Raw genomic sequence first — 288,358 nt, 5'->3', positions numbered from 1 at the left:
CACACAGAAATTTTTTGAGTTGAGGGAACATGGTTACAATAGTGTTAAACTTTATAGCTTTTGGTTTACAAAGTTACTGCACCTTCACCACCACCAAAATGCCAAAGAATTTCTACCACTAAGCATTTAATTCTGTGTGTTACTTCTTGTTCGCCTATTCTTTCCCTACCTTTCCCCCACAACTTAATAATCTCAATTCTGTGGTCAATATCCAATAATATTAGATGCTTTCTATTTCCTTGCTTTGCTTTTGTATACAACATATGTGAGTGAGATCATCCTGCATTTGTTCTCTCTCTCTGACTTATTTCTCTTAACATGTCTTCTCTAGCTCCATTCAAGTTGTTGCAAAACTCAGAACTTATGGGGCTGGAGCGATAGCACAGCGGGTAGGGCGTTTGCCTTGCACGCGGCCGACCTGGGTTCAAATCCCAGCATCCCATATGGTCCCCTGAGCACCGCCAGGAGTAATTTCTGAGTGCAGAGCCAGGAGTAACCCCTGTGCATCGCCAGGTGTGACCCAAAAAGGAAAAAGAAAAAAGAAAAAAAAACTCAGGACTTAATCTTTTCTTAGAACTGAATATCATTCCATATGTACATATTCTACAACCTCTATTCACTTTCTGTTCCTGGATCTTTGGATTTCCATATCTTGACTCTGATAAGTATGAATGTAAGTGACCATATATCTTTTTGGGTTAATGTTTTGTGTTTTGGGTATACTTTTCAAGAAATGGAATCACTGGGTCATATGGAAGTTTTCTTTTTCTTTTTTCTGAAAGCTCTCCATAATAATATATTAGAATATTTGTTAAAATATTTTTCTCATCTTCCCTTTTGCCAATTTTCCCTTTTCCTACTCATATTTTTTTGTTACTAGTAATTATGTTGTTGTTGTTGTTGTTGTTGTGAGGACCACTGTGACACAGTTATGATACTCATCACACACTAGTTACAGTAATTGCCAGGGATTTCCCATTTAACCATGGAGATCACACATACTTAGCTGGTTTTCCATCAGAAATCAGACACTTGAAGTCAGCATGTGGGGCAGTTCTGGGGAATGAGCTCGTGGCTTTATGCCTAAGAGACAGGTGCTGTGCTTCAGAGTGAACTCTGAATGACAATATTGTTTTTATTATTAAAGAAAAATTAGGAGGAAACTAAGACCAGAGAAATAGTACAGTAGTGTAGGGTGCTTATTTTCCATGCAACCAACCTGGGTTCAATCCCTGAACCTCATATAGTATCTTGAGCACCACCAGGAGTGACTCCTGAGCACAGAGCCAAGAGTAAGTCTTGAACGTTTTGTGGCTCAAAACCAACAATAATTACAAATCAGGGGGAAACATGCAGCATTTTTTCAATCTAAAAATGTCTAATTACCCTATTTGTTCAAGGAATTATTTTATAGGAACATTATATAAAAAAATTTATAAGTGTGTGCATTTATAAACCAAAAATTTATTATTGGGACTCACATTAAAAGCTCTTTGCATTTTCCTTTCCTTTTTATTTTGTAACCCTGTAACAAAAGTTATACCTCTTAATTATTGTAATATTGAATATGAATATGTCAGTGTTGCTTTAAAAAAAGTCAATTACAGCGAGAGTAAAATAAGACATATTTCTTATATCTTTCCATTTAATGAAATGTCTGAGTTGTATATTTCTAGAGTGACACATAATGATAACTATGTTTACCCCCTCCAAGTTCTTCGCTAATGTTATTGTTAGAATGAGCAGGGGTCACACATTTGATCGCTGGGGATCACACTCACTTTGTTATATACTTATGAAGATTCTCATTCTAGTGCAATTCACAAACTTGTTCACCAGGCTTTCACCATTACAGAACTTGCATTTATTTTTAGTTGGAGTGTCCTTGGGGTCTGCACCCTAAAATATAGATAAATATAGCAATGTTGCTTTGCTTATATACACCTGACTACTGTGTGGCAGATAACATTTGTGGTGCCAGGGATCACAGACAGTAGAGATACCAGCATCATGTTCATTACATGTCACTTATCAGGATTTTGAAATCACGGCCTCATGTTTGCAATGCATGCACTTTAGCCTCTGAACCTAGACCCCCAATGATAACTTTTTTAATTAATTGATATCTAAACCTTCTGAAGGTATAGGGGTTAATAAAGAGAGAAATCCAACTACAAATAGAGATGAAGTTTTATTTGTAAATTGAAAGAAAGAGTCTGAAGGATATTATATAAAAAAAAAACCTTTCACTTCAGTAATCTTAGTGTTCCACATACAATTATAGACATTATGGGGAACTTTAGTTGCAAGTGTAGTGCCTGGATCTACTGAAAAGATTTGTTTTTGTCCTTTTATCATTAAAGACAAGTCTTTGTGCTGGTTTAGATGGTTCACTGGAAATTTGAAGTTGAGGTCACAGATGCAGACTCTTCATTGTCCCACAGAAACTTCTAGGTTTTTTTTTCTCTTTTGATGTAGTTTGGAGATCTGCATTAAAGGTGCCCATGAGAAGTCCAGACATTTTAATGAATGGGAACAGAGAGATAATGCAGCAGGTAGGTCTCTTGTGTTGTGTGCAGCCAACCCAGATTCAATCCCCAGTACAGCGTGTCCCCCATTGCAGAGTTAGGAGTAAGCCCTGAACACTGCTGGGTGTGGCCGAAAAATCACTGTATCACTGTATCACTGACATCCTATTGTTCATCATTTTGCTCGATCAGGCACCAGTAACATCTCCATTCATCCCTGTTACGTGCTAGTGTAGCCTGATGGCATACTGGGGGCTCTTTCAGGGTCAGGGGAATGAAGATCATCATTGTTACTGTTTTTGGCATATCGAGTATGCCACAGGTAGCTTGCCAGGCTCTGCCCAAAAATAAAACAATAAAAACTCTAATGAACTTTTCCTTTTAAATTCTAGTTACTGAAATATTTTAGGAAATCAATTTAAAAAATTTAAATAACATTTTGAAGTTTCCCTATGTCAATGAAATAATAAAGAACAATAGTAAGAATTTCTTTGCTTTCCTTTTCATGGCAAAGATTTTCAAAAATAGCCAATGTAATTTCACATTGTACTTGCTTATATGCAAATTTGAAAAGTGAACATGATTTAAAATATAATTTTAAAGGTATTAAGAAATACAAAGTGATAGAATACTATGTGATACGTGATACTTATGCATGATGTGCAAACACAAACACATCTAATTCAGATTATTAGACCAGAGAGACTGTAGGCTTTAAGATGTTTTTCTCATATACAGAAGACAAGTCTTTCACCACTGAGGCACATCCCTGGACCTGTAGACATAGATTTAGAGAACCAACCTCATGTTTACTGCAAAACTCATTAAGAATGATGTTTCTACAACCTCAGATTTCTGGAATATGAATGAAGATCAGTCATCACTACAACGAAACTGACAAACCCGCAGTTCTGAGCAGATAAGACAAAATAAAATAGTTCTCCAGGGCACAAACATTATATTGAAGAAAGCTTAACAATGTTTTGAAGGATTACTTAAGGCTGAGACCAATAATCTGATGAGAGCTTCTAAACTCAGATTTTGGAATCATCTCAAATACAAATTCATTGAGTCTCACTCTGTGATGAATGCTGGGTTTCTTTGACTGATCCAGTTCAAATAAATCAAAGACATTTCATACTAGATAGCTAGAAAAGATCCATTCAGGAAAAAGAGAGATCAGAGATCAGATTTCTGCTCAGGCATATTTATGTTGGAGATGTGCCACATGGGTTTATACTCTAAATGTCTAACCTTGCAATGTGATTACAGAAGAGAAATTTCTTTGGGCAAGGAGTGAGTTTTTTCCATAAATTGTGATAAAAATCAGAACCTCCAAGGTTTTTATTTATAGGTTACCTGAATAGCAGTTAACTATTTGACTAAGAGGGATTCAAAAATTAAAGTGAACCTCATATCTTGAGAAGACCTGTGGAGTAACTAGTTTTGAAATCTGAGGAAGGGCTTTTGAAATTGCTCCTTGAAGGGCTGTTTTCACACTCTTCTGATTTACTTGGATTCTGAGCCATTTGACCTTGCCTTTGTCTTACATGCCAGACACCACTAGTTTTCAAGGTAAAAAACATGAAAAAAATGGGGCCAGGGAGAGAGCTCAAAGGAATGGAGCACATGTTGTGCATGTGGGAACCCTAGAACCAATCCCTAGCACCACATCGCCCTCAGAGCACCATCAGATAAACACCCTCACCCCCCCCAAAAAAAAGGGAAAAATAGTGACTATTTTGAAACCCCCACCAGATGCCTCTTAATCTCCCAGTTCCTAAACTAGATAGACTCTTTATTTGACTTCTTAGGCCATTTATTTGGGGGGTGGGGGAAGAGAGAGAGAGAGAGTCTTTTCAAATAAGGAAACAGGCTAAATTGAATAGAAGAAAATATTATATCTTCACTGAAGCTGTTATGGGGAGAGATGAAGAGACAGAGATGTCAAAACCTAAAGAGCATGTCTTGCTCTGAAGCCAGTTTCATCTAATCTACTGAAGATTAGCCTAGTCCTCTCCTCTGTGCCATGAAGGAAGGAGCAGAATCTTATCACAAACAATGAGTGATGGGTCCTGAAGTAAAGAAGCTTGAACTTGGAGCCATCTCCACCTTTTCTAATTGTAAATTGAGGTTTTTATCTTAAGGCATTAAATACCTCTTCTGTAAATAGTGATGAAATACATAGGTTTGGGCTGGAGGGAGCAATAGCACAGCGGGTAGGGCGTTTGCCTTGCATGTGGCCGACCCGGGTTCTAATCCCAGCTTCCCATATGGTCCCCTGAGCACCGCCAGGGGTAATTCCTGAGTGAAGAGCCAGAAGTAACCCCTGTGCATTGCCGGGTGTGACCCAAAAACCAAAAAAAAAAAAGAAATACATAGGTTTATTCTAAGAAAATAATTAAAGCCATCCATGTTTTTATTCTTTCCATACGGAAAATGTTTATAAAATCTTTGCTGTTGTTATTTACAAAGCTCAGGATTCACCAAGGTCATTCTCACTTTTCAAACTGTGAGTTAAAGCACCCCTAGGTCTATCCTTGGGTTCAAAAACTCATTTGCATACTCAGAGAACTCAAAAAAGGTGTTACACTCAGTGCCAGTACAGATTAAAATCAGCAAAGGAAGTGGCACTTGTCTATAAGAATACCTGGTACAAGAGTTCCATTGTCCTTTCAGAGGAACCATGTACCTGTGCCCATTTGTTTCAGTAACTGTGTATGGTAACACACACAGAGTGCTGCCAACTATGGAAATTGGCATAGGGTTTGGTGCCCAGAGATTGTATTGTGATTCAGTCATGTAGATATGATTTACCAGCTACAAAACAGACCTTAACTTATAGCCTCTGCAGAGATCAAGCTGATATTAGCGGTTAAAGGCCTTATCCATAAGTTATATAATTAGTATACACTTAGATCTAGCATGGTCCAAGGTCCCAAGTAAGCAAAAATACTTATCAGACAAGATAACCCAAGGGCTGAAGATGTTGCCTTTTAAGACCTTTGAACAAAGTTTATTCTTCACTGTGTACTATTGACAATCAGACCTTTTCTGTGTATTCTATCCAAAAACCACTAAAATGAGACACACTATAAATTAATAATTGCTCTCTAAAATTGTTTTGAATGCTTATTATGATCCATATATTCTGACTAGCAATGGTGATAAAAAGCTCAATTAGTTGCGCCTTCTTTAATAGACTTGTAGGAGAGGCAGATGTTCAGACAAATAATTCTAGTCCTAACCACTAAAGTACTTTGGGAGCTCAAAGAAAAGAACTTAATTTACTTGGAATTGAAGCTGAAACTAAATTATTTTTATTTGGATAAGTTTATTTTAAAGTTATCTTTAAAATTATATTTTTATCTAGAAAAAATGACTTAACTCTGGATAACACCCCTTAACTCTCATAAATGAGGAAGGATAATGCATCAGTGACTAGGAAGGTAGTTTCACCTTTTTAAGTCTTCTTATTTTATTGTTTCACCCATTAAAATTCTTTTAAATAATTAATCCCTATGCCTCACTTTATTTTAATTATTTTTTAAAATATGTGATAGATTCCTTTGCTTTAGCTCTGGGGACATAACAGAGGGATAAATCAGGAGAGTAATATATTGCTATATGGTTAAGAGACTGATCCTCATGTAATTAAAAAAAATTTAATATATTGCTTATCTGACTCAAGAATCAGAGAACCCTAGAAAAGACCAAATAGCTAATATTTTATACTTGAATGTCAGATAGCCTATGTTACAACTATTCAACACTTGTAGTAGAAAAGCCGCCATCTGCAATACATAAAAAGCAATGAGCATAGCTATGTTCTAAGAAAACTTTATTTACAAAAACACAGATGGCTAACTTTGACTGTGGGTTCTAATTTATAGGCCTCTAATCTAGATCCTTCTCTAATCATGGATCACATGATTATTGTGGATTTACCTGATGCAGAAACATTGAGGGCTTTCTAATTCAGTGCAGAAACATAAATAGGGTCATAAATTAGAAGTGTGTGGTCATTAGCTTTCAATTCATTATGCCAAAATGAGATGGGAGTTATATGAGTGAAGGGAATAACTGAGACAAATGTGCCAAAGCCTTTTGTACCACCCCAGCTGTGTTGTGCCCCTACTATAGATTCATTCCATGGCAAACACATGAGAAATATCTGAGACTCTGGGTAGACCTGCACAAAAGAAAGGAAAGTTTGATGGGCAAAGTTCTGGTCATTAACAGTTAAAGAGAATTTTACTGTTCTCTTTAGTTCCCTTTAGCAGAGCATCTAGACGCACTGTTTTCTTTGTTAAAATGGGAAAACTCAGCTGCTACACACATTGGTCCTATAGCTCTACTTTCAACCAATCACACAGATGCAATTGCAATACCTAGAGATGGAGTACCATCTTGTAACCATGAAAATCAAACACTATGGAAGATGTAGCAAAAAAATAGAAGAAACTTCAATCTTTTATGATGTTTCATTGCTCATTATGCTTCATTCTGGACATATAACTTATTTGAGCAATGAAACTTGATTGCTTACATCACTTAACGGGCATCTGTTAAATTTAGTCAAATATAACCCTAATTGCTTCAAAATTTTTTTAATTAATAAAAAATTAGTCCATTTTCAGCATTTAAATTCAGTTAAGAACAAAATACGAAATCCTGAAATTTCTTTGTGTAGTGTGAACAGTAGAGTTAAAAGCAAGACAGTGAAGAATTGATCAGTACTGTGACACAGGTCTCATTATTCTTCATCATCTCATTATTTGTAGTTTTGAAATTCCTAGCAGTTACTGAGAAAGGCATTTATGATGGTGGAATATGAACCCATTTAATAGTCTGGTTAGATGAACATAACCCAGTCCCTCATGTTTAATATAACTGCTTCATAAAACTTGGCAAAAACATAGAAAATCTCAGAGCTGGTAAATTAGAACATATTCCCTAAGTGCCCCCTACATACACACCTCTTACTATTATCTATGAAGTTTTCCAAGTTAACCATCTTGTATAAACTGAAAAAAAAAAGTTTTAATTATCCATTCCTGGTTCTCTATCCAGCTTTATAAATAAATTTTATTGAAAGCATATTTCTGATGAGTAACTCTTTAAAAATTTTCCCTTAAAAAGCATATTGCCATTAATATTTCAGTTAATTAAAGATGCATTATGCCTTAATCCTTTGTTAAATGCACAACAGAATAAAGCAGCGTATAATATTGAAATTGGAAGTTTCTTTGGAATTGAATAGTTGGGCTTACAATTGATGGTTTATTAATGTAAACCTAGTAGGGGGTAAACCAAAGAACATTTTATGTTTTTATGTTTGCAAAAGAGATCAAATTTACAAGGGCATTATTTTTTTCCTACTGAATTCCTAAACGTTACTATTAAAAGACATAGAATATGTGTAATACAAACATGTGTATCCCTGGGGACAGTTCAAAAAGATTGCTAAACATGGAAAGTTTATGGAGGAATCCAAAGTCAAATTAATATCCCAGAGCTTGGATACTAAGTTGGATTTTGGAAATGTTTTCTCAGATTAAAAAGGAGTTTTGGTGTGGGGCCCCATATGGAAAACATGCATAATTTATTTAAAAGACCAAAGAAAAAGTAAATTCACAGTTTAAAATTTGGATAATTATGCTATAATTAAAGGACTAGTTTGCTTTTGTTTTAAAATTATTGTCTTTTAGAGTTTCCACCAACCCCCCAGTGCTATTCAGAGATTCAAAAGTTTGGATGTATTTTTTCATAGTACTAAAAATTCTTTTAATTTCTTTTTATATGCAACACAATTCAATGAAATATTTCATTCCACTTTTTTTCATGACAATACATCACATGGAGCCTTTCTATTCCTACTCTGTTGTGATTTCACAGTTTAAAGATTGTGTCTAGGTAAGACCACATAATGAAGAAAATTGACCTTTGTAAGCTCGTATGGTTGGCTATTTATGTAAATGAACCCATTCTACAAATATTATGTAGGCTCATTCATACAGCCCACTCAGGTTCAATCACTGGCATCGCATATCCCTTGAGCATCATCAGGAGTGATTCCAAAGTGCAGAGCCAGAAGTAACCCCTGAGCATTGCCAGATGTGCCCCACCATTACCACCAAAAATTAAAAAAATTCTGCACCAAGTTAATTATATTGAACCAAGACAGTAGCAATATTTCTCTCTCTCTTTCTCTTTCTCTATCTCTCTCTCTTTCTCTCTCTCTCTCTATCTCTTTCCGTGCCTGTGTATCTCTTCTATCTCTCTAATAAGCAGAGAGATGCTTAAAGTGCTGAACCATTATCTGGTATGACCTAGAATCTCACATTTCGTTCATAGTGGGCACTTGCTAATCATCTTCTAAAAATTTAAATGAGCACAGCATGACTTCTTTCTACAGAGAAGAACACTTTGGACAACAAGTCTTGAGTTTCAGACAGGACTCCAAAAACATGAAGGAAGTGGAAAAATGAACCGTCATTCCTTAGCTATAAGTAAAAGGCCTGAGTGCTAAGATTCCATCTTTCTTCACCATATCCTCAGATGTCTTCATTCTTAGTCACAATATCCATGTGGAGATTGAAAACCGACAAACTAAAAAGCTTGACAAATTGCTTCACTCCAGTTTCAGAATGCCCTTTCTTTAAGGGAACAAACCATCACCTTCAAATCCTACGCTGGGAAATGGCTTGGTGAGCAGTGGGACAAAGGAATCCAAGAGAGTTGACTAGGATTATGTTGGTGCTGCTTTAGAGATCAAGATAAGGGTGCTGTCCGCCACAACACAAGCGAACAGTAAGTCAGGAGTAAGGCAGGGAAAGGGCATAAAGTGAAGAGGAAAACAACAGTGAGAGGAAATCTTAAGAAAGTCAGGAGAGAAGCTGAGAAAGCATAAAAAAATATAAAGAGAAGGAAAACAAGGGGTGAAAGTATGACTGTGAAATAGACATTGAGACAAAGGAGGGGAAATTAAAAAAATTAAGAGAAAAGTAGGAGATAGTGAAATTGGCCAATTACAGATCATGAGCAGCAGAGATGTCCCCAAAGGGAGTCTGCACTGGGTGTAACAGCTTGGATGAAGTTAGTATTGCAGTTAACTTGATCCCTTTTATATAACTACTATAAGCTCCCATTATATGACTTTAATAATGTAAACGTAGTCAAAACTTAAATCACTTTTTTTTTTTTTAAAGAAATATTTTATTGAACCACCGTGAAAACAAAAAAAAAATACAAAGCTTTCAGGTTTAAGTCACAGTCAAATACTGATTAAACCACCATCCCTTCACCAGTGCACCCGTTCCACCACCAAAAACCCCAATACACCCCCCTCCCACCCCACCCCCCATCTAAGTAGCTGATGATATTCCCATTATTCTCTCTATATATTGAGTACATTTCATATTTCCATACAGAACTCACTATTGTTGATTGGAAATTTTCCCCAACAATCAGGCCTGCTGAATAAGCATCATCTAATAATTTCTCTTCCTTGGTAAAGGTGAAGATTTTGAGTCCGTGCGGCCGCGATAGCGGCCGCGCGGTTTTGGGTTTCTAATATTTTAGCTCAGTTCTCAGTCAAAATGCATGGCTCCAAGAATCTGCTCTGGTGCCAAAATGGGTTAGGAGACCTCAGGATCACGGTCAGTAGGCAGGAGGCTCTGCTTCTCGTGCCGCGGCTCTTGGTTCATCTCTGGGCGGAAGGCGCGCCGGGAACACCTCCCCTCCCAGGATCACCTACAGGCTACGTCACTAAAGAAAGTCCTACCTCCTGGTGTAGGGGTCTTAGAGGGTGGCTCTCACCGCGTGGTTGCTGCCGCTGCCGCCATTTTCGCTCAGAAAAATGGGGTGGAGAGGGAAAAAAATCCCTCCCCGGGCTGCACGAGGTTGTAGTTCAGTTCGCAGTCAAAATGCATGGCTCCAAGAATCTGCTCTGGTGCCAAAATGGGTTAGGAGACCTCAGGATCACGGTCAGTAGGCGGGCTAAATCACTTTTAAAGTGGAATTTTTAATTTCTTAAACTGTTTTCTGACTGGTGTTTCTTTTCCATCACTTGCAGATTGGATTTTAATAGCTCTGTAAACTAGCCAAAATTAGGTCCTGCCAAAGTTAAAAAATAATAATAAACTAAGCTGAAAAACCCAACCCAAATATTTCACACTTTCTGCTGGTAGATCTAATTACATTTCTAGGCTCAAAAATAAAAATGTGGGGCCTGAGTGATAGTACAGTGGGTAGGGTGCTTGCCTTGCACACAGTTGAGCTCGGCTGGATATCCAGCACCACATATGGACCCCCAGATCCTTCCAGGAGTGGGTGCAGAGCCAGAAGAATGACCTGTTCACTGATCACTGCCAGGTATGACCCAAAAAAAAAAACAAGAAGGAAGGAAGGAAGGAAGGAAGGAAGGAAGGAAGGAAGGAAGGAAGGAAGGAAGGAAGGAAGGAAGGAAGGAAGGAAGGAAGGAAGGAAGGAAGGAAGGAAGGAGGGAAAGAAGGAGGGAGGGAGAGAGGGAGGGAGGGAGGGAGGGAGGGAGGGAAGGAAGGAAGGAAGGAAGGAAGGAAGGAAGGAAGGAAGGAAGGAAGGAAGGAAGGAAGGAAGGAAGGAAGGAAGGAAGGAAGGAAGGAAGGAAGGAGGGAAAGAAGTTTAAAAAGCATGTGTTGATAGCATCCGCAAAGTACACAAAATTAAAATTCATAAAACTTTAGATTAAAGAAGTATCAAATTATAAAATATGAAATGAGTCATTGAAAGCACAATTCAAAAATAAATCAGTATGTGAGTGAAGGAGAGCATTCAAAGTACATTCAAAAGGCCAGAAGTGGGGACCGGCCAGAGAACAGTGGGTAGGGCATTTGCTTTGCACATGGCCGACCTGGGTTCAAACTTCGGCATCCCACATGGTCCCCCGAGCACCACCAGGAGTAATTCTTGAGTGCAGAGCCAGGAGTAACCCTGAGCATCGCCAGGTGTAACCCAAAAAGAAAAAAAAGAAAGGCCAGAGGTATGGCTCAGTGGTAGAGTGCTTACTTCTAAGGCTTGAGGCCTTAGGCATGAGGCTCCAATCCTGAAAAAAAAAAGCAAACAAAAACACACTCAAAGTGATCCCCAATGTATGATGAAAACCAATAAAGCTTAAATAAAAATTCATTATATTTCATTTGCAAAAGAATAAGTTAGTAAGACATAGCAAAAAAGGAACTCAGGATCTGGAGAGATAGTTCAGCAGACTGTGTTTTCATCGCATGTAGCCAACCTGGATTTGGTCACCAGCATCCTTTATTGTCCCCCAAGGTACCTCCAGGAGTGATTCCTGAGTGCAGAACCAGGGGTAACCTCTGAGCACAGCCATGTGTGACCCCCAAACAAAACAAAACAAAGCAAAAAAGGGAACTCAGTTTGAATTTAATAATGCATTGAACCCTGAAAATCTTTATGTCAAATAACATGCCTGCAAAGCCTTCCCAGAACATTCCTCTCAGTTACCTCAGATAGTATAAAAAATACGTTCATAAATATCCTTGCTGTTTGGAATTTTTAAAGGCACAAGCTAGAAATTAGGATCTAGGTTCCAGGCATGTGTCCAAAGATGGATCTTCTGTTAATTCTGGGCATTTTACTACCTTTTAAAATGCAGGTGTTTAGTTAAAATTACAATGACACCTTGTAGAGGTATCGACTCTCCTTTCCTTGTCTGGACTTGTGGAACTGAATCCCTTTTTCACTCACAACTTTTCTTTAATAGTTTATGAACATACTTATTCATTAAGAAAGAAGACTAGGTGAGTGCCAAAGAGTAATTTGTCTTCTCTACTTTATTTAATATCCTTAATAAACCAGTGATATTGCTTCATAGAAAGAGGTCTTTATGCAAATATTTAACTATATTATTTCATCCCAATATTTCATATTCTTCAATTTTTCTAGTACTAATTAATTTTTCTTCTTGAAATCACTGTATCACTGTCGTCCTGTTGCTCATCAATTTACTTGAGTGGACACCAGTAATGTCTCATTTGACCCTGTCGCCTTCAGGGTCAGGGGAATGAGGCCCATTATTATTACTGTTTGTGACATATCGAATACGCCACAGGTAGCTAGCCAAGCTCTGCCATGCGAGATTCTGCATAGCTCTCTTCTGGGAGCTTTGTTTTATAGTCTCTGGATCTTGGCTGTTGATGAGATTGCCTGACGCCGGAGGCGGTTTGTGGGTGTGGCTGCCAAGCTATTGGAAAATGGGGGACCTAGGTGGAAGAGGCTCAGTCCCAATCCGAGCAGGCTTGGAGATCTCAGCCACAGGTCCTGCATACTTGGGTTCTTCTGTCGGTTCCTTCATGAGTGAGGCTCTTCCAAGCATGTGGAGAGTGGCCTTGAGCATGGTTGTGGTTGGGTTCTGGAGGTTTTCAGCTGCCAGGGCTCTGCTTGGGGCGGGGAGTGAAACTCAACCTGACCCTCTCTGAGGGGCCCCAGTGAAGAGGGCCTGGCGTGGGAGCAGGAGGTACTTCTTGAAATAGAACCCCAAAAGATAGGAACTACATATAGTACTTTACAGAAATGGAAAGATCTATAGGAGAGCTAATTTGCTTTCAGAGTTCTAGCTGTAACTCATTAGTCGATTATAAAACCATTTTTGGGGTATAGCTTATATTTCATTTAAACTGTGAACATAAACAAATGAAAAATACCAGTGTGTATCACTGTATAAGGATTAACTCATGTTGAAAATTATTTTTGTTTCATTAGATGTGGTGAGCAGTGAAGAATGCTATAATATAATGTTCATTAATTTTTAATCCTAAAAAATTTGAGAAACAATGGGTTTATTTGTCATGCTTGTTGGAAGAAACAGCTTAGAAAGAGCCAAAGATGAGATCTGAAATGAATTTTGCTATAGCCTGAAAACAATGGCTGACATTAAGCAATCATGAATCACGAAATCTCGTTGGTCATCGATTTCTCAAGCGGGCTCAGTAATGTCTCCATTTGTCCTATCCCTGAGATTTTAGAAGCCTCTCTCCACTCGGCCTTTCCAACGATGCCGCATTGGAGGCTCTTTCAGGGTCAGGGGAAAGAAATCCAGCTTGTTACTGGCTTTAGCATATGAATACAACATGGGAAGCTTGCAAGGTTGTCCCATGTGGGCAGGAAACTCTCAGTAGCTTGCTAGTTTCTCCCAAAGGGAGAAGTAGGTTGTAAGACATCGCTTCTGGGAGCTTGCTTTTAAGTCTCTGGCCATTGATGGGATTACACACACCTGGTTTCCTCAGCCGGTACCTTCACGCATGAGGCTTGTCTGAACATGTGGAGAGGGGCCTTGAGCATGGCTGTGGCTAGGTTCTGGTGGTCTTCGGCCACCAGGAGCTCTGCTCGGGGTGGGGAGGGAAGCAGGAGCCCATCCCCTCCGAGAGGCCCTGGGGAAGACAGCCAGGCGTGCGGGCAAGAGAACATTAAGGAATATTCAGGCAATAATGTGATCTGTTTTGTGTCTTGAAACACTCTTTCTAGAGAAAAGATTAAAGAATATCCAGGAGAGTGATTAGGTTTTTGCAATAATATATGAAACCAGGACATCTTGGAAACATAGAAAGATCACTTAAAGTTGGCCTCATCATATAAAGGTACCAATCTGTACTGTTGCACAATACTCTCTAGCAGTAAATAGCAGGTGAAGAAAGAGTGAAGGAAGCATGATTGGTATATACTTGAGACTTTGACCAATAAGTACCAATAAGATTTCACTAGAGCTTGGGACTAAGAAGTGTTTTGTTTTGTTTTGTTTTGTTTTATAAATTAAGCCATTTATTATAGGCTAGCAATGCTTCTGATGGCAGCTCTACTGGTCTTTCAATTCCTTCAGTCTTCTGATGGCAGATTTGACTGTGACAGCAGAAGTGGTATTGTAGGTCCAGGCGCCCCCGGCGACGGTTTTCATGCAGGAACCACAGTGCCAAATGTCCACGACCTCTCTTCATCTTGGTCTTGCCGCAGAAGGAGCACGTGTACTTGGCGTGCTGGCTGATCTCTATCTTCTTCACCATCTTCCGGAAGGAGGCGCCGTATAGCGTCCCATACTTACCCACGATCCCCACCTTCTTGGTGCGTTTGGCCATCGCGCCGCCACCCAGCCCAGGACGCAGAGAGTTTGGGACTAAGAGGTTGATGAAAGCATTCCAGATGCTCTCAACCATATTTGACCTTGTATTGCTTTTCAGAAATCACTTAGCATCCCACCTGAAAATCTATCATTTTTGTTTGTTTCTGGGTCATCCCCAGCTGTGCTCAGGGCTTACATCTGAGCTCAGGGATCACTCCTGGCAGCAGAGCTTAGGGGACCAACCATATGTGATGCTACAGAGTGAACCCAGGCAGCCACATGCAATACAAGTACCTTACTCACTGAACTATCACACTGGCCCCAAGAAATCTCCCTTTTCTAAACCAACAAACATAAAAGTGCCCCTATTATACCAGAGGCAACTACCACCTATTCCCAGGATGTTTCTAGGACCCCTCAGGGGACAATAGCACCCACTTTAGGAAGCACTGTTATCTGGATTAGAAAAGACATTAAATTCAGAAATTGATTTTTTTAATCATTGAGAACAAGACAATGGCAAAAATTAAAGGACTGAAGCTTTTCAGTGTTGTTAGGATGGAAAACACCTACAAGTTTACTAATCCTGATGGTGGGAGTAAATATTGGTATAATCATCAATTGGAAATTTGGTTTGTATTATAAACTAAATTTAATTATATTCAGATATAAAAACCGAACTATTCCACTTCTAGGTACTCCTCTTCTCCAAAGAGAAAAATACATGTTTTGCAAAAAAATTACTAATAAGAATATTCATTGCATCCTTGTCCATAATAGCCAAAACCTGAGAACAATATAAAGTTCATCAATTGTAGAAAGAATTAGTTTTCATATGTATATATACTTAAAGATAATACTATCTCTTGCAAAAATATGGGTTAATCTCACAAACATCAAAGAAAAATGAAAGAAGTTGATATTAAAACAATACTCACAGCATGATTCTGTCTATAAGAAAATCTAAAATGGATAAAGCTAATATATGATTTGGGAAGTAAGAACAGTAGTTGCATTTGATAAACTCCAGTGATGCCATGAATGAGACTCGAGGACTTCCAGGAGCTAAAACATTATATTTTTTCCTTTCTTTTAATCTTTGAAGTGATAATATGAATGTGTTCAGTGTGTAAAAATATTAACAGGCTTTTTTGTTGCTGTTGTAATTTTTGATTGTTAAATAGGTTATTCTTCAGGGTTTCTTTTAAAGTAATAGTGTAAATGGAATTTCTTTAATTATTGTCTCTATTGGAAGAGCCTGGCAAGCTCCCCGTGATGTATTCGATATGCCAAATGCAGTAACAATAATAGTAACTCATTCCCCTGACCCTGAAAAGAGCCTCCAATCGTTGGGAAAAACAAATAAAGAGAGGCTACTAAAATCTCAGGGCTGGGACAATGGAGACGTTACTGACACCCGCTCGAGTAAATCGATGAATGGGATGACAGTGATACAGTGACTGTCTTAAAATATACTCAATACAACTGCTTTTCCAGGCAGGCAACTTAGCTGCTCAGAGTGCCTTTGTCATATATTTCAGCTTTGTAGTCCAGGAAAGCCCTTTCATATTTCATTTCATGTTATTTTTATTTTCTTCATTTTTTATCTCCTTACTCTCATTACCCTTTCTAATTTGATATCTTTTATCCTCTAAAGTAATTCTATATTCTTCAATGTAAATTATAAATAGCCTTTTAAAGTTCACGGGGATGTTGTGTATACATGCTTTAACTATATTTAACAGCAATGCTGAAAACCTCATTTTTCTTGCATATTAGACTTAATCACTGTGATTTTGAGGTATAGTATTATTACATGAGAATACAGTTTATTCATCACTTTTGCATGGTATTCCAGTATGCATGCAGTTACCTGTCATCTTAATAGTACATAGGTTATACTCCTTGCCTTCCTACCACAAACTGCACAGATCTGTAGTAGAGTACTTAGAAGACTTAAAACTTACTTTATAGGATTTTGTCTTCTTTTTAATCTTTCCCAAGAAGATTCAGGTTTATTTAATTATTTTTTATTCTTTCCCAACCTAATAGTAAACAACAGCAACAACAAACACTTTAGTAGAGGTTTTTCCCATGTACTTTTGTTTTAATTTCTTAGTTAATTGCTTACTCATGCCATAATTTTATTTTTCATATTTTTCCTTGATTTTTCTTGATTTTTTTCATTGATCCTTTGGAGAGATATTAACAAGTTGACCTGTGATCATATAGTATGGGGCAGGGGCGACATGAGGGATTGAACTTGGGTTAGCCACATGCAAGGCAAATGCCGTATTCAGTACTGTCACTCTGGCCCAAATCATTCAAGTTTTGTAGGTAATGCTCAGGAAGACCAAAAATAATCTTCCCATCTTAATTATATGCTAAGGAAAGTGTGGGGGAGAGAGAATGAGTTCAAGAGCATAGTTAATCTCATCAAAGCCTACCAGAGAAGAAAGTGACCAACCAAACCAAAAGGAATAGTATTTGCAAAACAAAGGTTTGGTTTATTTAATTTGAGTATTTCCAAGTTATACTTTCAGTAAGAAAATAAGATGTCACACCCTCCCACCCCATACTTCCAGAAGCCCTGACAGCCACACCCACATCTCACGGCTGCTACTATGTAAACTCATCCCTTAGGCCAGTTTTATAGATTCACAACTTACTCTTGGAAGAGCTATAAGTCAAGCAGGTAAATCTCATGGGTACACCAGTCTTCTGACTGAAAAATGCTGGGGCACCCTCAGAATGGCTGCAGGCTGCACAGTCTCCCCCCTCCGGTTTGTAGAGTCCTTACTCTGCCAAAGCCTCAGCAGCCACTCACACCCCACAACTGCCCCATGCCTATGACCCAACTCCACTGCTTCACTACTAATCTCTGCAGAGATGCCAAACTTATGAAAATTCCAGGTATACCAGTTTTCTCTAGGGAAACCTCTGAGGTCTCTGGGGTCTTCTTCAAGTGAGGGCAGGCAGCATACTACTGGAAGCCCTGGAAGTCAACCCCACTGCCCACAGCCACCACCATTTCCCACAGCCACCACCATGTAAACTCATCCATGGGCCCAGTTCTACAGACCCTCTGAATTCCACACTACTGACAACCCCACTAGGAGCACACCAAATTAGATGGGAAAGTAATATAGAAACCAACTAAGCTCAGTAATTAAAAACAATTACATGGACAGCTCAGCTAATAACAAACATGATTCCATGGTAAGATACAACAGTTTTCACAGAAGTATTTTTGGATAATTCCACTAGCCATTTGGTTGTAACGAGCAATATCAAATAAATTCTTTTGTGCCTACAAAGGGGTTAGTCTTGGGGATGGTTAGGAAAATGGGGATAATGGTGGAGAGAAGGTTAGACTGGTGGTGGGATTAGTATTTGAACACTGAATGCTATAATAGCTGTATTATAAAGAACTTTGTAAACCACCATGTTTAAAGTAAAATATAAATTAAAATAAAATAAGAAGATGATGACAGTCAGAGCAGTAACTCAAAGGGCAAGAACACTTTACAAGAGCTTGGATTTGATCCCTCTCAGCACTGTCATCTATGATTCCAGTTAACTCCCAACATTATTGGTCCTGAGGAGCACTGTATCCCCCAAGTCAGAATATTGAGTGAGCCATCAGATTCAAACTACCAGGCTGAATATATCATTCTTTGCAGATTATATGATTCTATACCTGAAAATCCAACCTATCTACTAAAACTCTTAGAACATGAATCCAGGGCTATGCAGTGCATGATTTTCATGCATAAAACCCTGAGTTTGGTAGCCAGCAACAAAACAGAACATATATATAAAAACCTACCAGAAAATACAGTACCTTTAATCAACTTAATTTTTTATAAAATTTAAATCTTGATTATATTAAATTTAAAACTTTATTATGAACCAGCAATGTCAATTTAAAATATTTATTTACATACAAAATATGTAAAGGACTGGGATGGATTTGGCACCTGAAATTTTTCACTTAAAAAATGGTAAAATCTGACCGCTGAGATGTGATCCTGGGGGCCGCACGCGTGTGCGGCCTCTCCGCAGTTGCACAAGCGTGAATCCAGACCCAGCAAAACCTCTTTCGGCATGGGCAACTCCTCGCAGAATGTCTCCAGCCTGAGAACTAAGCCTCGGCCCCGTGCCCGCCCAGGAGGGGAAAGGAACCGGAGCCACGGCACGAGAAGCAGACCCTCCGCACCTATAGACTGTGATCCTGAGGTCTCCTAACCCATTTTGGCACCAGAGCAGATTCTTGCAGCCATGCATTTTGACTGTGAACTGAGCTACAACCTACTGCAGCCCGGGGAGGGATTTTTTTTCCCTCTCCACCACACCATTTTTCTGAGCGAAAATGGCGGCAGCGGTAGCAGCCACATGGTAAGAGCCACCCTCTAAGACCCCTCAACCAGGAGGTAGGACTTTCTTTAGTGACGTAGCCTGTAGGTGGCTCTGGGAGGGGGCGCGTTCCCGGCACGCCTTCCGCCCAGAGATGAACCGGAGCCGCGCCACAAGAAGCAGACCCTCTGCGCCTATAGACTGTGATCCTGAGGTCTCCTAACCCATTTTGGCACCAGAGCGGATTCTTGCAGCCATCCATTTTGACTGTGAACTGAGCTACAATATTAGAAACCCAAAACTCAAAACTCAAAGTCTTCACTCTTAGCAATGAAGAGAAATTATTAGATGATGCCTATTCAGCAGGCCTGATTGTTGGGAAAAATTTCCAATCAATAATAGTGAGTTTTGTATGGAAATATGGAATGTACTCAATATATATAGAGAATAATGGGAATATCATTAGCTACTTAGATGGGGGGTGGGACGGGAGGGGGGTGTATTGGGGTTCTTGGTGGTGGAACGGGTGCACTGGTGAAGGGATGGTGGTTTTATCAGTATTTGACTGTGACTTAAACCTGAAAGCTTTGTATTATTTTTTTCACGGTGGTTCAATAAAATATTTCTTAAAAAAAAATGGTAAAATCTAGTCAAGTGAATCCATAGGTCATACTGATTTTTCAAGCCCACTAAAGGAGTTTTGTTAAGGATTCTTTTTTCAAAATAGCCCTAAATGCTTCTAGTTTTAATTCACATACTGCAATATTCTGCATATGTACTTATGGTGACACTACTTCTAACCACAGAATTACATTTTCTCCATGAGGTTTATATTACTTGTATCACTTGTCATTCCGTTGCTCATCGATTCGCTCAAGCGGGTGCCAGTAACATCTCCATTCATCCCTGTCAAGTGTTAGTGTAGCCCAATGGCATCTGCTCACTCCAGGAATGCAAAGAGCCTTGAACTATTCATTCAGGGTCTTGACGAAGAAGTCTGACTATCTCGTAGGTGGGCGGCCAGACGTTCTTTTGACGTCCTGTGGAATCCAGTCAGTAACGGCTCTAGTCCAGTGGTCGTCTCCAAATCGCATTACGTGTCCAGCCCATCTGATTTTTGACGCCTTGGCAAGTGAGACAGCAGCCCTGATTCTCGACCCTAGATGGAGGTCGGAACTCCGGATTCCTTCTCTCACTTGAGTGAAATGTGATACTCCAAACATAGCTCTTTCGATTCCTCTTTGGGATACCCGAATAGCGTTCTTATCCTGTTTTCATATGACCCAGGTCTCTGATGCATATGTTAGTGCAGGAAGAATGGTGGAGTCGAAAAAATATGCCCAGAGCCAGAGGTTCTTCATTCTCTTAACAACATCTTCAATGCTCTTGAAGGTGTTCCATGCCGCTCTCTTCCTCCTGCACAGCTCAGGTGCCAGGTTGTTCGTCATATTGAGCTCTCAACCTAAGTACACATAATTGCTGCATTCAGAGATGTTTGTTTTGTTGAGATGTTCCAAATAGCACATCAGGAACTTGTCCATTTCTCATGAACATTATCTTGGTGAGATTCAGCTGCAGTCCGATCTTTCCACACACACGATCGAAGTCGGCCAGCCGCTTGGCTAATGTTTGGTGTTATTAGAACAATGTCAAACAGAAGCAGAGTTGGTGTAGTAGTGGACCATCTATCTTCTCTCCCATTCTTTCCCATTCCAGTCATCAAATGATGTTCTCGAGGGTGGCACTGAAGAGTTTAGGTGAAATGGTGTTGCCCTGCCAAACTCCTCTCTTTACTTCGATGATCACTTTTTTGTAGAATGGTGAGATCCTGGTGGTGAATCTGTAATATAGCTCACAGAAGATCCTGATGTACTGAGTTTGAGCGCCCTGTTTGGCTAAGGCTTCGATGACCGCTTCAATTTCAACAGAATCAAAGGCCTTCTTTAAATCAATGAATATTAGACAGAGCGGCATCTTGAACTCTCACGAAACCTCAATGACCTTGGTCACCATGTGAATATGATCGATTGTGCTAAATCCTTTTCAGAACCCAGCTTGCTCGCATGGTTGTCCTTCATCTAGTGTTCTGACAATCCTATTCAGGATGACTCAAGTGAATAACTTGTAGACGGCAGACAACAGGCAGATCAGGCAACAGTTGCCAATGTTGCGGACGTCTATATAGGTTTATATAGTTTGTGGAAATTAATGGTATCTATATAGTCACCATTTGACATTTTTCTTGTCAATTCAAAGACAAAATTTCATCTCCTTATACCTAGAATGTCACTTTGTGTTCAGGCACACAGAGTAGGGTAAGAGCATGAACAACAGAATCAGGTATAGCTAGGTTCATATTTCAGATTCACTGATCTCCTAAATGATAATGGGAAATTCCTTAACCCTTATTTATCAGACATTCTTTCAACTTTAATAAAAATAGAGTTATCATCATAGTCAAACCTAAATAATAATAGCAACATTAGTCCTAATAAAAGAAATCATATGGGTTGTATAATGGGAATTCACTCATTCCTTGTACTGACTCCTGAGAAAAATTCACCATTCAAAAACCATAATAAGCAGAATACTGAGTAGCTCATGAGACTCTTAATAACTTATTAGCAGTGAATATAAGGCCTGAAGAGGCAGTTGAAGGGAATACTGATATCTTCATACCTAATGACTCTGTTAAAAAAAGAAAGAAAAGGATTGCAGTTCTCTTCCTTTTCTTGATTATCAAATTCCCTAAGATAGGGGAAGAACAGATGTATGAATGTCAACAACATGTGATTCCAGAATTCATGAGACAAGAACCAGAGCTATGGCTCAAGAGTAGAGCATATGCCTTATATGTGGAAGACTGGGTTTCATTCTGGCACCATAAAAATAAATAAATAAATAAATAAATAAATAAATAAATAAAATGCAATTACTCAGACTGTAAAATTTGGTGGGTGAATGGACTGGAATAGAGCTTAAATGACCTGAGTGCATAGTTTGCATTTGGGAGCTCTGGATTTGAGTCTTAGTACCACATCATACCCCCCAAGCAGAATTGATTGTGTATTCCCCCAAATATATAAAATAATAAGGGCTGGAAAACCAGCTCACTAGACCCCATGAGTTTGCTTCCCAATTCTCCATGGCTCTGAGATATAATTCTGGTGGCCCCTAAGCATCACTGGATGTGACCCTTGTGAACAAGTATACCCCATGCCTAAAAAAAGACATCCAGGGGCTGGAGGATAGCACAACGGGCAGGGTGTTTGCCTTGCACGCGGCCGACCTGGGTTCGAGCCCCAGCATCCCATATGGTCCCCTGAGCACCTCCAGGAGTAATTCCTGAGTGAAGAGCCAGGAGTAACCCCTGTGCATTGCCAGGTGTGACCCAAAAAGCAAAAAAAAAAAAAGACATCCAAATTAGCACAAGAACTGACACTGCCTCACATATGTGAAATGGAAGGTTCACTCCCTAGCACCTCCTTACATATATGTTTCCAGTAACACTACCTTTTGGGATCCCCAAACTCCACAACAAAATATATGATTAGCAGCACTCCAAACCCAAGGGTGTGAGCACTGAGGCCAAATTATCACAACAATTCTGACAGAAAGAAAAGGAAGGGAAAAATAAATAATATTTAAAATATTTTAAAACCCTTGAGGTGATTTATGGTTGCTGTGAGTTTTGGTAGTCAGAGGTTATCCAAGCAGAGAGACTTTAGATAAGCCTTTCATAGCAAAAAAGGACTTTCACGATGAGTCTATAATTCCTTGCTGGCTCTCTATCCCTATCCATTGAAAAGTATCCTTGGAGGAACTCAGCAGAGTACCTAAGGAGTATTTTATTAAGAATAATCAGACCTCCAGTTTGATTTGCTACCCACATGATTACTCTCTTCTAGTAGATAGGTCTGTGAGTGTGTAAGGGTCTGTGTGTGGACACAAGTGCCAAAGCAGCACAATGAGGACAATAAGAAATGGAAAAAACAAGAACAAGAGGGAGGAGGCAAAACCCACTACAATGGTCTCTTACTTGTACCTTGACTTGACATTCTTGTAAGTGCAGAAAAGAAACAAATGCACACCCTGTGGAACACAGCCTGAGCAGACTGTCCTGTGTTTGAAATTCATTTTGGAAGGAGAACAGAGGTGTGTTTTTCATTATGCCACATTGGCTTTTCGCATTGGAGAGTATAATTACAAAACCCAGCCCTCAAACCACTGCAAAAACATCACATGCTTCTTACACACAGTTTTTCCCTTCAAACTAGCACTCAAGTGCCCACCAAGGGCCCTGCCCACAGTAGGGTTAGTTTAAAATTCTTTTCAAATACAGTTCTAGCGTGGCTCTCATCTACAAAATAAGTATTATCAGCAGTTAAATCATAGGATTATTGTTCGGTGATGGATCAGTAGGTACATGAATGGATTGTTTTTATGGTATGAAGAGCCTGGGCTCAGTGGAGTCTGAAATAGCTCTCCTGGTGCAACTCAAAGCAACATGCCAGTATCTCTTTCAGGCCTATGATGGATCCCTTCAAGAAATGTCAACTTTAGAGGATCAGTTCCATTTGAAGTTGGGCTTTTATAGAATTTAAGGTTTAGAAGAGTGCAAAGAAGAAACAGAAAGGAATGGGATAGACATTTTATGTTTCTTCTCTGCCAACTGGGAGTGAATGCGAAATTCTGAGCTCACGACTCACTTTCCTGCTTCTTATCTGCACAAATTAGCTCTTCATTCTCAGTTCTGTACACTGCAGGGTGGCAGTTACTGAGCCTTCCAGGGAAGGAGGTGTTTCTTGTGATATTATATTCTTGTCACTTAAAAGTTTTAAGATTTGGGGGGTAAGGGGAGTGGAGAGATGGTACAATAAATAAGGCACTTGCCTTGCATGCATTATCCTGAGTTAGATCCCTTGTACTCCATGCAATCCCCAAACCCACCATATAAATGCGAATCATACAATATGTAGTTTCTTCCATAATTCCAAAGTTACCCAATGATGCCTTATTTGTGACTTAATAACATTCCACTTTTGATTATACTATCTATTACTATATATTGTTTACTCATTGATCAATTGGGGTTGTTTATATTATAAAATAAAATTCCTAAGGATATTAATGTAAAGATTTTGTACAAACATATTTTTTCAATTTGAGTGTATAAACCCAACAGTAAGTTGCTAGATCATAAGACAACATTTGTATACCTTTTTAAAGGAATTATCATAGAGTTTTCTAAATTCTGCTATAAACTTAAATGTAGAATTGCTAGGTATGGCAACATTTGCATACCTTTTTAAGGAACTATCATAAAATTTTAAAGTGACTGACCCATTTAAATTTCTACAATCAGTGTATTGGGCTCCTATATCCCTGCATTCCCTTCCTCATGGTTGGCATTATCTGTCTTTTGACTATATTCATTTTAGTGATTAAGTCACAATGAGATCACTACACACTTATCAGATTGATAAAAGTTAAATAACATCAAGTAAAGATGCAAGGAAACTGAATCTTTCACACACTGCTGATGGGAAAATGTAAAATGGCAGAACCACTCTGCAAAAGAGATCACATTTTCTTAGTCTTTATCACACAAGCTAGAAATTGAACCATTAGTCATTAATTCCAGGTAAAGAAACTTCATCATCATCATCCTAGCCCTGAGATTTTAGAAGCCTCTCTTTACTTGTCCCAACGATGCTGCATTAGATTGGAAGCTCTTTCAGGGTTAGGGGAATGAGACCCATCATTGTTACTGATTTTGGCATATGAATATGCCACGGGGAGCTTGCCAGGCTCTCCCATGCAGGCAGGAAACTCTCGGTAGCTTGCCAGGTTCTCTGAGAGGGAGAAGTAAGCTATAAGATGTTACTTGTAGGAACTTGGTTTTATCGTCTCTGGATGTTGGCTGTTGATGGGATTACACAGGAGGGGGGCAGGTAGTTTCTGGATGTGACTGCCTAACTACTGGAAAAGGGGGAATCTGGGCAGAAGAGGCCCAGTCCCAATCCGGACAGGCTTGGAGGTTTCAGCCCCAGGTCCCACACACCTGGGTTCCTCTGCCAGTTCCTTCATGCATGAGGCTCATCCAAATGTGTGGAGAAGGGCCTTGAGCATGACTGTGGTTGGGTTCCAGAAGTCTTCAGCTGCCAGGGCTCTGCTCGGGGCAGAGAGGGAAACTCAACCCACCCCCTCAGAGGGGCCCCGGTGAAGACAGCCAGGGTTTTATAGCCTCTGGATGTTGGCCATTGATGGGATTACATGGTGGGGGACGGGGAGCAGTTTCTGGGTGTGACCGCCTAGCTACTGGAGAATCGGGCATCTGGGCTTAAGAGGTCCAGTCCCCATCCGAGCAGGCTTGGAGATCTCAGCCCCGGGTCCTGCACATTTATATACAATGAAATGTTATTTAGACACCAACAAATGAGGGGCAGGGGTGGGAAACAAATTCCACCATTTTCTGAATATCTGCATGAATCATAAAGGTATCACATTAAGTGACATAATCAAAGACAAGTATCTTATTATCTCATTTATATATGGAATTAAAAAACAAAACAAGAAATAAAACCAAACTCAGAGATAGAGCTCAGACTGATAGTTTCCATAAGGAAGAAGTGAGGAGTAAGTGAAATGTGTGAAGGGAGTAAGGGGTAAAAATTTCCAGTTACAAGATTACTAACTCCTAGGAATATAATGTACAGCATGTATCTTATACTGTAATGTACAGAGTCAGTAATAGTGTATTTTACATTTGGAAGTTTCTATAAGTGAAGATCTCAAAAGCTTTTATCACAAGAAAAAGTTTCTATCTGTGAGCAGTGATGGATGTTAAGAGATTCACTGTGGTGATCATTTCACAATATATACAGGTACTGTATATACATGAATCACTCTGCTGGATTCGAGTAAGCTAATAACAATTTATGCCAATATTTCTCAATTAAAAAGTATTTTATATGAGGGAAAAAGTAGTTGCACAACAAGTAGATAACAATAAATATCTTTTCATAGTAAATAATGTTTTCATTTTAACTAAGATAGTTGATAACAAAAGAGATGACAGAAAATTACTACTATTCTTACCTGTAATCTAAATCTAATCTCATTCCTCTGAAGTAAATAGTTCCTCATCTTCAACTTGTTAGAAACTTAAGTTCACATAAACATTCTCCCACAAACACACTCTATTTGGACTCACCTGCTTCCCATCTCAGAGGTGTGTAATTTCTCTTAATTTACTTATTGAAAAATAAACTAAAACAAACCACTTGACTCTGACAACATAGCAGAAGTTGCCAAATAGGAAGAGTGGCAAGGGGATAAGGTTGGGAGAACAACATAATGCTACTGTTAAAAAAATAGATTTTATTGTGGGGATTGTGGGGGTTCACAACTAGTAGTGCTCAGACCTTACATCTGGATTTGTGATCAGTGATCACAAGGTTCTCAGGGGACCATATGAGGTTCTGGGGATTGAGCCTAAGGGGTTCCCATGCAAGACAAGTGTCTTACCCACTATACTATTGCTCTGGCCCCAAAATAGATATTTTTAAAGTACCAGTCTAGGAGCTTTAATACCTGTCAAACAGAAATTTCACAAACGAGAACAGAAAATACATTGGGGAGGACATTTTTAAGAAATGATTAATGAATTTCTAGAATGGAAAGATGCATAAAAATTGAAAGACCTATGTAGGGTTAAGAAAAATAAAAACAACATGTATATCTATGCATAACAATATAAACTTTTAGAACACTAGGCACAAAGGGAAAATTATAAAAGCCCTCTTACCCAAAGTTACATACAATGAAGAGAACTAAGAATGTTAACAGATGTGTTTAATTCTTTTCATTTAGATATCATTAACTTTACTTATTTTGTATATAAGTTCAATGAGTATTAATAACCATTAATAACCACAGTCACGTTGGAGCTGGCTCCATAGTAGAGCAGTTAGGGTGTTTGCCTTGCATTCAGCCAACCAAGTTTTAATCCCCAGAATCCCAAATTGTTCCCTGAGCCCCGACAGGAGTCATCCCTGAGCAGGGAGCTGGAAGCAAGTCCTTGAACACTGCTGGGATTTGAGTACCATGGGATGTGCCCTCCTCAAAAAAAAAAAAAAGAAAGAAAGAAAAAGAAATACAATCACACAAACAAGATACAGATTAATTTTACCACCTCAAAAATGTTCTCTTCTAGCAATATCCTTCAATAATCACAGACCTATTCTCCATAATTATAAAATGATTTCTTTTCTAGTCTGGAATGGAGTCATTCATTTCTTTCACTAAGTCATGTACTAAATAGCCTTTTGGGTTTCTGCCATGCTGAGGCTCATATCAATAGTCTATTCCTTTTCTGGCTGGCTGATATTCCTTTCTTGGAAAAGCTACATTTTGCTTATCTGTTCTCTGATTGAATGGCTCTTGGATTTTTACAGGTGACTCATTAGGAATAAAACTGATAGGAACATTAATGTGTAGGTTTTTATGAAAATATGTTTTCATTATTCTTGACTAAATACCTATGACTGAGGTTACTGGGTCCTGTGGTACTGTGATTTCTTAGAAGAGGTTGAGAAACTATTTTTTATAGTGGTAGCATGTGGTATTTCTACCAGCAGTGTAAGAGAATTCTATCTGTTTAATATCCTATCCATAACTCTCTGTTCTTTGTTGTCTTGTGAATTAGTCTAGATGTACTGGTTTCTCAGTGTGACTAAATTTGCATTTCCCTAATGACTAATGACAATGACCTACTCTTTCGTTAGTGATTATTTTATTGTTGTTGTTTTTTGCTTGGGAGCTATACTTGGTGATGCTCAGTGATTACTTCTGGCTCTGGTTCAGGCAGAGGTACTCTGTAGCACCTTTTGACCCCTGTGATTAACTTTTTTTTCATATGATTATTTGCCATTTTTATGGTTAAAAAGATAAAATGTCTTTTTAAATTTGTCCATTTCTTTAGCTGAGTCATTTGATTTTTTTAATTATGCTTGAGTGTCGTAAGTTCTTTATATATGCTGAGCCCAAATTTTCTGCCACATTATTTACACATATTTTATTTGAGTACAGTTGCTGCTTTTTTATTCTCTTGTGTATAGTATAAAGTTAAGATCAATTCTCTTTTTTTGTTTGTTTGTTTTTGGGCTACACCCAGCATTGCTCAGGGTTTACTACTGGTAGAGAGATATTGTCCCTTTGGTGGTAGGTGCAGTATAGTAATAAAGCCTAAAACACTCAAATCAGTGCTATTGCAAATTACAATATTTCAGTTAAAAAAGTAAAAATAGTTTTAAAATTAAAAGTTTAAATTCCATATTTACAACAATAGTTTTATTGGTAATTGAGCATATCATTTCAATTTTGTTGTTGCATTCTTTTTTTTTGGAGGGGGATCACACTCAATAGTGCTCAGGAATTACTCCTGGCTCTGTTCACATAGATCACTGCTGGCAGGACTCCAGGGACTTTACACAGTGCTGGGGATCAAACCCGTGTCAGTTAAGTACAAGACAAGTGCCTTGACCACTGTATTATCTCTCTGGCAATTATATTCATTTTCAGTTGTAATTATCATTTTATATTTAGGGAATGCTGTAATAATCAAGTTCCATAAACTTTGAAGATCTTGTGTAAATGATATTTTTTCCATAAACTTTGTTGTTTAGGTATAAGTTTTCATATAACTCATTGGTTTCAGGAATACATATATCAGTGTACTGTTGTATAATCCTAATATTTATATCAGAATACTATTGAAGCAGAAATACCTGTAAATTTATGAGTGAATATTCCTGAGTCTTCCTTGGAAATTTTGGGATTTTGCTAAGATCCAACATTTCTTAAAAAATCCTATCTCTTATTTCAGACTCTTTCCAGTATAGAAATCTCTACAATACTCACTTGTAAAGCAGTAGTTGCCCACAAAGAATCAATAATAATCTAATCTTCTGTGATGAACATGAAGTCTGACTTCAAAGTGAAATGTGGAAAGTGATGTTTCATATTATTCCTGTTTGCTTAATTTATCACATTATTACATATGTGGCATAGCAAAATCACATGTAAGGTTAGCTAAAGACATGTATGACATTTCAGTTGGCATAATGCCCAGAAGAATGTGTGTATGTGTGTGTGTGAGAGAGAGAGAGGGAGGGGGGGAAGAGAGAAAGATTGAACTGTCATTCAGAGACTGTGTTCAATCCTTTCTACGCCTACATGCAACCTCATATCACCCCTCAGTTAAATACTTTTCAAAACAAAACAAAAAAAAAACTATCATGAAATCAAACAATATTTGCCATTGAAGCTAAGACCTAAGATACTGGCTATTTCTTCCGAGCACATTCTCTGTGAAAATAAAAGCATTCATAAGTGCATGTGCAAATGTACACATACACACACAACATACACACACACAGAGCTAAGCACTCAGACCCACCACTGAAATATGGATAATAACACCAGATTTCTAACTTAAAATTTATTTCATATCCAGATAAGAGACTTTATAAAAATACTATACAAGACTGATGAAATTAGTCACACTATTAGGACATGACATCTTATAGTCACAGACTAAATTTCAACCAAAAATGTTCACAATTTGCTGTGTATAGAACACTGTCTAAAGATGTATGAAAATAAATAAAAGAATGAATTTCTTGTCACTAAATTTCTTGGGTCTCAAACCTAACCTCCTCTGGGCTTCGTCTTTTCCAAGTCCCCAGTAAAAGGCTATAAGTGCTATCATTTCAAGCATGTCTGATTCAGATGTGCATCACATCTGGTTCAAGTTTTAGGCTGAAGCCTCACTCATCTCTTTCATGAACCTTCCCTACAGCAGGTCTCCTGATTATTCTCCCTTCTATCTCAGCCTGCCCCCAGACTGACTCTCCTCTGTGTAGAAGTCGGGGTAACCTCTTACAAATTAAATCAGCTTTCTTCACACTCCTTACCATGGCCTTCAGAATCTCTGTTTTCTCTCTTCTTCCTCTTAGTTTATACTCTTCTTCTTCACTCCAGCCAATCCAACATGCTCACTGTACTCTGAACAAATCCAATTCATGTTCAGCTCTGATTCTTTGCACTTGCTCTTTTTTCTATTTGGCATCCTCCTACAATCTTGCTCCTGCCCCCGTGAGTCGCTGACTTAAATCTCTGTTCAAATGTCAGTAATAACAAAGACTCTGAAACTTTCACTCAATTTCCTTGACCCACTTTTTCTCTTCATGGTCCTTCTCAATATCCAACATTATGTTGAATTTATTTGACCTTTTCTCTTTCCCACTAAAACTTAATTCCTAGAGTTTCATCCTCTTGTTTACAGTTATAATCACAGTGCCTAGAAAAGTGCCTGTTACACAGTAAATAATAAAAATGTGTTGAAAGACCCTATCCTGGGGGTGCAAATTTGGAAAAAGTTCTCACCATATGATGAAGGACAGGATTTGGTAGAAGTGGAATAGACCACTTGGAGCCAGAAATGACTTTCCAAAAGTCCTGGAAGGGCCATTCAATTTGAAAGAGGTAAAATAAGAAAACTTCAATGCCTCAGAAAGAGTTTACTGGTCACTCTCTGATACTCAAAGCAGGAAGGCTCTGCTCTTCTCCAGGAGGAAGGAAGTCAGTTCAAGGGGAATGAAGAGCTGGTGGTTAGTGAAAGGCCATTCTGAGAGAAAGCTGAGACCTTGATGACCCAGGGGTGTGTGTGTGTGTGTGTGTGTGTGTGTGTGTGTGTGTGTGTGTGTGTAACAGGCCTGCAGTCTCACAGAGTTAGGTGAGCTACTAAGATAAGGAAGACTTAAGGACACCTCAGCCAGGAACTGAGATTGACTTCCTCATCACTGTCCTTCCTTTTCTTGTTTCTCAGTAGTCAATTCCTACTTGCCAGTTAGTGGGGATCCACCTGCCCCTATTCTCAGCAATTTACACTAGCCTGGGCTCCCTCTCCGCACTAGGCCTGGCCATTAGAGCCACATATATGTTTCTCTCCCAGGGGACAAGATGCTGGCAGTTCTCCCCATCAGACACATTCAGGCAGACCAAGACACAAAAGGAAACTGACTCAATATCAAGCTTTGTCCCACCCCAACTGTATGTATGATACTTTTAAGTTTTTTATATTCTTAGTTTTAAACTATATATCTAAAACATAGATACTTTCCCATTATTTTTAGAAATGCAAACAGAAGTACTTAATCACTTGAAATACTTCAGGTCCCCTTCTTGAAAAATAAAAAGAAAGTCCACTTCCCCTCCAAAGAGTAAAATGTAGCACTCTCCAAGAATACATTTATATTCTCCACAGATATATGTGTACATCTAGGAATAATTTATGGTTTTGACTATCATTTGGTGGATCATATTATTTGGATACCTTTTATTGACTTAAAAATCTCTCTCCATGAAGCTAGAACATAGACTGAATTTATGTTTTGTATATGGGAGTCATAAATTTGACCCCAATGTATATATACTACATATTACACTATATATTGTATACATATATATGTGTGTACATATATATGAAAACATTTCTCTATGATGGATCCCTAGAAATAGAATTGGAGGGGAGTCCTAAAAATATATTTATTTTTGCCAGAAGATCCAATTTTTGTTTATTTGTTTCTTTGTTTGGGGGCCAACAGGGCTTACTCCTGGATCTGCATTCAGGGATCACTCCTGGTGTGTGATGGGACCATAATCCGGGTTCAAATCAGATTAGCTGCAGGCAAGTTAATCTCCCTGTCTGCTGTACTGTATCTCTTCAGCCCCCTAGAAGATGTTTTTAAATTCTATCTTATCAAGTTGCTTCCAGCTATTGGTACTGAAATAAAAATCTTTTCTGAAATTATACCTTGGGAGGATCCATACTCCAGATAATATCAAGTCAGAGACAAGATCAGTGGTCACTGTGATCATTGTGTTTTGTCCCAGATGGTTGGGAACACTTGACCACATGCCACAATTTTTTGTACTTTTGTATCTTTTCTGGGATCTGAGAAAAGATTTGCAATTTGGAAAAAAATATATTTTGGTTAAGTTTATGCAAATAAACTAGAATATGGAAGGTAATACTAATTTTCTAAATAATTCTAACACATAGCAACTATAAACTTCATTCAGAAGACGTTTTGTGTTCACAAATGTTTCAAGACTGAACTACTCAGCATTTGCCTTCATTCTTTCTTTGACCTGTTCATCTCCCTCAGTTGAGATACCAGCACCCAAACTCTTGGTTTCCCCTCCATACATCAAGAAAAGAGATTCTCCTAGAAAATGGTTGAAGGAGTTCCTTCTTCCTTTCACTGTTCAGGAGCTTTTTAAAAGGAATGTCATTCTGCAGACCTCCTGGAAGGAGCTTTTCAGCCAGGACAGCAATTATGGGGTTGGGGGGGTGGAGCAGGGGGAGCTCCACTGTCCAGGTGGGGACAGTATTGAGGAAGAAACTTCATTTGTTAGGTGACAAATAGGCAAAAGTCTGCCTTTGGCTATCTAGGGGAGTGGAAAGCATTTTCAAACCCTCAGGAGCTGCATTGCCCGGGCCTATGGTTCACAGAATTTTAAGGAAGAGGTAGGTAGTAGGCAGTAGATAGGATTCCCTCTCTGACCTCAGTTTTTGTATGGAATACAAAGCTTTTTTTTCCAATGTATTTATTTTCCAATGGTGTTTAATCCCGAGTAGAGAACTGGCATAGCACTCAAATCTTCTTCTTTGTAAGAAACTCCTATTTTAACAGCAATTAGGGCTAAAAAGCCCTTCGAGAATTGTCTGGAAGCCTAATAAACATCAGTGTTTCTGTGGGGGGAAAATGCAATTTGGGGTTCCTTGAAGATCATTGAAGTGATCTTCAATGAAGTATTGAGCACAGTCCAGTCCTGGTGGAGCACTGTTCACACAGAACACAGATGAGATTTGCAGGCATCTTCTATTTCCCAGTTTCTGATAATCTGGGAAGTGCTCCAGGTTAGGGAGCTTTTGGGTTCCAAGTTTCTCTGCAATGAGCTATAGAGTATGATGTGGGATGCTTTATGGATTGGCCTGACTAAATTCTGTTGTTTTTTAGGCTGGTGATTTTCCAGTTTACAGAGTAGTCCATGGGTTTGGCAGCTTGCAAGGATTGAAGCCTTGAAACACATTTCTAAGAGTACAAACATCCCCCCGGCCACTTGAGCTCTAAGACCCCACAAGATCCCTTGCCTGGGTATTGTTGGTGGTCTTCATTTTCTCCTTTCTTTTATTCCCTCTTCCTTACAGATCAACCTGGATCTCTGCGAGAAATCTTTACAGATGAAATACAAGGCTCTGTTAAAAGTCAAGCAATTGCCCGACTCCTCCTCACCCTCTCTCCCATAAAAATTATCTGATTACAAAAAGTTCTTTGCAGTCATGTCCAAAAGCTTATAACTTTAGTTCCCTCCTCTGTCAGATAAAGGAAACTGAATTGAAGTTTTCTCCCCCATACACACAGAAGAGATCTATATGAATATGGTAGGCCACCATCTACCACTTTCTCAAAAGTTACTCACTTTTGAGAAACTCAAATGTTAACTTATCTGAAATAGAGATGCACAGGGAAATGAAAATAGAAAATGCCTTTTGCTTTTGGCAAAAATATTTGAGGCTCGCCAGTTGAGATGTTGGCCATACAGACATGAAGAAGAAGTGGTATTATTTTCAGAGTTTTCACTTTCTAGTAGGATACTTGGTAGACACTCAATACAAGCTTGTTGAATTAAATTGAGTCAAGAAATTAAGATAGGGGATGATTCTGACAACACCAGTGTCCACTTGAAAACCTACAGTAATAGAACAGGGCTCTTTGAATCATGCAAATGATTCTGTGTGATGGTAAATAGACATTTAAATGTTCTGAGTCAGTCTTGCATTCTTTACAGAACAGACAAAAATAGTTGCTTAATCCTTTAGCAAAAGCATTTAAAAAATTTTGTTCCTGTGGATTTTTTTAAAGGGTTATTTCTAATTGATGAATATTCAGTAGTATTTGGCATTTAAATACAAAATGTATATTTTGTACACATTTTGCATATGTACAAAATGAATTTTTATCTATTTATTTTCTGAGTTATCCTCTGGTCTCTTTCTGTTTGTACAGTGTAAAATAAATTTTAAGCATTAAAAAGATGACTCTTGAGGCTGCAGAGATAGTACAGCATAAGGCACTTGCCTTGCATGTGACCACCTCCTGAGCACAGGGCCAGGAGTAGCCCCTGAGCACCACTGACTGTGGTCTAAATCCCTCTCTTCCAAACAGTGACTCTGAGGCCAGGGATTTTTGCTCAGCAGTGGAGTACTTGTCTTGCATAAGCAATATCTGGATTCTCTTACAGCATCCCACAAACAAGCACATGAAAACACAGGCATAAAATTATAACTCTTGGTGGCAGGGGAGGGGTCAGGGTTCACAGAGACCTCTGTCTTTAAATTACTAGAACCTTCAATTACTATCTGTTGTCTTGGACATTGCTTTAAGTGGGTCTGTGCCTTCTCAATCAGAGGTAAGTAACCACCTGTACCTCTGTTCTGAGGAGCTACAGATGTGTTTCACTTATGTTAGTGCATCTACAATAACATCCCACAATTTCACCTGAGAGTCTCACTTAATAACACATTCTGGGGTTAAACCACTGCCCCTACTCAAATACCTAAATTACTAGTAGGAGAGGCAGGAACCTGCAGAGTTCAATGTGTGGGTGTGTGGTATATAGTGGCTAAGGGAAAAGGAAGTGTAGTGAGTCTGGACACCTCTTATTCCCTCTTATTATCATTGGCCACAAACCAGTTTCTATCAGGTGTCTGTCTCATTGCACTTTGGAAGACTTAGTGCCTTGACTTTGAGACTACAGGAAATGAAATGGTATTGGTGACTTCCCTGTCCAATCTGGTACCCGGAAGCCACAGGAAGATCTTGAGCCCTAGAATTTGACTCTTCTGAATTATGACATGCCATAAATACAAAATAACCACAGTGAGTTCCAGAGAAAGTACAGGGATCAAGTTGCTTGCCTTGCCCCTGGCCGACCTTGGTGACATATGGCTCACCACTAGGGGTCACTCCTGAGCATAGAGTCAGAGCCCCTGAGCAACAGAGTCAGATATAGCCAGAGATAGCCCCTTTTCTTCACTAAAGAAAAGGATTGATCACAGGTTGAAATGAAAATTTGGGAACGTACTATAAAAAGCTCTATTGAGGGGCTGGAGCGATAGCACAGCGGGTAGGGCGTTTGCCTTGCATGCGGCCGACCCGGGTTCTAATCCCAGCATCCCATATGGTTCCCTTAGCACCGCCAGGGGTAATTCCTGAGTGAAGAGCCAGGAGTAACCTCTGTGCATCGCCGGGTGTGACCCAAAAACCAAAAAAAAAAAAAAAAATCTCTATTGAAATCAGCCCTGTTCTTTTTAATTTATAAGATGCGGCTACTAAAAAAAAACTTGAAATGACACTGAAGGCTTTGTATTGCTATTGAGCAACACTACTTTACTGACTAGGAGGTTAAATCCCATCCAAGAGAGCACTGATGCCCAGTTCATGGGCAGAGGTAACAGAAAGAATGAAATGGCAAAGGCAGACATGCCACTGGGAAAAAAATGGAGGTTCAGTATAGGGCAAGTAGGGTGCTGCACTGGCTAACAGTCTGAACACACATGGACCCCCACTCTCTCTGGCCATCCCGGGAATTTTTAATCTCTTTATTCATGTCCCTGCTTTCAATTCCAGTGGCAAAAAAATGAATAGCTGTTGATCCCTATGGTTCCAGCTAGATTTGGCTGGAGATTAGCTTCTAATGAGGTCCTACCACTTCCTGATCCCGAGTTCTATATACACAACCCGCTTTATAGATACTGAGATGCCTGAAACCACCTCAATATTCCAGCTGGGCTTGGGAAAACTACCAATTACTTTAATTTGGTTGATTTAACATTTTCAGAGAATGCTTTTTATTTGCAATAACTTTTTTTGTTTTCCTCAATAGACTTTGCAGATCTGTGCATAGATACTCATATCAAAGCATCAATAGCTGGATTTTGCATAGTAGTTTACAGTTTTCAATGTCCTTTTCAGCAAATTATCACTTTTTATTGTCACAACATCTTGTGAGGCAGGCAAGGCATGTATAGATTTTTATCCATATGTTATAGCTAAGAAATGGAAAGGGAAAAAAAAAAGGTTGCCTTGACCAGCATTTGAAAGCTGTTAAGTGACAGAATTAGAGATGAATCATGGATGATCTAACAGGAAACCATGGCATGAAATCTTTTGGTGACTTTATATGGGAGTCTGAGGGCACCAAAATGGGGCAGGGGACGAATGGGTCCACAGCTTTCTGAATTTTCAAGCAAACCCCTTAAAGATTCGGAAAGAAATTTAGGGGGTCTGGATGTCAAGATTTGCAAATCTGCCTGTGGAGGATCTAGGTCTGGTGCATAAACCAAGCGTTGCCAAGAATGCCTTTGAAGCCAACCCACCACTTCTTTCCCTCAGGCCACCTTCCTGCTGAAAGGCCCAGCCATCTCGAGACTCTGCAGAGATGTTCTGAGCTGCAGGCAGAGCCCAGCAGAGGGTGCCAATAATCTACTAATTCAGGGTGGGACAAGGGTGAGAACTGTCCATATTCTAGAGATGGACCACTGAAAGAGGAGAAAACCTCAAGAAACAATGGATATGAGTTTTACTATCAGTAGAGTGAGGATGATAATGATGATGAGGAAGAGGGGGAGGAGGAGGAAAAGGAAGAGAAGGAAAAGGAAAAGAAAGAGTAGGAGGACAAGGATGTAAGTAGGGACCAGGATTCCTCTAGTGGTATGGTAAGATGAAAACAAGTAATTAGGCTCTGCTCTGCTTTTGGGCTAAAGCAATTAGCTCCTAGATGGCAGCCCACAACAATGTGAGGCATTAGAAGGCTAGGGAAATGGCAGCGATGCTGTCTGAGTCAATGCCAGAGAATATTTTACTAGTCTTGACCACACTTTGTAACATATTTAAAGATCAGCATGATTGCTCATATTGGAAAAATGTATTTAATCATTAATGCAGATCCCAGAAATTCATTTTGCAGTCAGATTTAGAATGATAGTCACTTAACAAAGTGGTGGATTTAAATACCAGTAAATAAAGCAATGATCCTAGTCAATGCCTTCATTTTAAAAAAAATGAAAAATGAGATTCAAAAATGGAAATTTCTTGCCAAGGTCTCAAGGTAGTTGTTACCTCTGCTAAAATCTAGAAACAGTAAAGTATTGAAATAATGTTCAGAAATAGATGCTACAGAATCAGATCTGACTTTAAACCTGGATTCTCACAACTTTGTTATGTGACCTTGGACTTTTCTGATAGTGAATTTTTTTTAATCTATTCAATAAGGATAAAAATCATCTACCTCAGTAGTAGCTGATAATGTAATAAGTGTGAAGCATTTGCATGGTATTTGCTCATATAAAGCATTTCATAAATAGTGTCTATTAATGTTATTAGAATACAGCTATTTTTGCTTCCTGGTCAGAATTCATTATTTACTCTTAGTAGCCTCCCCCAATTTTCCTCATGTGTTTTGCTTGCCAGTGAAATTTCTATTTATTAGTTTTTCTGTGAAGTTATAAAAATAATACAAATATTATATGAATGATAATATTAAGGAAATTCTTTGACCCCATAAGTTTCTTATGTCTTATATCAGATCAAAGTATTTTACCAGTAAATATAGCAAAAGACTCCTGATAGCAGTCAGGAGTTATTGTCAGTTACTTGTCAAAATTACACAAGGCTTATTTTTGCCTTGTGTAACAATCCAGAGATAGGCCTTCCAGGATTGGTAGAACAGTTTCTCATGCTCAACATTTGATCCTCATCTTGGGTTCAAAGTGGTATTTCTACTTCTTATATTCTCTCAAGCAGATAAGTGGATAAATGGGACCAGAAGGTGCATGCAAGATCACCCCCTTTTTATTTTTTTTTAATTTATTTATTTTTAATTAGAGAATCACTGTGAGGGTACAGTTACAGATTTATACACTTTTGTGTTTATACTTCCCTTATACAAAGTTCGGGAACCCATCCCTTCACCAGTGCCCATTCTCCACCACCAGTAAACCCAGCATCCCTCCCACCCTCCCCAATCCCATCTCCCCCCCACCCCACCCTGCCACTGTGGCAGGGCATTCCCTTCTGTTCTCTCTCTCTATTTAGCTTCTACGGCCCCGCAATAAGGGTGTTGAGTGGCCACTGTGCTCAGTCTCTAGCCCTCATTCAGCCCGCAACTCCCTTCCCCCGCATGGCCTTCGACTACATTATAGTTGGTGATCGCTTCTCTGAGTTGCCCTTTCCCCAGAATGTGAGGCCAGCCTCCAAGCCATGGAGTCAACCTCCTGGTACTTATTTCTACAGTTCTTGGGTGTTAGTCTCCCACTCTGTTATTCTATATACCATAGATGAGTGCAATCTTTCTATGTCTGTCTCTCTCTTTCTGACTCATTTCACTCAGCATGAAACTTTTCATGCCCATCCACTTAAATAAAAAATTCATGACCTCCTTTTTTCTAACAGCTGCATAGTATTCCATTGTATAGATGTACCAAAGTTTCCTCAACCAGTCATCCGTTCTGGGGCTTTCGGGTTTTTTCCAGATTCTGGCTATTGTAAACAGTGCTGCGATGAACATACATGTGCAGATGTCATTTTGATTATACTTTTTTGCCTCTCTGGGATATATTCCCAGCAGTGGTATTGCTGGGTCAAATGGGAGTTCAATATCTAATTTTTTGAGAATCGTCCATATTGTTTTCCAGAAGGGCTGAACCAGTCGGCATTCCCACCAGCAGTGTAGAAGGGTCCCTTTCTCCCCACATCCTCTCCAACAGCAGTTGCTTTTGTTCTTTTGGATGTGTGCTAGTCTCTGTGGTGTGAGGTGGTATCTCGTGGTTGTTTTATTCTGCATCTCTCTGATGATTAGTGATGTAGAGCACTTTTTCATGTGCCTTTTGGCCATTCATATTTCTTCCTTGGTAAAGTTTCTGTTCATTTCTTCGCCCCATTTTTTGATGGGGTTGGATGTTTTCTTCTTGTAGAGTTCAACCAGTGCTTTATATACCATTGATATCAACCCCTTATCTGATGGGTATTGGTAAATATCCTTTCCCATTCTGTGGATAGCCTTTGTATTCTGGTCACTGTATCTTTTGCGATCACCCCCTTTTTAAAAAAGACCAGGAATAATGCCTTGAATATGTGAGGTCCTAAATTTCATGAAAAAAAAAGGAAAAAAAGAGAGAAGGAATAGAAAAAAAGGAAGGAAGGAAGGAAGGAAGGAAGGAAGGAAGGAAGGAAGGAAGGAAGGAAGGAAGGAAGGAAGGAAGGAAGGAAGAGAGAGAGAAAGAAAGAAAGAAAGAAAGAAAGAAAGAAAGAAAGAAAGAAAGAAAGAAAGAAAGAAAGAAAGAAAGAAAGAAAGAAAGAAAGAAAGAAAGAAAGAAAGAAAGAAACCAAGAATAACATCCATCAATTTTTTTCACTTCATTGGTCAAAAATTAGCCACATGGTCACTCTAGCTGCAAGGGTTGCAGGGGAGTGTAGGCTTCAGAGGGGCTGTTGTGTGACCAGAAAAAGAACAAGATCAGATGAAACCTGACGTTTGTCACAAGCTCATTACTATTATAGCCATGACAGTTGCTGCTAATAACAGTGCTGATATTTCTGATGATGTATCTAACCCACTGTTCACAGAAAAGAAAAATATATATAATTTCTGAGAATAGTATCTTCTCTCAATGCAATATGGTTCTTGGCTTGTGATTCAAAAGTAATTTAGAGGCAAGGAGGTTGCTGGTGGTTACAGAGAGTGTGATAAGGGATTACTAATATAAAACAGATGGGGAAATGAGTGGGAGAACCACAAAGTAACTGAAAGAAGGGTTTGCGAAAGGAAAAGGAGAGAACAAACAAGGAGCATGGCGCTGCTTGAGGAAAGGCAGAGACGCAAAGACCATTTGGGGTGACACTCCCTTCACAATGGACATGCCTGTCCAGCGCATGGCTGAGCTGAAAGCTCTTTACACCTGTTCCTGCTGGAGAAGGCTTTAGGAAGTGAGTTCCAGGGGTCCATGAAAGACGTTTGGGAAACAGTTCCATTGTCAAGCGAACTGTAATTTCTAGAATGTTCACACCCTCTTAGCCTATTTTGTGCCCCTCTTGCTGAGATCAGAATAGTTTTGATCAGATGAGAACAATGGCCTGTGACAGTCTAAGCCAAGAGGCCAGTGGCTCTGCTGTGTGGTCTGGTCACCAGCAAGTCTAGGAACTCTCTGTGCTGTTCAGTTACCAGACACTAGCTGATGGTCATGTTTCCTAGGGACTCTCTCAGATTCATCCTTTCCTATGGCCACTGCTCGATCTTGGCCTTTAGCATTCTGTGATAAGCATTTCAGCTTGTGAGCCATGCCTAACTTGTCTTGGTGACATTTGCCTTTGCTCCTTAATATGTAGGACTACATATTGTTGCCATAAGAATTCTCTCATTGTGATCCATGTTTTCCTCATAAATTACCAGGAGGAGTGATAGAGTATTTTTTAAAAATATTTATTTCTTTTCCTTTCTACTGCCACTGGAATTTGTCTTTTAAATATTTTTGAAAAACCTCTATAATAAATATGATTTTTATAGAAAAGGTGATGTCAATTAATGCAATTGTTTCAAGTGTTTAATGTTCCAACACCAATCCCACCACCAATGTGGCCTTCTCTCCACCAAAGTCCCCAGTTCCCCGCCCCCTCTCCCTTAGCAGGTAAAAACTAAATTTCATATTGCTTGTTGAAACAAAATGGCAAATGGAATTATCAGAAAATGAATCAAGAAAAGTTAATTTGTGATCATTGTTATATCTCATAACTGTGTTGCTAAAATCATTGTCTGTGGTTTTACTGACCTGGTTGGTGCTGGTTGTGCCTTCTGTGTGTTATTGTTTTTGCTCATTAGTCTTTTGGCTTATTTGATCATTAAAAAATTCTGGAACTAAAAAAAAAAGGTGATGTCAATTTTAAACATCTCAAAACTTGGGGGGAGCACTTGGGAGCTACTGTGCTATAATTTTTTTCTATCCCAACTTTTATATCTTTTGGGAGCAGTATTTGTGGTTTTCATAAATTATTCAATTATCGGTAACAAGCATACCCTCTATCATTTATTCAGATTGCTCTGGCTTTCTCATTGCATCCAAACTTCTGTTCATGTCATACTTTGTTCTCTCAATAGACTTATGTCTTAACCATCTTTCTAAGTTAAGTTTTTAAAAATCAGGGGCCAGAAGAATAGTACAGTAGGTAAGGTGCTTGTCTTGTACACAGCCAACCAGGGTTCCATCCTGGGTATCACATATGGTTCCCTGAGCCCCACCAGGCGTCACTCTTGAGCCACAGAACCAGGAAATTTGGGGAAGGGTGGCACACACCTGTTTGGGTACCCTTTCCTAAATTCACCTTCTTGGGAACCTGGAAGATGACTGAAAGAGCTGGAACACATGCTTTGCATGTGTGAGCCCAGGTTTGATCCCTGGCACCAAATGGTCACCTGACCATCACCAGCTGTGGCCTTAAAACAAATTATCTTCCTCAGTGAAATTATTTTGGGGGAGAGGATGGTGGATGGGTCATACTAGCTGTGCACAGAGTTTACTCCTGACTTTGTACTCAGGAACTACTGTTGGCAGTACTTGGCCTAAGATGTGAAGTGCTGGGAATTAAACTAGGATGCATCATTTGCAAGTGCCTAGTCACAAGTGCCTAATCTCTATACTGTGTCCCTGAACCCTAATTTAATTCATAAATTTACCCTCTTGCTTCCTTGAACTTTTACTTATGTCTATATAACACATCTTGAAAAATTATTGATGCCTTTTTCATTATTAAAAATCACTCTTTTCCTTGAGTTGTTCTTACCCCTTCAATAAATTCCAGCTTCTTTGAGGAAAAGAGTGACATAAATCTTTTCCTGTTCTCACATTCTCTGACATAGTTCTAAGCCTATAATAGGCAGTCCATTGACAACTCTATCCTGAGAATTTTAGCCAAATCTTAACTTAATGATTTAACACGTGTCAGATCACTGTGTCACCCTTCCTAAAAAATATTTGAGGGAGGATTTCAAAGGGATAGTGGCTGTGAATACACTGTCAGTAAAAGACTGACAGGGGGGATTTGATATATCACTAACGAGCTAATTATATGGCCTTGGAAAATATCACCTTTGCCCTTGCTTGCCAGCAAACCACTCCCTATGTGATTCTGGTTGGCTCTTTTGATCCCTGCCCTGGTGAGATCAATGTCCTAACAGCCAGTGAACTCAACTGCATCAGATCACCGGTCCCCCTTGGCCCATTGTAGATAGCTTTGTTAACTTGTCTCATTTCCATCTGCAACAGATGGACCGCTTTCTCTGAGAAACAAGTTCTAAAAGGCATCTGTGAGAGAAGACCAAGCCTTCTCCAAGACCTGGATGTTGAAGCAGACAACACCTCTGTGACTGTCACTCCAAAACATGAATCACCATATATGGGGCTATAAAAATCTGTTTGCTTACTCATGTATGTTGTCCCTCATCTGTATGGTTAAGTAGGATGTGGTCCTATTATAAGTTCTTAATGGTGCACATGATACTGTTATTAAGGTTTCTGGATAATTCCTGGTCCCAAGCCCACTTCCAATTGTTTTCTAAGTGGTGCATTTAAACAGGGTCATGTGCTTGAAAACACATCTCAGACATCTCACTGTCAGGCTGAGGACAGAAGCAGAGAGAATCTGAGTTGCTCAGATCTGCTAGCTAAGCTCTACTCTGAAATATTTGAGGAATCTGGTGCCAATTATCGAACCTCTCTGAGTTCACTTTTGAAAGTGAAATGTGAATGATAATAGTTCTTATCGCAGAGTATTGTTTTAAGGATTAAATAAGATAATGTGTTCAAGGAAAGATTCATAGGTATTATTTCTGTAGCCGGTTTCATCATCCCTTAAGCTAAAGATAGCTAGGCAATAGAATGTATGAGCCAGTAGCTTCTCACTCTATTGAACTAAAATGGTTCTGTGACCTGTGTTTTGACATCCCCCCACCACTCTCAGCAGAAGCGGCAGGCTTCCTGTGAATCCTGTTTGGTGGCTATTGTTCAGATCCATCCCCTCCCAGCACTGTGAAAAAAACTTACAGAAGCAATAAAAACAAATGACTATTTTGCAAGAAAGTGGGGGGAGAAGTGACAGAATTGCTACCACAGTAGTGCAGCTTTGGTTTATAATAACCCAATCCCCCCTCCCCAAACAGGCTTGAGACAAGGGCCTCCAGTGTGTCGGTGGCGTTTTCCCTGGAGTTGCCGCAGAGAACCTGTAAGAAGCAATCCATTTGTGTTTGGTTTGTGGGAGTGAACACAGTCTGGAAGGTCGTTGAAATTTTATGGTTTCAAACTGATGTAAACAGCAAGGCAGAACTCACAGGACTCAATGCTGAATCAAAGCGGGAATCGGAAAAAGCAGTCTTGGGTGTTTCCTTTCAGACATTCTTTCTCTTCCTGGGCCTCCCACCTTTCTAATACCTACATCTCCAGTCAGAGGCAACAGTAGGCGAAGCAAATTGCCTGATGAAAGCTCCCTGGCTTAGTGTATGGGCTCTTAGAGAAATCCCCAGGAACGGAGACACAAAAGGAAGGGGGATTTTGGCAGTCAGGTCTGTAATGTTCTGCTTCTGCTGAAGGCTAGAAAGGCGGTTCCCTTGAGGCTTCAAGCTGAATCCCCCAGGGTTTGTACTTGGTTTTCCAGGGAGTTGACAAGAATGGTGTGGCATTGCTGCTCCCACACATTTGTTTGTTCACTGCCCCCTTCTGGGGTTTCTGGTGCTCTGGGTTTAGCTTAAAGAACACAGCTCAGAAAAATCTGACCACACTGACAGCACTATAGAAATTTATACACAAAATATAGAATTGTGTCCTGAGAGATTTAACTATTTTCTTCCCTAAAATCAGATCATTGTCAGGCAAAAGTGACTTTGTCGATACCGAACAAAATAGTATTCATCTTCAGGAAAGTTTAACGCAGGAGCCTGCATACTTGAATAAGTACGTGGTGTGATGACCTGGGTTGCTAAAATGAGAATCGAAGACCCAGGGTCACAGTCTCTTTACTAAACCCTGTACCCTGTGCTGGGAGTGTTTCTGAAAAGTTCTACCTTCCCAAGCATAACTCTCCATGGAAGACTTGGACAGAGCTTCTCTCAACATCTAGGCCTGATCATCTGTCCATCTCACCCAGCTGCAGAGCTGTAGGGAAGAAAAGGGTACAACAGCTCAGGAAAAAGTTCTAGAGAAATACTTGACAAAATCCAGAAAAACCATTTATTGGAAAGCAGTATATGGTTCTTTTGCCTTGTTTTATAAAAAAAAAAATTACCTGGGGACACTGGTGGAGGGAGGTTGACACTGTGGTGGAATCGGTGTTGGACTAACACTCATGTACACCTAGAACTCAATTTTGAATAACTTTGTAAATCATGATGTTTAATAAAATTAAAAAAAACAACAACATAGATATTAGCAATGGTGGAGGGAAATGGGCATGGTTGTGGAGAGTCTGGTGTTGAAATGTTATATGTGTAATATCCTGTCATTGACAGTATTGTTAAACTGAAAGTCACAGTGGCTAAAATAAAACAAAATAAATACATTTTAGGATCAGGACAAGTATCGAAATTAGGGTACATAACTAGCATGCCAATGGCACCATGTGGTCCCCCCAAGCACCACTGGGTGCAGCCTTGCAGTCCCCTAGCACCACTGCTATTCCTCCCAGCGATTCCAGGCACCAACCCCAAAGTGCCCGAGTAACATCACATCCTACTACTCTAGCATTGGGCTGCTGGCCTAATGGGGGAGAATCTCCAGTGCACCCCCACCACCACTACCCTGGGGCCTTCTGAGAACTTCTTGGAAGCCCCCATCCAAAATTACAAAGGATCTTAGGTTGGGGACACAAATGCCTAGTACAACACCACCCTTCATCCCCACCCAGCACCAAATGTGGTCCCAGCATAATCATCTTCCTTCCCACATTAGAAAACAATGTGAACCTACTTTAAGCTCTACACTCCCATTTGGAGAATTGCAGTATGAATAAAGAGAATTTTTTTTTTAATTTTTAGTGAATCACCACAAGGTACAGTTACAGACTTACAAACTTTCATGCTTATGTTTCAGTCTTATAATGTTGAGTACCCATCTCTCCACCAGTGCTCATTCTCCACCACCAATGTTCCCAGTATCCCTCCCACCACCTCCACCCCATCCCCCAGCACCCCAGAACCCCACCACCCCGCCTCTGTGGCAGGTACATTCCCTCTTACTCTGTCTCTCCTTTTGGGTGTTAGGGTTTGCAATAAAGGTATTAAGTGGCCATCAAGGAGAATTTATTTTATGGGGTGGGGACACACCCAGTCTGGGTTTACTCCTGGCTTTGTGCTTAGAGGTCACTCCTGGTGGTTCGAGATGGTGGGAGGCATATGTGGTGTCAGGGATCTAATCCAAGTTGCTACATGCAAATAAACACTTTATCCACAAGAATAACTCTTTGGCCTCTGAATTAAGAGGTTTTAGGAAAGTAATTTTATCAGCAATTTTTACATTTTGTTTTTTCTTATCAACAAATTGATTTAGAATTCTTCAGTTTTTAATATATTTCAAGATCTATTGTAAGCAACTTTCATGGGCATTGTACTTTATTTCTCACAATTTTATAAGACAGCTGGTAATATTATAGCTATTAGACCATGGGAAATGAGACACAGAGAGCTAAGTGAACTTCCCCTGTGTTATACCACAAGTGACAGGGACAGAATTGGCTTACCTTGTAGGTTTTAAAGTCTGACACATAATGCTTTACTTTTCTTCAATATTTAAATTTAAAGAATTTTCAATGGCCGTTAAAAAGCATTGCAGATAGATATTATTACTTTTAAAAAATTAAGCTTTTAAGAAGAAAGTACTTCCTGCACCAGTTTCAAGCACACACTGGCATAACCTCCTTAAAATCATCCACAGTTCTCTGTATCCTACTTCCCTGCACATTATCTTCTTTACCAACCACCTTACCTGGTGAGACTGTCTATGTTCCAGCTTCTTTTCCATGGGCATTGCATCCAGTGTCTCTGGGAAAAAACCATGGCTAGGAGTCAATATCAAAGAATGGCCCACAGTAGGGTGAAATGAGCCACATGGTCAGGAAGCACACTTCTCTCCTGGAGGTGGAAGAAAGACGCCTTCCTCATTGTATACTCTGTCTACTCCAGCTAATACAAGACAGAGAAAAGCCCACTCACTCAGTCTGCTTTCCACTCTGGGAAAGAAAGACCACTTTCCTGTATCATGGTGCTGAGCCCAGAAAATTGAGCTAAATGGAAAGTTCTCTAGGACAAAGATGCTCAGTTCTTGTTGGAACAGGGGAAGGGAGCATGAGAAAGTTGAATGATTAATGTGCAGTTGTGCTGGAAATGCACTGTCGCAAATCTTCCTCCTCCTCCTCGTGCAATGCCCTTCATCCCTTACCCAGCGCAAGAAAGTGGAAGTCTCAGGTTTGTTTCCGTTTGTATGTTCTTAGCTTTGCTGTTGTTACTGTTGTGTGTGGAAATTCCCAGACAATTGTTACAATGAAGAGATTCTCTAGTCAATTAAACCTGGCTGGGTGAGGTGAAGCCCAGGGTGAATTGCTCCAGGTGGTGTTCAGGAGATCATTTAGGATTCCTGGAATAGAACCTGTGTTGGCCATGTGCAAGGCAAGTGCCCCATTCCATGTACTATTGCCCCAGCCCCTTAACTGGCATTACTAAGTAGGACTGGTGTTTAAAATCTTGCTCCTCAAAACAGCAGTTCAGCGATTGAGGTTAAAAGGATTCTGGTCTTGAAATTCTCTTTGACAAGACTAAAGACAATCAGAACCGCTTTATCTTTTCTGTTTCCATAAATCTGCTATCACAAGTATAGACCATAGGAGTCAATCAGACACCCCCAGGTGAGAAGTCTCTGTAGCCCAGTACCCACAGGGATTCCTGTGGGAGCCAAAACTAGTGCCTGTCCACCGGGAACTTACTGAGTTTACAGGGCCCCAGAGCAGAATTAATGAGGTTGTGTGTCTGAAAGCAAAGTTGTGTATTTTGCTTCTTTCTGTGTTAACCAAGTCTTTCCCCTCCTGCCCCCATTGTTAAGTGTAAGACAACTGAAAACCAGATGCTTAAATAACTTCTAAAATTGGAATTGGAATAAAATTAAAATCAGAGTGGTTAGAAGCTGCTTCATCAGTCAAGTGGCCTCAATGACATTGCATTATGTATATCTGTGAGCCTCTGAATTGTCAATGTTATCAGTCAAATATAATTTCTGCATATGCATGATATAATCATTATTGCACATCTCAGCCAACCGATACTTTACCTTCTTCTCCTCAATACCCAAAGGACTTTCAAGAAGAAAAATCAATAAATCAATTGGTACTTTGTCCAATAACCATTTCAATGACATCACAGCACCATTTGCTAAAGATCAGATATTAGTTACGGAAAGAGATGGAGACAGTTCCATTTGATAATGTATCTTTTGCTTCTGTAAACTAGAAATCAAAAAGGAATAGTGGCATCACGTTGTAAATAATAATGTTTGTGTTGGTCTTATCAAATAATTAAGAAGGTGATTATGGAGAGAATAAGAAAATATTATTTGTACCCCAGCATTTATTACAAAATTAGTGAATAGTGTTTTCTAGATTTATCCTATAATATTTAATTATGAAAGTCCCTAATTGTTTTTTAATTAACTGTAGAAGTTCTTTGTTTTAAAAACAAAACAACCCTTTATACGCTAAGACTAAATCAGTGGCTACCAAAAGGGAAGAAGGAGGATAAAGGGAATTTGATAAAAAGTGGTCAATTGTATGTTAAAGGATAGAATTGTACTCTAGTGCTAAACTTAAGATAGATTTATATTCAGAGACAGTCAAAAGCAAACAATTTCACACCTGGAAGGAAGCTTAAATTCTACCTAAACATTTACAGATGTTGATTTATAATGATGCATACCTAAAAACATTTTTTAAAAAGAAATTAGACTGTCTCTTCAAATATGATTTTTAAAATGTATTCTTTCATTTTAATTTTTAAAAATTAAACCAGAAGTTAACACATAAAACCTGCACAGGTTACATACAAAAATAACCACAAGGAAAGGGATTAAAAAAGAAATCCAGAAATAAATATAGGTGTACTATAAACGAACTTTAATTTTTGGAGGAAAAAATATACAACTTGAAAGAATGTCTTTATGATACCAAAAATTACATTTTCCTCCATACAATTACATAGATATTCAATGTTTTAAAATTGGCATAAAACAATACAACTGTTTTTTACTTTTTTTCCCCCACATGCTTTTTTCCATGCTATATATAATTTCACTTTTAAAATTCAGCCCACCTTTGAATCAATACCAGTGCTCTTGTCACAAAGCTCTTGAAGAGTTTGCCATAACCATTTTATTAAAGGACCATGCCTGAGGTAAACCAGGAAGCACAAGGAAACACTAATTTCTAGGATTGGGAGCACAGAAAAAAATACATTGTCAGTACTCTAGTCAACAGACTGAGTGAGGATCAGAGCAGGAGAATTCCTTGTTTGGTGACCCCTCAGAGCTCTGTCACATGAAGTGTAATTCTCTGCCTAGCCTGCTCAGATCCCCCCACCCCCCCCTTTACCCCAACCCCCAGTCAATACAGTTACTAGAAGGGCATTAAGTTTCCTTCCGGGTGTGGAATTATTGGCCTCAACTGTCTCTGGAGAGACTTTGGTGACTTGGCCTTTGGGCTCTGGGTTCCTCAGGATAGAAGGGGGTTTGGGGAAAAGGAAAGCTTGCCTGTGCAAGTGCTGACCAGGAAAGTTTCCCACCCTTCAGCAAAGGGTATTGCCATGAGGGGTACAATGGGGTACCCTGTGGGTTCTATCCAATTGCTTTCCCGTTGGCCCAGGTTTAAGGTTGGTCTCTAAACCGCGGTCATCCCTATAGGAAAGTTTCCAAACCCTCCCCCAAGCATATGCAGTCAGAAAAGGAGAAACTCTGTTGGTGTTATTACCGCGGCAGTCAGTCTCATCTAAGTTCCTTTTTCTCTTGGAACCACCTAAAGCTCCTGGAAATAAACTACTTGGAAACACAGTGAGAAGGGATTAGATCCTCTAAAAATAGTTAAAATACGGTTCCAAATTTGTGCAACTAAGCAATTCTTTACCACTGAAGTATACAAATAATGGTTTCCCTCCTCTCTCAGAGTCAAAGGAGGTGCTATCCTCACCTCCGCATTTTCTGAACTATATTCGGGCGGAAAGACTAAGCTCGCGTCTGGCCTATCTCCCTTGCCCTGCAGCCATAGGGTACCGGGGCCCGACCTGGTCCTGCATCAGTCCTGTGTTCACGGGGAGGGCAGTGAGGCTGCCCTGCGCGTTCGGCTCCAGGTTGAAGTAGGCAGCAGGGCCAACCTGCGACCTGGCCGGGGGGTGGCCTGGCGCCCACCGCGGCTCCCCCTACCGGGCGTCCCGGGCAGAGTCGGTGGCCGGACCCCAGGGGTCCCAGGCGCCTCCCTCCCGCCTGCTCCTTGGTGACTTCGCGGGTGGGATCTTAGAGCTGCCGCCCGCGGGGTCCGCCAGCGCGGGGCGGAAGCACCCGGCCAGCGTAACGAGCATTTTCCTGCATAAGCAATTAGCTGCAAATAAACATCTGAAACGGCGGCTCTGTAAACCCAGTGCCCGCCGCGCGCTTCGGCCGGGCGGGGCCGCCGAGAGGGCGGGGTGGGTGGTGCGCGGGCCGGAGAGCCAGGGAACCAGGCAAGGCCTGGGAAGGGGGTGGAGGGGGGTGCAGGGAGGTGCCCCAACACGCGTTTCCCGAGTTCAGAGGCGCTTCTTAAGTTACCAATAAAGTCAGGGCCATTCCCTGGAGAGGTAACCGACAGGCCGGGTTCCACCCGCCCGTCTCCGCGGCCCGGGATCGCGCGCGCCAGGTAGTTGGCTCAGCCCACTCCGACTCCAGATGCCCTCGGAGACCCGGAGCCCGGGAGCCAGCGGCTCCGCGAGGCGCAGCCACTTGGCACTCATCAGTCCTGGCGCTCCGGTAGTTTATCGGGGCCTTTGAGTGTCTCAAGTCAAGGTGAGCGGTGAAGTCTCTGGCCCTCGCCTTCCCGAGTCTCCCTCCCGAGGCTTGAGGCCGAGGAGGACCTCGAAGGTCAGGCCTTTTGGGGTGGAAGACGAGGGGCGAATTCGTTTCAGAGCGGTAGGACGTTTGCACGTGCTGGGGTGGGGTGACGAATGTCGGGGTCGGGGGGTGAGGGAGCGGCACCGTAGTTCCCGCAAGGGTACAGCAGGCACCCCCCGCGCGCTGGTTTGGGTCAGACAGCCATCAATTCTGCGCAACTGGGCGCTACCTTGGGTACCCTGGGGAGCAATGGGGGAGGAGGAGCAGATAGGGAACAGAATCCTCAAGAGTGTTCATTTGTAAATCCAGACTCCCAGTCCTCTGCGCATTTGATGGAGAATAAATCGCTGGGACTTGTCGACGTGGTGGTCCACTGGTAAAATAAGAAAAGACCCGGGCTGGAACAACAAGAGAGGAAATAAAGGGCTAAAGATTGAGACGCACCGGGAGTCTTGCCCTACCTAAACTTTCACAAAGATCCAAGGCCTTTGCAGAGAAGGTGCAGTGGGTGTCCCTCCTCAGCTGTGTGTCCCCTCGCCCGTGACCCACTCTGACCCAAATAGAAACCTGCCAGACTCCGTGTAGCCTGGGGCTCAGGCGTCCCACCTTGTCTGCGGGAAGGGATCGCAAAGGGCCCCGCAGCTGTACAGCTTCTGCAGATCTGGCTCTCAGAAGCAATTTTGGGTCAAGGGTAGGGGACTTGGCTTTGGGCATGAGGAAGATATGGGAGTGGACAAGTCACCTGGCTGCTTTTCCTATGTGGAGCTTCAAGGGCACCTGGGGATTGGAACTACCCTCCAGCTGCCTGACATCGTCTTGCCCCGCTTGAACTGAATCTGAGGAGGAGAGCCTGATGCTTGGTCTCTGATCCCAGCCTAGTGACCCCAACTGGGGTTCTGGGAGGGTGTTAGGAGGAGGAAAATGGGAAGAAAAGATTCCTTTACAGGCAACATTTCTTTATCCTTCGCTTTGCAGAATAGGCTAGTGAATTGGGGGCTGGGCTGTCAGAGATAGTTTTAATAAAAGGAGCAACCCCAACCCCCACCAGGCAACTTATATTAAAAGTGTGCAGCTCATTTCATCCCAGTCTTTCTCCATCCCTATCTTTCTTCCACTTTCGGAGCAAATGTGAATATTTATGTATGAAAACAACTAATGTTCAGATGACATTTGGCAAGCTAAATGTTTGAGGAGGGGGCTGTCCTGAAAGGGTCCCGTTACTTTTTGTAATTGCTTGCTGATCGGACCACTGCAAAGGAGCTTGGCAGGCATGACGCTTTGCCTGGGAGTTCCCAGGCTTCATGTGCTCTGGCTTGCAGAAACTGCCTCACTGTTTTTGGGTGAGATATACTTTGGCTCAGTATATCAGGCTTTAAAGGCAGAAGTCATATAGCTTGCTACTTCCTTCCTTCCTTCCTCCCTCCCTCCCTCCCTCCCTCCCTCCTTCCCTTCCTTCCTTCCTCCCTCCCTCCCTCCTTCCCTTCCTTCCTTCCTTCCTTCCTTCCTTCCTTCCTTCCTTCCTTCCTTCCTTCCTTCCTTCCTTCTTTTTCTTTATTTCTTCTCTTTTTTCCCAGGCTGTGTTATAGGCAGGTAGCAAGAAGCTGAGCTCTCCAGAGGCTGGCATTGCCCCGCTGATTTTAGGGGCCATTTGGGGGTGGAGGGGGGAGGTCAAAGGGGCATCCGCTTCTTTAGAACCTGGACACCATCTACTTCTAGCAGATGGTGGGGAGGAAGAACTCAGAGCAAAGGGCTACCTGCAAAGCTCTTTGAGTAGATAATTCTGAGGCGAGGTGCAGAGCTGGTGACTGACACTCTGGGTGATGGCAACCAGGCTGGGCAGCACCCTTTCCGGTTATGGTTATCAGGATTATTAACCTCCCGGCCTTGGCCTCCCGGTAGGATCTGAGCTCTCGCGTCTGCCTCCAGCTCATAGGGATTAGGGGGTGCTCCTTTCATAGGAGGGTCGTTGCCTGGACCTTTCCTCACCGCCACCTTTGCTTAGAGCCAGGCCGGGAGAGGTAGGGGAGGCCAGTGGTCTCAGTCATTCTCCCACCTCTTGGAGTGGAGTTTACTGTGCGGGTCCCGCGTCCCCCCATCACCTCCTCCCCCGCAACCACTTGTCTGAAACTTACCAGATTCCAACCTTAAGGCAGGAAAAAAAGTGTTTCATATACAAACCGATCAGGGTATTTGCAGATAATTGCGAATGTCAAATACTCCGGCGTGATGACAAAGTGCAGAGATTGCCAGGGCCCTGGCTCCGCCTGAGAGGCGGGGGCTGCTCCCGGGGCTGCTGCGCCACCTTACGCCGGCTTGGAGGAGGAGTGGTAGTCGGCTGCAGCTGCCCACAACCCCTCCAGGAGGGAAGGCTTTGACTTCCACCCTCCGCGATGGAGCTGACCGGTGACTTCACTTGCTGTGTCCATCCGCGGTGATAGAGTCCTGATCAGGGACTGCTGCACCAGCCCAGCCCCTCATCACGCTGATTTGCCCGAAAGAACATCCCCGGTGCTATATGCACACACCAGCTGGGGCTGGACCTCTGTAAATGCCCAGGTCCAAACCGAATGTCCTGCCGGGCTGCATGCCCAGAGCTAATGTCAGTCAGTCACCCCAGGTATCTGACCCAGAAAGGAGAGTAGATCAGAGGTCACTTTAGGGACAAACTTCTGTCTTCTAGTACCAGGATTAGCCCACCACAGAAATAGCAACTAATGGGGTGATGGGCGGGGTTCCCCCCAAATAGCTACTCCAGCCCCAGTTGTCCTATCCCAGTTGCTGAGGCAATGGATGTGGAGGTGAGGGATCCTGGGAGCCCAGGCACACAGGACAAGCTCAGACCTTAGAATCTCCTAGATTCTTCAGAAATGAAGAAGAAATGATAAGGGGTCTCCTGGCTGGACTCCAGTCTCTGAAAATAAGGCACCCATGCCAGCTGATATGGAGTTGGCAGTGGGGAGGCTGTTTCCCCTGTCATGGGCACAAGGGGAGCCAGAATCTGGGTGCTGGCTTGGAGGGCATGGAGGGACGCTTATCCATTGCACCCTGCAGTGTCACAGTGGGTCCCATAGGCCACGAGGTCTAGCCTTAAAGTCCTGGGTTCTAGAACAACCTGGGAAGGGAGGATGAGTGCTCACAGGGGTAGCAGGTTCAGGAAAGAAAGGCTGAGCCCGTTTGGTGTTGAAGATGGGGGGACTGCCTCTGTCGCATCTCCAGGACTCTCACCCCACTCCTCCTACTGCACCAGAAGTCAGCACATCCCTGGAAGCCCTTAACATTTCACACTACAGTTGTCTGAGGTTTCCAGCGATGACAAATTAGAAAAATGCAATGACTGCAGCCCAGCACCTCAGAGCTGGGGGAGGGGACACTGCTGGAGGCACTTGGGGGGGCATGTAGGGAGGAGGAGTTGGAGTCCCCACTCTCCCAACAGTTGAAGCTGCAGGTTCCTGGAAAGGACAAGTGGGAGATGAGGGCCCGAGGCTGGATCTGGCCAGGAAGCACCTCTGAATAAGTGGGGCGCCTGACTCCTTAGGGAAGGGGCTCCAGGGGCGCTCTGGCATGTTGTTCTTCATACCATCAACTGGAAGACCTTGGGAGTGTCAGAACACCCCACTGTACACCACGGTGCGGTGGACCAGCATGGCATCCCCACTGCCCGGAGCTCACCCAGGGCCAGTGAGGTCTGTGTAGTCAGACACTGCCCGCACAGCCTGGGCGGTCACGCCAGACACGGCAGGGTGAGATATGATTCTATTTGACTTTCCAAATCAAAATTCATTGATTGGGTTCCAAAGAGTTCACGGCACATAACTATCTTAATTAAACCTGTTATAAACAGACAAATCACTTCTCTTGCACGAAGAGTTTGGGAGATTGCACTGGGTCTGGCAGAAACCAGGCTTGGGGGAGACTAAAAAAAAAAAAACAAAAACGAAGTAAAGCAAAAGAATGAGGCAAAGATGAAAAAGAACGAAAAGGGTCTTTTCACATAAAAGGACCAAGTGAAACCCGAACAACACCAGATAACAGGGACATAATGGGGAAAGGGGTGCCCAGAACCTTCTCGGTTCTCTGAGCAGTTCGCTAAGGCGGGATCTTCAGGGGAAGAGCAGGTCGAGGTCTGGGGGAGATTGGAGTATCTGTCCCGAGGCTCCTACTTTTCCCACCTAGCCCTACACTGCCTTATCCAATCCTTCCACCTCTGCATTTCGGCCTCTACTTCCTCGAGCTGGGGGGCAGTGCGTAGAGGACTTGGTAACTTGGCCCGCTTCGGAAGCTGGGCCGGGACTACGCTGAGTTTCTTGAGAGCACGTGTCAGTGCAGCCGAGCGGCCAGGACCCTGGAGAAGGCAAGACAGGGGAGGGGGTGTGGGAACAGCAGCATGGCCAGTAGCAGGTGGGAATGATCAGGGTGTGGGAAACGGGGGTCCATACCCCTACTTCCCACCCCCGTGCTCGGAATCGCCATCCGCAGCTGGTCAGAGCCAGTGTCCAGGCGCGGACAGGCAAAAATCGTCAGGTGCTCGCGTGCGCTCAGCTCAGTGCCAGGGAGAGCCTTGCGGCTCCGCGCGGGTGTCTGTCACAGATGTATAGAGTCAGTCAGCCCGGAACACCCAGGCTCCAGAAGTTACCTGACCTAAGGCGATCCACCGCGCCGACTTGAGTCCCGCAGGCTCCAACTAGGCGAACAAACCCAGTGATTTTGTTAGCTAGAAGCGGAAAGGAAAGTTCTCTCTAGCACGGAAAGCCTAAGACAGTTGTGCACAGGTTTTGGGTCTGTACTTGGGAAGTTCGGGAGCAACACTTCCACCCCTTTTTGGATCGCGACTTTTAGTCCTCATGGCTTTTCATTGACCTTTTAGTGCCAGACCCCAACAATAATCCGATTCAGAAATACTCTTCAATTTCGTTAGGCTGACGTGGGCAGGCACTGGTTAAGTTGTTTCTTGTAGGAAATTTAAACTCAAGCAAATTTTAACATAAGCCTTTTCTAGAAAGCCCTTTAAAAGGTGTGTGTGTGTGTGTGTGTGTGTGTGTGTATGTATGTGCGTGTGCTTTATTCCATGCATATCGCCATGATTGAACAGAAACATGCTTAGATTACCTTTAGAGTTCTGAGATTTTGCTACAGGCGCCAGCAACTCTCCAAACACTAACGAACAGGGCTATTTGCAGTTATTATTCATGAAAGGTCTTTTATATTCTTTAATTGAGGCATGGTTCTTAGGTGGAAAAATTCTCTATGACTAAGAACATGCTTTCAAAGAGAAAGAAACAAACATTTCAAATGTGTTATCCTATAGAAGACTTCACGGAAAATAACAGATATTATTGCAATTCAAGAGCTGAAGTCAAAGTGTCATAATAGTCAGTTAGAATACAAACTATTAGGGAAACCCTGAAGTGTCTTAACAAATCCAAAGGGTAATATCTGCAAAACTCTCCTTCCCTGCGTTAGGGACTTGACTGTTGTTAACACTTTCATCTGACATAACCACAGTTCACCTTTGAAAACCCTCCACCACACAGCTACAATGATAATTGTTCTTCAGGTGAAGGACTTTTGAAACAAATAACTTCTTTCACACACTGGCACTCACTCCTCTCTCACCACACACTCTCTCGCGAGCACACACACACAAGCACACACAGTTGCCCCTTTTTAAAAAACGCTGCCACTGAATGAGAAGAGAGAGGGAGGGAGGAAGAGAGGAAGAGAGAGAGAGAGAGAGAGAGAGAGAGAGAGAGAGAGAGAGAGAGAGAGAGAGAGAGAGAGCGCACTTAGGTAACCAACAAACCCAATTACTAGACTTTATTGATACTAAAAGGAAAAGTTCCTCTCGTAAAATTTCTCTGAGCTTATTAGTTATTTAAATCAGCCCCAGGGCTGGACGAGCAACGCCCGAAGGCACCCTCTGTGGGCTCCTGGACTCGAGCAGAAGGCGTCGGCACCCTGGCCCGCCGCCCCTCGCTCAGTCCTGGGCAGCCGGGCAAAGGAAGGTGCAGCGAGCTAAGGTGAGCCACTTGGTAGGGGTGGCGGGTGCGGGCCCTCTTGGAATTAGCTCCGCGTGGCCTGTGGGTATTCGAATTGAGGCAGAATCAGGTCACAGAGACCAGGACAGCTCGCGGGTGAGCAGGCCAGGCAGGCAGACGCCCCCGCGCCAGAACTCTGCGGGCTGGCTGAGCTGCTCAGCCTGGGGCGCCGCTGAGCTCCCTGTTGGTGCGGGCAGCCGGGCGCCCGCAGGGGTGCGGTGGTGGCCTCCAGGCGAGCGGCGGCTCGGGAGTCCAGGGCTTGTTTGGGGCTTGTACCGGAGCCTGATGACAGAGAAACGCCAGGTGAAATTTCCACCTTTCTGTGTTGCTGTCCCTTTCAGTCGCAGACAGTTCCTCAAGGTGTGTGTGTGTGTGTGTGTGTGTGTGTGTGCGCGTGCTCGCATGTGTGTGTGTGTGTGTGCGCGCGTGCCAACAGTCGTATTTATGGACATTATGCCCCTGCCTCCCCACGGGATTCCTCCAAGCCCGACGTAGGGACTCTCAAGTCCCGCTGCGCGTGCGGTGCAAACCGCGTTCCACCTGGCTCCGCCACAGGGCCTAGGGGCCAGGCACCGCGGGCCCGGGGAGAACTGAGCCCCGCGACTCCACCGTCCGCACGTCCGAACCGTCGCCCCAGGGTCGAGCTTTAATGGACTTAAAAGGGTGTCAGTGGGACTTCGAGAGACGGAGAGAGCAGGCGAGTCTTCAGCCTAGAAAAAGCCTTAGCTTCCCCACCACTCGGGCCGCGTTTGGACGGTCGCGCAGCCCCGCTGTCCACTTCGGCCTCGGTCCCAGTAAGTCCCTGGACCCGTGGGTCTTGGAGCAGGCTTCCTCGTCCTCGCAGAACTGGGCTGAGACCAGCGCGGGCCCGGCGCTCCCGCAGTCACTCGGGTTGGGGCTGCCTGGGCCCGAAATTCTGGGCGCAGTGACCCCTGCCCGGAAGGCACCCGGATTTCACGACGCAGACCGGTCTGCCTGAAGTTTAAGGGGAGGTCAGTGGTGGACATTCCAGGTGTACTTTTCTTTGCAGGGAGGTGGTTGGGGCAAACATCGGGCGCCAGTGTTTTGTCTGTGTCAGGCGTTTTCATGTTGGGTGGCGTCCCTGCACCTCGGGCCGGGGACCTGCCTGTCGCTGACGGGGTACCTAGACCGAAGTACCTAGGCGAGGCGGAGGGGCGGGCTCCTGGGCGCCGCGCACTGAACAGGCGCCGCCGGTTCCGGCAGGAGCCCACGCGGTGGCGCTGTGGAGAGAGGACGGCTCAGCTCGGGGCTGGGACCCCGGCGGTGACCCCGACTCCGGGGTGACAGGACCTTGATGAGGAGTCGAGGCCGTGCGCGAGCTTCCTCGCCGCCACCTCGGTCGGGATGGGGGTTGGGGGTGGTTGGACGTGGGACCGACCTCTAGGGTTTGCTCGGGAGCTTCCCGCGGGTGCCGAGCGCGATGCTTGAATCCCACCCCTGCCGCGTCGCGTTTGGGGACAGGGCGGCTCCATTGGTGGTTCGTTTTCTCTCTCCCTTTTGCCCGGTGACCGAGGTCGTTGAAAGTGGATTTCGGTTCTAAAGTACTAGTTCAAGCGGGGCGGTATTTCCCGCCGCGCAGCTGCCGCGGGAAGATCCCGCGCTCGAGTTCTTGGCTCTGTCAAAAGAACCCGGGGACTCGAGCGCCTCGAGGGCGCTGGCTTGAGTCCCTGCGGTAGAACCCCCGGGTCCTGCGTCGTCCGTGTCGCCTAGCCTAGCCAGCGAAAGCCCCGCCACACCATCCACGCGGTGACTCTCCTAGCTTTCAAACCTGTCCCCACTCCATGATTTCTTCGCTCGGGTCTTGGCAGTACCCTACGCCCCATCCCCTACTGCTGGACTCCTGATACTTTGCGTCTATGCCACAAGCCTATGCTGGGCTGATGCTGCCCGTATGTTCCCAGGGCCTCTGCCCTCCAAAACCCTCAGCCCCCAGGGGGTTCCGCTCACCCCCCAAAGGCTGACTAGCTGCCACCGCCCTTTCCCAGTCTGTCATCTCTTCAGGACCTCTCTCTCTCTCTCTCTCTCTCTCTCTCTCTCTCTCTCTCTCTTTCTCTCTCTCTCTCCCCCCGCGGGGGCTGCTTGTTTTGAGGAAGGGAGCGGGACCCTCTGGCGCGGTACCTTAGATAGCCCGACGGCATCCTCGCTGCAGCCACCCCGCCCAGGCCCCCAGCGCCTCCGGGGGCGGCCAGGAAAAATTGATCTTTGCCTGGTGCGGGTTGGGATCTGTCGGGGCTCTGAAACCAACGAGATGGCGTGAGGACAACGAAGTAAGTGTCCCCCGCCTCCCTGCGTCCTACTCGCTCCCCGGAGCAAGGGTGGGAAAGGGCTCGTCGAGCCCACCCGAGTTGTCCGTCTTAGGCGGGTTCCCCTCGGGGCGCTCTGGCCCGCACCGCCGGTGCTTTGCGCGCCTTGGGTTTCCAGGGCCAGCTCCGAGGGGCTCTGCGGCGCGCTAACACGTCGGTCGCCAGTTCCCCCGGGGACCCCAGACATCGGAGCGGGTGCGGGCTCTGGCGGGAAGATGCGATCCCTCGCCAATCCTCCTGGCGTCCGGGAGCGAGGAGGCCCGGAGGTTTCTAGGAGCCGTCGAAGGCTTTGGACGTTGGCAATTTTCCCCGCCCCCACCCCAACTTTCCCCGTGGGTGTACACTAGTGGAGGGAAAACGCGGCCCACATTTCCAGAATTCTCCACGAGGTCACTCACGGCGCGAGGGCCTATGCTGCGTGACAGCACCACTAATCCAGGGAACCTGGGCAGGGTGGCTGGGCCTTCAGAGGCCTCACCATGAGCCTGCGGATCCTTGGCCCGCACCCAGCTACCCTTCGCCTGTGCAGTTGGGCCTAGCCCCCCCCCCCCACCCCCCGCACACACACACCCGCCAGACACCCAACCGCAACTGGGGAATGCAGGATGGCAGAAGCAGAGCGCTAGCACTACAAGGTCCTCGGTGTGTAAGGACAGAAATCAAGACTTGTCGCCAGGAAAGGGCAGGCAATAGGGGAAGAAGGAGGAGGTCTGATAAGAGAAAACGGGAGAACTTGGAAATCCGGGGGGAACAAAAACAACCAACCCCCAAACCATGCACATTAAAGCTGGGCAGAGGAAGATCCGTTGCTTTTAAAAATAACAAACCTCAGTGGGATTATGAAAGACAGACGACCTTTCACTAAATGACAATGAAAAAATAATTGGGGGTGGAGGAAGAAGGGGGAAGTCTGAGGAGAGTTCTCACAAAAACATCGAGAAAGAGGCTGAGGAACAAATATGCCCCCCAAATGTTAACTCTATTCTTTGAGCGCTGGAGCAAACCATCACAAAATGCGCAAAAATGCATTTTTGGTTCAAATCATTAAAAAATACATAATTAAAACCAAGTCTTTACTCCAGTGTGATTTTGTTTTTAAAATGATCGGAAATAGACCACTTGAGGAATATAAAACGAAACCAAACAAAACTTTTGAATTATCATTATTTATTTACTGTGTTAAAAAGTAGAACGTCCTAGCAAAAGGTAAAAACGTTATTTAAAATTTCTTATTGTCAAATTTAAACTTACTGGAAATAATCACCTACTTCAGTTGAAATTAGGTCAATACAAAAACTGCAGAAAAAGCTTATGCAATTTGAAACAGAAAAGGCCTTTATTAGGGACAAAACTCAAAAGGAAAAATGTACTATGTATCACAAAACTTCCTAGAATTCTCATTTAAAAAAATCTTTTTTGAATCAAATGAAATTTGTAAAATGTGTTACTAAGTATAAATATACAAACATTCAAAACTCATTTGTGGTAATAATTGATAACATTCCACTTTCCCTGTTACATGTACTTTTATATAATTTGAGCTTTTTTGACCAAAATAATAATTTTATCACTATAAAAAATGGACCAGAGGAAACTACAATAAAAATCAATGAATTTTAAGAGTTCAGAATCTTCAAGAAAACTAACCACAATGTACATTTAATTGTATACTTTATTTAATCGCCCTTCTCAGGGGTTTAATAATTTAGAATCAATATTCCCTTCAAAACATAATAAAATATTTACACTTTATAAAATATTAACCGATTAACAATAAGGCTGTGTTGTTCGTAATTGTAACAGAAGTCCCACAATCATGCTGTTGACACAAGCCTGCGCGAGGTTAGCGAAGTAATCTTTCGCAAAATGTAAATGAAGATCTTCAGACATTGGAGTTTATAAAATAGCTCATTAATGACTTAAGATTGAATCGCTCCAACCATTCGCATCATCAGATATAATAATAGTGACGAATCAGACAGGAAAGATCCTGGCTAACCCATTTGCATTTTTTTTTCCAGAAGTACAGAAGTCCTAATATCACCAATTCTTCTAAGTTCCTGGACATTGATCCGGTGGAGCATTCTGCAGTTCAACACCAAGGTAAGGAAAGAAACAGCATTATTATCGTTAAGATATTATTAAGAAATGCGCCATTCCCAATTTTGGAAGCGGGCTTAAACTTTTGACAGTGGTGAGTGGCTTTCGCAACACCACCGTCCCATTCGGATGTGCTATTACAGATAAAAGAAGTTTGTCGATCAAAAACTTACTGTTTGCTTCTTTGCCGCCCCATACCTTCTAGCTACCATCACGAGTTGATTTACTTGAGCCACTTTGTTCTCACAGACTTCAAATTGTGCATTTTCTCTAACCGGCTCTTTTGGGAGAGAGGGGTGATGTTTAGGGAATAAAAACCAGGCAAAAGGAAAAACTGCCTAAATCTCCCTGGGTGGCTCCCCACAAGCATTCCGGTTCTGCTCTTTCTTCTCTCGCGGGGCTCGGACCGCCTCACGGGTCGTCTGGAGGCTCCTCTGGAACTTGGTGGGCGGTGTTTTGATTCGGGGTTCTCGGGGAGCTGGGCGTTGAGACTTAGGCCAGGGGCAAGTTTCGCTTCTGGGACCCTTTCTCCACCAAAGGCTCCCCGCACCGGGCCCCTACTTTTGAGCGAATGGCCCTGTGCAACTCGCCCACCGAGTGGGTGCAACGAGTGGACGGCGGCCCTGCTGGGGGTTCACTAGGCTGACACTGCTCCCCATAGCCGGGGTACAGGACCCTGATTTCCAGAATTGCCCCCCAAGCGCGTTTCCCGAAACCACACTTAGTTTGGCCCTCTGGCGCCGCCGTACAGCCAACGCTTCTTAAGGGGGACCGACGTTACAGGCAATGCTACGGCGGGGAGATCTTCGGGGTTCAGGGGATTAGGAAGGAGAAACAAGGTGTGCTGGAGGAACTGAAGGTACCGCCAGCCAAGGGGACCTGTCCGGGCTCACGGCAGACGGGGACTCGCCCACCTTTTTCCCACGCCAAGTCCGGACGGCGAGTTTCAGCCGGCACCCCGGACTCCAAGCGGGGCCGCAGCCCCTACCCACGTGCTTTTCGTTAAGGAGGTCCGGCGCCCAGACGGCACCTCCGGGACAAAAGCAGGGGCCGGAGACTGGTCGGCTCGCCTAGTGCCCGCGCCACCTTAAATGAGCCCCGCGGCCACAGTCGGGCTGCGGGCGGCTGCGGCCACGCGAGTCGGCAAAAGTTTGTGGCTCAGTTACGACTTCGCTGGATCTGCTGGGGACGCCCCCGCGCGGCCTCCCCGTGCACCGGGGGGCCGGGTCATCACCGCTCAGCTCTGCTGGCTCTCGCAGCCCGGAGCCCGAGCCGCTTGGGGTCCCAGGAGTCCCAGCCCCGCAGCCTGAAGACCGGCAGCCCTACCGCCCTCCGCACCACCGCAGGACGGCCTCCAGGCGGCCGGGGCAGCGCTGCTCGAGATGTCGCCTGCGCGGCCAGCGCTCCAGGGACTTCATCCAGGGATGCGTCTCGCCCTGCGCCCCCCGCGGAGCCCCCCGTCCTGCACCGCCCGCGACCCGGCGGGCAGTGCCGGTGCTTCTGCCCTTCGGGACCCCCGGGCTATTGTTTCGACCCCGCGGCGGTGCTGGCACTGAGGGCGAAGCGGCCTGGTCGGCGCGTGCAGCGGCGCGGCTGGCCCCGGCTGGCCGGCTCGGCACGGCGCGGACTGGGAGCTCCGCAGCCGCGAGAAAAGTTGCTCGGAGGGGCGGGGGCGGCGGGGGGTGGGCGGAGGCGGGGAGGTGGGGGAGGCGGTGGCCCTCCTATCTCTAAAGTCGAAAGTACTCCCCGCAGTTAGCGGAGCCCCGAGCCGCGGCAGCCACCGCCGCCTCCGAGTGGGGTTGGTCTGCGCCTCCGAGGGGAGACGCGGCAAGAGCAGCGCCCGCCGGGTGGCCGCCGCCTCCGCGCCGGGACGAGCGCGCCTAGGGGCCGGGCGAGGCAGCCGCGCCCCGGACCCGCCGCGGGGATCTGGGGAGGAGGAGGACCGGACCCGGGCGCATCCCACCCACCGGTCGCGGCCGCCGCCGGCGAGGCTCTCGGCTCTCGGCATCGCTGCGCCGAAGCCCGGTGCGCGCGGTCCTCGCCACCCGGCTCAGCCACCGCCGACTCGCCCCAACCTCCTCCTCCTCCTTCTCCTCCTTCCTCCGCCCCGCCACCCACTCGCCCTCGCTGTCCCTCTGCTCCGCCGCCGCCCCGCCGCGGTTGGGTCGCCCGGCTCACAGCGATTGATTGATTGATGTTTAATTTCCTGCCAGGCGGGGCCCCCCTCCCCCCGCAACCTCCTCAGCCCTCCTCCCCGCCCCCCCACTCTCCTCCTTCCTTGCGGTGGACCAGTCTGGCTCGGGTTTAGATTTTACTCCCTCCCGCCCCCCATCTCCCCAGCCCTCATCCCGAAATAACCCAGAGACTTCCCCTACCCCCCTCCCAAATTATTATTTTGGAGGCGCTAGATCTGGGGACGGAAAGGGGGAGGGGGAGAAATCGGAAACCGAGGACAACCCAAAAGGACTCACTTTGCCTGATGACTCAACGCAACTAATAATCATCTCCCTCTCAGTGTGTGTCTCTCGGCGGCGTGTCAGTGAGTCCGGCTCTGGCTGCTGGCGGCGGCGGCCGAGGGGAGAGAGGCTGGAGGTGACAGCTCGGGCGGCCGCCGCGCTCCCTCCGGCGCGCGCTGCCGGCTCCCCGCGCCTTCCCGGTTCTCGGCGGCGGCACCAGCCCTGAGGCTCGGGCCGCGCCTCCCCTCGAGCTGGCAGCCCGGCGGAGCTGCAGCCCGGCCCGCCTCCGCCGCCTCCCAGTTCTCAGCCCTTTCTCCTCCGAACGGGTCTCCTTCCCGAAGGTGTGAAAAAGGCTTTTTCCGCCTCCTGCGCTCCTCTTCCCTCCTCCGCCGACCCCTCCCCCGCTCGCGCTGGTGCCCCTTTGGAGGAGCCCTCCTTTCCCTCGTCTCCTCCTCCCCCTACGCCCCCCCTCCCCAATCATCATCATCATAACAACCATCTCCGCTCTAGAAGACACCCTGACCCAGGACCTTACACGTTAGGACCTGGGGAAGGAGTACAGAAAGGAAGACTAAAGAGAACCCGGCCAGGCAAAGCGCCCCAAACTTTCCACCCTGGATTCGCTACTTTTGCTCCATGGACAGAGCCCCAGCCAGCCAAGTTACAGACAGACCGTGAGCAGTAAGTATGCGGGGCGAAGGCTCCCGCGCAGAGCTCGGGACTTGGGGGAAGCCCCGGCCGGGCTGCGTTCCCTCCCCGCAGCTCGCACACCCTTCCCGGAGCGTCTGTCCGCCCGCCGCCGCGGCGCCGCAGCTCTCCCGCATCCCTCGCACGCTCCTCTCACCTCCCCTGTGCGAACTCCCACCTGGTCTCCGCCAGCCGCGCCAACGCGGCCGCTCCCGCAGCGGGGGCGCCGGGTGGGGCCGGCCCGGGCTCCCCGCAGCGCCCGGGGATGTCCGTTTCCCTGGCAGCGACGTTTTGTCGGGTGTTTCTCTGCGTCCGTCGTCTCTTCCCCCCCCCCCCCCCCCCGCCGGCTCCAAATCCCGGTGTGCCGACATCTGCGAGGGTCCTGTGGAGTGCGCTGCTTAGCCAAGCGACCCAAAGGAAAACTTTTTGGGAGAGATTTTAAGATTGAGGTTGATGAAGGCAGCGCCTGCATCTAATGATTGAAATGCCTTTTTCTTCTTTATTTTGCTATTTGCGCTGGAGCGCTTTTCAAAACTCTTGGTATCGATGGAAATCAGAGCGTCCCCAAATCTGGTTTGTAGTTCACCCCCTTATTATAGTTATTCTGGGGGTTATTCGACTCGACACTTCCCTCCCAGTTGGTTTAGGGTTGCTTATTACTGTGGAAGTCGGGTTGATTTGGGGAAAGGGGTGCGTTTGGTGGGACCTGCTCGGAGAAGGTAAATCCAGGAGGTCCTTTTGGCGGGCCCTGGGCTCCTGCCGTGCCATTCACAGCGCCTTCCCCCTTGTGCTCCGTCTGGATTCTTAGGGACTTGGGGGACACCCACCCCCTCCTCGAGTGGGTGAGGTGTCTTTTTGTGAAGTTCGCTTCTGCAGCTACCCTGTTCCCCAGACGGCAAAGCTGTCTCTCTGGGAACGGTTTAGGCCAAGCCAGTCTCAATGAATGGGCCACTTCTGAGCGCCCCCCGGTGCGGACTGTGCCGGGATCAGCGAGGGCTAATTCTTGGGGTGCAGAAGAGACCGGGCGCCGTCGTGACACCGCCCACCCCCCAGGCTCTGGACTTCCCCGGGGGGAGGGGTGGGGACGCCCTGTGTAAGGTGGGGACTGGTCACCCGCCGCAGGCCCCTCGGGCAGCGTGGGAGGAAGTTTGTGCGGTTGCGGTGCGGCGCTCCGCCACTGGCCTGAACGTCTATCACGTGTGTGAGTGGTTTTCCCTCTTTTTTTTTTTCCCTCCCCTTTCCCCCACCCCCGCCCCCTCCCTAGGTCCCTGCGCGTTTTATTGCGACCTGCCGGTGGGAACTTTGTCTCCGAGTCGGAGCAGCATGGAGCGGCGGAGCGAGAGCCCGTGTCTGCGGGATAGCCCCGACCGGCGGAGCGGCAGCCCCGAAGTCAAGGGGCCTCCCCCGGTGAAGGTGGCCCGGCTGGAGCAGAACGGCAGCCCCATGGGAGCCCGCGGGAGGCCCAACGGCGCCGTGGCCAAGGCCGTGGGAGGTAACAGCCCGGAGCTGGGAGGCGCGCGCAGCCCGGGGCCCGCGCTAATGGCCCGGGTGTCAGGGTTCAGGTTGATTAGGCGCTGTCGCGGTGTAGGGTTACAGGAAGTGGATTCCAGGTTGCCAAATAATGCCCCCATCGCCTCTCAGCTGCAACTGGTAGCTTCATCGGAGTTAAAACAAGAAAGTGGTTTACCCAGAGGGTGGCATTTTTTGGGCACTTTGCCACTGTGTGCTGAGGTGTTGGCAGGTTTATGTCACAGCCAGCTAACTGTTTCTAGATTTTCCTCGAGAGCTTCTCAGCGATTCCACTCTCCTGCCTTTGCCTCGGAGGATCCGTGCGGTAGGGCTGAGGTGGAGGTGCCTGGCGGGGTGGACTGGTCGCCAGGGCTCAGGCGAGGGGAAGAGCAGGCAGGCGTGTTGGTGTTACCTTGCAGCCACGCAAGCGAAAACCAACTGGCCAAGTTGCTGCCACATCTCCACTGGGAAATAAAAGTGTCACCCCGGAGCTATCAGGCCCGTCCAGGCTTTAATCTGCCGTAGTGTAAAACTTTCCAGGCACACGCATTTGTAACTTTGTTCCTAATAGAGCACGACAGGTAAACATAGCTGGGAGCCCCCCCATTTCCCTGCCTGGGAATGGAATAGTATCTAAAGAAAATCTTTTATGCTTTTCGCCACTTAAACGACACTGAGGCTTTGATTTAAAGATGTTAGGAAAAGTGACCTATGAAAGAAAGATAGGCAAAGAATTTTAAGCATGATTAGAATAGTTTCTATGCTATTTGCTTAGTTGCTTTTTTTCTTACATAAAATGCTCAGCTATAAATGATATGGAGGTTTGGGTGTTGGAAATAAGTCAGTTTTATTTTATTTATTATTTCTTCCGAAGATCCCCCACCTATTCTTTCAATAGTAACTTTGTGTAATTCTTTATATTAGCCAGTCCAACACGATACAAAGCCCTGGCAAAACTTGGTGATAACCTTTAACTCCATGTTCTTTTTAGCCGTAATACTTATTCGGGGGGGGGGGTAAATACTTGGTCTTTAAAGAGTTAAAAATATATTTTATAAAATAGCACATATTTGTGTTTACTTATTTTTCTGTTGTTACATCTTCATGGTAGACAGTATAGTTTCTCTTAGTTTCTGATATTAATCATCATCTCTCTTGAGAAACACTTATACTGGCCATTTGTAAAGCTTTCAAAATTATTTGACTATAGATTGCGGCTTATTTATCTTCCATTTTAGGAACTTGAAAACATACTTTAATGAAGCAAAAGAAACCTGATGGTACTGTAACCCACTCTTTTAAAAGCGGTGTTTGTTTATTGATGTGTTTGTTGCCTTAAGATTAGATTTTTCATTTCATTTTTGAATATATGCATATAAAGGAAGTACATTGTGAATATTATGGAACCAGAACTTGAGATAATATAAATTCTGATCATGTTTAATTGAAAAAACTTCTGGAAATCTCAGGGAAATATATTCTCAAAGTGACTGGTCTTATGCAAGAAGGAAAAACTTGGACATTGAAATTATGATTTCTTTCTGAAGACCTGATTAAACCCACTAATTGAAAGAAGGAGCTAAACATTTGAGTTATTCTAATTGTATTAAATTTTTATGCTGTACTAATGCCATCTTGTTATCCCATATAAGAGTAAATCATCAAAGAAAGGACCTCAATTCATTGATTGAGATGTCCTCAGTGTAAAATAGAGGTAGCTGATTGTATTTTTTAGATTATCATTCACATTTGAGCATTTACTACAATTTGATATTAGCTAAAATTATTAAACCTCCAGGAATATTTGTTAACAAGGAGTGTTAGTCACATTTTCTGAGCTTTAACTTAATTTAGTAATATCAAAGGTTTTATTAACTGCTTTCCAGCTGAAAATAAAGATTACATCATTTTGTGTCAATAAATACCACATATGATACTAGTAAAATGGTTAGAATAGTTCATATTAGTAGAAATTTAAAATATGTTTTTAAAGAAAGATTTTACTCTTGGGGCATAATAGATTTCTTGGAAAGACTTTAATTTTGAAAGTTTTAAAATATAATATCTTAGAACATTTCAATAGTATAAAACTTTATTATTGAATGTTAATGATTCTTTTGTGAAGTTTATATCACTTACAAATATCCAGTGAGATGTTAGTTTCTCTTCTCTATAACTTTTAATCATGTGTATTCATTGGAAGAAGCAAAATCTTTTAAAATGCATATTGTGAATTAAAAACCCTTTAAAATAGTTTTCCAGTCATCAGATCTTTGTAGCTGATCTTTTGTGAAAATAGTTTAAATATAAAATAGATTATATTGAAATAACTCTAACGCCTCTTGTTTAAAGTTTCTCTAAGAATAAATATAATTAGCATAGACAGCTACAAAAATATTTGTAGCTCCAAATTACTTATTACCATTTTCAAATCCATTCCAGTCTTGTCAGTGTTGCAGGGATAACTATAATAAAGTGTTCTAAAATTGGAACTCAAAATTTAGGAGTGTGTACTTGTTAATCTTTAGTGATTTTCTTTCTTTTAAGCTTTTGTTTTAAAATAAGGGAAATCATTAAGTTAATAGGTTGTTCAGTAGAGTGGGTATTTTACCCTTCTACGTTTGATAAACAGTGAAATGAGCAAATGTTTCTGAATGCTGTTCCTTGCAATAGTAAATTCTGCAGCGTAATTATTACTTACCTTTTTAGGGAGAGAACTTGCCAGTTTTGATGAGAACTAAGTGTTCATTAGTAAAAAGGGCGTCATTATTTTGTGTCTGGATTTAACTAGTCTATTTGGTAGATACACTATCACAGTCTTCAAGGTTGCTTTTTAATAGGGGACTTAAAAGTTAGTGCATTGTTTACAATGTGGTTAACTTGAGAAGACTATTAGAAACTAGATCAGTTTTGCTTTGACTTTCCAACACTTTCCAGAACATTTCTTCTCTTATCTGAACAGTGTGTTTTAAAACATGTATGTAATAAAAATATAAATGCTCAGATGTGCATGACAGTCAACTTTTATGAACGGTCCTCAGAAAATAAAAAGACTAATATCTCTTTAAAAAGCATATGAAGGCTGGGAGAGAGTTTAGAGCAAGCAAGAGCACGGTGGTGTTGACAGCTTTATATCCCTGCTGGGTAACATTCACTTACTAGAATTGGCATCCTCTCTCAGCTAGTAATTCACTCCATAAGGATTTTGAAAAAGGATGATTAATGGTGGGGACATTTATATTTGTGAAATTGTTGATTAAAATTTACAGGTCTATTTGAAGATTTAGAAAGAGAAAAAAATTATTAAGCCTGACAAAAATAAGAATCAGATGATCCTTTCTAGCACCATTAGCACAAGTACTTAAATTATCTGCTGCATGTAATGCTTCAGCCATGCAACCTAGAGCATAAAATGAAAGTGATGCCAATCAACTTTGCAGAAGCAGCTAAGCATTCTGCTTTCCTCCTGGACTGCTGAAAGGCGCTGGCCAGTTGTGCTTTAATAGCTATAAATTATTGTGCTTCGTTCATTGTTAACACAAACATTTTCATTTTTTAATGTTTGGCTTAAAGAAGAACTTTCAGACAGCTTTATTTAAACTGAATGAACAGCGCTTGAGTATACCAGATGGTGTATTCACTGATAGGAGGCATTAAATATCAGAAATCTCTTTGATATTTTTAATTTTCCTATAAATTTTGAATTTTTTAAAATTTCAAATGTTAGGAAAATGTTTTAACATCAGGAATATCTTTTAGAGATGTTTACTGGTTTTTCTAAAAAAGGACTGTTTTGTAAAGAAATTTAAAAAGATAGTTTTGTTGAAGAATTGTCCTTCAAGTTATTTTATAAACTAAGTAGGCCTTTTCTTCTTGCTACCAGTCACCTTTTTCTAACTTTAATTGTCTTGTTGCAAAGGGAGAAATAATTGTGTAACACACACTGATGTATTCAAGTGGAGATGAATATGATTGTGATTGTTAGGCAGGGCCTCATTTAGAGCAAAACATTGTCTAGAACAACCGCTTTATTCTACATGTGGAATATTCCCTTTTAGGTTAAAACTAGTGAAGTTCAGGTATAATCACTGTATTATCAGTTGTAGAAAGACATTTTACTTTCTGAAAGGAATGTGGATTTGAAATAGTACAGATGTTTATGTTATGAAATATGTAAAGCATTTAGAGATTTAGAAACATATTGTCAGTATAGGAATAATGGACATAATTGATTAAATTCATTTTAGCCAAGGATGAACACCATTAAGCTTATGGGGAAGACTTGTATTATTACTTGAAAGGAGAGGAGATAGTGTTTTCCTCTCTCTATGTTTTTTTTTTTTTTAAAGGAGGGTTAAGATTTTTAAATAGAATGAACTTAGTCTTTAGGGTCACCCAACAATCTAGCATGTCCTCTATAGTTTTGTTGAGGTAGAAAAATAGCCCTTCTCTGAAGTGTTTTTAGTTGTTGGCCTGTTATTAAAATAAAGATATACTTGGTTAAAAAAATATATGCAATGGAACATACATATTAAATAGAACATAGGGTATCCGCCCCTCAGAGTCCTGAGCATAATTTGATGTTTTAGTAATTTTGGAAGCCTTATGTTCCATTAGCAGAAACCCACTGACCATTATATATTCAAGATCATCTGTAGCAAAAAGTTTGTGTGTCTGTGTGTGTGTGTGTGTGTGCGTGTGTGCGTGTTCGCATGGGCTTATGTTGCAACTACAGAGATGTCCCTTAAAGCATCTATTTCTTAATCCCTGTGGAATATAAGTAACATCATTCTTCCCCAGGGGATTGTTACCAGCAAAACTTGCCTGTACGTTTTATATTTTATATGTTAATTTTTATTTATTTGTAAATGCATTATATTCAAATCTATATTATATGCATCAAATATACATACCATTTATTTCTGGGAGGCAGAACAGACTAGTCATTTCTTAGCTAGGAATATGAACTTGAGTTATAGTAGGAATTTGGAAATCAGTTGTATGCAAAAAACTCCCAATAATTAGTTTATCAGGAAAGAAATATTTGCTAGGTAGTTAAGTTTGCTGCTTCTATTTTGGCAATTTAAGTTTCCATTCCTTTTTTTTCCCTGAGAATTTAGTTCAGGACTAATTTATATATGTAGAATAAAAGATAGCATTTCTAGAAGTATTTTAAGTTGGTATTTATAGAGTTTTTACCTTTCTCTTAAGATAAAAATCACCAATTTCTCACCATTAAAATGGTTTCCTATGACTGATAATCTCACAGTAGGTCCATAAAATGTTCTTTTATTTGAGGAAGGCAAACAATCCTACCTAGCATATAAATGAATAAAAAGTTCTTTTGATTCATTCATCTAATGAGTAGATGCACAAAATAATATGTAACTATTGCGTGGTAACATAGTAGTTTTTACTACATCCTAGTGCCGAGGTACAATGGCATTTTGGAACATATTTAAAGATGGAGCATTTGACAAAAGTTGTATGTGTAACAGTTTGTCAGTGAAAAGTGACAAGTGGGAAATGACAAATGAAATGTTGGCATCATCACTCTTTATTTTGATAAAAATGTCTCAATTTGCAGTGATATAATACTGTTTCATATTATTTCATGATTTGTGTGAGATGCATAAGGGGAATTTAGATTTTGTGAACGGAAAATTAGCAGCCCCAACTCTCTTTTCAGAAGCTTTGGCAGCAAGTTCCCCCTCCCCCCAAGAGTAAGAACAGCAGTGAAATATTGGATCCAACCCATACATTTTAACTCATTATATTTTTTGAAAAAAAAAAAGAGAGAGAGAGAAAGAAATAACTGAAAATGGTTTCAAGTAGGAGACCTTTATGCTTCGCTCGAAAATGAAGAAGTGAGTTTGCCTTTTAGTTTCCATTCTTTATAACAATTTTAAAATGAGTGATTTCCCTCTGCTGACTCTGATTGTATGGAGCCTTTCTCACTTCCAATCACCACTGTCCTCCAGCATTAATTTAGGGTGCCAGTAAGGAAAGCTGTGGATTTCTTTTATTTTAAAGTGCAGTGGGGGGTTTGAAAATGTCTATGTGTTAAAAATGGGTTTTTATATACAAAGGATTCATCATCTTACTACTTACGGGTAATGTGATAGATATTTCAAAGTCAAAGTAGACAGCCCTGAGTGGAATTGAGGTATGAGTTAAAACAAAAACCAGTTGAGGACTTACAGATTTCAAAAACAGCACAGATGTAGCCTCTGTAGTATTTCCATTTTCTCAAGTCACATTGGTTCCCTTATTGTCAGTGATCAGCCAAACATTTATTTTCTTCCTTTTACATGAAACAAGCTCAGCAAGCACTTCATGTTACAGTGTTTATGGAAAAATGTTTCATGGTGGAGTTTAAAAATCATGGAGCTCTATATAATTTTCTTTTGTTTTCAATTAACAGAATTGTTTTGCTGCATAATAGCAGTAACTTAAAAATTGTGTTAAAATCAGTATAATTAAGTGGCAGTACAAGGATACATCAGAAATTGTATTCTTTAGTTTGTATCTTTTGTTTTTCATTTGCAAAGTTTTACTTATTTCTAATTAAAAAGAATGTAAGTTAAGAAGTGACCTATGTGAAGTAATGTGTCATACATGTATTTTTGGCAGTTTGGGTGTATGGAGTATATTTTTTCTTTTTTTAATTGATATGCATACTTTTTAAGCTTTAAATAGACAACAATAAAGTAGGTTGACAAATGCTTAAAGTTAAGAAAAATATAATATTTATAAACTTGAAACTTCTAATAAAATTGTCAGAAGATTATCTCAGTTATATTTAGATAAGGGATATTCTTCATGGTTTTGATTTATTTCAAAATAAATAATAAATAAAAAGTAGCAAAACTCACTGGGTGCAGAGTTTTAGTTTTAGTTGCTCCTACAACTTGTGCTATTTACTGGTAAATTAGGTAAATTTGCTTCTGACCCTAACTAATTGCCTTACATTGGAATGAAGTTATGTTTTAGCATACTGGGTTATTAAACTGTAGATAAACATAACAATGAAGTTCAAAGAGTTAAGATGAAACACTGCAAGCTGATATTTATGAAGAGGGCTTCTTTTCACACCAGAGTAGTGATTTGGTCCCCACTGATGGTTGTCGTTACTGAAATGTATATTAGAACTCAATAACTTAATTTTGTTGAACAATTACATATACGTAAGTCCATAGGTAAAATTCTAGTTAAATATCGTGCATTTTTCATGTAAACTAATTTCATTCCATTAAGCACAGAAATAATTTTGCTTTCTTTTCTTAATTTGCTTTCTTTTAATAAATTATTCTACGTGTTTTTGTGCCTACCTGGGTGGGCATATCATTTCAGTTTTCTTAGAATTGAATATGATTTTTTTAACAAACAGAAAAAATGTTTTTTTTTTTTTTTTTTTGCAAAGAAAAAAATTGACTAAATATTATGGCCAAGGCATAATATCAAGGCAATGACCAAAGGGATAGAATAAAATATACACAATTTAAACTTCCTAATCAGAAAATTTGTTATATTATATATATTAAAATTATGTACTTTTTACACTATACACAATCATATGTATTTGGAAAAGGAAAATTTATAGTCTATTAGGAAAATGCACTCATAACACAGCTCTTCCGATAGCAGCAGTTTTGAAACATTTTCTTTTTTTTGTTAACAGAACAAGAACTTTCTTTTGTCATAATCCAAAGATGCGAACAGAGCAGCATGATAAATGTCTCTTTAAGTGTCGTAGTAAAAGAAAATGACTTGCCTTCTGAGGCAGTGGAGAGTTTATGTTGTTTTGGACCCATTTCCCAAGCAGTGATCGAAAACAGATTATAATAACAATTATACAGTCAGAAGATGCAATATCCATTTCTGCTTTAATTGAGTGAAAGAATAATAAAAACATCATTAAGAAAAATGAGGTGGACCTGTCACACAATATACCAATTTTTAGTCTTGGAGATGATGCAGAATAAGTGAAATGCTTTTCTTTTACTTTGTAGTGTTTATTAGTTAAAATTTGTTTGGGGAGAGAATATTTGATTCTTGCTTTTTTTCCGGGAGGTTCAGAGACATTAAATGTGTTTGTTAACCTTTTCTTCACATACTGTTTTCTTATATTCAACCTAAGGTATAATTTTCTATTTTTTTCCACCTGTGTAATGGAAATCAAAAGTAGTGAATTCTCTTGTTACAAAGCCCTGTCAAGGAAGGGTTAAGGGCTTGTCCTGGGATGACTGTCCTTAGGAAGTCTGTAACAGGCTGTTTCTGGTTCATTGTCCTCAGGAAGTCCGAAACAGGCTAATGGGGAGACAGAGAGTTGAAAGTGAAGTTTGAGGACCCTGGCATCTCAGCACACACATAGTAAGAGGGGGGAACCAGAATTTTCATAGGTATTCATCACCTGACCTTCACTCAGATGACAGGGACTGTCATCCAAGAGGCATAGGTTCTTGACTCCATCTGTAGTATGGGGAACCATTAATTTTATAAGCCTTTATGTTACTGAGCTGTGTAACCCCGGAGTGGAGCTTATGAGGCCTTCAAGCCAAGTCAGCTTGCAGCAGTCAAGATCAATCACTAGCTTTCATTCTGGGCTGTATTTCCTTCCTGTATTCATAGAAACTAAGCTGCTGGAAATTTGGGAGATGATAGCAGGGTTAACTCAAACCGTGGGATCTTAGATTCTAAAAATTGCAAATAATGTTGGCCATCAGGGCACCTGGATTCCAAGGATGGACTCAGTTGAGATTGAGGAGAATATGATTTTGATCAGGTGCTAGGTTCAATATTTAGAAACGTTTCTGAGGGTGGCACAATGTAAGGAGTAGATAAGAAGTAAGGAAATCCTCCCAGTGGAGGTCTCAGTCCCAGAACTGTCTCAACTATAATTTCCTTCAGATTTCTTATAATGCCGCTCAAAGTTTATATTAAACAACTACAAAAAGTCAGTTTAGAGAGTCTAGTTACCAGTGTCTCCATTAAAATACTTTTGTCAGTAAAGGATTTTTTTATTTTTTTATTTTCAGTTTTAACATTTATATAACCTTACAATCAATGTTAACTAATGCCACAAGCTTTAAGGGTCTATTAGTAGTTCCTTTTTTTCCTGGACTTTATAATTTAAATGTAAACATTAATCCTGGGTGGAACTTGGCTTAATGTCTTTTTGCCTTGGAGGGAATTGTTATTGTACAATAAAAAATGTTTTTGTTTTCATACTCACCTTCTCCATGTCTCCCTTCTCCAGAGTAAATAACAGTCACTGTTTTAAAGGGGCTTATTTACTTTAAAAAAGAGACTGATTATTTTAGGTGAATTTAATGCTTTTTTTCTCAGATAGTATTGCAAATCAGTGCTTTTGATATTAAGAAGAAAGATCTATGAGGTTGAAGACACAATGAAACTATTTTTTCCTTTCTGCTCTATATTACAAAATCATGTGGTAAATTCTTTTTAGTAAAATCATGTTTGGTGACCTCTGAAGCTTATAAATAGTTACTTCACTTCTTTAATGGAAGCTGAGAGGCAGAAAATATTTTTCTCATCTGAAATTATACTTAAAATTTTTTATGTCACCTGCAGTTATGGCGCTGAATAGAAGGAGTCTCACTATAAAGTAACAAAGTGACCAAACTTCCAAGTATTTATTATTTGGTAAAATATATTTAAATTATATTTTTAATATTATATTTTATATATTAATATTTTATTGACATTAAATTATCCTAGGAATCTGATTATATGGTAATTGTGAACAAGTGGTGAATTGTTGTCCTCTGAAAACCAGGTGTTTAGGATACTTGGGAAGCAGCTTGCCCAGAGAAAAGTGTAGGTCGTAGAGAGTGGGGCTAAGCCAGGTGATTTCTGAAGCTTTGTCTAGCTTTGCTTACTAGTTTTCATTTATATAAGATTTTGTCCTATAGATTTGGCAGACATATTATTAAAAGAACAAACACCCTATATTACTGAGAGAGTATAAGGAGAGCAAATTGTCCTCTAAAGAGATATCCTCCACAGTTAAGACCAAAACCAGGACACTATACAAGGATAATTGAGGAGATCCTGGATTTTTTTCCCCCCCTTCTGAAATGAATCGCTGGTCAATATTCAACAAAACTGATTTAATTTATAGATCCCTTCCTATAATGTTTGAGCCTTAAGCACATTTTACTCTTAACTTACAACTGCACCCAAACTGGAGCTTAATATTGAAATCCTGCCAGTGCTGGCCCAAATGATCATTAGTTCTCTAGAGACTTGGAGGAGAAAAAGCACTGTCGGAAAATGCCATAAGTTAGTAAGAAGTATTTTGTGGTACATGAATTTTTTTCCCTCTGTGTCAAAGCTGTTGGTGGCCACCTTTGTACATTCAGGGTTGATACTATACACTCTTCTGTGGAAATGTATAGAATTCCAATTAGCAAAGGGGCAGAGTATAAATATACCTTTTTTTCACACTGTTCCAACTGGTTAGTGGAAAACAAACTACAAAGTAATTCCCTCGGCCTCCCAATAAAAAGATTTATAGCAAAATAATTCTCAGCCTCATAATGGGACTGTTGTAGATTTGTGTTTGATATTTATAAGACTGAAATATAGTCCATGTACCCAAACTAAGCATTTATTGTAAACAAGTTAACTGCCAAGAGCTTATATTCTGTCAAACATAATTCTATTGAAGATTGATGTATAGCTTGAAATGGAGTTTGAGGGAGACAGTTCTTTTTAACCTAGGAAAGCTTTTGAGATGGAGCTCTTTTTTCCCTTGATAGGACTCAGTGAAATCGTCTTTCTTACAGCCAACCACTTATATGTATAATAAACACAGCCTTGCTCTTTGAAAACATATCTGTATTTCCATTCTATGCCTGTTAGTAAAATAAAGACATGAATTTATATGCAAGGAAGCTTTCAGAGTATCCTTTATCTCCCTCTCTCTGGGCAGTGAAGATGTAAAGGTAAAATAGAACTCTTCCTGACTGGCAAAGCCTCGTAGGCCATGCTAGAGTTCAGCCACAAACCTAAGCTTATATCTTTAAATGAATCAGAAAAGGAACCCCTTTCTCCTTTAATGTGGAATTTGAAAACGTGTATTTGACTTGTCATTCTGTTATTTTGTGTTGCATTTGTGAGACTAGCACTGTTGTGAAAATGTGGTCCTTTGGGTGAAGGGTATAAACTACACATCTATGCTTCATTTTGTGCCTCAGATAAGATTTTAGAGTTAAGTAATTTATGAGTCCAGAGAATTCTACCCCAAATTTGAAATGATATAGTACTCTCACAGGGAGTTTTTAACTTTTAAGAAAGTAGAAAGTTAATTTTTTTTAAATTAAGAATTTATCATTTTTTTTCCTTAGACACAAACATTTTATGTTCAGTACAGTGAAAATAATAAAAAGTGGAGTGCGATTCCTCCTTTGATGGGGTAATATTTTAAGGATGAAATTAAGATGATTTCAATGGGGTATATTTGCAACAACTTAAATAGTTTTCTGAAGTTTTTATATACTAAATTTGATATTTTCCTTTAGACAATGTATAAGATACAAAGGTTATATTAGAATCCTATGGTAAAAGTAATAATATACTAGCTTAGTCTGTTCTATATTTCTTATTTAAGTAATTGCTGCAAATTACACAGGTGCGTATATACTTAAAATATTTTGTCTGGGACGTGATCCATCAATTGGGAACCTAGTTTCCAAAGTCTTTGTGCTGGGTTTTATTAACCTCATCTCAGTCACAATAATAATATCCTATGTACTACAGTCTAGTGCTCTGTGTCCCCTCAGGGAACCACAGAATACACACTATGATTCTGAATTCCTCGCTCTCTTTCTCCTCCTCTCCTTTTCCTTTTTTTCCCCCCATTATTTCTCCTGTTAAGGATTTGGTATTACATCCTGGTGGAGACATTAGATGGGGTCAAGAAAGATAGTGACTTTTATTGGTTGGAAAAGGATGATGATGGGCGCCTGTCTGGATAAGCATAGGTCTGTGAAATCTGCGTTCATACACAGTGATGATTTCTGCACATCTATTTTGTATCCGTACATGTTTTGCTGTTTGAACTGTAAACGTAGACAGTAGGATTTCCTTTTGTACCGAAGAAAGTCTTTTATTTCACTATAAAAACTTTACCTTTTCAGGTTTTTATTTGATAAAAATCTCTCCACTCTAGTATGATTTCCTTTGGGGCTTTGCACCAGTGTTTGATCTCAATTTTTAATAATTTTGGTGAGTTAAACTCCCCAAAGAAAACATGCTTGTGCTATGAAATATTCCCACTAGAAATCTAGGTAGTCTTGTCTTATTGAGAGTCGAGTGGTTGATTCCTTTATTAATTCCTTGCCAGAGAACCTCAGGACAGTTAACCTTTCCTTAATACTACACTGGAGAAATCAATCAAGGTTTTCTAAAAATTTGATTGTTAAATTAGCTAAAATAACACATATAATATGAAACCTGTGATAAGGCAAATGTTAGCATAAAGGCATTTTTACTGACTCCCCTTTTGATTCTGAGTTGCAAATGGCTTTTCCAAAGAGGCTAATAAGAATGAGAAGAGAGGCAATTACATCTCCACTTAAAAATGATTAAAATATTTTTTCTCTCAAAAACTTCCAGAATAAATTTTACTTAATAGAAGAGAGATTTCAAAAGGCTCCACTATTAATGATTTATGGTATAGATCATTTTAACATGCAATGGAGTCTCAAGACATTATTATATTATTTCTGTCTTTAGTTGTGCACAAGTCTTACTCCTGGCTCTGCTCATGAACCACTCATGGAGGTGGTGTTGGGGGAAAGTGGGAGGCACCATGTGTGGTGCTGGACATGGAATCCAGGTCAACGGTGTATAAGGCAAATGCCTTACAGGTTGTACTTTCCCCCAGTATATTACTTCGGAAACTTAAGGATTTAGTTTTGAATTAAGGGCTACTTAAATAATATATCAAATGCGCAGATTCTTCTGAGATATCTTAATTTGCTTCATATATTTTTATTTTGAAATTTTTGGATTTCATCACTGAACATTTTGTCCTGGGGCTGATATGAAATTTACAAAAGGTGTTCTATCCATCATTCCATCATAGGATGGCTGCGGAGTCCCCCAGGCTCTAGCATGTGGGTATGGCACAGCTAACCAATTGAGTCACATACCAAAGGACTCAGTGCCTTTACAGTAATAAACAGTTTTTGGTAACGTTGTTGTGGAGTGCAATGCAACAGAGCCAGTGATATGGATCCATTCAGAAGCGTGAAAGGAAAAAGCCAGAACTGACATTTGCTGCTTATGGTGGTTATTAATATCTAACTGGAATTAAGATTTGTTTAAATTGGATGAACATTTATTTTGGATTTTGTCTAGGTGAGGCTTTGTCGAGAGGAGAGTGGATGGGAGCAGGGTGAGTTGAGTGAAGAAGACCTCTCTAAGTCCCGCTCCTGTTGACGTAGGAAAAGGCTGACCTCTCATTTACTCAAATTGTACATTCCTGACATCAGGCAATTTCTTTTCATGGGTCAGAATCACTGTGGCTGAGCTTGCAGGTCAGACTTTGTTTAAATGAGAAGTCATATTATATGTCCTGTCTGTGCCTATGAAATACTGGTTTTACAATAGTCTTCAATCCATTCAGTCCTGCCACATATTTTGGTAACAGAAGAGTACCATATTTCACTGCATAACATCACAGATTTTATGCCAATTTTTTTTTTTTTTGCAAAAATTGGAGTGTGCCCATTATGTGTTGCTTTAAGAAACTGTGCCGGTATTACTTGGGGGAAAAAAGACACCAAAATAAACAACAAAAAATCAGGGTGAAATGATTTTGCAGTAGCAAAGGTTAAGTGTGAAATATGGGTATTGAATAACCTGAAGTTTATTTTTCAACCTTCAGGTCTAACATCAGGTTGAATTGCATTCTCCTTATTAATTGGGGACAAGACCAATCAGAGCTTTGGATAAAGAGAACCAACCTTCCTTCCCTAACACTTTAAACCCGATTTAAAAAGTGAAAGGGTCAGAATTTACTCCTCCCTCCTCACCTCAGCGTAGTTCATTCATTTCTCCCAAACTTAATATCTGTTTCAGGGGCTGCAAAGTAGTGCCTTGTTAGTATTCAGAATAAAGTATATATCACTGTCATCCCGTTGTTTGTTGATTTACTTGAGCGGGCACCTGTAACATCTCTATTCCTCCCAGCCCTGAGATTTTAGCAGCCTCTCCTTACTCATTTTTCCCAATGATTGGAGGCTCTTTCAGGGTCAGGGGAATGAGATCTATCATTACTGTTTTTGGTATATCGAATACATCATGGGTAGCTTGCCAGTCTCTGCCCATGCAGGCGGGATACTCTCGGTAGCTTGCAGGACTCTCTGAGAGGTATGTATGTGTGTGTATGTATATATATACATACACATATATATGTATATACTCTCTGTGATTTGTTGCCTAATGTCTGAACTCCATCAAATATGGTGTGGTAATTATGGAAGTGTCTTATAATGTGTCTGGTAAGTGGCCTGGAGCATGGCGGCAGTTGCGTAGTGAAGGTTGGCTGCCGGGGCAGGGTCCCTTGGTGGTTCTCACCTGCCCAAAGTATAGATATTATGTATTTCTTTCTCTAACCCTAGCACATGGGATCTTTATTATTAAAATTTTAGTTGGAAGTCTGATCGTGAGTTACCAAGAACTGGAGGAATCTGAAATGGAATTCCTGCATTGTTTCTGTTTGCTCTTAGATTTAAAATCAAGTAAATTTTGTTTTCCTCGTAATTGTAGGAACTGACTGTGATACTTCATTGTTGATGAGCCAAAATGTGACTGCCATACCTCTTGCTTCTGCTTCAGTAAGAGTTAAAAAACAAAACCAATGACAAAAATGAATTGATCCTTCTGAAAATTTAATAAGCAAAGAAGAGGAAGGAACTTGGGAAAGCGGAACAGCTTAGGGGAACCTAAAAGATCTCTGATGGAGCATTCCTAGAGCCCAGTGATTTTGCTCTCCCTTCTTTTTCAAGGTTAGGGAGGTAAAGGATGGGATTGTACTTTTCTTTATTGCTCTATCTGAAATTCTTTCCCATTAAAAGTTAACATGGGATACCATATATTTCTTTTACAATGAAACTGTAAGATTAAAGAGACTTCTTAGGGCCTAGAGTGATAGCACGCGGGTAGGGCGTTTGCCTTGCACGCGGCCGACCCGGGTTCGAATCCCAGCATCCCATATGGTCCCCTGAGCACGGCCAGGAGTAATTCCTGAGTGTAGAGCCAGGAGTAACCCCCGTGCATCGCCAGCCGGGTGTGACCCAAAAAAGCAATAAATAAATAAATAAATAAAGAGACTTCTTAGCAGTTCAAACAGCAAACTGCAAAGTGTATCATCTTTTTATCTATTAATCTTTGGAATTTTCCAGCTTAGCCTCAGGGAAGTGGGAGGCTGGAGTAGAAGGATGGAATGTGTGTAGCCTTTGGCTAGGTAGCTCTAGAGGTCAGATGCCCAGGAGAAGACAGCAACAGGGGCAGGAAAGAGGACAGTGGGAGAGACACACTTAATCCATTTGAAAATTTTGCTTTCTTGCCTAGGACCTCAGATGAGGTGGGATACCCTCTTCTTCCTTTGCAATTTTTGGTACTCAGACTTGCTTTTATTGCTTTAGGGTGGGAGGAGGGTTTAGAGGTAATATTGGCAAGTTACTGCCTCAGGGTGTGTATGTGTGAATGCCATTGAGAGGGAAAAAACAAGAGGCTGGGAGAGAGACACACAGGGAGAATGTGAGCTTATCTAGTAAGTAAATGGTGTTTTGTTTTTGTAGTAAATTTGCAGTAAAAGAGAGGTGCCACCCCTAATTCCTCTAGGCCCTTTGGAAATCTCCATAGTATTCTCTCAGTATATGGTAGAATTTGTTTCAGTTTCTGTGGAGTTTTGATTTACTGATTATGGTGGTGACTGAATGTGGTACTTTACCCCAGGTTCAGTTTCAGAGGAGGAGCTGTTATGAGAGGCTCTGCCCCAGAGCCTTCATAATCTTCAATTAGCCCTGAGACCTTCTCAGGTGATGGGGCCAGATATACTGCCTGCTTCAATGAAGGAAGTGGGCCTGTTGGGGCTGCTTTTCTTCTGGAAACAGAGGTCTTAGTCTTTTGAAAGAAGGCAGGGTAAAATCTGACCAGACATTGCAGACCGACTCCTGTCATTCATATACAGTAATGAGGGTAAACTGAGGAGGAGACAGAGGCTCTGCAGAAGAGGCTGAAGCCCTCGCCCACCCTTGTTTGAGCCTGTCTTCATCAGTGACGGAGGGGAAGGAAGTGTTTGGATCCCCTGTGCCTGGTGAAGTGCCTGGTACAGAGTAGGTAGCCTTTTGGGAAGTGAATTAACTCATGATCAATGCTGGTCAGCCCTTGCGCATAGCAAGAATCCTTTGCTCAAAGGCCTTACCTCTCTATTTCTGTGTGGATTTTGTGGATTTTGGAGCATAGTTTTTAATTCCAAGGAAATCAGCGTACTGACAAGCTCTGCTCTTGCCTCACTGCCTCACAGTTTCTTTGGGCATATTGCCTATTTTTCTGTTGTTTCGGCTTTCCATTTATGGCATGAGATTAAGGGCAAATGTAGGGAGCAGATAAAGGGTCAGTGGACTATCTGGGGAGCTAGGAAGCACTGTCCAAATGAGATTGATTTTGTGTTTTAGATCTGGATTCCACTGCCCCGTGATCATCTTTTATCTCCCATTGGTGAGGCTACCTGTTCAGTGCTTCAAAGGATACTTGGTTCTTAGGTTCCTTCTATGCCAGTGTGGTGGCATTTCCTGAACATAGAAACTGTTTCTCTCATTGATGGAAAAGGAAAAAAATAAACTACCCTTTCCCTTAATACTAATATATATATATATATATATGTATATATATATATATATTTTGGGTGGGGGGACACACCTGATTGAGTTTAGGATTTATTCTTGGCTCTGTGCTCAGGGGTCATTCCTGGTGGTGCTTGGGGGAACATACTGAGGTCAGCTATATACAAGACATGAGCCTTAACCCTTGTACAATCTTTCTAGCTCAGCCTTTCCTTTGTTATAGCAGCTGGATAACTATGGGTCTAAATAAAACAGCCTACAATTTGCTTGATATTGCAGAGAAGATATCCCTTTGGATTTTAGAGCTTAACCGAGAGCCCATCTCTCCTCTAGTCTCAAGATCTGTAACATAGAGAAAAGATAACTGAGGGGCATCCAAGACATGCTCAAGATAATCACACAATTGTGCTAGTTATCTAGTGTGTGATGAATTTATCCTGAGTGAATAAACCATTGTAGAGGGTAGTGTTTGGCAGATTGCTTACAGCTGTGCTGTCCCATAGATATACAGTATAAGTAACTTGTGCAGTTTTAAACTTTTGAGTGCATCACTCAGTGTATGCAATGTTGAAGGCTGGGTTTCGAGCCTCAATATTATGTGGTCCCCCGGGTACCTCTAGAGCAACCGTAAGCACTGAACCAGGAGTACTCCCTGAACACTGCAGTGTGGCTCAAAAAACAAAAACTAAAAACTGAATACTTTTTTTTTAGTAGCTTTTTACAAAAGGAAAAAATACCTCACTTTTCAAAATATTATTTCTAAATAAATTACTCATTGTTTACATTTCAGTTTCTTACTTGTTATTAATCAGTTGTGTATTTTACACTTTCAAGATATCTCAGTTCAGGATAATCACATTTTAGATGCTTAGTCACTTTATGTGGCTAGCAACCACAATATTAAACAGGCAGTTTCAGAGTATGGAATATGGTGCTTTTGATACTTTAACCCTTCGCTATGATGCACATTGAACACTTTAAAACTTTATTATTTGCATCTTGTATAACTAAGCCATTCATGATTATTAGCATCATTTTCCTTCAAAGAAATTTTTTTCAGTATTGATAATATTGGTCTGTTTTCCTTTATATATACACAATAATATTAATACTGATCCTGATAAAAGAAAACTAGGTATCATTGACAACTATGTCATACAATTAAAATGTATTATGTAGTATAATCTTTACAGCAACACTGTGTGCAGATATTATTTGCATTTTAGCTAGAAGGAATTTAAGCACAGAGAAGTCAAATAAATCACCCATGTCACTCCCACAGGTGAGTAGTGACAGAAACAGCATTTTACCCACGAACTGTCTGCCTCTGGACTGGCACCACCATATCTCTACATCTTCCCCTGACTCCCTCTCTGGTTTGCAAGCTATGGTTGTGATAAGCAGGTTAACTCTATAATTAGCCACACTTCCTCAGAAATAGTGTTATAATGAAAATGACTCTTTGAGCATCAGAACTAATGACAGTTGGGAAATTGCATTTTTCTAGCAGAGTTCCTTACTTATTTTGTCTCCATGACAAGGTGACAATGGAACTCACCATTTACCCCAATTACCAGAACAACTCTTAATTTTTAGCAAATGGGTGTGGCTTTGTGCTTGTCCTCCAGATTAAGCTGCCTGCTTACCTCCCACAATTGTAAAAGGCTTAGTGAAGCTTATAATCAAAAGGTTCAAAGTTCTCTACGTGGTCATCTGGAAATGGGTTTGTGCTACAATAAAAGAAAAATAGTGTCTTAAGCTGAGGTTAAAACAAGTGGCTTCTTTTTCCTTTTTGGTCATTGCTAAAGTTTGCTGTAAATCCATTTTACTTTTACATAGTTACTTTATTAAAAGAACTTTAAAATTTTTCCATTTTTAATTTAGTTTTTTGTAGTGCTTTCCAAACATTCACTCAATATTTCCATATTTTGCCTCACTATTTTTCTCTGTGTCTGTATTTTGCTTGGGGAGATATAGGACCCATTGGATAAATTATTGTATGTGTATGTGCGTACGCACGCAAGCATGTTTGTGTGTGTGTGTGTGTGTGTGTGTGTGTGTGTGTACATGTGAATGCATTGCTTTTTTACTCTCTTGTTCTTTCATAGATAACTTCTCTCCTTCTAATAAATGGCAGTGATTGGGAGTGTGGAGTGATAGTACAGTGGGTAGGGAGTTCTGCTGGCATGAAGCGGACCTAGTTCAACCCCAGCATCTCATATGCTTCCCGAACTTGCCAGGAATGATTCCTGAGTGCAGAGCCAGGAATAATCCCTGAGCATCTCTGGGTGTAGCCCCAAAATGAAAAAAGGGGAGGGGGTGGGTGGTGCTAGGGATGACTTCCAGCTCAGTACTTGGGGTGCATTGCTGGTGGTGCTTAGAACCATGTGGGGATCAAATCTAGCATGCAATGCATGTTTATGCTCCAGCCCCTTGAGCTCTCTCCCTAGGAAGGAGTTTGATTTTGTATGTTTTAAAACTTTAAAAATCTGTATCTATTATCTTTTCCCTAGCACTTAACCACAATTATGCTTTTTTTGCTGTAGTTTCTTTTGCCGTTTTATTAGTAAGTGCATGTATTTTTCCCTATTTTTCTTTTCTTGTATAAAACATGTATTTCATTGTAGAATTTTCTTAATTGTCTTTAGCTTGAGAAAATTCTAATAAAAAGTTAGATTTTTTTCTAGGCATTAAGTGAAACCTGTTTATTATACTATTGTATAATAAATAGGTATTATATAGGTATTATATAATAACTGTATATTGATACCCATGTATATGGATACACAGATATTTTTATATAGGTGTGCTTCAGAACAAATCCTATTAGCATATATTTTGGGTTATCATGATTTTATTTTATAAATGACCTCAAAGACTCAAAGATTTTAAAGTAGATTATTTCTGTGGGAGCTAGGTTCTTGCTTTTAGACTACAAAGAGTTTATAGCTATCATATCAAATAACTGCTTTTTTCAATCACAGAACAGAATGTTTATGAAATATTTCTGTAATTTGTAAGTAGAATACTTTTGAAAGTATAAGTTCAACATGGTATGAAACTACATGCTTTAATGTTTTAATTCATATCTAACTCACTGAGTTGTTCATTTAAACAAAATTAATAAGATCTTCTGGTTTTTCAGTTGACTATAGACTTAAGAACAATTTATGAGTAATAAGTAATGGATACATGACAGCTTTGAAGTAACTGGAATCATTTAAAGGTCTTATCTATGACTCTCAGATGTGTGACACTCATATGTTGACATTAGGAACTGCATATGGATTTTCAGCATTCAAACTTATGTACACACAGGTATTAGTGGTGAAGTAGCTTATGGCACCACTGACTACATGATTCTATGTGTGCTATACTTAAATCATTAAAAATAGAAAGCAACCTGCTTCCTTGGACAAAGATTATATACCAGTATGTAAGAGCTAAAAGGTCTAAATAGGGGCTGTTCTCTTCCTGTAAGGACTCTCATGACAGGTCCTATAAAATGCCATTATGCTTGCTTAGGAAGATTTTACACCACCTTCAACTGCACTGAGTGCAGGAGCTAAATCAGATTTAGTCTCATTGTATCCCTGAAGCTCTGACACACAGTAGGTGTTCAGGAAATAAAATTTGAATGAATAAATGACTACAGAGATTTTTGGAAGACATCTGATTTTTATTGTTCATTACATATTTGGAAATAATAAACATTTTCTAGGCTAATATTGGTCACAATAAAAAGTTGCCATGTGGCTAGAGTAAGTTTCTTTATCTAAAAGACTATTTAGGGGCTGAAGCAATAGCACAGTGGGTAGGGTATTTACCTTGTACGCAGCCAACCCAGGTTCGATTCCCAGCATCCCATATTGTCTCCACCACCAGGGATAATTCCTGAGTGCAGAGCCAGGAGTAACCTCTGTGCATCGCTAGGTGTGACCGAAAAAGAAAAAGAAGTCTCTACTTTATCCTTATTTAATATTTTTCATAAATCTATACCATGAGTGATGTATTTAGTATTGACAATAATAATGCTTTGTTGTCCCTAAGTGTGAATATTGAGTCAATAGGTGTTCTGGGTATATGCTATGTATGACTTGTTAGATTGTTGTGTAGGCTTAATAATAATTACCATGATCTTTAATGATAACAATTCTTAATGAGTGTTATTATTGTTAATAATGATTATATTTAATAATTACACCCAATACTTATTATCTTTAATAATAATAATTAGCACATGGGAACTAGTTGCACCATTGTATTATCTTTAGAACAAAAATCTAAAATCTATGACACGGTAGTTTGCAGTGTCTGCTCCCACCCTCTGCTTCTCAGAGCCGAATGAATAGGTAGGCTTCTGGGGTCCAGGCAACCGGGGCTTCTATTTTTATTTTTATTTTTTTCAACCGGGGCTTCTAGAAGAGCCTCATTCTGTGTGACAGGTAGTCCTTCCTTCTATCATTTTTATAAGGAGATATTATTTTTATTGTTAGGTACCTTCACAATGACCAGCTAAGCCTCCTCCTCCTCTTCTCTCAGCCTGCCTGCTCATTCTTTAGAACTTTTGATTTTTTTTGTGCAAAGACAAGACTCAGACCAGAACATAACACACTAATTTGTGTGAATTTCGTAGGGTGGAGTTCATGTTTATTACTTGTATGTATGTTGGTAAAACTTTGATCTGTGCCTTGGCTATGTTTAGATTTGAATGCCTGTATGACTTTTTTTTTGAAAAATAAAAAACAGTCTATAAAAAATCTTTGGCAAATTAAACATTTTTTTAGCTTTTCACACTTTGATACAAAGTAGAGAAATATTTCAGTGACAACAGATTTCCACAGATTTTCAACTAGACTAATTTGCTTTATTCTTTAGAGTAGTTTGCTTTTCTCTGAAACACAAGAAAAATATTCCTTTCCAGTGATAATTGGTGTTAATGTTTAAAATAATGATTTTTTTAAAGGACAAAGTTTTGTATTGTTTAATTTTTGTAAGCTTAGTTTTAGTTAAGACTTTCATGCACAATATATTTTTAGGTTAGTTGATGAACTATTTACTAAGATTTTAAAAATTCTTGTTGTCTCTCTTGTACAATATATTCATGTTGTAACTTTGACCATAAAATCAAATATGCCTCCACTTGATGTATCTTACAACCAAAAACTTTTAAAATATATTTTCAGACAGAAGCAGATCCAGTTTGCCTGCACTATGGCTGATCTGATACAGGGTAGGACAGAATATTATTGATAGGGTAGGAAGAGGTGGAGAATTGGTTTAAAGGGCTACATTGACCCTCTCTGTTGGGCTGACTATGAATAGGGCTCCTCTGATTGGTGTCCTCTACTTTTTAAACTGGACTCTGAGGGCTTCTGCCAGTTCTCTGGGCTACTCTGCTGCAGTCTGATAATAATGGAGGAGGGGAGAAAACCCCCACAGCTTTCCCATTAGGCCAGATAGTCATAAGGCTTGTTTAATCTCAAACCACTGTCCATCACAGATGAGTGGTTTTTATAACTGTCTTTTCCCTTTTCATTGTGGTGACGGAGATGAGATTTGCTTTGTAATGTTTGTGTTTTGCTTTGAATTTTGTCCCTCCAGGTTTGATGATTCCTGTCTTCTGTGTGGTGGAGCAGTTGGATGGCTCTCTTGAATATGACAACAGAGAAGAACATGCTGAGTTTGTCCTGGTTCGAAAAGACGTGCTTTTTAGCCAGCTGGTGGAGACCGCGCTGCTGGCCCTGGGCTACTCCCACAGCTCTGCGGCTCAGGCCCAAGGTAGTAATATGCATCTCCCCTACCCTCCCTTGCCCCTCCTGTGCCTTGGTTTGTTGAGGAAGTTGTTCCTGGAAATCATTCTCCAAACAAGGGCTGGAGGAGAATGGCCGGTGGAGTATCTTTCCCCAAAAGCTAGCTGCAGTTTATTGCAGAGGCTTTTTTCCTGGTTGCTTTGGAATCATTTGACTAGTGTCTCTACAGCCACCCAAATCAACATGCATTTCAGAGTAACGTCACAGTTTTTTTTTCCCCCAGTTTGCTTTTGATAACTTATTTTCTCTTCTACCCCAAATTGATGTTCTCAGAGACTACACAGATACTTTACTTTTAACTTTTCTGAAGCTTAACATACAGTTTATAAGCAATCAGTTTTTGACATTATTTCATGACTTTGGATTGCAGAAATTTATGCACTTAGTAATCAGATTTTAATTAAATAGGAAAAATGGATGTATCTTACCATACTTTTATATCTAAACTGCCCAGTAGTTTGACATAGTTTGTTCATAAAAGCAGAAACAAACATAAAAATCTCAGTGTGTTTGTGACCAATTATTTTTACCTACATAATTAAATATTGAAGTTGCACCATTATAAATGATGTATCATGCATTACTAGATCCTATTGTGAGCTTGTGTTACTCCATTCTTTAGCATAGCTATTGTTCTTTCATGCCAGAGAACTGATCAGACAAATAACAATAAAAATACCTAAGTTTTGAATGGAAAAATAATTGGGGATCCAATAGAATTATCTTTGTTGTTTAGCTGAAATGACTAAATTATATAGATTATGACAACAGAACTGAAAGTGAGAGACATGTGAATTCTAGGATCAAGCTTTATATGCAAATTCCTTATATAATTATTGTACGTCTATATTATTATTTTTCTATACTACTTCTTTTATTCCTATTTTTGCTCCTTTTTTCTATACCTCTTTATGGTATTTTAACAATGTATCAGAACTTCTATTTTATTCAGATAAGGAAATTTTGAGAGATTAAGCAATGTAGGGATAAAATAATAAATACGGTGACCCAAGAAGGTGGAATTTGAATTCCTAAGTTCTTGACCCTGATTTTGGTAAGCACCTTATTAGTTAAAAGTTTTGAATTTAATATCTAGATCTAGTATTTCTATCATGAAAGCAGCCATCTGAATGCATGGGATCATGAATGTTTGCCCAGGACAGGTGACACCTCATGGATTATTCTGAGTGCGAATGCAGTGTGGATGTGAGTAGTTGGCCAGTGTGTGTGGCAGTACAGCTGAATCGTAGAGTTTGCTGCTTTCAAAGCAGCGTGATAAAGGATGATTCATTTCCTCTCTCCAGTGACTTTCCTTCTTGTGTGAGGGATTCAAGATTTGATCCTGAGCAAATTGCATACTGGACACCATTGCTTTTATTTCATGCTATGTCCCTAAGTAAAATAAAAGAACCCTCCCTCCTCTTCCCCCATAAACTTTTCATGCCATTTTAGGGATATTTTTCTCTGAATGTAAAGGTCATTGTATCCCACTGCTTGCATCCTGGTGTGCCAGCTTCCTGTTTGACAGGGCTATCCATCTCAGTTAGCACGGCTGCTCAACACGCCGTGAGCCCACATGTGGAGCACAGAGCACTAAGTGGCCAAGATTTGATTCTTGGCACATGCTCAGGGAAGGGGCTCTCAGGAAATTTGCACTAGGGAGTCACACTGTTCCATTCAGTGATATGGACTGAGAGTTCTACTCACCAAGGTGAGTTACACCAGCAGTAAATACGTTCTACATGTTTAGGAGGATTAAATGGGGGAAAATCGAGTGAATATTTGCTTTCCCCAAGCTTTTGAAATCCCTGATTAGAAAATACTAAATACTGCACTTTTCAAAACTTGAATAAAAATTCCAAAGGTTCTCTAGATCACATATATGCTTTATTTTGTAGCTAAGCAAAGGTTTTATCTCTGTGTGCTGGACTGTAATCTCATAGAGAAAAAAAATCGGTTTGTTTATTTGTTTTAAATTAGGCTGCTGATCTCTCTTTTGTGTAAATGGGAAAACTTAGAAGTATTTATTTTTCAATGAATGTATTAGATCTTTGTTGTCTTTCAGATTATCAAACATTTGCTGTTTGTCCCATGTTTACTGTAGACCAAACAAGAATGCATGCTAAGACAGGTTGTTCACATACTGGATAACAGCAGAGCAGAAGACAACTAGAAAAGGAAATAGAACAAAATCTGACACTGTTTGAGGCCTGAGGCTTTATGAGTCTAGTTTTTTGTTTTGTTTTATTTGTTCTGTAAGTAGATAAAATTCCTTCAAAAAGGGGATGTTACTGAGAGACTTCCTAGCCAATCTCATTTAAACCAGAAAAACTGAGACTTTCTGAATCCTCATATCCTGGCATAATTAGGAACAAGTATGCTGTGAGGCTGGCTGTTTCCTCGGCCTCTTTGAAAAATAGTGCTTTCGATAGAAGATTTTCATTTTGACATGACCAGAAAAGAATGTCAGTAATTGAACTAAAATAGTGTTCAGATTTTTCACAAAAGAAAAACAATATTCGCAATGTTATTTTTTCAGAATGCTAATCAGTTCCCAGTGATAAGAATATGGGATTATCAGCTTCCCTTCTGAGAGGGTATTCCCTTCAGGCAAGCTGAAGAGAGTTTATTAATAAAAACTATTTGCTTCAAAGGATAATAAAAATTCTAGTAAAATGGGCTTCCAGGATTCTGTCCCCTTCCCCCTGTTATAACATAATTTTCTTAATTTGAAATAAGATATTGGAAACTGAGAGGATAGAGTCAGAACTGCCACAGATTATGGATCCTCTGCTTCGTCTGACTCCAAGCCTTCATTTTCCGGCACACATATTGGTACTTCTCTGTGATTCTCAAGTATATAAGATGCAGAATATACCTGACTTGCTCTTTTGCAAATATACAGAAATACAAGTTTGCCAGGTTTTTGTTTTTTCCCAAAAAGTATTGTTTGGGGCCTAAGAAATTATATTACACCTTTTAGGTTGGACTCCAGAAGTCCGTGTCTCTGAATTAGATCTTGTCACTTGGAAGAGTAGTATTACTTTAATTGCTACACAGTAATTCCAGGTTCCCCATCTTAAATTCATCACTTTCTTAATTTTTGTTTCCCTTCTTTCCTTTTAATCCTTTTCACTTCTGGCCCTAAGACTTTTGGTATTAGCCACTGGGCTCTCTATGTGGTCTAGAGAGTTCTTTATTCTACTGATTAAGTACATTTAGACACTATTGGCAGTGGATTTGGTAGGAGTCAGTATTAACAATGTTTCCTCACCACACACATTGGTGTAATTTGTAAGTCAGTATTCCATCTTTCTCCTGCTTCTTTTACTTTTTACAATATGACGTTAAATCTGTTTTTAAAATTAAAAAAAAATTTAAAGGATTTTATTTTTAAAACACACTGTGAACAATTAAAAATTCTTGCTGGGGGCTGGAGTGATAGCACAGCGGTTAGGGCGTTTGCCTTGCATGCGGTCAAACTGGCTTCAAATCCCAGCATCCCATATGGTCCCCTGAGCACCGCCAGGGATAATTCCTGAGTGCATGAGCCAGGAGTGACCCCTGTGCATCAACAGGTGTGACGCAAAAAAAAAAAAAAAAAAAAATTCTTCCTGTTTTTTTTTGTTGGTTATGCTGGGGCTCATAAATATACAAAAGTTATGGGTTCAAGAGGAGCTTTGTTAATTGTAATATTTTTTATTGTTGTTTTGTTTGGGGGCCACACCCAGAAGTGGTCAGAGCTTATTTTTGATCACTCTGGTGGGCTCTGGGGATCATATGGGATCCTGGGGATTGAACCCGGGTCAGTCATGTGTAAGGTCAATGCCCTACCCCTATACTATCGCTCTGGCCTGTGTTAATTATAATTTTTATAATTTATGTTAGAATAGTTAAATTTATGTATCACCGTATCACTGTCATCCCATTGCTCATCGATTTGCTCGAGTGGGCACCAGTAATGTCTCCATTGTGAGACTTGTTGTTGCTGTTTTTGGCATATTGGGTAGGCCATGGGTAGCTTGCTAGGCTCTGCCGTGCGGGTGAGATACTCTCGGTAGCTTGCCGGGCTCTCCGTAGCCATATAAAATCATTTTTATTTATTCATTTTGGGGGATTTGGGGCCACTCCTTGTTAGTGCTAAGGGACTCTTAGCTCTGGACTCTGTGTTCTGGTGCCACAACTGGTGGTACTAAGTGCCAGGGATTCAATTGAGTTCAAACCTTATGCAAATAAGTGCTTTAACCCTGTGTCATCTCTTCTTTGGCTTCCTCCTCATTTTAAAAAAATTGACACAAAAATGTATTTATGTGAATCAAGCAAATGTTATACTAATCAAGCAGTATGCTAAATAGAGCCTTAATTATAAAATTCCACATGTATAGAGCAGAGAAAAAGGAAATAAAAATAATAGTAGGGTGGGTAGTGTACTTATGTAGGATTTTTTTTCTAACCTGTAAACAAAAATATGTATGATAGTCTTATCCCCTTCAGAAAGTTTTCTCTGAGTAAATGAAATGTTATTTTTTATTTGTCAGTTTTGATAAGCAGTTTTCTTTGTCCCTAATTTATCTGTAAGTGTGAAAACACATGATATTGATACAGTTCTATTCTTTTATTTTCTGCCTAAGACTTTAAAAAGAATTGCTAACTCATTGATAAGCCCCTAACATGTAAACCAAGAGATTTAAGAATTTGTTGTTGGTGCAAAAGATGAAACTTAGGGCCTCATACACGCAGGATATGAAGTGTATCACTAAGCCGCATCCCTAGCTAACATGAGTTTTACTAGTGCTTGTAACATTAATTGATCAATTACTATATGCTAAGCCCTACTCCAAGAGATTTACCTATAGTAATGCAATTCTTACAATAATTCTTTAAGTTTTGTTTCCATTTCATAGATAAGAAATCTGTGACATATAAAGAGGAGGTAATATTTTTCAGGTGCTCAGAACTACTGAATGGGAGAGCTGAGACCAAAAGTTCAGTGATTCACCTTCCAGTTTCAGAAACTTTAGCCACAGAATTGCTCCATGCTGAACATGATTACTGGGAATTAGATTAGGAGTCAGTTTTTATTTCTGTTTTTCGTTTAATTAGGACATAAGCCCTAGAAGATAAAAACTAAATATATAATGATTATACTTAGTTTCATATTTGATAACAAAATTTTTCATAATTACTTATATTAATTATTATAAATTATATAGATTTTCATAATATCTATATCACAATGAGTCAGATTTTGTTTAAAAAAAAGAGGTGCTGGAATGATAATGTAGTGGGTAGAGTACTTGCCTTGCATGAAGCCAACCAGGTTCCATCCCTGGCACTGTCTTAGTTCCCTGTATCCTGAGTAGCACCAGCTGTGGCCCAAAAGCTGAAAAAAGAAAACAATTCCCCAAGTTGTGGTTGTGTTCCATCCCAGCACTATATACACATACAAACACACACACACACACATACACAAACATAAAAACAAACCTCACAGAATTGTTATATTAAAATGAATTTCTAAACTAGACATCCTAATTTAACTATATAGTAGTTTTTTTTTCTTATGAGGCCAAGATAATTCTTGATATAAAATCAAAGAATGATCTTTAACAATTCTGATTTTTCAAATTTATTGAAATCAGCAATAGTGAAAGCCTACCATGTGCTGATTATTGTGAAGTTCTGGGAATAAAGAATTGGAAAAAAAATAAGATCTTGCTTTCATGGAACTTAACTTTCTTAGTTTTAAGTTCACATGAATAGGTTAGCGTGTAGATTCTTTGTTGACTTTCAGCCCTCTGAGTTCAGAATTTCTTAGAGAATGAAAATACATATAAACTTGTTTCTAAGTTTGGTACTAATTTATTACTACATGTTAATTTGCTTCCGAAAAATGTTAAGAATTTCCTTTGTAAGTAGATGATAAAATAAGAAATATGGGTTAAAATTTCTAGGAAGTCCTCTTTTACTTCACTGTAGGAGAGCTGTATATATGCCCTTTTATACATTGTCTCCATATTTATATTCTTTTAATTTATTTGGCTCCTTTTTATTTTATTTTTTGGTGGGAGGAAGGGGTATTCAGGCTTTGCTTAGGTTTTGCTCCTGCCTCAGGGGTCACTTTTGGTGGGTCTTGGGACACCATCTGTTTTACCCAGTTTTGAACTCAGATTGTTTGCTTGCAAAGCAACCTACTCTGGCCCCAGTGTCTCTATCTTTTAAACTGGGTTATCACTGATTTATGTCGTAAATTTTTTTCCACTTTCAGAGGCCTACTTATTCATAATCAAGGATAGCACTTGTGGTAGGAATTAATTGCTGTTGGGAGATGTTATTTATGACCCTTGAGATGTGTATGCATTTCTGAAGAGCACTAGTTTGCTTTCTTCAATAACTAGATTTAGATTTAAAACCAGAAAGTATTACTTCCTTTAATAACACAATACTACATGATTTTATATTCAGTAAATTTGATTTAATAAATTGAATTTATATTCAATAAATTTGATTGAAAACATTATTTTAAGGGCCATTTTAAATAAACTCTATCAAGGAGTAATACTTTCCCCTATTTAACCATAATGTTAACTTTGATTCTGAGTTAGCAATTTTTTTTTTCAGAAGTGAAATATTATTTGACTGCTTCTTGACTAAATACTACCCTTTCCAGATTATTCTATGTCATTATTCCATTGTAAATGATTTTCTGGTTATGCTTATGGTGGAAAATCATTTCATAATGATGTGTTGAATCAAAAGAAAGAAGTAGTTATTAAAAACTGCTTATATATATTGGAGTTTTGGCATTCAAATTCTTTTGATTAAAACTTGGACATTTTGTTTATTTTTGAGGGGTGGAGGAGGGCCCCTCACACTCAGTGGTGCTCAGGGTTCTATGCTTAGGTATCACTCCTGTAGCTCAGGGCACCATATGAATTTCTGGGGATTGAATACTTGTCACATATCCTTTGTACTATTGCTCCGGCCCCTAAAGCTTGTCAGTGTGTATCTGGACCTTCTCTGTTTGAAGGCATTATATGTGGGGAGAATATTTTCAGTCTATGAACTGAAAACAAAAGTTAAAAAAATAGAATAAGGCTAAAAACATAATCTAAAGTTATTTTTATAAAATAATTTTGAAGAAGATTTTATAAAATAGACATTTATTTATTGATTAATTTATTATTCACTTTCTAGATGTTGTGGCTGTTATTAGTAGCTCTTCCCAACATACTATTGGGAAGAAAACACATATATTCCTACTTTCAATATAGATTTAATGATTAGAAATTAGTACACTTTCAGTTTTAATTATTGCACAGTTCAGTGCACCATAAAATTTATTTTCTAAAATGGAGATATGAAATATATTATTTAAAATGAAAATATGAAACAAAAGCAGAGATACATTATATATTTTACTCCTGGATACATCTCCTGATAAGCAGTTAGCAATTCATGGTCAATCTTGTTTCATTTCTGTCTTCACCTATTTTTACATCTCTTCTCCAATAGATATTTTTAAACACATTCCAGATAGCATAGTTTACTCATAAATATTTAGTAAAGGTTGCCTTTTACAAACGAAACCACAGTGAAACATAAGTCTTAAAAAAAGGTAATTTCTCAGTATCAATAAATATCCAGTCCCAAAGTCAAAATTTTCCTAGTTATTTTACAATCTTATTTTCTTTGTGGTTGTTTACTCAGATCAGGAACCATGTGAATCTGTAATTTAAAAAGACCAAAAGTTGATTGTGGTCTCTCTATTTTGTTTTGGGCCACACCCAGTGGTTCTCAGGTTTACTCCTGGGCCTGTGCTCAGGGCTCACTCCTGGCAGGGGTGGGAGACCTTATAGAGTTCCAGGCCTGGAACCCAGGTCAGCTATGTGCACGGCAAGCTATCTACTATGCCTGGAACCCAGGTCAGCTATGTGCACGGCAAGCTATCTACTATTATCCCTATCACTCCGGTCCAATTGAAGTGTCTCTTAAGACTGTGTTTCTCTGATTTTCTCATCTTCTTAAATTCTTAAAAATTCTTTTTTAAAATTTAAACTTGATGTTTTAATTCCAGATCATATTTATTTTATTAAATTTTATTGAAATTATGATCCTATAAATGTCTGAAAATATTATGATTTGAAATAATCACTGGTAAGCTTAGTCACAACTTTGGAAACAAATGTAAAAAAATTACATTTCTTAAAAGGAAGGAAGTTTCAAAGACAGGTTGTCTAAAGCAGTAAGATTTACATGCTCTATAAATTTGATCGAAAATATTTAAGACGATCTCTTGCCTTGTCTTTCTTTAGCTTTCCTTTTGTTCCACATTTTCTTCTTTAATTAACCTCTGATGTTTGGGAGCCTCTAAATTTTTTTCTTTATAAGGGCAATGTTGAAAAAAGGTGCATATTTAGAAATTTTGGGCCTTGAAGCAAACTTTTAACAAACAAGCTGCTTAAAAAAAAAAATCTCAAGGCTTGCAAAGGAGGGCTTAAAAAGCTAACTAAAAATGCTATTAACCATGTACTTAACCCTATTAGAGCTGGACAGGCCAAAATATGAAACCCCAGCTGGGCTGACATGATCTCTAATAAGCCCCCAGTACTATTTTCTCTTCTGCTAGATAGAACTAAATGTGTGTGTGTGTATAATGTATATATATGCGTGTTTTCATCTGCATATGCGTGTGTTCAGAAATACCTGAAATAGTATATTTACTAAATGCCACACATGCACAAACAAAAATAACATTGTTTGTCTTAACTTCCTTGTCCCAATGTATCTTTAAGAATGATACATAGGGGCTGGAGTGATAGCATAGCGGGTAGGGCGTTTGCCTTGCACGCGGCCGACCCGGGTTCAAATCCCAGCATCCCATATGGTCCCCCGAGCACCGCCAGGAGTAATTCCTGAGTGCAGAGCCAGGAGTAACCCCTGTGCATCGCCAGGTGTGACCCAAAAACCAAAAAAAAAAAAAAAAAAGAATGATACATAGTTCTGTTTACCTTTTAAGCTTTTTATATTTTCATAAATATGGGTTGTTTAAAATATAGATATGTAGTTAGGACTCATGAGGGTCAGCTTGTGAAATTATCATCTCTCTCTTAAGTTTCAGAAGGTGAAGACCCTGTTAAACTTTTTTTTTTTGGGTCACACCCAGTGATGCTCAGGGGTCACTCCTGGCTCTGCACTCAGGAATTACCCCTGGCCAAGCTCAGAGGACCATATGGGATGCTGGGAATCGAACCCGGGTTGGCCGCGTGCAAGGCAAACGCCCTACCCGCTGTGCTATTACTCCAGCCCCGACCCTGTTAAACATTTTAAAATGTGATTTCACCTTATAATTCCTATTTCAATCCCATTTAAAAAATCATAGCAATGGGAGCATTCCATTAAATATGATCAGATTACTTTCTCCATGATGAGGGAAATATTTAGTAAAACTTTTAGTTATCTGTTTTATCTTTGATAGCATTGGCTTCTTTTTAAAGCTGTTTAAAGTCCTTCCTTTTTTTTTAATATAGAAGTACTGCTATTTGTTCAACCACTGATTAAACTATAAAAGTCCTTCTTGAAAGGACTGATTGATTATTTTAATTCTGGAATGTTCTGACTTTCATGTAAAAGTGATTGAGATTAAACAGATTGGCTCACCATGATATAAAACACTTTTGTTTAATAATTAAAGTATATTCTATTAAAGTGGTTAATTTTGAGGAGTCATGAGTAGGAGGATATTTATCTAAACTTGGTTTAATACTTGGCTAAATTGTTTTTTAATATTTTTCTTTTGTTCTAAAGTGTAACTATCTTTTACTAATGTCTAAATATTTATTATTTATTTATCTATATTGGGAGCCACACCTGGAGATGCTCAGGTGTTACTCTTGGTTCTGTACTCTGGAATTACTCCTGGTGGTACTCCTGGGACCATGTGGAATGCCAGGGATCCAACCCGGGTCTGCTGCATGCAAGGCAAGCAGGCAAGAGCCCTACCCATTATACTATCTCTCTGGCCCCTGTATAGATTTTTAAAATAGGATAGAAGCATTCACTTCAGATTCTGGTCTGTTTGTGCTTTAAGAATATATAGCATAGGTTCCTCTCAAGAAACTCATTTGGTAAAAAAATAGAATTAGTAAGACATTTGTAAAAACTACATGAGTGCTGTTATTTTTGATGGCTCTTTTCTCCCCAAAGTTATCCACTGATGAGACTCTTACTCTTGGCTATATTATACTTATTCCGATTCCTTAAAATCTGTTTTGAAACAGATTGTTTGTTGAAACAGATTTTTTGTTTGTTTGTTTCTGGGGGTGGAGGGCAAGTGACAGGGATCTCACCTCGGACCTCACACATGCACGGTAAGTGGTGGTAAGTGTTAAATTTCTTAGCTATGTCCCTTGACATTAATGATAAACTCTAAAAAGGTTCATGGTCATAGAACATTTTATAATATTATAATATTTAAATTCTTTAAAACTGGAAAGATAGTAGAGCAGGTCAGGGGCTTGCCTTGCACATGCCCAACCCAGGATCAGTCCGTGGCATCCCATCGGGTGCCCTGACTCACACCAAAAGAAAGTCCTGAGTGGACCCAGGAGTAACTCCTGAGCATTGCTGGATGTGACCCCAAAACTAAATGTAATAAAAAATAAAATATTTATATTCCTGCTTTCTGTTTTTCAGATAGAGAAGAATGCTACCATTCAAATATAATAATTTAAATTCTTTGGTGTGAAATTTCAGAACTGTAATCATGTGTGTATATATATATATATATATATATTTACATTTATATTGATAGCGCAGCGGGTAGGGTGTTCGCCTTGCGTAAGGCCAACCAGGGTTCGATTCTCGCGCCCCTCTCGGAGAGCCCAGCAAGCTATCCAGAGTATCTTGCCCACACGGCAGAGTCTGGCAGGCTACCCGTGGCATATTCGATATGCCAAAAACAGTAACAACAAGTCTCACAATGGAGACGTTACTGGTGCCTGCTCGAGCAAATCGATGAGCAACGGGATGACAGTGACAGTGACAGTGATCTTACATAACCAAAGTATCTCAGATACAGTATTATTAAAATTATTAAAGAATATCAACTCCTTAACAATTTATTCATCTACATAGTATCAATATATGACCAATTATTTATTTAGATAGTATAGCAGGTGAAGCAGAACCCAGAGGTGTCAGACCTTTTCTCTTTGCAGTGAGTTAGAGGACAAACTCTAACTGGGGGCAGCAGGGATGAAAAGCTTACCCTTTGGTCACAAAGGAGCATTTTGGTTTGGCTCCTGAGCTGCCAGATATATGTCAGATGATGAAGATGAGTGTTTAAAGCCCAGTACATTGAAAAGGAATGTTTTTGTGTGAAGACTGTATTGAGGACTCTGAAAGTCTTATCTCCAGGCCCAGCACGTGGTTTTTGCTTTTTGCTTACTTAACAGCAGTAATTGGCAAAATTATTTGTGTGTCAAAGAGAAAAACACAAAGATATTACTCTTATCTATCCACCTCTCACTGGTTTGAAGAAACATTTGTAGGCCAGAATTTAAAAAAATCTGTGTTTCTGTTTTAAAAATTGGCTACTGGGGATGGAAATGATTGCTATGGGTTATATGCAAATAGTGCCCAATATTCCTTTCAGATTCTAGCTTGCACTCCCAGGGAGGTACATATTCTTTTTTTCAGTTTTCTAAATCTAAGACTTTGATGCTGGACAGCTTTAACACATTTTCACCCAGTGTCTCCAAAATTTGACTCCTTAGGGCCAATAAACTCTCAGATGAAAGCTGGGCCTACCATCCTGGGAACTCTGTGAAAAGGGCACCTTGGTCATGAACAAAAAAACCTGACCAGGTTTTACCATCTTTAGATAGTGGTTCTTAAGGATATTGCTTCAACACATGGTAATAACAGTTCTAGATGTCATATTCTTTTGCTGGGAATAGGCAATTCCTTAAGTGGGGGGTGAGGAGAGTTTTTTTGTGTGTGTGAGTCCTGATTTAGTAGTACTCTGTAACTGAAGGTAAATCACACATGTTTGGAAAGAAAGCACTTCAGTGTGATTTCAGTATTTTGAGAACTATTGGGATGAAATATGGTTGGGTTTTACTATTCCCATCTTGTGGAGAAGAAGATGACAAAGAAACATTTAAAGATCATAGTATTGTTATCTGGTTCATTAGGGCAGCATCATTTTACTTATTTAATAAGTATTTATTAAGTCCTAATTACATACCAGACATAATTCCAGACGTTGGGACACCCAGTGTACCAAACATACAATGTACCCTTTCCTAAAAATTTTTAGGTTACTTAGGGAAGGTAGCCAGGTCAACAAATAAATAAATAATGAAATGTTATAAAGACACTAGCATTGTATTTTGTCATTTTTACTCTATTTTCTTCATCTTGTCTAGAATGGAGGTTTTGGAAAGCTTAGATTTTGGGGAAGTAGCTGATTAGCTGGAACAGAATTGAAAGTTCTTCCTTTCCATTTGTCACTGTCCTTGGGAAAAATGTTTATGGTGATTGCTCAGTTAGTTGTGGGGCTCAAATATTTGTTATAAAGCATATATCACTAAGCAGTGCCAGTCACTCAAACCTCATCAAGATAGGCACTCTACTCACTAAGCCACAACCCCCTACCCCAAATTGAGGGTTTTTGAACCTTAAAATAAAATGAAGTAAGTGCATAAAAAGTTAAGCCTTTGCTTTCTTTTTTTTTTATTTTTGCTTTTTGGGTCATACCTGGCAATGCACAGGGGTTACTTCTGGCTCTACACTCAGGAATCACCCCTGGCAGTGCTCAGAGGACCATATGGAATGCTGGGAATCGAACCCAGGTCAGCCACGTGCAAGGCAAATGCCCTACCCGCTGTACTATTGCTCCAGCCTCAAGCCTTTGCTTTCTGAAGATAACTGTGTTATTTAACCATGTTTGAAATATGATAAATATCAAATAGAATTAATTTATAAATTAAGCCATACTTTAGGTTATGTGAAGAAAACTGAATTTTTTACATATTAGCTATGTTGTCATTCTGTTAGGATTATTTAATATTTAGTATACTTGTACACTAAATGTATTTAATTAAATTGGCTAATACTTAGTGCCCAAACACTACAGGGTACTTAATGTATATTCATTCAGCAAACTGCACAGTAACCCCATGAAGTATATAATATTGTTCACATTTTATCAATGAGGAAAGTGATACTCAGAGATGGAAATAGCTTGGCTGGCACTGCAAACTAGCTCCAAAGAATGTATACTTAACCAACATCCATATAATGGCATTCCATTTTGAGTTTGTCAATTTAGTCTAGAGTTTAAGCTAATACTAATTATATTTTACAGGCATAAATTAAGGATTGACATTTTGGAATTGGTAACTGAATGAGCATGTACATTTTTAAAGTTAGTGGGGAACTTGCTTTGAGTTTAAATAACAAAATTGAGCTTGCTGCTTGGGGTGGCATTTTATGAGAGCTTATTTTATGGGTTCCCACTGATTTATAAAGATGTATAGCTAACATCCTTATAAATATATATATATATATTTAAAATATTTTTTGATGAGAAAGGAATGTCAATTTTAGAAAACTAAAAAATGCAGAGCAAGTAGAAAAGAAAATATCCCCCATGAACCAATTACTAGTAGATGAATGTATATAACATAGTTATATGTAGATAACATATAAACATAGGGGGTTCTAGTTACTACCCTGTGAATTCTTTTACATTGAGAACATATGTTGAGAACATATCTGCAATGATTTCTCCTGTGGTTTTTGCTTGGTTTTAAAATGTATAATTTAATATATTCCTTATTTCTAGTACTATACAGTAGTCAAGTTTTTGGTTTTCAATTCAAATGTAAAATATTAGTTTTACTTTAATCATTTAGAAGGACTTATGAGGAGTCACATTAAATTAGGTGTTAAGTACAAACACTGACTACCTCATGTCTGACAGAGTGACTTATTCTGACATTTATGCAAGAATACAGTTATCCTTTGAAAATCAAGTTCTTCTCATTTGACTCATTGCAGGTAAGAGGTCAATTATTTAAAAACAGAAAGCATTGGCCTGCTCTTTCCTTTCTTACCTCTGTATTTGGTAAAGAGTCAAGTTTTGTTTTTTTTTTTAGAGTAAAAAAGACATTGTGTCATTCAGGAAACTTTGGTTAATTAATTTCATATTTTGTTTTTATAATAGTCATGTTCTTACCCACATTTTGGTCTCTCTCCTCTTTAAAAAGCACATATGCAGCATTGTGTGGGTTAGTTACTGAGTGCTTACTAGTTTCACAATGACAGTCCTGTGTGAAAGATGTCCCTTGGCCCAGGAATTAATAACTGATGACAGTTTGTCTATTTTTCAGCCTCTGTTTTTTGGTTTGTGGAGAAGGATGGAGATTTTATGAAAGAGTCATTGGGGGAAACTCATAGGCAGGGTTTTCCCTGTGATTGAATTGATTGAGAACAACCCACTATTGGAGGTAGAGAATTTGTCAGATGAATTGTGAAAGCTCCCTGCTTACAGGAGCAGTGAGTTGTAATCCCGTTGGCGGTTGGTGGTGGTGGTTTCTACTGGACCTTGGAATCTCCATACAATGGGAAAAAAAAAGAGTATCCCTCTATCTTTCTTCCTTTAGAGTTCTAAGATGAGTTCAACTTCTTTTCTTAATCATCTGTGTAGTTTAGCAGGTATGAGATGTTGGAATACATCAGACCTCCTTTGGCCATCTACCCTGCATCCTTTTTGCAGTGGTACCTTTGTACCCTCATGATGGTTTCTTTCCCTTCCATGTGCTTCTTTGGAGTCATCAAGCTTGCACCTTGGAGGAAGTGACAATTTCCTTCCTGTGAAATTATATAGTGGTCCTTGGATAAAGGGACTTATTTACTTTCAGCCAACTAATTAGGTTTTCAGGATAGATTCAGCATAATCAATTTAGTTTACTAGAATTTTCATAACAGACAGCAAGGATTATTCAAGATTTACAAATATTATCTGTTTATCATACATATATCACATTAAAATGTACTTATGTTGTCACACTCAATTTATGTGAAAAAAGTTTTAATTATAAACCAGTGTTTTATCACATGTATATAAATCTATAAGTCAGATAAGTTACAAACCACTTTAAGTTGTAATTTGTTGCTGGTTTCTTTTTTTTAAATCACGTATAAACCTCAATGGATTTTAAAATGTACTTATTTGCTGTTTATTTTTTTAAAAGGTAATTTATTTAAACTTATTTATCCATATGTTTTGGGACCACACCTAGATATATTCAGGGTTTATTCCTGGCTGTGAGTTTAGGAATCACACTCGGCAGACTCAGGGAACCATATAGGATGCTGTGGATTGAACCTGGGTCACCTGTATGCAAGGCAAGTGTCCCAGGTTAAATTTATTATTTTTAAAATTGAACCATTGTCAGTTACACAGTTATTCATGGTTGAATATCAGTCATACAGTGTCCCAACACCAGTCTCTTTTACCAGACCAACAACTGCTTTTCTGTCTTTTTAAGAAGAAAATTTCTATAATAATGATAAGATTATGAATTTGAATCCGTAGGCAGATATTAACTCAGTCATGGAGATAAAAAAGAAAATTGGCCAAACTCTATTGTAAATTTGGGAGATAAAAATTTTTGGAAGGGTGGTATGTACTTCCAGGGACTAAGGTATCACTTAAGTCTTTATAAATACTGCGTTATCTTTTTTTTTTTCTTTTTGGGTCACACCCAGCGATGCTCAGGGGTTACTCCTGGCTTTGCACTCAGGAATTACTCCTGGCAGTGCTTGGGGGACCATATGGGATGCCGAGGATCGAACCCGGGTCGGCCGCGTGCAAGGCAAACGCCCTACCCGCTGTGCTATCGCTCCGGCCCCAATACTGCGTCATCTTAAAAGTTCACTACTCAAGCATCCACAGATAGGATTTATTTTTCTGTTTTATGTTATTTTATTATTTTATTATTTTTATTTTTGCTTTTTGGGTCACACCCAGCGATGCTCAGGGGTCACTCCTGGCTCTGCACTCAGAAATTACCCCTGGCCGTGCTCAGGGGACCATATGGGATTCTGGGAATCAAACCCGGGTCGGCTGCGTGCAAGGCAAACGCCCTACCCACTGTGCTATCACTCCAGCCCCAGGATTTATTTTTCTTATCTGCCAGGCAACTGCCTCAGTATTATTTAGTAAAACATAGTCTGGTTACATTTTCATGCATGTTTGGTTCTTAAAAAATAGTGTTGTTGCTAATTGAAATGATGGTGCACTGAGCTTACTGTGTGTCAGACACTGTTCCAAGTATGTTACATGTGAGAATTTAATACCTACAAACTATGTGTAGCAAAGAAGCAATTATCTTCAATTATAACTGAGGAAACCAAGGCATATAGAAGTTTAAGTGAATTAACCTTGGGGCACGTGGCAAGTTAGGGTTGCAGCCAGGATTCAAATGTTCACAACTCAGATGATATTTATTGAATTAATGACTAAACCAAAATATCCCTGCCCCTTTCTAGCAGTTTATAATAATATAAATGAAAAGATCTATAAGGCCTGACTTAATGTAACTAGTCTGATTAAAATGCTACGTATTTCCTCTCCTTTCTTCCTTTCTATTTCTTCTATGAGTAGATTGGAGGAAAAGAACTTCAAAGGCATTACAAGTGCATCCTACTTAATGTGAAATATTTTGATGCTTCTGGAAAAGTGAGATGATTTAATTTCATATATAATTGCATGAGGAATTATAAATTATGTTTTCTAAAATACCTATGACACTAAACCACAAAATGAACAGATAAAACTGATTTGTTCTCTGACAAATCAAGATATATGGCATTGTTTTCATTACAAGTGCTGTTTGCAGGGATGGAGCAGCTGAGTGCGCTACAATATGACAGGAACGGTTCCCAGGCGGGACTGCTTTCACATGGGCATCCCAGGGTGATTTACAGCCTTTACTACTAAAATTCTTTTTAGACATCCTGTCAAGCAAAGCCCAGGTTGAACTTCTAATGTCATAGAATGCAGATACATCTTTCTAGTTGACCTTTTTTGCATAAATGCACTCCAGAAATGCTTTGTTTAATCCTGTATGGGAAAAGAGCCATTTTTAGGACACATGCGGATGGCATTTAGAAATTTGTTCTTAGCACATTTAGTGGGTTTTTGGGAGGTATCTGCTGACTGAAGGTATGTGAAGGCCAATTAGTCAAAGTAAGACTGGACTACGAACAGTTTTTCCCCACTGCACTACAGTCTGTCGTGTGATGCAGATCTCTATGCTGAAAGAAGACTGCAACTCAATATTTGGATATTATGAGTTTAAGTACCTCTCAGAGGCCCTAGAGGTCCCTAGGCCATCACAATTATTTTTTTGTCCTGAATTTTAAAAAGGCTTTGAAATGTGTGGAACAATGATAGTTCTGTTTGTACACTTAGGGATTTCAGGAAAATAATATTATTAGCTTTTGTGGAACAGAAAGTTGAGAGAGCTTAACTGCCAGTGATAGCGGATGGATGCGTTGCTTTTTTGCTGGGCAGTGATGAGTTTTTCACAGAGTATGCTAAAACCACTCAGAACAGGAGTGTAGACCAGGTATTTGGATCAAAGAAAAAAACAAATCCATAAGGTGAAATTTGGTTTATTTTACATCAGATTCCAGCCTGCTTGATGCATTTAGGTAATATGTGTTATTTTATGTAATGGAATCTTGGCATTAGATATTGTATGGAATTTTTCCTTTTCAGTTACATTTTCTATTGTGCCTGAGAAAAAGTCAGCTGAAAATGGCTATCCAATTAAAATATTAGATTTTATTAAACAAGAAAAATTCAACAAAAAATTATACTGTGTATACAGCATTGTGAGGATGTAAAGCTAAGTCAGCTTAAAAATTTTTGTTTGGTTTTGTTTTGGGGGATGACTACAGCTGATGTTGCTCAGAGACTGCTCTGGACTCTGCTTGAGGGTCACTCTCTGCAGGGCTGGTGACCTACCAAGTGATGCCACTGACGCAGGCTTCATGCTTGCAAAGCATATGCCCAAACCTGGAAGATTGAAAAGAGTCATTGATAAAATTTCACAGTTGTACATTATGCTTTAAAAAATATTTAACTTCTAATATAAGGATCACAAATGGCTAAAGATATAAAATGGCTAAAGACATTTATTTCTGGTTTCTTTTCCCTAAGAAAGAGTTAGGTGAGTAAGTATTGTGGACATTGAGGTCTTTGGTGTTTCTCCTTCCCGGTTCCGTGTCACTTCAGCTTTATCATCTATGAAACAATTCCTGCCCTTGCTCAAGTAACTCTAGGAGTGATCCCTGAGCACAGAGGCAGGAGTAGCCTTTGTGTTCAAGGGTGCAGGTTATGCAGGTTGTGACTCAAAACTGCCCAATGAAATAACTTTTATTAATGACAAATCAGCTTTTAAAATTTTCTCCACTCTTTTTATAACCAAATTAGCTAGTGCTTTTCATTGAGTAAGACATATTTTGCATCTGTTCAACCATTCTTATGTCAGTACAAATGTAACTTGCCTATAATGAAGTCATCTTATTTTGCACAACTTTTTCCACAGTTGCATTGGAAAAACAGGCTATTTTCCCTTTCTCACCTGACTTATTTCTGAACTGTCATAAGATAGTTTCTCATATCTTTTATCTTCTGGGTCTTTTATCTTCTTCTGATGTGGTTCTACTGTGGAACTGCCTCAAAGCAAATCTGGGGCAAATCTGGGACTGTTTGGAGCGGAAGGAATGTAAATGTTTTCCCCCTGGGGACGCTTTGTCAGTAGATATTTGTATCCTGGAAAATTTGAATGGAACGTCACCTTTGAATTATGGTTCCTTCATTTTATTTTTCTCCTGGAGCGTCTCACAGGAGGCATCTTTACATCTGAGTCCCATTATTTTGCCTCTTTTTTTTTTCTCTTATTTTACCTGGGCTAAATAATCAAGACTTTTTAAAAAAAATAGTGATAGACATGTGACTAAAGAGTTCCACTAGCTGAAGACACGAGGTCTTATGAGTTATGTTACAGCACAATGCAAGTAGCTTGTAAAATAGGGCAGTGTGAAATGAAATGGTGGTGAGGTCCAAAGTAGCAGTTTTAATTTGATTTATTGGCTTCTTTTCCCCTCACCTTTTCAGTCTCTTCTCATTCTTCCTGTTCCTGTTTCCTTTCCTAGTTTTTAAAACATTTCTGTCTCCTCCGCCCTTGCTTTTATTTGATCAATATTCTATTCTTTAAAAAAAAATAGACATGTTTTACCTGTGGGAAAATGCAGCGTTTGGAAACCTCTCTTTCACCCGCTAGCAGATGTGTGGTTTCACTTTGTTTTGGTGGGTGTTAATTTTAGTACTAGAATTCCCAACTGAAGACTAATAATACTCTAAGAAAAGTATAATTACAAAGGTAAATCTGTATTAAAAATTGCATGGTATGACTGGAAGTTAAATATAATTATTAGTGGACAATTTTCTCTTTGTTAATTATCCATTCATAGGTTTGTACATAAAGTAGCATTTTAAAAATTGTGGATCTTTTAAATCCATTCAATCTCCCACAAGTATAATTTACTAGATCTTAGACAAAATAACCCAATTGGTGGTAGAATAGTACCACACCTTTATGAAAATAACTGAAAAACACTAAAATATAAATGCACATTCTTTCTGCCAAATATTGAGGTTGCTGCCAAGTTCTGGAACCCACTCCTTCCTGGGTCCAGTTGTCTTATTTTCAACTTGTCCTGTATACTCTGTCCTGTGTGTTTTACAGCATGGCAGTTGTCAGTGACTGTGGGAGCAGTGGCTGTGGGAGCACCACTGTGGGAGTGGAGATGCTGCCCCTGACTAGAGAGACTTGCTGGATTTACAAACAAGAGAGTGGTGTGCTCAGAGGCTCTGCTCAGAGGCTTACACAGGGCAGTGTGCTAGAAAACAGACCCCAGAAGGAGAAGGACTGAATCAAAAGGAATACAGTGCTGGCTTCCTATCATAAATAAAGGTTTCTGTGGCCACAGCAGATCTGTATTGGGGAGGTGTTAGGGGGATTGTGGGACTCTGGGCACTCAGCAGGTTCGAGAGATTAATTCATTTAAACATTGTTTTTTCTTTTTGTCAACTATATATGTACATATATATACTTAAAAAATTGGCTACATTTGTTTTTTTAGCATTTGACATTTTTTTAAACACATCCATCTCATCTCCTTTTCCCTTCCCTCTTTTCTCAGGTACCTAATTTCTGTTGTCAGTGTCTATTGTTTGTATTTTTGTTTTGTTTTGCTGTTCATCAGTTTTAATTATATTTCACACAAAGGTTTGAAATCATCCAGTAACTGTCTTAAATAAGTAACCTATAGCATTCTAATTACTATGTGTATATCTAAATATATCAACGTTCCCTCAGTTACATTTTATCAGCTTGTCTTCTTTGTATTAAATACTTGTTAAAGCAGTGCTACTTTATATCATATTTCTTATAGTGGCTTATAAATTAAAGTAATATAATATTGCACTTTAATTGATTCATGTGGCTAATGATTATTTTCTCAGAGATTTATAATGTTGATGACATAGTATTCATGTATGTATGTGTAACAAGAGTTATTTTGAACATCTATCTACTTGAGAACTTGGCAGATGACAGGCTTAGAACTTCTCTGTTATTGATAGTATTTTCCATTGGGGCCTGAGGTCATACATATAGAAGGTATGTTTCATAACCCTGTTTTCTGAAGAAGAACAGCAAGTTTCTCACTTTAAGCCCTATATTTTAATATGTAAATGTTTTGGCATTCAGTCTTATTTGTTATTTTTTTCATAATAGCATTCAAATTTGCACAGTCTCTCATCCTGTAGACTTCTTCTTTCATTATTTCCAACATTTTATGCAATCTGAACAGAATGCCTCCTCAGAGTTGCTGTGTTTCAGCTTTTAACTAATTAGAAAATTCTATCCTGCCCATGTGATCAGTTCCCTGCCACAGTGTCCTATTGCTTTACCCCTTCACATGCAGGGATTCTTCCTGGAAAGACAGGTGTGTGCCAGTGGAACTCTTGCCCCTGTTGGAATTGCTCTGTTTTATTTGTGATCCCTGTGCAGAGGAGTGACCAGTCCTATCAGCTTTCTTTAAGAAAGCCAGAAGCCACATGGTGTTTAGAATGGAAAGGCTTGCAAGACTGGGGCTTGTGACAGGCAGGAGAGGCTGGTGCACTAGTCTTGAGTGAGCGCTTTGACACACCGAGTAACAGCCCATTATCACTTGTACTGGTGTCAAAACAATACAGCAGTTTGAACTGCAGCTCAGCTCACTCCTGCTGTCACACATACTCCCTCATAAGTCATTAGAGTGTTGGCGTGGACTCTTTCCGGGATCAGTCAGAGATGCATTAGGAGAGGGGGAAGTGTTTATTAATTCAATTTAGGAAGTGAATATTAATCATCTGCTGTGTGTCAGGCCCTCTGCAGCGAGGCGGGGGGGGGGGATGTTGAGTCTTTCATACCAATGACAAGACCATGCATGCTCTCTAGTGCCTCTTAGTCAGAGAACACACTAGTATCTGTCATGAAGAGTAACACAGGAAAGGGCACACAGAACTGCTTTGAGAGTTCAAAAGAGGGAGTTATTTCACAAGATTGAAGGGATCCATTTAGACTGATGGGGGAAGTGAAATATGATAAGGCTTTTGACAAGACCGTAGGATTTTGATGTATAGGAAAGAGGGAAGGAAGAGAGATGGTTGACAAACAGTTGTTTGGCTGGTGTGCAGAATCTATTGAAGATGTATCTAGAATCAAGAATGTACTTCAGAGAGGCTTGTCTGCCAGGCTGAAAAGTTAATGGTTTATTTAGTGGTCTCTTGGCTGGAGGTTTTGAGTCAGGGGATTGATGCGCTAGGAATGTGTCCGTGCATATTAAGATGTTGACTTAGATATTAATCAGTTAAGACTGCAAGTGACTACATGTAGTAGAAACTCAACAATAGTGGCTTAACCAAAGAGGTGTTTTATTTATTTGCCTTATGTATGTGACCTATGATGGTGACCTATCTCCATAATCCTGCCTGGGACATGACTGTGGTTCTGTTCTGAGATTTTTTTTTCTTGGTTCCCTTCAAAATGCTTCCTGTACTTCCAAACAATTCAAATTCTAGGCAGGAAGAAAGCATAAGAAGAAGGGGAAAACGCCAAGTATCTCTCATTGTGGAGTTATATCTTTACTTCCTGGAAAAGACATGTTTGCCTAGGATGTTGTCATTTATTTAAGTTTTAGATACAGCAGCCTAAGAAATCATGTGTTTGTATTTGACATAATGCCACTCAGAAAAAAAAAAAAGTGTGTGGAATACTCAGGAAGGAAAAGAGAGTGGTTATTGGTAGAGAAGTAGCATTGTTGGACACAACTTGTTTGGGAGAACAGAGGTCAAAAGCTAATTGTGGCAGGAAGATTACACCTGGAGAGAGTATTTCTGAATTTGGTTTTTATTTTTAGGTTTAATGAAAGAGTATGAACATTGAGGAAAACTAGACTTTAAATCTGGCATCATTATTAAGCATGCAGGTGGTTGAAGAAGTCTTATTTTTGAAACAATTTCCTTATCAGAAAAATTAAGGATTTTAAAATCTGTGATGTTAAAAACTGATCACATAGGTGCTTTTGAAAATTTTTCAGGATAAAAAATAAATTTTAAAATGTAAACCTAGGAGTTGTGAGAAGATACACTGATAACTTATTTTTAAAAGTTTTCTTCTGATTTATGGAACCAAAGATCTAGTAATAGTAATTTATAGATTAATTCAAAATAGATTACAAAAAATCTGCAGTAGTTCTTGGCAATAGTGCTCTTTTTTATACTTACTTACCATAGGGGAAGTAGGAGATCACAGATTGACTATCTCTGCTCTAACAGGACTCTTTATAATGCAACAATTCATTACATTGTCTTTTCCTGATAAATAGCTCAATTATATTTCCATGTATTTAATAGTTCCATCTGGGGATCTTATGCTATGCAAATAAAATATACACAGTTTCTATTTTTCATTTGTGACTTGTTCCCATTAAGAAAGGTTCAGTCCTTGATCTTTTTTTTCTCTACCTGTCAGGATGGATAGGCACTTAGAGCTATTGCAGATGTATCTCATTGTCTTACATGTGGAGGGGGAAAAAGAACTTTGGAAGACAGAAAAAAGCATTGGCACCTGCTTTTGGAGGTGTGGGTGTGGAAATGTGTTACTAAGTTGTGAAGAGAAGAGAGCCACATAGAGACAGTAGCAGAGATGACTTAATGATGTGCTGAAACAGGTGTTCTGCAGGGTGGTGGGGGCCGATAGCCACATGAGGGAGATCATCTCCTCATGTGGCTATCGTGTGACTGAGGTTGTCCTCTCTCCTAGTGAATCGATTGCCTTTCTTGGAGTCTTGCTTTTCTTTCATTTGTCAGCATACAGTGTTCTTGTATCTTCTATTTACCCCTCTTTATTGGATCTTTTTTGTTCCATAGTTATGCCAATTAAGTCTAAGTCCAATCATCCTGAACACCTGATCTTGGAAACTAAACAAGCAGGGTTGGGTCTGGTTAGTACTTGAGAAATACTGGGAGAAATGCAAATTAAGACCATTCTAAAACAAAGCAGAAATTCTCAGTATTTCAGACTGGGAAATGGATTTTATTTTGTCCCCTGATACGTGTATTCAAACTTGACTGTACTTCATCCCTGCAGTACATTGTCTTTTCACTCAGATCAATGGTGCTTTCTAGTCAAGAAATTTAGGGGCTCTGCAATCGGACTTAAGTCTTCCTTTTCACCCCCTCCCAATCTGCTTGCATTTCCTACCCTCATTCAGAGTTAAATTTCTCTTCTCTTAGCTAAACCATGTTCTTCTGTGAGTCTTTGTCTTTATGTGTTTTCTGAAATGCTTGCCTGCTCTATAGTTGACCTCAAACACTGTGTGGACCTGGTTACGATTGGGGTTACTATTGAAGAAGCATCAGTGCTTTTATCCTATAGCCCATTCATCAAATTCTGCTAGCGCATTGGTCTATAGCACTTTCCTTTGTGTAAGTAGTTAGCACAATGGATTGAAGTTTTTTGTCTTGTCTTTTCCTCTTCTGGTCTGTACATTATTCCAGCATCTCTGCCACTTGCTTGCTTTGTGGCATTAAATCAGTTTTGAGTTTACCTCTGTAAACTTGAATTTATCTGTAAATAAAAAAAGTTCTTAATTTGTATCATGTTGTGAAGATAAAGTGATATTCTTAGCATAATGCCTAGAACATGGTAGGTGTTAATATTTAAAAATTATTTGCTAAAATCCATATTCATAAATAAAACTATTCATCTTGGGGGGATAGCATTCTCCTCTTTTTCCCGGTCATGTTTGAATAAACAGTTGGGAAATTCAAAGAGGGAGGGATTTGTCATGTACTAATATCTTTGACTTTTTAGTTTTTAGTGGTTTTTTTTGGTGTGTGTGTGTGTGTATGGGGGGGGGGGAATTTCAGGGATGGGTCACCCCCAGAAGTTATCAGGGGACTGTGTTATAAGGATTGAATCTTGGGCTCCAGTATACAAAGCTTTTGCTTTAGTCCCTTGAGCCATCTCTCCAGACCCTGGAGGTTCCCTCCCCCCCCTTAAATTTTACAGTCCATTTAATGGCAACTGGTAATCCTCAGATTAGCATTGATTATCTTCAAAAGTATCATAGTAGTTGTGCTGTCATTTTTCCAGGTGGGCCAATTAGATACACAGTCACATCTTCCATAAGAGTTGATTTATCACCATCAAGTGTAAGACCAGACCTAGGTCCGAGGACATATGTATGGTCTTATTACAGCCAGCCATGACGATTATACAGTCAGAACAGTAAGGATACGTGCAGTGGAGTGAAGTTTTAAACTAAGATGACAAAGATGGGATGAGAAAACTCTTCTTTTTTTTTAAGTTATGAAAAGTGACTTGGAAGGAAGTCTTATCAGAGGTGGCAAAGGAAGATTTGTTAGAGTATGAAAATGGAATATATCTGGCAGAGTATAGTAAGTGATACAATGTGATATGAATTTGAAATAGCATTTTCTCCAAAATGCTATCTTTATCATAAGAATAAAGAAATTACCCAAGATAAATAAATGCCATTTATTACCAATTGCTTTTTTAGGCTTCTTTAATTAGAAGAAAAGTCACCAGCTATCTCAGGTGTCAACAATTGAGTTTCAGAAAAGACCGAAAAAACTTAACAATTTTTATAGCTTTAAAAGAAAGCTTTATTTTTGTATTTACAAAGGAGAATGTAAATGTTTTACCAGGCCATTAGTGCATGTTTTGATCTACCTTTACACTTATTAACTGCTTAGTTATAGTAGGAAAATTCATCATAGGTTTTAGCACTTACTTTTATGATGGCCTTATGATGTCATTCCTATGTAGTACATTGCATTAACAAATAGAGTGACCACCCCGAGAAGTTGGTTAAAATAATGAAGCATTCATTCTCTTTGAGCTGCAGCCTGAAATATTCCATAGTTAACAGCACGAGCTGGTAGTTAGTTTTTCTGATTTGTAATCTTACTTCAGGGTTGGAGATTGGTAAAGGTGGTAATTCCCAGTATTTTTTAGAAGAAGCAAATTTTTCAGATGGTATTGGAAAATATTGTTAGATGAAGTATTAATTCAGTCTGGAATTTTCAAGTTATTTTCTATGAGGAATGGGTGGCTGGCAAATAGAAGTTTAACTCAAAGACCAAAGGAGATGGGAATGCTCTGTCTAAGAACAGTAACTTGTTTTACAATGTGACCACTAAAGTCAGCACAGTTCATTCCAGCTGCCTCAAATATCATCAAACTAATCTCAGAGCCTGGGATTAGGTTTGGCTGACCAAGTGTCCTTTCAGGTCAGGGTTCAAAAAGTCCTGGTTAAGTTTCAGGAATCAGGGAGCACAATCTACTCTGGACACGTGTGTTTGTTTGTGTGTGTGTGTGTGTGTGTGTGTGTGTATCTGTGTGTGTATTTTTTTTAAACAAAGGTTCTATAGTGCTTTTAATCTTTCTCAAATAGCCTTAACTGCTAACCTAACACACACAGAAAGGCAGTTTGTGATCTCTATAACAATCTGTTTGCAAAGGTTATTAATGACTCTAGCCTGTAGAGTATGTACAAATGGAAAAAAAGGTGAGTGAAGAGGAGTGGCAGTGATAGATAGGAGACCTGCTCCCAAACTTCTCCTCCCTCATACTTTCCACAGGTGAAATGAAATCCAGCAGTAGCACTACATGGTAAAGATGAGCTAGAAAATAATTTGAAGTTGAATTCAGTTTTCTTTTGTTGTTGTTGTTGTTGTTTGTGGGCACACTTGGTGGTGCTCAAGGCTTCTGTTTCAGGAATCAGCCCGGGCAGGGGTGGGGGTGCTTGGGGAAATACATGGGATGCTGGGGACTAACCTAGATCTGCTGTATGCAGGGCAGGTGCCCTGTATGCTGTACTCTCTTTGGTCCCAACAAGTTGAATTTCTTAATATTATCTAGTGAGGTAGGAAGGCTATATTTACTGTAGTCCATCTTTAAAACCAAAGCAATGCTAAACATATTTTCCACACAGATTCCTCGATAGAAAGATGTAACATTAGTTGAAGGTGGAATTATAACACCATGGTCTAGAAAAATTGAGTCTTAATCTTTCTCTTCTTTAAAGTGGGCTTTTTTGAGGTGATGGTGGGGGACATATACAGTGGTGCTCAGGGTTTACCCTAGTAAGAATCATTGCTCAAGTATCATTCCTGGAGGTGCTCAGGGACCATATGGTAGACCATACTATCACTTCGACCCCTTTGAAGTGTTTTTATTAAATAACATTGCATTATAACATTATGTAACTTTCATGTATGCAACCTTATAAATCAACATCTGTATATACTAAAAGAAAAGAATATGCTTTTGGAATATAAATTTCAGTTTTGAAATACAAAGTCTTGATTTTTAAGGTAAATAGAACTGAAAATATTGATTATTTAAATAGCTAGAGTTGTTGGCCACAGATTAGACCTGATAACTGTTAATTTACTATCATTTTGTTCATGAGAAAAAAAATATTCTCAGAGTAATAGCATTAGCATGGCAATATCTGAGAAGTTTGCATATGCGTTCTAACTTTTAAATTCAATGCTTTTCCTATGTCTGTACATTTTGGCATAAATCAGTTTTGTACATGATATAGAGCATCAGGTTTTTTATTTTGGGGTCACAGTGCAGATCTCTGGGCTTTGCTCTTTGTCCTGCTCTGACTGTTAGACTTAGGCCAGTGTCCCCTTCGTTCCTAAACAGACCTTTCAGCCATCTAAACAGCCTTCAAGCTCCAGGAGCTTTTCTCTACTTCTGGCCAGCAGGAGTTTCAAATCTGTGTTGTCTCCTGGCAGAGTGACACAGTGGCCTGGCTTATTAGAACTGGGGCTGCCACTGTTGGTGGTTGATTCAGGAATCAGCACTGGAACGACAAACTGTCCATTAGTAATGTCAGGAACTATTCTTTCAAGTAGCAGGTGTTCTGCAGTGCCATTCTGAACTGCTGTGCCAGATGCCATGGGACTGGTCTGTTTGACGCTCAGCTCCCTCCTGCTCTTTGCTGGGTGATGGTCTGTGGGCCACCTATGCATTGCTTCTGCTTCGGTTTTAGTCCACATGCAATACTGAGGTTTGAATTAAGGTATATATAAATATGTTGTATATATATTTATATAATGAATGAAAAAGATATACGTACAATTTTTTTGTGAGGAATTTAACCACAGCTGGTAGTGTTCAGTCTCTTTTGGAGGTGCTCAGGGAATTGAACAAGGGTCCACTGCAAGCAAGGCAAATGTTTTAATAATATATTATTTCTCCATTCATAGTATAATAATATGGTATTATACCCCACTAAGCACTGCATTTATTGACTTTTTATATGTAATTTTACATATATGAGACATTATTTTCATTAAATTTGACTTTGTTTCTAAATCACATTATAAACTCTGTTAACTCTGTGAACTCAACAATTTTTATCCAAATAGCTGGCAAAATGTTGAATGGGAAAGGCTAAAGACTGACTGTGGGCCCTTAAAGGCTGACTATGAAGTTCAAGGCTACATATTATTGCGTAAGGCAGAGACTTCCTAACTAAACTGTCAAGTACACTAAGATCCCCTTTCTCTCTCTTTTAATTGAATCAGTGTGACATACACAGTTACAAAGTTGTCCATGATTGGGTTTCAGTCATACAATGTTCCAATACCCTTCTCTTTACCAGTGCACATTTCCCACAACCACTGTCCCCAGTTTTCCTCCTGCCACTCCCCCTCCCCAGCTCCCACAGACTGCCTCTATGGCAAACATTCCCCCCAACCCCCACTCCTCTCTTTTTATCTCTTTCCTATTAAGATCTCCTTTCTTAAACTGTTGGTTGCAATCCCATGGTGGGGGGTGTATAACTGAATATGTCATACACACACACACACACACACACACACACACACACACAAACTGGCAGCAGTAGAAGGTTTCTAAATGTACAATGACCAGAAATTCATCAAAATCAACCATGTAATGAATCTGAGTATTTCTGGCAGTGTGTGGCCAGTGTTGCATTTTGAAAAGAGATAAAGAAATATGGAGTGAAAAAAGTTTAAGTGGCTCTGAGTAGCCCTGATTTAAAATACGAAAAATTTCCTCAAATATTTCTGTCATTCTTAGACCCCCTGGTCAGGGGATATGATTGTATACTTTTTGGACTGGAGATTTTTACTGTAAACTTTTGATATTTGAGTTTAATTTTGACTTGTTCTATGGGATTGGGGATGTAGCTCAGTGGTAGAGCACTTTTCTTGTATGTGTGTGACCCCAGTCCAGTTCCCTACACTGCATTACCCTCTAAATACTTCCTGGATCAACTTCTGAGTTTGTAGTAGCACCCCCAAGTATAGTTGACTTTGACCCAAACATTGAAAAAAATTTATTTTCAGGACCAGAGAGATAGTACAGGGATTAAGACACTTGCCAATCTCTGCCCCCTCCCCCCCCAATCACCAGGAGTGATCTCTGAGCGTAGAGTCAGGGTCAGGAGTAAGCCTTGATCACTGCCAAATGGGGACCATTCTCCACTACCTCCACCCTCCCTCCCCACCCCGTTCCTGCCATTTGCTTGTTCAGGAATGTTTATGTTATTTTAAAAAAATGATTTTACATGTCATTTTAAATCATATATCATTTCTACAGATTCTTCTAATATCCTGGAATGTGAGTGTCCTGGGTCAGGAGACTTAATTTCTTCATGGTAGCCAAACTGATACACTTTTATGTCTGTAATTCCTAGAGTAGCTTTTCGAATTTTCTTAGTCATGGATCTGGCATTTCAAAGTTAGAATCACTTTTTGTTTTAGAAGCAATAATGAAAACAGGTGCATTGGGTGGTTTTGACTCCAGCCTTTTTTTAAAAAAAACATATCATTTCCCCTAAGTGGTTGTTCTGTCTTCTACTAGATCAGCTCTGTTCTCAGGACTGTATGCGGTCAAATTAGGATCAGTTGTGTGCAGGACAAGAGCCTTAACTATTGCACCATCTCTGTTGCCCTATAACTTTCCAATTAAGCCACAAAGGCTTCTTAGTGTAATGTTAAGATCCTGGCATGATTCCTCACCTGAGAATCTGACCTTAGGAGAGTTAGTTAATTCTGTACTTCATCTGAAAATAGGTTAATATCCCTCTTTACTTTAGGGCTGTTTTAAGATTTAAGTGAGTTATTATTTTAATAAGTAACATCATACTCAATGAATATTATTCTTAGTAACTTATTTAATATAATAATATGTCTATTCATATCAATTCACATTTGTGGGATTATAGATGGTTTTAGAACCTCACACCATATTTAAAGCCATCTCCTTGTAAATAGCTCTACCTATAGAATCATACCATGCTTGCTTTCATATGTTTTCCTCTTTAAAATGATTGATTTTCATTAGCTTTAATTACTCTTCTCTTTGCATCTTTTTGTCATCAGAGCTACAATGACTCAAGAGTGGGTAGGGTGGGTGAGGAATCACATGTGCTTGGTTTCAGCACTTACACTCTTTAGTTGTGATGCTCATGCATACTTTGGTTTCACTGCTTGCTGAGGGTTGCATGCTTAGTTGTGATGCTCACATACTCTTGGTTGCGGTACTTTAGAGACACTTTGTTGTGACACTGGGGATCCCAAAAGGCAGTGCTGCTGAATTGCATGTGGCAGGTGCCAGGTATTGAACTAGTGACATCGTTCCCACAAAAGCCACTGAGCTCGCCCTGGCCCTCTTTCTCATCTTTTTAATGCCTACTTCCCTAATCTATAGAATACATCTTTCTATCAGAACGTCATTGGTGTACTAGACAAGCTTTGGGAGAAGTATGCTTTGGTATCCCCCGACTCCTCTTTCCTTCTATCTCTTGAATCTGTTTCAATTTATGCCTACAACAGTTCAGCTGCATAAAGGTGTACTTTATATCTTTCATGGTGAGTATGAGAAGCCAGATGACTTGAGGTGGCAGCCTCCAGCTCTCAGAAGGCTCTTAGGGAAGGCTTTGTACTTAGGGGGTGAATTGTTAGCTCTAGCACTGTTGCTGTTTCCCTGGGCTTTCTCACAAAGAAGTGCACATTGTGAAAACTAAACACATTATTAACATATAGGGCTGGAATTTAATGGTCTCAGGGAAAATAAGTGAGAACTATGGAAAGTAATCATGAAAATATAGAGTTTCACTGTGCTTACATTTTAACTCCCTACCTTGTTTGGTGTGTTAATTGTAAAGATTGCCTCTAGTTAAATTTTTTTTGCAGTATGCAGTGAGTAAATATTAGTACTTACAATGGACCATGCAATATTCATATAATTAAACAACCCTACATTTCTGGAATTCCTAAATAAGAACAGAATTTGAGAGAGTTTGGCCACAAGAGCTTTTTTTCTATTTAAGAATATTTGTACATATATATTGTACTAGAAATAAGCATGTGGAGTTTGAATTCTATACCATGAATAATTGTACTAAAATATTTCTAGGACATGTTCTAAGTTTGTTATTATATGTGTGAAGGTTCAGTGAATACTTTTGAGGAAATTCCTCTCCTTTTCTCTGAAAAATGGATAGTGGTGGAATGCTCCTCTTCCTCCTCTCCACAAATGTGACTGCCTCTTTACTCACCATCATTTACATTTTCCCTCTTTTCCTCCTAGATACCTCTCATGGGGACATATATTTTGTTTATAAATGAAAGGTTCAGCTTGCTTGGCCTCTTATGTAAGGGCAAATTCCCATCTAGTTTTAATGGCTTGGTTCCTATGTTGGCAGACCCCAGGAGCTTCATTTTCTTCAGTTTCCTTAAAGGTGGTGGTGGTGGTGGGGGGGATCTCACATTCCCCAGTTTTGAGCTCCAGTCCTATTGTCCTTGGCTTCTGTTATTTAGAATGAAACCAGAATTATGCTGGATCCTTCTGAATTGCTTTGTTGTTGAAGAACAGGCTGCGGGTGGGCCAGAACAGATTGTCACCATGTAAATGGGGAGTCAGGGGACATAATTTTATGTGCTCACACCTATCTCTCAGCCAAAGACATTTCAGGTTAGTTGTGTGCCTGCACTGGTGAAGGAATATAGTCTCATTTGAACTGGGACAACCCTGGTTCTGGGTACATTCTGTGGTATTATATTTGCCAACTCACATTCAGCCCATGCATTTATAATTACTCAACTGTTTCCATGCATTGAGTCATTGCAGAAAATCCGCTTCTTTGTAGAACCTCATTAAGATTTCAGCTACTAACAGATTTTATTTTACAGTTCCAGCTTTTATGATATTAAGATATGGAGATTTGGGCTTTTGGGAGGGGTTATTTACAAGTTTAAAGCTCTTAGAGAAGTATCAGTTATTTTTAAGGGCATAACCAAGAAGAAAAAGAGATAGTTTAGTATTCTAATCTGTTTTAATTCTGATTAATAATAGTTTGGAGGCAAAAATAAAGAATTTCAAATACTTTAAAATTTTTTACTTATTTGGTACTTGTGTGATTTCATTTAAATAATGTTTTAATATATTTTATGGGGGAGGAATAAAAGGATAAAGCATTAAAGCAATGTTCAGTGTTCATATTTTCAAACTGAATATATTTCATGCTAAGTATACATAGAAAATTAATAATCTATGACTTAAGTGACATGTTTTTATTTTGTGATTGTACCCAAAATTATATCAAGCCTTTTACTATCCTATTTTCTTTTTCCTATGTTTTTAAAAAAACTTTCTTCAAAATTAAATGTGCACTATTTTAATTAAGGTAAATAACCATTAATGGTGAGTTTTTGGTTTTGTCAATTAGGTCTGCCCCTTGTATTTTGTCTTCTATCTGTTAGCATGGTAATCATTCCTTAGGCAGGCGACAAAGGGAACTGAACTAATCAGAGCCAGAAGAGTCCTCTCAAGTTCTAGCCTCCCTTCCAGTGAATGCTTTTCAGTGAGCTTTCTCACTCCTTCCTTATCCTAGTGGTAACATTGCTTTCTTTTGAGTAAGCCTTGGCTTCTTCTTATTAATTTTTGTGTCAGTCCTTTTACTGTTGAAAGGGGAATCTTCCTTATTCTGAGCTCTCAGTATAGTATGCAGTTATGGTTCTTTCCCTCTCTTTGCTTTTTCTGGGCATTTTCCTGGGTAACCCCCTCTTGTTTAATGTGAACTAAAAAAAAGTATAGGGGCACTGTGATTTAGAATACTGTTAAATGATGGTTTTAAAGATGCATTAAACACCACACTTACCACCATGTTGTCACCTTCTTAGAGGAAAATTTAGAGCACATTTTCCTCTACAAGCGCCCAAAAAGTTCCTCTTGTTCAGATATCTTCCATACCCCCACAGAATCAGTTCTGTTAGACCAGCTATCCAATTCTGTAGCTGTTGGATATTTTTCACTCCCAGATTAAGTATTTTTAAATCTTTATATAGGGACTCTTGTTTGGTATGTCCTTCTATTACCTGATGTTTATCCTTTGTGGGCAAGGTTTTTTTTTTTTTTTTTTAATTCCCTGTATCCTTTGGTGCTTTAGTATCCTGCCATCTCAGAAGATATTTGAATGAAAAATGTTGGCTGAGTAGGTGATGAAGAATTGGAGGGATCTGATTGCAAACTTACTGTATTAGATATAATTTGTTGGTGTTTCTGTCCAACCACTTTGAATATCAAGGCTCTTTTGCTTAATATCCTTTCAGGCAATATTGGGACTGCTCATGTTTCTATCTAAAGATTTCTAAATTGGAGGATTTCTCATCTCAAAATAGTTAGGGATTTGTAAAAAAAAGAGATTTCTGAATGCAGATAGCCTCATTTTGTGTGAATAGGTTGTTTTTCTTAGTAATTTGCAAGAAAAGCAGTAATTTAGTAGTAATACATACACCCATTGTATAAATTTGAAAAGTGTAAAGTAGTGTGAAGAATAAAATATAAGATTACCCTTTGATATCACCTGGTGCCTAAGGTATTTTTCATATTAAACATTGTGCTATTAAGATTAAAACTTATTAGATCGTTTTCTACATCTTTTTCTTACTCTCTTCTTAGATAGGACTATATTTATACATAATATTTTCTTCACTTAATGTAACAAACATTGGGGCTGGAGCAATAGTACAGTGGGTAGGGCATTTGCCTTGCATGTGGCCGACCCGGGTTCGATTCCCCGTATCCCATATGGTCCTCTGAGCACCGCCAGGGGTGATTTCTGAGTGCAAAGCCAGGAATAACCCCTGTGCATTGCCAGGTGTTACCCAAAAAGCAAAAAAAAAAAAAGTAACAAACATTTCCAAACATTAAATTATAATAACTTCCTATTAGTTGATAGTATATCATTAGCTATTATACCAAAATTTACTTAACCAGTTCTATTTATTTAAGTATTTTGTGTGTGTGAAACAAAAATTTTTAAGAAACTTATTTAGAAAGATGTGCGTTGGAGAGAAAGAGAATTTGTATTTGAGAGAAAAAACAGGTTTCTCCAGAGTGGAAATAAGCAAGCAAAGAAACATAGACACAAGCAAGTGAGATACGTGTTCCAGGGTGAACATGGGCTTGAAGAAAAAGCTATTTAGACATTTATATTGTTTAGTTTTCTTTAATATGGACAGATAACACTAATAAATATTTTTGTATCTGGATGTCATTCTGTGCTTATGATTAATTGGATAATCAACCATAATTTAAACAAATTCTGTGGTATAATCCAAGTTGAAAAACTTAATTAATTTTCATTGATAATGAAAATTAGTTGGTTATAATGTCATATTTTGGATTTTAAGTTTAATTTGTTTTTTAATTTGTTTTTTAAATTTATCTGGAATAAAAAAATGCATGTATTATTAGAACTTGGACTAGTCAAGAGCTTTATTTTCTTGATGTAAGGGTCAAACAGAGGAAATTATAAAGCAAGCTAAGACTTCCTTATATTCTGAGTTATATTAGTTATTAAAAACCCTTGTCATTGATAATTTTAATGTTTCATTATGAGCATGACATTTTTATATAAGAATAGAAATGCAACAGCAGGTCTTGTGTAAGGGGCTTCCTGGCGACTTCTTGGACCACCAGCTTTCCCTCCGTGTTGGACACGTGGTACAGCTTGAAGTTGGCTTTGAGCGCGGGCTCCACCACAATGTCAGGGACAGTGGCTTTCAGCTCCCGCCGTGGGCCAGCACGTGCAGCAGTGCCTCTATCAGCTGTGGGGGGGCTTTCTTGTTCTAGCCCTCCACCAAGCCCACGTACATGCGCCAGCCGTGCTCCTGGTCCCGGATGTCCTTGCCCAGGGTCATGCCCACAGGCTCCCGTGCTCAAGGCAAAAAATAGAAATAGTGTGTATATTTAATATTATATTTTTTGGGTTGTTTTTGGGTCATACCTGGCTGTACTTAGGCTTTATTCCAGGTTCTGTGGTTCAGGGACCACTCCTAGTTGGATCCCGGGGACTTGCTGGGGTACCAGGAATCGAACCCGGGTTAGATGCTCGCAAGTCAAGTCCCTTAGTCTATTATATCTCCAGTCCCTAACATTTACTATTAAGTAGCAAAATAGGCACCTTTATGCTCATCTTAGTAGTAGAACATTCCTAATACCTTTGAAACCACTTAGTTTGGTTTTCATTATAATTGAACTTTTATGTCAAGAAGCTCAGTTATATTGGACAGTGAATGATGTGAAAATGCTTAGTGTTTTCCATTTTACTGCTTATACCTACTCCAGTCTGTGTTTATATGTACATGTGTGTGTATGTATATATATGTATTTATATGTATATATGTAATTACATGTATATATAGAATTAAATCTATCTATATCTTTGTATTTTACTCCTGATCTAATTTAGTTTAACTCCCCTTGGCCTGAGTAATTAACTAAAACCAAAAACTGAATATTGCCATTCCTTTACTTAAAACCCTTTCCTAATTTGCTGGTTTATTTACAGTAAAATCCATATACTTGCTGCCATCTGCAAAGCTCTTTTTTTTTTTAAGCTTTTTGTGTCATACCAGGTGATGCACAGGGGTTACTTTTAACTCTGCACTGAGGAATCACTCCTGCTGGTGCTCTGGGGACCATATGGGATGCTGGGAATCAAACCTGGGTCTACTGAGTGTAAGGCAAATGTCCTACCCACTGTGCTATAGCTCCAGCCCCTGCAAAGCTCGTTCTAATCCATCTTGGCCTCTAACAATCTACTCCCCTAATTCCTGTTCACAACTGCTCTGACCTTCTTTATATTTCTCAGTGTAGGCCAAGCCAATCATCATATATTGGGGGGTAGAAGTTTGGGCCACACCCACTGGTGCTGGAAAGGAGGGTTGTTCCCAATGGGGTTCAGGGGACCTTGAAGTGTCAGAGATATTGGGTACTTCTGTAAGCATCGAAGTTCTTCACCCACTGTGCTATCTCTCTGGCTCCATCATACATACTCCCACTATTTTTGTTGGGCACCTTCTGTTTTTTAAAAAATCCTCAGACAAAGGATATTTCACCTTTGTGGTGAAATATAAAATTTTTCACAAATTTTCTTTATTTTTAGACATGCATGAGTTTTATTTAGGAAACATTTTTTTCTTTTCTAATTTTCTTTTTAATTTTCTTTTTATTAGTGAATCACCTTAAGGTACAGTTACATACTTACAAACTTTCATGCTTGTGTTTCAATCATACAATGATCAAGAACCCATCCCTCCACCAGTGCCCATTCTCCTCCATCAATGTTCCCAGTATCCCTCCCACCACCCCCACCCCATTCCCCACCACTCCACCCTACCTCTGCATCGGGGTATTCCCTTTTGTTCTCTCTCCTTTTGGGTGTTGTAGTTTGCAATAGAGGCATTGAGTGACCATTGTGTTCAATCTATAGTCTACATTTGGCACGCATTTCCCAATCCCAGCGGGTTCTCCAAACACTTTTTACTTGGTGTTCCCTTCTCTATCTGAGCTGCCTTTCCCCCCAGCATTTGAGGCCAGCTTCGAAACTGTGAAGTAAACCTCCTGGTCCTTATCTCTACTATTCTTGGGTGTTAGTCTCCCATTATGTTACTTTATATCCCACAGATGAGTGCAATCTTTCTATGTCTATCCCTCTTTCTGACTCATTTCACTTAACATGATACTTTGCATGTTGATCCACTTATATGCAAATTTCATGACTTCATCTTTTCTAACAGCTGCATACTATTCCATTGTGTAGATGTACCAAAGTTTCTTTAACCAGTCATCTGTTCTCAGGCACTGGGTTTTTTTTCCAGATTTTGGCTATTGTAAACAGGGGCATTTTCCTTTAACTTGTTCAGAAAAGTAGGTTATTTTCATGCCTTAGACCATTTCCCCTGACTATATATGATTATTTCTTCTCATATAAATTATTATTTTTATGCCTAGCACTTGCTAAATTTTTTATTTTGTTTTTGATTATTAAACTTAGTTGACTAAGTTTTATGAGTGTAGGCACTATGCCTATTTGCTTACTACCCTAAACTTTTAATATCCCATTAAGCATTCCATGGACATTAAAATAAATCAGTGAGTGAAAAAGATTTAATGATGCATTTGGAAAGTAGTATTATACAGCTATTTTTATGTTTAAAATCTGTTTATTGCATTTTATGTCCATAAAATAGATACTTCAGTTCATCAACTCAGAGCTACTGTCCCCAGATATTATTTAATTTTTGTATCTGCATGTATGCTATTTTTAAAAATTTTGACTTTTCTATTTATTAAATGTGACTAGGCTGGGTTAAATAGTCCATTAGAGATTAATTTTATCTCAAGTACTTATCTCAGGTATTTAAAATAGAAAGATTTAGGCAACATAACATGGTCAAAAGGATTTTGATATAGTGGAAAGAATGTGGGCTTTGGAGTCATAAAATCCTGAGTTTAAATAGTAGTTATGTTGTTTTGTTAGCCATATAATCTTGGGAAACTACTTAACCTTTTTGTCCCCTGGTGTTCTCATCTGTAAAATGCGATGATAACATCTGCCTGTTTGCTTTGTTGTAAAGATCAAAGAAAATAACATATGTTAAATCTTAGCAATGGGTTTGTCACTGAATAGGCACTTAAAGATATTATCATTATTATTATCATTATTATTATTGCAATTTATGCTTTTGAAAAAGTTACTTTTAAGATATGTTAATCTATAAAATGGGGATAGTTCTTTGTAGAAATAGTGTGCAAGTGGAATTACATAATATATACATGTACTGACGTAGGACATTTAAAACAAGTTAACCTGATTCATAGTTCACCATCAAGAAATGAATAAGGGTTGTTAATAAAAATAATGTCATAAAAATTATTTTGTGCAGTTTGGAGTCTTTGTTGGATGTCTATCTAGGGATGCTCAGTTCAGTGATTAGGCTATGAGCATGACACAAATGTGACTGAAGTAAATCTCTGTGGAGTAGCCTATAGTTTAAAGGGCAAAAGGAGGTTTCACATGAACTAATAATTATTTGCCTTTGTGGTAAACAGAAAGTTCAGTAAGGTTAATTCTCTCTAGGGCAATAGGAAAAGTGCTGTTTAATCTGGAGGTATTACTTGAGGTAGACCCAAAAACTGGCAGGAACCTCCAGGAGGTAAAAAGTGCTATGGGAAATAATTTTCAGGTGCTTGGAATTAGGCAAACCTGGTTTATAGTCTTCCATTTAGTTTTTTTGTGACCTCAGGCACGTTACCTAGACTAATCTAAAATAATCACACATATGTTATATAATTTTTGTGCAAGTTAGCATGAGAAAGCTTTTGGCACATAGTAAGGATTTACAAATGCAAACTCTTGTAGCCTCCTAGAATTTTGTGAATTTCTCTGTAGAGTACAGGAAATTGCCAAGAGTCTTCTACCCCAACAGTTTATAGGTACAATCCTTTTCCCTATTTTTACCTGGTTCTTTTTCTATTTTTTTCTTTTGGTTTTCTTAAATCGTATCTGTATCTTTAAGAGTTCAAAAACTTAGTGCCACTTCAAACTCAGTTTGTGAGAACATTTGGTGGATTTTTTTTAGGAGTTTCACTCTTGATCACTGTCAGACAAAAAGCCTCTGTCCTCGTCTTTTGAGATTCTAAGCAAGGAATCAGTCATTTAAAATCCTGTTATTGGGTTTACTCCTGTTAACATTAGTAGCAATACAGTTGACATTTGCTTATCAGTTAAGAATTTACTGAAAACCTGAATTTATATTACTCCATTTAATGCCTCAACAATCCCCAGTGCAGAAGCCATTATAATCATGTTGATGGAGGAGGAGTTTCAGAGACACTGAGAGGTGGGTGACTTTAATTTTCAGATTTGTATCTAGTACTTTATTCTGCCATGGCCTTTCTAACTTACCTGTCTACAGATTCTCTTGTTTCTTCAAAGGTTGCTGGGATTCAAGTCTTGCCCTCTCTACAGTAGTGCCCGCCTTTAGTCCCCATAAAGCTCAGGTTATGGGTCAGCTGCTGTGACCTAGATGTCATAGATCTTGAGAAGCTTGTGCCTTCCTTTTGTTGATATTTGAGCCAGAATGATAGTTCAGTGGGTAGGGCATTTGCCTTGCATGTGGTCTTCCTGGGTTTCATCTTCGGTATCCTGAGCAACACCAGGAGTGATTCCTGAGTGCAGAGCCAGGAGTAACCCCAGAGCATCTCGGGGTTTGAGCCAAAAAGCCAAAACAAAATTGCAAGTTGTTATTTGTCAGTTCTTTTCAGTGTTCTGCAGTGACTTCTCAGTGTCCTGTGAAGAGCTTCAAGACTCACTTGGAGCACCTGGTGGTTTTGTCAAAACCATCAGATGTTCCTTATTTCTACATTCTACCATCCTGTTGAAGTGTGACATGCGTTTGAGAGACTTTTTGCTCCTAAGGTGAAATCATTTTAGCTGTAACATTTCTGTGCTCAGCCAAACTTAGTACCGTCTATATAGATTTCTAAAATATCAGAAATAAGATGTTTCCATCATGTTTTTTCAAGCTTTCATATGTATGTCAGTTCTGTGTAAAAAATTACTTGAGGGCTGAGGAAATAGCTTAAAGGGCTTCAATGTGTGCTCAGCATGTGGAAGGCTCAGATTCCATCCCAATACTTAATTTTCCCTGAACACTACTAGAAAAAAAAAATCCTCAAGCACTGCATTAGGAGTAACCTGTGAGCAACTTCTAGTGTGTCCCACAAACCAAATAACAGAATAAATAAAAAACTTATATGCTGCACTTACATTTTTATGATTAATTTTTAAATTTTATTTTCTAGCAAAATAATTGTCAGAAATAAATAAATAATAAAAATAATTTATTTATTTATAAATAAATAAATATTTATTTAATTTATAAATAAATATTTAATTTCATAAATATTTTCTCATATTTATGAGGCATATAAATGATTATGCCTTGTCCATTATTGCTAATTTATCTTTATATACACTAAGGCTTGAACTGTGACTTAGATCATTCATTTCTAGAACTAGGAGTACTATCACTTTAAACTGTTCTATGCAACAGAAATCAGTGTAGAGATGTCAATGGTGTTATTTAGTATAATGTTTTCTCTATTAGATCATATGTTCACAAAAATTATTAGACTTGCAATCTCTGCTAGCTATAGTCTATTTACCCAATTCAGGTTATAGTTTCATTTAGCATGTCTTCACAAAATATAAAAGTTAAAATAAAACTGAGAGAGGATTGTGAAAATCTATTAAAAGTCTTGTGTAAGACTTAAAATTTGTGATCCTTACCTACTCCTTTTCTTAGCACCTTTTATTTTGTTATCTTTGTCTGAGTAAATAGTCATTCACGAAGATGATTTGTACAAAAAGGAATGACCATAAAGGCATGCAGGAAATGTATGCACTACCATCTCCTTGTCTCTCCCTCTGAGATTTTATGTATGCTCTGCTTCAAAAACCAGTTTAAAAATAAAAAAGATGAGGGCGGTTGCAATCTGCTTCATCTTATGCAGATTAGGTATGGCCCTCGGGCACCTGCCAAATTGCTAATATGGCCTTGCATTGGGTCTGATTTGTGAACCAAGACTTGCTTTTCCATTGAAACAAAATACATTTTATGGAAATAAGTTAACAGCAGAGGTGATATTTTTACTAATAACTATGAACTATGGGTCAGGTTGCACTTAGGCAGTTTCCCTTTATAGATGAGGCAAAGGAACTTATACATTTGCTGTTTCCTCAGTCCTCGCTTGCCTTATTAGCTTCAAGCACTTTAAAGATTTTATAAACCAATGCTGTGGGGCCTTTGGAAAGTCATTTTCCTCTGTGTTCCAAATACAAACTATTATTATCAGTAGAAACACTATATCAGTAGGCCTTGCATTTATAAAACAAATTGTTTAGAATAAATATTTGTATAATGATACCAACTTTGACCGTTTGAAAATTTGGATTGTTCTGACAATTATTTTGCAAGCCCCATGGTGAACATTAAATGCCATCCTTAAAGATATTAGAGATAGCAAATATGGAAATCTCAGGGTTCTCTTATTATGACCCAATTAGAACATTTTTAAAAGAAAAAATTTTGGTACTAATCACTTTATTTTGTGGAAAAAAAAAAGAAAGCTTGTCTGAAATTGGAATTGAAAGTTTACTTTTTATTTATTGGTTTTTGTTCACAAGGTTACACCGGGCTCTGTATTCAGGAATCTCTCATGGCAGGATTAGAGAACCATGTGTGGTGCTGGGGACCTGAGCTGCATGTGGGGCAAGCATTTTACCCACTGTTACTATATATCTCTCTGGCCCAGTGAGATAAAAGAACACAACATTGGGCCCTACTCCTAGGTTTCGGTGTCTAAAGAGTTATAGAAAATAGATTCAACTTTGTTAGTTGTTTAAATCCAGTTCATTTTGAAAATTGTTGGACGTTTAGCATGAGCAGTATCTCATGTGAAGTCATTTTGTAATCAAATAAGAAATCAAGCAAGAAGATATTCAACAACTGATAGAGTCTATGTCATCATGAGTAGACCAGAGTACTTGTGTTCCAAATACCATAACTCCTTCATCAGTATTTCTTCACATGCAGTGATGTATGAATGAACAAAGCAGTTTTTAAGAAATCCCTGTGGCTTACTATAAGCAGTTTTACATGTTCCACCTAACTCAGTATTTTGCTTCACCAAGCAGTTCAGTAGCAGGGATAAAAATTATAAAGTTCTTATTCCAAGTTTCTTTATTTAATTTGACAATATATAAATAAAAAACTAAAATTATGCCATTTCTGAAACTAAAATTATGCCATCTCTATCTACTAGTATAACAAAATAGGAATACCATGGTAAACATAAATATCCTGTTTCTTGATGGATTATTGTATAATGAATGTTATAATATACTGTTGGATAACTTAAAAGATGATATAAGAGGAAAATTTGGGTCTCAACCTGCTTATCATATACAAAAGATTAGAGATGAAGAAAATTATATTTTTAGTGAATATTTTCTGTGCTTTTATGTATTTAGGGATGTGCACTTTAAAATAAAAAGTTGGGACTGGAGCAACAGTATACTGGGTAGGGCATTTGCCTTGCGTGAGGCCGACCTGAGTTCTAATCCCCGGCATCCCATATGGTTTCTCAAGCACTGCCAGGAGTAATTCCTGAGTGCAGAGCCAAGAGTAACCCCTGAGCATCTCTGGGTGTGACTCCAAAAACAAAACAAAAGCAAAACAAAATAAAATAAACCAAAAAACAGTGAAATAAAATATCACTTTTTAAAACATTTGACCAGTGACAAATAAATTGATACGTTTTTGAGATTTGTGACTTTCATTTCTTTTGGAGATTGAAAGCCGATTGTGGCCTAATATTAGAATCAAACAAAGCGACAAAGCACCATTCAAGTTCTTTCAAGGACTGCTGAATTAAAAAAAAAAATCCACCTGACCCTATAGCCCTTAAGAGTCCTTTCCAGTCCTTAGAACAGGGAATATGGTAGAAATTTACAGTATTAGCTTATATATACAGTTCCCTTTTTTATCATCCTCCTAACTTGTTTATGTTACTTTTAGGTTTATTTTGTGTTGGTACTGTGAGGTGCTCAGGACTGACTCCTGGTTCTGTGCTTAGAGCTTACTCCTGGTGGTGCTCAGGGGGCTATATACAGTGCTGTATTTTATCTCTCTGATCCTAATTTTTATTTTATAAAACTTTAAATAAAAGTTAAGCATTACCTGCAGTTTTAGGGTCATATATAGCAATGATTCAATAGTAATTTCTTATTATTTATTATTTATAATTAGGTATTTTTGAGATTTCAGTACCTTGTTCCTAATTGTCAACATCATGCTTTCTGAATCAATTAGATTTATTTACTTATGTGAATTATGCTAGGGGCATATTGGCTCCAAATATATCTTTTAGGAGAGGAAATTTCTTATTTGTGGAGATATGAAAACAATTTTTTTCTTCTATTTGATGCCATGAAAATTTAAAACTAATCTGAAATTATCTTTTTTTGTTCGAATAATCATATTGTTTTTCATTAACAATAATTCCTATGAAAGTTATTCTAAGCTAATAATTTAATGTGAAAGGGTAATGATCAGTATATTTATTCAGGTAGTAGTGCATTGATAGTCTGTAAGCAGCAGCTCTTGTTATTTTTGTAAAAGTGCAGTTGGCAGAATGATATTCAGTTAAAAAAAATCCTGATTGAGCCATGTTCCCTTTTTTGGTTGATATGAAAGCCATTGTTGTTTTGTTCACCAACTGGCAGACCTTCAATTATCCTGAATTTAGAAGTTGTTTACTATACTTTGAAAGTTTAAAAATGAGCCCTCCCTGAGAAACAAAAAGCTGGGTGCTTGCCATTTTTTTTATAGAAAAGTAGAATTTTAATGAAAGAAAAATCAATCCACCAATTCAATGTTGAGTTTGTTTTCACAGTTTTGAAGGCTTAATGTGTTTTTAAAATGACACCAATCATAAATGTCAATTACACCTCAAAAAAAGAAAAGACACTAATCAAAGCCACCATTACTGGGCCCCAAAAGATTTGGGCAGTGTTTTGATTTAGAATGTCAGAGCTGCAATGGGGAGATCATCTGTAAATCTGCTGGGCGGGGCATGGACTCAATATGATTTAGTTTGAGGGTTTTAGTTTTTCAGGCCTTTTTGTCTTCAGCAGATGTGTGCCTTTTGTGCTCATTTTCTTAAGTGTCCATGGTACCAAAAATGTGGGACCTCTAGTTTATATACGTTGGGGGTTAGCAGAATGCTGAGAATAGAGTCTACCCAGGGGATCATTGGTTAAAGTACAAAGGGAGGCTGTGATGCCCATGGGTGCATGGGTGATGGCAGAGTAACCTTTCTTTTCTTCTTTCTCCTTTCCTCCTTCCCTCTTAGTCTCTGCCCTCCCACCTTTCCTTCTTCCCATGCCTATGTGCCTGTACCAAATGCCAGGCACTGTGCTATTGTAGGGCTTGTAGTGTGATGAGGCTCAGAGACAATTGGGGGACGAGAGTAAAAGGAGAGAGAGAGATGAGAGAGAGCACAGAGAGAGAGACAGAGGAGAGAAGAGAGCGAGAGAGCGAGAGAGAGCTGACTCAATGACTCATCCTTCAGTTTGGATCATTCCCAAGATGGTAACACAGTGGTTTTTGCAAGTGAGGTGGTTCTCTGTCCCTACCATTGAGCTATTAGGCCCAGCTTCTTTTGAGTGCACTATGACAAATTTTTGTTTGTTTTTGGCCCTGCTGGACTCATTGGTTACTCTTGGTTCTGCACTCAGGAATCACTTCTGACAGTGCTTGGCAGACCACATGGGATGCTGGGGAATGGAATCTGGGTCGGCTGCTAGCAAAGCAAGCAACCAATCTGCTGTACTATCTCCCTGGCTCCAGTATCAGTGAATTTTAGAAGATTTAACTTTTTTTTTTTTTAAGTCAAGGAACTTTTCCTTAAAGACATTCTTTAAAAATCTGATGCTTACCTTTTTATGTTAACTTGCAACTCAGCATATGTTTATACAGCACTTTATAATTTTCACTTCAGTTCAGCACTTTTTGTGAGTTAGAGTTTTTATTTTTGCAGTTGTATTTGTTTTGATTTTTTCTACATCACCATTTGATAGAAGAAAACATAAGGGCCCAGAGAGACTGATACCCAAAGGGCCGAACTACAAGCCATTGCAGGGTAGAGCCTAGAAAAGATCCTGATTTCCAGTCTGCTGCTCTTTCTGACGAAATGGCTTGGTTGGAAAGAATGGCACATCCACTTATTTTTAGGCCCTGGTGAGCTTATGGAAATGTAGCTCAGACTATAAAATGGTTAAATTTGACATGATTGCTGCCTTGAAGAGGGTTATAGTCTAAGGTAGTTTCTGAAGTTTAGGGAACCACTCACCTCCCGCCCCCCCCAGCCCTCAGCTATTTAGTCATACCAAAAAGAAATGTAATTGTGATACTGCAAGTGTAGCTCCATTTCCTTATCACATGTCTTAACTTTCTCCTATTGCTTCCTTCACGTGACAGTAGTAAGGATATTTTCCTGTCAGTTGAAAGAAATGGAATCGGGGTATCTTTTGGTTCCCTGCCTTTTCTCCTGAAGAGAAACAGTGGATTGATCTCTTCTCTGGGTCCCTGTTTTCACTAAGCTTCCTGGGCAGTTCTTCGGAAACATGCTCATCCTCTATCTCCTGGACCTTCCACTGGTGCTTTTGTTCTAGAAGTCAGGGAGCATAACCACCGTAGGGGTGAACTTAGCATAGTCACTCTCAATAGCTTAGTCTTTACAAACCTATAAAATCCTGAAAATGGGGAGAAAAAAGAATTCCCAGCCTATCAGACCATCTAACTTCCATGGAATAAATAGACATTCTATCAGGAACAATACATAAATTTCTACCGCAATTTGATTGCTCTTGATTTTCATATATATTTTTTTTCTGACGTGGCTGAATATTCTAGGGGGCTCAAATAGGACATGACCATTATCTCTCACTATGTATTTTATGATTGTGGATCCGCCTTTAATTAAATTCCAGAAGCACTTGCTAACAATAGAGCATTACCTGTTGTTTGCAGGCCTTTGTGGTCCTCTTTAACTGAAATGGTAGCAACATATTTTTGTGTGTGTGTGTGTGTGTGTGGGGAGTGCCTCACCCAACAGTGCCCAATGCCCAACGGTTACTCCTGGCTCTACACTCAGGGATCACTCTTTGGTGGGCTCTGAAAACCATTTGAGCTACTGAGGATAAAACCCTGTTCAGTTGTGTGTAAGACATTTTCTGGCCCCAGTAGTGACATCTTTAAAGGTTTGACTTGAAGCCTTTAAATATGACATTTCCAAAAATTAGATATCAAGGAAAATTCAGCCCTTCTTGGAAAGTGAAATGTATACAATTAGATTTAATATAGTGTATGTGGAAATGTAATAAAAGCAAAAATTATTAAAGCATCCTTAGACCTCCCTCCCGTGCAAAAAAGAAGTTAAGTATTACACACCCCTCCAATCCAAGATCAGTTGCTATTTTGTAATAGTTACAGCCAGATTTGCTTTCATGTCTTAGAGTTTCTTAACAAATTACTGTGAAATCAGGTTAGTTGGAACATGAATAAAAATGTACAATATAAATGAGTATACTTTTTTGCCTTCATGTTATATGGCAGAGTTTTCTTTGATAATCAACATGCCATCATAACATTGCCCTTAAGATCAGATATTATGTAACCCTAAATTATAGGAAACAGAATATGCCTGAAGGACAATTCTGGAGCGTGTAATTGTGAGCAAGCCATTGATAGGGTTTCCAAGGGTGCTGTGCTCAGTGGTGGAGTACCTGGAAAGTCAGGTCCTCAGGAAAACCTGTTGCAACATTGAGCTCCCATCTGAATAGAATATATGTCATTAATCAAGATGGGAAATTTGTGCTGCAGTTGTATTTTTAATCTTCAGTGGATCCATTCTACACAAGAGGATGTAGAAACACTGGTTAAACCTGTTATGAATAGCATCTGCTAGAATGTGGTGAGTCTGTTTAAAAGAGTACACGGGGAAAACCCTGTGTCTTTGATTATTGAGGCTACTTCAGGGAGACAAATCCTAGAGGGAAATCTCTTTAAGCAAATGTATATCAGGATGGAAATAGTGGGAAAGAAGTTTGTATTACCTATCAAAATTATTCTTTTAATTTAAAACTCTTTTAGATAGTGATTAAACTTAGAACAATAATAAATAAATGTATACCAGGTTAAATAATTTTTAACCAGTGGCAGAAGCTTAGAACTGGTCTCAAATAATTTCTCATAACACTTTTCTTTCTCATTTGTCCAATTCCCCCATGTAATAGTTTTAAATGGCACTCTTGTGAAATAAATAACTAAACACCAACCATATTTTTTTCATATCCTGACCAATATTTTGGCTGTTTTTCAGAAGAATTGGAATTTTTAAAATTAAATAAAGGTTTCTAAAATACCAACTTCAGAAAGTTTTATTTAATTTGTGGAATAATTTTGTTCTCTCTCTTTTTTTCAATAGGGTTTTTATTAATTTAGTCTAGTTACTTAGTGCTTATATTAAATAATCTAATAAAAGTCATGGTTATAACATAACGTTTCCCAAATGTGAAGCAGCATCTATTACATGAGACAAAATCTTTATGCTGCAAAATGTAAAAGCCACGTATAGAATTTCAAGACACCAAATGGTACTGTATGTATTTTTTAAGTAGAATGGTTCTGTAGTATAAGGGGTAGTCAGCTCAGAAAAAGATTGGCAGACAACTCTATATTACTGTAGTTTATTCAGAAAGTACTCTAAAATTCATATTTAAGATTTTAATACTGATAGTATTCCTTATGATAATTTCCCTTGGAGGATATAGATGTATTTTGGGACTGGGCAATACTTGGCGCAGACCTCAAGGGCTATTTCCAGAACAGTGCTTAGGGGTTGCTTCTAGTCATGCTCAGGGGACCATGTCTTTCCTGGGATCAAACCTGGGGCTCTATGTTGCAAAATATGTTCTCCAGTACTTTGAGCCATCTCCCACCCTGGTATATGAGTGATATATGAGTGTGTGTGTGTGTGTGTGTGTGTGTGTATCAAAGAAAGTTTGTGTTCTTAAAAGGAAATCAGTGTTCCTATTTGTCAATAATTTTATTTGCAATTGTTATTGTATATTTGTACTGGATTGTAATTGTTATAGGAAACGGGGTTGTTTCTGAGGATGGGAGAGATTGCATTTAATGTGTGTATGAGCTTTGTTAAATTTTTAGATAAATTTATGTAACAGTGTAGACTATAAAAATTATTAAATTCAAATATTTGAGTTATTAAATGTATGGTGTTTTATAATTTTACAAATATAGGATTTAGTATATTATTGGTATCTAGACAAATATGTTGCAAGGTTTTATTAATTTGTGTAAGTTATAATGAAGATAGTGAAAGGATGTTATTCCCTCCCCCCATTTGCTTTCATCCTATTGTAAGAAATTTGAAATTTAGGCAGTTTTTCAAAATACAAAGGAAAGCTATAGAAGAGTTTGGCTTTTTCCAATAAGTTGTACTTTTGGGGTACTACTAAGCTGTGCATTAAAAAGGAAAATATGTACACTTCACAAACAGTTTTTGTTTTCCCTTTTTCTTTTCTCATTGAAAAGTCATTCTCACCACAGGTTTAACAATGATAACTACACTTTATGCCTGATGCTGTTACAATATGATATTATGCCATAGCCACGTCACAGCTTAGAAATATAGCTGAGTTAGTGTATACTGCTGGGTAGTAATTTCCTGTGAGAACTGATTTATGGAGAAATAATTCTATGTCTTATTATGTAAGGCAGTTTTAAAATTTCTTTAACACAGCATAGCTGAACAACAGAAAATTATATGCTATATAAAATAGAGACATGACCACTCTGAGCTAGACAAATAAGTGCAGTCAATGTCATGAGTTACCTTGTTTTACAAGGGCCTTCCTTAGCAGTTGTTGTATTGTGGAAATAATACCATGAACCAGAAGCCCCAAGGCTCAGTTACTCTGAGGCTGGGATTTTTATTGATACTCTTTTTGTTGAGATCTTTTCCAGGGAGTTATGAGATATCTAAATTCAGCCTTTAGATATTAAACCTAATGTCTCATTTGTTCTTAGACTGATTTTTTAACTTTGCTTTTAAAATTAATGTTAAGATGCACCTGGAATAAAAGAAAATGATTCATTGAGTTTTATTACTAGAATACTGCTGGTGTCTTGCTCGGTTCCTATATCTGTCTCACAGATTGATTTGTGGATTTTACCACATACATGGTATACACCTATTTTATCGGCATCTACCTATGCCCTACAGAGAACAGTGAAAATTATTCTTGTGTTCTTCACAGGCATTCTGTTACAGGCTTCTATAAAGTAAATACTTTTCATATTCAAAGAATGGGTAAAAGAATCTTTTTTTTTTTTTTAAGAGTGGTTTCACTTAGCTCTGTGTTTAGTGATAAGTCTCTCTTTTCAGTTATGAGGACCATAACTACAGGGCTATTTTATATTATGTTATCATTTTATCTTAGTGACATTCTGGAGGCATGAAAAAATTGTTGAATGAGTGATTCAGCTTAATATAAATACTCCTGATACTGTGCAGATAATATTGTATTATGTTCACATTTCATTTTATTCTCAGAATTAACTGACTTTTTCAAAACTTGAATTAAATAGTGATGAACTATGTTATGTATTACTACCACCCTAGATTTTACACAGAGGGAATAATACCAATGATCTGAATTATGCTTCAACCAAGAAGAGAATTTGATTTATTTGAGATAGGTTACAAACTGATAAAAATAACAAAAAATATAAACTCAAACAAGTATTGATACTTTTGTCAAATGTCAACTCTGACTCTAGTAGAACACTGAGTGAGTGAAAAACTGGTTTGTGTTATTGCATCTTTTTAATTTTAGAGAAAAATTTTCTTCATTCCCAACCTAATTTTATGTCACTAATGGGAAATTTACCTACAATTGGATTTTGTTATTTGGTCTGAAGGCATTATACAAAGAGTGGATTGGTCCTTCGTGTTTGGTGAACAGATTTGTCTGGATATAAACAATTTTATTTATATTGTGCTAAATTCAATCAATTTAACATTTGTATGAATTTCAGTCCCAAAATAAAGGCCCGTAATTTGTGACTCAAGGACCTTGAAACTACATCTGTAATAGTCTTCAGCCTCACCAGGCATTTTCTAAATGTTTGCAGATGATAAATTCTTTGGAAATAGGAAAGATGATTTGGGAAACATTGTTTATGTCTGAAATGGCACTATTGTGGGGATGATTTTTTCCAGAAAAGTCCCAAGTGTAGCTATATTTTCAGTCTTAGGGACCTCTCACCTGTTTGTACATTGGTTTCATATGATCGTTTGTTTAGATCTATGTTAAGACCTTACCTTCAAGAAGACTTTGGACATGCTTTAGTAATGCCTTCTGCAGAACAGTCATGTGGTTGGGAATTGGGACCTGGATAAAACTGAGTAAAATTTTTTTTTATTGTAGTTTTGGGGCCACACCTGGCTGTGCTCAGGGCATACTCTTGGCTCTGTACTCTGGGATCACTCCTATGTGTAGTGCTGTGGATCAAACTGGGATTAGTTGCATGCAAGGCAAGCATCCTACCCACTCTACTATCTTTCCAGCTTCAGAAAGCTGAGCAGACATGTCTAGTAGCTAGGAATCTTGTCAGATGAAGTCCAGGATCTGGTCTTCACTGTAAGTAGGTTATGTCCTTGAAGTCATTTTTATCTTTATCTCACTTTCAGGTAGCATACTGATCCCCACCTATCCTCATAAGAATGAACTAATGGTTTGAAAATATGCTTTGCAAATGTGATGGTGACATAAAGGGTTTTTGTGACAAAGTAATTTTCTTATAAAATACACAATCTGAGACTATTTATTGTGCAGCTGTTTAGAGAAAGGATTAATTCAGGCTCCTTTGATCATGGCTGGGATTATCCTGAAGGCAGAATTTTTAGACTGTGTATAATTTCTAGAAATAAATATTAGAGATTAATACTCCAGATAGTATGAGGATATGGCATTTACTTAGAGAAGAAATGGGAGTTGCCGTTTATTGAGCATCTGCTGTGTGCCTGTTTGGGCTCAAGGTTTACATAATATTAAGTAATTTAGTCAACATTAGTTTTTCTTCTTTTTCAAGATGGATTTTAAAACCTACTCTGTAGGATGACATTGCTTTGTCTTTCCCCCCCTTGCCATAAGGAGCTTCGGTTCATCCCTGTCACACCAATCAAGGTGCTCCAGAGAGTCACTCCCATTTCTTTATCTGTAACTACTTCTCTATGCTCTCTTCCCCAGTTAATCAGTTTTTTCACCTAATCTGACTCTGTTAATTTGTAAGGTCAGACCTTTCTAGGACACTGAACTTATATTATAATATTGCCTTTCTCCTCTCTTTGTGTCTTTTGAATAGTTTACTTTAAACCAATTTCCCTTTTGTATAGACACAAGAAGACAACATTATTCTTTTGTAACTTGGGATTTAATTGGTTTAGAATATAATTCATTCCCAGGCATCTGCTTTCTCCACTTAAGCCTCAGTTACCCTCAGTTCCTAGCACCCTAAAAGCCGAGTCCCAACGAGGGACGGGATGGATCCAGGGCAAGCAGTGAGTTATGTGCTACCCTGGCATCAGGATGAGCCTGGCCAAAGTGCCTAATTCTTAACTATAAGTTAAGAGCTTGATCATGGACAAATGCTGTCATGATCCAAAAGTAACAATGAAACTAGGACCCTGCTAGGGATAGGAAAGACTAGTCTGGCCTGAGCACTGTAGTCTGAGATCGAGATGGCCCCAGGAGAACAATTCTATAAGCTTAATGCATTTCTTATTGTGTCCATACAAAATGATTAATATTATGTATGCTTATATGTTTGCTGGACGAGGAGAGGAGAAACACACTCATGGGACTCTGCCCTTGGGTGGATGGTCCTGCTGAAGGAGAATCTGTCCTAGAAGCAGCATCCCCTGAGGGAAAGAACTTTACCCCTATTGATGGTGACCACACCTATGTGTAAGCCCCAACCCCCTCATGCTGGGGGGATTTAACTAGGCTGGAAGAGTGGGTTGGGGGGCGAGATCCAGAGAGAAATCCAGAGCCAGGAGAGAAGCAGAGAGAGAGAATGAAATAAATGAACTGATCTATCAACCAGCTTGGCCCTCATTTTCTTCCTCTGTCTGCCCGATGTCCTGGGCTGCTCCGGCTGAGCTAGCGGCCGGGGACTGTTTCCCTTGAACCCTGGGGTGGCCCACAGGGAGAGCCACTGGGGCTCTCCCCTGGTCGCCCCCTGGCTGTAGTTTATTACACTACTCCATACTGTGAATATTGTAGATACTGACTATATTCTTATAGTCATGCTGGTTTGGTGCAAGGAGGCAGTATGGGATGGATCCTACCTTATGGTATTTGGGTGTTACTTCTTTTCATGGGATCTCTCTTGACCGTGCTCAGAGAAGCACATAGTGTTAGAGATCTAATCCATGTTACTCACATATAGAGTAGGCCTTCAACCTGTTAAACCATCTCTCTGCCCTATGATATGTTGTTTTTGTTTTAATTTTTCTGGCCCTGTAAGTCAGATATTATCCCCAGTGAACATAAAGTGCATTCTTTCTCTTTTTCGTACTGTACTGTAGCAGTGGGGAGGAGGCTATATCTTTCCTTACACTCTAAAGAGGCATTGTTATGGTTGTCATTAGATACACCTACCTGGATTATTTCAACACCTTTCCCCTCCCCCTCTCAGAATGTTTCCTCTTTTAATTCATCTCCTTTCTAGTATAGAGTAAGCTTTGTAAATCATTGCTGTGATGTTATGTCTATGCTTAAGAAGTTCAGGGATCTGGTGCTAGGGACCTTGCTTATAGGACTGGAGTGTATCCAAGAGATAACATATTCATTGCAGCTACTCCCAGTCCTGTGCTTGGGGAGTATTCCTTACAGTGCTCAGGAAACCATTTGGTGCCAGAGATCAGATCTGGGCCACCTGCATACAAAACATGCACTCTAGCCCTTTTACTTATCTCCCTGACTTTTTGTATTTTTTGCTTCCAGTGCTTCATTTATATTCTCATTTAAAGCCTTACGGCAGTCCTGGAAGCTAGAATTCTCATTATAACTGTTTTACGTAGAATGAATATTGGGGCTTAGAGAAATACTGCAACTTCTTCAAGATATCATAACTGATAAACAGAAGGGACTGACTTTTTACTCCCAATCCTGACCCTCAGAGTATGCTACTGAGTCATACATTCCCAGACGTCCAAAACTTAAAGCAAAGGTTTTATCCTTCTGAGGATAGAGTGAGTTTCAGGATAACCTTAGTAGAAATAAAATGTATTTAAAGAGACCTAGGTTGTTACTGCTGTTTCTATTATTCAAGGTGACCTAGACCTTCTGAACCTCCATTTCTTTGTGAAAAACTTGAAAAGTGTTATCTAGGGGTAATGGTCTGATGGAAAAATAGAATCTGTATTTGTAGTGTATTTCAAGGGGCAAAAAAATTAGACTGAGGGGAATTTCACTACTTAAATATTTTTTGTGTGTGTGTGTATGTGTGTGTGTGTGTGTGTGTGTGTGCTTGTGTGTGTGCACTCAGCAATGCTAAGATCTTACTACTGGCTCTGTGCTCAAGGGTAATTTCTTGAAATTCCCTGGAGACCATATACGGTGTCAGGGATCAAACCTTGGTCTACCATGTGGAAGACAAGAGCCCTGACTACTGTACTGTCTTCTCCAGACCTTGGCTCATTGGTTTTAGCATGTTGATGTCAATGCATTCTACTGTGGCTCACACTTGTAAGTGGCTTAATTAACACAAAGTGTAGCACTGGCATCAATGTGTTAAAGTAGGGAGATCTGGACTTAATTACAGGTAGAAGAGGAGGTTGAGCAGTAAGAATAGAAGAAATGAATTAGGTGGGCAGAGGGAGGTGAGCATAGAAGATGGCATATAATTGATGTACAGTCTTTCTTAGTGACTTAGAATGAGGGCCTTTTTCAGACACAGGACCAAAATAAACATTAAAAGTTAAAAAAGTCATTGAGTCAGGGATGGGGGATATAGCTCAGTGGTAGAATGCTGGCCATGCAGTTGTAAAGCCCTGAGTTTAATCCCTGACGCCATAAAAAAGGTGCTTTAGTCTATATATGTATACAAACATATGTACATACACACATATGTACACACAAGTATGTTTTTGAGGCCATACCCAGCTGTGTTAAAAGATTACTTCTCTCTTAGTGGTCAGGGATCACTCCTGGTAGTACTCGGGCTCTATGTGATGCTAGGGATTAAACCCATGTTGTCTGTGTGCAAAGCAAGTACCTTACCTGCTATACTCTCTCTCCAGTCATGTGTCAATATTTTAAAAAGTAAATCAATTTGTATCTTCTTTTAATAAGCATTAAAATGTCTAATGACTAAACATAATTGAGATTAATTATATCCAAGGTTTATACTAAGGATTTTATATTTAATTTGCACCATGTTTCTTTGAGTCTTAGTGATTTTATTGTTCCATTTTGCAGATAAGATGATTGAGCTATAGAGAAATTAAGTACCAGTGAGGTTGCATATTTATTAGGTAGACAAGCCAGTCTATGAACAGAGGTAATTTGACTTCTAAGCTGTGTTCTTGGTCACTGGAGCCATAGCACAGTGGGTAGGGCATTTGCTTGCATGCAGCCGACCCAGGTTTGATTCCTCTGTCCCTCTCAGAGAGCCCGGCAAGCTACCGAGAATATTTTGCCCGCACGACAGAGCCTGGCAAGCTCCTCGTGGCATATTTGATTTGCCAAAAACAGTAACAAGTCTCACAATGGAGACATTACTGGTGCCTGCTCAAGCAAATCCTTGAATAGTGGGACGACAGTGCTACAGTGCTACAGTTCTTGATCACTATGGTGTATTCCTTTCCAGTCAGATTTCCTCAGTTAGCACTTGGTTACAGTCCCAAGTAATGTATTTGTCTATTTTCTAGTAGAGAGGCAGAGTTTTATCTAAAGAATGTATTTCCAAGGTATGGGGGTTGATATATTCAACAGAGCTTTTGTTTTGAGAAAATGCTTATTAAAAAAGGTGTTCATGTCCTTGCCTTGTTGGAGAACACGCTTCTCAACATGGCCATTCTAGAATATCTTATATCTGCAGCACCTGATAGTTGAACAGAGGTCATGATAGGACTTCTAGGGCCTTGCAGCAGGTTAGTCAATTTTGTGAAATAGAAAAAGAAAATGCCACTCCCCATTGCCTGAAAATCACATGCATCAATGGCTCTTTTCCAGGATGTAGAAACCAACCTATGGCAGCTGCTCTCTATGGAGGTATTAAGAGTTGTGAAGACACCTGTGTGTGTCTAATTCCAGCCCAAACAAGTCTCCTTCCGGCTCATCAAGATGGGGAGAGAATTTACTTAAACAGAGATTGCTATTTCCAGAAAAGTGATTTGTCTATCATTTCCGTTAGTGACATCCTTTCACTTTTTCCTTTTTTAAAAAATTGAAGTATAGGGGTTGGAGAGATAGTACAGCAGGTAGGGTGCTTGCCTTGCAATCAGCTGACTGGAACTTGATCCCCAGTAGCCTGTATGGTCCTGAGTGCAGAGCCAGGAGTAACACTTAGGGAAAAAATAGTCATACAATGTGCATACAGTATATGTATATATATATATTAGTTATTAATTTAGATGAATTTTGATAATTTTTCTATTCACAAAAGCCAAACCAGAGAATCCTCTTATCTCTTCTTCCAGTCAGTTGGTCCTGCCCTGCAAGGTAGCTGTTTCCTGACTTCTCTCCTTAAAAGAGTCCATCTATTACCTTAAAAAAATCTTTTTTTACACCCAACAGTAGTTACTCCTGGATCTATGCTCCAGAATCAGTCCGGGAAGGTTTGCGGTTTTATGGGGTCCCAAAGTTTGAACCTGGGTTGGGTTCATGCAAGCAAATGCCCTACCCACTATACTTTGTCTCCAGCCCCAGAGTTCCTGTATTGCATATAAATGAAACCTCACAGATATGCACATCTGATTGCATTGTGGTATATTTGTCTGGGGAGAAATGGAATTAACAGAGGACCTAGTGAGAGAGCTCACGCAGTAGCATGCAAGCCTAGCATGTGCCAGGCTCTGAGTTAGATCTCTAGCACTATCATATGTTTTCTGCCCAGCAACTATGGGAGCAACCCTGGTGACCCCTGAGGAATGCATGGTGTAGCCTCTCCTTAAAAATTATGAATAATGGTGCACAAAGCAGCCTAGATGGCTTTCCTTTAGATTGGAGCATTGAATTTTATGGGAATTTTTTTCTTACATTAAAAAAAAATTGGGGGGAGGGCATGTGGCACAAAACTGACTGTGTGCTTTCAGCTTTGCTTGGAGGTCACTCTGGCAATGCTCAGGGGCTGTGGGTGCTGGGGACCGAACATGGTCCTCTCACAAGCAAAGCCTGTGCTCAGCCAGTTGATCTCTCTATTTTGTTATATTTTCCCTTCAGATTTATAGTAAATAAATGACCTACGAAATCATCTTCTACCTGCCTATCATAGTACATGATTGCTGACATCATTTTTCCTCACTTCATCTCCAATAATAGATACTATATCTTTAGAATGTGATCAATTTGTGCTCAATTTATGGGCTGCCATAACAATTTTGGAAAGGAGTTTAAAATTTGAGTGATTTTTTTTTTGAAAAGCGGAAATATGTTAGACATGTTACATGGTTCTCTTTTAGTATTTTCAAATGTCAGATGCAGCAACGGAAACAAGAAAGCGGACCCAGCCTGCAGTGGGTGGCTGTCCAGTGGGCCCTGATGTTCATTTCATGACTGCTATATGCTGCGTGCTGTGCACTTTTCATTGTCATGAGAGAGAATGTTAGGGAAATTATCCCCACAAGAAAACAGCTTTTCTTGGCAAGTCGAATATGACTTAAGGAGCCAGAACTGGAGACATACGGTACTATGAATGAGAGCTGTGTTACTTTATTGGATCTGAGTCCAGGCACTATTTATACTGCAGCATATTCAGCACCAGATTGTTAAATCTTAATACTGAAACAGTGCATCATTTTAATATTTTTGTTCTGTTTATTCCCTGTTTTCAAGCATTATGTCAAGCATTGCGCATTCGTTTATTTCATCTTGGACAGAACGTGCCCTGACCAGAAAGTTCATTTCCTATTATTGGAATTTCACCCCATAGCTGTAAGGCATCATTTTAAAAGTTCACTTGAGAATACAGACATTCTCTATTTGATGATAAAACATATGTACATTTTTAAATAACAGTGTAGATAGACTTACCTATATTATCAAAAGTAAAATAAAAATTCAGGTACTCGTCTCTCACGTTTTAAAAAAATATTTTGTGTGTGACTGTTTCTGACATCCTGGGGAATATTAGATTTTTCATAACCTACAGATAAAATTCTTCTTACTCTGCATTGTTTGTGGAATGAGCTGCTGCTGATCTTCTTTCATCAATGTTTTGTGTTCCTTGTGCACCAGATAAGATGGTTTGTCTTAGGACTTAAGTTGGCCTTCTCACCACATGTTGTTGCAGCAGGCCCATGAATCATCCTATCGCAGTTAGTCCTCAGTTACTCCAGTCACAGTTCAAGCTTGATTTTTTGTATCCCTTTATTGTGACTTGTGTTTATCCAAGGCAGTGGGGAAGCTCACAGGGAAAGGGGACTATTGTCACTCTCAAAGGAGCCCAGGAATTAGAACAAGGGGTTGGAGGAGTGCAATTGAAGGATTGAAGGCATGCCTGCAATTTCTGATCTGCAGTCAATCATTGTGCTATTGGCAAACAACCTCTCTGCCTGGTAAAATGAGAACATGGAAGTGAACTGAAACTGCTTCATCAGCTCCAAATGTTGTTCGCACTGGGGATCACACCACAAGCAGGATGTGACTGTGTGTGTGTGCTGAGCCTGAGCCCACACACAGGAATTTTCTTGTACAATTCAAAAACTAGTCTTATATTTACTTAAGGCTCTCTCTCTCTCTCTCTCTCTCTCTCTCTCTCTCTCTCTCTCTCTCTCTCTCTCTCTCTCTCTCTCTCTCTCTCTCTCTTTGTCTATGAAATCAGCAGTCCGGTATATTTAGCATCAGTCTTAAGTTAGAATGTGAAACAAGACTTTGGGGGAAGGAAGTATCCATATGGTTTTCTAAGTAATTTAAGAAACAGGAAAACATAAAAGAACTGATTGTCCGTGATTAAACCTCATCCTTTCATTCTCATCTTCCTGTAGAGTTAACTCATTCAATTGTCAGCCAGAATGAAATAGGTTATTGCACCGGGTTGTAAACTAGCTCTGAGTGAGCCTTGAATGTTGACTATTGAATGACCTTCTTAACATTGAACAAACAGCAGAGAGGATTAATAAATAGCAGATATGTGTTTATTATGTTTTTCTTCTCTGTGCAGGAATAATCAAGCTGGGGAGGTGGAACCCTCTTCCCCTCAGTTATGTGACAGATGCCCCCGACGCAACAGTGGCCGACATGCTGCAGGATGTCTATCATGTTGTAACATTGAAAATCCAATTACAAAGGTGGGTGTCTCTAAACATCTGCCCTTCCTTATTCTGGGAGCTGCTGTGTCTATCCTAGAGTTGCTGCCAAGATCGGCATGCCCTATGTCAGGAAATTTCTGGATATTGAATGAAAAGATTAAAAGGAGGGTGAGGATGGAAGGAGGGGGCCTTTCACCAGGCATCTTTATAGTCCACATTCCAACTGTTTTATGTTTTGTTTTCAGAAGCAGTGAAGTGGCAACTGAGGGGATGCTTGATAAATCATTAAAAATAAGCAGCCCTTAAAGGGAGACTTTTCACAGCTCCTAGTTTAATGGGCCCTCTACGTCTGGTTAAACGCTTAGCATAGTATCTGAAGAATACGTCTGCTGGCTCAGGTTGTGCAGTGGGGCCAGTTTTGAATCTCTGTATCAGGAGGACCATGACAACAAAGACTCTGCCCATCTTCTCCTTCCCTTTTTGGCAGTCTATAGATGTTCTGGAGAGTTTTCTTTAATTCCCCCCACCCAGCTCCCCTGTTGTCCACTAGTTCTGAATTTGCTGCTTTAGTAGAAATCAGTACTTTACTAGGAACCCAACATTCTAAAACTTATCCTAAAGTGCTTTATACTTCCTCTCTTGAAGCAATTATTTTTGCGGAGGAAGATGAGCTGGAAAACAACATCTTTGAATTGTTTCATGAAGCTGAAGGCCGGCCCTTCAAACTTCAAATATGATGGAATATTTCTTTAGCACTATTAAATTGTGTCCAATAATTAAATTTTTGTTGTAGTCGTATATCATCATCCTGTGTGTTACTTCTATCATCAGATTGGAAATAGTATATTTAAAATTAGTATTTCTGGACGGGGGTATTGCTCAATGGTAAAATACATACTTCACATGTGTGAGGCCTGGGGTGAGCCCCAGCGTTGCAGAGATAAATTTTAAAAAGTAAAATTAGTATTTTTCCATGTCTAACACATTTATATTTACTCATATTGGGTTCTTTAAGGATCCTGGAGAAGCAGTTTTGTTCTCTGTTTCTTATTGAGGATTCCACACTAGAACCTATTTTTGCATTTAGAGTCCCTTGACAGAATTTTGATGGTGGAACTGGATTCTGCAGAGTCCATTGTTCTCATACTTTTGTGTGTGTGTGTGTGTGTGTGTGTCTGTCTGTCTGTCTGTTGGGCTCTTTATAATGTCATTTAATCTCTGTTTTCCAGTTGTTCGAAGTTGGAAGACTTGCCTGCGGAACAGTGGAACCATGCCACAGTCCGAAATGCCTTAAAGGAACTGCTCAAAGAGATGAATCAGAGTACATTAGCCAAAGAATGCCCTCTCTCCCAGGTTGGTGTCTCTGGGTTGGGTTCTGAAAATTGAGATACTAATCCAGATCTCTCTTGCCAAAGTTCAGTTCTCAATTTTACTTATTTAGTGGACTGAGTCAGTCCTGTGAAATCTATATTTATTTGTATTTTCTTATTGAGTTGTTTCCTGCATAGTGGAAAGAGATCTTTGTGTCATAGTTATTTGTAGAGATTTTTATAGTGCATACACCACGTGAAAGTACATCACGAGAATAACTTAGGTTTTATTTTTAGTGAGCCTATTCTATGCTAAAACAACCCATACAAATAAGATATTGAGAGAATCGAAGTAGGAACAGCAGAGGAAGGCACTGTGTTTTGATGACATAATATTTTGTTGATGGTGGGCAGTGACTTAGGGCTATTGTGATTGTTCTCAGGTTGACATTATTTAATGCAATGGTTGTCAACCTTTATACCTGGAACTGGTGCCTGGTCTGTGGGTTGAAATTCAAGAATCTATAGCTGTGGCTGGTATGAGCTGCTACATTTGACATAAGACAATGGGTTAATTAAATGATGGTCAGGTTAAAGGGGAGGTGAGTGAGGAGAACCACAGAAGCCAGTAATGCCCAGAGAGCTCTGCTCTAGGAAAGTCAAATGTTTGGGGGAAACAGGACAACTGGTTAAGAGCATGTTTTTGGGAGTAATAAAGATATGACTGCATGTCATGGCTTGTAAACTTTATGTTTTGCCATGCTGAGTATTGAACTCAGGGCCTCACACCCGCAAGGCAATGCTTAGGCTTTTGGACCACACTTTCATGAGCATGATTCTTTGTAAGTAAAACTAGGGTAGTAATAGATAGAGTTATCAAATAGCTTGTCAGTAAGATAAAATGCTCAGTCTGATGACTGGCATGTGATGGTTCTCATGACATGATAATTTATGTTGGTTATTATTGTTAACACAGGATGTAGTTGGCATATGCTAAATGTTTCTATGTATTGACATTTAGATAGTCTGAGACAAAACTTGCTGCTAATGTTCTTGCTTTCTAAAAATCCTAAAAGACATGTACCTGAGAAGTAGGTAACTTGATAAAATGGGGCAGTAGCATTTCTTGACCATCAGTCATGTGCTTATTCTTGTGTACAGAGCTGTGTCAGTACTGACCTTCAGGTGTGTACTACAGGCAATGCGATATTGCTAGAAATTTGATTTACTCAAATGCGACTGCATATGAAATTATAAGATTATTAAACAATTTATCTGATAAGAAGCAGAGACATGGTAAACAATTTCAGAAGAGTCTTTCAATCATTTTGTCCTGAGATTTACAACTAATGACAATAATGTTTCTGACAGTCCCTTGGAAGTCAAACTGAGCTTTACACAGAAGTGTATAAGCTCCTAACTCAATATTGCTAATTCAGAATTTTATTCAGTGCTTTTAAGGCTTATGGGCACTTGATACAAGCCAATTAATTGTGATGTTGATGTGTAGTATTTAATGGTGATCACAGAGACAGCAAGAATGAGAACTCAAGCCTGGAGCTGAGAGTCCTGCAGTGTCTTCCAAGTTTTTTCACTTGATGTGTGACCCTGTGTGTGACTTTGTGCTCTCAGAGCCTCCTTAAACTCCCCTGTAAACTGACCATAGTTGTATCTATTGGTTTCACATAATTTGTGGGATTGTATTGAGGTTTCAGTGAGATCATCTTTGTTTCTGTAGTGAGGTATCTGTTTCTTTCCACATTACTTGTTCTTATAATTTGTCCAATTAGTCGCCTGATCCTAAATAAGATCATTCTCACCTTGTTTCTTTGAGTTCTGTGTCTAAAATCTGTAGCCAGAGAGATAACACAGCCACTAATGCACTTGCCTTTCGTACAGCTGACCCAGGTTCTAGTCCTGATACACCACATTTAATATTCTGGATCCCATCAGGAAGGATATCTGAGCACAGATCCAGGAGCAAGCCCTGAGCACAGCTGGATATGACCAAAAAACAAATAAAAATCTTCCTCTTTTGCACCATTGCTTTGTTTCGACTTTAATCATCTTTTATTTAAAATATTTGTTCATCCATGTTATAATTTTTCCTTTACTCCTGCCTTTTCAATATGAATGTAGACTTATTTACTCATTTGTAGGTCCCAGTGACTCCCCCTGACCACCTGTAGAAAGTACAGGTTCATTACTCCAAGTATAGCATCACCAGGGAAATCAAAATGATCCTGTCCTTCTGATTTCTCACCTGAGCCACTCTCCTCCCTACTTCCACCCATTCTGTGCTTCAGACACGTGGGAATTATTTTGAAACATTTGCTATCCTTTAAACTTCATCAATATTTCCGAGGGTGGGAATAACCTATGTAGTACCCATTGCCTTGCAAGTCTAGCAACACAACATTTGGCATTATTTTAAAAAATAGGGCAGAGTATAAACTCAGAGTTTATACATACTGTGTATATACATGTTATGTATATACATACAGAGTCTATACATACTGTGATTTTGGTATTTTAAAAATATTCCATAAAAATGGTACCTGGCCGATTAAATTATTAACTTCTTCCTGTCAAAATTGACTCCTCTCCCCCCCCATCCTGTCCTCTGTCCTGGGAATTTCTGATGTTAATCTCAGGCTTTGGGACCTTGACACACAGTGCTAGGGACCCTGGAGTCCATGTTCCACACTCGCTCTTGTATATGTGATTTCTCCTACTGAGTGTGTTCTGTTCTGCCTACTTGATGAGATCATTTTTAGATTTTCACTGGAAAGCCTCTGCTGGTGAAATGTTGGTAACCTCTCGGTGAAGTTGCTGCTTGTTCTCTTGATAGCCTTTGGTGCATATCCCGCCCCAGCAGTTCTCACAGCCTGTTGCCAGTATTAGAGGTCAGTTCCCACCACTCAGTGTATCACTCACTGTAGCAGAAGCTTCTCTTCGTAACTATCTTCTAAGCGTTTTGTGCAGTATATGTCTTCCATAAACTTGATTTTTGATGTATGTGTTTTTTGCCTTGTCCCTATTAACTCTGAGGACTATATACTTCTTTGTGTTAGGGGAGCTGTTTTTTTTAAAGTCTATTCATTTATTTTTTGTTTGTGGGCCACACCCAGCAATGCTCAGGCATCAGTACTTCTGGCTCTGTACTCAGGGATCACTTCTGGCAGACTTGGGGCACCATATAGGATGCTATGAATTGAACCTGGGTCAACTGTGTGCAAGGCAAGCACTCTAGTCCCGGGAGCTGTCCTTTGTGTTGTAGGGTGTCTACTGGTATCTTTGGCCTCTACCCACAAGATATCAGTGGCATGCTACCAGCTCTCTACTCCCCTTAAAAAGTTTGAACAACTGTTATGTCTCTAGCCAAATATACTTGTGAAGGTTGGTGGGGAGCAAAATCATTGTTAGCTGAGAACCACTGCACTAAAAATATTTTTAGTAGATTAATTATGAAACTTAATAAATTGCAGCAAAATATAAAGTTTTACTATTTTTACAGTGTCCTTAGCAACTATGAATTGTTTTGAATTGGAAACAGTGATTAGTAATTTGGTGGTTGATGCTCAGCACATTTTCAGCTAAAAAGAGGTTTGATCCTATCTAGATTTGATTTAGGTCTCTGGTAGATCATGTGACTGGTCTATCTCACTGTGTTAGTCTAAACATGTCAGGTGGGCCACAGCAATTATAGCTATTAACCTTAAATGTTCCCAGATTATTCACTTAAAATTCCAAACCAAATTGTATGTCAGTATGGATAGAGAATTTTGACAACACATTTTATTGGTGTTTCATAGAACAGGTACATACAGTTTTTGAAGTTCAACCTACATACATGAAAAATAATTCAGTTTTGTTTTGGGCAAGAAGAATCAATAGCAATATATTTACCACAAATCTACCAGCATTACTGTCAACTTAGTGAAGGGTCAAGTAGATTTTTGTGGGCTGGGTTTGGAGTGTGAAAACGACAGAGTCTCAGCTATGACACATGGAGAAAGAGTTTAAAGGACTAATATTATTATTTAAAAGAGAAATGTAGGTTGTTAAGCTTTTTTAAATAGACAGAATCTGGATTAAAAAGCGCTGGTTTTGAAAAAAATATTCTTCCTTATTATTCAAGCCTCATCATCTTAGATTATTTCCTCACTCACGTTTGGCAGTTGCGTAAAGGAGTAGTTCTTCCCTTATGTATTTTTTAATATCTCAGTGGCTTACAGTTCAAAAGAGCAGCCTGAAAGATAGAACAAACTATATAAAGGTCCATGAAAAGGGCAATAATTGTGGTCCTAGGCATGTATTTAAAGGGTGAGAAGTTCTGATATAGCTATTTTCTGTCTGGCCACATGCTTGGAAAGTGTAGGTTATGTTTGTATGTCTGTGTATTTATTTTTGATTTCACCTTTCAAAATGTGTTTAGGTGCTGCTGACAGCCTTTTCATTATCCTCTGATATGCCTCTAAGTCATCACTTCCAGACTCTTCCTTCAGCCACACTGGTTGTCCCGAGCATCTCGATTTACCATATTTTAGGCACAGATCTCTCTTGTTAAGTGGGTTTCTCTAGGTCACATCTTTTTCCTTGTGGCTTTGTCATCTTTCTTAAGAGTTGAAATACAATGCTTGGGGTGTTTAGAGTTTTGATCCCTTAATAGAAAGAGCAAATAATGCTTGCCTTATCGAGCTCATCAGTTAAGGTAAACGTTAGATAAAATGAGACAGTCTAGTTACCTGAAAATTGTATTATGAAAATGAGAAATTTGGGCTGCAGTAATAGTATATTGGGTAGGACAGTTGCCTTGCATGTGGCCAGTCCAGTTCTATTCCTGGTACCACATATGGTCCCCTGAGCTCCACTAAGAGTGATCCTTGAGTATAGAATCCTTGAGTACTGCTGGCTATGGCCTCAAACTGAAAGCCAGAGAGAATAAAAAATTCATAAATGCATGCACTTTCCATTCCTTCCCCCACCCTGCTTCCTAATATAGTCTCTGTGACATTATATTTTCTTAAATCTTTGTGCCTATGGGTAACAAAAACATATGAAATGAAACTTATCATTCCAACAGTTTGAGTTTAAAACCCAGTGATTCAGTAATGTGGTGCAAATGGCATTCCTGTCTATAGTCACTTTTCAGGACCCCAGCAGAAAGTCTGTGGCTATGAAAAAGTATTCTCTCATTCTGTTCTTCTTTCCAGCTCCTGGTAACCTCTATTATATTTTATGTCCCTATAAATTTGCACTAGATAGTTCATAAAAGTAGAACCAAGGACTTTTTATTCTTTTTTTTCTTGCTTATTTCACTTAACATTTAGGTGTGGTTTTATTTAATCAATAATAAATGTGATTACATATTGGGGGAGGGGGCACTCAGAGTGCTCAGCCAGGCTTGCAGGTGCCTGAGAATGCATGAGGGACCTCCTGGACCACACTCAGTGAAATTTGAGGTCTTCAGGACTGTACCCTGCTACGCTTAGGGTACATATGGTCAAAGATTGAACCAGGATTGCCCAGTGGAAGACAAGTGCTTCAACCTCTGAACTAGATCTTTGGCTCCCATGTAATTTTTAAAAAGTAACTCTATCCATGCACCTAGTGAAATTTGAGAGCCATATCATTGAGAAACAAATGAAGTTATTAAGAGACACAAATGTTAAGAGAAGTATTCGTAATGATGATAGTTTTAGTGATAGAAGCAGCTCACTATGCAAGAAAACTGTGGTGAAGGATATCTGATTATTTTTCTTTCTTTTGGAGAAGACAAAAATATCTAAAAATTTAGATTTTTTCCATAAATAAAGTATAAGGTAATTATTTCTGTTATTACAAGCAAGCCTTGCCATTTTGGGATCATTAAAGCACTCACATATATGTGTATTATTTCCCCCTCCCCAATCAGGTGTGAAACAAATCAGCTAATTGGGTCATTGAAAATATAGAGTATAATTGCATATAAATGATTGTGGAACTATATTGTTTTAACCAAGTTATATTGAAGTATTCACTTATTTCTATCTTAAATTCACCGTGTGGTGGGGATGTAACCCATGTCTCTTAACCAGTTGCCAAAGATTGATTTAGTCATTTTTCAGATGAGATTGAGTTCAAGCTCAGTCTCCTGAACTCATGTTAAAGGATGTTCTTGTGTTGTCTTAGGTGTCTGTGATGCCTATTTGAATAGACTGCTTGTAGCAGTGAGAGTAGACCATCACGGACTCTGCATTGTGTGCTAGGACTTCAACACAAACCGTTCTTTGAATCCTTACCACTCTCTGAGGCAGGTGTCTGCATTCAAATTTCACAGATGAAGGTGCCACCATCAGATAAGCAAACCATACAGCAACTCAGGGCAAGGAGCTCTCAAATGTAGTCTTTTTTTACTCCCTGACCTTAAAGTTTTATCAATTGGAATGACAAAAGTTTTGAGTTCCAGTAGTGTAGCAATGGGCATAGAAAGGAATAGTTGAATGTGCCACCAACTGACATGAAATGACAAAGGAATTAATATAAATAAGCTTTTTTTTTGCCCTTCCTTTTCTTAAATGAAGTATCATTATCATTTCAAGTTTAGTGTGATGAAGCATATCGCAAGGCAGGAATAAAGAGGCTGAAAACAAGCAGAGAATGTCTTTATACAATATTATTTGTTGCCTGTATCCTGCTCTCTTCCCCACGTGGTCCTGGAAAGGAAAGCTGTGAGATCTCATGTTTACCTTCCACTTGAACAGTCCTTGCTCAGTCAATAGGTTCTTACCAGCAGAAGGTATAGTTACTCACTTTGGTTTAAAAGTGTTCTTTGAGAATAGCAAGTATATTTTGTATCTGAAACTTAGCTCCTAATGGCATATCATTGCTGTTCAAAGAAACAGCTCACTGTACAGGAAAACTGTAGTGAAGGATATCTGATTATTTTTTCTTTTTGGAGAAGACAAGGTGCTCAGATTCTTGTTGTTTTCTAACTATGCTATGCAAGTCACTCACCCTGTGTTTATTGTCTTGCTTTCCCTGTTTTTAAATCGTCTTTATGTTTCCTAGTTTTAATTGCTTCTCCTTAATTAACTCTTATAAGGGAGATGGAGTCACAATTTTGTAACTTTGTTTCTTATTTTATCAAGCATTTGCTATAATAGCAATTACCGAGCTTGTGTTAGTTTAAGGGATATTTCCTTCTTCTCCTTAAATTAGGCTTCCTTCTTCTGAGAACCATGAAATAGTTAATAGTGTTAATAGTGTCTCTTTATGGTGCTTCCCACTGCTATATGACTCTGAGCAAGATGCTTTTTTATTCTGGGTTCTGGGTCCTACATTTGGAAAATGGGATTACACATATTCACAGGTGGTAATGCAATTCATTTAGCTAAAATAAAATTTAGAAACCCTATCATAATATCCTCTTGTTTGACTTAAAGAAAATTCATATCAGTTCGTACTTGTGAATGATTAACTATGATATATGTTGATTATTCAAATACCTTATTCTTTTTTAAAAAAGAAATCTTTCTGGCTGGACTTGATAGTACAGAAGGTAGGGTGATTGCTTTGCTTATGGCCAGCCCAGGTTTGATCCCTGACACTACATATGGTCCTGTGAGCCCAGCCAGGTGTGAACGCAGAGCCAGGGACAAGCTGCAAGTATCACTAGGCATGACTCCCCTCCAAAAAAAGATAAAATAAAGTAAAATAAAATGACTTTCAAACATAAATAGCTGTGTCAGAAAAATTGCAAACAAGGAAACAGATTTTCTTTCTCATCTAAAATTTCATAATTAGTTATAAAGAAGTCTGACATTTTCAAAAAGTTTCCATAATTGTGAAGACATTTTAAACCTTCCTGTTTATTTTAATATAAAATGTTTTCATAAAGATTTTGTCTACAATAATGGCTCATGTAATGTTTGAGGGTGTTGGGGTTTTGTCCATGGTAGATCATGGTATATGTAAGTGGTCCCACTTCTTCACAGCCTACCATGGTGAAAAGTGGATTCTGTTTAGTAAATGAAAAGTTATCGTAATTGTGTCCTCAGTATGAGATCATTCTTTTGTAAGATTGTTAAAAATGAAAGTGCACGTCTCTCTTAGATTATTTGTCTCAGTATTTGCTTTTTTATTAAAATGAATATTAGACTTGGTAGCCTCCTGAGTTGAAGCAGAGGGCTGAGATCTTGTTTAAAGTAAAACTTCAGGCTGAAGGATGATTGGGTAAAAACAATATGAAATGTTAAGTTCTCTGCATATCTAAAAGCAGTAATTGGTAATTGGATCTTTTTTGGTAGAGCTGTAAGTGGGAGGTGTTTTAATCATCACTCATCTTTTTTCCACAATAGCTATTTCTCATTAGGTGTAAGATACATTTAAGATTGTAAGTTTTATTCTGATTTCAGTACATTAAAATATTTTTAAGATGTGACTGTAGAGTGGATTAAATGTAGTGAATTTGGGATTCTTTTTACCCCAAGACCTCTGGAGAATCTTAGACTATGTAGGGCAAAAGTCAGCATCTGCTATGTTTGTGTTATTAACCATTTTAAATTTTATTTATAATAAATTATATTTTGATATTAAAGATTTTTACTAGCATTTAGATGGTGCAACAGTGTGTGCCAGAGTATGGAACAGTTTAGTGATTGAGAAAATAATACTCTGATTCAGTGTTGCATGCTCATGTTTAAAACTAGACTAGTAAGATATAACAAGGCCTTCTAATATATCACCAAAAGGTGATAATACAGAGGTTAAAATCCTTGCCTTTTGCACAAATCCAGCCTAGTTGAGTCTCTACCTCTACATATTGGTCCTGAGCACCCATAGGAGTGAACCTTGAGCTCAGAGCTAGGAGTGAACTCTGAAACTCTGCAAAGTGTGAACCCCCCCAACCAAAAATAAATAAAAATAAAATAAAATGAAACAATCCCAAGATTTACTTCTTCTGTTTTTAATTTAGCACCATTAATTTTTTCATTTGATAAATAATCTTACCAGTGCTAATTACAAGCTAATCACAAGTGCTCTAATGATGAATTATAAAATTTCTTATCAGCAAATGTATTTTGAGTTCAGCTCTTGTAAAGACCTTTAGGGAGTTAATAAGAATAAAATGTGCCACAAAACTTGGTAACCTTTTAGTGACCAAAGATTCTCATTATCTTAGAAATTATCCTTGCTTATTACAGAGCTCCTTTGTTTAGTCATAGCATACTATCTATCAATTTTTTGTTATGTATTCAGTAGAGATAGAAAATATGTATAATAATTTGCATAAGACAACATAAATTATTGAATCTCTAGGTAGTCAATACCTTTTAAAATGGGTCAGCTGAACCTCACTATAAGAGGAGCCTATTGAAAGCCAAATACTCTCATTTTCTTGCTATCTTCTAACCTTTATTGGCCTTCCTTCTTGGTTCAGTGGCAGTGAAGATGAACAAGGAGCAAGGATGAATTTGAGAGGGAAATGTGGATTGTCTAGAGTGACAGGGATATGCTTATCCCCATTGGGAGGATTGAGAAATGGTTATGAACAAGGAAGATTGAGAAACGGTTCTAGGCAGTCTTTGTGATGTTTTTTAATTTGAATCTGTTTCTAGATTACTTTGCAATGGAAGGTTAACTCTGACTCCTGCCATGGAGCAGGCAGAGTCTAAGTTTTTGCAGAGGATAACTTTCTACAAACGACATGGAGATGGCAAAGACATTTACCCAGTGTGACTGCTGTATCTATTATTAGGCTGCTTTCATGTTAAAATGTTCATTATTATGACATTTCAGCTTGGCATTTAAAAAATTTCATCTCTGTCCCTTTTCATCTGTTAAATTTTAGTGACTCAGCTATTTCACACCAGAGCCATGTTAGACATGAGATAGAAGGAAAAAAGAAAAGACACGCTCATTGTCCTTAAGGTTCTGAGAGAGAAAAGTTCATCTGCTGGAGGGAACAAACCCAGACCACCAAGGCACTTTCTTACTGTGTTAATATTATAAAAACCAGAACACCCTCTCAGGAAGATTAGGATGCCACTGATCCTCTAAGGCAACCTATTAGGCTTTGAAAGTTCTGTGTTAGTCAGGTGATCCTGGGTCTTTGCTCCTAGCACTGTGTTCATATCCTCAGATTAAAAGAGTTATCCTTACTGTCTCCCCTTAGGGATCAGAATTGTCATTCAGAGATCAGCAACTGGGGGAGAATAGTCATCTGCTATGGAGGAAGGTCCAAAGAGGTTTTTGTGAACATTCCTCTTCCCTACTAGTACTGCATAGTGATAGAAAAAGAATGGGGGTACATGGGCTCACAGATGGAAATGTTTTGAATGGGAGTTAGTGTAGGCCTGTCTGCTGGTATTTGAACCTTCTGGTGAATGACTTGTAAATAACTTGGGAATATCTTGATAGATAATTGGTAAATAAACTTGAATTATTGTCATCCTTTGATCTGGACTACTTTCTAGAAATTCATTAGAGGCTCTAAGATTTTAGCTAACCCTCTCCATATCTGTTATACATTTTTTTTAAGAATGATAAAATTGTAAGACAGAATATAAAAGCTTATATAGGTCATTTGGATCTCTCTGAATTATTTGCATCTATTTGTTTTCAGACAAAATTTTAAAAAATAAAATCTATGTATGAAATATTATACTTCTACACTGACATCATAGTCAATTTAGGTATAAGTTAACATCTGCACAAATCTTGAGTTTAACATGCCCATTTGACTGAAAACATATCTCTGTAGGCAATTTAATTCAAGGTGTACAATTATAGTTTTTTTAATTTTTTAGTGGTATGTCAGTTTGTGCTTCTTGCCTTTTAACCACAATTACAGACAAATCAGCTGAGGTTGAAGTGAAGAGGGAGAGAATGATGAAGAGTAAAAAGGAACATGAATTTAAGTACTCAGAAAGTTTTAGTTTTAAATCAATTTTGGTTGAAACACATGAGTGTTATGTTTAGTTTCCCCTGCTCCAAAATAGCACTGTTAATTTTTTCGTTTGGTGAATTTTCACACAAGTGCTAATCACACGTTCCTATAAATTATATTAATTTAACTTATTTCCCTAAATGTTGTTCTGCAGTGTGTAGCACGGATGTTCTCAGATTCTTGGCGGTGTAAGCTTGTTGCTGTTGGAAGAGGGACAGAAACATCTGAAAGGCATTATTTAGATTATGGATGCTGGTGCATCTGAAGTTACCTTTTGCTCTGGTTCTTAAATCATGCCTATTTCCCCATTTTCCCTTTAGTCTGTATGTCCTGGCCCTACACTCTTTGCCACTGCAGAGATTTGATGTTTTGAAGAAAGTACTGTTGAATTCAAAACATAAGCTAAAGGGATAGTAAATTAAGCTACTGTCTTTGATGATAGTTTGATTTGCTGCAGGATATATTACCTTAAATATAAAAGACAAAGGAGAATGCTGTGGATGGTACCCTTTTTTAAATTCCTAAAATGGAGTATTCATATTTACTCAAAGTAACTTTACTTTTTTTCTTTTTAGAGTATGATTTCATCCATTGTAAATAGCACATATTATGCCAACGTGTCAGCAACTAAGTGCCAGGAGTTCGGGAGATGGTATAAGAAGTACAAGAAGATTAAAGGTAAACAGACTTTTGTGTTAAGGCCTGTTTTGGCTTTCTTAGGTAAATTTACCATTGGTTTTATGAAATTACAGTAATTTTTATGCTTTATTTTGGGGGTGGTGAACCAGTGTTCAGGGGCCCCGCTGATTGGGCTGTACAGTCCAATGCTGGGGCCTGGCAGTTAAACACAGCTGGAACCCAGCACTGCTAGGGGCTATCAAGGACACACTCCGTAGTACTGGGGTAGCTGGCGAGAGCATGAAATGCCAGCTATTGAGCTTGTGCTTTGAGCTTGCAAGACATACCTGCCAGTCCTTCGTAGTACCTTCATGAATTCTATGCTAATTTTAGGTATACATTTTAATAAAATTTTTATACAAGTTGTTTACAGGTAATTGTTTTAAACATTTTCATAAAGTGATCCAAATTAACTTCCTTAATCTAAGATGATATTATAACTAAAAGTGAAATTCTTCGCATGATTTTTGAAATTTATAGTTTTCATACATGGCAAAGCCTAGCAAGCTCCCCGTGGTGTATTCGATAGGGCAAAACCAGTAATAATAACAGTTCTCTTTGCCCAGACCCTGAAAGAGCCTCCAATCATTGGGAAAGATGGGTAAGGAGAGGCTGCTAAAATCTCAGGGCTGGGATGAATGGAGACGTTACTGGGCACCCGCTCGAGTAAATTGATGAACAATTGGATGACATTGATACAGAGTCTTTACAAAAAGTACCTGAGAAAGACTCAGACGTTTAGAAGTATTTCAAAATTAGTTTATTTCAGATAGGTGTGTCTGTTTTAAAAACTTAATCAATAAGTCATTTCCATGTGTACGCAAACTTAAAAGTAATTTTTCTGTATTATATCAGCACTTCTGTTTTAAGTGTCAGCAAATTGAAATGATTATTGTGGTATCAGGAAATCTTTGGTTAGAGATGGAGTGATGATTTTGTGTTGATTTGTAGACAGTTTTGGAGCGATGGATAAAGCAAAAGTACTTTATTGGCAGGCAGACTTGTATTCAAGTCTTTATCTTCCATTTGTTAGCTGTATGAATCTGAATATATTGTTTAATATTACCAAACTCAATCTCCTCATCAGATAGTGGAAATAATAAAAGTTTCTATATCACTGGGTAGCTATAAGTACTAAATAAATAAATACTGGCCAAAAAATCCCCATTTGATAGATAATAGTGGTATTATTATTGATACTATAATTAATAATAGTCCTGTCATAATAATAATAGTAGTAATAATAATAATAATAATAATAGTCCTGTCATAATTAATAACAGCACTGTCATCCCGCTATTCATCAATTTGCTTGAGCGGGCACCAGTAACGTCTCCATTGTGAGACTTGTTGTTACTATTTTTGGCATATCGAATACACCATGGGTAGCTTGCCGGGCTCTCCGAGAGGACAGAGGAATTGAACCAGGGTGAGCCACGTGCAAGGCAAACACCCTACCTGCTGTGCTATCACTGCAGTCCAATAATAGTACTAGCAATAATATATGTGAAATTATATCTATCCCTAAGAAAATTAGGGCAAAATACATTTCTAATATAATAAATGGCATACTCCTTAGAGAATTTATTTATATAAATATATCAGTGACATTTGTTTTTGCAAGTTTGCTAATATTGTAGAAAGTGTGCTATTATCATACCAGTTCAAATAATATTCAATTCACATGCTACCAACTTTTGAGAGAATTAGAGAAATTTCTTATAGCATTGCAGGTTGATGTTTAGGGGTCCTCCATATTTCACATGATTGTGGCATCTTTAACACTTTATTATAAGTATCATAATATTGCTAAGTGTGTATTGTCCCAAATATGACAATAGATATTGAGTAAGTAAAAGGATGCATTTATTTGTTTTGCTACCTATAGATTTTCCCTAGAGAGACAGTGTTGATGTAGTTTGTTGTTCTTGAATATTTGGGAGTTTTTTTACAAAAATGCCTTTTGAGAAACAGTTTTATATGCATAGGTTCCACATTTCTAGTTACAAAAGAATATTTTTTGCTAAGTAGATATTTTATATAGAAATAAAAATGTTGAACTACTAAGGAGAAAGTTAAATGATTGATAATTGGATTAAATTAATTTTTTAATGAATTAAATTCATAGTATCCTTTAGATTTTAGCTTGAGTACTTGCTTTAGAAGATAATTAATATTAACCCTCATACAGAATAATGAAAAAAACTCCTTCTCATTGTAAGACATGATTGTGTGGTATAGAAGTGTTTTAAGTGTTGTCCAAGCTTTTCTTTTAAAATAAGATTCTTAAAGTGCTCGAACATATCCTGTTTGGCTAAAAATCAAAAGAGTCATGCAGCTTCAAGGTCATTTTTTAGAGCCCATTTACTTGCTATTGTAAAAGAAAGGAGGAGAGTGTCTTCTTTTAGTAGACTGGAGTATAATTACAGATTCAGAAAGACTAGAAGCCCTTCACTCTAGTGTTTTCAGAATTGCCACTAGAGAATGCGTGCTCATGAGTGTGTGCATGCATGCGTATGCATCTGTCCACATATGCATTAACACCTATGTCTTCTTCTTTTCTCCTTCTGCCTTAGAGATTTAATTCTTTGGGCTCTGTTTATTTTTTTCGGGATAGTAAATGCACAGTTAAATCTTTAAGTGTTATAAAAGCAGACTGAGACCTTGATTTCAAAAAGGAGGTCAAGGATCTGTACCTGAGGAAGCTGCCACAGGCACTGTGTACACATGCTCTTCAAAGAGATGGAGCTAGTCAGTGCTGCTGAAAATGTGTGTGTGTGTGTGTGTGTGTGTGTGTGTGTGTGTGTGTGTGTGTGTGTGTGTAGGAGGAGGAGAAAAGGGAAGGTTAAGGTATGTGTGAAGTAAACACAAGCTGCCGTAAAACAGTTCAAGTGGTGTTGATTCATCAGCCAAGGGAGTGGGAAGAAAAACAAAGAATTCATGACAGGTATAATGGTGTACAGAAAATAAACACCCAGAGATGTGTGTTTTATTAACTTTCGACCCTCTGAGAAAAGGAAGTTTGGGCTTCTACACACACATTTCATTTGATAGAAGCTTTATGCGATGGATAGATAGGCCTATAGGTATTCCTATCTAGTAGAGTAGAAAAGAATGATTTTGTGTGTTAATTTCTATTAGTGTTCATCTATTTCGAAAATAGATGAAATTAAGAAAAAAGAATGAATTTCAATTACAGAACTAGTAGTTGTATGACCAGAACCTAGTGACCCTTCCTGAGCACCTAGAGTCAGAGTTCCATATCCCTCCTTACCTACCAGCCACTTCATTTTCATTCGAAAATATGAACCTTGGCTGATGATCAGTAAAGAAGACAATCTCATGTTAACTTACTGATGTTCCAAGCTAAAATGTAAGCTACATTGTTAAATATGTTCTTTATTATCTGCTAATGTCTGTTTTAATAAAACAGTGGGAGCTAAATGGTTGCTTTTTAATCAAAACCATGATTTCCTAAACATAAGCTATGTGATTCTGTTACAAATTGCCACATATAGATCTCCTAGGTCAATTTTTTTCTCATAGAAATAAACAGTAAAATAATTACATATTCTGAAAGATCAAAGTAAATATGACTAAAACCTGGCAAAAATAAAAGTCTACTGAAGGATTAAGAAAAAGGATCATGTTTCAAATTCTATAGTTAATGCTTACATAAATATGAGAAAAACGAACAATAAATAATTTGATATCATTAAAAACAGATGTTAAAACTATATACAAATGGAATTGTCTAAATTTTGAAGTAAACATTTTAATGTGCATTTTAAAAATTTGTTGTTATTATAGCTAAACTATTTACACTTATTCTTTAAAAGTCCTAAGTTGGTTTGGCTTTGCATGTTAACTTTATTTTCCCCAGTGATCATAGCAAAGCACATGCTGTTTACCTTTTTCCTTCAATTTCAAAGACAATCATGGTTGACACAGACGTATTTGAGTTAACATTAGCATTAATTCATGATAGATGGAGAGAAAGAGTTTGTATACTCTAGTTTTAAAGTCCAGAGACTTAAACCTGCTTCCCAGGAGTCCTTGGTATTGAATAAAAATGGATAGGGTAGGAGCAGGTTTTAGATGGTATTTAGACAGTATTTCTTTTTATTGCTGTTCATTTAAAACTATAATAGCTTTTGGGCAAAGATTTTATAATCTGGTTTTCTTAAATTCCATAAATATATAAGAAAGGTACACATGTATAAAATAAAAGCAAAAAAACCACCCTACCCTCACCTGCCCCAAACTGTCAGTTGTTTAGTATACCAGAGTTTTAATTTGGACACAAGTATAATTCTCAGGAACTCAGAAACCTTCATCTTAATACAAAACTATTTTCAAGGCTTTGTGGTATTCAGTTTTTCCCCCTGTAAATTCTACACATTTTAAGAAAACACATTTTTAACCTTAGTATGCCTTTACATTAGTTCTATTTGACATAAACTTTCCTCATCACTTTTCATAAAAGTGGCAATTATGTGTCCAGTTTCATCTGAAACTTTAAACTGATGGTAATATTATTTTGCTTGGGATCATAAGAGTAATAAAGAATCCTCTGACAATAACAAAGAAAGGCTAATATATTTTAAATGTTTTCTAATTAAAGTTAGTACATTATAGAAAATAATTTCATACCTCAAATGTTTTCACAGCATTATAAACTGTTATCAAAATTCTTTGTTCAAGTCAATTTTAGGTATTTACTAAGTCACAAAAAGGAAGAGGTCATTGAAAGTTAACAGTTACAGTAGTGGATAACAGAAAATTATTTGAAATAAATACCACTGGAATGAGTGGAAGTAGCCAAACCCTGTATTTTGGATAGAAAGGAAAATTGTTCTCAACACTTTTTCTTTTTCAGTCATTGCTCCAGCATTGCTATTGCTAGTTGTCTTAATTTTGTTTATTTGAGCTTATTTTGCAAAATGCTAAAAGCTGGGAGAAATGAGAATTTTGAAAACCAGTGTTACTTCTCCAAGCCTGGTTTATTCTAGTAATCAGTATTTTATCTGACCCTGTCTGATCTTGTCTTGCAAGATCAAACGTCCAGGCCAGCAAGCAGACAGTAAACAAAGCCCATGAAGGGTTTCAGTAAACACAAAGATTAGATGTTGAATGAAAATTAAACTCCTTGAACTAGTCCTCTGTACTAAAGTGGTTAAGTGGGTTGTGATTAAAAGAAATAAGTAATTATGATCATTACAGCTGAAATGATATAATGTTACCACATTTAAAGCACCTCTTATACCAAAAAATGATTGTGTCATTTACAAAGTGGTGCCTCACAGTTGAATAGTGAAATCAATGTCCCCTGACCTAGTTCCACAAGGCAGCCCTTCCATAGCCATGGTAGTGGTATCAGTGGTTAGGGTAGTGACTTTGATCAGCTCCTGGTGCTGCCTCTGTTGTTGTTTAGTTCTGATGAGGTAACTGTAACTTACTTTTGTCTCTCTAATTCTTCTAAGTTAGAGAAATTTGCTTTCAGGTTTGGATCTCAATAAAGGTGTTGTACAAGCAAATTCCTCTGTCGTCTTCCCATATTGTTCCTTGCTTGATGTACTGTACACTTTAGATCCTTAAATTGTGAGTAAATGCTAGATCTTGTCCAACTTCTTACTGTTTTTCACTCGCTTGGCCCCTTGGTTAGAAGATTATTGGTAGAGTCAATAAGTGGAAAAGGGACACACAGGGAATACCTTGGACCCTTATCTTAGATATATATTAATTCTTTACTTGGATTTCAAGAAGTTTATTCTATTTATCGATACATGTTTAAAGGAGAAAAACACGCATTTGTCATTAATGTGGTTTATAGATTAAAAACTCATAATTGTATCATTTATAATGTTTAAAATACACATTTAAGTGGATTTAGGAAGGGAAACCCAATGGTTTTGCTTACCCTCACTTTTGTCCCCCTTTTACTCTCCGTTTCTCTGCCCATTCATTAATCTAGCCATTCATTAAATATACTTATTATTTAAAAGACATATAAGACAACTGCTTAATTTAAGAAAACCATATTTTATGAAATAATTTATAATATAGTACTTATTTTGTCACTCAAAAGTACATTGAACATATACTGTTTACGCCTGACAGAATTTTAAGTAAGGGTTATTAAATAGTCCTTCTTTCTAAGAAATTTAGTTGCAGTTAAATAATTTAAAAATTATTTAGCCTCTTGTGATTTGCAGTTTTACAATAAAGGTAGGGGTTTATGCAAACAACATTCGGATACCAGGTCCATCATTATAGAGCTCTTTTTGCTCCCCCTGTCTCTGGAGTTCCCCCTCTCCTTCACTGTACCCCTGTCCTCCCCAACCTGTGACCTCACCATCCCAGCCCAGCTCCATTTTGTTTCACAAAATGTAGCAGCAGTGATACCTTCAGGACTGATAGAGGTTTAAAAAGAGGAAAATGAATGGAAGAATATTTGGGGTAATTAAAATTCATGAATATAGCTGAAGAGGTGCAGAGGAGTTTAGAAAATTTTTAGATGTTTAAAATGGAAAGTGTATTTCACTGTCACTGTATCACTGTCATCCCATTGTTCATCAATTTACTCGGGCGAGCACCAGTAACGTCTCTATTCCTCCCAGCCCTGCGATTTTATCAGCCTGTCCTTACTCATCTTTCCCATCTTTCTCTATGATTTGTTGCCTGCTGTCTGAACTCCATCAAATATGGTGTGGTAATTATGGAAAATAGGTAGGAAGTGTCTTATATTGTGTCTGGAAAGCAGCCGGGAGCGTAGCGACAGTTGGGTAGTGGAGGTCGACTGCAGGGGCTGGGTCCCTGTGTGTCAGGGAGAGTGTTCTCACCCGCCACCCTCTGGGGCGCCCCAAGTGACAACAGCCTGGTGCGGAGTCCCAAAAGTGCGTTTATTATGCTATAATAGATACCTCAGATGTTTAACATTTTTATTGGTAAAAGAGAAAAAAATAAAACCTGCTGTGGAGCTGATGGTGGCACCAAACACTGCTGACCAAGCAGAATTATCTACACTTGGCGATAGGAAACATTGTGCTGTAATGGTGAGACAAAAGGTTGGGAAAGTAGAGGTTGTGCCTTCGAGAAGGAACAGGTATTTTAAAAATCTTTGGAAATGTTTTAGCAAAGGAACAGTATAACAAAAATAGGGAATTACAAAATTCCTTTAGAAGTAACCTGAAACAGTACATGAGTGTGTGTTGCAGAAGGCTACGCAGATAGGAGAAAGGGTGGCATGTTCCTGTGGATGCAGCAGCAAGAACCACTACAGTTACAGGCAGAAGTGAAGGCTTTGGTAACAACAAAGAGAAAGTCATAAGTAACCCATGAAATATACGAGCCTTAAGGAGAAAGAAAAGTAATAAAATTCAAAGTTTTCAACTTAAGGAACTCCTGCTGATTTTCAGAGAACATGACAATATGAATGGAGAAAAAAACCCTGCTGATACCAAGATTTGGTTCATTGGGTCTAAGGATCTACTGGATTATTTAAGTTATAGAGCCAGGAGCCAGAGAGACATCATCTAAAGGTTAAGGTGCTGGCCTTGTGCCCAACCAACCTTGGTTCCATCCTCAGCACTGTGAGCACAACCTAAGCAGAGCCAGCAGTGTACTCTTCTCTTCTTTGAAAAACAAAACAAGAGCCTTGTCTATTGTATTATCTCTCCAGCCCCATTTTTTAGTTTCTTCATCAGCCAGTTAAAAAATCATTATTTCTTCATGTGCCTTTTGGCCATTTATTTGTATTTCTTTTTTGAGGAAACTTCTGTTCATTTCTTCTCCCCATTTTTTGATGAGGTTGGAGGTTTTTTTCTTATACAACTCTACTAGTGAATTGTATATTCTTGATATTAATCCCTTATCAGATGGGTATTGGGTAAATATTCTTTCCCATTCTGTGGGCTCTTTCTGTATTTTGGTCACTGTTTCTTTTGAAGTGCAGAAGCTTTTTAGTTTAATGTAGTTCCCCCCAAAAAAGGGAATCATTATTTATAATCAGAGAATTACAAAGTTAACAGCTGAAAAGCAGGACCAGGGATGTCACTCATTGGCTGATTGCCTGTTTTGCTTGTGTGAGGCTCTTGGTTTGACCCCTAGTACCACCACAAGAACAGAAAACACAAAAAAATTCAAAGCTAAAAAGCCCTTAAGTTTGTGCAGTCAGACTCGAAGCTCATAAGCTCATAAATGCAAGTGCTGTGGAAGATACTGGCATTGACAAGACAGTTGCCTAGACAGGCAGTTGTTCATTTGCTTGCCTGACTGTTGGTAGTGCCTTGGCCAGAGTATGATCTGATCTAATCTGATATGATACAGGAATTCTAAAGTCCCATGGGGATGGACATAAATCTAGAGTCAACTGGAATACAAATCAAACTATGAGTTCAAGCTTTTGAATTGTCACTTTTCTAGGACCCAGATTCCTTAGTAATTTTTATCTTTGAATAAGTCCCCTCCTAAACTAAAATTTCTTTGAAAGAATCACCATTTGTGCCACCCTTGGAACTCTGTGAGCATAAAGCCTTAAATATTGTAGGTACTTGGTATATATTAGTATACTTGAATTTAATATGAATGATCTTACTTGAATGTTTTTACTTAAAAGTATATATACTTTATTGTGTCTAATTTGTTATGTGGTGTCTCAGTTAAAAAATATTTGTTTAATTAAATTTACAAATGTTCTTGTAAATTAGTAATCATCAGAATCATCCTATTTTCTTATTACTTACTGAGTTTAAGATTTAGCATAATTATAGTGAGTTTCACTGAAGGAAGCAGTAATAATTTTTATTAAGTACAATTAAGATCTAAGGAAAGACATACTTCCAAAATTATTCCAGTTAGTTTACTGAGTATCTTTTTGAAAATAATGAAGTAGGGGCTAGGGATATAGCACAGGACATAGAAGTGTTAGTAAAATGCATGCTCAACCAGTTTCTTCAACATTAAATGCTCCGAGAATCATAAAGTATGTAATCCTGGAGGTTCCCAGTATAACCTGATGTGGCCTTGGTGGTATCTGATGTTACAGGGTCTGAGCAGCACCACATTCTTAGTCCCTCACATTGAACAGCTTGAACAAGTTGATTGTGTGTCCCCCTGAGCATCACTCGGGACAGCACACACTGCCATCTCTGTCTCCTCCTCCAAAGGGACTAAAATATTGAAGTTCTATAAAACCAAAAAAATAATGGCCACTGGAAGGAATGAATCATAAATTGTTTCCTTGATTAACTTTCTTTCAATAGGTTGAATAAAATATCAGTGCACATAGAATGTTTCTAACACAACTAAAAGTTTCTAAATATAATTTTTTGTCATGTGTTAAGTTTACCTTTGAAATTATAATTTTAGGTAAAAAAAATTACATGGAAGTAGCCCAAACCTATGCAGAAAGTGCCAAGGATACTTGAAATGTTTGAAATTTTCAACCTGTGATAAAGTATCTTTGAAACCAAAAGGGTGTTCTGAGGCAGTGGGCGGGGGGTGGGGTGGGCAGGGAAAGTAGATAGTGCTCACTTTTTCCATGAAACATAATGGGTCTTAAGAGCTTTTATTGCCAAAAAAGCAGAGGTGTCTACATTTAAGCTGCCTTATGGTAAATGTATACGTTTTTGTAGATCTTTATATGATGGAAAAAGGAAGTTGATAATAAGGGGAAAATACACCTAAGAAAACCAGTCATATGGTAGTATCACAATGCTGGCTGGTACTCTTTACTCATGGGCTAGAAGCATTTTCCTTCCAAGCCTTGTTTTATTAGGAGTTAACAAGTTGGCTCTGAATTTCTTGCTCTAGGCAGAGACTTTGCAAGTGATTTCTTAACCCAGAGACAGATTCTCTTTAACAAATTTGCAGAAAAAAAAACTTTAGGTTTTGCAGTACTTTTAGGCTTTGTTTTCTTTAATTATTCTTAGTGAACCCTTTTAGTAATAGTTTTTTAAAAAAGAATTCCACTGGTATGGATTTGTGTTTTATAGGTATAATAAATTAGCTTTAGCTTTGCAAATCATATCTATCTGTGCTTGTGTTAACAGAAAATAGGTTTTATGTAGCAAATTGATCTTATAGCTACAATTATTGACTGGGAAAAATAAATCAAGAGCATTTTCAGTGATTAGGAAGTGCTATTCAATGTTGGTTTATAAGATGATGTTTTGGTTTGTTAGGAAATGAATGTTTAACAAAATTTTAATAAATTTAACTCAGTGAAGGACTTTGGGTGGACACTGGATCATTTAGCAATGATGTGTAGCTAGCTCAAAGAGAAGAATAAAAATATATATCAAGTAAAATGTATAAAGTCACTATTTTTATAGGTAAGAAGTTATTATCCATCACCAATTTCATGTATCACCATATAGTGTGTTTACATATATGAGTTTACTCTGATTACCCAAGGTTCTAAGCTTGTCATCATTTAAGATTAGTGTGAATACCACATTTTATTTCTTGTTGGTTACCTACTTCAGAGAAAAGAAATTTACAGAGTACTTGCAAAGGTTCTCAGTAGTGGAACACATGCCTTTCACAAGTCAGGTGGGAATTAATGCTAATGACAGTTAATACAGAGACAACGCTTTTCTTGGTCTCAGGAAAAATAAAATGGGCAGAGATTCATGAAATTAAACATGGGCATATATTCAGATTACAGATGACAAAAATCAGGTTGCTAATAATCGACAAATTGGTGATGTTTTATTGTCAAATAGAAATGTATTTTCCCACTTACGCAGTTTTACAGGCCTATCTATTTGTGTCAAACAGTGAAATTTTCTAGAGCAAATTCATGGGGGCTTTTATTTTGTTAAGATAATATTATTTACCATTTTGTTTCTATCGTGAGTGTTAAAGTAGTAAGTGTTAATATTCCTGTTTAAAGTAGTGATTAGCTAACTCTGGTTTGGAGGAATCAGAGATTTCATCACATTTTTGTCTGCCATATTAACAAAGTATACATGGCCAAGAGAGATAATGCATGGGTTAGGACACATCCCTTACATACAACTGAACCTGCTTCAGTCCCTAGCACCAAGTGATCCTCCCTGCATAGCCAGGAGTGCCTCTGAGTACAGAGCTGGGAATAGGCCCTAAACGCTGACAGCTGTGCTGCCCATGGGGAAAAAAAAGTTTATAGTGTATAATAGTAGAGACATGAGATTGACCCCTCATCCACTCTGAGAGCTTATCTACCCATCTGTCACCTGTGTGTTCATACCACATGTGCATGCACATACATCTATACAAATAGAAAGTGGTGCTTAGTTGCAAGAAAGGTGATTAATCCTTAAGTGACTAATATAAAGGCAATTTAGTATAAGCAGCAAAACAAAAGCCTAAGGTTCTGTTTCTGATCATTTTTGTAATAGCTATGTGACATTGTTTTTTGAGTGTTTCTTCTTCAGTTAAGTACAAAAATAACATCTACTTCATCTGATTGCTGTGAGAGCTTAATTGCGATCATATAAAGGGAGTAGCCCAATGTCTCTTCAGGGTATGTTACCTGAAATGCCAACATGCTTTAAAATAAGTGTATTAGCAACATAAATATGAAATGTTTTATATTTAAAATACTTTTCTAAAGGAAATCAATTGAAGAGTTCTTATTAAACATTTAAGCCTTGAGGATTTTACTTTGAGTTATGTAGAGAAACTTATGTAGAGAAAAACAACCAAAGCAAAGCAAATCAAAGCTCTAGTTTCACTTGCTTTATAGGTGGTGTGTTTGTTCTGTGTCTAGAAGTAACAGAGTCTAGTAGGAGAAGCCCTATGCATTTTGACTATTCCTAGATATATATCTACAATTGGATAGCTTATGTGACCTTGCACAAATTTTCAGACTATTCTGGTTTTAGACAGGGTCATTGTTTTCTAACTTTAAACCCAACAATTTTGGGGTCAGGGAAGGAATAGCAAAGAACTCTTAGGGTTAAGGTATGGAAGGCCAAGGTAGTGATATGATCAGAAATATCTTTTCTGGACCCAAAGATGTGAAAATCCATTAAATTGTTGATTTATCTGGGAAGTTTTTCATTTTTAATTTAATTTAATTTTTATTGAACCATTGTGAGATACACAATTACAAAGCTATTCATGGTTGGGTTTCAGTCATACAATATTCTGACACCCATCCCTCCACCAGTGCATATTTCTTATCACCAATGTCCCCAGTTTCCCTCTTACCCCCCCTCCTGCCCCTCCCCCACCCCAGTCTGCTTCTGACAGATACTTTTCTTCTCTCACTCTCTCCCTCTCCCCCTCTCATTCTCTCACTCTCTTCCTCTCCTTTTAGTGTTTGCAATACAGATACTGAGAGTTTATCATGTTTATACCTTTATCGATTTTCAGCACACAGTTCTTACCCAGAGTGATAATTTCCAGCTCTTTGGGAAACTTTCCAAAGTTGGAGACTGACAAAAATATTCTGCCATCATTTTTTTTTGGTGGGGGGTGGGGTTTGGCTTATATTCTTCTAGTCAGGGTTTGTAGGAGAGGTGAATACTAGAGTGGGTCATCTTTTTAAGGAATCTAGTTATTCTAATTCATTTATATTTCATAAGCATCATAATAGTTCAGGGAAAAAATCCATAGGCAGGAATTTCCGAAATTTCTCAGTACAGCCTTTTTCTCAATTTTTTTGTTTTATACTTCTTATAACTTGGGACAAACTCCAGGGGATATTCCACAAAAGCAACTGTGTTAAGGTTTTATTAACATATTTGGTTCTTAATTCTGGAAATAAGTATTTTAGACAACATTGACAAACTTATAAGAGCAAGAATAAAATTATCACTATTATTGTCTCTCTGTCTCTCTGTCTCTCCCTCCTCTCTCTCCCCCCTCCCCACTCCTGTCCCATGAGTCAAGAAAGGAAAAATGTTACCAACATGAGACTTTATGATACTTTAGGTAATTCACCTGGGAAAAGGGTGCTTTAAAATCAATTTACAGATAACCCTATTTGAGTACCCGCCAATCACCTGACTAGTTAGAAGCCAGTTTGCTCTTCTTTCCACTTCTATTTCATCTTGCGCTTGATTGATTTGTGCTTATTATATGCTGCTTCTTTTGCTTGTAATTCCATTTTAGAAAGTTTACTCTGGAGCACTTAGTCATTGGAGTGTATTTTTACTATTGAAATGGGGTTACTTAGTACAATATCAGTAGCAAATAGATTTAATAAAAATAATAAACGCTGAGAGAATTTCAAAGCTTTAAGAAGTGGCCGGAAAGATAGTATAGAGAGTAAGGTGCTGATTCAGGTTCTATTGCCTGCACCCATATAGTCATCCAAGCACCGTCAGGTGATCTCTGAGTGCAAAACTAGGATAAGCCAGGAGCACTGTTGGGTGTGGCAGCAAACAAAAACAAGACAAAATATCCTTAAGACAAAACATTTGAGGTTTAAGTTAGGGCATTTTTAATACCGATTTATTTTCTGGATGAAAATAATAACATGCTATTAAATACACTTAAAAATCACTGTAGGACACTTTCCTTCTTTATTTTAGTTAATGTAAATGTTTTTAAAATATATATAGGCATATTTTAATCCCTGAGTTTAAAACATTTCTTAGTCATATAATTTTTTGGAACTGAAGACTGTTTTTATATAGCTTTCCTATAAATTTAATTTTTAAAGTTATGGTATTATATCTTTTCCCCCCCCATCTGTTATTTTGTCTCCTAATTTGGACCTCAGAAACTGAATAGCAAGTATCTGCATATACCTTGAGGAATGAGATTCTATGGTGATAATGAATTCTTTTAAAATATAGGAATTTTAAAAAAAGTGATATGACATAACACAAAATAGTTATTTGAAACAAAAAAAATACTGAATTTTTGTAGATGGACTTTGGGAAATAAATAAGAACATCCAAACCAGAAAATTTTGAAATGGGAAGCCTAATCTGTTCACTGTAACTATGTAGATATTTTTTGAAATTTATGATAGTAATTTAACAAAATCTTGCACTATTGAAGGAGCACCTACATTTTACTCATCCAATACTGTGAGATAATAATGTTTTCATTAAGGCAAGCTTTGAGGCCCAGAGAATTTTCAAACAGTCTCACAATTAAGAGGGAAAATGTGTACTTGTATGTATTTAAATGGTACCAGGTCCATTTAATGTCTTTTCAATATAGCATAGTAGTCTATAAAAAAAAGAAACATTATTAAAAAAGTGAAAATATTCTTGTATATGTTTATAATGTAGTTGACAATATATGGATTTTTCAGTGTTGTTAGGAATTAGAGAAAATAGAATATAATAGTTAAAATGTCTGGTATTATCTCAAAGCATATCATAGTCATTTTCAAATTTTAGAATACATAAAAACCACCTAACAGCTATAAGTATCTAGTATGACCTCAAAAGACAATAAATTAAAAAAAACCCAGATTTTCAAATCTTAATTTACTTAAAAATCATTGGAATCTAATTATACAGAAGAAACTCAAGATATTTTAATACAAGGAACATAAATTTATATTTCTAATTTTTTGGGTGATAAGGCTGGTTTAAGGATAATCACAGACTCTCAGTTAAGATAAATATCTTGTTTGTGTTGCCATCTTAAGGATGGCTCTTAGTTTGTTATCTTTGGCTTTTGAAAAATCAGATTTTGCATCAGAAGTGTAGCTCAGGAATAGAGCACATACCTTGCATTGTATGAACAGGCTCTGGGTTCACTTTGGTCCTGCCCAAATGTCTATATATACATATATATATATATATATATATATTGTTTTCGTAATGTCAAACCTTTTAATTTAATAAAGTTTATATCCAGTTTAAAAAAAAAAGGTAAATATCTTGTATTATAAGGTCAGAGAGATAGTACAGGGCTTGAGGTATTTTCCTTGCACGTGCCCAATCCAAGAGTGAACCTTGAGCATAATCTGTTGTGATCCTTGAGCATAAATCGCAAAATGAAATAAAAACTTAAAAATTGATGGTATAAATAAAGATAGGATGCATATCTTCTGTGTATTTATATAAAATGAAAAGAAATAATATTCTTGTAAGCATCAAAAATATGTGAATGCATATCAGAGATTTGCGATAAATACCTTGTAGATATATTCTGTATAATTGTTTGAACTGAAATGAGATTTTTCAACCCAGTATGTTTTCATGGTAATGCAGGGGAGGAATATGGCATCCGTGCTAGTGGAGAGGCTACCAAAGGCAGCTACCATATGGTCTGTCCGGCTCATGGTCAAAGAGTGAGAGCTCTTAGAGCAATAGTGAATTTGGAACTGTTTTTAGAGACCCTGGAATCACTGAATCTAGGAGGGAAGGTTGGGGAGAGGAATGGTTTCCTCCTCTCAGTAGCGTTTTCTCTACTGAAAGCTCAAAGTAACCGAACAAGATCCTTCTGGTGCTCTGATTTCTCAAAAATCTGAGCGGACCCCTGATATGAACCCTTCTCCTCTAAGGTCCCTGGACTGAGATCCTTCCTCTGAGGTTAAAATAGCTACTAAAAGTCTCCCAGCCACTTGCTATAGAGGCATTTCAGCCCTACTTGCCTTCACAGCTTCTCAAATGTCATATGACACATGTCCTATTTGGGGTCTTGGATCTGAAAATGGAGACATCATCCCTTCCCACATTCTGCCCACCTTTCAAGTCACCTTCAGGATTTCAGCAACAGGAGAATTAACTTGAATGTGAGTTAAATTATGATTTTTATGCAAAGTACTAGAAACAGTTGTATTTTTAATGTCTCTAATATAAGATCATTTTGATTATTCAATATTATTTTGCTGTTATTTTTATAAAAGTAACAGCAGAAAAAAAAAGAAAAATGTTAAAAATGTTTTTCAAATTTGGAAATACATGTGCCATCTGTTACTGAAACCAGTGCTGCATCGGTCAGTGGAGATTTAGCTTGGAGATAAGAGCATTTGATTCTTAGGACTTCTTAAAGTTGGAATAAATTTTTGGCCTACCCTGTAATCAGGGTACCCCTGGGCTATCAGAGCTATCAGAGCTATCAGAGCATAGTGCTTCAGCCCTTTGAGCTACTTTCCTCTCCCTGAAATATATATTTTTTTCCTTCCTTCATTCTTAGTAATAAAGAATGAACTGGAAAAAACAACCAAACAAAAACAATTCACAGATTCTTTGCTTGACCCAGCTTTAGACAAGGTCCAGAACCTTTCCCCATGGTCCATCTGTTTACTTCCTTCTATCTGTTTACTTCCTTCTAAAGTCCAGTTTTAGCAAGAACCTGCTTAAAATCTGTTTGACCAGATCCTCCTACTTCTGCTATCTGATCACTCTTCATCTGATGGTCCCTTAGATCTGATAAGACTCCTCCTCATACAACCCCGGATGAGGTCTGTTCATTCTGGCCAATCTTAAAAAAAAAATCTTGTTTGGTTAGTTTAGCCAGAATCCTTCTTATCCTGATGTTTCCTCTTAGTAATATTCCATTCATTGAGCCTTCCCCTACTCCCTCTTGTCCATGATACATTCAGAGTTGGATCTAATCTTTTCCCACTATTATAAAATGTCATTGTAGTGCTTCCTATACCTTTTGGATGATTTTGAGAACATTTTCTTTACTATCTAAAGAAAGTTGAATTTTTTTTCCCTTTGTAAACATAAGGGATGTTGTCTCAAAAGCAACATTTTAAGACTAGCAGGATATGGGTGGGATCTGTTTTCATAAGTATATCCTCTGGTGTTTTATTTTGGAAATGAAACTAGTTTCCAATAGATCAAAATTCATGTAAAAAGTCAAAATTTTACTCCTCAAAAAAAAAATCTGGAGAAATAACAATTTAGGAAAGACTCAATTGGCTAGGACAAGTCAGTGGTTACTCTTGTTGCTCTATGCACACTTTCTTTTCCTTTATCTCTTGGCTTTTGCAATTCCTTCATTGAATTGGTCTAAGAAGGTAGTGTCACATGTCCCTAAGGAAGCTTCCATAGTAATAGTTCACAGTATATGAATTTATAAGGATTTGGGAACTTACAAGGAAGAATAATTATGTCTAATCTGAAAGGAGTATGAATTTACAATATTCTTTCTGGTTTTCATTGTACCATGCTTGTGCTTAATCACATGCATAATTATCACTAGATCTCTGGATGGAGTGCTGTTTATTAATGATATGATTTATATGTAGTTTGAGGAAACAACTCAGTATAATGAAATCATTGAAAAAAAGGAAACTGAAAATTTGTATTTACTTTTAATTAAAGAATGTATACTATTATCTTGATCTTAGTTCTTTTTTGGGCTGTAGCGATAGCACAGCAGTTGGGCGTTCGCCTTTCATGCAGCCAACCCGAGTTCGATTCTTCCGCCCCTCTCGGAGAGCCCGGCAAGCTACCAAGAGTATGGAGCCCCCGTGGCAGAGCCTGGCAAGCTACCTGTGCATATTGGATAAACCAAAAACAGAAACAATAAGTCTCAATGAGAGACGTTACTGGTGCCAACTCGAACAAATCAATAAGCAATGGGATGACAGTGGCAGTTCTTTTTTAGTTTGTTTTTCGGCCATACTCAGCATTGCTCTGGATTTACTCCTGGCTACATGCTCAGGGGTCACTCTTGGCAGAGCTCAGGGGATAATATGGAGTGCCAATGTTCAGACCTGTTCAGGCACGTGCAAGGCAAGCACCTTACCCACTGTACTATCTCTCTGGTCCAAGATGATAAGTCTTAGGTAGAAAAAGAAGTAGATAAAACTTGATTCTTAAGTACCTAAAAACATATTTCACTATTTAAATTAATCTTTAGTTTGGATGAATTAAAAATCAAATGAGCAAGCAAAAGTAAATATCTACCCAATGCTGTTTTTCTGTCTTTAAATTCAGCTTTACCCTAGAAGCAATCTTTGGTGTTTTCTGTCAATAGGAGAATTATTGTAGAAATTCCTGTTTTGTGGAAAGTGTTAATTCCCTTCTTTGAAGGCTCTTAACCATTTGCTTGGTTTAATTTTAAGACAATTTTTCTTAAGGCTTAATTAATATAATTACTGAAAAATATTTGAACCTGGAGGATAAGATTAAAATTACTATTTTTTTACCTTGAACCTTACAATGAAAGGTGAATATAAACTAAATGAATTATGTAAGAGGGATTAAGTTAGAAATTGAACCCTTAAAGAATTTGAGGTAAACTTTTGACTTACTTTGGGGTTCATAAAATGTTAGTCGTTCAGTTTTTATTTTTTAAAAGCAAACAAAATGCTATATATATTTGAGCATGAGGTGATGTTAAGGTCCAGGGTATTTGCCAGTGAGAAATATTTACCAGTGAGATATTCTGAATGTATAAAACCTTTACATATGCAGGTAAGCTGTCAAAATATGTACTTATATTTTAAAAACTTACTTTTTTTAGTCATACCCAGAGGTGATCAGGAGTTATTCTGGTCTCTGTGCTCAGGCATCATTTCTGGTGGGGCTAAGAGGGTCAAACTTGGGTCAGCAGCATGCAAGGCATAGGCCCTTATTATCTCTCCAGCCCTTAAATAACATTTTAAAATTATTTGCTTCCACATAAGCATTTTAAAAATAGCATGTTACATAAAATGTTAATTTATAAATATTAGTTTTCCCATCTTATAGTTTGCTGATGATTTTACTCCAATTCTTGTCATGTGATTTGGCACTAATATCTTTGTCATCACTTAATCCCCTATTTTAAGTCATCTCACCCAAGTTTTCCAGCAGATTTCATTTCTGACTAATATTTTTGAGACTAAGTACTTTTTTAAATCCAAATATGATTCTGTCACTCTAAATATGCCAAATGACACACACATGTACATAACAATATGACAGTTATTCTGCAGAGTTGTTCATATATGACTGCTTCTGATCTACAGCTTGTAGTAGTATATCTGGAATAGTACTTTTTGGGGTTATCCTACTGTTTCTTTTTGTAGTTCATCTAACATTTGAAATCATAAACAATATTTACTAAATCTATTTGGAATTTTTTCTTTAAATATGGATTTTGCTAGATTGCAGCTGTAAGTGTTTAAAATGAACCTTGGATCATAGCGATGGCCCAAAGGGCTGGAGTATGGGTTCTGCATGCAGGAATCCTGGTTTCCATTCTTAGTACTGCAGGGGCCTCTAGTACCAAGCTGTGAGTAGCCACTGTGCACTTCTGGTTGTGACCCCAAAGCCAAAACATAAAACCCACAACAAACCAAAATCAAATAATAAAATAGATCTTGATGTTTGTAACCTAATGTGTTTCTTCTGAACTTTGTTTTCTGAAATAAGGTATTGTAGAGATTTTAGGTAGGGATTCTTAAGAACTAATGCTGGGGGATGAAAAAATCTCATGTTTGAATCCTGTCCTGTCATCCCGTTGCTCATCGATTTGTTCTAGTGGGCACCAGTAACGTCTCTCATTGAGAGACTTATTGTTACTGTTTTTGGCATATCCAATATGCACAGCTAAAGCCAGGCTCTGCCACGGGGGCTCGATACTCTCGGTAGCTTGCCGGGCTCTCCGAGAGGGGTGGAGGAATTGAACTTGGGTCGGCCGAGATAGCACAGCGGTTGGGCATTCATGTTTGAATATAAACAATATTTATCTTATCTCTTCAAAGTTATTCATTAAATATTTGCTAAATATAAAGGACAGTGGTGAGAGTGAGGGGTACTTTGGTGGGAGTGAGGGGTGTCGTGACTATACATCAGAACTATGAATGTTAGCAATATTGTGTCTATGTTACCTAAGCTGTAATAATAAAAAAATGACTAAAGTGCAATAGGATGTAGTAGAATAGGTAAACCTGGAAAGAGGGGAGCATCTTAAAATAAGGCAAGAAAATGCTACTAAGCTTGTGAGTTTTTTTGTTTCCTAATGTGTATAATTAGTAAGCATTGCAATATACACTTATTAAAAATAGTCATGGGGCCGGAGCGATAGCACAGCGGGTAGGGCGTTTGCCTTGCATGCGGACGACCCGGGTTCGATCCCCGGCATCCCATATGGTCCCCCAAGCACTGCCAGGAGTAATTCCTGAGTGCAAAGCCAGGAGTAACCCCTGAGCATCACTGGGTGTGACCCAAAAAGCAAAAATAAATAAATAAATAAAAATAAAAATAGTCATGAATACATCAAATAAGTATACAAAAGGATGTACTAGAGGTAGTATATTTTGTAGAAAACATTTCCTACAGATATTTTCATGTAGGTATGTGTTTATTTGAGCTTTCATTAGAAGTAACAGTTAATTTTACAGAGGATCTTGTACTTATCATTTTCCAATAACATTAATTATAAATATTGTAGGATAAGCATGAGAACAGCTGGTGTTTTCACAATAGAGGATGATTATGGAGGTTATAGTGGTTGGAATATGAGAGGATTTATAAGTTATAGTGGCTAGTAATATTTGCCTTGGATATTTTTTGATGCCTATGTATAAAAATTGAAGAAGTAGCACATATTTCTATTTTTATGTAAGTTACTAGATTGCCTATTTTTATAACACTTTTCAGGAAAAGATAACTTGCTTTTTACTCCGTGACTTTTAGCTTTTGTGTACTTAATATATTAAAATATAGTAGTTCAGGACTTATTATATTTATCATAAATGATGCCAATGAATATAATCTTGAATTACCGTTTTTTAATGTCTTGCAGTGGAAAGAGTGGAACGAGAAAATCTTTCAGACTATTGTGTTCTGGGCCAGCGTCCAATGCATTTACCAAATATGAGCCAGCTGGCATCCCTGGGGAAAACCAACGAACAGTCTCCTCACAGCCAAATCCACCACAGTACTCCAATCCGAAACCAAGTGCCCGCATTACAGCCCATCATGAGCCCTGGTCTTCTTTCTCCCCAGCTCAGTCCACAACTTGTCAGGCAACAAATAGCCATGGCCCATCTGATAAACCAACAGATTGCCGTTAGCCGGCTACTGGCTCACCAGCATCCTCAAGCCATCAACCAGCAGTTCCTAAATCATCCACCCATTCCAAGAGCAGTTAAGCCAGAGCCAACCAACTCTTCTGTGGAAGTCTCTCCAGATATTTACCAGCAAGTCAGAGATGAGTTGAAGAGGGCCAGTGTGTCCCAAGCTGTCTTTGCAAGAGTGGCATTTAACCGCACACAGGTACGATTAACTTTGAACATAATTAGTTCACAATGATAATAGAGTCAAAACTAGAACATGTCTTGATTTTCTTTAAGTGTTTTAACAATTGTATGGACCTAGAGAATATAGATTAATTAGTTTGTGAAATTCTATCATGGGTGACCATCATTATTAATTTCAGTAATATAATGCACATCTTTGGACCCACAAAAAAACTTAGGACCCTATTTCTTACTAATTATTTTGTTCTGTGTATACTCACCTCCTCTCTTATCTAATTCATTTCCTTCTCCCCAGATATAATTTGAATTTTTGTGGTTATCATTCTTATTACAATTTTAAAATAGAGTTTATATCCAGCACTGTGCGGGGGAGGGGAGTTATGTTATGTCTGGGATAAAAGTCAGGGCTTCAAACATGTTAGGTATTTGTTATGTCATTTGAACCTTAATATCCAAGCCCTCAATTCCTTGTTGTTGTTTTGTTTTCCCTTTTTTACAAGGGAGGTGGCTTCCCAATCAGTGTTCTGGGTATCCCGGAGCTACTCTCAGCAATACTCAGTCAACCAGGCCCGATGGTTCAATGCTTGGGCCTTCGGATACAATTGCATTTTGGACTCTTTATTACAGGGGAGCCCCAAGGCTAACCCAGTGGCCTCTGGTGTTCCCTAAACTTATGATGCTTGGGATGTTTCATAGCTGTATCCAGCAACGGGTGTGTAGCTCAAGGATTGATCTGGGTCCTGCATATGCAAAGCTTGCACCCCTGATCCTTGTACTCTCTCTCTCTCCAGTCCGTCAATTCTTTGTTTCCAAATACAACTTATAATACTATTTTAGCTTCACCCTAGTTTTTCTGGTTTGAGGTGTAGAGTTGGACCCAGAAAATTACACTTCTGACAAGGTGCAAGGTGATGCTGGTGCTGCTGGGCTGGGGTCATATTTTAGAATCACTAATAAAGCTCTTTTTTGAGTAACAACAAGAACAAAATAAAGGTGTCTTAATTCCAAGGAGCTGAATATGTAGCAGTGAAAAATATGTTGTCAGGTAACTAAAGTAAAATGTGAGGGATGGTATAAGATAGTGTAAGCAATGGATGTTGCTTAAGGAATATGTACAGTAGAATACATATGGTGAGTCTTTAAGAGGACAATCTATGGAAGTTTAACCACATTTCTTTTCTTTCTTTTTAAAATTTTATTTTATTGAGTCACCATGAGATACAGTTACAAGCTTTCATTTTTGAGTTATAATCATACAGTATTCAAACACCCATTTCTAAGTGCTGGATAGAAAACAACTCTTTGCTAATGCAAAAGTGAAAGTAATCGAGTCATCACATACACAGCTAACTTGAGCATCAACTTGCTGGTAATTTAGACCTTTTTGCTTATTAAATATATGACATTTAATAGGTAAAAATGGAGAAAAAATGTATTATGATTATAGGACCTCATATGAAAATTGTTGCATCAGAAAAATGTGGAAAAGTTAATAGTTTATAGCAAAGCTAGGCATTAGAACTTGAAAGGAGAAAAGATTGAAAGATATTTCAGAAACCTTGCTTAAAAATGTGAAATTTATTTAATAGGCACTGAATTTCACTGAAGGTACTACATAGGACTGTATTATAATCCAGTAATCAAAATTGATTTTAGGAAGGATGATTTACCCTGGGGTAGTAGGAGGGTAGGAATATAATTTTCAGGTTGCCCTAAGTGTTGAGCTGAATTGTGTAGAAGTTTTGAATTAGGCTAGTGACAATAAAATTCAGAGGATATAGTCAAGAAGCATTGTAAATGTATAGGTGACAGCGTGTACTAACACTTGAATGGATAATGAGGGAGTCAGTTTAAGATAGCACCACGATTTGAACCTCCTAACAATATGCTATAATTGACAAGGAGGGTGATTACAGAGATGATTGCAGTAAGGTTAAAGTGATTGTTTTTTTTCTTTTTTTTTTTTAAATCATAGGGGTTTCTTCTAACTTGGGGTCACAATGTTTCATTACAGTGTTTGGGAGCCACTATCATGACATCCATTATTGCCAAGAATTGAACCAGGAGCCTGACACTTACAAGGCCTCTTTGATATCTCCCTAATTCCTAAAGTGATTATTTTGAACTGGCATTACTTTTAAGTAATGACATTTTAAATGAAGATGTGCAATTATTGTTGGAAATAAGAGTTTGGTACTAAGAGGAGTTATCTGGTTTTGAGAACGATATTGGAAATTTATTCACTGAGGCTTGAATTTAGTATGCCAGGAGAAGGTCAGGAAAAGATACAGTCGCTATTCCCACCAGGAACAGAGACGTAATGCCAGTAGACATGGGGGGCAGGTGGATAGGGAAGACAATGGAGAGAGTAGTAAAAGGATACAAGTAAATAAAGATGTGAAAAGTTTCAAATAATGGGTATGAAAAGCCTGATAACATACAATGACATTTGGCTAGTGGTCAAGAGTGATTACTGGCAGAATATAATTCCATTAGATTAGTGAAGGCAAGAACTAGAATTTCAGAAGTAAAGAGTGATTAAATGTTGAAAATATTTTTACTATGAACTACTAAACACACATGTACTACTAAACATATAATAAAATGTGAGGCGCTGAAGGGGTAGTATATGAAGAGGTAGAATCTTTGCCTTGAACATAGCTGACCCCAGTTTAATGCCCAGCACCACATATGGTCCCCTGAGTAACGTTAGGCATCATTTTGAGCAAAGAGCCAGGAATAGCCCCTGAGCACCTCTGGGTATGGCACAAAAACGCAAAGTGGGAAAAATTCTTTTGAGGATACAGAGGCGAGGGCTGCATTCTACCCTTTTTAAATCTGGTATTGCAAGAAGAAAGGTCAGAAGTGAGTGAACATCTGAACGAAGTAAGGAATTGATTGCAGATAAAAATTTTAAAGTGGTGTGGGCCTCAGCTAAAGTTTAATAGCATGCATAGTGATGGAATTCACTACTACATTTTGGTAAAAATTTTCAATTCGAGAATTACAGGAATGGAAGCAGAAGAAATACAGTGAGATTGTTTGAGGTTTGTTGCCAACAAATTAAGCATTGCAGGAGACCAAAAGGGGCGAAATCTCTTGCTCCCTTGACTCCTACCTAATTATACATTATATATTGACAGAGTTCTGTTTATATAATTTGAAATGAGTTCAGAAGTTTACAGAGGTCTTCACATGTTCCAAATATCACTTCATGACATTTCTCCCATGATTCAAAGTACAGGCTGGGTTTGTGTATATGCTGTCACCTGGACTGGGATTTTGGAAAAAAATCTGTGAACCCTCTGAGCAAGCCTCATATGTCCAAACACAGAGTGGTAAATACAAACATAATGTGGGGGGTGTATCTTTTAATATATTTGCTTTCTCTCTCTTTCTGTCTTTGCCTATCTCTGTCTCTGTCTAAATGTCTGTCTCCCTCTTCCTCTGTACTCTCTCACTTTCTCTCTTCTTTGTGTTCTTTGACTTATCATTTATGTGCATGAAGAACATTTCATGACTAGCCAACATTTTATTGCCCGGTTATATATAAAATATACTTGGCTAAGGATAGAATTGAAAGCACGGTTGTATTACTTTGGATGTTAGAATCACTGTAGTATATGTTTTATCCAAATAGCATGAAGCATGAGAGAAGACTCAGAACGAATGTAGACAAAAGACAGACCATGCTGGTGTTAGGGAATACTTTGCCAAAGCCCTAGACTCCTGGAGGTCTGTCTTCTCTAGCACAATCCTTTTTTGTCTATTTTTATGGATTAATGATTTTTTTTTGGCATTGCCATCGTTCATGCGCCAAGTTATAAAAGGTCTAATTGAAGCATGGAACACATTTTATTATTTTCCTCCTGCCATTAAATTTGTAAGATGGCTACACCCAGAATGAAACATTCACTTTCAATCAACATGAGCTTGAGTTCATGGGCCAGCCTTGAGGATATCAAATGGAAACTGCATAGCAATGTATGAGTATTTCCTTTTAAAATTCTGCTTTTAATTTGGGAAAGCTTTTCATCCCTCAGGGATCATAACCTGTTGTGTATAAAGCCCAACCTAATCAAGGTAGATGGTATTGACAGAATGACATAGTCTGAACTTAAGCTTGAGGTCAGCAGGCAGATTGTTTTTTGCTGTATATACTCTGGTCACTCACAGCAAGTGTGGGCAGCTTTTTTCTTCAGCAACATTGTTAAATGGGAAATATGTATACTAGGCCTCATAAAATTAACTATGGGTTTTCCAAGTGTTCTTTTTCAGTCGAGTTTGTGGGTGACACCTTTATCTCTAGCTCTAATAAATAAAAAATTAACTTTATACTTGACAGCATAAGTGAATGATAGTCCTTGACAAAAGAGAGCTCAGTTTTTCCCTCTCTCTTAAACAGAAATAAGAACCATTTGTTTTAGACAGACTCCTAAGGTCAACATGCATCTTAGACTTTAGCTGCTTTACTGATATGTAGCCTAACCTCAGCTCATTGACTATTCATGTCTGTATTATTCATTTATCATCAAATTAAATAAAAATAGGTTTGATACATATTTTTTGCCCTAAATTTTTTGTGCTTGGTGATTGATCCAAGAACAAATCTATCAATTTGACTGTGTGTGAAACAAAATAAAATCACATGCACAGCATTCACAAATGAAGTTAGAATTACAATTTTAAAACAATCAGAGGGGCTGGAGCAATAGCACAGTGGGTAGGGCGTTTGCCTTGCACACGGCCGACCCGGGTTCGATTTCCAGCATCCCATATGGTCCCATGAGTACCACCAGGACTGATTCCTGAGTGCAGAGCCAGGAGTAACCCCTGTGCATTGCCAGGTGTGACCCAAAAAGCAAAAAAAAAAAAAATCAGAAAACATCAGCCTGTCTTTTCTTGTTTAAGACTTAGAAATGAAAATGTAAATTCATAATGAATAGCATTCTCAAAGGAGAAGCTATTAATTACCTTGTATATTTGATCCATTGCCACTCTATCATTTATTTGGTGGCAAAATAACACAATGAAGGAAATGGAGCTACATTTCTAAGTTTGTTTTCAGTACATTTTATTTTAATCAACACTTTTTTTAGAATCATACAAAGATTTTGTTTGATAATATGATGCCCTACACACACACTTTATATAATGAAGTCATAATTTATGCTGGAGTTAGAGAAGAGACAGATAACTTTTGCCCCAATCTGACTGTGTTATTTATTATCTATTAATTTTTCTTACATTTTATTACTGGCTCGTTAATACAAACATATGCTCCCTTAACTAAGAATGTAAATTAAGTCACAGGTTTGCTCAAAAGAAAGCATTTTGGAGAGAATGTAGTGTGCCAGGGTATTGAACACCATGCTCCTAAAAGACTGACAGAATTTGATGCAGGGCGTAGTGTCACATCCTGCCTTGTCATCACAATAATAGGAGCCTAGTTTTGCTTTTATTCATATAAAAATTATCCTAAGCATGACCACTCTTTTCTTTGCTATTCTTTTGAAAGTAAACTTTAGCTGTACCTTTTATTTCTTCACATTTATGACAAGCTGACACAGATAACACATATGCTCTGTATTTGATGCTCCACTGCTCTGTTCCCCCTTACCCATCCATTTTCTTCAAACATCTGGTGTCTTCTAGTTGGTTCTTCACCCAGCGGATGATCTTCAGGCTACTGAATGTGGCTTTGCTCTCTCTGGCGGAGCAGACAAACACAGGGTTTGGTAGGTACAGGAGGAGGAAAGCCCAGCCTCCTTGCCTCCTTTGGTATGAATAGCTCTGACTGTGACTTCCACTCCAAGTCTACACAGGACCAGGAGGGCACAAGACTTTGCTTGGGCTCCTTCCCTCCTGCTTCTTTCCTCTCTCCCCATGCCACACACTGATTCTGCTATAGAGGTTCTTCCTAAATAAATCACTTGTTCAGGGATATTCTTTCTCAGTATGTGCATTTTATTCCAGCTCATAGCCTAATTGGTGTTTGGTTATGCCATGGAATATTTGAATAACAGAAGCTTATCTTTGACTTTTCTCCTTTATGAATTGCAAGATATTATTATGAGGTTAGTTACAGAAGTTTTTACTGTAAGGTTTCATTTTGGAATTATTTTAACTATTTCCCATAAATTATAAACTTAATGTTCTAGGAAAATAGAAATGTCTATAATTTTTAATGTACTATTTAAAAATATTTAAACCATGTTATTTTAAACTGAATCCCATGAATTCAATGAAATAATATTTATGCTGCTCTAATGTGTTGAATGTTGGGATAATGGGAGAGGAGAGAGAATGACACAATAAATTTGATGTCCTATGAGATCTTCCAAACTTGACTTAAGTTAAAACCATAATTATTAAGTCTGAATGGTCAATTATGTGATTATGCAACTTTTGCTTCTTGTATTGCTCCATCTCCAGTGCTCTATCAGTGATATAGATTGTGTATAGAAATAATTTAAAGTAGTAGAATCAATGTCTGTCAATTTTCTTCTTTTTTAAATTTTATTGAATCACCGTGAGACAAGCTTTCATGTTTTGGGTTACAATCACACAATGATCAAACACCCTTCCCTCCACCAGTGCACATTCCCCACCACTGATATCCCTGGTATACCCCCCTTTTCTCACCCTCCCACTGCCTCCATGGCAGACAGTATTCCCCATACTCACTCTCTACTTTGGGCATTATGGCTTGCAACACAGATACTGAGAGGTCATCATCATGTTGGGTCCATTATCTACTTTCGGCACACATCTGCCATCCCGACTGATTCCTCCAGCCATCATTTTCTTGGTGATCCCTTCTCTATTCCATCTTCCTTCTTCCCTCCGCTCATGAAGCAGGCTTCCAGCTATGGGCAATCCTCTTGGCCCTTGTATTTACTGTCCTTGGGTTTCAGCCTCATGTTATGTTATTCTATACTCCACAAATGAATGCAGTCCTTCTATTTCTGTCCCTCTTTTTTAAAACACATTTGTCCTTGCCTGCTTCTTGGATTTATTTTAGTGGTGGCATACTTTACTCATGAAACTGTGGACATAAATAAAAAAGTACTTTAATGCTTATTGTGTGTTTTAATATACTTATATTTTGACTTTTGATTATGAATTCTAACTTTAAGCATTTTTTGGTGCTCCTTGTCACTTTATGGACTTCAGTAAATTAATTAGAGGCTTCTGGCAGCATGGAAAGATTTATGACAGTTTTTTTAAGATGATATTACAAAATAATAATTTCAGGTTGTCCACTGACCTATAATAGTAAACATGATTTCATAAACTACCTACAGTGAATCTTTCTTAGCAGATATGCTATTCTGTAATTTATTTTTTAAATCTTCACTGACCTAAATATGCATATGTTCAGAAATCCCCATATACTAACCTGTTTTTCTGCTGAGACCTTTAACTGAGCAAATTTTTTAAATGAACTAGCTTTGATCCAAATTAGGCTAATTCCATTGGCAGAGCCCTGCTACATCTAAGTGGGCATACTAGAATACCAGAAAAGGGAACTTCTGTGCAATCCTTATTTCTTGCTGTAGTTCTTCCCCTTAGCTTTTTCTTAAGATTCAACAAATTCCTTAACACAACTATTCAGCCAAAAGAAGTTTGTATCATTGGGAAATGGGATTTTTAGCCTACTAATAATTAACATAATTAATTATATAGTTATTTTCCTCTTTCCTCTAGGAGATCACACCATAATTAGAAAGTTCAGATTGATTTTGTCTCAGGTAGATCTTCTGTGTTAATTCTTAGAAACATGTTTTCAGTAGAAACACAGATGTGTTTTGAAAACTGCTCTGTTCTGTAACAGTCAATCTCTAATTTGGTATCTTGCTCCTTTAGTTTGATGAAAAACATCACAGGTGTACAATTTGCAATGTTTTGCCAAAGGCCTTACTTAAGAAGCTATTCAACTTGATAGTCTCTGAATCTTAAGATTCTGTAATAGAGAATATCAAGATATTCCCTAGAGAAGATATTTGATAGAGAAGAGAATTTATAAAATTCTTTGAGAACTCATTTGTTTTAGCTTTTCTTTATTGACTACTTTTAACAAGACTTTGCGAAAATAATTTGCTGTTTATTCATAAAGCCCACATCATTTGAAGAAATTTGGGCCAGAGTCATAAATATGATTTATAGAATCACTCAGCAACTGCAGAATGTTTTTGACAGATTAGAAGATTAAACTGAATGATTCTCAGGGAAGTTGGCAGTAGGGCTAGTGGCTAGAAATGTAAATGTCTTTGTGTGAAATGACATGGATTTTGCTGTAATGCTTTATTGGCACAGTATTTTTAGTATGCATGCACCCACATTATTAAGGTTAAAAATGTCTGAGGACTTACTTGATGAACATTGTATGTTAAAGTGGCACAGTTAGGAAGAGACACAGAGCAACAACATTAAACATAAAATCTTAAAAACCAAATACTTTGAGGGTTCGAAATTCAGTGCATAACCAGTCTGATATTGTTGTTGTTGTTTGGCAGGGGAGAAACTTATCTTTTGTCTTGTATTTGAGATATATATATATATATGCATATATATATATTGTTTGAAACTATAGGCATGATTTAATCACATGTGAGTTTATATTTGTAGAAAACTTGATATTCAGGGTAGTCAAAATTCTTTTTCTAGAAGAATTTAAGCCTGTTGGACTTCAGGTTGTAGTCATTGTTATTTCTCATATCCAATAGGCCCTCAGCAAGTTATGCGGGAATAGAACACAATGTAAAGCCAAGGGTGTTAACTCCATGGTCCAGTGAGCTGGTTATAAAGTGACGAGGAAAACCTGTGTGAAAAAGGAAGTCCACCCACTGAAAGATGAGCTGTAAATATGAAATGCTGCAGATCAGGCATGAACATTTTATTGGGTTTTGAAGAAAATAATATACTCTCTTTTGATTTCAACATTAAATTAATAAAGTAGGAAAAGATGGTCCTGCTTGCTTCATAAAATAAGCAGTCTTTCATTTTAGAATCAGTGGCTTGAATTCATAGATTCAAAGATTATAATAATAATGATATCTCCCAGGAAAGCAGTGTCTCAAAGTTATTAGATGGCTTAAGGATGGCCCCCGAGATAGTGGTTTACTTTAGTTCCTCCTGTACATATAAAGACTCTCTATCTGCAATTGCCACCTTTCAAGCAATTCTAGCCATGAAGCATGGGGGAGATACTACTTTATGCTTGGGGTTAAGTGAGGGTTAACTCTGTAGCTGTAAGATATATAAAGCTCTCTCTTCATTGCTAAATTTATTTGAAATAGAAAATTTATATGGCAAAGAGGATATAAAGATTCTCGTATCCCTCCTTCATAAAGTTCATGCTAAAGAATCAGAGGAAATGTGATAGCCTACTTTCGTTTCTTTCATCCCTGACTAATGTGTAAAAGACATTAAAGTTAGTTTGCTAACTAATTAAAGAAGATTTAGGTTCTCCATTTTTACCTGAAGAAAGACTGACTATTGTTTATGGTTGTATAAATTTTGATCACCATTCTGTAACAAGGAGTCATCAATTAATTTCACAAGGACTTTCTATTTACCACTATTGAGTATATGTCAGTGGGGGCCTGTATGTACTTGAGTGTGAAGGTCTACTGTTTTATTACTTGCATGGCTTCCCAATATTGAGTGATTGTTATAATAAAATTAAATTTTGTGGAGGCCTCCAAGGCAATGCTCAGAAGACCTTTGGGACCACTCTCTACAGTTCTCTGATAATTAGGCTAACAGTGCCAGGGATTACCCAGGCCTCCATTGTGGTGCTTGGGAAACATTGTGGTGTCAGGGATGGAACCTGGTGAACTGCATGCAAGGAATGTGTCTTAACCCTGTACTAGTTCTTCAGCTTGCAAAAGTAGAGTTTTAAAGAAGATAAGAAAGCATTAAGTTTAGATTCTATTTCTGTTTCATCATTGCTTATTTACTTATTTATTGATTAGGGATTTCTCAGAAGCAGTGCTCATGTAGCTCTGGGGCCACTCCAGGTGGTATTTCGTCCCATGTTGCTCATGCCCAGCAGTGCTCTGGAGCACCAGGGTTATATAATATTCCTGGGTGGAGGGAAGGGAGATAATGCAGTACTGGGAATCAAAACAGACCGGTATGAAGCATGCTGGGCATATGTTTTTGACTTTATGCTATCTCCATGGCCCTCCATTGCTGTTTATTTAAAGTAATAAAATTCACTAGCAGTATATTTTCATAGTCATTGGATAAAATGATGACTTTTAAACCTGGGGTTTAGTACATGCTTGTTCAAATCAAAAGATTTAAGTTTAAAAACTGAAATGCTGTGAGAAAAGCATAATTGAATCCACTTGAAATAAGTTGAAAATGTAAAAGATATTTACATTCTCTACAAGTTTTGTGCCCAAGATAATTACTGTAGACTGAAGCATTTGTTTTCTAATCTCTTTAACTGCAGCACCCAATGTGAGATACTTTTTATATCATGAACTTGTACACACACATGCACATACACACATGCATATGTACTACATTTCATCCTATCTTTATTTTATGTTTTTTGCTAAATCAAACACTTCATGAAAGGAAATTAAAACCTCCATGAAGTACTAATAGCACATGTGAAGCATGCTGATAATTTATCATCTATTAGTTACTTTTTATTATAAAAAAGTAATGATGTTTTTTTAAATTAATTTTCATCCATTAGTAATTATGACCCATGTTTAAATAATGAGATTAATGGTCATTTTAAGTGAAAATGAAATGAGGAAAATTTGTTTCACTTTTTGAAGTAGAAAATGATTATCTTAGTATTATCCTAAACGTCCATATGGTCACTTTACTATATAATATAATTTATAAAGTTTTTTCTTCATCCAAAATAATTTTAATTATCCAATTTCCTAAATTTTTTATGCCTCTGCCTTCTATATGGGGGTATGTTTAGCAGTCAATAAGCAGAGAACTTTAAATATTTAAAATTCTAAATTTAAAATAAAAATTTTAGGCCTTTATTGATGTACTGAAAATGTATTTAGGATGCAGAGTTTATAAGGCTTTATAGTGATAGCAAACATTTCTTAAACTTTTAGATGTATAGTTATTAGCTCTCCTGGGAATCATATAAGGAAGTACAGTACTATCTTTGTTGTCACAGAACATGAGATGAAAGATAAAATCTCTTCTTCAATGCAAGGTGTAAAAAGACTTTCAAATCAGTAATCCCACTGTAGTATAAGTACTGTGATGTGTCATATTTGCAATGTGAGAACAGATGCTTTTGACCTGGAGGTGATTAAAATTAATGCAAAATTCATCCACCAGGGAAAGAAATAATCTTTTATAACAGGATGGAATTAATAGACTGCTTTACTTTTTATATCTAAATGCATTTGATATGTTTTAGATGTAAATATTCAATAAATGTATGGTTTTGTTCCATTTTGGAAAATAATATTTTTGCCAATGTTTTAACAAAATAGCCAAAGCTAGTAAATTTTGGAGACAGGTTGCCAACAGTTGTTGCATAGAATACCCATGGAAACTAGAAATATACAGGACCCAGAACTTTGTGAATGCAATAGTCATAGTGCCAGGTACTTGAGGTGTTAGTAGAAACCATGAATGTGCCCAGAGCTGAGAAAATCTATGGTAAAATGTTTCCAAAGGGAGCCTGTTCAGTTCTTCTTTTGCTTTTGATTTTTTGGTGCTAATGTATTTAGAAGATTATGATTTATATTGTTCACAGTTTTTTGGTACCAAGGACTTTCTAAAGACAAGCAGAGAAGGAATAAAGACGAGAAGAGTTGGGATTACATTTCTGATTGCATCTATCATTGCCTGGATTGAATTAATCTGACATAGTAAAGTTGTCAGTTATGTATTTTTGGTACATTCTTCTACTGTATATGCTTAAGTGTGACTTAGGCAGGAAATTCCAGCTATAAAGCTCTGTTGCATCCACTCACTTTTGGGGGTTGGTGGAGGAGATTTGGGCTATACCTAGTGGTACTCAGGGATTACTCCTGATTCTGTGCTCAGGTATTAACTGACAATGCTCCATTGACCATATTCAATGCTGGAGGTTTTTTTTTTTTAATTTTAATTAAAAAAAATTTGGGGGGTCACACCCAGCAATGATCAGGGGTTACTCCTGGCTCTGCGCTCAGGAATTACCCCTGGCGATGCTCAGGGGACCATATGGGATGCCAGGGATGAAACCTGCGTTGGCCGTGTGCAAGGCAAACACCCTACCCATTGTACTATTGCTCCGGCTCTCAGTGCTGGAGTTTAAACCTGGGCCTTACCTCCTGTACTCTCTCTGTCCTCATCCACTCTCAAATGGCTCAAGGGAAATTTTTTTTTCCCAGCTACTTTTTTTTCAATTTATTTTTTAATTTTATTGAAACACCGTGACATAGTTACAAGCTTTCATGTTTGGGTTACAATCACACAGTTATCAAACACCCATCCCTCCACCAGTGCACATTCCCCACCACTGATATCCCTGGTACACCCCCCCTTTCCCACCCTCCCACTGCCTCCAGTGGGAGTATGGGGAGGCAGACAGTATTCCCCATACTTGCAACACAGACACTGAGAGGTCATCATTATCTACTTTCGGCACACATCTCCCATCCCGACTGACCAAGTGAACTTTTATTGCATATGTTAGAAAGGAAACTGTGAGGTGTTTCATATAATAAATTAAAGTTTTAAGGTACATGGACTATTTGTACTACAGAGGAATTTGCATGGTTCAGAATTTCAGTTTCTGTTTTCTAAGATTTTTCAGTAGATTAAATGAAGATATCTTTAGTATAATGAGTCAGGCTCTCAAGACGTGGTTTATCAGGGTCTGCTGCTGACTTTTCAGCTAGGATGGAATTCCTTCTTCTCAAAAAAGTGAAAACAAAAACGTCTGCATTTGGTGCCTTCTGAGTCCTTTAGGTTCCCAACTAAACATTAAGCACAAAGTTCACAGATCTTGCTCCCAAGGAGTTAGTCCTTTGATGGGAGGAAGAAGATTTCATAGTAGCACAGTGTAAAAGATGATAAAATAGCATAAGTGTGAGATAGAACTAGTGCCATCTCTTTTCAAAGGAGGGCAAAAGTAATGCCAATTCCAACACATAGATGTAGTCTTTTATTGCATTACAGAATACATCTCTAAAGCATTTGTCTGCAAATGTTACTTTTGTATATTATCTATATTTTCAGAGTACATTAATTCCCTTTAGATGTTCAATTCTGTCCACCCCCGTCCTACAAAAATATCACATGCAGAGGCTGTCTTTCCTAATAAAGAATCATTGTAATATAAGAGAGATTTTATTAAACTAATGCAATAATGACATTTTCTTTGAGGATTTAGCACATCATTTTTAATAATAAAAATCAAATTGTCATTGTTGTGTCCTGTATACCTTTTATTCAAATCAGACTTAGTATGCTGGCTTTGTGACTGAGCAATACTCTGGGGAGTGTAGGAGGAGAGATGAGTGTTTTTAGCATTATACAAATGAATTTCAGTGGTCAGGTTTGTAGTGGGGTTGTAGATTATGAATATGGGACCCAGGGAAACCTGGTTATAGTCATTAGCAGAGGGGAAAATGCCTCTCAGGAATTTCTAGGAGGAAATGAGAGTGGATTTTAGCAGGGAAGGATTCTATGAGGTCAGCTTTCGGTTGGTGAATATTAGTAGTGATAAGCCATGCAGCCGATTCAACAGCCTCAGCCAGCTTTTTATCACTGCGATTCAAGAGCTTTCTTTGATTAAGCTGGGAATTTGATATCACTTGACTTTTGTACAACTAATTTTGGAGTTTTGTGTTAGTTGAAATTTGGCATTTCGGAATTGTGTAAAAATTAAGACTAACAATGAAAGACCATGATGAAATGTAAAGAATACCTTTGGAAGAAACTCTCTTTAATTTTTAAGGCAAGTAATATAATGGGATATGTTCAGGGGCAGAGTGACCCATATAAGCATTGAGGATCATCTGCCTTTGACCCTTTGTAATTTGAATTTGTAAACTGAAGGTATATGTGATTATTTAAAAACCTTGCTGTTTGGTTATAGCTTCATGTGCTTTTAGATCAGTATATAATTATAAACAAAAATATTTTCACATTTACTTTTAATAAGAATTTTTTTTGTTAAAAAATTGTGTCATACCTGGAAGAGCTCAGGAGTTACTTTTGGCTCTGTGTTTGAGGGGTTGATTCCAGCATTACTTAGGGGACTATGTGATGCTAGAGATCAAACTTGGGCATCCTGCATGCAAAGCATGCCCTCAGCCCATTGAGCTATATTTTCAGCTCAGGATTTATTTTATTTCAAATATCCTGTTAAAGAATGATCTTAATTATCTGTGGTATAGAGAATTCTGGATGAGGAAATATACTGTAGTAAAGGGGGAATGCCTCGCTCACCTTTGACCCCAGTGTTTCTTGAGAACAGAGAAGGAAAGAAATCAAGGGGAAAGAAAAGAATGAAAAGTAATGGGTGAACAGGCATCAGGGCTTCAGTTATACTAATGTTATGGGTGAGGAGTATAGTCATATATCCAAAACACACTCAACAGCACTCAAAACATGAGGTCTAAACTGCAATCACTGAAGCATTGTAATGTACCTGTCAGGTTGACAAGCAGGGCATGGGGCAGGGGTTAGTGGTACGGTAAGAATAAGCGAACACTGGTAGAGGAAAATTGACAATGGTGGTGAGATTGTTATTGAAATGTTATATGTCTAAAACTCAACTATCAGTAGCTTTGTAAATCACAATTCTTCAATTCAATTTTAAAAAATAAAATAAAGAAAAAAGATAAGTAATAACTGTTCAACTAAAAATAAATCCTGTTTAACAGTTTGTAAAGAAATTCTTCAAACTTTTACATTTAGCAAAGCAATGAGCAATACATATAAGGTATCTTGGGATTTATATGACATTCTAATAACCTTTGTTCATAATGAAACCCAATGCTTCCAAACTATTAACTCTACAGGATGAATGGGTATTTGTTGAGTTATTTCAATGTTATATATGTACAATAAATATGGGTACGTTGCAAGTTACCCTTTTACCTCATGCTTTACCTGCCACAAACAAAAATATAACTCACAGAAATAAAAATAGTATCCTGCTAGTTGAGGCTTTTACAGAGAGAAGCACTGGAGTTTGACTGGGCCAGTTTCACCAGTACACACCTGGTGTATATCACTTTAAAAAATAAATTATGCCTCATTAAATTACAATTAAATGGAATCATGATCATTTGTTTTTCTGGAAGGAAGATGTTTTGCATATTGAAAGCCTAATTTGTTGCAGGTGACAAAAAGGCTGAACAGATTATCTAATATCACTTCATTTGGGGGGTAATGTTTGCTGGTTAGTTTGTGTATACTTCAGTAGTTCAGAATCATATTAATGTGTACTATATTATTTTTACTTCAGAATGTCTTCTACTGCTTTTTTTTTCATTTTTCTGCTTTTCCTTCCTAAAATTTTAAGGTAATGGAATGATCTCTATGTTCCAAATTGGTTGTGTTCTCTTTTTTTGTCAAATTTTCTAGAACATTCAATTCAATTAAAAAATTTTTTTTCTAATACATTTCTTCCCCACTCATTCTCTCCCTTTGCTTGGTCTTACCATTATCTCTCTACCTATTTTCTGTGTGTATTTCAGGTCCTAGCCATGTTATGTCCCACCTTGGGGCGGAGTGATAGTATAGTGAGTAGGGCATTTGCCTTGCACACATCCTAGATAGGTTCTATCGCAGGCACAAAATATGGTACCCTGAGCTCCACTACGAGTGTACCCTGAGCACAGAGTCAGGAGTAAGTCCTGAGCACAGCTGGGTGTGGCCCAAAACAAAACTAAAAAAATTAAAAACAAGTCATGTCACAACTAGTCCAAAATATTTTCCTGGAGTCCTTCAGTTGTCAGTACTTTTTCCTTCTTTTGAACTTAGATGATAACTCGTTGCATCTAAAATTTATGATTCTTGACATCTTTTTACATTGTTTTTATACACCATAATTTCTCTGGAAGCAGAATCAGTCTTACTCATCTTTCTATTTCTTTCTGGGCTTCAGAGCAAGCCATAAATAAGAAATGATTTAATATACTCATCTGTCACTCTCTGATAATGGGTGTGTTGAATTGTGGATTTGACTATATAGCCAATTGAGATATAGCCTAACCCTGAAGAATGACTGAAGGTCTGAGATCTTTGACTAATGTATATCTGTTAAAATACATTCAAATCAGTAATGACCTTAACTGTTGCTGTCGAACCCTGGAGTGGCTTGGGAAGGTCCCTGGGGATCAGAATCAAAACCTGACCCAGGGTATCAGAGACATAACTCAGAAGTCAGGGGCACATGCCTCGCCTATGCAGGAACTCAAATTTAATCCCTGATACTACATGGACCTGTGCATTGCTCACTACAGCCCTGGAGGCCCTCAAGTACTGCTGGGCCTGAGTAGTGTCCCATTGCTGAGCTTTAGCATTGAACCACCCAAACAAGCTGGTCGGCCGATTATCACCAGGGCTGGCGCTCAGGATCCCAGATCACTGCTGGGGTATCTTTCTTTAAAACAAAGCAAAACAAAGATTCCAAACCTGATGAAGGTGTGTGTGCTCTTATTCTCTTAAGGAATGAAAAACCTGTGCCTCACTCACTTTACGTGAAGTCTCAAATGCTAGTGAAGAAAATTGGAAGTAATGTTGCATAGTTAGACATAGATCATGTTTCCTCAAACAATCTGAGTATTCCCACAACTTTCTGAGTATCGTCATATATTTTACCCACTAACATCTTAGGGCAAACTAAGTAAACTTTGTAAATTATGTTGAAGAAATAAGAAAATTAGAGTAGTGTAAAGAAGAAAGCCCCTTGACAGAAATTGCAGATTCATAAGCTAAGATCATGTAATTTTTTTACAAAACAGCAGAAATAATAAGGACATCAGTTTTCAGTTAAAAAATAGCCTTAATCCTTTGTTCTGTCCCAGGGAATTGATTATATAAGCAAGCAAGCTAGATAGTATCATACTGTTACCTCTTGTTTTGCGCTATGAATTATTTTGCTTTTGTTGATCCTTTGCTAACTTCATATTTCTTTGCTGGTGCTGGAAATAATATGAAGTGTAGGAAATTCTCTAGTGACAGTCTATGTAAATGGCAAATTTGAGGTCCTTTTTTGCCCTACTTTTTTCTGTGACTTGTAATCCAAGAGTTGTGCAAATTGTCTTTCTACCTTGTTGCAGATGATCTTTCTACTCCTATTCGGTCAACATGTTTCCTGGTCTTACAGAACCTCATCTAACACTGTGGAGGGAATTGTTATAATCTCTCCCTTGAGAAGGTTCTGTTGCCTATGATGAGGAAAATACTTAATGACCACTTTGCTCAATACTAGCAATATGTTCTAATATGATTACTGATATGAAAGTTTAATAAGCAATATCCTGGTTAATTTATTAATTTCCCTCAATGTTCTCATTCTTAATATTCATGACCTTTCTTTTAACAAACTTACATCTCTTTTTAGTGTCTGGGTGTCAGACCCTATTCTCTGTATCTCAGACGCACAATGGGAATGTCCAGTGATACCTCCTGCTTGGTTGATGATTAAAATGCCAAAGAACATACTGACAAAGGATTTAGAAATATTTATGTGGGATAAATGACTAATTTATGTTCTATGCATGATAATTTCAATATGATAAACATGTGCTTATCTTGATAATTAGATAGGGTGATCTGTGCATATGTAAAATTTTCTCCTGATTTTCAACCAGCTAAGTAAATTTTGCTTTCCATTTGTGAGCTGCAGCAATGTGATGAATACACATATATTTAGATTGATAAATCTATATGCATATATATTTGAATCCCAGTTTAAATAGTTTAAAAAAAATAAATAAACTGAAAAAGACCGACCAAACAATTAATTCTCTATGCTCATTTTAGCCTCTTGTTATTGTAAATGTCTGAGGTGAAAAGAATTTGCTCTGGGACCACAGCTTCGCAGATGAGACTTTAAGTAAATAATTTAGAACAGTGTCCTCATTCTCTGGGGCAATATTGGGAGGCAGAACGAGCCACCTTTTTGCTTTGAGATTTTATCTTCAATTCAGCAAATGAAACAGGGGCAACTCCAGACCCTTAAAATACAAAGCTGTGACTCATTCTTTTTAGATATAATGCTGATGATTAGTCATTTACAAGGGTACATTGTATTGATTTATATTAAAGATGGATTCATTTCCCTATAGGGTTTTCAAATATGTAAAATCTGCAGGGGAAAGAACTCCACAAATCTATGTGAGGGAAAAAGAATAGGAAACCAAGCAAAATAAGAAAAATATAAAATAACTTAATAGTTCAGAGTGATTTTTGATTGATAGAGGTAGGTATAATTTTGAACCATGGTTCATTAGAAAAACAGTCTTTGCTATTTTACTGTTTTACATTCAAGATATTTGCTATAATATACCCCATGAGTTGTAGCAATAATACCATGGAAGACGAGTAAGTTTACCTTGCTTTGAGTCATCTTAAATATTATAGCTGTTCACTGTCTCTGTTACCCCGTGGCTCATCAATTTGTTCGAGCAGGCACCAGTAACGTCTCTCATTGAGAGACTTATTGTTACTGTTTATGGCATATCCAATATGCAAAACTAGCTTGCCAGGCTCTGCCGCGTGGACTCAATACTCTCGGTAGCTTGCCAGGCTCTCTGAGAGGGGTGGAGGAATCAAACTCGGGTTGGCCGCATAAGGGGCGAATGCCCAAAGGCTGTGCTATTGCTCCAGCCCATTATAGCTATTATAAAGAATATATCTATGTGTATGTCCAAATTCTTCCAAGTTTGGTAGTTTGGGGATTTACTAAAATATCAGTTGCTAAAGTTAGTTGTGAGAGAGAAAGATGGCATGGAAGAAGAGGCGAAGAGGAAGAGGAGACCAACCCATTCTTTATTTGCAGTTTATTATTAAAGAAAGCTTAGTAAATACCAGTCTAAGTCTCTTATTGGTATTTTTTTTTCTCTTTTGGGTCACACCCGGTGATGCATGGGGTTACTCCTGGCTTTGCACTCAGGAATCACCCCTGGCGTTGCTCAGGGGACCACATGGGATGCTGGGAATCGAACCCGGGTTGGCCGCGTGCAAGGCAAACACCCTACCCGCTGTGCTATCACTCCAGCCCCCATCTTATTGGTATTTTTAAAACATAATTCCCTATTGCTTCTCCAGAACCTAACTTCAAGATTTTTGTTTTTGGGCTACATCTGGCTGTGCTGAGGGCTCACTCTTGGCAGTGCTCAGGGAGCCATATGTAGTGCTGGGTATTAGGCCCGGGTTGGCTATGTGCAAGGCAAATGTGTTACCCACTGAACCAGCCCTATGCTGAAGATTTCTACCTTAGAAACAAATCTATTCATATTTCAGATTGCGTAGTGCACATGAAAAGTAGGATAATGTAAGGAATAACTGAATTTTAGAGAGACAAAGAGTGCCTAGTTGTTAATGTTTTCCAGAAGACAGTTTTCTCACTTGTTGCTTTTAAAATTGTGAAAGAGATCTTAATTTTTTTTTTAGATTCACTTTACCATTAGGTTATTTTTATCATACATTTTATTTGGCACATATTTGACTTATTTCTTTGCTTCATTTGATGGAATATTTTATTCTTGGTCATTAAGACTTTTGCAATCAAAATAATATAACAGCTAAATGGCTAGCTATCATTTGGTATACTGCTTGTGGATTCATTATTTAATTATTTTATACCATGTATTTAGGGCTGGAGCAAAAGCCCTGTCTTAAATCTAAAAGCAATAGCGGGTAGGGCATTTGCCTTGCATGTGTCCTATCTGGGTTCGATTCCTCTGCCCCTCTCAGAGAGTCCAGCAAGCTACCGAGAGTGTCTCGCCCGCATGGCAGAGCCTGGCAAGCTACCCATGGTGTATTCAATATGCCAAAAACAGTAACAACAAGTCTCACAATGGAGATGTTACTGGTGCCCGCTTGAGCAAATCCATGAGCAACAGGATGACAGTGACAGCGACCATGTATTGCGTGTTAATTACCTCTCTGGAGTGCTGCTATATGTGTATGATAAACAGTTCTCTAAGTGTCATTTGCTTCACTGTATGATGGTGTATTACTTAATTTAAAAATTGCCTAACTTACTTTGACTAACCTGAGATTTTTTTTCCTATTTCTAACATGTTGTTACAGTCATATATATGAATATATAATTAGAGTTAAATATAATTAAAATATAATAATGTTTATTTTGTGTAATTCCCACCTCAGTGGAAATGTATTTGACTTCTACTTTCATTATTTGGAGTTTCCCTACCAATTCTAAGATACAGAGGTTAGCATCTCAGCCTTTCCTGGGACTGTAGTTTGGACACTGCTGTCATAGTGTTCTGATGAGGGATATGAGTTGGAGTATAAAGTGATACCTGTGCAGTTATCTAACAAGTTTGCAGAATGCAAACAGATCTGCTTCTGCTCCAAATGTGTTATGTAACTCAGGTATCTAGTCTCTTCTTGAATCGTTACTACTGTTCTCTAGATTCAGCAGTATTTTCCTTTGCTTTATGTTTCTCTGTTACCTGAGCACCTAAATGCACCGAATTTCCTATGTACAGTATTATATTTGGATAAGTGACACATTCAGAAAATATCTGAGCCTGTCATGGTAATCGTTGGCATGTGTGCTAGGTCCCTCACTGCATATCACTAATATTTCCATTGCTCTATTGGTGGGTTTTAAATTGTCCTCCATCAGAGCATTTTATAAGGTTTGAGTGCCTCATGCTCTACATGCAAAGATCCCTCTTATGTGTGTAGATTGAAAAATTAGTAGAGAATTAGCTCAAGGTCTAGTCATTTGCTTTGAGTATACCCCCCTCTCCCATAAGAAATATCTATATTGAAAACAGTGGCCGGTCACACAGAAATTCAGCCAAACATTTTTTTTAATCGATGTAAATCTCCCATGCTGTTTAAATGTCGGAACTAAATTTACCAAACTTGGCAGATTTGTAAAGCTAAGCAGGACTGCCAAGTGTTCCCAGTTTCAAGCAGAGAGAGAGAGAGTTCTAACAGTTCCTGAAATACTTGTAGGAGGCACCTGGTGGTAATAGCAGTTTCACAATTCTCCCCAAGCGCCTACCTTGCTAGCTGGCATCTCTTATACTGATGATTATTACAGTGATGAGAAGTGTCAGAATGGAACAGTCCCAAAATAAGGCACAGCCCCCGGAAAGCAAGCACATCCCCATAAAGTGTTCCTGCTGGAGAACCCTCAAGAATGAGAGCGAGGTTCTTGCCATCTCTGCCAGCAGCTTACACCAACAAGTGGAGGGGAGCGGTTTGGAGATGGAAACAACCACATGCATACAGAGATGACTTGGCATGTATTTTTCCCATTTAACCAGGGATTGTTGTCTGAGATTCTGCGTAAGGAAGAAGACCCCCGGACAGCTTCTCAGTCTCTCTTAGTAAACCTGAGGGCCATGCAGAATTTCCTCAATTTGCCAGAAGTGGAGCGAGATCGTATATACCAGGATGAGAGAGAACGGAGCATGAACCCCAATGTAAGCATGGTCTCCTCGGCCTCCAGCAGCCCCAGCTCCTCTCGAACCCCTCAGGTGAGATACTTGCTGCACTGACTTTTCACAATTGTCTTGAAAATGCCTTGCCTTCACTTACATTGTTTTCCCTTGGAAACTAAGAGTCATAATTCAAGAATTTCTTAATTCACTGAACATGTTGGTTAGAGGTTCATATCTTCTGACCACATAATAGTGGTAACAGTGGCTCTCCTTTCCTTTGTATCCTATCTCTTTAAGGAGTACCATCCCCCCACCCCCACCACTGCTGGAAGGGCAGGTGTGGGGGTAAACCTGTGCTTTCTACACAAAGTTGCTTAATTATCAAAGAAAAGATAGGAGATTTGCATTCAAACTAAATGTGCATTGTAGGCATATTGCTTTTATTAAATTGTTTATTTCTTTACATTGGGAGTTGGAGGTACTGGGTAGGGCAATCCAAGTTCTTCCTTGTGAAATCTGAAAGGAGACAAAAGAGGGTGGGCACCTTTGTATATTGGCTGCATACATATGCAGCAGCTTAATCAAAAAGGCTAAATAATTCATTTAACCCTTAAAAATGGTGGTAGGAAGTTGTTCTTCATGAGTTTCCTCCCTAAGGTGATCGGTGATCTCCCCACATGATACTATAGCTTGACTTCCTATCCCTTTCTCTGCACTTTAAAGCAGTTCCAGATTCTCCTGCAAATATAAACCTCTCAAAGTGGTATTGGCTTCAAAGATCCCAGCTGAAGGGTCAGGGTCTTTCTCAGTCAAGAGTCATTTCCAATTCAGATGTCATCCCACTCTTCCTTACCCTATTCCTTACTTCACCTACACATTGCCACTCATTAGAAATTTGCTAAATTTAGTAAACTCATTTGCTGTTGCTAGTATGACTGTGATTGCAAGTTCCATCAGAGAGATGATTCTCAGGACAAATATTTAAGCAGCATTCATTTGTACATATCAGAAAAATGGGTACTTCCAAACCAAAGTGGATTTTTAAAATTTTCCTAAATCATCTAGGTTTTATGAATTTGTTTTCTGGTAAGTTCAAAAAATGATTAAGCATAGAAATAGAATTTTATTCTAGTAGAAGTACTTGAGCTTTTCAAGTCTATTTTTTACATGTCTTAACTCTATTTTTATTTTTGCACTCCCCAAAAGATTTTCAATTAAAGTTATTTTTCTATCATGCAGTGCCAAATTGTGATACTCACACTTCAATCTTTAGTGAATTATGAGTAGAAGTTGCTGTTAAATTCAAAATCAGTCTCTTGTACTACTTATTTTGGATGTGCATAACCAAAACCATTTCTTTTGAAAAAACTTTGAACCACACATCTTGATCTATGGACTTGGGCAAGTTGTGAATTTATACTAATATTTAGTTTTATAAAATTCACCAATATTTTTGCCACTTTTGAATGACCCACTGAGCCATTACAGTGAGTCTAGGCAGAGTTCAGTCATGCTTCATGGTCATTTAACCAGCAACACTTCCCAGAACTTGAATTCTACTTATTGGAAATTTACACAGATCTGTGGATTTCATTTTTCACATCTTTGTAATATTTTTCTAACAAGATTATGTCCTGGGCATATTTTAAAAGATCTGATCACTTCTAGAGCCAGATAAACTTACAAGGCCACACAGTGAGGGTCAATATTTTGCTTTTTTAAATGGAATAAAATTTATAGATAAAATGATCTTTAGAGACAAATATAGCAGGAAAATTGATCATTTAGTTTCAGTTCCAAAATCTCAGAAAATAAATATGAAATATTTTTCTCAAAGTATATTTGAGAATGCAGCAGAAACATTGGCATTTGTATATTCTCTAGGATAGTTCAGTTTTTCTGTCAGCTAAACAAGAAGTTACTGAAGTCTTTAAAAAACATTTTACTATCACATGTTTACTCAAATATTTTTACAGATGCATTTCAACTAAAAATCCATAGTACAGTAAATCTTTCAGTTGTAAGAACAAATGTTATAGAAATAAATAATTAGAATCAGTAGAAGCTGATCAAACAGTAAGTTGGAGTCAGGATTTGACACACTTGTGGCCTTATATAGGTACATGGAAATGTTTTTCTGAGCCTCTCTACACTTATTGGCTTAAAATAAGCTGAAAAATTTTCAAATTTTAAGTAAAATGTTGTCTTTTCTCATAATTCTTTAGTTGACAGATCTCTGATACACTAAGCAACAATAAAAGAATGTTCATTATTGAACTCTCACTGTGTATCAGCTATCTGGAGCATTTTACACCATTTGATTCTCATCATTTTGTGTTGTTATCTTTAGAGATGAGGAAATAGGGGCCAGAGCAATAGTATAGTGGGTAGGTATTTTTCTTGTATACAGCTAACCCAGGTTTGATCCCTGACATCCAGAGTTCTACTGAGCACCACTAGGAGTGATTCCTAAGCACAGAGTTAGGATTAACCCTTGAGCATCACTAGGTATGGACCCAAAACAACAAAAACTAAAAGATAAGGAAGTCATATTAGATAGGTTACTTAATTTTCTAAGGTGATGTGGCTAAGTGGTGGAGTTAGGACTGAAACTCGCTATTCTGATTTCAAAGCCTGGCCTCCTCTTTGCCATATATTTTATAGACTTGAGGGATTTTTCTTACTCCCCAAGGGCTGATAGAAGATTGGTGCTAATTAGGAGGAGGTAGTGAAAAATCCCAGGTTGAGTAAGGTAAGTAAAAGGAAGAAAAGATATACTTAAACAGGCACTTTACAGAAGAGCACACTTTGGGGTGAGATAACTAGAAATTTTGAGATTGATTATAAGCTCCTTGAACACACACACACACACACACACACACACACACACACACGCACACATGAGAATTGGGTTACTATGAGAAAACCTCAAACTAAGGGTCAAATAGATTCTTATAAAAAATGGAAGATTTTGTAGGCAGGGTTATACAATGGTTCAAACCCATGTTTTAGAGCCAAAAATACTGAGTTCAGCTTATGACTCTTTCACTTGCTGCTACATATCCTTCTGGCAAATTAGTTTCTTTTATCTTTAGTTTTTTTTTTATCTGTAAAATGAAAGCAAATAATGCTTCAGTTCTTCATGATTTTTCTCTGGGGGTAAATGTTAGGGGGTTTTGGGGGCTATTACTGGTAGCAATTAGAGGCCACTCCCAGCTCCATGCTTTGGTAGTTTGCTCCTAGCAGTGCTTGGAGAAATATCTTGTGCTGGGGATAGAACCTTGGACTCCTTCATGCAAAACATGCACTCCAGCCCTTTGACCTATATCCCAAGCCCCCAAAATTTAAATTTTAAAAAGAATTAAACGACATAATAAAAGTGAAGCACTTTCTAGAATGCCTTACCTATAAAGAGTAATGTATAAATTTTTTCTTTTCATAGAATTTTCAGTAACTAAAAAAAAAAGTGGGACAGGGAAGTCAGAGAAGGATGACAAAATTCAATGCTTAGAAATTAACACTTGATGAAAGCTTAATACATTTCTCCAGTTTTAAGGGACGATTGAAAGTGCTCCCAGAATGTCTAGGCTTTGTGATACTATGTATTTCTTCAACCTGAATCCCACACAAATGAGTGTGAGCAACCCAGGGCTTCCACAGAGGCAAAATAGTGGTGGAGGGACAACTCTTTTTTTTTTTTTTTTAATTTTATTGAATCACCGTGAGATAGTTACAAGCTTTCATGTTTGGGGACAACTCTTTTGGCTTGGAATTCTATAATGAGTGGGTTAGGAATGGGCAGATAAAAGGTCCAATTTAAATCACATCAACTGTCCTTTCCCATAGGCTTAGGTATTGAGACTGATTTTTGTCAGAGTCCAGTTCTGCAGGGGCTGCTGGTCATCTCTCATTCCATACATGAGCAAATTCTCTGGCAGCTCTTTGGATCAAGTAGATGCAAATGTTTTAGGGTTATCCCAACCCCAAGAAGTACAGACATCTTTTTATTGTCCTTCATTTGTCTCTGAAGCTGATGGGAAATCATTCAATTAAAAAGAGCACGGCAGAATACATAAAACCACAATATGAGTTTAAGAAAATGAAAACGGCACATCAAAGGCATTCTGAAGCCTATTTTTATGAAATGAAATTTTGTTTCATTTCCACTGATTTCCTAGGTGAAATTAGGTGACTGTCTGGGTAGCATAATGATGATAATGATGGGAAACCATACATACTCAAATGACATATGTAAAGCTTTAATAAAGAATGAGACAGACTCAGGGGAGTGCATTAAATTGAGTAATAATTTATTATTTGGAGACCTCTACCCATCTACTCATTTTTTTTCTGGTAGAATTGGCTCTTCCTCCAAGGTGTGTCATTTTTAGAAATAAAAGATAGCTGGGCGTGTATGTGTTCTGCATGCTTGTTTTGCACATAGGTGATTGCTGGTATCTAGAATAGCCATCCTACCTGTAAACTGCATAGGATATTCTGAGGAAAGGAACAGGGTTGACAGGACTCTGCCTATGTCCTATAGGAATGCACTCAATTATTTCCAATCACAATTAACCTGATTAGAATAATGGACAGGAAGTGTCCCTCTGTAGCTAATGCAGTTTGGCATCAGCTGACTGAAATCCTTTGATAATTTCTGCACAGATGGCTAGGCTGAATGCAGCACTTTTTAAATTATTATTTTCATGGTCTCTTGGTAGGCCAAAACCTCGACACCGACAACAGACCTCCCCATTAAGGTGGACGGCGCCAACGTCAACATCACAGCTGCCATTTATGACGAGATCCAACAGGAGATGAAAAGGGCCAAGGTGTCTCAGGCCCTGTTTGCCAAAGTGGCTGCAAATAAAAGTCAGGTGAGTGGTTTTTAAAAGAGCAAAAGGGAAGGCTGGAAGTAGACTGTTCTCCTCCTTCCACTAATAAAAATACATCTGTTCCTATAATAATAATAACAATAATAATCCCTAGGGAACCTGTCATGTTCTGCCTTTTGCTCTCGGATTTGCTTTTATTCCCATTAGAGTTTAAAATAGAGACTAAGTTGAAACCCAGATCTTTTCTTTTGTAAAGATTCCCCCTCCCCCAAAAGCCTTAGCCTTGAATTGTTTCCCTCCTAAATATAAATACTGAGCTGTATTCTCTTTTTAAATATTACTCTTTTTTTCTTTTGCTTTGTTATTTCAGCAAAAATTAGATGTATGAAGTAGTATCTTCCTAAGGCCAAGTTTTAGCTGTGTCTCATCACCTCTCTTATTCCCTCCTAGGGAATGGATAAGTTTGTTATAATAACTGCCTTTCCTCAGCCCCAGAGACACCTTGTAATGTCAGGTGTTTCTTTCATGTTTAGGATACAGTTGTTTTTCCAGGAGAAAACACATGTGGGGGTGTACAGAGTGAGTGTTAAAATCTTAAACAGAAAAACATAGACTCTTATCCAGTATTATTTTTCTAAGTACTGGAATTGTGGGGAATAGAATGCTCCAGGGAAAAGGAAAGACAGATGCCTAAGTGGTTTTATTTTATTACTATTTTAAAAAAATTTCTGAAAGCCACAACAGTTAATGGGATCTATTCTCTGTTTCAAATCACTTAAAGGCATAATACCTATCTAAGAATGGGCTAGGCTGAGGTATTTATTTATCCGTAAGATGAACAATTACCCAATGCAGGGGAGAGGAAACAAGTTAGTTGAAGCATAATTTGAGAGTCCTTTGATTCCTAGCTTGATTTCCTCTGTGGCCTTGCATGACAAATGTTTTCATCCCTACATATGTAAATGGTAAAATGGTCCATCATTTCCCTAACAGGTCTTCTGTTGTGTGCTAAGAAAGGAAGTCTTGAATATTATATTTCTATTAAGTAAGAAGGTTTTCAATGAAAATTCTGTTTTTAAGACAATAAATAGTTAAATGCCATAGGAAGAATATATAGTTTGGGGATTAAACTTTTTATCTACAGTTTTTCATATTTGAGTTATTTTTCAGAGATCAGTAAAGGAAGAGAAGTAAAAAGGTAACGGAATTTTAAGAGAATTGAACCATTCTTTTCTCTTATTTTTCTTTCAATCTAGTCATTTTTCCAGATTATTCTTATTCTTTTTGATCAGTGATAACATTGAAATACAACTTGTTAACTAAGATATGATGTCCAACCATTATATGAAATACATGAAAAGAAAATACCATAGAGCCTTCTTAAACTGTTAAATGTATAAAATCACATGTACCACATGGCAAAATATAATGAGAGTTGGAGCTCTTAAGTGAATAAAGCTGTTAAATGCATAATGCCACTTGGCAAAACTACTGTGCATTTAATGGTTTTCCACTGTGTAATAAAGGACATATGTGGTAAATGTGCAGAGTATAAAAACTACACAATTGATTTTGCAAACCTGCTCCTTTAGTTGTGACTTAATGTAAATATCAAAGTTTCACTCAGGCCTCCTTTTACAGGCAGCTTTAAGAAAAACTGAGGACCACAGTCTGAGAACTTGATTCAAACTGCTTGTACTCTTCCTGTTGACTTGGCACTATGGCTGTTGGAAATAGTGATGCCTCTAGCCTCCCAAAATAATTCAGGTGGCTGATTGAAAGCTGTGTTTGCCAGTTGGCACAAGCTTAGTTAACTATATTTTTCATGACTCCTGAAGAAATCAATTGCCCTGATTTTGTAAAATCAGGAGGAAAACATAGTTCTGGCAATTAATAGGCCACAGGGTGAGATTGAGCCTAAGTATACATAAAGTACTTTGAAGATTTTCTTTTTCTTTTTGGGACAATGACAATGATTAGGAATCTTATTGTTAGTAGTTGGCTAGGTTTTCAAATGAAGATTGTTTTTTTTTTTTTAAATTGGTGCTGCTATGCAAAGTGAACCTAATTAATACTTTTAAAAAGGATTTAAGATATTTCCTCCATTTTGTAAGTATTAGCATTCACTTGATTGAAAGCAGATTAAGTGAAACCAGTTGTGTGATTTGGTACCTTGATATGTATTTGGTATATGTCCATAAAGTATATGACTCAGAGTGGACTTTAGCCAGTACACTTAACCTCTTCAAACTACCATTGGAAATGACCACGCCCAGTTCATTTGATGAGGATAGTGAAAAAAGATTTCCTTCCTTCTTTCCACCTTCCTGTATACATCCTCCTTCCTTTTTATTCTCTTGGAGGACTCAGATTACTGGAATGTGTGAGGAACCAGATGATTTGCAAGGACTCTTTCTTCTTTTGGAGATTAAATGAGGAGAATTTTTAATTAAGAACCTCTTGTGAACTGATGTTGGAACTAGACTCAAAACTAGACTTGGAAGTTGAAAGCCCATTTTAGAATTCCTAGTAATTCCTTCCCTCCCATAATTTTTTTTAAAGAGAAAGGACTTCCATGAAACGTTCATGTTTTGGTGTGTACTGCTGTCATAAGCTCTTTAGATTACTACATTACAGTGTTTAAGTACTAGGCACGTTTGAATGAGTACTAAAAGAAAGAATTTTAGAGAGTATGGTGGACCTAGATGGTGCCTGAAGGCCAGAGGTGCCAAAAGAACTGGAATAATAGGTGGAGGCAGTTCAGCAAAGGAGTTTAAAGCATCTCTAACCTTTGCAGTTTTGCCAATCGTCCTGTGGTTAATAGGGCTACTGGAAATCGTGTGTGTGCTTTCTTGTGCTTGGGTTATGCCAGAGTGCATTGGAAGGGTCCGAAACCTTGTCTTCAAGCTCAGCACCAGCTCAGTTACAGCTCCTATGTTATAACCAGACCACGCCTATGTCCGGTTTTTTAGAGTTGCCTCTTTGAATTTTGGCTTTCATCATGGAACAGGTATCAAAGAAAGAAAAGCGAAAATGAGAGGGAAAGGTATGTTTATGCACATTTTCTTTTCCCCATAATTTTCAATTTAGAAATAATTGTAGTTTTTGTGTATGTTTGTGAATTCTGAGGAATATCTTGTTACTCTCTGTAGCATATAGAGATTGTTGATGTTTTTTTTTGGGGGGGGTCACACCCAGCGATGAACAGGGGTCACTCCTGGTTCATGCACTCAGGAATTACTCCTGGCGGTGCTCGGGGGACCATATGGGATGCTGGGATTCGAACCCGGGTTGGCCGCATGCAAGGCAAACGCCATACCGGCTGTGCTATTGCTCCAGCCCTGATTGTTGATGTTCTTAGAGTAGGATGGCTCTTTAGTCATGAATGTTCTCTTTGAAATAGGAGCCACAATCTGAAAACAGACATTTCTGCATACCTTCATTGTGACAGAGGCCCACACAGCAGTAAATAGGCTAGTAAATAGCCATGCAGCTATGAGAAAAAAATTGCCATGGGGATTTCTTATCCCTGAATAACTTCTTCCAATCTCCCTACACTTGTAACTCAAAATCTGTGGATTTATTTTCCTATTTCCTCTAGTAGTAGTTTATCACATGTTGATGATAGATGGAAATTGAGGGCAGGAGCAGTATGGTGACCCATATGCACTCCCGCTGCTATCTTCTAGATAATCCTGGTGCTTTCTGACGGTATCTTCAGCCATATTTCTTTTCCTTTCTTCACACACTAAGGTACTTTCTCACATTCTGCATGTTGCCTCTCCTTTTTTTTTTTTAAAATTCAATGGTTTAGCTCATGGGATTCTGAGGATGATCTGAGTTGTTTTTCTTTTGAAAGGATAGTGAACCTTTATTATATGTATGGGCTCAATTCCACATTGTGACTGTATTTTGGCTGAAAATAGGATAGTTGATGAATAGGAAAGGGACCCATTTTAATTGCTGTTCTCCACTTGATTAACACATACACACATACATACATACATACATACACACACGTGAGCAAAAACCTCAGAAGGGCAATTGTTACTTTTTCTTTTACTTTTCTTTATTTTTTTCAGGTGAGAGTAGACTTTCTGTCTACATTAGAAAGCTAGAGAAAATCTGAATCATAAAAAAGAGGAGCTAAACAATCTATTTGTAAACTTCCGGTGATACTAATCAAAGTGCTAAAACCAGACAGACTCCACTAGAATTTTTAAAAAGGAAATGACTTGGAATTAATAAAGACCCAGAAGGTGTCTGATGAGATGATTGTCAAGATGTTGTCATCTCAACCAAGATTTAATGATCCCCGACAATTTTGGAGTTGCATTTTTCCCCCACCATACAGATTCGCTCCCCACTCCCTGCCCCCATCCCCACCACCCCTGCCCCAAGAAGTTAAAGCAACCACTAAAATCAGGAATGGCAGAGTATTGACTGCTACTTCTAAAGTAAGAGAGGAGAGCAACATCTGATCCCACTGCAGAAGAGAAGATGAGTTTGGCCTATAGCATACAATTCTATAACTGTTCCCCTCATAGAAATTGTGTTCAGTGGCTAGAAACAATAATGCTTCAGATAGGGTGCTGGCCTTGCATGCTGCCAACTCTGGTTCAATCCCTGGCACTGCATATAGTCCCCTGAACACCACCAGAAGTGATTCCTGTGAGAAATTGTGTTCTCCATGGTGATTGGGTTTTAGTATGTTCTATGCTTCATGTCCATGAGGATTTGGTACTTTCTGTATACCTTTAATTCCTTGTCACTATGTTCTTACCCCAAAACTTAACACATTAAGTTTTTAAAGTAGAAGGCTCTTAGGCTTTTATATTATAAATACATATTTTATGGACATTGTTCTCTCCCCACTCACATTATTATTTTTTACATTTTATTTATATTATAATAGTTTAGGAAACATTGCAGTAGTACTAAAGCTTACAGTATTGATGTTCAAAATTACTGCACCTTTCTACTACCAAAGTACCTGAGATACTCCATCTCTATCACTATGTTTCCTTTAGTCTACGTCTCCCACCCGCTACCCCTCTTAATCTCTCTGCTTGCTAATTTGAAGTTTGTAATTTAAATTCAAGGGTTTGTTATTGGATATTATTCTTTATCCTAAAAAATCTCTCTTTATTATAGATTGTCTAATTTGTTTAATGTGTTAAATGATGTAAAATACATAGGCTTCAGTGGCAGGTCCTTTTAAAACAAAGCAGAAAATGAGATAGACAATCTTGCATAAAAAAATAATGAGTATATTTGACTTGTTCCGTTTATTGTTCTTCACTATGTAGTTGATCAAGTTCAACTATTTTCTAATATATTTTTTCATTCAGTCATTGGTTAACCATGTTAATCTTTGCCTTCAAGTCATTTAAAAATAAATTTAGTTTTAGGCCACACCCAGCTGTGCTCAGGGATTACTCCTGGCACTGTGTTCAAGGCTCACTTCTGGCAGCTCGAGGGACCATACGGGTTGCCGAGGTTTGAACCTTGGTTGGCTGCATGCAGAGCAGACTCCCTCCTCGCTGTAACTACTGCTCCAGAATATATGTATATTTTAAGGAAATAACTCTGGGACTGGAGAGATAATATAGTGGGTAGGGTGCTTGCCTTGCACATGGCTGACCCAGGTTCAGTTCCCCAAGCCCCAGCAGGAGTAATTCTGAGAAATTTCTCAACATTCCAAAATTTAAACTAACAAATGGGCAATTGTTCCAGTAATGTTAAAGAGTCATAGTGAGTCCCTAATTCTCTTCCATTGCCTTGAAGTATGACTCAAATAATTTTACTTTATGGAGAGATATGCATAATGAATTTCATTAAGATCTCAATTTTTAGATAAACCTCACAATGAAGATTTTAGTTCTATCATCAGCTCCATAATAGGGATAATGCTTCTTGTTCTCACACCAGCCTTATTGGGATTATTAGCTAGTTATTGGTGAAGTTAATTTAAAAGTTCATATGCAGTTCTTAAATGTTAGATACCTTTAGCCATCACTAAATTTATGTACTAATTTTAAGTACTTAATTTTATTAATTTATGTACTAAATTTATGTACTTAATTTATGTACTAATTTTAAGTACTTAAAATACTTTAAAAAGTACATAATTAAAAATCTTTAGCTATTACAAAGACCCTTGACCTTTTAAAAATTATTTTTATCATTAGTTTTATTATTTTGCCTGTTATGACATAGCACCTTTTGAAATTTGTCTGTGCCACTGAAGCAAATAAGTTTGATAGATGGAAGCAATCTCTCCAAATACTTATCAGCCCCTTGTAAAAAAAACATTGAATTAATTTGTGGTTTACAGCTGGAAAATGTTAGTGCCTCTGTAAGACTTCTACCACTTTGCTTTAGAAAATGTTTATTCATCTTCCTTGCAGAGGGCTACAACTAGAGTGAGGAAGTTTGCATTCTGGAATGCGATATTTATGGAGGAACACACCTTCTGATTCTTGCTTCTTGAATTTTGTGTTCTAGTTGCTTTCTTGCCACACCTTAATGCCACTCATAATTTTCTAGAGAAGTATTATTTTTGGATTCTGTTATGTATGTCACCCAAGTTATAAGCTCCTGGGACAGTTTGGACAATATATATTATTGTATCATAGGTAGGCTAGAATTTGGAGTTGGTAATTTGGATATAGAATTAGAAATAATTAAGTTGTTTCTGTTGATATTTTAGCTCAGTACATTTTGGTGGTATATAAGGGTAGAACAAGGTTCCAGATTCATGTTTTTTGGCAAACTTGTACAGCTTTTAGAGATACACATTTCCATATATGCATTTACTATGTATATATTTATATGAAAACATTCACATTATTATATTTAATTAGGGTATGGAGGACAACTAGATTTTATGAAATCCCCCCTTGCCTGGAGCCCTCTGTAACTGTTAAGGAGTTGTTCTGAAATAAAATTTCTATTACTCTCAATTACAGATTCAATCTTTACAAACATATCCATAGAAATGTGAGGCATGCCCAGAGACAGCTGAAAATTGTTCTCAATGAAAATGTACTTAGTGTACTTAGTGTAAAATTTTGAAAAATGTAAAAATGAAGCAGATCATTTTTACCTACTACATTCAAGGCATACAAATTATTAACCTTGAACTGTGACCAAATGCTCAGCACAAATCCTTTTTCAGGTTTAGATGACCTTCTTGTCAGGTATTCATTGAAGCCTTTGACAAGTTCCCCCTTGCAGTTAGCCTTTTATCCATTTCAGTTTTCTTGATTAGGTTATCTTGAATCATTAGGGGGCTTATTTATTTTAATAGACACTTATTGGATTCACGAAAAGAGAATTCGGTGACTAAGAAACAAGAGCTGAATATTATCTGGCTCATTTCACACTTCAGAAGAGTCTCAACCAGCTGAAGAGAAATCTTTTCACAGTTACAAAAGTTTGTTTGGGGACTTTATGTGCTTCCATTTAGAAAGCGAACTGTCTGTGGTTAATAATGTGAATTTTCTTTTGAGACATTCAGAAAACATTTCCTTTTGGTTACATATGCTGACATTTTCTGTATTGAAGATGTGGGTGAGTAAATGGCCTTTTACATCTCTGCTGCAAGAAGCCTTGAATCATTTTTATAAAGAACTGTTCATTTGCTGACTTATTCATTCACTAGAGTTTCTAGAGGGAGAAAGGAGGGGTGTGTGTGTGTATGTGTGTGTGTGTGTGTGTGTGTGTGTGTGTGTTGTACGTTGAATTAACTGTCAGCTCTCTGTTAGGCACATTAGGAGGAGCAGTAAGGACTGACAAGACCGTGCTTTTGAGGTGAATATAAGAAATAGTCATTCTCTTATATGAGATCGGAGCAGACTGTGAACTTGTGTTTGTTGTTGAGCAAGTACTAGTTAGTATTTGTTCTGAAATATTTTGAGAACTAGAAAATTTGTCATCAACATGAAACCTAATTTATTTTAAAAAGAACAAAACAAAATATGGAACAGGGAGAATTTGGAGCCATTACCAGAGTCTTAGGGTAGGAAAATAAGTAACTTCGTTCACAGTGACATTTCAGTACCATGGACAAGAACCCTCTCTTCCTTCTACTTCCCCTCCCCCATCACTTAAACCATATGATTTGGAGCTAAGAGTCAATATCCTATCTCAAGAACATCAAACTCAGACACTGGGCTAAATTATATTTTGAGAAATATCTCCTTGATCATTTGAACATTTTCAGCCTTTGGTACAGTACTTGAAGACTATGGCACTCATGTGTTTTTTATTTGAGAATTTTAACCATTTTTAAAAAATAATTGAAATGGATATTGTCTGTTGTCATTTATTTTCAATCCATAGACACCATAAAAATTTTCATAAAAACAGAAAAACAGAATGTACAATAGTTATAATTATAGGAATATACTTAAAAATAATTCAAACAATTTATTTTAAAGGATAAACATATCTTGAGGATGAACTTACAAAGTATGTATTTTAAACACTGACAGGCCATTTATTATTCCAGATTAGTATCCAACAACATAATTTTACTTTTTTGTTTGTATTTTGGCCATACCAGGCAGTAGTCAGGAATTACTGTTGATGGGGTTGGGGACCATGTGGGATGCTTGGGATCAAACCCTCGTTTGCTGCATGCAAGGCAAATACCCTACTGGCTGTACTGTTGCTTCAGCCCCAATTTATTGTTAATAAAGTAGGATATCTAGACAAAGGTTGTTTTTGCATAGTATTCTATATTCAATGCCCACTTCTCCCATTTGTAGAATGTGCTTTAGTCCCACAAGTTGCTTTTGATTTCTTTTAATCTCATAATTTTTTACTCTTATCATTTCTTTTCTTTTTTGATGAGGTGGGTCAGACTTGGCTATGCACAGGGGTTACTCCTGGCTCTGTAATAAGGAATTACTCCTAGTGGAGCTTGGGAGACCATATGGAATCCTGGGAATCAAACCCAGTCTGCTGCATGCAGGGCAAATGCCCTACCCACTGTGCTATCACTCCAGCCCTGACTTTTATCATTTCTTAAGTTCCTGTATTTGCTGATTACGTTATCTTTGCCTGGCATGTGACCAATCACTTCCTCTTCTCACTTGGTGAAATCTATGTTTATCTTCAGGTTTGAACTTACATATCAGGTTCTGTCCAATGACATTTCCCTGAGCTTTATGGCCTTAATATTTTACTTGTTGGATATTTTAATTACCTTTCAAGCAAAAAGTAATAATGAAAAATAAGTGATGTTTATAACATACCACTTCATTGACTGACATATAATAAATTAGTATTCAGCAGAAAATTATATACTGTATTAATGTATTAAGAGAACTCTGACTCTGTTTGCATTTATATAATGGGTAGTTTAGATCACTCCACATTATCCTTGCATCAAAGCATAGAAAATCAAAAATTAAATCTTTGAAAAATTTGATTGAGTATTAGTATTATACAACAATAATTATTTGAACTTGAGGTTGTAAAACCAAACTCTTGGTTAATTTCTGTGCATCTTATTTTGGTTAATTTCTAATAATTTAAACCTAGTAGGCATTTATTTATTATCATTATTTATAAGGAATAATACTATGCCATGAAAATGGTAAAATGAGTATGAGCTCAGCTTTCCTCTTCTAACCTCTTTAAGAAGCTACTTTCCTGGGGATGACTAAATGTATATCAAAAATGGAAAATATATCAACTGATGACATACAAAACCTCAAATTATGGATAGGTAAATAGTGTGCCTTAAGGAATAAGCAACTGATATTTGTAAGAAATCACATGAGACCTATCAACTGAACTACAGCCTTTTTATAAAAAATAGAGATTTGCAGATAAAGACATTCCAGCCCAGGGAGCAATGTATGGAAAAGCTTGGATTTGGAAAGGTACCATGCATGTTCAGGTATCATGGATGAATTACAATGGCTGGAGCACAAAGTCAACAAGGAGCTGATGAGAGATGTGACTATAAAAAGAAAACAGGAGCAGGTCTATGATTCTTGTTATTGAGTAAGAATATCTGCTAATACTTCTGAATTGTGAGCAAGTATTATTTTTTTATAGTCATTAAATCATCGATGAAACTATTGATTTGATAACAGATAAACTATGGGATATTGTTCATCTTGCAAAAGGAAATAATGGCACATTTCTTCAAGTAGTAAGGATTCCTACTACATTTACAATACAATTTGATTTGCAAATTTAGATTGACATGAAACTTTTAAGGAATATATGGATTGTTAACAACTTCAACCATGACTGCTGTGAGTGTTGCCTCACCTGTGTTACTGGAAAGGAAGGTTAGAGTTGTTTTTTCTACTAAGGGGAATACATTTGTTTAAGAGGCTGATGAGATGTTAATAGAAATTATTTGCTTATGCAATGAATGCTTGGGAACACTTTAACCGTTGATTGCAAAGGGTCCATCTGTGTTTCTTTTTGGAAGAGTTTTAATCATGTAGTTTTTGTATATTCTCTATTTAATTGCCACATATATTTTCCAGTGTATGTTTCAGATAGCCTCTGTAATTTAAAAACTTTTTATTTTGAAGAAATTTATTTTAGAATCATAGAAATATCACAAAATAATAGTTTCCACATATTCCTCACCTAGTTTTCTCAAATGTTAACCTTTTACATAACCATACAACACTGATCTAAATTAAGAAGTTGAAATTATTTCAATATTATTATTTAAACTAAAAACTCCATTTGAATTTCATTAGTTTCCCCACAAATGTCCATTTTTCTGTTTAGGATTCAATCCAGGGACTATACTACATTTAGTTATCATTTCTTAGTTTTTTTCTTGCAATATGAGCATTTCTCAGTCTCATTTTATGTTTATAGTCCGCCCCTCTGAAGTGGTGTTGGAAATCATCGGCTATTTTAGTGAACATCTGTCAATTTGGGTGTGGCATGCATGGTTCAGTTAAGGTTATGTTTTTTTTTCCTTTTTTGACGAGACTACTTCAAATACAATGCAATATTCTTTGCAGTATGTTACAGGGTTCAGTGTGTCATGATGCCATTCTTGGTAATGCTGACCTAGATCATTTGGTCAAAGTAGTTTTTTTCTTTGTATTTGAACACTAATGACTATTTGTGACACTGTCACTATCACTGTCATCCCGTTGCTCATCGATTAGCTCAAGCGGGCACCAGTAATATCTCTTTTTGTTACTGTTTTTGGCATATAGCCACAGCTAGCTTGCCAGGCTCTGCTATGCAGGCAAGATACTCTCTGTAGATTGCCAGGCTCTCCGAGAGGGGTGGAGGAATCAAACCTGGGTCGGCCACGTGCAAGGCAAATGCCCTTCCCGTGCTATCGCTCCAGCCCAACTATTTATGACAAAAAAAATTTAATTATGGGATATTAGACTACAAGCATACTTAGAGACCTTATTACCCTTCTTTTATTAGTTAAATTTCTAGAAGCTCCAAGAGAGTAACAACTTACTTAAAGGTCTTGTTAAGTGATAGAGCAGGAACTTAAGTGTTAGTCTCAAGCCTCCTGATCTAATACTCGTCAGTTTTCTGCCTGTGCTCACACATATGCAATGCAGTTTGCCTGTTCTATCATATTGAAGGAACTAAACTGACTCTATGACTATTTAGCTAAACTTTTGTCAAAACTTAAAATCAGACTAAAAAGGAGACATAGGAGACAGGTATATACTCCACAGTTCATGGTGACCATTCAGAGGTGACCAGTGTTGGAAGTGTAATATACTTCTCTATCAGCATTTTTGAAATGAAAATAATTCTCCTGGAATGCACATATCACATAGGGAATAACAGCAAAAAAAAAACCCTACTTGAGATTTTAACAGAAAAAGGAGATTTGTTTATTAATAATTCATGAGTTCCCATTGAACATGCACGACAGAAACAGTGCTATTCAATAGAGAATACTGTCATCTGTCACTGTTTTATTTGACATTTACACTTTTTTTTTTGCCTGATACTGCAAAACTTTCTTGGATGGTATGCAAAAATTATATAAATGAAAAAAATCCCAATGTGGGGACTCTATCCTTTCTGTTATGGGTTTGCTCACAATTGCATACATGTGTGTTGATGCTACAGCGTGATACTTTCTCACACATTCGTTAGCCACCAAACAAGCTAATAAGAGACCTATTGAGAAAACAGAGATAAGTATCCCAAATGGGCTGGTGCAGCGACCATGTGAATAAAATATGGAGAGTGAGATGGGAAGTGAGGTGGAAGAAAAGATTTCCGGTAGATAAGCATAGAAGTACACAGAGTCAGTGAGTCAGAATGAGGGAAAAGCAAATCATGGCTGCCGTGAAGAAAACTGACAAAAATACATTGCCATTTCAGATGAAACACAAATATTTATAAATGACATCACAGGAGCTTAGCTAGTAAGGAATATCGACATTTAGGAGAAGTTTGAGTCAGGAGCACCTTGTAATTCTGTGCCACTGTAAGGCTTTTGACAATCTTTCTGCTCTGTAGGTTAGTTATTATTTATAAAAATCACAGAACCAGCTGATACATTCATAAGCTAATTATTGAAGCAGCTGGGTACACATGGTGCAATATGTCCAAGGCTGTGAAGTATCACAGATTTCTTGGGGCCTGCTGTGGTGGGGGTGCACTGTTGAAGGCTCCATCCCTTAATCTGATCAGCCAAGCAAACACTTTGTGGGGAAACTAGATTAATAACCCTCTAAATACCATGAATGTGCTTCATCTTCAAAACTGGGTTCTCTTAAACATGCTATTAGCTTAGCTCCATTAGGGATTTGAGGAAGTTCTCCTATGCCCTAAGAACAGGGTCCTGTTGGCTACCTCCCTGTGCCAGAAATTAATTTGGTTTGCTTATGTCTGCACACATGACCACACTTGTGTCTAATCCGCTCCCTAATAGCCTCAAGGTCAAGACCTTGCATGTCAGTGGGCAAATTGAGCACTACACTTCTTAAAGACTGATGGCAGACAGTGCACGGTCCATAACGAGGCCTGTAGTTTGTTCTAAGTGATTGTAATGAGTGTCAATTATTACAGTGTATATAAATCAAATACGGCAATGCATGTTGTGCGAGACATTCTGAGTATCATAAGTGGAGATACCACTCAGCTGTCACCTGTCTTCTTTCAAGCTGTGGTTTCCCACAATGCTGTTCTTTCCTCCAGCAGAACAGCAGGTGCTGTCCTCCTTCAGGTCTGAGTACCTCAGAACCTCATCTTTTAACAGATGTAGGTTTTTGTTTTTATTTTCTGTTAAATTATTGGTCTCCATGCTCTTGCCTCCCCTGGGAGATGTTAAACATACCTGTTTGAAACATTTGAAAGAGTTCACTTGGAGACTTATTCAGATCTGTGAAAAGACAGAGAAATTGGAGCTTATTTTTTCCACAGATGGTTTATTTTCCATTTCAAAAATTCTTTCCTTTGTACAAAGAAACCCTAGAGAGAACACTTTGGGACTAGGAGATTTTTAAGGATATAATTTATTTTCTGATTGGGATAACAAATTTAATAGTTTTCATTTTTTATATATGTTGCACCTTGAAAATCAACCATTACGTATCTCTCAGTAGAGTTAAAAAAAATCCCTATAAAATACTTGGAAAAACATTTCCAACCAAATGATTAGATATCTTGTTTTCATTCTTCCTAACCCTCTAACTCTCCCCAGCTCCCAGTTTATTGCAAGAAAAGATCAGGTCTGCGCAAATGTGGCCTCTCACTTGTAAAAACAAGGCAGTGTTGTGTTACAGATTAGTTTATAAATCCCCAGTGGCTTCACAGTTCAGTGCCTACAGCTGCTGCAGATGGGCTTGGGTTTTTGTCTCTTCGCGGTGCTGCAGCCGGCAGTTGAAGGAGAAAATGGAATGATCAGGTTATTAACATGGAGGCCGCGAGGAAGAGGCTGCACAATGAGAACAGCTGGTGTTGCTGTCTTGGCTGATGCAGCGGAGATAATCAAATCTTGCCTTTTTTTGGGTAAAGGCAGAAGACACAGTGGAGAGTTAGACAAACAACAGCTTATGATATTATATGGGGTTTTTATAATGCATGTCAGTAACTTTCATCTGCTTACTAGTCATGATAGAGAATTTGTTGCATTTGGGGATTTATTTTTTACAAAGGCATTTGTGTTACTCATGCACCTTTTTCAGAAAATTCTTACTCTTTTACGAGATGCATGATGTGGGACAGTTTTTTTTTCTTTTTAAATTAGCAAAGTAGCTTGGAAATGATGGGTTAGAGAGTACTGGGTAAAATATTTTGACATGAGTCAGTGAGCGATGTTGACAGCATCCTCTGTATTATTTTCATATAATCCATCATTATTTGCATTACATTTTCTTTCTCATGCAGTTGTGAATGAGAGAACATCCGGAAGCAGTTGGGAGGCAGACATTTGCAGGTGTCACCCAGCCAACTGCCTACCTTCCTGCAGGTGTGGCTGAGGTGGGAAGGTGATGCTTAAGAGGACTAGTGCCCAGGGCATTCAGGGATCAATCAAATAACACTCTTTTTTCCCATTCCAGTTAAGATTGTTTCCATTTTGTTATAGTTGTAAGACTGTTTCCTTCCTAAAGAATAAAGTGCTATTGACAAACATTTTTCTTTTGAGTTTGACATATTTTAATATGCATTTAATTTTACTATTCTCTTAAATTGAATACTATCCAAATGGACCATTTAAAAGAATATAGTTGACAAGCACTTTCACTGAGAATCAAATATCCGTAATCTTGCTAAGTATTTTTTCAGAGGAAATGTAAATTAATTGATAATCTGATAGGAAGGATGACAAAGTAATTCACGACACTAAAGATTTTTAGGCATTGCAGTGACCAACTATATGCTCAGAAGTTAGCTTTTCAGAATCGCTGGAGTTTGAAAGTATCTCCTCATGTTGTTAGAAACAATTTTGCCTGAGAAATATGATAATCAAGATTTCCTTTGAGCCATCCTGTGCTGCTCTGAGTCTCAGGTTAACTTAAATGACTTTCTCTCCAGGGCTGGTTGTGTGAGCTGCTCCGCTGGAAGGAGAACCCAAGTCCAGAAAACCGTACCCTTTGGGAGAATCTCTGCACCATCCGTCGCTTCCTGAACCTTCCCCAGCATGAGAGGGACGTGATTTATGAGGAAGAATCGAGGCATCACCACAGCGAGCGCATGCAGCACGTGGTCCAGCTCCCCCCTGAGCCAGTTCAGGTCAGCACCTCTTCTCTCCTAATCCGAGCAGGGCTGTGGTGGTAGCGATATGGAAGACATTACCCCAGTTCTTACAGGAAGGCATCTCATGTCATCTTCCCAAGAATAGAGGAGTGTTTTCACATGTTTCACAGAGGGCGCTGTGTGTGTGTGCGTGCGTGCATGCGTGCATACCAACAAATTAATATGGATTTCCTCAAGAAATGTTTCATTAGACTAAAGGAAAAAGGCCACCTCATGAGCTATAGCATACCATTGAACTCTAGTGAACTACTCAGAGAAATAGTGGTGTGTTCTTAAACTTTTGAGTTTTGGTTTCCTTGATTGTAAAAATGGTCTTCATTTGGATTGCATGTTTTTCCTTGCTAAGTGCTGGTTTCATTGAGAGAAATAATAGTTCTTGAAAGTAACTAGAAAAGAAAGTAAAAAGGTTCCCTTCAACTCTTTCTAGACTCTAACGTAATTTTCTTTCAGAGATGTATTAAGGTAAATAGTCCAAGGGTCAAACTTTCATTTTTAAAAATATTTTTAAATGTTATTGTATTTGTATAAAGTTGTTCACAGTCATTTTTTATATTTAATATTTCAAAACAATCTTACCACCATTACACCTATCCATCACCATATTTCAAATGTTTCCACACCAACCCCCAAAACCTGCCCCCAAAGCAGGACCTAAACAATTTATTTTGTATTGTTTTTTATGAATAACCCACTAAAAATGATTCAAAAAATTTCCTTAGAGGAAAGTGTGAAGATTGTTGTATTTCACCCTGGATCCATTAAGCCCTTGCATAAAGTACAGCCGGTAGGGCATTTGCCTTGCACACGGCCGACCTGGTTTTGATCCCTGGCATCCCATATGGTTCCTCAAGCACTTCCAGGAGTAATTCCTGAGTGCAGAACCAGCTGTAACTCCTGAGCATTGCTGGGTATGGCCCCAAAAGATTAAAAAAGGAAAAAAATCTCTTGTATAAGATATTGCTAATGTGTTGTTAAAGTTTGGGCCTTGTGTGCTAATGTATATATATGCATATATATATTCTCTGAAATGGGTTGCCTTCTGCTGCTTTACACCCCATCAAATGTGTGCTACTCTTGGAACATCAGTGATGTAGAGTATGAGATGTTGCATGACTGTGTGATTCAGGAATTCTAAAATTTTAAATACTGTTATATAGCTGAGGTTAATTTAATATGTTTTTTCAACTGAAAGGTGACTTTGGGGTCTGGAGGAATCTCCATGTCATATCATTCTGTGTTGCTCTCTTCCAAGAGATTCATTTGGGAGTTTCTGGATCATTAATGAGTTTATATGGCACCAGAGGCAATTCGCCAGGCATGACTGCCAGGCTACTGGAAACAGGAAGATTTCAGGGAGGTCACACATTCCTGACCCATGGCAGCCTGGAGATTTCAGCCACAAATCCCGCATACTTGTTTGTTTTTTTCCAGCAGATTCACTCATGTATGATTCTCAATCGCATGGTGGCAATTGATTTCTGGAGGTTTTTAGCTACCAGGGCTCTGTTGGGGTGGGGAGGGGAACTCAGACAGTCTCCCTATGGGATTGAAGGGTCACCCTTTTAGAGCAGTGTTCTTCATCGCTTCTCAGCCTTTTGACTTCAATCAAGTGTGGAGTAGAGTTCTTCAACATTTTTATACTAATGACAACCTGTTGTGCAGACTTATTTATGTACTGGCAGTTTTAATTTAGTTATAACTTTTCTATGCCTGTGGATAGGTGATTGAAGACCACTGAGCTAGATAAGGTTTCCAACAATGGATGTATCACCTTGCATAGCACTTTACCGCACTGTACCAAGCCTGGAGGACAGTAGTATTATTGATTGCAAATGAAGGGTGTTTAAAGAAGATAGATTTACAGAGAGCACTGATGATTATTTTTCTAAAAAGGGAATGGTATCCCAAATAATCTTGAGGACCTCTGCTAGAGATTTTCCAACAAACTGTTTTGGTAGGTGTGAAGTCCTACCATCTGATATCACCAATGCCAACTGCTGTCAAAGAGGATTCTATAAAGCCTCTGAGTTTTCTTTTGTGTAGTATAAAGAGAGGTGAGGCAGAAGTGCATGTATGTGTGCATGTGTGAGGAGTTGAGTAAAGATGAGAATGAGAAAAGGGTGGGACATGGTTCCTTGGTTAAGATTTCTTAAAGGAAGAGCTGAAGGATAGGAGTAGATGCTCTGCCTGGCTTTCTTGTCTCTTTCTGACTTATATTCCACTTTCACAGTTGGGGGAATATAATTGGGTCCATTAAATCAAATTTTTTTCAAATATTGTCATCTTAGTCAATGATTTCGAGTTCTGGTCTGTAACCAAAGTTACAGAAAGTAAATAATAAAGGCAAACGAGTTAAAAATACTAAGACCAGTCATCAAAACCATCAAAGTCACAGTGTGAATCCTCACTGTTAGTTAGATTCATAGTTAGATTCTTAAATTTGTCAAATGAGAAGACCTTAGTGACAGTCTTGGAATATTATGTCTGCTGCAAGCTCCAAGCTGGTGAGTGATGCAGGGCATGTGACTAAGAAAAGTAAAAGTCTGCTGTTCTCACTCTGGACCTTTGCTTGGGGAAAATTCTCTAGCGGAAAATCACAGAACTTACCTTTCAAGACCTACTCTCCCAATTTCCTCTTTTTTGTTGTTTTCCTGACTTTTCTTTTAGCAAACCCCAAAAGACCTCCCTATAGATAATTAGACCCACCGGATAAGCCAGTGAGTTTCAGATTTTGAACACAAATTTTCAAATGTTGAAGATTGTTGGAAAGTAAAATTAAGGAGGGCCTGAATATTTATAAGACTTACAAGGCTTTCATTTTGAAAAATAAATTTATTTGAAAAATCTAAAAGACATTCCCACTTATTACCCATAGCAGGTTATTAAAAAGAGTACTCTTCAATATCAAGCAGTTTGTGAAAAATATAGACTTAGAAAAAAGTTCTTATGAACTGACTCAGTCATGTGAAAAACTTGTCATCACCTTGTTATTACCATTTTGATGAAAACTGGTAAAATTGTGTTGAACCAAAATAGGACCAAGGATTTTCTTAAGGGAACCACTGACTTTGTATGGATGTTTTATAGACAGGATCTGTGTTACTTTAATCAGGTGAGGTATAAATAGAATAGGGATTTAAAAATGTTGTAGTGTAGAAATTACTAGATCTCAGTTTTTTCTATCATTGGAATGTGACAAAGTTGGAAATTTAGAGATGTTTTAAAGAAAATTATTAAAATATACTCCATTAGCATCGAGGCACTTTCTTCAATTGAATGACAAGTCCTCAACATATTTGCCTCTATTCTTCAGAATTCTCATCTCTAAGAGGTCTCCATTTTTAGGTAGAGATAGTATATTTTGTCTTTAAACTGGCCAGTGTGAGTAAAATATGTGTCATATGCAGTCAAATTATATAAGAATTTTAAATTTCTTATGTTCATATGTCAAACTGGAGTGTACTAATAACCAAGAGTCAGTCTATAACTTCATTTCAGTTTTAAACACATTGTGGCTATTAACACTAACTTCTGATATCAGTGAGAGAATTTACTTATTTTAGAAAAGGTTATTCTTTCCACTTAGATCTTAGCTAAAGAGATTGCAAATAAAGTGATTTACTGTACATTGACTTTGAATCAACCATTGACCTTGGTTCCATTATTACTGTGAAACTAAATCTTCATTGGTTTTTGTTTTTTACATTGTGCCTGTCTCTGAGTAATACTTATTTTGCAAAATTGCATTTATAATTGTAGGCAAAAATAAAAAGCTTTTGATTAATTGTTTATTTTAGTCATGGTATGAAAAAATAAAAAAAATAAATAACCTAGCTGGCAGAACTAGAGTCTAGAGTCTAGAGAATACCATTGGCACAAGCATCTGTGACTTGGGAAGAATTGCATTTAAAATGATCCCAAACTATTAAAAAATGTCTGTAATTGTCCAAAAGTCAAGCTATTGGATTCATGGTTGGAATGTGTCTTTATATCAACTAAAATTCTAGAACTGTATAATTGCTTACATATTTTAAGAATTTAGAAGTTAATGAAACTTTTATACTTTGGAATTATATCATTTTTATATCTTTAAGTTATTGGGATGCTCTTTTTCCCAATTTTTTTAAAAAAGTAAAGGTATGTTCCTACAACTTGTGCACATAATTATCTATCTGTGAGTCTGTTTGATTAGATACCTAACCCTTAATACTTGACAAAAGAAGGAACTACTCCCTCCCTCTTCAGTCAGAGCTTCTTTCCTCACACAAGAGAGGAATATTTTTCTTGATGTTTGTTTGCAAGTAGTTTAAAACTGATATTCTTGTATTGCCTGCAGATGTTGATTTTTCTCCCCTAAACCCATAAGAGTTTTAAAATTTTAAGCCAACACTTAAAAATCAGGAGATTTCACATAAAACTATATTTCACATAATAGTATAGAAAATCAGATCTAACTTGGATGCAGCTGGTATCAACTGAGCCACATGGTTGGAACTGATATCTTCTGAATCATGTGTGCTCTCACCATCTTGCTGCTCACTATCACCTTTGCTTACACATCCCATTCAGTCCTTCATTTAGGCTTCGCTCCTGCCTGATCACTCTGCCCATGCAAGGCCATCTTTTCCTTTTAACTGCAGCTCTACCTCTGAAGCTTTCATGTTGAGGAAGCAAGTACCTTTTCCTCAGAGTGTTGATTTTTTCCCCCATGATAGCCATTGGGTACCATTTATTTTCATAGACTAACAGGACGATTGGCATGCTTTCCAGAAACTTCATATTTGACACAATTTCCCATCAAAGAGAAAGCTACATTATGGACAAGACAAAGATGGGATTGGGACCACTTATGGGTGTTGTCTACTGCAGAATCATGGGGATCTTGGAAGAGTTAGGGCGTTCTTCCTTAGGCACAGATACATTGCTTTGGTGTCATCTTAGTTGGTCTATTTTTTTCAGCTTTCCTTTGAGTCTCTTCAGAAGCATCCTTTTAAGTTTATGATGTATAGAAGGTGACTTAGCAGACACTGAACAGCCTGTAAACTAGATTCATCCATATCATGGACCCTTAACTAAGACACTACTGTCCAATGGGTGAAAATCGACTCTTAGAAAACATATAGTTCTCTTTCTTACAGTGATTTCTGGCCTTCCAAATGAACATAGTTTATCAAGATATTCAGAGTATCTCAAGTATTAAATTTTATGAAATGGGAGAGACATTTGGGAGGAAAAATCCCTAAAAGACTCATTAAAGAGTAATAATAATGAAAGAAATGCCTCAAGGGTTGGAAAATACTAATAAATAAATATTTCTAGTTCATGTAGAGATAACATAAAGATGGCAATTAAATATCAAAATTCTTAAAATCTGGGATCCAAGAGATAACTAAGTGGGCTGAGGGAGTACTTTACGTGTCGAGGGTCTGAGTTCAATAACCAGCCTCGCATGCTCCTCCCACCCCCAGCATCACTGCAGTGACCCCTGGTTTAGAATTGGGAGTAGCCCCTTGAGACCCATCAATTGTGGCTCCAAAACTAAAACAAACAACAAATAAATGAAAGAATCTAAAATGATGAAATTACTATTTCACACCAGTAACTCAGTAAGTCAGAGACAATATTATTTCTTATGGTTGTGGTACTTTCCCCCACTAGTTACTGTGACCCAAGGCCCTGTAATGAATGGATAGCCTCAACTAGAGTCAAAAGCTAGATAGATCAGGGTATTCATTATTACTAGTTTCCGTTTATAATTGGGAAAGCTGAAACAGTGACATTGAGCCATGCCTGAAGCCAGAATCTTAGGCTGAATGAAAACACAGGCATGTGTGGCATCCAGTCTTTCCTCTGACCACACTTCACCCTTAATGGGGCAAAAAGAAAGGACATTGCTCATGCTTTGACCAGGTCACGGAGTGGGGCTGATTGGGAAGCATTTGCCAAATTGTTCATGTCTGTGTAGTTTGTGCTTTATTACTTTATTATATTTCCACCACAGTGTTTCCATGGGTTATTTTGCAAGTTCAGGAATTCTGAGTTTGCTTCCATGTGGTTTCCTGACAACTACTTGTTTTAAATTCCATGCCGTTTGCTGACTAAGAATGTGAGTTCTGGTAGGTGACTTACCAGCCCCATTACTGTGTCCCTGCTCCTCTTGATTGCTTCCCACTCATGGGATTTTCTAACTAACTAATCTCATCATTGGTACCAGTGATTTTCTACTAGCGATGGCACTGCCTCTATGGGTATTTGGCAGTAGTTCTGGAAACAATTTTGCTTATCAGAACTTGAATGTAACTCGTATCCACTGATAAGAGGCTAAGGATACTGCCAAATAGCTCCTGATACTTAAGACAGTTGCTTTTTCCCCAGACAACAATAACAACATTTATCTATTCAACAAAATCTGACTATAGAGGCTAGTATTGATATGCTATTAATTGTAACAGTGTAAGATTTTTTAAAAATTAAATATCTCTAAGGTTGATTATAACATTTTGTTACACACAATTCTGTAATATTGATGCTAACAGTAAAATAATGGTTGAGGATGTAATGTAAGTTAGTGGATGAAGATTCTTCCTTTCTCCTATTAGCAGCCTTTCATGGCTCCAACTTCCAAAATGTTGGAGTTTAAATATGTCTTGTCTTATTTAAGCCTTGTAAAACCAAGTGTTGAGTACTTTCTAGCTACTTAGACAAGGGATAAACTAAAGCTTAGAAAAAATAATTTACTCAAAGTGAGACTTTTAAGTTAAAATTTCTCTTTTTCAGAGTTTGACTTTTATCTGTGTACTGGAAATTGCTGCTAAAGTGCAGCAGTATTCCCTGACTTACTATTAGCTCCCTGTCATTATACAAAATAGTTTTTATATATTATTGAATTTTTAAACATTCTATGAATAGGTATAGCCTGGTGAACTTTCCTTTTTTACATGATGCTTCCTGTAGTAAAACTCTATTTGACTGGTATAAAGTCAAAGAACTGATGTGACTTAAAATTTTTCACTCCTTGTCTAGCTGTTTTGAGCTAGCTTTAGAGTATATTTTTGAGAAATCTTTAAAATGTGACTCTCATTACTAATATTTAAATATAAGTTAAATATTCAGTTTTGTTTTGAGAATTTGTTCAAGATTTTTGGTTCCAGCTATTTGGCAATATCTAGGTTATGATTTTTCTCTAAAAGTATTTCCAAGAAAATAAAACACAATAATAATTAAGGATGTTTGTAAGTTCCTCAGTCGGGATACGAGAATTTCTTCCACCTCTTAGTTCACCCAAGCTCCTACTCAGAGTCTGTGGTTTGAATGTGAGTCCCAGGTTCTGAAACTCTAGTCTGGAGAAGAGATGTAAATGAATCTTGCCATTTAAATTTTTCAGCAGTTGGATATCAGTTGGATATAAGTAGGTCCTCCATAGGGCTCACTGGGGGTTCCCGACCATCACTGAGGAGCCAATGCAGTATTTTGCATGTTAATATGATGTTGCTCTTGCATATGTTTGTTCAACTTGATGAATATTCAGTTCTTGTGTTTGTAACCAGTTAGATTTATGTCCAAACTTTTTAAAAAATCTTTTTTTTTTTTTGCTTATTTTGGGGGTGTTGGACCATTCCTGGCAGTGTTCAGGGCTTATTTCTGGCTCTTTGCTTATGGATTATTCTTGGCAGTCCTTGGGGGCCCAAATAGGATGCAAGGATGGACTTAAGTCAGTTATATGCTGGCTGTACTATCATTTGAACTCTCATTTCCAAACTTTCTGTCATTTGGGGATATAAAAAGATTCAAAGACAATTTGAAACAATTCATTTTATTTTAGTAAGTGGACATCTACATCTTGTGCTTGCTGTCTTTCATAATGCAATAAAAGGCTTCCCCCACCTCAATGATAATGCCAGACAATTGAAAAATCTCATTAGAGTTGCTACTAGTAGATTAAATTTTAGGTATAGCTTCATTTTAATCCAGAGACTTACTTGCTACTTGGCTTTAAAAAAAAATTAAAAGCTTTTGTAAAGGTAAACATTTTCATAAGACAAAAATTCTGGCAGTTATTGGAAATGTGTTAAAAGATTTTGAGTGATAGAACTTCATGAAAATTTAAGTGTAGGACTCTGGCTATGTGTAGATTTCTCTGGATCTGGAATTGGGAATTCAGCAGCTGCAGTTCATGGATTGACCTTTTTCCTTTGAAATTCTTGACAATACATACCTTTTCCACCTGGCAATTTCTTTCTGTGGCCAAACTTCTTCCCATTTCCCTCTGACATATCATTTTCTCTATCTTTGTGTACCTCATAACATCTGCATATGCTCAGTTTCTCTGAATTGTAATTTTGCCTTTTTGAAACCTTGGCCTTTCCTTGACCTATGTACTACCACATGATTTTTTCTTTTTTTAAAGCTTTATTTTAGACACCAAGATTTACAATACTCTTAATGGTGGGATTTCATGCATGCAACATTCCAGCACCAAAGCCTCCACCAGTGTCCGCTTCCCACTGTCCCTGTATCATTATACCCCTCCCCCCCAGCTTAATTTTTTCTACCTCCACTCCACCTCCACCTCCCGCCATGGTAAACTTCCTACTAAAGACCAGTTCTCAGTTTCTACTGCCTCTGAGCATTAGTTATTTCCCTACTATGTTTCTTTCTATCTTCCACATGAGTGAGATCATTCTGTATGTACCTATGCTTCTACCTTCACTCAGCATGATATATATTTCACACAGAAACTTGCATGATTTTATCTTTTCTTGTGGCTGAGTAGTATTCCATTGTGTATATGTGTCACAGTTTCTTTATCCAGTCATATATTCTTGGACACTTGAATAAGTTCCAGATTTTGGCTGTTGATAATACTGGTGCTATGAACACAGGAGTGCAAATGTCTCCTGAATAGAATTTCTGTGCCCTTGGAATAGATGCCAAGAAGAGGTATTGCTCAGTCATATGAAAGCTCAGTGTCTAGTTATTTTGTGAAGTGCTTATATATTTTTTACAAAAAGACCAGTTGACATTACCACCAGCTATGAAGGTCCTATTTTCCTCAGATCCACATCAATTCAAGTGTTCTTTGTGATATATGCCATTCTCTCCGGTGTGAGATCATAATTCACTGCTTAGATTTGAGGATTCTCGAATGAGGATTCTTTAATGATAGAGCATTTTTACATGCACTCTGACTATCTCTCTTCTTTGAGGAAATTTTTATTCATGAGTTCTTCTCATTTTTTGGGGGGAGAGGATGATTGTTTTTTTGTGAGGTTCTACCAGTGCTTTTTATATACTGGATATGAACCCTTTATCAGATGAGCAGGGAACAAATATTTTCTCCCAGTATTTGTAAATCTCTTTATTCTATTCATTTTTTTTATGACTAAAAGCTTTTTAGTTTCATTTGTTTATCTTTGTTTTAATTTTCTTGGCCAATGACATTGAAACATTGAAGATACCTCTAGGTTCAATGTCAAAAAGTATTCTACTGATGCTTTATTACTATAATTTATAGATTCAGATCTAATATTGAGGTCTTAAATCAATTTTGATTTAACTTATGTACATGGTGTTAGAAAGGAGTGTGCATTTATTTTTTGTTTATGATTGACCAATTTTACCAGCACCATTCATTGAAGAGACTTTCCTTGTTCCACTTCATACTTTTTGCTTCCTTGTCAGAAATTAACTGTCCATATACCTGAGGACCTGCCTGTTTGCTTCTGGATTCTTAATTCTATTCCATTGGTCTAAAAATCTGTCTTTGTTCAGTAAAGTGCTGTTTTAGTTACAATAGCTTTACAGTACAGTTTGAATTTGGGAAAGGTAAGTCTCCTTTGTCTTGTTTGGATATTTGTGGGTGTTGTTACTCTATATAATTTTTTACATCATTTTATATTTGTCCTTAATAAATGCCATGGGTATTTTTATAGACTCTGCATGAAATCTGGATAATGCTTTGGGGCAAGGTTACCATTTTGACTATGTTAATCCTTCCAATTCCTGAACAGAGAATGTGATTTCATTTCCTTTGTCCTCTTTTATTATTTTAGTAATGATTATTATTTTTATTTGCATAAATCTTTCACCATTTATTAATTTACTATAAGCCCACAGAAAATATCATACTCGGTGGTTAAAAGATGTAAACCTTCCCTCTAAGATCAGGTAGAAGACAACATTGCCCACTTTCATTACTATTATTCAATTTAGTATTAGAAGTCCTTGTGTTAGCCAGTGGACAAAGAAAGACATATCAAGGGCATCCAAGTTGCAAAATAAGTCAAACTTTCACTATTTACTAGAAAAATATAGACTTGTATAGTAAAGTGGCAGGCTGCAAAATCAATGTGCAGAAATTTATGATTTTTCTACATACAAATACTAGAAAAGAGAGGAATTTAAAAACACCCCATTCACAATTGTGCCTCAGAAAATAGAATATTTAGAAATCTGCTTAATGAAAGAGGTGACAATACATTTTCAAATGTAAATTCCATTGCCTACTCCCTGTTTACAATTTTAAATTCTCATAAGAGGGGAATTGGAGCTGGAGAAATAGTACAAAACTTAAGGCACTTGTCTACCACACAGCTGTAGCCATGACACTACTTTGAATCTCAGCACTACATATGGTCTTCACCAGGTGTGATCCTGAATACAGAGCCAGAGGTGGCTCCATCCAAATAAAGAAAAACAAAACAAAACAAACAAACAAAAAACAATTAGGAAAATTGTCTGGTCCCAAACTTTTTTGCACTTAATTTCTAGTCAGTAACTTGAGTGCTTAATTTGAAAGGCACTGCATCTGCATGGAAGAGGTGTCTGGGGAGAATATTATACATTTAAAGAATGGGAAGTAGAAAGGCAACTGTAAACCATCTGTAGGGAAACTGTGACTTGTTTGTCTTCATGTTGGGAAGTTTAATAGAACATGCTCCTTGGACCTATCACTGAGTGCTCCTGGGACTTTGTATTTGTCAGGATAGGTGCATACAGGTATGAATAACAAAAATAACAAAGTTTCTATATCAAGGAGAGCCATATAAATATGTCATTATAAAGCATTGTAACATGTAAACAGTAGAAAACCCATACCTAAGGGCCTTAGTATCTCCTTCCAGGTGTTTCAGGCACCTGACTTTACATATTAAATGGAAAATACTCCATGTTCTGATTTTCTATTGTTAATTTAAAGTAGTCGCAACATTGTAATAGATATATCATTTTAATAGTTGGACTGAGTTTTCTGCATCTCATTCTTCATGGGGTTGCTCTAACATTTTCCCCCCTATATAGAGTTCTCCCTATGAGTGACTGAACTTTCACAATAAATTATCTTCCAAATTTAATATCCAGGTTAACTATTTGTTAGAAATGAAATGTCAAATAGCTGAGTTTCACTTCTCTGCCTTTTCCTTTCCTGGAGAAATATAGAGGACCTCGATTTCTCAAGTTTCTGTCCATAGTTGCCCTTTTTAAAAAACACATATATATGTATATATATATAATTTTTATATTTTTAAGAGACAGCACAGTAACTTCAGTTTATAGGATAGGTAACTGAGATATTCCTGTGTTTTAGATCTTAAGAGTGAACTGTAGGCACTTTGTCTAATACTGCTGTAGAGGTAAAGGGAAGAATCTAGATTTGTGATGTCATTTATGTTAGTACAAGTGCTACTCACTGGTACAAGATGCTTCACTGCCTGTGCTCAAAACAGTAATAACTGTATAAATGATACCCTTATATCTTTGAAAATGTTTCAGAGTAAAATGTTTTAGGATAGAGTATTATTTTTATGTTTTAATATGTCTTTACTCAATTGATAAATACAATATAAATCTTTAGCATGTCGGTTTGTTCTTGATGTTCTTATGGTAAAATATGACTAAAATCATAGTACTTGCACATGAAGGTATAAATCTCTTAAAATATTGCCATATAATTTATTATTGTATGTTCTTGCTTTTGTTTATTAACTAACTCAATATAGTTAGTAAATTTTCCTTTTTTCTTCCCTTCCTTTCCTTACCAAATCTTTTCCTTTTCATTCCTTCTTCCTTCACCTCTCACCTCCCTCCTCTTTCATCTCTCCTTCCTTCCTAATTCCCTCCATCATTTCTTTTCAATAATCTGAAACATTCTTTAACCCCCCCCCCTAAATAGAGGGCAATGTGTCATATATTTTGTGGAGGATAAAATTGATCAAATATCAGCAACATAGAGCAAGTTGAGAAAAGGAAAATATATAAAGTGATTAAGAAAGTATATTGGAATACACTCTCCCTTCTCTGATGCTCACACAAACAATAGGCAAACTAAAAATTGACTTCTATTTATATTGATATGTCACTGTTTCCAGGAACCTCATTACATTTTACCTGAAGGAAGGAGAGTATATTCCTTTAAACTTCTGTAGATATCTAGCAAAGGCTGTCTCTTGGGAAAGGCAATTAAAATTGATTCATAAAACTATTTTCAAGCATCAAGTTACAAAACTGATTGATAAGGCTTTCTGTTCTTTTCACATATTATACCTTACTCAGCAAATACTTAAGATCTTACGTTAGAGCAAGTAATTAGTTATCACCTGTGTATAACAGTGATTAAAATAAGACAGAATGGTACAGGTATATAGAATCACTTCTGCCTTTGGTAAGAATTGTATCTTTAAAAAAACTTCCATTTCCTTTGGCTACCTTTGGTTACCCTGACTTACTGGCTATCCTAACTGCCCTAGAATTCAGACTATGACTCAGAAGAATTCATAGGTTCTGTTATTTTTCTCTGATTCTAACCTTAGGGTACTGATATCTATTTGTTTTAGACATTTTCAGTTGTTTCCAGAAAAAAAATGCATAATATATTTTAAACTTCATTAATCCTTTTGGAGGTCTCACATTAAAAAAAATTGTTATTTAACGGTAACGCTGCAGCACTGTGGCACTGTCATCCCATTGTTCATCTATTTGCTGAACAGAGTGGGCACCAGTAATGTCTCCATTGTGAGACTTGTTGTTACTGTTTTTGGCATATCAAATACGCCCTGGGTAGCTTGCCAGGCTCTCTGAGAGGGATGGAGTAATTGAACCCGGGTCAGCCGCGTGCAAGGCAAACACCCTATCTGCTGTTAAACAGTTCTTCTGTGTCTGTTCCTGAATGATTTATGTAGTTCTAGAAAAAGTAAAATAATGTTTGTCATTTTCATTTTTGGAGATGGCTCTGATGGGAAACCAATGAGTAATAAGTATGTCCACTCTACCCCTAATTTTCTATGATCAAACATCCACTTCTTTATTTTGTTCATGGTAATTTTACCCACAAGAGGTGACTTCTACAAGCAGCAACCTCATTACTTGACACTGGTGTATGAGCTAATTATTTTTAACACTAGCTCTTGAACAGAACCACCTGGTTCATTGGGCGTGTGTTGATAAAGCTGTGGCCCTTGGAGGGTCAGGTGTGTGAATTAGTTCCTTTTAATAATGAACTGTTGTGGCAGAAAAGCAGAGGCTGTTCTAGGACCACGGGAGCCCGCTTTATATTTTCTCCTTAAATTTTCTACCAGAGTGCTTCTCATTCATAGGTAATTGTTGCTATGAAAGGTATTCATTGCCTTTGCAGAAGAAACAAATGCACATCTGCAGAGAAGGGCTTCCCCATTGGATGAATTTCTCATCATTTGACTGGTTGGTCAGAGCAGGGGTGCTAATTTTGCATACCTTGATTTGGACCTAATCACTCAAAACAAGTTCAAAAACCTGGGAAATAATTTCAGCTGAAACAGAGTATATGAGTAGCTTTGGGAACTCACTCCCAGTAGCTGATACTTATAGCCCACATGCCAGGAACTTGATAGAAATGACAAAATTAATCCACAGATATATATCAGTGCAACCACTTACATAATGTTTAAATCGCCAGATTCAAAAAGATTTCAATAGAAAGTAAAATATTCAAATGAAAGTTAGAATTCTTTTAACCTCCCTTCCTTTTTTTAGCATAATAAAAGTCTTCAAGGAACCAATCCAAGGGCACTAAAACAGTAACTTGGCCTAAGCATGAGGAGAAGCATGACTAAAGAGGAAAGAGTATTGGATCTCTGAGGAACTGAGTTTGAATTTCAGCACTGTCACTGGAATTGGCGATCTCCAGTCTTGTGGAGACCATTTATATTTTCAAATTATAGTGATAAACCTGAATCTATAAGGTTATTTTGAAACTTAACTGAAATGGTTGTCCCTGGAAGTCATGGAGAAATTTAGTGTTATAATTATTAGTACTCATATTCATGATGAAATGAGTGCTCTAAAAAAAAAAGTCGAACCAAGGTTGGTATCAGTATACAATTTTACAGGGAGCAGATATGAGTATGCCTTGCCTCTATTGTGCACGCACATTTACTTGAGAAGCTCAAAGTTATTTTTCATCTGATCTTTCTTAAGTTTAAGTACTTTTAAAGGTCATCATTTTTTTAAAATAAATCTTTTGGTTTTTTTTTTTGGGGGGGCTATACCTCTCAGTGCTCAAGGGTTACTCCTGCTTTTGCTCTCAGGAATCACCTCTAGTGGGCTCAAGTGACCATCTTGGATCCTAAGGATAGAATCCAGGCCACATACAGGGCAAGTGTCCACTGTAATAGCTCTCCAGCCCCCATCATGTTATTTGAAAGTTAGAATTCTCCTTCCCAGATCTGAATAAAATTCTTTGTAAAACAATAAAATGGTGATGTGTATAGTAAAATAATGACGAAGTACTTTTTCTAAAAGGCATTTTTAGCTTAGATAAGTGAAAGGATTCACATCTGGATGGACTTCTGCTGTTTTCATAATGCATTTGACTTTACAAAATTGTGAAAATTTTAGGTAGTGGCAGTGTTTGAGTGTCTGTCTTAAGTCTTAAAAAATACCTACAGTGTCACTAGCTGTGGCTGGTCTTTAATGAACTGTAATAAGGGAAAGTAACTTTTTGTGGTCTTAGGCAGCTTTGAGGATTCCAGGGAAATGAATAGAGACATTCCTGATATATGCTATGTAGAGATGGGTAGAGCAACGATGCAGCATTCAGTCTAATGCTACTGTAGCTTGTCCTTCATAGAGAAAATAACTATAGGTGGTTTTCACATAATTGAATCTTTCCTGTTGTCACTACTTAAAATTCTGCTTCCTTCCCACATATGCAAGTAAACAGGAGTGGGATTATGTGTGAATAGTGTTTTACAAAGACCATAGAAACATTTAATTTATCAAAAATTAAAATAAGAGAAATAAAACATCTGAAAATTCTGTGGATGATGGTATCACATTATTTGAATTACAGTTTATAACAATGCCTGAAAGAGAGTTCTGTAGGATTAAGAGTCTCATATATATATATATATATATATATATATATATATATATATATATAAAATGTTTAACTTTAATTTTGTAAAATATGTTACCATCTTGCTTACTTAATGGTAAAATCAAACTAATAATTTTAAAATAAGTCTTTATGATTCTAGTTTCTAAAGTGCATTTAGAATAGGAATTTATTTAAATCTAAATATAGTTTTGCCCAACAGATACCTACCTGAACTCTAAAACATAGGATAGAGGGTCTAACTTGTTTTTATGAAATCTTCTGATTTTGTTATGTCTGAGGCATTGTATTTATCCAGGCATCTTTAAAATGGAATTGCTGGATCTTGAGAGATAGAACAGCAGGTTGAGCGCTTTTCATGCATAGAGCTGACCTGGTTAGGTCACTAATCACTGGTACCCAAGATGGTCCTCCGAGCCTGCCAGGAGTAAGGCCTGACCACCACCATGTATGGTTTCTTAAAAAAAGTGAATACATCAATAAAGAGAGTGCAATTGTTAAAACTACAGCAGTTTTATTACTGTGAAGGAAAGACAGGGCTAGAAATAAGCTGCTAGTAATATTGCTTAACACAGAGAGGACATTTTTTCATCTCTTCTCCTTTTGTATCCTTAATTTTCTTTGACCACCTTTGCAAAAGATCACAAACTGTGACCCACAGGCCAGATTCAGCTGTTTGTTAGTTTTTTATAAGTAAAGTTTTATTCAAACATTAAAAAAGCTAGAAAACGGTAATTTGACCTTAAAATTATAAGATTCTCAAATATTTTTAATGAAGTATTTTATCCTTTTTGATAACTATTTTAATTTTTTAAACTATTTTACTATTTTGTAAACTATTTTAATATTGGTTAGATAATCCAAGAGACTTTATTTCCTGCCATGAATTGTTTTCTCTACTTCTGAACTCTGAATATTTTAATGGAAATGTAAAAACATAAAAAACAAACACTTTAATCTTGGGTGATTTACATGCATTTTAGGAAAACAAATTAGCAAGAAAATAATAGATTATGAACACTTCCGATGGGCTCTGAGAAATCCAGTTGATTTTCTCATGATTGATAGTTATGACAATTGCAAGAGAAAGCCAGCCACTGAGTTTGAAAGATGTGTAGACAAACCTACCTACTGTGGTTTCTCAGCTGTTTCTGTTTAGTGTGGAAATCTAATGTAGCTGAAAACTGCTGCTGACTTTTATTAAGTTCAAGTCTGGAACTTCCCCTTATAATGATAGTAAAGCCCACTTTCAATTAAAGGAAAACTCAAGGTTCTGAGATTCATTTATTTTATTATTATTCGATTTAACCCTAGAAATGGGAGATCAAGCAAACCAGATAGATTTGACGGTTCTAAGGTCATAAGTTCAATTTCCTCACAAGTTGTTTCTAGATCTAATTCACTGCAAATCATACAACCTTTTGATATAAAATCTGCTAAAAAATTGCATCACCTCCTCCTGATCACTGTGGCTAAGAAAATGACAGGTGAGTGGCAGAGTTCTTTAGGGATCAAGCCTGAATAGAGGAGATCAATGTCCCTTTCCTACACCCATTACATTGGGGTGCTAGACTAAGCACACAGTGGCTAGCAGAAGCTCGTCATTACATTTTCAGGAATGTGTTAACATTGTTAATAGAATGAAGCTAGTTATGGGTTATTGCCACTATGAAAATTTGCAAATGATCCAATTGGGACTCTTTTCACTAGGGAGCCAGTTAAACATTTATGAGTACAACACTGAATAGAATTCTGATTAATTTTTTAAAACTCTGTAGATACCTATATATTAATTTTTTGCAAATAAAACATTGAAGACCCTTGTATAGAAGATGTATAAGGATTTTTTAGTAGTGAATGGCTGATTGGTATTGCAGCCCACCAGATCACACTAGATGTCAACAACGTTTATTTTTTTATTTTTATTTTTTTATAATTTATTTATTTTTTTATTAGTGAATCACTGTGAGGGTATAGTTACAGATTTATACATTTTTGTGCTCATGTTTTCCTCATACAAAGTTCGAGAACCCATCCCTTCACCAGTGCCCATTCTCCACCACAAATAAACCCAGCATCCCTCCCACCCTCCCCAATCCCATCTCCCCCCCACCCCATCCTGTCACTGTGGCAGGGCATTCCCTTTTGTTCTCTCTCTCTAATTAGGTGTTGTGGTTTGCAATAAAGGTGTTGAGTGGCCGCTGTGCTCAGTCTCTAGCCCTCATTCAGCCCGCAACTCCCTTCCCTCGCATGGCCTCCAACCACATTTTACTTGGTGTTCCCTTCTCTACCTGAGTTGCCCTCTCCCCAGAATGTGAGGCCAGTCTCCAAGCCATGGAGTCAACTTCCTGGTGCTTATTTCTACTATTATTGGATAGCAATGTTTATTTAAACAGTAATTACTTCTACTCTTTTGTCTTCACAGTTTCCTTGAATTTTAATTTATGTTTTCATGCCCCAGAAAGTTTGTCTTTATATTTCTTTGTGTCAGTAATATCCAAGTCTTACTTTAGAACCTGGCTAGATTTGCTTACATAGAATCACTCACTTAGCATAATGAGTCTATAGTCTGTAATTGTCCAGTGTCAAATACCCTGTTGATTTTAAGAAGCTAAGTGGAAAACAGGAGAAACAATGTATTTTAAATTTAATTTCTTAGATATAATAAACTGAGCCCCTTCAAATTAAAAAATAACAAGTATAGTATTTTAATAGCTACTTTATAAAAATGAAGGCATTAAAATTCATATTATGAAATCCTAAAAGATAAAAATAGGGACTGGAGGAATAGTACGATGGGTAGGGTGCTTTTCTTGCATGCGTCATAGCTTGGTTTGATCTCCAGTACCCTATATGGGCCCGCAAGTCCCACCAGTAGTGATTACTAAACACAGTTCGACAAGTAATCCATGAGCACTGCTGGGTATAGCCACCAAACAAAATAAAAATATAAATGTCAATGTGGAGATGCATTACTATTTGCATTGTGCTCTAAATGTTCTGATGTATGTACTATATAGGTGTAATAACTACCTGCAAATGACTTTAAAATAGTTTATTTTCAGGGTTGTTTTTTAATAATTCCTGTCAAATGTATACTCAGAGGTATAGTAACAGAAGAATGGCAAGGGGACTATGGTGAATAAATGTCGAATTGCTTTAGAATTGTAATATAAGTATTTACTTTTATTTTTTATTTGTAAAATTTAAAAATTATTTTTATATATCTTATTGATTTAGATACTGTGGTTTATACAGTATTACTAAGGATGTTACCCATGTACATACCCCAAACTACATATGTCACCAGTGAAATGGGTTTATTTTTGAAAGAAAATCCACGTTTGGATTCATGCTTCATATGAAATAAAAGCTTCCCAACGATATAGAGCTAAATAGTTCAACAGTGTGCATAGAAAGTTAATACAGTCATTCCTTTGCATTGAATAAAAGAGAAGAACATTGATAGAGTATTTGGTTTGTAAAACATAAGCATTGGTTTGTTCTACCAGTTGATGATACTTTCTTATACCTTCACATAAGAATCCGTTGAACCAGGGAATCTACTTTGGCAAATGAACCTATTATTTAATTTTGGGATTTGGGGGCCGAACCTGACAATGCTTGGAAGCCACTCCCAGGTTAGTGTTTGGGTCACTTCTGATAGTGCTTGCGATATCATGCAGTGCTGGGGGTTGAACCCAGGGCTTCTTCAGGCAAAGAATGTTTCCCAACCTTTGAACTATCTCAGCCCCCCCAATGAACGACTTTATTTTGAACTAGAAACATTGTACTGGAGATGGCATGCTGTGCTTCCATGATCTTTTTATATATTTGCATATGTGAAACAGAGTTGTACAGTATTTTGTATGAACATGTAATGTCATCTGTGTCCTATGTTGCCATTACTCACATATAGAATGTGTATGTAATCAGTTCCTATTTTATGTCATATTCATCTGCGTTTGCAGCATTTCAAAGACTAGTCTGAAACATCTTGGCACAGATGGGGAAAGCAGAGTTGCTTATAAGTTCCAGAACTACAAAGACACAGATCAGACATATGATATTAATAAATAGCTTGGGTTGGGGGAAGGGAAGGATTAAAAATTAGACTATTTATTTAGAAAGTTTAAAGTCTTATTTATGATCATTTCTATGTTCCTGAAAGGAAATAGGTGCTGGGTTTTGTGTTGTTTTTTTTTTCCATCTTCACATTTCCCTCCTCCACCTTCCTCATGTTTTGAATTAAAATCTAAAGACAGACTGAACGAGTGTATATATAACTACAAGAAGGATGTGGTAAATCATGGCAGTGGTTTGTGATCTCACAGACAAAAGACTGAAGACCAAAGAATTATCCTCAGCCTCCTATGGATTTACCTGAAACCCCTTACTCTTGTAGCATATCATGGATAATAGCATATCATGGGTAATTACATTTTCACAAATGGTAGAGAAAATCATTTTGACACACAACATAGTATTTTCCAGCCAGACCAGCTTTTCAATCTTTTACAGCTCTTCTGCATTAAATATCATGTTTTCTTTGTTTATTTTTGAAGTATTATCATTAATAATAGGTTAGTTCTGTGGTCTGCCTCAAATAGAAGATATTGAGGAGGACCTTTTTTTCCCTATATGCCCCAAGTCAAACATTCGATACCTTTTCCTTTGTAGAAGTCTGTGCTACTCATGTTTCTGATTAAGAAAGTTATGGCAACCAAATTTTCATGGAGATTTTTAGGAGCTTTGGTCATTTTTCAGCTTATTTCTATGTGTAATAGAATGAATTATGTTTAGTGGCAAAATTTCTTGGAGAATAAAACAGAAGGAAAAAGTAAAAAAAAAAATACTGTCACCAGTTTCTTTGCCACTACTCTGCAATGGAGTGAATTCTGGCTGAGCTAACCCAGAACAGGTCATTCTCACCTGCAGAAAAATTCTAGGTCCTGACAAAAATTGTAAGATGAAGCTCTTTTAACTCTTTCTAATCAAATGTATTTAATTTTGAAAATGAAATTAACTCCCATAGGGTCTTTGCAACTTTAATAATACACAATAAATAAAATCATATCTAATAACTCAGTGGTTTTATTTGGCACCACCATCATATTTTAGATGTACTGCAATTGCAGAAACATAAATACTTGGAGGCTTCGAAAGCCTCAGTTTCTATTTGGTAAATAAACTTGGCTTGCTTTAAATTCCTCTGTGTACAGTCATTAATACAATCCACTTTGACAGCATTTAATTAAAGTGCTTTTCTCTATTAAGTTCATTAAAAGTCCCCCTCCCCGTGTATAACTGCTTTCCAGATGCCGAGTGGCAGGGACCTATGAGCCTCACTTTAAATAACTCCTCATTTCTCTTTGTAAAGTGTTTATTACATTCAATTTAGAAACTGTTAAATATGACTTAGAAAGAAAGTCAGAATCCAGAACATGTTCCCCACCCCTTTAGCAATTTCTTAAAAAAATAAATGTTAGTTTTACTTGTGAATAAGCATCTATCATCTCCTTGTTTTTGTTATACTCTGTCAACACTTCTAGACATTTAATCTTGGAGGTAAGAAAGGTGATTTCCATATCAGGAAAATTTTTATTAGTTGTAAATAGGTAGTTGGTTTGAAAACTTTGCCTACAGATTCAAGGGGAATGAGCTAACCATTCAGTATTAATAGATTATTGACAGTTTAATGTCTTGGCACCTACTTACTCCATGAGCTATAATAACCAGGAAGCTGTCTGATATGAAAACAGTCGATACCATTCTCAATCAAAGCCTTTCAGTTAATTGCTGCTTGACCTTAGAGATTTCCTTTAGGCAATACCATCTTTAGATTAGATCAAAAGGACCATATTGATTTGTAGAATTTATTCAGAGATGACTATTTAATACCCTTTGCTCCAGTATATGTGGTAAATTTTGCCTTTTTATGTCTACCAAGTGAATTGTCTTTTTGGCAGTGCTTTTTTACAAATATTCCCCTACCAGCTTTACTTTGAAAATATCTCATTAAATCTGTTCTTTTCTCAGAAATAGAAAGTTGGGAATCTTGAGGGAACACATGATCAAGTGTTTTAATATGATAATAGAATTTTGATAGAATTTTTTTTCTCAGTCTAGAATTATAATTCCAACAGAGACCCTGACAAAGCTAAAAATGATTCTCTCAGTAATGGGAATTATATAATACATTCAAAGCATTGCACCTTAAAACAAACTAAAAAGAACATGCTATAATACAAAAATACATTTGGCCTCTTTAAATGTATGTGAAATAGTTTATATTTAATTTCTATATTTCCATGATTTATTTAATTTTAGTAGAATAATTTTTAAAACAAATTTGGATGGAATCCAAATAAGCTATATGGGCAGGCAAGCAGAAAGTAAGACATAATTTCTGATCTTGATTTTACAATTTGTCTTACTCATTTTGAGTGGTGTGATGGTGGAACTATAGAGATTGAATCAAAGTAAGTCGTAGAATCAATTTTGAATTTTGTTTTTATTTTCTTCTTTTTTTTGTTGGTTGATTCTTCACACTATATCAACATCATTCGTTCTACTTCAGAGATAAACATTTTAGTCTTTAATATTAGTTTTGGAAAGCTTTATAATGCTTTGCATAGCCTTTTGTAGACAGGTAACATTGTCATTTTAACTGAGAATAATTACTCCCTTAGACTTTTATTGTTCTATTTTATTGGGGGGGTGTTGGAGGAGGGGGGAACTTGTGACATAGCCACCTATGCTCAGGGGCTATTTCTGGCTCTCTGCATAGGAGTGACCCCTATAGGTGCTTGAGATTCAAACCAGGGCCAGCTGAATGCAAGGCAGGCACTTGACTCCATGCACTATCTTGCCCGTCTTGCTCCAAGACTTTTATCGTGACACATATAACTTATTTTTAAGCAAACACATCTAGCTTTTGTAAATTCTTTTTAAGTTCTCTTTCTTTATCTTACATGAATTCTCTTGCTGTTTTTTTTTGTTTTGTTTTGCCTCCAGCAGCTTTTCTTATCATCGAAACTGTCTGCTGTGGGCCTTTTGAATTCTGTTGATAGGAGAAATATTTCTACAAATATGGGCAGGAAAAGGGCAGGGGAAAAGTGAAACATACCAGTCAATCTGTTAGTTTTTACCCTTGGGAAATGTAACACCCTAAAATGTGTATCTCTGAGTTTTAGTAATTTCAATCAGTTAAATTGGGAGGAATGAAGGAACTGCGTGAGTCATTGTATGTTATTGTTAGCCTTTGGAAGATATATGTATGAATATAAGAAATTATTATGAATTATTATAATTCAGTCTTTTCAGTAAGAGGTTGTGTTTTTAACAATTGAACTTATTACATCCATGTTTAATTTACTTAAAGCTATTGAACATGTTCTAAACTTTTAGAAAACTTGTAGTGTGTATATATAATACTGCTATTACCAGTACAGAAATATTCTTGACATTGTAGGTAAATCTTCCACTCTATTCAGTTAAAAGTGTTTGTCTGATTCTAAGTTCTGTGTGTGTGAAGATGACAGAGAATCTACACCTAATTGCTGATAGATTTGTGGAGAGACACGTATAGAACGTATTACTGTAATAGAAATGTAGCACCTAAGCACATACAAGGAAAGGAATGCTCCAAAGAGGGAACTCATGCCTCAGACATGGAGGTAGAAATAGTCAAAAGGAGATCAGGAAGTAGTGTTGCTTTGAATTTTTTAGTAGAGGAGGGTTCTACGTGAACTGAACAGTGGAGGCAAAGGTACTGAGGTCAGAGTGGCAAACAGAATATGAGGATAGAGGTTACAGCTTTCATCTTTGTAGCATGAGCTGAAGGATGGGGATGAGGCACAACTACAGAGCTTGGTTACAAACTACATGCTATACAATGTGTGGAAGGGAGGTCTTGAAGGAGAAAGTCATCATCAGTTATGATTATAAAGGTCTGAATAACAGCAATGAGGATACAGATGGAGAGAGAGAAAATAACCCAATAAATGTTTAAAAGGAATAATTGGCAGTAAATTGAATGAGCTAGATGTGGAGGCTCGGCATGAGGGCAAGGATTAAGTGAGAACTCTTAGATCCTGACTGGGAAAGTTGGAAATGGGAGTCTTGGAGCACCAATCAAGAGCGTTGATTAATTCCCTGCTAATGTCATTTGTAAGTATGTTTGTTTTGTACCGAGCTTTCAGCTATTAAATCCACCCTTAAGCAAATTCACATTTGAAAGTATAATGACTTGACAGTTCTAGTTTTTGAGGACGACCTACACAGGATAAGCAAATATGTTCAGAAAGCCAAGACGATATGGCCTGGAGAAAAATTGGACTTGCTTTCAGAATCTGGGTAAGGAAGGATGCTACATGACTGCCCTTATGGGAGTGTAGTGGTTTGTAGTAGTCTCTAGAACCTTTCTATTGTGAAAAGAAATTTTCCAGCTATGCCCCCATGGAGTTAGGAACTGAGCTTTATCTTACCAATGGTCAACTTTGATACACTTGAAGAAGGAAGCTTAATTTCTCAAGATCTAAATAAGAGCTCCTGGCTTCTTCAGCTTTCCATCTCTCAACTGTTTTATTTTTTACCACAAAGAGAGAAAAGATGACCATGCCTATTTCCAATTGATAAGACCATTAATGTGGATAATGGAAAACATTATCTGCATAATGTATTAAAAGTGGTGTCGAATTTAAAGAAATGCTCTCCAATTATCTTCATGAGAAACCTGTACCTCACTTCATTTAATTTTTACATCTTTTTCTCCCAAAGAAAATGCCAACAAATACCCCCAGTCTGATGCAGTTAAATGAAGTTGAAAACTATGCACTTTTTGGTAAATTCTTACATGACACCTTTTCCAGTTCAGCCACAAGGAATCTTTGTTGCCACTCCTGAGATATCTATCAATGGTTTATACCTCACAGTTTGAGGAGAAAACTCTTCTTTGATCAATGACTTTGTTTACCCAGTTTGAACTTAGGGTATAATAAACTATAACATCAGTGGTGTGGTAATGCTAGCTATTTTGTCTTTTACCAAAGCGGTTGATTATAATGCAATGCCTAAGATTTGCTTTCTATAAAAGGAATATTTGTGCTTTTATGTTTTGATTCACACAGTGCAGTTTTCTCAAGTCCTGTTATTAAGTGGTTACATCCAGAGAGCAAAAAATATGCTGAGGTAGTATTTTATTGGTGAACATCTAATATTTTCACTAACCATAACTGTCAGATTATCCTGACTTCTCAGTGCCCCAAATGTAAAAATTATAGAGAAAATGTGGCCTATAATGGGAATCTAAAAAGCTTTATGTGAGGACTTAAATACATGGATTATTTTCTTTCTTTTTCCCCTTCCTCTAATAAAGAATTTAATCCAAACACCCTTTTCTTCCCTCAAATAATCTAAATGCCCTTCTTTATGCTAGGATGCAGCATCCTACAGTATCATAATTGCCATAACAATTATGGGGATTTATCTAAAACTGAGTCTTGGATGAGTTTTATCAGACTCTTTTTTTGTACTAGAAATTCTTGACAAAATTGGGTATATGTGCTTTTTAAAACTGGTACAGAAAGATGGAAAAAGTAAAACTCCCATTATAACCCACTAATTAGCATTTGAGAAAGGAACTTCTCTATGTTTTCTAGTTTTTACCAACTTCTCTGTTGTCTTCACTTTTAACCCTAAACTTGAAATACTCAATAGTGTCCTCTGTCATTTGTAGTGTTATTTTTGTATCTTAATTGGAAGATGTTTATTCACACTAAAATGAACTTGTACTCAAAATTTAAATTTAAACAGAACATATTTGTGTGTTTTTCTCTATTTAGTTACACAGTAGTGAGAGTAAGTTTGATACATGCTATACTCTGGGGTTTGTGACTGAGAGATCAGAGCTCAGTCTTGTGTGAACATTTTCTCCCCTAAAGAGTAAGTGAAACGCTCCCCAGTAGCATTGTCAGATTAAGTTCCAAAAATAGGCAGTATGCTCAGAAAATATCTTTATTGGATTTATATGATTATAAAAACTTGACATATGACCACCACATCATATTATATACACAGTGCTATATAAAAATAGAAAGGATAAAACCATTTTATTGATCAGCTGTGATTTGCTGTTGTATTTGGTTTGGGGGGGGCATCCTTAGCTGTACTCAGAACTTACTCCTGACTCTGCACTCAGGAATCACTCTTGGAGGGGCTGAGTGGGTTATACAGAGTGTGGAGAATCAAACCCTGGTGCACTGTGTGCAAGGCAAGTGCCTTATTCTGTCACTCCAACTACAAGTGCCTGTGATTTAAATTATGCATAATTATTTCCCCCATATTTTTCTTATGTCAATTTTTTTCTTTTCAAAATATGTGTTTTAAAGTAATCATTTTTGTCACTGTTTTTACAAGTACTGTTTATTGATATATATTTTGCCTTAAAAATCATATATTTATGACACAGTTCATGACTAGATGCATGAATTTAGCTTTACTATGTTGTCCAAGTTACTCTGTATTATTTTAATATACATATAAAGTCTTTAAGGACTCTTTAGGAGTTAAGAAAATAGCCCAGAAATCTGGAGTACACGTGGAAGCTCAAATTATACCTATAGCTCTATATGGACCCTGAACATTATTGGTATAGCTTGGTAGTCCCTGAGTATGGCATCTTGGTGGCCCCAGCACTATCGGGCCTGTGCCACAACACATTGGTGGGCCTAAGCACTGAACTATCAGGCCCACTCAGCCTGCTTGAGTGTTTCCTGGAGTGATCACTCCATTCCGCACCACCCCCCGCCCTAGGCCTCCTGACCATGTGTAAAGCCCCACTGTCAAATCAAAAATCAAAATCACACACAGAGAGAGAGAGAGAGAGAGAGAGAAGAGAGAGAGAGAGAGAGAGAGAGAGAGAGAGAGAGAACTTCAATCTTACCTTTGCCTTTAATAAAGTATTTGAAAGATACTTTCTCTGTGAATATTTAGGCAACATTTTAGAGTTTTGAGGAATATGAAAGGCAGGGGATGTCTACAGTGATAGGAGGAAATAAATGCGCAGGGGGTGTCAGGTAAGTTAGATTGGAGTGTTCAGTAGTAAGTGGTTTCTTAGAGCCAGGATACATGGTCATGACTGAATGGTTCCTTAAGAATCTGCTCATCCTCAGTATCCATAGAAATTTTATTTGTAACACTCTGGTGGTAGGTATGTTGCAGTAGTGTATATCTAAATCACAGTATTAATATGACTGTAAATCATTATACCACAATAAAAAATAAAGTTATATTATAATATGTAAGAAAATAATCTACTTTGATTGTGTGTGTCATATGTATGGAATGTGTTTAATCAGTTAAGGTCTCAATGATTATCTAAACTTATCAAATATTGCTAATGAAAGGAAATGTACAGTTGCCATTAGGTTCAATGTATATCCATATTTTGTCTCTTACAATTAGAAATAATTGTTTTTATGTGGCATACTGTTTATTTGATTGAGATGTTGTAATTTTTCTTGACCCAGCTAAATTTATTGTTCGTCATCTCATCTCATTATATTGAAAATCAGCTCCCCAACTACCATTTCAATCTTTGCAGAGTTTGGCCATCCCCAATATTCAAATTAATGACTGCAACATATTTTATTTTTATCCAAACCCTGTACCAAAGTTGGTATAGTTGTTCTCAATTTGTTACCAAAGAGGAAATGATATAAGCCAAAGGCTGTTTTAAGAATTATGTTTCCTCCAACCCCCAAGTTTATTTTAACAGATTATTGTGTCACAGTACTTTTATGCTTTTATCTTTGACCAAAGTGTTTATTTTGAGAAACAATTATTAAACTGCATTAAAAACATACACGATGTTCCAATACCATCTTGGTTACAATATTAAAGGAAACGCAGACTACGGCTGGATGAAATTGAACACATATTTCCATGTCAGACTTCCTACCATTTTGCTTGTTTGTATTGATTTCTCTTGACATCGTCTTCTTTTATTGAGCACCACACTTTTTTTTTTCCTTATTCCCTTTCTTTCTCTCTTTTTCCCCCTTCTAAATCCCTTCTCTATAGCTGTGTGAGCCAAGAGCAATTGTAAAGGAGACTAACTTATATTAAACCTGCCTGGAGTCAAAATGTAATCTAACACCTGTAGTCTGCAATTTGTCATCACTTCATGGATACTTTTTTTTTTAATAACAGATTTCCTGCATTTTGACCTTAGGATACTATAAAAAAAAGTCGACAAAACGAAACCATGGTTTTTAATAAGTCTTATAATGTTAGGATGTGAAATTACAACCATAAGAGCTAACTTAGATAACATCATTTGAAGTCAGAAGTAGTGCTGAGCTGTGTATCTAGAAAAATATGTTTTGCCTGTGAAAATATTTTCAATAAAGTCAAAAGGCAAAATCTACCTTATGTATAATTTTCTTATCTAATTCTATAAGATTTTTCCTATAGGTGAATTAGCTTGAGGATCTCTTTAACAGTTGGGTCCATAAACTTCATGGTATGTTGCTTGCTTTTCATTAGGTGTAATACAGGACTGTATGTTGAGTATGTATCATATAGAACAGTTTCAAAGTTTTTGGTGTCAGTATCCTTCACTCTTATTATTGAGGGCTCTAAAATATTACATGTGTTGATATTTACCATGTCATAATTAATTCTGAGACACTTAAATGTCTATTAATTAAAATTATAGATATATAAAGCAATATGCAAATGATGTTTCCTATGAAAAATAGTTGCATTTCCACAAGAAAATATGTACCTTTTTTTTGGCAAATATTTTAAATGTCTGACTTAATGTAAGACACCTGGATATGTGTAACTGCTTCTGCATTCTATCCAACAATATGTGGTTTGGGTTTAAGTAAATTAATAAAATTAAGACTCACAAAGAAAAGTAATTAGAAAAGGAAGAAATATTTTGATAGCCTTTAAAACTAGTTTGAATATTTGTCTTTGGTACTATAGAAAAACCATACAGATTTTTAAAATGTTAGTTGCAAAGTAAAGTCTAAGATCTTATGGAAGAACTATTTTTCTTATTTATAGACTTTGTTACAGTGTAGATCATTATTCTGACAGGCTACTTGAGTGATTATTTTTATCTCTTCTTGATATTATTAATATATTCTATTGGTAATTTAGAAAATATTGACATTCTGATTTAAACAGGTCTTCTAGAAGCCAACACTTTTTCTTATGTGAAATATTTTAAATATTTTGTAAAATCAACAAAATCAAGAAAACTTGTAAGTATTGGGAGCTATTACACTTCTAGAGGCAGATGCAAATTTTCCAAAATTCTAAGTTTTACCTACAAGGTTAAGCTTTACCACCATCAACAAATACTGTCAGATATTGGTGTGGCAAGTTCACTTATTTTCAAGAAAATGTTTTCCAGTACACAAATCAGGTTAACTATAGTTTATCTGTTATTTACTTCATGTAAAGGAATCATAATTCATAAAAAAGGTATCTAGCTCAGCCTGAAATTTAGTCGCTAAGTACTCTTTCTCCTGACAACCATCTGACATCAGTTTGCTGCAGAGTGCTTTATGAATGCTTCCCATTTCTAATACAACATACTGCAGAGAGATGTACTTGAGAGTTGATATTTAACACATTAATATGTTATTACTTTATCAAGCACATTCCTAAACAAAAGTGGCATTTTTACTGTGCACATGTGGCAGTGACAGATGCATCTAGTAGTATGTTTTGCTTACCCTGCTTTGCCTTATGCTAACAGACCTGGAGTTAAGCATAACCCATCCACCACTGCTTTTGTACCAGAAGTGCAAGTTTTATCACGGTCCAAGAAGCAAAAACAGGTCTTACTTTTGCCATAAAAATTGTTTTCATGTCATGGAGTTGCTGGTGGAATATTAGGATTATTCCAGGGTCCCATGGACCATGTTTTGATACAAACCATTGATAAACTGTGTCTTCCTATGAAGATCTCCTATTGTGCATATAGAAGGTATTGCCTTGAATGGGATTTTGTGATATACAATTTCTTGTGTCAGGTGTTTATGAGGCAATTTAAATGTGCTATATGTCATGTTAAAAAACAAAGATGCATGACATATGTGAATGAATGAAACAAAAGCTCTTATTGGTGGACATGTACGTTGAAAATCTTCAGATCTCTGAGGTGAAAGGAATAGATAGGCCTGTGAATTTGTTGCTAATTGTTATAGAAAACAGTTGATAGAAAATTATGGTATTATACAACACCAATTCTGAGATCTTATTTTTTAAGTACCTGCTACACTAGAAATCTTATATGCATGACTATGTATGCATGAGAAGAATTATGCTAACTAAGCTTATATTCTCTCACTTCTCATAAAACAATAAGGAAGGTTTTACTAGTGAGCAGATACTTTGTCTCAGAGGAAGTCGCTTTCTCAGAATCATGAGACTTGTACTTTGGAGTTGGGTAGGGACTAAATTCTAAACTATAACTTTGTGACCTCAGAACTCTTTCCGACAACTCTGTGCAATGTCATCTTTGGGATTATGCACTGCCATGGATTTTTTAACACAGGAAATGGTTTAAAAAAGTATTAAAAATATGATATTAAGGGCTATATTATTGAAATTGCAGACAAATATTTGACTTAGAGGATGTCTTATGTGTAGTATAATTTAAAATCAGTATTTATTAAATTATTTATCAATTAAACATTCTCAAATTATACACAAGGACCTTGACAAATTATTCTTGATTGCCTGTTAAATATATTTCATTAGGATTTTTATTGGAAAAACGCTCTCCTTCTCTGGATCAGCTCTTGTACTCATAGATGAGATAAAATTAAACAAGTCAAAATGATGATTCTTAAAAATTAGCACAAACAAAAGTCATCTTTTGTACATGTCCCAAAGATGCCAGTTCCCCTTTATGAGCTAAAGCTCAGGGAGAGGTTCACTCCTCTGGGTAGGGCTGGTCCTGGAAAAGTAATTGCAGCTACTGGGAACCTTTTGTTTTAACTTACCACACAGATCAGATACCCTATATAGTTCACCTCCTTAATAATTTCTCATTTTCTCTATATAAAAAGACCACAATGTCTTGGCTTATTATAAGTAATCCAGTTCACCCCATAATGATACAGTGAATTATATACTTTCCTAAAGTTAATCATTCAAGATCTCACTTCCTATCCTGCAGGCAAAAACCATTATATTTTACACATGGCTTCCAGCTGCTTTTCATTGAGACCTTCAAATTTTATTTGAACACTGAAAGATTTAAGAAGAACTGCTTTATCTTTCCCACTTAACTTTTGTCATGGTACCATTTTGTCATTGTGTTTTCAAAATTTTCAGTTTTGAATGAAAAGAGATGTGTTTATATTATGACTGGGCCAATGTCACTGGGCAAATGAGGTTTTAGATTTTACTTTGAAGATGATGTTTCTTTTGAAAATATTTATAAATTTTCTTTCTCCATCACCATATTCATGCCCATTAAATGTGTACATGCATGTGAGATTTCAGTTCAGTGATATTTTGTCAAATAAGAGAGGACATTTAAAATTTTTTATTTTGTTTTATATCCCACCCATAATTTACACTTTACCACTTAGCTGTTGGAGACAGAACTTCTTATTTTGTCAAAAAACAACAAACAAACAAAAACATCTTTTATTTATTTTGGGACCACACTCAGCTGTACTTGGAGATCACTCCTTTTAAGGCTTGGGAGACCATAAGAGATGCCAGGGATCAAGCCCAGGGATCAAATCCAAGGCAAGCATTCTGGACTCTATAATATCTCTCTGGACCCTGTTTAAAAAGTTTATAACTTAATAAATTTAATTTTATCCACATATATACCCGGGTTCGATTCCTCCGCTCCTCTGAGAGAGCCTGGCAAGCTATCGAGAGTATCTCACTTGCACGGCAAGCTACCTGTGTGTATTGGATATGCCAAAAACAGTAACAACAAGTCTCACAATGGAGATGTTACTGGTGCCTGCTCGAGAAAATCCATGAGCAACGGAATGACAGTGACAGTGACACATATATAAGATCCAAGACTGATTGCTTTTATCATATTCCTTTTAGACAACGATAAAAGTGAAGAGGACAAACACCATCTAAATGTAAATTAGTCACTCTCTTGAGGAGTGCCATTGCCAATATATCTTTCTGGTTGTTTTTATGGTAGTACTGCTATTTGTGATACTCCATAGAAAGTTCAGTCATTTAAGTTCATGCCCTAATCTTCTTACTTGGTATGTGTATATGTGAAAATTTCTCTTCTCTCATAACATTGTCAGGTTCTAGTCCTTCTGTATTTGTGTTTTGAACAAAACTGTGTATTTGCAGTTCATTGTAGGATGTCCATCCTCCTGAGAATACAATGGGCCAAGGCCCTTCATACTCTGACCTTGGTTCTCTGTAACCATTTAGCTCTAACTTAGATGAAGCACTACATCTTACTATGATAGAAATGATGTATTTCTGTTCTGTGCAGTTTACTGTAGTTATTCATCACTGAAGATGAGTCCAATGTGATTGAGGACTGGATAGTTTTCTCTTCTTTAAATTAACTATAAGTTCAAATAGCCTTATGAGCCTTGTAGCTACTGCACTGGGTATCAGAGCTTTCTTATGCCACATTTTCTGATGTTCTTCAAATATAATTAATATATTCTTTTTAATAATATGTTTTATTGTCCTGGAATATTCTTTGTGGCTTGGGCCTCACTACATTCAGCTCTTTGTTCAAATCTGTCTTCATTGTCAGCCTTCTAAAAATATATTATGTATCCAAAATACCTTCCCCTAACCTCTCTTTATGCATTGGTCTATTTTTACTTTATTTTCCATATTAGATTTATCACTACCTAAGATTTTTTGAAGTTTTGAATACTCTTTATTCCAGAGACTTACTCAGTTTTCCTATAGAAACTTGTATAGACAATGAAGGAAATTGCAAAATTTAAGAGTAAGGGATTTAGGATCGGACTGACACATTTTAGAATCCAATCCTGTTACTTTCAAGCAGTGAATGATAAATATTATCATCATTTTTATTATTAAAGGTAGGCTTTTCAGTTATGAACCTGTTATATTGAAAAGTTAGCCATTGAGACTTCTTAAACAAACCTTTCAAAACTTATTTTATTAGATGATAGAGGTTTATATGAATATAGAGATGAGGGTCAGAGTGATAGTACAGTGAATAGGGAGTTTGCTATGCACCCAGCCAACCCAGGTTCAATCCCTGGCAACCCATATGGTTCCTTGAACCCCAAGGAGTGATTGCAGAATCCAGAGCCAGGAGTAAGCTCTTAGCACTGCTGGATATGTCCCCCAAACTGAACCAAACCAAACAAAAAACAGAGATGAGTTTATTTCAATTGGGAAGGAAAATTATCTGAACCAAAATGCGCTAGGATGAATTATCGGGTTTCATTTTGCAAAGGTTGAGAGGGAAGAAACATATAGTATATAGTTATTTGTTTTTTTTTTCTTTTTGGGTCACACCTGGCGGTGCTCAGGGGACCATATGGGTTGCTGGGAATCGAACCCGAGTTGACCACATGCAAAGCAGATGCCCTACCCACTGCGCTATCACTCCAGCCCCAGTATATAGTTATCTTAATGGAGAAATTTGTTCTATTATTTGGAAAAATCATCTGAAGAGATAATGAGCCATAAAAATATAAAAGTTTAACTACTCAGCCTTTTTGAAAATGCAGAATAACAAAGTTGGAATTCTGTTTGCTTGAGCAATTTTGTATAAATATATGGAAGATGCCTTATTAAAATGTCAATCTCAGAAAACAATAATCTGGGTCTATGAACTCATTAAGACACAACATACCTCCATTCACTTGGAAGAGTAGACTCTGTCTTTTTGAAGAAGCATAATTTTTGAGATTAAAAATATTCTATCAGCCAGAAATATTTGCCTAAACTGTTAATAGAGTTAAAGAACAGGATGAACTATAGGTCTGGTAGAAGAAGCAATGACATGGACTGGGGCATGTGTCAATTTATTATAGTTAACTAAAAGGAATTTTGAACATTTCTGAGAAGTTCAGAGAAAAACTGAAATTTAGTTAAAGTGTAAGTTTATAAACCTGTCCTATGTAGAAGAGGTTTATAAGAGAGTTGACATTTAGTCAAGACACGGGAAAGTGAAAAAGAGGTGGCTTGATCCTGCTTCTAAGATAGAGGGTTTAGGAGTGTGTTTGTATCGATCTTCCTCTCTTAGTAGGTCATGTAGAAGCATTAGACTCTGCTCTACTTTTGTTCAGAGTGCTTAAAGTACCACTGTAAGAAAGCAGTACACCATTTTAAGAGTTTCTTTGTTTAGTAGTAAGCTTTTGCAATTTGTGAGAATATTTACTCAACTCTTTTTGCTAGAATCTAAAGATACTAAGTCTACCTAGAGGCATTGAGGGTATGTGAAGATGATTGGGACAGATACATTGGGGTTATATTTTATCACAGATATAATCTATATTGTGGTTGAAGGTAAAGCATAGATAAAAGGTTTCCAAGTCACTAAAAGTAAGAAAAATAATGTCTGACAGGAATATTTGTGAAACAATTTCACATATGAACTGCTTTTTGGCCAGTCTCGTTTTTGACTACTCTCTTATCTGCTTGAAGATAGCAGAAATTACATTAGCCTCCTCCATGTATAAATATTGTCATAATGCACAGCTCACCATAGAAGGTTGTCTGACATGAAACAAGTCATTTCATTTTATAGGTCATTTCTGTTGCTGCTTTTTGTCTGAAAAGCTTCTTCCAATATTATAATGAACAGTATCATTGTAATTGTTCCTTGGAAAACTACTTTCCTAGACTATTTTTATAATTTCCAGTTTTGAGGGTCATCTTGAAAGGACATGTTTCCAGTGTGTTCTTCTTTTGTTTTTTGGGCCACACCCGGTGTCTGGCTCTTCGCTCAGCGATCACTACTGGAGGGACTTGGGGAACCATATGTAGTACCAGAGATTGAACCTGGGTCAGACAAGTACAAGGCAAGGCCCTACCCATTGTACTCTTTCTTACTCTGCATGTATTCTTGACTCAGATGGCACTTTCTTAAGGAACTAGGAGGAAAATATTTTGTTCATGTAAAGTTCTGAGAACTTGCTGCTCAGAGTGTTTAGTAAATAAGGGCTATTATTACTATTTATTTCATATATGATTTCCTACTGTGTATTTATCACAACTTCTAAGTCTTCAAGAAAAGGGGAAATGAAATAGGCCAATTGGTTGAACATAAGGAGAACAAATCCTATCATGCAGAAAGATTATAGTAACTTCAAAGTGTAGGTTTGGAAAATCTCTTTAAATCTAACCAGTGTACAATGGAAAACCCCTAAAGAACCAATCTAATTATTTAATTAAATGGAACCATTATGCTGACTTATACTACAAAAGGCAAGCATAATTTAGAAAATGGGGCATTTTAATTCTCTTTTGTTTTTCAATTAGCACAATTGCTCTAATAGGGAGTACTCATCCTTGAGTATATTTTCTCCGATTATGTATTCCATATATAATTTGACACACTCTCTCTCCCTTTGCCTAAAACTCAAAATCTCTACCTGTTGACAGAGAGGTTCATCTGTTAAAAAAGTCAGGCTTCCCAAATTATGGTCTCAGAGTAAATATCTTCCTGCCATCAAAGCTGACCTGAGTAGGGCTGGCCCACCGTGCAAATCTACTTTCCCTAATGGCTATAATTAGGGTGGTGAAGTAACACTGCTCTTACTTTTTTGCTGATGCCAGCTTGCCACAATAGGCCACATAAGTTTACTCTTAGTTAAAAGTGGTAAAGAAATTTCCGAGAACATTCATTTTAATTGGTCAACATTATGGCTCTTTAGTGCCACTGTTTTATCATCCTATATTTTAGATTTCCTTCTTCCACCAGCTATCAGTTTGTTTGGGAGAATATTCTTATTTTCAGTGAATATTTATGTTTAGGATTAATTATACTTACTATTTTGATTATTGCTATTTATTATTTAAAAAGTTTCCCTCTTTTCTCTATTTTTACCTTATCTAGGCAGCAATTTCTTGTGCCCTTAAATGTATTAGAGTCCATATTAAAAACATTTTGATATTAACATGAAATTAGTTTTTCATTAGACGATCCTCAGACTGAGATAGATGGAAAGGACATTTTTCTTAATTTATGACTTTAATACTATTTCATGGTCTAAAATACTGATGTTCCATGGGTGTCTGAATTAATTGGTCATATTTTTTTTTGGAAAATTTCAGGAAGTTGGTTATTGATCTGAATATAGTAAATTTTTGCTCTTGAAGTTGACAGACTACTTTCTAATGGGGACTTGCATAGTATCTTCTGCATTATTTACTATTGCTACTGATGTTGGAAGAAGTGAGCAGTGACTGAATGTCTTCCTGAATATCCCATCCCCCTGACCCTATCCATGAAGCTCTCTCACATGGATGTATGAGAGCAAAAGGTGTTGTTCTGACAGTCTCTTTAGCATTGCTTTCTTTGATTTGTTAGATTAAAACTCATAAATAAAGATTACAATGGGAATCCATCATTAAAATCAAAAGTAGGCTTCGCTGGGGCTGGACAGATAGTACACATAGCACATAGCATAGGGCTCTTGCCTTACCTGGATTTGATCCCTTGCACCACATACAGTTCTTTGAGCCCCACCAGGAATGCTCTCTGAGAATAGATCCAGGAATAAGTCCTGAATACTGCTGGGTGTGTCCCCAGGACCAAAACAAACAAACAAACAAACAAACTCCTTAATTCGTATCAAATAACAGAGATACAACTTGGTTTATGTGCAAGGTTGGAAACAATCCATGTGTTACATGGACTGTGAGGAAGAGGTACAGTTCTCACAAGTGAGCTCTCTTCCTGAGGCACTGTGAGAAGGCGAGTCTTATAGAGTATTAAAAGCAGCAACCCAGAATTGGTTTGATTGCTTATGGTTCCTTCTCTGACCTTATTTTAGAAAGATTAGAAACAAGGAAATGAGAGCCTAGGATTGACTTGATGTTTGAGCATTCTTTCTTTTTTCTTTTTTTCTGGCCACACCTAGTGGTGCTCAGGGTATACTCCTGGCTCTGCACTCAGGGATCATTGCTGATGAGCTTGGGAAGTTCTGTAACACTGGTCATATGTCGATCCAGTGCATGCAAGACAAGCAACCTACATGCTATACTATCACTCGGGCCACTGGGAATTCTTAACTAGATATGCCACATTTTTGGCCATGCAGTGTTTCCCAAACACAGAACATTTGTTTGCATATATGGTATGCCAGATCGCTGTATCACTGTATCACTGTCATCCCCTTGTTCGTCGATTTACTGGAGTGGGCACCAGTAATGTCTCTATTCCTCCCAGCCCTGAGATTTTAGCAGCCTTTCCTTACTCATCTTTCCCAATGATTGGAGGCTCTTTCAGGGTCAAGGGAATGAGACCTATCGTTACTGTTTTTGGCATATCAAATACACCACTGGTAGCTTGCCAGTCTCTGCCTGTGCGGGCGGGATACTCTCAGTAGCTTGGCAGACTCTCTGAGAGGTGCATAAATATATCTATATAGATATAGATATATTTATATATAGATATATTTATTTATAACTATGATTTGTTGCCTACTGTCTGAACTCCATCTAATATGGTGTGGGAATTATGGAAAATGGGTAGGAAGTATCTTATAATGTGTCCAGAAAGCGGACTGGAGCATGGCGGTGGTTGGGTAGTGGAGGTCAGCTGCCGGGGCTGGGTCCTTTTGGGCGGGGAGGGTTCTCACCTGCCCCCCTCTGGGGCACCCCAAGTGAAAACAGCCTGGCGCAGAGTCCAGATGCGGATATGCCAGATATGGACTTAAAATTTATTTCAAAACTAGAATTTAAAAATTGTATAAAGTATAGAGGTCTGTGTCCATACATAAAGGTAAAAGAGAAGTTTAAATTTAGTTATATTAGAACACCTGGACATGGATAAGAACCCCATAAATTAGTGTGTGTGCAAAAGAGAGTAACTTATAGTAATTTTAAGAAGGTCCCGCTATATGAGTATAAAATAATGAATTAAAAATTAATTCAATAAGCAGTTTTATCTTGAAATTTAGTTTGTAGTTTTAACTTTAAAAATATTGCTAAAGAATCTAAATTGGGGTTCAAATGAAGTAAAGTTGTCCTTTTATTTTAAATGAAGGACTGTGTTTTTGACTCAGATAGCAACTAACCCTTTATTGTGCTCTAAAATTAAGAAGCTTATGACAATGACTATCATTTATTCAACCTAAAACACAGCCATTGTCATGTTTTGGAAGGACACCCAGGTAAGTGGAAGTGTCTCTGCACTTGAACTCTTACAGATGAGATTCTGAATCTCCAAAAGCACATTGCAGTTTCCTGAAGATCTGAATTTATAAATCATCACTCCCTTACTCCGATGTTGGACAGATAGCAAATGTTTAGGGGGTGGGGGGGTGGCTTTTGACAGGTAAAACCATGAGTCAGAGGTTCATGATTTTTGTTTTAATTATCAGGTCCTTCATAGACAGCAGTCTCAGCCAGCCAAGGAAAATTCCCCTCCTAGAGAAGAAGCACCTCCCCCACCTCCTCCAGCTGAAGACAGTTGTACCAAAAAACCCCGGTCACGCACAAAGATCTCCTTGGAAGCGCTGGGCATCCTCCAAAGCTTTATTCATGACGTGGGCCTGTACCCTGACCAGGAAGCTATCCACACTCTTTCTGCCCAGTTGGATCTCCCCAAACACACCATTATCAAGTTCTTCCAGAACCAGCGGTACCATGTAAAGCACCATGGTAAGCTCAAGGAGCACCTGGGCTCCGCAGTGGACGTGGCCGAATATAAGGATGAGGAGCTGCTGACAGAGTCTGAGGAGAATGATAGCGAGGAAGGTTCCGAGGAGATGTACAAAGTGGAGGCTGAGGAGGAAAGTGCTGAGAAAAGCAAGGCTCCGCCTGCTGAAATCGACCAGAGATAATGTGAACTCCTACCAGGCAAAGCAATATATTGGTCCAAGGATTTTCTGGTTTTGTTTCTTCAAGAAATTTTTTGGCTTTATTTTATTTTTGTCTTTTTGTTGTTGTTGTTTGGTCTGTTTGTTTTTCTTACCTTTTTTGGACATTTCTTTGTTGCACAGGATATACCTGTAGACTGAATAAGTTCAGTATTTTCAAATCAGATATCGCCTTGGCAAAGACATTAAAGTGTTACACTTTTCCAGTGGACTGGATCATAGTAATTATAATCACGGAGACTCTGCCTTCATTATTCTTGCACTTATGGAAGAGACATCAGGCAAGTTCCAGGATGAAAAGACCTATGAAATAAATGAAGGAAGCTACAAGTGTGTGTATATGTATATGTATATATCTATATATTTACATATATATATTAAAATTGCATGGGACAGAGAACTTTACAATTTGAAAGAATAGACTGTGAAATGAGTTCTTAAAGAAGAGACTTGTTTATGTATTAAAAAAAAAAACCACTTCACGTGAGTCGCTTTGGCTTTTTGATAAACTGCGGCCTGCTCTCAGGGTGGGGTGACTATTTTTGAATTCCTATTTATTTTCTGTGTTTGTCCCTGATTTTTTTTAAAAAAAAATTCTATGGCTTCCTATCTGGCAGCTTGATGGGTAATTTTTGAGGTATGTATTTAACAATAAATCAACACTGCCAAAAAAAAAAAAAGAAAAGAAAAAAGAAAAAAATGAAAAAGAATGAAGAAAGTAAAGTAAGAAAAAAAATCAGGGCACCTTAAAATGATGCAAGTCAAATTTCTCTAAAGACACAATGCACAGTTAAAATGACTCGATATGTTCCGTTATTCAACTTGTCATTACTGTAGTGAACAGATGCTTTTCTGTGGAATTCCAAATGAGTATAACTGAAATTCAGTACAGAGAAAACTTGTCCATTAGTGCAGTCTTGATAAAATGACATTCAACATTGGACATATGGAATTCATAGTATGAGCCACATTTTATTGTGAAATTTATATACCTGCTTGTGGCTTCAAATATTAAAACTAATAAGCCTGCTCATTTAAAAGTTGTTTGTTGTTGCTGTTTGGGGGGGTGGGGTCATTTTTTTTTAAATATAAGATAGTTCAGTGTAATACTAAGTTAGAAAAGAAGTTGCTGCCCAGTTAAAGGGGCTCCCTCTAAAATAATCTACATTCTTATGTCTCCCAAAAGACTTTTCTTATATCTGTTTCACTTGGGGCTTCTCTTCTTTGTGTACATTCCATCCCCCCAAATCAAATGGTTTTAGTCCCTGGGCTCACGATAATCTTCCCTTTTTTAATATGGTAGCCCTTACAAGAACTTGTTTTTGAATCATTGCGCAGCTTCAGACAATAGAGTAAGCAAAGTGATTTCAGTGGCATCACCTACTTGTCATAAAGGGAAACATTTTCCCAGCTACTACATAGCTATTACTTTATGTAAAGCAGAACTAATACCAACTGGCTGTTGAGTGGAATGAGCATTAGAGCTGCAATCTACTATAGTTCTTCAAGCTTCCTATGGCTTTCTAGCAGCACACCAGTAGCATTAATTTCCACTTCTACTTATGGCAATTACGAGAAGGAGACCTCACCTTCTAACCATTCTCCAAAGTGGCCACCAAACAGTCCCACATCTTTGGATTTTTTTTTCTTTTTGTGCTTTCATGCAACCTTGTCAAAGACCTCATGCAATATCACTTTGAAAGTTATTTTCTGTTTACTACACAAGCATTGTAATATAACTGTTAATACTATTTATATATTTGAAAGTTATAAAAGGTAGGAGTTAAAAAAAAAACCTCTATGTGTAGATATTAACTCAGAACTTACAATATACAGGGAGAAGACATGTTGCAATACAAGCTAATTCTAGCTGCTCAGTAACCTCTGGAGTTTTTAAAGGGACATTTTCCTGTACTTTTTCAAATAATGATGTTTAAAAAATTATCCTGACATGAGCGTCATATATACCTTTGCAAAAGGATGGTTGTTTGCAGTGAAGCCCTGGACCCAACCTTCCTGTTTCTGTAGTATGCTGCAGCTTTAATCAGAAAGTTCTTGGTTGCTGCTTCCTGATCTCCGAGTTACTCTTTCCAAATTGTCTTCTTACACTGTTGCTGAAGGTCACTCTGTACACCCAATGGAAACTGATTTTGCCAAGCTCTTACAAGGTGGTTCATCTATCGATGGCATCCGCATTTGGTATCTTTTACACTTCAACCAAAAATTTATTAGGTATTTTTCAATGCTAAGTCTTGCCTTTTATTTTTTAATTTCACTGCCAAGTTTGCAGTGGTTCTAAGTGAATCTGTGGGCATTTTAGCCTGTGGTCTTGCCAGATCTTTGCGAATTACAATGCATATATGTCTATTTATTCAATATCTGTCATATAATATCTATTTGGAAGAAGAAACTTTCTCTTGTAGTGCCTCTTGACAAAGCACAATTTCCCGCCTTTTTTTTTTTTTGGTGAAATGAAAAATACAAATGTGTTTTATTGCGGTATCAACAATGTGAATAAGGATTAACATATTGTAAATGTTCTTTTTTCCATGTAAATCAACTATCTTTGTTATCACTAAGTGATAATTAATTTTTAACTTATGTGCATTGTTAGGCTGTTAGAATTTTTTGGTTGTTAAAATAAAATGCATTCAATAAATAAATATGACTTTGTTTGTCAAGTATTTTCTTGGGCATGCTTTCCTTTCTTTCTGTTTAAGTTTTCATTCAGAGTGAGACCTGGTAAGTTTAATGAAAACCCACTCCCTTATTTTAGCAATAAGATAGCAGTATCCATTATGACAATGAGTCCTGTGTGGTGCATGGATTTAATTACGCACGTGAACGTATGTGCACTGCTATATGTTTATAAATGCATGCATGCTCACATCCTGGAGCTGGCAACAGGGAGAGTCATTGATCCAAACGTTTTGTCGTACACAAACACAACTCAAATGTATTAAGATATATTTATGAGCTGCCTTCTTTATTTTTCTAGTGAAAATTTTTCTGTTTATAATTAAAAAACCACAAATGACTGCGTGTCAGGAAACTTTTGGAGTACATATGTCCATAGTTAATGGACATAAAAAAGTCTTTTATATTTAGAGCTGGGGTACCATAATGTGTGCATAGAAGAATGCCGGAAGGATTGATGTATCTAAAAAATGTGTGAAAATGATTTTTCAGAAAATGCTTACAATGGAAAAAATTGCTCAAAAGACTAAAGTTATTAGGAAAGGAGTAAGTGCTGAGCTTCAGAACTGGCAAAGAGAAAGTCAATTTAAAAAGTGATTTTGTTTTCTCTTGATATAAATTTTCTTTCTTTCTTTCTTTCTTTCTTTCTTTCTTTCTTTCTTTCTTTCTTTCTTTCTTTCTTTCTTTCTTTCTTTCTTTCTTTCTTCTCTTCTTCCTTCCTTTTTTCTTCCTTCCTTCCTTCTTTCCTTCCTTCCTCTCTTCCTTCCTTCCTTCCTTCCTTCCTTCCTTCCTTCCTTCCTTCCTTCCTTCCTTCCTTCCTTCCTTCTTTCTTTCTTTCTTTCTTTCTTTCTTTCTTTCTTTCTTTCTTTCTTTCTTTCTTTCTTTCTTTCTTTCTTTCTTTCTTTCTTTCGTTCTTTCTCTCTTTATCTCTCTTCCACCTTTTCCTTTCCCTCCTTTCCTCTTTCCTCCCTCCCTCCCTCCCTCCCTCCCTCCCTTCCTCCCTCCCTCCCTCCCTCCCTCCCTCCCTCCCTCCCTCCCTCCCTCCCTCCCTCCCTCCTCCTTCCTTCCTTCCTTCCTTCCTTCCTTCCTTCTTTCTTTCTTTCTTTCTTTCTTTCTTTCTTTCTTTCTTTCTTTCTTTCTTTCTTTCTTTCTTTCTTTCTTTCTTTCTTTCTTTCTCTCTTTATCTCTCTTCCACCTTTTCCTTTCCCTCCTTTCCTCTTTCCTCCCTCCCTCCCTCCCTCCCTCCCTCCCTCCCTCCCTCTCCTTCCTCCCTCCCTCCCTCCCTCCCTCCCTCCCTCCCTCCCTCCCTTCCTTCCTTCCTTCCTTTCTTCCTTCCTTCCTTCCTTCCTTCCTTCCTTCCCTCCCTCCTTCCTCCCTTACTCCGTCCCCTCCCTCCCTCCCTTCCCTCCTCCCTTCCCTCCTTCCTTCCCTCCTTCCTTCCTTCCTTCCTTCCTTCCTTCCTTCCTTCCTTCCTTCCTTCCTTCCTTCCTTCCTTCCTTCCTTCCTTCCTTCCCTCCTTCCTTTCCTCCTTCCTTCTCTCCCTCCTTCCCTCCCTCCCTCCTTCCTTCCTTCCTTCCTTCCTTCCTTCCTTCCTTCCTTCCTTCCTTCCTTCCTTCCTTCCTTCCTTCCTTCCTTCCTTCCTTCCTTCCTTCATTCCTTCCTTCCTTCCTTTCCTCCTTCCTTTTCTCCCTCCTTCCCTCCCTCCCTCCCTCCCTCCTTCCTTCCTTCCTTCCTTCCTTCCTTGCTTTCCTCCTTCCTTTCCTCCTTCCTTCTCTCCCTTCTTCCCTCCCTCCCTCCTTCCTTCCTTCCTTCCTTCCTTCCTTCCTTCCTTCCTTCCTTCCTTCCTTCCTTCCTTCCTTCCTTCCTTCCTTCCTTCCTTCCTTCTTCCTTTCTTCCTTCCTTCCACATTTGTTGAACATACAGATGTACTTTTAATTCATTATCTTCCTCAGTTTTATTTCCCTTTATTCCTCAGAATATAATTAATATTTCATGGCTTATGTAGAAATGTTATAAGGACAGTTTGCAGAATCTGAGTTATTTGCAGAAAGGCTAACCATCCCAAAGCACAGAGAGCTGAAGGTTTCTAAAGACTAATTAAAGGCTCCATACAGGGTGAAACAAACTAATTATGCAAATGTAAATTAATTTTGTGAGACAAAGATGGGGAAGAAAAATATATGTGAGATCATGTGGTTTTAGCACAAGTGCTTTCATCTTGAATGAGGGTGTGTATTTTAAGGAACAACTTTATCAGAGGTGAGTAAGTGAAAAGTGGGAAGCTCTGCCCACAGATTAGCTTCAGCCTAGAAGGCGATTCTGTACTGGCAACTTGTTTCCCAAAATGGGATGGGATGGAAAGCATCTCTTGAGTATACTCCAGGTCATATTATGGTATCTCAGAGCCATCATCACTTCATAGACCAAGTTTTTCTCTTTTTCCTTTGGAGGAGTTAATTTCCCTTTATATGAGTTTTATTTTCTGAAGTGTTTTAAAGATTTCAAACTTTTGATATTTTCTTTTAAAAGGCAATCAAGATATAATCTGAGAATAGACATTTATTAAACATGGGCCAGAGAGATAGCACAGTGTGTAGGGAGCTTGCCTTGAAAGCTGTCAACCCAGGTTTGGTCCCCAGAATCCTATATGGTTCTGCAGTCCTGCCAGTAGTGATCCCTGAGTGCAGAGTTAGGAGTAAACTTTGAGCACCACTGGGTGTGATCCCCAAACCAAACAACAACATAAAAGCACTCTAAACATACCAGATTTGTTAGGAACTCAAGTGACAAAAATGTCTGACTTGGCACCTGCCCCTCAAGGAGTTTACAGAAAGTCATACAATCATTTCCAGATAGAGTGACACACATACGTGCGATATGTAGAGAAGGAAACAATTACTTGTGACCTACAATGGTCATGGTAGGTGGATGTTGTATGAGTAGCTGCTTATAACAGAAAAAAAATACAATCGCAGGTATCAATGTGAGAGTTTCCTCATTTCTTAGAAGTGCTGATGTTGACTGGTTTCATGAAGTTTTGAGGGATTCATGTTCTTAACAGCTCCATTTCCTCCTGCCTTCCCTCTCTATTGTTTAAGATGATTGAATTCTCACCATCATCTTCTCCCTATTGAGAACTGTGTGGATAAAGGAGAAGCAAATTGTCATTCTCTGGCTATAAAAATTGCAAGTCTTTATAAAAAAAAAAACTGTGCTACAATAAATAGCATTGCACTGATTTTTGGTGCACAAACATGTTTTATTTTTTTTTAATTAACGTTTTCATGTAAACACAACTATTGTGGGACCAATGCCAAAGAATGGAATCACTTGAGTTATGTGAGATGTCTATTTTTAATACTTTGAGGTTTATACTTTCACTACGTCCCAAATTTCCTGGATACCTTTAAGGATTGGTCTAAGATTACTTGAGGAAGTCATTCTTGACTTGCTCTCACAAATAGTTTTGTACTAACATCCTTCCCAGTTTACTTTTCCATACAGGACTGGAAGAAGGCTTGTGGTTGCTACCGTTGCTCATGAGAAGGTGTGAAGTCTTAGTAGATGACCATTCAGAGTAACAGTTGGAGGTGATACAGGATTTGTGGGTATCTGTGTGATAATGTTTACTATGGATAAGCATGTTCAGGACTAGTATATTAAGTCAGAGAAATAAAGAATATATAATGCAATGAAAGAGACAGTGATTGAGAGCCCAGAAAATTTCATATTACTAAGAAATGGACCAGAATTAAAATCCAGGTCTGCATGTCACTGAAGTCTACATATTATACCCTGTGGGACACTTTTATATCCAAGAATGACTTAGTAAATCTGTATGAACTAAACATCAATTTTATAGCAAACATTTTATGAGATGACCTTGATATAACATGTTTTTCATAAGTTTTTCTGATTATGTCATTTTTTGATGAAGTTCTGAAAAGAAAAGATGTAATTAAAAATAATCCATGCTGTTAACAAAATGGACTCAAAAGAATCTAAAAATAGCTTTACAAAATAAATTGTAATTGAGGTACTATGGTTACAATAATATTGACATTTGTGCTTATAGTAAACACATCTATTGTACTGCTTCCCCCAGCCCCTCTCCAAATACAGATAAATTCTCTGTGATCTTTTAAGAGGCTTAAAGTGTTACCTTTACATTGGGGAATAAAAACCTTTAAAAATATTTCATTAGCTCTGTAATAATAGCAGACAGCAATGACCAAAGGTATTTATAGCTTATCCCTTATTCATTCATAAACCAAAGGCCACTTTGACTCAACAGCTAAGGGGAGCCAGTCTTGGGAAGCTCAGTAGCAATATTGCCCTATGCAGTCCTAGGAAGTCCCTCCATCACTTTAAGTAAAATATAGGAAAAAAGATTTTTCATACTTTCTTTGAAGTTGATATTTTTTCCTTGTAAAATTCTACCAGTGCCTTAAGTATCTTTGATACTAATCCCTTATCAGATGAGAGGGTGTTGGGTAAATATTTTTTTTCTATTCTGTGGGTTGTCTTTGTATCTTGATCACTGTCTCTTTTGAGTTGCAGAATCTTCTTACTTTAATGTAGTCACATTTGTTTAATCTTAGCTTCCACTTGCTTGGTCAGTGGTGTTACATCTTTGAAGATGCCTTAAGTTTCAATGTCGTGGAGGTTCTGCCTACGTTTTCTCCATGAAACTTATTTTGCTTGAAGTTGATTGAGAGGAGACAGTGATCTATCCTATTATCTATTTCTTAACAAATTTGAACTTATATTTAAGTTATTTTTAAGTTTCCAGCTTTCTTATCCATAAATTGGGGTTAATAGTCTCTATTTCTCAGGGTTATTGTTATAATGAACTACAAACAGGTAGAATCATCTAGAATAATTTCTTTTAGGAAGAAGAAGCAAGATACTGCTATAAATGAGTTTAAATGGTTTAGATGAGTTACAGATCAGGATTAGATCTGATTTAGAAAATCATCTTACATGATGTAAAACATATGTACCCAAAGGCTGTTTCTTTATCTTTGTTGCCCATTCTCTCTCTATATATATATCTTTCTTTCTCTCTCTCTCTCTTTCTCTCTCTCTCTCTCTCTCTCATTTTCCTTTACTACAGTCATTCTCCTTCCTCTCTGTCTTCCTGTCAAGAGAATTGTTGGACCAAAGTTATAGTATCTTTCTGTGGACTTTAAAATTAGCTAGCCAAACACTGGGGAAACCACTCTCATTTTTATATTTTATTATTTTGTTTGTTTATTCCTGCACATTTTCTGTTCTGCTGCTTTTTCCTTTTTTCTCTAGTTATCAGGGTACTATGGTAGACTACTGCATTGGTTCCTTTGTTGGTGGTCCCTTCCTAGAACCTCCAGTCCTAACTTATTTAGTATCATGGTTCTAAACTAAACCTCTCTAGTTTCAGGCTGCAGCCCAGACTTTTTGCAGATCTCCAAACTTTTAACTTCTACTGCCTATTTAATGCCTCCATTTGGATGGAAAATTTGACTATTCCTAAGTGACCTCATCTTCTTTTCCCAATTTGTTGTATCCAGCTGATGGCAAGGCTAACTTTTCAGTGACTCATACCTAATACCTTGAATTCATCCTTCATTCTGTCTTTCCTTTTTAGCTCTTTATCCAGCTGATGCAAAATCCTTTTTGGCTCTGCCTTCAGAACATATTTCGTCTTCACTCTCACCCTCATCAATAATGCTATTATCTTGGTCAGAGTCCACAGTAGCAGACTGCCCCCTATGTATTTTTTGCTCTACCCTGTCACGTCTTTAGGATTTAATGACTGTTTTGACAGGGACATTCCAGGATTAAGTGAAATGACCCTTTCAGTTCTCTCTCTCTCTCTCTCTCTCTCTCTCTCTCTCTCTCTCTCTCTCTCTCTCTCTTTCTCTCGCTCGCTCGCTCACTTGCTCTCTCTCTCCTTTTCTCTCTTTTTGCTTTTTTGGGTCACACCTGGCAATGCACATGGGTTACTCCTGGCTCTGCACTCAGGAATTACTCCTGGCAGTGCTCAGGGGGGCCATATGGGATGCTGGGAATCAAACCCAGGTCGGCCAGCTTGCAAGGCTAACTAACGACCTATCTGCTATGCTATTGCTCCAACCCCAACCCTTTCAGTTCTCTTCCACTCTCCCTTTCTGCTGAGATGCACTCATATCAACTCCTCACCATCCCTGAAAGACATAGGCCCACTTTTGCCTCAAAGTCTATGCTCTTCCTTCTTTACATTCTGCTCCCATACAGCCCCTGGCCACTTGCTCTGTCCCTACCAGCCTGTTCAAAATTCAGCTCCTGCACAAGAACTATACAGAAAACTTTATTTAAAAATGCCAATGAGGACCAGCACTGTGGCTCAGTGGTAGAGTACATGTTTTGTGTATGTGACATTTTGGGTTTGATCTTGGCCCCTACTCAAGAAAAAGAGAAAGGAAAACAAATATATATGCAAATGGATCCCACCCATGCCTTCTAGAACCTCTATAGCCAATGCTATTTTAATTTTCTAAATAGTGATAACATAATATGAACTTTCCTCATTTTTTGTTTTTGTCAGTTTCTTCATCTGAGTGAAAACTCCTGAAGCATGTTTATCTTAACCTATAACTATTTAAGTGAGAATATTTCATAGTTTTCATTTATTTAGATTTTTCAATTTTCCCAACTTTGGTGGGATGAAGGATTTAAATTGCCTTATAGAGATGAACTTCATCTGACTATTTATTTTGTGTGTAACGCAGTATCTGAGGCCTTAGGAGCCTTCAAGTCTGATATTTATGAACTCCATATTTGGGTGATTCATAGTCTGATTCAATGCTGTCTTGGAAGACAGTCACTGAACCATGGATTTGGTTGCTGAGCACATCCGTTTTTTCACTCTTGCCCTCTTGGCAGGCATATAACAAATTTATTTTAAATTACTTGATCCAAAAAAACTTAAAAGAATGGCAACTAGAATTATCATAAATCAATAAAGCAAATTTGTGATGATTAATTTCAACATGTTTTTAACCTTTCTTATTCTAGTAAAGAACAACCATCATTTGTGAGTTCCGTAGTCAATACGTCATTTGTGAGTTCCATACTCAATGCCACATGATAGAAAGTTTCTCCTGTCCTTTAAAGGAGCACTTTTAACAGTTTTTCAAAACTGGTTTTCAGACTATGAAGTCACTAAGCTGTCGTCTGTCCATGAAACTCTGTAGAGTTCCTTAAAATCTTGATGGTAATCTAGCTGGATTGAGTATTCTTAGCAAGGTGTTCATGTTGTTGAGTTTTTGTACTTCTATATTCTTTTGGCTCTGAGTCTCATTTAAGAGATATGTTGTATATCATACTGGATTTCTTTTGTATGTAAGTTCCTTTTTTTGATCTTGCTGATTTCAGTATTCTTTTTTGAATTTTGTCTTTTTGAGTACAATTTGTCTTGGAATTTTCCTAATTGGGTCTATTTTCACCAGGACCCTTTAAGTCTTTTGGATCCCAGTGCCTGTAATCCTCAACTCTGGGAAGTTTTTATCAATGATTTCTGTAACTGTTGTTTCTTCATCATGTTTGCCTTCCTGTTCTTCAGGGACACCAGTGATTCTTCTATCGTTCTTGAACTCAATCCCATAGTTCTCTGGTATGCTGCTTATTTCTTTTCAGACTACTTTCCATCTTTTGCTCTTTCCTAGTGGCTTCCTCCTACTCCTCTTGGAGCTCCTTGATCTTTAGCTCAGCTTCTATTATTGTGTTGTTCAGAGTTACTATCGACTTTTTAAATTTTTTTAAATGTATTTATTTATTTATTTTTTAATATGTCACCGTGAGGTACAGTTACAGACTTACAAACTTTCGTGTTTATGTTTCAGTCATATAATGATCGAGTACCCATCCTTCCACCAGTGCCCGTTCTCCACCATCAATGTTCCCAGAATCCTTCCCAACACCTCTGTAGCAGGCGCATTCCCTTATGAACTTCTTTTTATGTCATTTACTATAATCTTAAATTCTGCCATTTCTGACTATAGTAAATTTTTAATTTTGACTCTCATACTTTCTTGTGTTTTGCTGTGCTATCCCTGTGCTATCATTTATTTTCTCTTTTTCTTATTTTTTATGTTTTATTATTGAATTACTGTGAGATATAGTTACAAGCTTTCATGTTTGAGTTTCAGTCATGCAATGATCAAACACCCATCCCTCCACCAGTGCACATTCTCAACCACCAATATCCCCTGTATACTCCCCTTTCCAGCCCTCCCCCTGCCTCTATGACAGACAATTTCCCCCATGCTCTCTCTCTATTTTTGCACATTATGGTCTGCAATGCCTATTGCAGATACAATCAGGTACTGAGAGGTTATCATGTTTGATCCTTAATCTACTTTCAGCACATATATCCTATCCCAAATGAATCATCCAACCATCGTTGACTTAGTGATCCCTTCCTTATTCCAGCTGCCTATCCCCTCAGCTCATGAGGCAGGCTTCCAACTATGGGGCAATATTTCTGGCTCTTGGGTCTTCTGTCCTTGGGTGTCTGTCTCATATTATGTTATTTTATATTCCACTAATGAGTACAGTCCTTCTATGTCTGTCCCTCTCTTTCTGACTCATTTCACTTAGCATGATACTCTTCATGTCCATCCACCTATAAGCAAATTTCATTACTTCATCTCTCCTGACAGCTGCATAATATTCCATTGTATAGATGTACCAAAGTTTCTTTAACCAGTCGTCTGTTCTCGGGCACTTGGGTTGTTTCCAGATTCTGGCTATTGTGAACAGTGCTGCACTAAACATGCAGGTGCAGATATCATTTCTACTGTGCTTTTTTGCACCCTTGGGATATAGTTCCAGAAGTGGCATTGTGGGATCATATGGAAATACAATTTCTAGTTTTTGAAGGACTGTCCATATTGTTTTCCAGAAAGGTTGGACCAGTGGGCAACAGTAAAAGAGCATCCCTTCTTTCCCCATATCCATGCCAGCACTGGTTGCTTTTGTTTTTTTGAATGTGTATGTGTTGTTGTTTCTTTGACTTCATTAAACATCCTCATCATAGTGTCACCAAAGACACTCTCTGAGGATTTACTGGTGTTGTTTATATCTTCAGTGATATTGTTTTTGCTTGTTGAGCTTGGTGGATTTCTACGTGTCTTCCCCATTGGTTTTCTAGTGTTCTTGATATGCTGGAGGTGAGTCTGTGTAGTTAACTCCCTGGAAGATGCTGAGGGATTAATCGAGAGGTTGCTTTCTGTCTTGTCCACCCATCCTAGGATGGTGGAACAGCAAGCAGAAGGCCAAGTAGGGGCTGTGGTGTGGGCCTTACTATGGCACAGGAGGCTGCTGAGCCCCACCCAGGAGGGAGGTGCTTTACCTCCCATTAAAGCTCCGCCTTCTGTTCATAATTGGCCCCGGGTTCCTGTGTCATCAGCTAGAGGTAATCTGCATCTGGGAGGAGCAGCTAGCAGAAAGTCCTAAAACATCCTTTTTTCAAAACAGAAAATACCTCTTTGGGCATCTTTGGTCATAGTCAAGCAGTCTATGTCTTCTGTGACATGGAGCTTTCATCTTTATTTCACTTTTTAGGGGGTGGAGAGCATATCTGGCTGTGCGCAGATCTTACTCCTGGCTTTGAGCTCAGGGATCCCTACTGGCAGGATCCAGAGGACCAAATGGGGTGTTGGGGACTGAACCTGATTCCTCAACGTGCAAGGCAAGTGTCTTGTATGTACTGTCTTTCTGGACATTATCTTTGGGAGTCATCCTATATTAATATTGGTCCCCTGTGTATTACTTGAACAATTCACACATTTGCATTTTGATTGAATTTTTATGATTAAATCTAATAATTTCTTATAACTTTTGTTAATCATGTTTTCTATTTACCAAGAAAACCATATTATGTCAGCCTGTATGGTTAGAAACAGTTTAGATCAAGAGATGTGGTTAAGGGCTGGAGAGATAGTACAGTGGGTATGCCACTTGTTTTGCATGCAGCTGACTCATATTCAATCCCTGGCACTCCATATGGTTCCTGGAGCTCAATAAAATTAATTCTTAAGTGTGGAGCCAGGAGTAACTACCCAGCAGTGCAAGAGTATGGCCCCCAAGCCCCCAAATAAATAAGAGAGAGGTGGTAGTCCGATCCTCTTAAAAAATAATCAGGTCATATTATAGCATTATTTCCAGATATGTAGGAATTGTTTTGAAAATATGTTAGGAAATCAATGTGAAGAAGAAAGAGGGTAACCAGGAGGGCAGACTTTGAAAACTTTTAAAAATTAATTTATTCTAGTCAATCATTTATTTTTCATCAACCAACAAACCAAGTTTATGAAATATCTATTATTTGAGGTCATGGTGAAGGAAATAATTCTTTAAGTTTACTACAATTCAACTAAGCTTAGAAGGAATAAAGCATTTACTAAGAGATCTCAGAGTACTGATGGAAATCAAGAGTTAGAAAACCAGGCATGTAGGGTAGGATCAATGCCCAAGACCAGTCTAGTGGCGACCTCACTGCTGCCCCACTGGGTATATGCATAAGAACCTGATCTCTTGGTTCTAATCACTGTACTACTGCTGCTTCTGCCCATGTTGCCTCTGTTGGGTAGGTGGATTTGCTTTTGGTCTTAACATCTTAGAATCCACATTATATATTTCATTCCCTTCCAAATCAGTATAGTGCACATGCAACTAAGTCATTAACATTGAGGAAGTTTGAATGTCTGTAGTCCTCTCTTCTGAGGAAGCATGGATTCATCAATGGGAAATTCTCTAAGTACAGGAGACACAGAAGGGCTCAGAGACCCCAAGCATGCTAAATGCCAACAGAAATAGAAGGCACGTGCTCTACCACTGAACTACATTCCTGTTCCCTGCCAACAGAAATGATATTACTAGACCAAGCACTCTTTGAGGAAAGATACTATGTCTAACTAACAACTCATGAAAGAGAAATCAACATAAAAAATCAGAAATATCTGGTATTAATCATTTTATAGCAAATTTAGTAATTTTATAATCATAAATATATAATTTTTCACAGACTGTAACATATAAAACACATCCATGGCTAGACTATAAATAGATATTTTATTTTTAAATTTATTTTCATTTATTAATTTTTTAACTTTTTACTGAATCACTATAAGATAGACCTCTACAAAGCTCTTGATAATTAGGTTTCAGTCATACAATATTCCAACATACATACTTCCACAGTGTACATTTCCCAGCACCAGTGTCCTCAGGTTCCCTCCCATCATCCCCCACCCCCACCCTCTGCCTGTCTCTATATCAGGTGATTTTCTTCTCTCTCTCTCTCTCTCTCTCTCTCTCTCTCTCTCTCTCTCTTTTCTTTTGGGCATTGTGGTTTGCAATATTGATACTGAAAGGTTATCAAGTATCAAGAATATCTCTTTACATATTTTTGACACTCAGATCTTGTCCAGTGTGATCATTCCCTGCTATTATCATGGTCTCTTCTCTGTCTTACCTACCCTCAGCCCCCCACATACTTGTGGTTAGTTCCAAACATGAACAAGTTCTTCTACCTCCTGTTTTCCCTGGCCATGGATATTAGCCTTGTACTATATATTATTTTTATATACCATAAATGAATGCAATCATTCTATATCTTCCCTCTCCTTTTGACTCATTTTACTCAGCATGATACTCTCCGTGTCCACCCATTTATAGGCAAATTTAATGACTTCATTTTTTCCTAACAGTATAGTATTCCATTGTGTAGATGAGCTGTAGTTTCTTTATCCATTCATTTGTTCTTGGGCACTCAGGCTGTTCCAGATTTTGGCTATGGTGAATAATGCTTCAATGAACATAGGAGTTCAGATTGTGTTTCTGTTGTGTGTTTTAGGGCCCCCACGGTATATTTCCAGGAGTGGTATTGCTGAATCAAATGGAATCTCCATTTAAACTAATGTCTTTAACTTTTGCTTATTTTTGTAACCTTTATAACACTTTAAACATTGGGTTTGATGTTCTAGAATCATAAAATTAAATTTAAAGTTTATGTAATAAAGAAGGAAACATCTTATATGAATCAATTTTATTTATTAATTTTTTGTGATATTGGCCATTTTAAACGTGCATCCTATTTTCACACTTGTCAAAAGAAGGAAGCAATACCTACCTTTCAGTGTCTGGGATGGGTGTGAGAATTATGGTTGAAGCATCAGTGTTTGCTTGTAAACTCCTTTCCCTGCATTGTCTTTGTATCCACAATACTAAGGATTGTACCTGGAATAAAACTATGCTTTTAAAAAAAATGTAGGAATAAGAATGTTATAGAAGTCAAGGTATTTTCTTAAAAATTATATAAGCACGTAGATACTAACATACTTCCTTCCCAACATGTAAATTTTAAGTGGAATGACTTTGATTCATTGTGGAAAGGAAGTTCAGTGCTATCTAAGGAACTGATCCTTTCTTTACTTTTCAGAAAGTAAAGAGCAGCCTCAAATGAATTTAGTCCTGAAACTTAGTCCTGAAAAGAGTGGGCATCAGAAAATCTATACTTAAGCCAAAATTAGCTCAACTATCTCAGAACTGGTTCAATGTGCTTTCCTGGATATCGTTTTGTTATAATAAGCTGCTATCACACTGTCACACTGTTGCACTGCTGTCCCGTTGTTCACTGATTTGCTAGAGTGGGCACCAGTAATGTCTCCATTGTGATACTTGTTGTTACTGTTTTTGGCAGATGGAATACGCTATCACACCGTCCTTTTTATTGTTTTGCTGGAGTGTTAGGCTCAGCTATGTCTCTGCTTCAGGAAACTTGGGGCAAACAACAGCTTTGCCTGAGCAAAATCTCCAACTGTTTTTTTCCCCCCTTTATCTAAGTTTTTTTCATGTCAAACTCTTTTTTTTTCACTTTATTTAAACACTAAGGTTTACAAAGTTGTTCACAACACAGTTGTTATGGGCTTTTGATGTTCCAACACCAGTCCCACCACCTGAGTGACCTTCTTTCCACCATTCCCCCATTTTCCCAACTGCCCCCCCGCCATGTCTCCCCCATAGCAAGAACACAGTAATTTACCTGTTACAACCAAATGGCTAAAGGAATTATAAGAAATAATTCAGTAAAAGAAAATTTGTAAAAATTGTTATATGTCACCACAGGGTTGTTAAGTTTTTGCCTGAGGGTTTTACTAAGCTTTTCGTTGCTAGCCGAACGTCCTGTATTATTGTTTTTATTTAATTGGCTTCTACATTACTCATCTAATTTGATGTGCCCCTATTAGAATTTCAGTAATGTGGAATTGGGAGGTGTTCCCCGGTCACATCCAGAAACTTCAGGATCCGTAGAACTGGAATGAGTCTGCAGAGACTCTTAGCAAAGCCTTGGAGTTAGGTTCTAGGCCATTGGCATGGAGGCAGCAGTGGGCTGTGGGTGTGATCGCAGGGCCAGGGCTCAGCCTACCTCCCTTTCCAGGCTACCCCAGAATTTTCAGCCACTGATTAAATTTGTTCTTGAATTTCAGCTGCTTGGCTTGATCTCCTCAGAGATTTAGGTCGCGTATCTGAGAAAAGGACTTTTCCTCTGAAGGATCAAGATGCAGGATGGGCCAGGAGAGCTTCTGCCCACATTCATGCAGAAATTCTTTTGCTTTACACCGTGCTATTGCTGCGGTGTCAGAACCAGAGTAAAAGATCTCATGATTTGTGAACAGGCACTCACCTAGTTGTTTGGATTTTGCCTAAGTGTTAGGCTCAGCTATGTCTCTGCTTCAGGGAGCTTGGGGCAAACAACAGAGCTTTGCCTGAGCAAAATCTCCAACTGTTTCCCCCCCCCCTCCTCTATCTAGGCTTTAGTAGAGGGGCCAAGATAAGAAACAAGAGAGCTACCAAAAGCAATGAAAAATTGTTAGTCAGAACTTTTGACTGATTGGTGCCTCCAATTTTCCCCGACATGCCAGATGCACAGCTTTTTACTGTATGTAGTTACATATGTGTTCTTTGCATAAAGCCTCTCTGGCTAAACCTCAATCCTCAACTATTATATATTCTGAATAAAAGCGAAACATCTCAGCATTTGCAAAAATTCAAGATTTATCAACATATTGAGCTTTTACTAAGTCATGAATTCTTGATTTGTATTCACAGTGCTTTTACATATTCATAGCCCTCTTTAGCCAAAGATCTTCAATATTCATTTACTATGGAGTGGTAAGTATATATTATTCAACTCCATTTACCAATGGGTAAACTGATGCCCAATTAAAGGCCTGATCAGAGAAGCCGAATAAAGAGCAAGATGCTCTGAGTCCCTCAGAGAGAGCTTGCTCCAGCTGTCTCCCTCCAGAAATAAAGGCCCACGGCCTGCTTGTGATTCTCACTTCTCAAGCATCAGGGGAACCGGGATTTTTCCTTCTGGATTTGTTGGAAAGTCTTGGAAGGATTTTTCTCTTAAAGTGCATGGGGCAAAAAAAAAAAAAAAAGAATAGCCTTGACAAATGAAAATGAGCCTTATTCCAAATTGCTTCACAATCATGATGCCAAAGGTTAATTGATCAGATTAATTTCTCCTAAACTTGGAGAACAGGTAAAGAGAATCATTAATTTGCTCCAATAACTAATTAATGTCATTGATTGGACTGAAAAGATCCTACTAGAAGAATCTCTTCTACCTTTATTAGAGAAATAGAGGTCAATACCTTGCCTTAATACAACCTATTTGCTTAATTTATAAATAATTTATTGAGCATTTTAACTACCCACTTTTCTAGTAATGATTGAAGGAAAATTTACAAATATTAAAAAAAAACACTTTGGATGGATTTGGAAAAGTTGAAGAACAAAAAAATGGAAATGATCTCATAGGAGCAATTAGGCTCTAATTGATAATGAAGAAATACCAAGATTTATGATTATTTTTTGAAACTGGAAAATATGTCTAGAACATATTTCTGCATGGGTATTATATATTGTAATACAATTCAAAATAGCAATGTCTTGTTTGTATTGGAAGAAAGACTATCTCAAAGGGTTCATTAATGGGAAAAAATTACTGCTATTAGACTATTAATAGATAACTAAAAATGTTATCTTGAAAGCTGATGGTCAGAAAGCTGTTTTTATTTCACACCAAAATCAAATAGTAAATCTAATTTATAATTTCAACTACAACAATTTTCTGCTTTTTGTTTCTGTGAAGGGCATATTACCAGAGCCCCGTATCTTCCATATATATGCTCTATCCTGAGCCACATCTCCAGCCCCATCAGTGTCTACTTATGAAAATGTGTTGTTCTTCAGATAGTAAGAGAATTATGCATAACCTTTTCCTATTTATTTTGTTAAAAACATGCACGTTATGTAAAATAAGCCCACAATAGGTTAGAATAAAGCTCCCCAACAGTATTTTCTAAAATATGTGAAAAGTTCTACATCTGTGATGTACAATGTAATTGTCCCTCAAAACAGAGGCAGAGTGATCATATTTAGGAGAAAGAAAGCAAAAACACAGAATACCTAGTTAAATTTAAATTTTAGAGAATGGTAATTTTTTATATAGAACTATAGCACTGTCGTCCTGTTGGTCCCATTGTTCATCGATTTTCTCGAGTGGGCACCAGTAACGTCTCCATTGTGAGACTTGTTACTGTTTTTGGCATATCGAATGTGCCACGGGTGGCTTGCCAGGCTCTGCTGTGTGGGCACGATACTCTCGGTAGCTTTCCGGGCTCTTGGAGAGGAACGGATGAATCGAACCCAGGTTGGCCATGTGCAAGGCAAATGCCCTATCCGCTGTTCTATCACTCCAATCCATTTTTTTATATATACATTTTTATTGCTCTACTTGGTTCAGTAGGTGTTAGCTATCAATTCACTTTATGTGTGTTTCACTAGAAATGAATCCATAGATAAAAAATGCAAACAGCAGAAAATAGAGTTAATTGAGTTGATCACAGGAAACTGAAACTGAAATCATATGATGTGTAATAATTACTACACATCATAGTAATTACTTTCAATAATTACTAAAACCATGGGCAGATGAAGATACAACTTTAAACATTCGTTTTTTTTAGCATCTGACTACAATCTGCAAGACTGGATCCATTATTTTAATTTTATTCAACTGTTATGTTTTCTGAAATTATTCTTTAGTTTAACCTAAATCAAATGATTTAAGACTTGCTCTGTTCATAGGAATAATAATATGGGAGTGTGTGTGTGTGTGTGTGTGTGTGTGAGAGAGAGAGAGAGAGAGAGAGAAAGAGAGAGAGAGAGAGAGAGCAAGTTATGGCATATGTGACAAGTTAGATGTAGCAAATAATTAAGCCAATTACTTAAAAGTTCTTTTATATATGTTTCTTTGAGCTATATTGTTTCCATGAATATCTTGTCAGGAAACATGGTGCTTAGAAAATGTTTCATCACAATAAATTTCATTAAGACCAATTTATAAAAATGTGGGTGGTGTTGAGGGTTCCTGGAAGGCATGTTGTACATGTAAGGGATTAATTAGTGCAGTGAACTGTGTTACCTTGTGGAGGTTGAAGAGTAAGAGGAAAGGTATGACAGAACCAACAGCCTCAGAACCAGAACACAGCATAAACATAAAAATTTTGCTCCAGTTTCTTTCTATATGTTCCAATATCCTGTGAAGTCCTCCCATTACCCCATAGCACTGGAAGTCTAAGGGTGAGACAAAGGGTGGAGCATGGAGGGGGGATGTGGAATTGGGGGGGGGGTGAGGAAAACAATAGAGCTAAGCCCTTGATACAGAGAGGGGGCAGCAGAGGGCGAAGAGAGATTTCAGGGAATGTAGAGAAATACCAGCAAAGTACAAAGACTTCATCTTTTTCAAACTCAAATCACATGTTCATGAACATTATGCAAATAGACAAACTAATTTTCTGTCCTTTTTGTGTACAAGTTTTCATCACTGAGTTAGTTTGGAAAATTTTATGCAAAATTAAGTCAGCCTTACAATGTCTAGTCAGTTTTATATGAATAAGGAGAGTTGAATGTTGGAGTTAAATTATTTTATATGGAACACAGACAAGAATTTTGCCCTAAAGTTGTGTTGTGTGTGTGATATGAGTATTAACCACACTAAAAGCAATTATTTTCACATGTTGCAATGTATCAAGATAACAGTTTTCTATCTTTTTCTCAGGCTCATGTGCATATACTTTCTATTCAGAAGATCCAGATGGTTAAAATGAAGATAATTCTCACAGTAATTGGTGGTTTCTTATAAGATTTTATTGTGGGGGAGGGTAAGGGAATATATAATTTGCTTATTGAAGTTTATATCACTAAAAGTAGCCATATTTCTCATTGTACAGAGTAAGAGAGAAACTTTTAAAGTTAATGATGAGTTCTTTCTTTCATCAGAAGCTACTACAGGTATTAGATCAAAAAGAATAAAACTTTTTCAAAGTTTTAGTCATTCAAAAAATGTACTCTGGAAAAATTGGAACTTTATTTTGTATATCTACCCACAGAGATATATTTTCTGTTTGGTCAGATTTTCCTTTAGAAATCTTAGTTCCAAATAGTGCAAAAAGTGTCCTCTCTATGGTGGAAAGGTTATGTCTTTTTCAGAGTGTGATAATTAATTCAAAGAGGCCAGTGCATGAAACTTTCAGTGATTTATGTCAATTTTTGGTGTGCTAATTTAATCATCTTGGAATAATCATAATATCAGTTTTATTGAGTTGTGAGGATTTAATAAGGATCCATTTATTTCTGATACATGATATATACACAATAAGCATTAGATATTATTATTATTGAAAATTGTTGTTCACTTATATAGTTTTGCTTGGATAGAAAGGAATCAAAAAGTAGAGTGCAAAGCAACATAATAGAGTTCATAGATATGGAAATGTAAACTATAAATCAGGTCCTTACAGTCAGAATAGCATGTATTTTAGAGATTACTTTAGTCATTAAAGTCAAGAACATTAAACAGGCCACCTAAAACCTCCACTAGGGTCCAGGACCCTATTTACAGTCTTGCTTATTTCAATCTTCTACGATGCTGCCTTTTCAGAGTGTGCCAAAGCTTACTAATCCAATTTGCTGACTAACATTTTTAGGAATGTTGTGAGCTAATTGCTAGTATTATTAAAATTTAAATTGTGTAAGAATATAACTAGATGAATCACATTAAAACAAAAGGTATCAGTACTCAAAAGCCACCACTACAAAAGTATCTTCAAACAATTATTTATGCTCTTAAGTTTCTTTACATCCATGGATAGTGGAAATATTATATAAAGGTGTGCATCTTTCCCAACTCTATGTTTGGCAACATTAGGTTGGTACTTTGAAATTAGCTAGGAAATCAGTATTAAACCGTACAAATTGGCAAATGCCACAAATCAGCTCCCTTATCCTTTTATGCTGAGAGCTGATTGTTGAACATTTACCAGTTCACTATTGGTTGGACATTGATTCCTCTTGTTAGCACAAAGTGAAATAGTAGGTAATAAATTGACCCAAATGTGTTAGAAAGATATGCTGGACACACGATCTCAGAGCACTTAAATTCACACAATGGGAAATTGATTTTAGCTGTTAATGAATTCTAATGAAGAGCAATTGCCAGAATACTGATCTCTGGATGTAATTGATCCCTTATGAAGGGCTATTTAGATCAATGGATAAAGTATCGATGGAAAAGGGAGTTGGGGACCACCCCCTACCCCCACCCATGACCACTTTCTCTAAGACAGCAGGCACCAAGACAAGTGACATGAAGGCCTTGGGGAATCACACACTGAATTCTTCAAACCCACTTAACTCTCTGGAGTTCCCATGAAAGTGCAATTCACAGAGAACAGTGCTCTTCGCAAGAGAAGCAAGACAACAGCGTTTTGGCAAAGTTGTGAGGTGACCCCAGAACAGCAGGTCTGTATGCTTGATATTTGATAGTTCCTCACTCTTACTGGGTGCCCCGAATAACAGAACCTTCCTTTCATCATGAAGAAAATGGGTTTAACTTGTCAGGAGCATTTGTGACCTTTAATTGAGTGCTATGGAAACTAATTGCCTTGCTTGTCTTTATTCACATTCTATCATTTCTATGCCAGAAAAGCTGTGACTGAGTTGTCTCTTCAGAACTCTGATCATCCTTGAAAACCATTTTTGTCTTCATTAACTCTGTGTGTGTTGCGTGTATACTTCTATTAACAATCACATTTTGTAATCTTTTAAATGTCTTTCCTCATATGTTCTGACTATATGGTGAGGGAGGTCATAGTGGAACCTCTGTAATATCAGTAAGGGTTAGGAAAAAATAGGGGGCAGAAGCATCTGATGGGTGGATCTAGAAAAGCTAATGATTTAAATAATTGAGTGGCTCCAGTCACTCCAAAGGAGATGCATAGAAGCAAGGAAACCTGGCTACACTAGCAGAATTTTAGCTATGAAACGGTTGCAAGGGAATAAATAGACCAGGTCATTAAGATAACCAGTCAGAATAAGGCAGTTTGGTAAAGGTGAGGCAGAATTGAGGAGATTGTGATGCAGGTGATGTCAACCTGTATCCAGGAGTCAGAATTTTTATCCCCTAATTATAAAAGTTTATACTAAGTATAAGTATATAAGTATACAAGTTTTCTCTACCCCAATTTATAATCCCCAAGTGTAAAATGAGAATAATAAGTCTGCCTACATTATAGGGTTATTGTTAAAATCAATTGTTTCAACACAAGATTAAAATCACGAACAATGACCAAGTGTTAGTGACGGTGTATAATGATGGAAACTGATTTATTGCTGATGGAATGACAAAATGGTACAGTCACTTCTGAAGAGAGTTTGGTAGTTTCTTACTTATTCAGCTCTTAGGTATTTACCTAGTTGAGTCTAAAGTGTGTTCCCACATAAAACTTGTGTATGAATGTTTATAGCAATTTTATTCAGAATTTATCAAAAATTGAAATCCAACAATATTTAAATAAATGAACAAATAAATAAATAAGGCACACCCAGTTCATAGAATATAATTTAGAATCAAAAAGAAATGAGTAGGTCATTAAAAAACATGTAGAAACTCTAAATATTAAGTGGAAAAGTTAGTTTTAAAAGACTATTATCTTGTATAAGTTCAACTATGATTTATTTGGAAAAAGGAAAAATCAGCAAATAGCTAAAACACCAGTGGTTGCCAAGGGTTCAACTTTTTTTCTTTTCACTGTAAAAAGTAAAAGGAAAAAGAAAAAGAAGAAGTGAAGATGTTTTTAGACATTTTATTATCTACATAATACTGTTACAGTGGATTCATAACATTATGCAGTTTTCAAAACTGAGGAAACTATAAATTGAGGTGAACTTCAGTAAGGTAGTGTATCATTTAATTCGCAACAATATATAAATATTGGTTCCTAAAGATGATAGTAGTGGAGACAGTGAACAGGGAGAGATATATAGGAACATTGCATAATATCCAATTTTTATGGAAATTTAAAACTATAAAAAAGTCATTACAAAAGAAAAATAAAAATCTGTACTTTATTGGTGATAAACAATCATAAACAATAATAAACAGCGATAAGCAGGGCTATGAGAAGTTAAGTCATTTGCGAAAAATCACTCTGAGAGCAAATTGCAGAATAAGAATAGTCAGACAAGGGCTCTGGAGCAAGGCACAAAATAGAAACAAGTTTTCCTATTTAGGCTGCAAAACTCAGGGCTCAAAGACTCTGAGTAGGGTTCCCTCCAGAACCTGGCACTAAATAGACAGGTTGGGGTATGAATGCCAGGTCCCAGGAACTGCTAGGCACAAGCACTTTTGAACACTGTTTTACTGATAAGGAGTCAGGAATAGACTCAGAATTAGATCCACACTTGGCTTTGAACATGTGGTCGGCAAGTGGGTTCTCCTGGTGGACTCTCGTCGGCTCTAAGAAACCCCTCCTAAATGCTGTGGAAGTGGTAACGCTTGCCAGAGCTGAGAAGGATGACTGTAGAAGAATATTCTGCTCTTTCATGTGCAAAAACTTGTTTGCAAGGTTTAGTAGAAAAACATTCATTTTAATCCCATTTCTTGCAGTGAGCAGAAAACAAACCATATTTTTCTTCATTTTCCTAATTTGGTATTTTAAATAAAAATATTTCATTCTTTTAACAAATATTTATTGAGCATCTACTATACACGAGTTATTATTTAAGTTCAGGGACTCAGTGAATAGACTTGATGTCATAGAAGCATCACTCTTCAGGGGATAGATAGAAAAAAATAAATATTTTAAAAAGCTGAGGTATTTATAGATTCCTTACCTCTAATAAAGCTTGTGTTTTTGCATCTCTCTGGAAGTATATGGTGTGAGGTCCCAAAGGAGACTTCTTCCCCAGTTAGTCCATGTCAGTATACCACAGTGCTCTATAGATCTGTGTGAGCAGATGTCCAGCATCTCCTTTCATGCAGAGAAGAATTATGTGCTTGAGTTGTCGCTGAATTCATTCTCCATGTGAAGAAGAATGCACACTTCACATTGTTTTGAATATTGAATGACAAGAGGGAAGAGAAAATAAGCCATACAAAAATAACTGCATGACATTAGTGCAAAGGATTTAAATTCACCAAAACAAGGAAATTCCAAATTAAGGCCAAATATTCAGGACCACACTGCCTTTTTGGCTGCACTGTTGTGAGTGTTATGAACCAGGGTTCTTTCTTCACCTGGTGTTTTCTTGGCTTGTCATTTTGACACTCAGCAATTTAGCCACTATTCAGGGAGAAATGATCCTATTCGCTCAAGTTGTCCTCTCTGTTTTCTTTGCTGGGATTGGTATTTAGAAAAATTTTTACTAAGCAGCTTCATACAGAAGGATCTGTTTATTTCAGCTATGTTTGAAAGTCGATCTCTATTAAAAGCTGTGGCATTGCAAAAATATCAGAATAGATTTCAAGAAAAAAATTTAAAATGTCTATTAGAATAGATTTCAGTATTAGAATAGATTTCAGTAAAAAATTAAAATATCTTGACTCTAAATAAAAATCAACAAAAGCTAAGTAATATGCTTCAAAGAAAGGAGGCTGTTACAAAAATTGTAGAGGGATTATAACCCCCTGAAATTTGCTGATTTATATGAGGAATTGTCCACTGCTCATACTAATTACCCATTGCTTTACTAAAAAGAAACTAGGATATTTTCATCATTTTAATAATGTTTTTCTACTGACATTTTAAATCTACTCGAGCTAGTTTTCTTAAAATTCAGGATCAGTGACTCTCAAGTGTGACTGTATTTAGAATCCCATGAAGAACTTAAAAAAATCCAAATGCCTAATTTATATTAGGCTGATTCAAGAATCAGTTATAATAGAGTATTTTTTTTAAAACAAATCCCCTATCAGGGGAGATAGCATAGGGAGAAAGCACAGGGATTGAGCATGCTCACAATCCCTTATACTATATAGCTCCCAAGCAGCACTAAGTATATATAGCCTTGGAGGCCTCCTAAACAAGGCTGGGTGTCTTGATGGCCTGGATCACAGGGCCTGACAACTAAGTTATATGGCTTGATGGGCTTGGGGTCATTAGAGTTGACCCCAACCATCCTGAACGCTGCTTTGGAGGTCATCCACTACAAATAAAGAATCCTAAGTGTATTTAAAACTCACAGATTTTTTTCAGAGGTAGGAGTACTTAACTAGTATGATAGGCATAATTAATGGTAACTTGTCTCTTCACTTTTATCTTCAGACAAAAATGTCTCTAGGTGGAAAACATAAAGTCTATGGAGTTCTAGGCTAGGTTTCAGATTCTTCCCAAGTTGCTAGATTTCTCTATTTTTAGAATAAATAATATTATTAGTTTTATATATAAATAAATAATATACAAATATTATTTTTATAAATAAAAATATTTTATATAAATAAATAATAAATAATATAATAAATCTATCCCCAAAGTCAAGCCCAGATGATGAGGCTAGAAGATCACAGAACTATCATCTACTGGAAGTTTTGTTGTCTTTTATTTGCTATGACACAATTAACAAGTTTTGATGTGCTGAGCATCAGCTTTCCATCTGTGAAAGAAGGAATTTCTGATCAGTTTTTTTATAAACAGAATGCTTGAATTGGGTCTGACACATTGGTTGAGTAGGCATTCAATATAAGGCAGGTGTTCCTTATTTTTAAATGTGTGTTCCTATTTAAAGACTCACCTATCAAGTTGTACTGCCAATAAATGTAATTTTTTTTGTGCTTCAGCTAAATAGATGCTGATTTGGCTGATGTCTTAAATCACTACATATCTAAAAATGTAAGATATTTGTTGTGCAACTGTTCATTTGCTGTAAATTTCATTTTGAGCCCTTTATCATTTAGGAGAATGATAGTCTGATTAATATCTATAGTTGGCCTGAAGTCAAAATCAACCCTTTAGATGCTTTTAAGTATATATAAATTATCAAATGATGCTGAAAATAACCTATGACTGTTTCACTGAGAATTAAAAAGTGCAGTACTTCAAGTGAAAAGAGTATTTACACCATCAAGTGATGTTAAGGGTTTATCATGGTATGTGTGTGGGGGGGGGGTGGTGAAGAGTTATCCTACATTACTAGGGCTAAATGGTTGAGAATAAGCATTGTCAATCAAAACAGGAAGGCTCTTTGTAATTGCATTCAGCCTTATCTAAATCACATAAGAGGTGAAAACATCTGTCAAAGGGGTAGATGTACAGTACTTAAGAGTTATGGACTTTGGAGCCAGCAAAAAGAACTCACACTCTGCCCCTCCAACTCACTCAATCTCTTGTTTTGACCTTATTACTTATATTTTCTGATATTGTTTTATAATCCTCAAAAGTAATAGTTTTGACTCTAATTAACCAAAGTCTTAAGTGAACCAAATAAAAGTTTTGGCATAACAGGTGGTTTGTGACATATAGAAGTTATTATTATTGTCATTATAATTATTTTAGCAAGACCAGGACCTCTTCCCAGGGCAGACAAAGTTCAGGTTAAAATAAAATATGAAAATTATTTTAAAAAGAAGAATGATATGGATGTATAGTCAAATATACTCTGATTAATCTGGAATAGTAATTTGACATTCACATGGATATGCATCTTGTGTATATATTCATGTATATACACATAAATGTATACATATATGTGTATATATATATATACATATATATAGTAGTTCTGAAAGTGCTTGGGGACCATTCCCAGTGGTACCCTGCCCAGTTTTGTTGTACTTGGGGAGCCATGTGGTGCTGCGATTCTAATTCAGATTCTGGAATAATCTAACTACTATGGTATCTCCAACATCTTCTTTTTTGAAACCAAGAACAAGCATCACCTTGTTTGCACTTGGTGCATAGAAGATTATGCTATGCTTTATTTTCAGAAAGATTAAAACATGCCTAATATTAATTTATAAACTTATAGTTAAAATGAACATGCAGTATGAAAGTTTTTGTTCTTTACTTCTGTAACTTTATTTTTAGATTATAAAAAATATATTCACAAGCTGTTATTTATCCTCATGTATGTCGTACAGATAGAGAAACCATTCAAAGCAGTCAGAAGGATTGTAAAAGTAGTAGAATATCATCTTAGTATGTGTGAAGCTATGAGTTTGATCCCTGATCAATGGACCTTTCCTTCAACCTCCAGCTGGAATGGCCTTGGTGGCCCCTGAGAACCTGTTAGCCATACATCCAGGTCAAGTGTTACTTTGAATGACCCCTATAAATTTTTTAAATAATTAAAATAAAAGTAACCACTATAATGCTACAGACAAATTCTAGCCTTGTCACTGAAGTCATATTGGTTTTTGGTTGAATTTCTTTTGTCCTGTGGAGGATACTCCCAAGCAATGCTCGGGACATCAGGCATCCTGGTCTGTGAGTCTCAGTCAACTGGGCCAGAGGTTCAATGTGAAAACCTGAGGTTGTGATGCTGCTTTGCTCCTTGACTCTGCGGTACCAGGGATTACCTGCTGGTGCTTGCAAGTATGTAGAGCTACACGCAGGACTGTACAAGGGTCTCCCTGTACTATCTCTCTGACCTTTTGTTTGAACTTTTTATATACTACTTTGTGTTTCTTTTATTTAAAGATTATTTTATTGAATTACTGCAAGACAGACCCTTACAAAACTGTTCATGATTAAGTTTCAGTCATACAGTGTTCCACTACCCATCCCTCCACCAGTGTACATTTCCCAGGACCAGTGTCCCCAGTTTTCTTCCCATCAACCTTAACCTTCCACCCCCAAGCCTGCCTCTATGGCAG

General features: G+C 37.9%; 3 protein-coding genes and 1 pseudogene across 5 annotated transcripts; 1 reads left to right on the top strand and 3 right to left on the bottom strand.

Moving 5' to 3' along the window:
• Positions 1-14,323: 14,323 nt before the first annotated feature.
• Positions 14,324-14,677, bottom strand: LOC101539642 (60S ribosomal protein L37a). Its single transcript, XM_004601257.2, is given in 2 exon segments — positions 14,324-14,509; positions 14,511-14,677. Coding segments are annotated over 2 exon segments (276 nt in total). The 5' UTR covers positions 14,657-14,677; the 3' UTR covers positions 14,324-14,379.
• Positions 14,678-56,148: 41,471 nt separating this feature from the next.
• SATB2 (SATB homeobox 2) lies at positions 56,149-263,088 on the top strand. Of its 2 annotated transcripts, XM_055123353.1 has the most exons (12): positions 56,149-56,619; positions 60,662-60,743; positions 65,148-65,375; positions 87,880-88,056; positions 146,188-146,314; positions 147,505-147,628; positions 159,094-159,196; positions 179,849-180,321; positions 201,788-202,000; positions 206,626-206,781; positions 221,758-221,955; positions 259,918-263,088. In XM_055123353.1, exons 1-12 carry the CDS (start codon positions 56,602-56,604, stop codon positions 260,377-260,379), a joined length of 2,361 nt encoding a protein of 786 aa, XP_054979328.1. In that variant the 5' UTR covers positions 56,149-56,601; the 3' UTR covers positions 260,380-263,088. The 2 variants fall into 2 exon arrangements, with proteins under 2 accessions (XP_054979328.1, XP_004601312.2); XM_004601255.2 differs by lacking the exons at positions 56,149-56,619; positions 60,662-60,743 and adding an exon at positions 63,730-63,877.
• On the bottom strand, positions 59,821-63,666 carry LOC129400118 (sterile alpha motif domain-containing protein 1-like). 2 transcript variants are annotated; one of them, XR_008627444.1, is made up of 2 exons: positions 63,212-63,666; positions 59,821-60,725 (listed from the first exon to the last, which is right to left on the bottom strand). XR_008627444.1 is itself a non-coding variant. In XM_055123354.1 (2 exons), exon 1 carries the CDS (start codon positions 62,746-62,748, stop codon positions 62,155-62,157), a length of 594 nt encoding a protein of 197 aa, XP_054979329.1. In that variant the 5' UTR covers positions 62,749-63,032; the 3' UTR covers positions 59,821-60,725; positions 60,914-62,154. The 2 variants fall into 2 exon arrangements, 1 of the variants encoding a protein (XP_054979329.1); XM_055123354.1 differs by lacking the exon at positions 63,212-63,666 and adding an exon at positions 60,914-63,032.
• LOC129400614 (small nucleolar RNA SNORA72) lies at positions 112,922-113,030 on the bottom strand (annotated as a pseudogene).
• Positions 263,089-288,358: the final 25,270 nt, after the last annotated feature.

This window comes from Sorex araneus, chromosome X (assembly GCF_027595985.1).
Source record: "Sorex araneus isolate mSorAra2 chromosome X, mSorAra2.pri, whole genome shotgun sequence".
In the NCBI taxonomy this organism is placed as follows: Eukaryota; Metazoa; Chordata; class Mammalia; order Eulipotyphla; family Soricidae; genus Sorex; species Sorex araneus.
Note: the sequence above shows the minus strand (reverse complement) of the source record. Positions and strands in the feature narration are given on the sequence as shown.

Coding starts and splice junctions, on each gene's coding strand:
- SATB2 (XM_055123353.1), top strand. Junction 65,376..87,879: donor CGTGGCCAAGGCCGTGGGAG/GTAACAGCCCGG, acceptor TTGTCCCTCCAG/GTTTGATGATTCCTGTCTTC. Junction 147,629..159,093: donor AAGAATGCCCTCTCTCCCAG/GTTGGTGTCTCT, acceptor TTTTCTTTTTAG/AGTATGATTTCATCCATTGT.
- LOC129400118 (XM_055123354.1), bottom strand. CDS start 62,748: ATGCCGAGAGCCGAGAGCCTCGCCGGCGGCGGCCGCGACCGGTGGGTG.